The sequence below is a fragment of the Corylus avellana genome, chromosome 1 (genome assembly GCF_965113065.1).
Source record: "Corylus avellana chromosome 1, dhCorAvel1.hap1.2, whole genome shotgun sequence".
Classification (NCBI taxonomy): Eukaryota; Viridiplantae; Streptophyta; class Magnoliopsida; order Fagales; family Betulaceae; genus Corylus; species Corylus avellana.
The window spans coordinates 42,730,948-43,016,923 of NC_142490.1; the positions used below are offsets into that span (position 1 = coordinate 42,730,948).

The 285,976-nt window shown below is 35.3% G+C and overlaps 27 protein-coding genes, 1 long non-coding RNA gene and 8 pseudogenes across 32 annotated transcripts; 12 read left to right on the plus strand and 24 right to left on the minus strand.

Annotated features, from left to right (window-relative positions):
• Positions 1-8,272: 8,272 nt before the first annotated feature.
• Positions 8,273-11,610, plus strand: LOC148589886 (zinc finger BED domain-containing protein RICESLEEPER 2-like; annotated as a pseudogene).
• A 7,165-nt stretch (positions 11,611-18,775) lies between these two features.
• Positions 18,776-19,775, minus strand: LOC148589887 (uncharacterized). Its single transcript, XR_015911986.1, has 2 exons — positions 19,402-19,775; positions 18,776-19,139 (listed from the first exon to the last, which is right to left on the minus strand). It is a non-coding gene; the product is annotated as an uncharacterized LOC148589887 (long non-coding RNA).
• A 5,065-nt stretch (positions 19,776-24,840) lies between these two features.
• LOC132172383 (putative glutathione S-transferase) lies at positions 24,841-27,071 on the minus strand. The gene is made up of 2 exons (XM_088516050.1): positions 26,611-27,071; positions 24,841-25,365 (listed from the first exon to the last, which is right to left on the minus strand). Exons 1-2 carry the CDS (start codon positions 26,923-26,925, stop codon positions 25,018-25,020), a joined length of 663 nt encoding a protein of 220 aa, XP_088372176.1. The 5' UTR covers positions 26,926-27,071; the 3' UTR covers positions 24,841-25,017.
• Positions 27,072-32,126: 5,055 nt separating this feature from the next.
• On the minus strand, positions 32,127-33,112 carry LOC132170707 (putative glutathione S-transferase parC). The gene is made up of 2 exons (XM_059581788.2): positions 32,707-33,112; positions 32,127-32,567 (listed from the first exon to the last, which is right to left on the minus strand). The coding sequence occupies exons 1-2, from the start codon at positions 33,019-33,021 to the stop codon at positions 32,223-32,225; spliced, it is 660 nt and encodes a 219-aa protein (XP_059437771.2). The 5' UTR covers positions 33,022-33,112; the 3' UTR covers positions 32,127-32,222.
• Positions 33,113-35,511: 2,399 nt separating this feature from the next.
• Positions 35,512-36,673, minus strand: LOC132170706 (putative glutathione S-transferase). The gene is made up of 2 exons (XM_059581787.2): positions 36,242-36,673; positions 35,512-36,114 (listed from the first exon to the last, which is right to left on the minus strand). The coding sequence occupies exons 1-2, from the start codon at positions 36,557-36,559 to the stop codon at positions 35,779-35,781; spliced, it is 654 nt and encodes a 217-aa protein (XP_059437770.2). The 5' UTR covers positions 36,560-36,673; the 3' UTR covers positions 35,512-35,778.
• A 1,978-nt stretch (positions 36,674-38,651) lies between these two features.
• On the minus strand, positions 38,652-38,987 carry LOC132169885 (glutathione S-transferase U24 pseudogene; annotated as a pseudogene).
• A 2,655-nt stretch (positions 38,988-41,642) lies between these two features.
• LOC148589888 (putative glutathione S-transferase) lies at positions 41,643-42,699 on the minus strand. The gene is made up of 2 exons (XM_088512476.1): positions 42,322-42,699; positions 41,643-42,194 (listed from the first exon to the last, which is right to left on the minus strand). The coding sequence occupies exons 1-2, from the start codon at positions 42,637-42,639 to the stop codon at positions 41,859-41,861; spliced, it is 654 nt and encodes a 217-aa protein (XP_088368602.1). The 5' UTR covers positions 42,640-42,699; the 3' UTR covers positions 41,643-41,858.
• Positions 42,700-45,741: 3,042 nt separating this feature from the next.
• Positions 45,742-53,638, minus strand: LOC132172824 (putative glutathione S-transferase parC; annotated as a pseudogene).
• LOC148589889 (uncharacterized) lies at positions 49,313-50,258 on the plus strand (annotated as a pseudogene).
• Positions 53,639-57,112: 3,474 nt separating the features above from the next.
• On the minus strand, positions 57,113-59,613 carry LOC132171407 (putative glutathione S-transferase). The gene is made up of 2 exons (XM_059582714.2): positions 59,213-59,613; positions 57,113-57,647 (listed from the first exon to the last, which is right to left on the minus strand). Exons 1-2 carry the CDS (start codon positions 59,528-59,530, stop codon positions 57,309-57,311), a joined length of 657 nt encoding a protein of 218 aa, XP_059438697.2. The 5' UTR covers positions 59,531-59,613; the 3' UTR covers positions 57,113-57,308.
• A 3,264-nt stretch (positions 59,614-62,877) lies between these two features.
• LOC132171408 (putative glutathione S-transferase) lies at positions 62,878-63,950 on the minus strand. The gene is made up of 2 exons (XM_088518058.1): positions 63,541-63,950; positions 62,878-63,415 (listed from the first exon to the last, which is right to left on the minus strand). The coding sequence occupies exons 1-2, from the start codon at positions 63,856-63,858 to the stop codon at positions 63,080-63,082; spliced, it is 654 nt and encodes a 217-aa protein (XP_088374184.1). The 5' UTR covers positions 63,859-63,950; the 3' UTR covers positions 62,878-63,079.
• A 1,699-nt stretch (positions 63,951-65,649) lies between these two features.
• On the minus strand, positions 65,650-66,810 carry LOC132166058 (putative glutathione S-transferase). The gene is made up of 2 exons (XM_059576809.2): positions 66,372-66,810; positions 65,650-66,074 (listed from the first exon to the last, which is right to left on the minus strand). The coding sequence occupies exons 1-2, from the start codon at positions 66,687-66,689 to the stop codon at positions 65,739-65,741; spliced, it is 654 nt and encodes a 217-aa protein (XP_059432792.2). The 5' UTR covers positions 66,690-66,810; the 3' UTR covers positions 65,650-65,738.
• A 2,322-nt stretch (positions 66,811-69,132) lies between these two features.
• On the minus strand, positions 69,133-72,948 carry LOC132171411 (putative glutathione S-transferase). Of its 4 annotated transcripts, XM_088518065.1 has the most exons (3): positions 72,366-72,948; positions 71,831-71,844; positions 69,133-69,456 (listed from the first exon to the last, which is right to left on the minus strand). In XM_088518065.1, exons 1-3 carry the CDS (start codon positions 72,685-72,687, stop codon positions 69,133-69,135), a joined length of 660 nt encoding a protein of 219 aa, XP_088374191.1. In that variant the 5' UTR covers positions 72,688-72,948. The 4 variants fall into 4 exon arrangements, with proteins under 4 accessions (XP_088374191.1, XP_088374189.1, XP_088374187.1 ...); XM_088518063.1 differs by lacking the exon at positions 71,831-71,844 and having other exon boundaries at positions 69,133-69,477; positions 72,373-72,948; XM_088518061.1 differs by lacking the exon at positions 71,831-71,844 and having other exon boundaries at positions 69,133-69,477; positions 72,370-72,948.
• Positions 72,949-73,404: 456 nt separating this feature from the next.
• Positions 73,405-76,505, minus strand: LOC132171410 (putative glutathione S-transferase). The gene is given in 2 exon segments (XM_059582718.2): positions 73,405-73,913; positions 76,106-76,505. Coding segments are annotated over 2 exon segments (651 nt in total). The 5' UTR covers positions 76,421-76,505; the 3' UTR covers positions 73,405-73,577.
• A 1,799-nt stretch (positions 76,506-78,304) lies between these two features.
• On the minus strand, positions 78,305-80,029 carry LOC132171412 (putative glutathione S-transferase). Its single transcript, XM_059582720.2, has 2 exons — positions 79,519-80,029; positions 78,305-78,634 (listed from the first exon to the last, which is right to left on the minus strand). Exons 1-2 carry the CDS (start codon positions 79,831-79,833, stop codon positions 78,308-78,310), a joined length of 642 nt encoding a protein of 213 aa, XP_059438703.2. The 5' UTR covers positions 79,834-80,029; the 3' UTR covers positions 78,305-78,307.
• Positions 80,030-80,661: 632 nt separating this feature from the next.
• LOC132171413 (putative glutathione S-transferase) lies at positions 80,662-86,210 on the minus strand. 2 transcript variants are annotated; one of them, XM_088516207.1, is made up of 2 exons: positions 85,687-86,210; positions 80,662-80,997 (listed from the first exon to the last, which is right to left on the minus strand). In XM_088516207.1, exons 1-2 carry the CDS (start codon positions 85,999-86,001, stop codon positions 80,662-80,664), a joined length of 651 nt encoding a protein of 216 aa, XP_088372333.1. In that variant the 5' UTR covers positions 86,002-86,210. The 2 variants fall into 2 exon arrangements, with proteins under 2 accessions (XP_088372333.1, XP_059438704.2); XM_059582721.2 differs by lacking the exon at positions 80,662-80,997 and adding an exon at positions 84,894-85,463 and having other exon boundaries at positions 85,687-86,166.
• Positions 86,211-86,597: 387 nt separating this feature from the next.
• Positions 86,598-87,732, minus strand: LOC132169892 (putative glutathione S-transferase). The gene is made up of 2 exons (XM_088516208.1): positions 87,375-87,732; positions 86,598-87,104 (listed from the first exon to the last, which is right to left on the minus strand). The coding sequence occupies exons 1-2, from the start codon at positions 87,695-87,697 to the stop codon at positions 86,768-86,770; spliced, it is 660 nt and encodes a 219-aa protein (XP_088372334.1). The 5' UTR covers positions 87,698-87,732; the 3' UTR covers positions 86,598-86,767.
• A 1,084-nt stretch (positions 87,733-88,816) lies between these two features.
• LOC132190646 (putative glutathione S-transferase) lies at positions 88,817-89,870 on the minus strand. Its single transcript, XM_059605685.2, has 2 exons — positions 89,457-89,870; positions 88,817-89,340 (listed from the first exon to the last, which is right to left on the minus strand). The coding sequence occupies exons 1-2, from the start codon at positions 89,769-89,771 to the stop codon at positions 88,996-88,998; spliced, it is 660 nt and encodes a 219-aa protein (XP_059461668.2). The 5' UTR covers positions 89,772-89,870; the 3' UTR covers positions 88,817-88,995.
• A 947-nt stretch (positions 89,871-90,817) lies between these two features.
• Positions 90,818-93,876, minus strand: LOC132169893 (putative polyol transporter 4). The gene is made up of 2 exons (XM_059580837.2): positions 93,437-93,876; positions 90,818-92,626 (listed from the first exon to the last, which is right to left on the minus strand). Exons 1-2 carry the CDS (start codon positions 93,651-93,653, stop codon positions 91,233-91,235), a joined length of 1,611 nt encoding a protein of 536 aa, XP_059436820.2. The 5' UTR covers positions 93,654-93,876; the 3' UTR covers positions 90,818-91,232.
• A 3,489-nt stretch (positions 93,877-97,365) lies between these two features.
• On the plus strand, positions 97,366-104,661 carry LOC132170561 (proline-rich spliceosome-associated (PSP) family protein). Its single transcript, XM_059581579.2, has 18 exons — positions 97,366-97,684; positions 98,478-98,591; positions 98,693-98,818; positions 98,932-98,994; positions 99,176-99,283; positions 99,811-99,888; positions 100,732-100,824; positions 100,947-101,033; positions 101,810-101,911; positions 102,006-102,125; positions 102,248-102,310; positions 102,546-102,682; positions 102,899-102,980; positions 103,089-103,147; positions 103,236-103,281; positions 103,929-104,020; positions 104,110-104,179; positions 104,262-104,661. The coding sequence occupies exons 1-18, from the start codon at positions 97,460-97,462 to the stop codon at positions 104,331-104,333; spliced, it is 1,737 nt and encodes a 578-aa protein (XP_059437562.1). The 5' UTR covers positions 97,366-97,459; the 3' UTR covers positions 104,334-104,661.
• A 9,181-nt stretch (positions 104,662-113,842) lies between these two features.
• On the plus strand, positions 113,843-115,592 carry LOC132171202 (uncharacterized). The gene has a single exon (XM_059582461.2). It carries the CDS (start codon positions 114,294-114,296, stop codon positions 115,140-115,142), a length of 849 nt encoding a protein of 282 aa, XP_059438444.1. The 5' UTR covers positions 113,843-114,293; the 3' UTR covers positions 115,143-115,592.
• Positions 115,593-119,279: 3,687 nt separating this feature from the next.
• On the minus strand, positions 119,280-123,863 carry LOC132173122 (protein MODIFYING WALL LIGNIN-1). The gene is made up of 3 exons (XM_059584710.2): positions 123,662-123,863; positions 120,034-120,233; positions 119,280-119,758 (listed from the first exon to the last, which is right to left on the minus strand). Exons 1-3 carry the CDS (start codon positions 123,749-123,751, stop codon positions 119,503-119,505), a joined length of 546 nt encoding a protein of 181 aa, XP_059440693.2. The 5' UTR covers positions 123,752-123,863; the 3' UTR covers positions 119,280-119,502.
• An 11,299-nt stretch (positions 123,864-135,162) lies between these two features.
• On the plus strand, positions 135,163-137,235 carry LOC132171825 (polyphenol oxidase, chloroplastic-like). The gene has a single exon (XM_059583227.2). The coding sequence runs from the start codon at positions 135,240-135,242 to the stop codon at positions 137,037-137,039; it is 1,800 nt and encodes a 599-aa protein (XP_059439210.2). The 5' UTR covers positions 135,163-135,239; the 3' UTR covers positions 137,040-137,235.
• A 2,229-nt stretch (positions 137,236-139,464) lies between these two features.
• LOC132171991 (polyphenol oxidase, chloroplastic) lies at positions 139,465-141,427 on the plus strand. Its single transcript, XM_059583409.2, has one exon. The coding sequence runs from the start codon at positions 139,565-139,567 to the stop codon at positions 141,350-141,352; it is 1,788 nt and encodes a 595-aa protein (XP_059439392.2). The 5' UTR covers positions 139,465-139,564; the 3' UTR covers positions 141,353-141,427.
• A 4,547-nt stretch (positions 141,428-145,974) lies between these two features.
• Positions 145,975-146,950, minus strand: LOC132172874 (chlorophyllase-2 pseudogene; annotated as a pseudogene).
• A 1,827-nt stretch (positions 146,951-148,777) lies between these two features.
• LOC132171806 (polyphenol oxidase, chloroplastic-like) lies at positions 148,778-150,918 on the plus strand. The gene has a single exon (XM_059583209.2). The coding sequence runs from the start codon at positions 148,863-148,865 to the stop codon at positions 150,687-150,689; it is 1,827 nt and encodes a 608-aa protein (XP_059439192.1). The 5' UTR covers positions 148,778-148,862; the 3' UTR covers positions 150,690-150,918.
• Positions 150,919-153,322: 2,404 nt separating this feature from the next.
• On the minus strand, positions 153,323-155,984 carry LOC132168478 (chlorophyllase-2). Its single transcript, XM_059579469.2, has 2 exons — positions 155,603-155,984; positions 153,323-154,136 (listed from the first exon to the last, which is right to left on the minus strand). The coding sequence occupies exons 1-2, from the start codon at positions 155,873-155,875 to the stop codon at positions 153,453-153,455; spliced, it is 957 nt and encodes a 318-aa protein (XP_059435452.2). The 5' UTR covers positions 155,876-155,984; the 3' UTR covers positions 153,323-153,452.
• A 4,950-nt stretch (positions 155,985-160,934) lies between these two features.
• On the minus strand, positions 160,935-163,428 carry LOC132168477 (uncharacterized). The gene is made up of 3 exons (XM_059579468.2): positions 162,362-163,428; positions 161,210-161,547; positions 160,935-161,117 (listed from the first exon to the last, which is right to left on the minus strand). Exons 1-3 carry the CDS (start codon positions 163,199-163,201, stop codon positions 161,012-161,014), a joined length of 1,284 nt encoding a protein of 427 aa, XP_059435451.1. The 5' UTR covers positions 163,202-163,428; the 3' UTR covers positions 160,935-161,011.
• A 1,431-nt stretch (positions 163,429-164,859) lies between these two features.
• On the minus strand, positions 164,860-168,589 carry LOC132172384 (uncharacterized protein At4g04980). The gene is made up of 9 exons (XM_088517386.1): positions 168,521-168,589; positions 168,207-168,395; positions 168,031-168,126; positions 167,814-167,940; positions 166,663-167,641; positions 166,337-166,502; positions 165,871-166,035; positions 165,636-165,788; positions 164,860-165,539 (listed from the first exon to the last, which is right to left on the minus strand). Exons 1-9 carry the CDS (start codon positions 168,587-168,589, stop codon positions 165,336-165,338), a joined length of 2,148 nt encoding a protein of 715 aa, XP_088373512.1. The 3' UTR covers positions 164,860-165,335.
• Positions 168,590-183,515: 14,926 nt separating this feature from the next.
• Positions 183,516-184,247, plus strand: LOC132169895 (putative 2' cyclic ADP-D-ribose synthase BdTIR pseudogene; annotated as a pseudogene).
• Positions 184,248-194,258: 10,011 nt separating this feature from the next.
• LOC132169896 (ABC transporter G family member 9-like) lies at positions 194,259-198,430 on the plus strand. Its single transcript, XM_059580840.2, has 4 exons — positions 194,259-194,275; positions 195,714-196,516; positions 197,284-197,606; positions 197,774-198,430. Exons 2-4 carry the CDS (start codon positions 195,754-195,756, stop codon positions 198,428-198,430), a joined length of 1,743 nt encoding a protein of 580 aa, XP_059436823.2. The 5' UTR covers positions 194,259-194,275; positions 195,714-195,753.
• Positions 198,431-206,625: 8,195 nt separating this feature from the next.
• Positions 206,626-208,537, plus strand: NAC025 (NAC domain containing protein 25). The gene is made up of 3 exons (XM_088513131.1): positions 206,626-206,985; positions 207,149-207,462; positions 207,592-208,537. The coding sequence occupies exons 1-3, from the start codon at positions 206,790-206,792 to the stop codon at positions 208,159-208,161; spliced, it is 1,080 nt and encodes a 359-aa protein (XP_088369257.1). The 5' UTR covers positions 206,626-206,789; the 3' UTR covers positions 208,162-208,537.
• A 26,610-nt stretch (positions 208,538-235,147) lies between these two features.
• Positions 235,148-235,251, minus strand: LOC148589891 (small nucleolar RNA SNORD90; annotated as a pseudogene).
• Positions 235,252-238,623: 3,372 nt separating this feature from the next.
• Positions 238,624-243,392, plus strand: LOC132169897 (S-linalool synthase-like). Its single transcript, XM_088515562.1, has 12 exons — positions 238,624-238,951; positions 239,425-239,623; positions 239,733-239,953; positions 240,086-240,209; positions 240,356-240,477; positions 240,569-240,798; positions 241,529-241,644; positions 241,736-241,834; positions 241,949-242,164; positions 242,257-242,386; positions 242,486-242,731; positions 242,889-243,392. Exons 1-12 carry the CDS (start codon positions 238,624-238,626, stop codon positions 243,390-243,392), a joined length of 2,535 nt encoding a protein of 844 aa, XP_088371688.1.
• A 7,038-nt stretch (positions 243,393-250,430) lies between these two features.
• Positions 250,431-251,397, minus strand: LOC148589892 (uncharacterized; annotated as a pseudogene).
• Positions 251,398-274,827: 23,430 nt separating this feature from the next.
• Positions 274,828-279,756, plus strand: LOC132169898 (S-linalool synthase-like). The gene is made up of 12 exons (XM_059580841.2): positions 274,828-275,155; positions 275,662-275,860; positions 275,970-276,190; positions 276,323-276,446; positions 276,592-276,713; positions 276,809-277,038; positions 277,951-278,066; positions 278,160-278,258; positions 278,373-278,591; positions 278,680-278,809; positions 278,908-279,153; positions 279,253-279,756. Exons 1-12 carry the CDS (start codon positions 274,828-274,830, stop codon positions 279,754-279,756), a joined length of 2,538 nt encoding a protein of 845 aa, XP_059436824.2.
• Positions 279,757-285,976: the final 6,220 nt, after the last annotated feature.

Sequence of the window (285,976 nt, forward strand, 5' to 3'; positions counted from 1 at the left end):
TTAAACACTTTGACTAACTTAGGCAGCGGAGCTTCCTCTGGCCGGACAACGCCGGTAGCTTTGATCCCTTTTCTCTTTTTCTTTCATTCTTAGTTAACCCTCGGTTATCAAGTATTACACAAGGCCCTTTCCCACATCATCATTTGTAAAACTGCTCAAACAGTTTGGCGTCGTCTGTGGGAATCGATTTTTATCGGTTCTTACTAATCTTCATATTCCGATATGGTGAACACACCTCCACACCCTGGCACATCTCCTCATCTTATCCCAATCATCCAGTTAGATATACCCGGAACCTCACATGATCCAAATCCCCAAACAGCTGTCATGGTGGATTTTATGAAGCGAATAGCCGAATCTGTTGAGGCTATGAGGAAGCAGAATGAAGAGATCGTCTCTAGGCTGCCTCCTAGAGAAGATTCGGCACAGAAGAGAAGATGGGAAGAGTCCTATAGGGATCCACCACCATCAGCCCGACATCAATCAACCCGACCAGACGCTGGAAGTTCAATACAAGGCAATCCTCATACTGTTCGGGCCAAAGCGAACACTCATCGACAAGAGCTCGCCAAGCATTCACAGCTTGGTGGCAAGTCACGCCATGGTGAATCCAGTCATGCAAAAACCCATCATGGCAATTCCCAATATAGCCATTCCCGTCATGTTCGGTCACATCTTGATAAACCTGTAGAGGCTCCCGTGCACAAAGACGTTAAAGATCTCCAGCAGAAGTTTGAAAAGATGGCTTTCTTAATTGAAAATGGAGAAAATTGGTTTGCTACCGAGGATCTAATGCAGTACACCAACCTACCTTTTACTAACCAGGTGATGAGGTTCCCCATGCCTGGTAGTTTTAAGGTTCCTTGGATTGGCGAACATGATGGAAGTGGAGATCCTTCCGACCATATGGAGAGTTTCCGAGCTCATATCATCCTTCATGAAACTCCTGACGAAATCGCTTGCCGAGCTTTCCCTTTAACTCTAAAGGGAGTCGCAAAGGAGTGGTTTGGAAGTCTGAACCCTAAATCTGTTGATAATTTTGATTATCTTGGGCGGCAGTTCTTGGGTCAATTTATTGCCGCTAGGTGAAGAAAGAAGAACCCAGCATATTTATTGTCTCTCATGCAGGGAAAAGACGAATCCTTGAAGGATTATTTATCGCGGTTCAATCGGAAGAAGTTGACAGTGGAGAGTACTGACGAGCAAACCATTCTCTCAGCATTGATGCACGATATACAGACTGAAGGGCCTTTGATGGCCGAGTTGTCCAAAAGGCCAAAGACAGGAACTTTGCGATAGTTCAACAGCAAGGCCGAGGAATTCATCAACCAGGAAGAGACTATCTTGGCGTTGCTGAAGTCTAAAGCTGCCGAGAGTATACCTGTTGCTGGTCCAGTTATGGCAAAACCAAGGGTTTTTGTCGAGAAGAAGAAGAAGGACAGCCAAAATCCTAAGATTCAGGATAAGAAGGTCGGTCTGCTGCCTCGTCCGAACTAGCATCAACAGTATATGGGATGGACACCCTTAAATACAACTGTTTATAAGGTGTTCATGGAAGTTAGGAAGGACCCGAGCTCCTGATGGCCAAGAAGGATGAAATCTCCTCCCCAGAACCGCAGTACTCAGAAGTTTTGCGAATATCATAACGATCATGGGCATCAAACCGAGGATTGTATCAATCTTCGGTTCGAGATTGAAAAATTTCTGAGAAATGGGAAGTTGCTGAATTTCTTAGCTAAGGAAAATAGCAAGGGGAAGAGCACTCAGGATGGACAAGGACAGCATTCGGGTCAGAATAATGATCGGTCACGCAACCAGAGGCAGAGGCGTGATGAGCCGAGGGTTTCGCAGAATCAGCAGCAAAATCCTCAGAACCAAGCTATTATCGGCGAGATTCGCACTATCTCGGGAGGCCTGGCTAGTGGAGGAGAATCAAGTTCGGCAAGGAAGGCTTACGTCAAGCAGGCAAGAATGGAAGAAATCTTCGCGCTTGAAAAACCCTCCAAAATTCAAAAAAGAGAACCGAGTGTTCTAACATTCTCGGAGGAAGATGCGAAAGAAGTCTCGATGCCACATGATGATGCTTTGGTGATAACTCTAACGGTGGCTAACCATGCTGTTCACCGACTCTTGATAGACAATGGAAGCTCGGCCGATATTATTTATTGGACAGTTGTTCAACAATTGGGCATTGGCCAAGAGAAGTTGAAACCTTTCTTGTCACCGTTGATAGGATTTGCAGGTAAGCATGTCCAACCCATTAGGTTGATTTCTCTTCCAGTCACAGCAGGGACTGCTCCTAGGAAATCCACTATCATGGTGGATTTTTTTGTCATCGGCCGACCATCAGCTTACAATATGATCGTCGGTCACCCAGCTTTGAATCAACTGAGGGCAGTTACTTCCACTTATCACTTGAAAATGAAGTTCCCAACCATTGAAGGGGTCGACGAGGTTAAAGGGGACCAAGTTGTTGCTAGAAGGTGCTACAATACATCTTTGAAGAAATGCCCAAAGTCAACACTGTTGACGATAGGTAGTTTGGTTGATGAGCGAAAAATGCAGTTAAGGAAGGAGCCAGCCGAGCCATTAATTGATATACCTATAGCTGAAGGAAAGGTTGTCAAGATCGGTTCGCAACTAGTTCTTAAGGTTAGAGAAGCCCTTGTTCGGTTCCTCCAGCAAAATATTGAAGTTTTTGCATGGTCTCCTGAAGACATGTCAGGGATTGACCCCAAGGATATTGTTCATCAATTGAACATTAATCCAGAAGTTAAACCAGTAAAGCAGAAGCGAAGGAAATTTGCTCCTGGCAGAAACATGGCAATTGCCGAGGAGGTGGACAAGCTACTGAAGGCTCAGTTTATCGAAGAAGCGCATTACCCTGATTGGCTGTCCAATGTAGTGATGGTTAAGAAGTCTTCTGGGAAATGGAGGATGTGTGTAGATTTTACCGATCTCAACAAAGCTTGCCCGAAGGACAGTTTTCCATTACCCTATATCAGCTCTTTGGTTGATGCAACGGCAGGGTATGAGTTGCTGAGCTTCATGGATGCTTTCTCGGGCTATAATCAGATTTTCATGCAGTCATCTAACCAAGAAACGATAGCCTTCATCACCGATCGAGGCTTGTATTGCTACAAAATCATGCCATTCGGTTTGAAAAATGCTGGTCCAACTTACCAGAGATTGGTGAACAAGATGTTTCAAGAGCAAATCGGGAAGAACAAAGAGGTTTATGTTGATGACATGCTAGTCAAAAGCAAGCTGTGGACAGATCATGTGACAGATTTGCAGGAGTCATTCAAGATATTGAAGCGTTTCAAGATGAAGCTTAATCCTACGAAGTGTGCATTTGGAGTTTCATCTGGCAAGTTCCATAGTTATGGTGTCTAGCCGAGGGATTGAGGCTAACCCAGAGAAGATCCAAGCAGTGTTGGATATGCAATCTCCAAAGAATGTGAAGCAGGTTCAACAGTTGACAGGGAGAATCGCAGCTTTGAACAGGTTCATCTCTTGGTCTACAGATAAGTGCCTTCCATTTTTTATGATTTTACGCAAGGCTTTCGAATGGTCTGAGGAATGCGAACAGGCATTCGAGCAACTTCAGAGGTATCTGGTTAGTCCACCTCTTCTCAGCCGAGCTGTTCCTGGCGAAATATTGTACTTATACTTGGCAGTATCACCAACTGCTGTCAGTGCGGCTTTGATTCGTGAGGAAGAGGGAGTTCAGAAGCCAGTTTACTTCATCAGCCGAGCGTTGCATGGCGCGGAGGAGAGATACGTACAGATGGAGAAACTCGCTTTTGCCTTAGTAATTGCTTCCAGGAAGCTCCGACCATACTTTCAAGCTCACACAATCAATGTCTTGACCGAGTATCCATTGAAGAAGGTACTCCGAAAATTAGACTTGTCTGGTCGGTTGGTTAACTGGACGATTGAGATTAGTGAATTCGACATTCATTTCGTCTCACGAAATGAATGTCCGAAATAGAGGACATGGGTAACTGCGGTTAAAGGTCAGGTTTTGGCAGATTTTGTGGTTAACTGCGGTTAAAGGAGAAGGTACTCAGATTTTGTGGTTTTGGCAGATTTTGTGGTTAACTGTGGTTAACCATGTCCGAAAGAGAGGACATGGTTAACTGTGGTTAAAGGTCAGGTTTTGGTAGATTTTATGGTGGAATTCACTAATGTTCAGGACCAGGAGGAATGGCCGAAAGAGAGGACATGGGTAATTTATGTAGATGGTTCGTCTACCAAGAGGAATGGCTGAGCTGGGGTCGTGATTATCACACCAGACGGAAGAGAATTGAAGAGTTCATTGAGATTGGAGTTTAAAACCACTAACAATGAAGCTGAGTATGAAGCAGTAATAGCTGGTCTCGGTTTAGCCCGAGAGCTAGAGGCAGAATTTGTGGAAGTGCGGAGTGATTCTCAGGTTATTGTCGGCCACATTCGCGGTGAATTTGAGGCTAAGGGCAGCAAGATGAAACTCTACTTGTCCAAAATTCAAAGTATGCAAAAGTCTTTCGAAAAATTTTGCACTGTTAAAATCCCGAGAGAAGAGAATGAGAAGGCAGACCATCTGGCCCGTTTAGGCTCTTCAACCGAGTGTGAAGTGGAAGAATCCAACCAGGCAATACAAATTTTGCAACAACCTTCCATCGTTGAGAAGGTTTTTATTTTAACTATTGAAGTCATGCCTGCCTGGGCTGGAGAGATAGTTAGTTACCTTGAAAAGGGAACTCTGCCAGGAGATAAGAGAAAGGCGGTGTAGTTAAAGCGAAAGGTGGCTCGGTTCGCGTTGGTCAATGGAGCACTTTTTAAACGAGGTTTTATGTTACCTCTCTTTAAGTGTGTTTCGAAAGAGGAGGGTAATTATATTCTTTGAGAGATTCATGAAGGAATCTACGGCAGTCACTCGGGAGCCCGAATCTTGGCACACAAGGCGGTGAGAGCGAGATTCTTTTGGCCAAGCATGAACCAGGACTCCATGTCTGTAGTCAAAACTTGTGATAGTTGTCAGCACTTTGCCAATGTTATCAAACAGCCTCCGGAACAACTTAACTCGGTTTCCTCACCATGGCCATTTTCACAATGGGGGGTGGATATAGTGGGGCCATTACCTACAGGAAAATGGGGAGTTCGATTTGTTGTAGTGGCTGTTGATTATTTCACTAAGTGGGCAGAGGCTGGAGCTCTGGTAAATATTACTGCGAAAAACATCGAGAAATTTCTTTGGAGAAGCATCATTTCTTGGTATGGGATTCTACATGCCTTTGTTACTGACAATGGTAAACAGTTTGACTGTGATTCTTTTCGAAATTGGAGTGCTGAACTTCATGTTAGACAATACTTTTCATCCCCGGGGCATCCTCAAGCAAATGGACAGGTAGAGGCAACAAACAAAACCATATTCAAGATCCTGAAGAAGAAGCTCAGTCAGCATAAAGGGGAATGGGTGGAAGATCTTCCTGAAGTCCTATGGGCATACCGTACGACTAGAAGGACTCCGACTGAGGAGACTCCTTTCGCCTTAGCTTATGGAATCGAGGCTGTCATCCCTGCCGAGGTCGGACCAGGGAGTTTTCGAGTGGACACATTCAACCCCAATTTCAACGGTGAAGGTCTAAAGCTACATTTGGACTCGCTACAGGAGAAACAAGATCAGGCTCAGGTCACAATGGCAGCAAACCAACAGAGAGTAGCTCGGTATTTTAACCGACGGGTAAAGCGTCGCAGCTTCGAAGTTGGAGATTTGGTTTTGAAAAAAGTTACTCTAGCCACCAAAGATGCAACCGAAGGGAAGCTCGCACCAAATTGGGAAGGATCATACCAGGTGATCAAATGTGGCAAAGCGGGAGCTTACTATCTTACAAACTTCGAAGGAAAACAACTCCAACGACCATGGAATGCTAAGCATCTTAAGAAGTATTTTGTATAGAATTATAATTCTCGGAGCATCACTTTTGTTGTATTTCTTTCACAATTAATTGGTGCAATTTTTAATCAAGGATCCTCTGAGGTTATAGTCATGCAAAAATCTTAAGTATGTGTAGAGCTGTTAAGTGAGCGAAGCGTCTCGCGAGCAAGCTCGGGCCCGGCTCGCATAAGCTCGGCTCGTGCTCGACTTGAATATTAAGTGAAGCACTTCGTGAACACAAATCCTAGCTCGAATATTAAACGAAGCAAGGTCGGCTCGACTCGGCTAACTCGTGAGCAGCTCGTGAGCTCGGCTCGTATAAGGCTCGCCTCGCTTATTAAGCTCGGCTCGTATATTTTTTATTAAGTAATAAATAACAATATATAATCAATATTACTCATTTACTCAATAATAACAAATATATTATATACCTTTGTTTTTTTTTTTTGTTATTTATGTATATGTGTGTATATATATTATATATATAATATATGTATATATTAATATAAAAACATATAAGAAATATATATATATATATATATATATATATATGTTTTTATATTAATATATACATAATATATGTATATATTAATATAAAAACATATAAGATAATCATTTTATCATATGATATAATTATATAGTACAAGTGTACAACTGCACAAGTTATTGTGTCATTTAATACAAATATTATAATTAGATAGTTTATACTTTCGAAATTGGAATCGTATATATCATATAATCATTAATCATTATATAATCATATGGTATATCTGCATAAGTTATTGTGTTATTTAATTAATACATTATAATTATATACTTTATGCTTATAAAACATATATGATGTATCACATGATCTTAGATCTAAGATAATATTAATATTAATTGTGAGATAATATGATCATAAAATTTAAGTATGAGTGTACGACCATTAGATCATATGAATTTATTACTTAGAGTTTGAGTATTTCGGTTTTCTTGCTTCTGTTTTGTAATTAGGCTTGGTCACTTGATCTACCTGCTTGGATGTGAACTGAACTTTGATCCAGATCTTTTAGGTCGTGGATGTGAATTTTAGTCCAAACCTTCGAGTTGTGAATGTGAACTTCATCATGGCTTTTGGATTGAGGAGGAATTTGCGGTACCTATGCATTGGATTGCGTCTCTCTTATGCAGACCTATTATTTTAACTGAAAATTAGTCATAGGTTAGCGGAGGTTTTAGGTGATGTTGTATCCTTATAGCTTCGGCTATAATTTGCATTTTTAGGGCTTTGTGCTCCTGCGATGTAAGACTGTAAGAGCTTTATGCTCATGATTATTATCAATGAAATTGGAATGTATTTCTTTCAACAAAAAAAAAAAAAAGATTAATAATTAAGTAACTAATATGTTTCTTATAATTTATACATTATAATCACAATTTACGGTAAGTAAAAACTTAACAATTTGAATTTAAATCATATATCATGAATCGTGATAATAAGAAGTTAAGAACTTATAATATAAGTATATAAGTTATAACAATTAACATTGACCCATAACCATTACCCATATAAATTAGATAATGATACAACCATATAACTATAAAAGTATATAAATGTTTACATATAAGATACACTATATATTAATATTGACATTATATAATTGACCCGTGCTAAGCATTAACATTTTAACATATTAACTAAATAATACTATATGTAATATGATAATAGTGATTAGTGTGTGTAAGTGTGTGACATAAAGTGTTTTACATTGTGATTTAAAAAATACTTAATCTACAATAATAAGAAAAAAAATAACGCGATTAAAAAAACACAATTTTTAAAATTGTAATTATTGAAATTAAAATAACAAACTTCCCTAAATAATACTACATAACACAATTTTTATTCATAATTCCTAAATTTTGAATTTTGAATTTGATATATGGAATATAAGTGTAATCGTAGCCGTCCAAAATGTTTTGATGATCTAATAGCTGTTAGATGATATTAATGGATGACAACTATCAAGCATTTACTAAGAAGAATGTATATGGTGTAACAGAGACACGGTAAGCTTGCCTTGTTTGATCTAATCTGAAGAGTAATATTAAATGTTGAAAACGTTTATATGATCAATGGATCATATTAAACAAGCACACCAGATCAGAGTAGAAACAGCCACATGGGATACGTTTTTGGTAAAACAAATCAAACCGTTAATATTTAAAATTTAATTATTTTTCCAAATCTAACGGTTGCAAATCAGAGAACCCAAATTTAACCTAAATCTGATCTCTATTCTCTCTGTTCTCTTCTCTCGAGTCTCGACTCTCCTCTCACTGTCTCCACCATCCTCCTCGCCTTCTATGTCAGTTGCCGCTCCTACCACTCCCCCAGTGCCCTCAACAGCAACCACCACCATCACCGTAGCAACCACACACCTTGACGCCTGGCTGAAGTTGAACGGATCGTGCCCGGTTTCCAGGAACTTGCCGCTGCCAACCCCGCTATCCACGCCGCTCTCGGAGGTCGTTTCACTCTCGCAGACTCGCAGTACGCCGCGGATTGGAGGTGGAGGAGGTGAGAAGATTTATGGGTTTTTCTTTTCTCTTTGGGTTATTTCTTTTTCCGTTTCTTCTTGGGTGGTCGGTGGTTTGGGGTTTTGCTACACGAGTGGTTTTGGGGTTTTGCTACACGGGTGGCAGACACCACCACCACTCCGATGACTCCCACTCTTCCTCTTCTGCCTCCGATTCCTCTAGGTCCCCCAAATAAAACTGATTGTCTTTATTTTATTTTTGGATTTTGAGGAACATAGCTAAAGCTTTTAATTAATTAAAATGAAGAGCAAAGGAAGCTGGGATTGAAATTAGCGTTATCCCAGTTCTTATTTCGGGCTTGTGTATTTTGGTTGGGTATGTAATTACTGTGATTTTTTTCTTTTTTGGGGTTTTGTATTTTAGTTCTTGTTGGTTTTATTCGTTGTTTGGGTTGATGGGAGAACTTGGGTGATTGATTAAACAAAAAAAAAGATGTTATAAGAGATGGGTTAAGGTGAGCTTTTCATTTTCCTTTTCAATCTTTTTCTTGTTTCGTTGATTTCTATGCTTTGAAGTTTGAACAACCTGCCGACACATTTTAAAGTTAGGCTAATTAATTGTTGATTTAATTTGCAGTTAACAGTAATCTTGCTGGTGAGACATTTCTTTGCTGTGTTTATCGGTGGAACGGAAGATTACCCCCTTCACACTTCTTACTGTAAGTAGCTTGTTTTCTTTTTGCAGTTGTATTTTTTCAGGGCCATCTAAATGAGTCATTTGACCTGATCATCAAAATACTAGTTGTGTGTATGGTAAATAATTAACAGAGACAATGCCATAGGACTTCAGTGTCAATAGCAAAACTTTTCTTCACTTCACATGCTTATAGACACAATATTCTATCAAAGATTCAATAACTTATATTCCACATATATTTATTTTCCTATATGATATTCTATGGAAGTTTGATATAAATTTTTTGTTTGAAGTTTAACTTGCAACATGGCAGATGCTGACGTCAATGAGTTGCAACTTGTTGATGAAAATACAATTGAGGAGTATGAGAATGAGGATGAGTTCGAAATTAGCCTAGGTGCTAATATAGATGACGAAACTTGTAGTGTTGAGGCTCCTGATACTGCTACATTAGGATTGGTTAGGGTTTCAAATACAGAAGAAGGTAGTTCAATGAATTCACATAAGAGAAAGGAGAGGCAGAAGACCTCTTTTGTTTGGAATCATTTTGTTGAAGTAGATGAAGGTGGTGTGAAAAAAAATCAATGCAAATGGTGTAAGACTAAATTAAAAAAAAAAACAAAATCTAGTACTACATCTACATTGAACAGGCATTTGAAAAGTTGTTTCAGTTTCATAGGATCCAAGAAGCAGAAGACTTTGACGGTTGATGCTAATGATAATGTTGCAAATTTTCATTTTGATGAGACTAAGGTGAGAGAACTTATTGCTCACATGATTCTTTATCATGAGTACCCTTTTATGATAATGGAGCATGTGTTATATAACAAGGTTATGAAAGCTTGCACACCACATTGGAGAAAGATTTCTCGGATTACTGCTAAGGCTTTGTGTTTTGCCACTTATGAGAAAGAGAAAAAAAAATTGAAGTTTTTGTTGAGTAAGGTTAACAAAGTTAACATCACAACTGACATGTGGACTTCATATCAAAATGCTTCTTACATGGTTGTAACATGTCATTTTATAGATGCAAATTGGGGTTTAAATAGGCGTGTGTTGAACTTTTGTCATCTTCCTCCTCCACACACTGGGAATGCAATTGCTGAGACACTGCTTAAATGTTTTAGAGATTGGGGTATTGATAATAAAATTTGTTCAGTCACTGTAGACAATGCAAGTGTTAATGATTTAGCAATAAAGCAGTTACGAGATGTTTTTAATAAAAGGAAATTGTTGGTTGTTGGAGGGAGGCTGTTTCATGTTAGATGTTGTGCACATGTAACTAATTTGTTGGTTAAAGATGGGTTGACCGAAATTAAGCCAATTGTTGATTGTGTTAGGGATGGTATTAAATACCTAGTTGCATCTGAATCGAGGCTACTGAAATTTGCTGAGCATGCATCGAATTTGCAATTGTCTAAGAAAAAACTGTTTTTGGATGTGCCTACCCGTTGGAATAGTACCTATATGATGTTGGCAACTGCACTTGAGTTTAGGGAAGTTTTCCCTTTGTATAGTTATAATGATAATATATTTACTTGGGTGCCCTCAGATGAGGATTGGGTTAAAGTTGAATATGTGTGTGAACTCTTGGAGGTATTCAACCGGGTAACCAATATTGTATCTGGCAGTGACTATCCGACAGTTAATTTATTCCTTGCTGAAGTTTGGCAGATGAAGGAGGTCCTACAGAAGAAATCTAATGATGAAAATGAATACATTAGATCCATGGCACGCAAAATGAGAATCAAGTTTGATAAATATTGGGGTGAGTGTAATTTGTTGATGTCAGTTGCTGCAATTCTGGACCCAAGGTGTAAGATGATGTTGATCAAATTTTGCTTTCCAAAAATCTACAAAGATGATGAAGCTAAAACAAATATTAAGTTTTTTGAAAATAAAATGAAAGAAATTTATGCTATGTATGTCAATGAGCACAATGCAAACCTTGTGGAACATGATGTTCATAAAAGCTCTTCACATGGTGCTTCAAGTAGTAGTGTAATTTCTGAAAAAGAGTGAAGGTGGTAGGGATTTATTTGAGTCATTCCTTAGAACTACTGATTCAGTGCAGCAACCTATTAAATCAGACTTGGACACATACTTGGAAGAGGGTGTATTCATACCTGAGAAGGGTGTGGAATTTAATGCATTGGAATGGTGGAAAGCTAATACCTTGAAGTACCGTATTTTGTCTAAAGTGGCCAAAGATATCCTGTCAATCCCCATTAGAGCTTCACTAGCACCTGAGACAGTGGAAAAATTACTATGTGGGGCTGATTGGGTGAGAGCAATGTATGGGCTAAAAAGAGGTGGTTCGGTAAGTTTGAATTTTTCCTAAATTATTTTTATTATTTTCAGTTTCTTAATATCTTGTATTTGAACTAATTACTTTGCATTTGTTATGTTAGGTGGAGGATACGGATGATAGTGAGATGGTGGAGATTGATATGCCAGATGGAAAATAATTGTTATTGTACAATGTTGCATTTTAGTTGATTGTGTATGGAATTGTGAGGTGGAGATTAATATGTTATGTTTGTTTAATGTTCTTAAACATGTTAGTTGATTCTGTATGGATAACTGTAATGTTGGGATTAATCTGTAATGTTTGTTTAATGTCCTTTAGCATTTTAGACTTTTAGTTGATTCTGTATGGATGACTATAATGTTGGGATTAATCTGTAATGTTTGTTTAATGTTCTTTAGCATTTTAGTTGATTATGTTAGTTGATTGTGTATGGAATTGTAAGGTGGAGATTAATATGTAATGTTTGTTTAATGTTCTTTAGCATTTTAGTTGATTGTGTATGGAATTGTAAGGTGGAGATTAATATGTTATGTTTGTTTGATGTTCTTTAACATTTTAGTTGATTTTGTATGGATGATTGTAATGTTGGGATTAATATGTTGTATTTGTTTAATGTTCTTTAGCATTTTAGTTGATTTTGTTAGTTTTAATTGTAAGGTTGACATTAATCTGATATGTTTGTTTAATATTTTTTAGTATTTTAAGGTGCAAAATATTATGGATGATTTTTTTAATTTAATACATTTAAATTACCAAAAAACAAAAAACAAAAAAAAAAAAACACAGTCGAGCTCGAGCAAAATAGTCGAGCTCGAGCTCGAGCAGGGTACATACCCTGTCGAACCGAGCTCGAGCAGCAAAGTCAGGCTCGACTCGAGCTCGAGCTTGACTCCAAAATAGACGAGCCGAGCCTAGACAGCCAAAGCTCGCCCAAGCTCGGCTCGTTTACAGCCTTAAGTATGTGGCAGACCATGCATCCGATTAACATTTGGAGTAAAATATGGCCATAGAATTCTCGAGTGTCACTTGATATGTTCTTACCGAGGCATTTTCAAAAAACACACGCAAACCTTTTTTTTAAAAAGTTTTAACTCGGTGAAACATCGCCGGAGAATTTACCGAGTTTTGCTCGGTCAAATATCACTAAGGCGCTTTCCCAAGAAAGAAGAGCGTCCAAGTATGCCAATCTCAGTAACTAACAAACTTTTTATTCTACGCCTCGGAGAATATAGCTGCACTAAGCGCTTTTCCGAGGATCATCTTTTGGAAAGTATTTATAACACTTTCCACCCCCTTGGCGAAATATAGCCTGAGATTTTCCCCGAGCGTAACTCGATGATACATCGCTAAGGCGCTTTCCCAAGGAAGAGTTTGAAAATATAGCTGAACAAAGCGCTTTTCGAACTTAACCTTTATTCAAAAGGTTCTACATCGGAGAAATATAGCCGGAGAAGTTCTCGAACGTATTTCGGCTAAACATCACTAAGGCACTTTCCCGTTGATGAAGTTCATAAGCATCCTTACAACTACAACACCCACCGAGTATTAAGCCTTCATACCGAGCACTTTCCTTAAGCAAAATATACAGTTATTATGATTGAAAGTGATTTATTCACAAGCAGTGCATTCTCGGTCAAACATGCAACATGCTATGATATTAATTCAAATTTCACACTCGATTCAAGTCTTATACCTCATTAAGATTCCCATCAGTATAAATTGCAAGGTTGCTGAGATCTATCGGTATGCAAGGTTGATAACAAAAAAGCAAATTTCTTTCTTTCATTGTGAAGTTTTCTTTTATTTACAAGCTGAGATAGTTAGATACAAGAAAAAGAGATGTTCTCTCGGTATGTACATTCGGAAAAATCAAGAAGAAGCCGAGATGTCCCATTCTTCATCAGACACAGCTATTGATTCTTCCAAATCAACAGTTGGAGATTTTCTAGCAGTAGGACGTTCAGCAGCAGAAGAGGATTCTCCAATTGGGCGCTGAGCGAACGGGCTGAAGCCAAAAATAGTGATGCCTTTACAATCAGGCATCTGTTACTTACCGAGCATGGCGATTTTCGAGATGACTTCTTCGGTGGGAGGAACGTCTTCAGGTTTGATAGTGTTAAGGTCGACACCCTCGGGAGGATTCTTCGACCAACTGCGGAAAGTCTCAAAACCTGAGATGAAGCATGTGCCCCAACCGTAATCTCGGGCCCAGGAAGCGAAGGAGAGCTGCTTATAGAAATCCCGAGCTTTGTTGTTGTATCTGAACATTTGCTCCTTAACTCTCAGGAATTTTCCTTTAAAACCTTCAGCCCTCCTAACGGCAGTTTTGGCCTTCTTCTTTGCCGACTTTCGTCTCTTCTCCGAGGCCAGAAGCTGCTCTTCGGTTGTTTTCAGCTTTCCCTCAGCCACTTCAGCTCTGGTACACTCGGCGGCCGAATACTTCTGAGCTGTTTCCAACTCTTCAGCAATTTGATTGATTCGAGACTCAGCGGCTCGGTATTGAAGTTCGGCCTCAGCATGTTTTTCTTTAAAGAGAGCCACCTTATCGTCCAGGGCCGAATTGTCAATCAGCAGCTGTCTACTCCTAGCTCTCTCGGCAATCCCCTAGATGCTTTGCTTACGAATTCGAGAAAGAGCTTGAGAGCGTTGGTCCTCCAAATCTTTAATTTGTTGTTTAGCAAGAAGGAGCTCGTTCCCTTGCTGGGCAGAAATTTCTCGAATTCAATTTAGCTCGGCCTCGGTATCTTCAAGTTTTTTCATGGTGTTCTCAGGTTCCAAGGCCGAGATTTCCTCAAAACTCTCCTTGAGCCGGATAGCTCCCTCCTCAAGTGCTGAAAAATCAGCTTGCAGGCTTGCATGCATACTTGGTTCAACAACCAGCTTGGTTTCTAACTCTTGAGACCGGGAGATAGCTCCGGCACTTTGAGCTTCTAGGCACTGGATCTCGGCTTCGGCCTCTTCGCGTTTCTTCTTTATATTCTCAGCTTCCCGAGCTTGATTCTCAGCGGATCTTCGGTAGTGGAGGTAATAGTTCATGCTGTTCATCGATCCCTGAAAATGGAAAGAAGTTTATTAGAACAAAAAATATTATTGTTGGAAGGCAAATGCGTGGGGATATGATTACCTCGAGCTGATGGTACGGCATGTGCTCCATCACCTCCTTCGGGAGTTGAGTATTTACTTCCACCGGGTTATTGCCCGGGATTGCACCAGCCAGTAGAGCGAAGGGGTTCGCGAGCCATTTATCACCTAACCGAGTGAGGGGCTCCCCGAAGGTCCAAAACAGTGGCTCGGGTGTGCGCTCAGCCGAGGAATCGGCTGCCCTCGAAGACCCGGCAGGGCTCTCCATGGAAGTGTTTATTGGAGGCTCGAGAGGACTCTCCGCAGTCATGCTTGGCGGTTCACTCTTCACGGGTTGAGATGATTCCCCGAGATGTGGTGATGCTCCGCCAGCTAGGAATTTGATGCCCACTTCTTCTTCAGCAACTCCACCCATAGTTGCTGCAAGATCTGCATCCAATTGCTCTTCATCCTCGGACACTTCAACCACCTCTTGGACAAAGGCTTGTTCGGTGTCCATTGGCTCGGTAGATGCTGGCACTTGGTCGGCAGTCTCCGCGACCGAGGGACCAGAGGCAACTGGTTCTTCAACCTCAGGCCCACTGCCTGGGACTTCATCAGCTGAAGGCTCTATTCTGTCAACCTCGGGGTGTGAGAATGAAGGCCCTTCTTCGGTTTGTCCCGGGTGGATAACAGCCAGGGGTGTTGCGGCAGTTGTTCTGGAGAAGAACTTATTTTTATAGCCTCGGTAGGAGTGGTGGAGTGGGGAACATCTAATTGGGGGGTGACTTCCCGAACTTCGGTTGTCGGAATCTCAACCCAAGCAGGTGTGAAAGAAGAAGATGGAGGAGTCGTCTCGGTGAAAAGGGCGTCCTGAGCTGATTTGTCTTGTCTACTCAGGAATTCTCTGACTCCACCAATGACTTCTGAGTATGCCTTTATGTGGGGAGCAGTTGTTCCAGTTTCAGGGGCTCTCGGATCAGTTGAACTCCCGTTCCTCGCTTCTTCAGTCACGGCAGCCGAGTGTTCTATCACTCCTTCCGCTGCAGGTTCGGCAACGGGCCCCGCTGTCTGCTTGCTATCCTCGACAACCTTGGTTTTCTTCTTATTCTTCCCTGCAGTAGTCTTTACCCGTTTCTTACTCTTCTTCAAAGAGGGAATGTGAGGGTCTTCGGGCTCATCGGCAATCGTCACGGAGACTCTTGCGCTAACTGGAGGCCTCGCCGAAGGTTTCTTGAGAGGAACATCTTCAGCTTTCCTCTTGCCTTTCCCTTTGGAAGGCTCGACGGCCCTCGCAGTCGGTCTCCTTGGTACCTTGGCAGCTGGTACTCTCGGTGCAGTAGCTTCTACCAGCCTTGCAGGTACCGGGGTCCATAGATACCGAGCTTTATTCTCCTCAGTCATGATGACGTCGTAGTCCATCTCCAGAGGATAAAGCTCGGCGTGGTCCAATACGTCTTTCACACGCTTGTTCTCCTCCGGAGTTATGCGAGGTTCTTGTTGACCTGAAAGACAGATGTCAAAAATAGTTTTGCCGCAAAGGAGAAGTAAAAAAGGAAAAAAAAAAAAAAAAAAAAAACGAAACTCGGCTTGCCTCGGTTTGACGTGGAGGTGGTTTCCCGAGGGATGCTTGGGTCCCTGATTACTTCGGAAGGTGAAAACTCCCAATCCCCTTGGACGAAGAAAAGCTCCTCCTTCCACCCATGGTTGCTTGAGTAGGTACGCCTGAAGGTGAAGAGTTTCTTTTTCTTTCTGAGTTGGAAAGTGTACAGAAACTCAGTTCTGCAACACTTTGTCAGTCGGAAACTGTGAGAAATTCCACGACTGTGAGTGGATGGTTTGCCCCAAGTATCAGTGGCCAGGCAATCATGGAGGCAAAAAATACTCTCCAGGCGTTCGGAGCCAGCTGATGCGGAGCTATTCGAATATAGCTCAGTAACTCTTGGACTATTCTGGGGAATGGACGCCTCAGGCCAATACGGAACTTCTCCATATAGATGCAAGCTTCGTTTCTGTCCGCTTCAACTATTGCCCCAACACGGTCGGTGTCAAAACGCAGTTGAACTGAGTCTGGGATCTGACAGTCTTCACGGATTTTGGGCTCATCACGTTCGGATACCTTTGATGTCCAAGTAACCGGGTGTGATTCGCCCAGTTCCTTGGGAACATCTTGAACCCTAAGACTCATCAAGAACCGGTTGCAGAGGAATATACGAGAAAAGATGGAGAAGGAGAGTGAAGTCAAGGTAATGAAGTACGGGGTAGATTAGGAAGATGAGAGGTTTAGCCAAAGGAACAGACTCAACCGAATCTCTGAAATACACTATTTGAGGGAAAGGCTTGTGTGAAGAAGAACACTAAAGTTGAAAAGAGAAAGAAGGAAGTCGACAATCTCAGAGAGTAACAATGGCGTCCGCGAGGTAAAATGAAGAACGAACAGGGGAGAAGACGGCTTTTTAAAGGTTTTTTGGAAGAAACCGAACCGGTGCATTAAAAACCTCGGAGCTAGGGTTCGGCGAGACGACGTCTTTTCATTTCCTCTCTCGGCTCAGAAGTTGACGCGTGGTTGCTATAAAAGCTTAAAACCACCAGAAATTCGACATGTGGTCCTCGAAACTCGAAAGGCGCAGGTATGATGATAATGTTTCGGTTATTATTTGAAATTTGAAATTCAAATTTTCAAAACTTTAAGAGCCAAACGTTTGAAATTCGGAATCATGCTTGGTCGTTTGCATAAAATTTCCATATTCTGTTAGAATAAAGAAATTGGGGGGTAACTGTTGGGTCATAATTCAGCTGGGTTGGGCCTAGTGCAAACCAGCCGGCCCATTCCCAATACTCGGTCATTATTACTGTTCAAAACGAACTTATGTTCGGCAAGACAACTTTATTTGATTGTATTATCGACACTCGGCCATCAGGCTCGGTCAACCGAACCTAAGGTAGGTACCGAGTGTTACCCTCGGGAAATATTAGAAATGTCTGAACAAAACATTTTATTTACTGCTCCTCAATATATTGTCGACACGTGGATCCTCGGTAAATCCACAGTGTTAGATGAGCAGGTACAATTTGATGCCTATAAAAGGGGGGTCCCCTTTCACTATTTCGGTAACTTCTTTTCACCCTCATAAACTGGATATTCTCCTTAACATTCTGCTTATCCTTTGTCTCATTCATAATCTTCAAAGTTCATTTTTCTCTTAAACACTTTGATTAACTTAGGCATCAGAGCTTCCTCTGGCCGGACAACGCCGGCAACTTTGATCCCTTTTCTCTTTGTCTTTCATTCTCAATTAACCCTCGGTTATCAAGTATTACACAAGGCTCTTTCCCACGTCATCATTCGAAAAGCTGCTCAAACACTGTAGATTCTATTATTTGAATTAATTTTACTTTTCTCTTGTTAATATTCTCAGGATTTGTACATATCGTGCTATTGCATATTCTATTGACTAATTTCATTTTATCTTGTAGGTTGTGTTCTGGAAGTGGTATTTAAGGGGATGAAGGGAATGAGCCTTTATGGAAATTTTACTGTGTATCATGTAGTCGGTTGGCCAGAAGATGGATTTCGTTTATGTTTTGAAGATTGCATGCTTATTTGCCTATTTTGTATCCTTAGATTCTCAATTCTTTATTGGAAATAAATTGTGTTATATTGACTCTAAAGCGCAATTATTTTGTAAATGGTGTTATATTGACTCCAAACTTGGCTTCCTTTATTTTACATTTTTCTTTTTCTGGAATTAGCTTACTCGTATTACATCCAATGGAGAGTTGAGTTCCACATATTTGCAATGTCTTGGACTTGAAGATTGGTGGATCCGTTTGTTAATGAAGTGTATTTTTTTTTATTTGGAGCAACATATTCGAGTTTTGAAATCTTATACGAGTAGGAATATCCTCACGACGATGCAGGTTAACTTTGCTTTTATGTTGGTCCATTACGAGTGGAAACTTTATATAGAATGAAAATTTTATAATAAGGATCCACTTATTGAAATAAATAAGAAAACTACTACTAACATAATTGAATCAATAGTCAATTTGCAAAGGCTCTCTTGCACAACTTCTTGTAGAATAAGGAGACTTTGGAATATTCATAACTGCTACCGCAGTTCCCTCGCAAACTGTCAATTGAGATTACGTGTTCCCCGCTGCACTCCGTCATCTCAATTCTAAAATTCAAAATATTTATCTGCCCACCGGTCAAAACATAACAAATAGTTGCAATGAATCAATGACCAAATACTTGTACAAATCTTAATTCAACATGCATTTACACTTCGAAAAAACTCTTATCACAAGATTCACTGATCAAAACATAACAAATAGTTGCAATGAATCAATGACTAAATACTTGTGCTTATCTTAATTCAACATGCATTTACGCTTAGGAAAAAACTCTCACAAGATGGGGTTTTGCTCAACTACAAACAAAACGAAGGTTAGCAGTGAACATTCTGCCTGAAATTTCACATTTCTCCTTGAAGGATATACAGGTCTTTAGCTTTCCATTTCTTTTTTCTTGAATCTAGTAGCATGGGATAGAACACTGGTACATCCAACACAAGAAAGACGCTCGTGACAAATTGAACCCTAAAAGACTTCAAGATGGAATACCTGCGCATATTAACAAGAGAACAGTAAAATTAATTCAAATAATAGAATCTACAGAAACTTTATATGACCAAAACAAAACTGTATCTCACTCAGGCATTTTGACAAACATCATACCTACGAATACAAAACACAACCAGCCAAATAAATCTAGAGATCTTTTGACAAATCACGAAAGAAAAAGGGTTTTGATTATACCCAAAATTTCCATAAATCCACCCAAACTTGGAGGAACGAGAGGGAAAGAGATGTGCCGTGTACGTACCTTTATTTTTTCTTAATTCTCCTCCTTTCTCTTATTTCACGCTGATTTCTCTCTCCCTCTCCAGGTAGACCACGGCCCCCTTCGGAAACCCATTCGACGACGTGCTTGTCTCACCGTCGTCTGGGTCGGTGAAGCTGAGATTTTTTTTAGCTTGGCCTGAGGAAGAAGAAGGGAGCGGCAGAAGTGGAGTTTTTTTTGGGTTTTGAAATTTGAATGTGAAGTGTTTTTTTTGCGATCCTAACCCTCATCCCAAACATGCTGGGCTAGAAATCCAGCAGAACCACCTCATCCGCCATTGTCAAGCAATGAAGCAACTTGGGGAGTAAAGAAAAGTGGGATAGTCTATAGAGGCAGCCAGCAAAAAAGATGTGGGAGTGGGACGGTCCTCGGAGTATGCGCTCGGTTGTGTCAGGCTTTTACTTATATAAAATCAAGGTTTTGTCACTAGGCCTGTAAATGAGCCAAGCCGAGCCGGGTATTAGCAAACTCGGCTTGGCTCATTTAAGAAAATATTTAGTCGAGCCAATCTCGAGTTCGAGCCGAGCTGAGAACCCTTGGCTCAAGACCGGCTCATTGGAAAAATCTTGTGCTCAGGATCGAGCTCAAGATCGTTTAAAATTGGATTTCGAGCGAGCCGAGCCCTTGGATAGCTCGACTCGGCTCGCACCTCGTTCTCGTTAGGTAAGAACCTCATGCAAGCTCAAGCTTGGCTAATAAGCTGGCTTGAAAATTTTATTTTTAATAAATCAACTTTACTTAAAAAATTGATTTATTTTCACCATTTAAAATTCAAATGGTTCAACAGCCAGGGCATTTTAGTTATTTACTCACAGCCCACCAGGTGGCAAAGACTTAAACGGTTGGCTTAGCAAACGTTGGGCCATTCAATTTATAGAAGTGAGATGATATAGTGTTTGCTTGTTTTTTCGATGTGGGACAAGGAAAAGCTTCACAAGTATAACACGCCCAAACTCTATCCCTCTGTCTCGTCCTTTTCTCTCTCAACTCTGGTTCTCACTTCTCTCCCTCTCGCTCAACTTCACTTCTCAGCCCAACTCTCTCTCTTCTGTAATTTCACAATCTCCCTCTCGCTCAACTTCACTTCTCTTTTCTCTCTCAACAAGTGTGTTGTGAGTGAGAAAAAAGAGCAAGTAACCATCAACCACCACAAATGCTCTCTTGGTCCCAACTGCCACTACAACGTTTAGAGTTTTTTAATGGTGTTGGGACGAAGATCAGCTTGCAAATATTGCCCTCCTCCATGATTGAGAAAAGCAAGTATTTTTTATGCTCTGGTCTAAGTTCTGTAGATATAGGAAGAAAAGAGGAAAGCCAGATTTAGTTGTCGGCAGATAAGGTTGAAGAAGGAATAAAAGAAGAAGAAAAGAAAAAGATGAAGTGTGCTGGACGTGGGAGACGAGGAATGAAAAAGAAGAAAATAAAATGAAAGAAAGAGTGAGTGGCATGGGGGAAGGTGGGGGAAAGTGGAAAGTTTTTTTTTTTTTTTTTTTGTCTGTCCTTCCAGGCAAGCGAGCAGCAATGGCTGACCACCTATGACAAAAATAATCAATTAAATATAAGCCCAAAACGACATAATTTTGACTAAGAAATGGTTTAAAAAATGGAATTAAAAAAAGTTGTTATTATATATGTATAATTATAATTTAGGGATAAATGTAAAATTGGTCAATTTGATTGGCTTAAATTACAAATTCCATTATATAATTTGTTATTAAATAATCATATGATTTAATGATCAATAGATCATGTGATATAACCATATAAATTCCAATGACAATACATTAATATTTCAATTGTGGTTATAAGTAACACATTGTTGAATCCAATGTTAATTACTTACTTTGATATTATACGAATGACATTATCATTGTACATGAATACTATGATTAAGTATTTGAATTGAATTGTCATTGAATCATATGATTAAGTATTGATCTTATACATTGTTATTATTCAATATATATGTATAATTATAACTTATAACATATGTGGACTTATAACATACATGGAAAGTTGGAACAAAATTTCTAGATACTTAATTATTGCATTAGTATCAATTTGTATACTTTTTTTCTTTTTTTTTTTATTGAAAGAGGGAAAAGGTTACAAAGGGAATCTTTTCCACTCTTGATCCGAATGGACAAGAGAATAGATGATCCTATGGGAATGCTTCCAAACACTAGGTGGGAAGCGGCCCATAAGTATCAATTTGTATACTTATGTCATATATATATATATATATATATATATATATATATATATATATATATATATATATAATTTGTTATTAGATATTCATATGATTTAATGATCAATTGATCATGCGATATAATTATGTAAATTATAATGACAATATATTAATACTTTAATTGTGGTTATAAACATCACATTGTGGAATCCAATGCCAATTACTTAATTTGATATTATACGAATGATATTTTCATTGTACACGAATACTATGATTAAGTATTTGAATTGTCATTGAATCATATGATTAAATATTGATCTTATACATTTGTAATATTCAATATATATATATATATATATATATATATATATATATATAAAACATACAATAGAAGTTGGAACGAAGTTTCTAGGTACTTAATTATTGTATTAGTATCAATTTGCATACTTATGTCATATTATATATGTATAATTTGTTATTAGATATAATCATATGATTTAATGATCAATTGATATTTGATCATGTGATATAATCATATAAATTATAATGATTAATGACAATACATTAATACTTCAATTATGGTTATAAGCAACACATTGTTGAATCCAATGCCAATTACTTAATTTCATATTATATGAATCACATTATCATTTGTATATGAATAATATGATTAAGTATTTGAATTGTAATTGGATCCTATATAACATAAATTACTTAATTACTATTATATGGATTTAAATTTATATAACTATTTTTTTGTAATATATTAATATATTTTGTATATATATATAAAAGATCTATTAACGAGCAAACGAGTCGAGCTAATGAGCCGGGCGAGCTGAACGAACTCGAGTTAAACGAGTCGAACTCACGAGCCCCCGTCGAGCGAGTCGGGTATGTGTCACTAGCTAATCGAGCGAGTTTCAATAGTAACGAGCGAGCTTGTACAGTGTCGAGCTCGAGTTTGAGTCAAGCTTAGCCGAGCGGGTAGCGAGCGAGCTGTCGAGTGTGTCGGCTCATTTACAGGCCTATTTGTCACAAGCTGTGAAGATGATGCTGAGTGGCAGATATAAGAAGCTGATGATGTGCTGAGCTGTATGATGATGTGCTGAGATGGCAGGGTGTGAAGATAATTTCACGTGCATTAGCTTTCAGAGAGGAGTAGTAGTTAAGTCTGTTAGATGTTAGAAGGAAGTTGTAAGACAGTTAGGAGGTTGTAAGCTTGTAAGAGAACTATAAGTAGTTCTCTCTTCATTTTGTAAAGTTAGCTTTTGGATGGTTGTAAGTTCATTCTGAACTTGGAGGTAGAGCATCCTTGAAATGTTCATGGAGGTTAAGCAATCCTCGAAATTGCTTGTTCAATAAAGATCTTCCCAATTCTTTCTCTTTTGCATTCTTTTCCATTCTTTTACTTTCTTTCTCTCTTATTACAAGCCCAATTACAGTGCACTCATCATCAGCACTGTAACAAGTTTACAGTACTGAAGGTGGGTTGCATGTTCTGACTTGTGTCGTTTTCTATATATATATATATATATATATATATATATATTTTTTTTTTTTTTTCTAGGGGCTTGGGGGTGAGTCTTGACTGACCATCTTTCTATGTCGTTCCGAAGTGTTGACGACGGGGGCAGTCAATATGGCAAGCACGTTGGAAAAAGAAATGTTCACGTCCTTTCCTAGTAATACAATCTAATTCACAATTTTCTTTTCAAACTTATTATGAGGATAGTATCTTTCAAAATATTATAAAGTTGTTAATGATAATGTCCTCTTAAAATTAATAAAAAGACTAAAATAATTTTAAACTTTTTAATAAAACAAAAATAATCTTGTAAAGTTGTTAACATTTAGATTTTTTTTTTTTTTTTTCCTATAACTATTGTACAGGGGTGTAACCATAATAGTACTTAAGAGTATCTCCAGCATTATAGTTAAAAGGAAAATATTAGCTATACTTAGCTATTTTTGTTCTTTTTTTTGCTCTAACAGAATAGCTTCATATTAACTATTATACCTTAACTATTACAGTGAATAGCTTCATATTGCTATTCACTCTAGCACACTAGATTGTTGAATATAATATTATTTTTACATTATTTTTTCTCTCCTCTCTCTCTCCCTCAACATTTCTCTCTCTTCTCTCCCCCCCCCCCCCTCAACGTTTCTCTCTCTTCTCTGTTCATGAATTTATGATACAAATTCAAGTCTTTTGAATCACTAAAATCTCTCCCAAAAAAATTGAATAGCATGCATATAATTGACAAACTAAAAATGAAAAAATAAAAATAACACACAGGTATGTTGCGTGAATCAATTCTATTGCAATTTACAAGATGATGCAAAAGCAGTCGTGGATTAAAAAAAAAAAAAAAGATTAAAAAATAATATTTAATAAAATAAAAAATGAAATAAAGAATCTGTTGGAGTTAGTATTAAAAAATGAGTAGCTAAAATAAAGAATTATGTTTTTTTACTAGATAGAATACCTCTTACTACTGGAGATGCTCTAACAACTATTATGGTCACTGAAAATTTATGGAAATAAATTTTATTTTTATTTAAAAATTATTCTTCGTGGCTCATACATTTTTTTTTCCAACCGACATATTTTTGTAGTGAAACATATAACACATTTTAGGTCAAGGACCAAATAATAGCCTTTCAACAGTACTCCAATTATTATTCTGGTGGAGACCTACAAGTACTTCCACGTCAAGAATTTTCACGAATTTTATTGCCGAATAGGAAAATAAATATTTAAAAATAAATACTTAAAAATATGTATAACATTTTATGCCCCCTAAAAATCTTAACTATTATTGTTAGCCCTAGCTATGGTTGTTACGTATGCTAGCCATCACCATCAGCTGCCTCGAACCTTAGTTACCATAGCTTGGATTGGGTCTAGCAGTTTTGTGGTAGGCTAGAGCTTGGGCAGTGTGGCGTCCCATCTGTTGGTGGTGTGCATACTGGCCGGGCAATGGCTTTGAGCGGAATCTGGCGGTGGCATTAGGCTAAAGAGTTGGTAGAGCCTTTTTGTTGATTGGCTTTTTGTTTTTCTTCATAAGATTTCGTGCATTCATAGTTATTGTAATTAGAGTTTTTAAATGATGTGTCAACATCTTATTAGAAACTGTAAAACCTTACTTTTACGGCCTATAAAAAAATAAAGTTTAAAAAGAAAAGAAGATAGATGTGTATATATATATATCAATCCTCTCGTAGAAAGCCATAACAAAGTGTCTTTCTTATTCCTATATATAGTAGAAAGGTACAATTAATGTCATGAAACAAGAGGACACAACAACACATGAAAACCAAACACGCCAAACATACATGCTCTTCTGACATAACACTCAGTCAGGACATAGACACCAAACAATCCCACAAGACCATTTACTCTATTCCAAACGCAATATCTTCCTCAAATTCAAGACATGCTCATAAACCTTTTTCTCGTCAGGAAGAGACTTGGCGACACTCTCCTTCTGCAAGCACCTCTTAGCCCATTCAATGATCTTGGGGAACTCTGCCTCTATGCTAAATTTTCCAAAAGTCTCATACACATAAAACCAGCTGTAGAAACTGATGAGAGCAATGTCGACAAACCCAAATATTTCACCCCCAAAGTAAGGCTTCTCGCCAAGCTCTCCCTCCAATGTCTTAAAGCTTTCAAAGAAATCCTTCCTTGCTGCCCCGAGCTGCTCTTCTCCTTTTTCGGACAATAAGCTCCTCAAAGATTCGAACACCTGCATTTTGCACTCCCATTACATTATAATTATAGTTTCACACTATTCATAAAATCTCATAAAGTTTGGCCAAATACATAGTAGAGTCATCATTGCTAAATGAATCTTTCCTATGAAATAGTAAATTCTAATAAGTAATCTAATTATTCAAATATCGTTTTTTTTTTTTTTTTTAATTTCTTAAATAATTTCATAGTGTAATTAATAAAATTTTATTCGTTATTGTTACAAACTAATGTGCTTTGACTTGTCAACTTTTATCTTTGGTTGTGTTTATTAAGCTCTAGTTTATAGTAGGTGAAATTATGTGTGTGTGTGTTGTGAAGCCACGTGTGTGATTCTAGAACTCTTTTTATAAAAGGTTTCTCTTATCTTTTGTATTGTGTAGCTGCAGAAAAATGAGAATGTAAGAAGTGAAGAAATTCATAATGAAATAATAAATTGCGGAATAATAAAAGAAGACACAAGATTTTACGTGGTTTGATGACTTTGGTCTATGATCTATGTCTACAGATAAAACCCAAAGGCTATATTATGCTCTTATTGAATGATTGTTTACAATACAGAATGCTCTATTATAGAGCTTATACATAAATGTAATCTTAAACAAATCCCCTAACTTAGGGTAATCAAATTATAATCAAATTCTTAAATTAGGCTAATCTAATCTTCATCAATCATAATCAAATCCCTAACTTTAGGGTCATTCAAATATACTCTAACAATAAGAAGAAGAAAAATAGAAGAAAGAGCCGAATCCCTTGCAGAAAATTGTTCTTCCTCTCCCCGTTTTTTCTCCCTGTTTTTCTCTTGACTTTTACTCATTTTTTGCAGAATTTCTGCAGCAAGTTGTTCTTCTTATTCTCTTGTGTTTCCCTTGTTTAATCTACCGCCCTTGGAGTGTGTCTTGCTGAAAAATCCAGCCAACAATTATTTTTAATTAATAGCTTAGATCTTGTTATTCCCTAAAGAAATAAAGTTTTTAAATTATAATCATTAAAATTAAATAGTCTAGATCTAATTATCCCAAATACAACAAAAACGTAAGAAACAGAGAGTTGAAATTTTAACGGAGGCAACTATATATTGAGATGTTTTATGACTCTACAAATTAATCAATGAAAATAAATAAACAAAAATATTTTGAGCTGCCACTACCTTGGGATTAGTTTCTTTGGTTTGAAAAAATCAAAATAACATTAGAAGAAAAAAAAAATTGCAGAGAAGGTAAGACTATATACGTACTTTCTTATCAATGAAATCAGCCCAGAACCTGGCTTGAGCTCTCTGGTAAGGATCGGAGGGCAGCAGTGGACACCTGTCGTTCCAGACCTCGTCAATGTACTGAACGATGATGAGGGACTCACACACCGGTTTACCGTTGTGGATGAGAACCGGGATCTTCTTGTGAACCGGGTTCATCTTGAGAAGCAGATCGCTCTTGTTCCACAAGTCCTCCTCCTTATGCTCGTATTTGATCCCCTTCTCCGCCAGCGCGATACTCGCCCTCATCCCAAACATGCTGGGCCAGAAACCCAGCAGAACCACCTCGTCCGCCATTGTCACAAGCCTCAAAAAGATTGAAGCAACGCAACTCGGAAGAAAAGTGGGATATACAGAGGAGCCAAGTCAAAGATGTGGCCCTGTGAGAAAGTCGTCGCTCTTCTAGCTAGGTAGCTCAGTATGCGAAGGCGGGGCTGCATCTGTTGGACTTTTACTTTTAATAATGCACAAAAGGTGGGTTGGTTGTTAATAATGCTCAGTATGAGGTATACTATTTTTCATTCTTCAAACCTTCTCCCCACCATCTCTTAATATTTTATTTTAAAAAATAACATAAAATATTAAGCGATGGTGGGTTGTAGGCTGGATTTGTTTTAACTATAGCATATCTCCTAACTTAATTGCGTCGTTTTGTATGCATTTTCTTTCCCCAGGACTTCGTCAAATGGCAAATGCGTCACGTAAGCCAGCTGCTGGCCGGCTATAGATGAAGACGATGGTATGGACAATGAATCAATGAGAAAGATGAAAATGACGGCGGCACATGAGGATATAAAAGGATTATATTTATTTAATTTGACATAGAGTATGTGTTGGAGTCTGACAATGACGTGAAAAAATTTATTTGTCATTTTTTAAAAGCATAAATAAAAAAGAATACATGTCTTATTTTTATTGGGTGTAAGGTGACAATGAAACGGTTTTTGTTAAGTCATTTAACAGAAAATGAGTTCAGGAAGTAAAATGTTTATTTGGCCTACCTTAAGAGCCTATAAATTATTTTTTAAATCACAGGGAGTGATTTGTAAATTAGGCCAACTACAGGGATCAATTTTGCATTTATCCCAACTTTTAAACCTTAACACTCTAAATTTGTATTGAGTTCATCTTGGATTTGCCGATCATGTCAAAAATTACTTGTTATTATGTCCCATGTCAGTTTCGGGTCGTGTCGAAACATGTGTATAAATTTATATTAGTCAACCCTAACCCGACCCATTTAATTAAATAGATCATACTTCTCAACTCTAACACTTTAATTTTATGTTAGGTTTGTATCGGGTTCACAAGTCATGTAAAAAATTATCAGCTCTACTTGTGGTAAGGCCCATCCATTATCAAACGATTACATTGGTTTCAAAAAGTATCATAGGTGGTATCTTTATACATCCAATTAAACAGAGATAGTGCTTCTGTCCAATATTTTTAACGGTGCCACGTCAAACCAATCAACAACTAACACATGTCTCATAAGTCTTATTAATATTATTTTAAAAAAAACTTTTTTTTTTTAAAAAAAAAATGGAGCTAGTTGCTTTTGCTACCTTGTTTGACCAAAATAGGGCTGATCAACCATCCCTGGAGATGGGTCACTGCCACCCCCAAGTGGTTGGGGATGCCTGCAAGTAAGGCTAGCAAAATTGGTTCACGGGCCAGGTTTAGGTCGATTTGCTTGGCCCACCAACTCAATAAAGAATCAAAGATAAACTTGAACATGACACATTTAGCTAAATGGGTCGAACTCTTAGACCTGAACACAACTCGTGAGTAACTGACACAACCCACTTAACCTATTATTAATTACATAATATTGATTTTATTTAGTTTATATTTTTTATTTAAAAATTGTTCTTGATTTTTGGTCCTAAATTATTTTTTTCCAGCGTACTGACATGTAAAATTCATCGACAGCTACGTGACAATTAGTTTCATCGGATAACCTGTTTTGTGTAGAGTTATATATAATTTTCTTTACGTAGAATTTAATTTGCGTTTACTTTATTCTAAATATTGTTTTAATAAACGAATTTAACTGACATGTTACTTATAAGTTAGAGAATAATTTCTATAAAGAGTAGGCACAAGCTAGGTCCTTTGTGCTCTCCAATAAAGAAGAGACACATCAAGATATTGTACCAAATCAAATAATAAACAAAAATGCCCACAATTAAATCTTCTTGTATCAACCACCAAGGCTGATAGTTCAATAATTTCAAGGGAATTTTCATGAGGTTGGACATGTTCTAAGGCCTGGGTTCGACTTCTGCAATGAGAATTTCTTAGCCTATTAGTGTTAGTCACCTTGAATCTCATTGATGTCCTGGTGGAGCGGGTGTTAAGCTATGGCTTAGTCGGTTTTAAGGGAGCATATGCGGTTCTCACCATCAAGGCCCCTCTTGAGTGGCGTCCAGCGTATTAGTGCTACTATAGTAACGCTTAAATAAAATAGCTACAATTAGCCTCTCCATCCAACCTTTTTTGAAAAAAAAAAAAAAAAAAAAAAAATCTTGTATCACAAAACTATTCTCTTTCCCATTGACCAATTGCTGGCCCACCCACGCCACTGCCAAAAGCCGCCAAGCCCCACCGCCCTTTCATCCAGTAATACTGCACCATCAAAGTGATTTACATTCTTAGTCAGCACCCACATGGAGCTTCATGGCTTCCCTCGTATCTTTGTCACCATCACACCGTCCAAGAAATCTATTTTTCATTCTCCAAACACACCAAATGAGGAAGACGAAGACATATATAGATTAATCAACCACAAAATGGACGTTAATTAATAATAGTTTACTGGTGATTACTAAACCACACAACATATATGTATCAATTACAGGAAAGAAAAAACAAAACACCACATAGAACTTATCATAATTTTCAGATCTATGCAAACCAAGTCATAAACGAAACATATACGAATAAAAAAAAAAAAAACAATATATTTATCATTTGTCAAACAGAGACTGAAAGAGAGTGGTTTTTGTCTTTTTATCATTTGGCGCAACATGCTATATGTCCCTTTTTTTCTTTTCACCAAGCTCTCCCTCCAATATCTTTATATATTTCCAAGAATTCCGTTTTTGCAGCCTCCCGCTCTTCTCCTTTTGTGGGCCATAACTTCCTTGCAACACTATACACCTGCGTTTTGCACTCGCATGAAGTGATCAAATACATACATAGCAGAGTCATCATGCTAAATGAATCTTCCCTATGAAATAGTAAATTCTGTTAAATAATCAAATTACTCGAATATATATCCGAATTTTTTTAAATTTCTTTAAGTAATTTGATAATGAGTATGCGGTTGTGTCGGTCCTTAATTTATTTATATAATGGATAAGGGTTTTTTTTTTTTTTTTTTTGACATGTCCGCACAAGAGGGGGGGAAGGAGATTCGAACTAGTGACCTCCGCTTTATTAGGCGTGGTCCCAGCTGATTGAATTACCTTTTGAGGACAATGGATCAAGGGTTTTGCAATGAAGTCGGTTGCATGTTCTAACTTGTGTCATTTTCTATATATTGTTTCTTTTTGTTTCTAGGGCCTTGGGGTCACTCTTGAGTCTTCACTGACCATCTTTCTATGTTCATTCCAAAGTGTTGACGACAGCAGTGGTTTCGTCAATATGGCAAGTAGGAAAAAGAAAGGAAAATGTTCGCGTCCTTTCCTAGTAATACAACCTAATTGACATTTTTCTTTTCCAAATTTATTATGAGGATTATTTTATAAGAAGGTGACACATCAGCTAAGAAAACCAAATACAATAAGCTTGAAAACAGTATATCTTTAGCCAAAGCCACTGCCCAAAGCTACCGGATCTTTAGCCTAATGTCGCCACCGAAAGCCAATCGGAGGTTTCGGAGGGGGCCTATGACCATCACCATCCTCAATCGAGCTGCCACGGCTTCAGACATTGTCTCCAACTAGATCTGGCCACGACACCAACTAGCTTTTCTGTCCTTCCATCTCATCCGCCAGTCGATCATCACCATCAACTGCCCTGAACGGCTGAACCCTAGTTACCATAGCTTGGATCGGGGGTAGTTGTTTTGTGGTGGGCTAGAGCTTGGGCGGTGCGGCGTTCCGTCTATTGGTGGTGTGCGTACTAGGCGGTGGCTTTGAGCGGAATCTATAGCGACATTAGGCTAAAGAGGTGGTGGAGCATTTTTGTTGATTGGTTTTTTTTTTTTTTTTTTTCATAAGCTCCGTGTTCTCATAGTTATTGTATCTGGTGTTTTACGGCCCATCCAGACAATGGGAGCTCTCTTTTGTTAAATATTTGTTTCTTTTCATTCTTAGACAAAGAATAAAAGGCCAAAAAAAAGTTCAAAAAGAAAAGAAGATATATATATAGATATATATATTGGCTACGAGACATTTAGTTTCAATGGATAACCTATTTTGTGTTGAGCTACATATAATTCTCCTTAGAGAAATGATAAAAAAAAAAAAAAAAAAAAAATTATTCTTTCAACAATCTTTTCAACCATTTTGGTATAGTAAATTGGTGAATCTATCATTGAATTTTTGTGGGACTCACATGAGTCCATAGATCCAAAGGTAAATCCATTAAATTTGCAAAAAGAAATGATTGACAAATGGCTTAGAAGATAATGTATAACATGCATTATTTCACAAAACAAAATTTACTTTATTCTAAATAATATTTTAATAAATGAATTTAACCGACATGTTGGTTTTAAGTTAAGGCGAAATAACAAGTTTAGTTACTATTTTCACTTAAAGAAAAAAAGAATTTTAGTTCCTATTTTAGGGGTGACATGACTTTCTATTTTTTATAATTATTTTCTTTTTCGTAATTGGGGCTTAATTAAAGAGTATTGATTAATCTTTTTAGCTTTATAGGGTCGGACCACCCCAATCCCAAGTAGCGAAGCCAAGCCGAGTAACGCTAGAAATCTTTCTCGTGTTACTTTTGTGAACCCCCAATAAAGATATGGCTTTCAAAATCACCATTGAGCTTCTAATTGATCAATATTGAATTTTAATCAAATTGTTTAAAAGCCACCTCATTTTTTAAAAATATAATTAAGAAGGATTTCAAAAATTACTCATTCAATACACCCGTTTCTTGTGTTTCAATTCAAATACACAGCCCATATTAAAGCTATTGTTGTGTTCTAAATATTTTGCACGATCCGTTTTTCCTTGTTGCTTCCCAATCCTATCTTCCTTTGACTAATCTTCTTTGAAATCAAAATTGGATATAGATTTTGTAAAGGGAAATGTTAGGTATTTTTTTAGTGTTACGGTGTCCTCTCCATTATAATATGACTTTTAAAATTACCAATAAATTAAAAGTCAATAATGATAATCTTAAACTCAACGATAATTTTAAAAGTCACATCACAATTGAGAGGAGACCCGAAAAACAGTAAAAAAAAACACGTAGCATTTCCCTTTCGTTAAATATTAGATAAAAGGCGCCAAAAGAGCAATTTCAGAAAGAAAAGAAGATAGAAAGGCACAACTTCAGTTTCATCAAACATTGAGCAGACACAATCTCACAACTTCAAAGGATAAACATGAGGACCATTAACATATATTACTCTATTCCAAACCAAATATCCTCCTCAAATCCAAGACAGACTCATAAATCTTCTTCTGGTCGGGAAGAGACTTGGCGACACTCTCCTTCTTCATGCACCTCTTTGCCCAAGCAATAATCTTGGGGCACTCTGTCTCCATGCTGAATTTCCCAAATGTCTCATACACATAGAACCAGCTATAGAATGTGATGAGGGCAATGTCAACCAACCCAAATGTTTCACCCCCAAAGTAAGGCTTCTCACCAAGCTCCCCCTCCAATGTCTTATATATTTCCAAGAAATCCTTCTTCGCTGCCTCCTGCTCTTCTCCTTTTGTCGCCCATAACTTCCTTGCAACACTATACACCTGCATTTTGCACTCGCATGAACTGGTCAAATACATATATACATAGCAGAGTCAACATGCTAAATGAATAGTAAATTCTATTAAATAATCTAATTATTTAACTAATTTGATATTGAAATTGCAGAGATCGGCTTTCTACCTTCTTATCGACAAAATCAGCCCAGAACCTGGCGTGAGCTCTGTGGTAAGGATCAGAGGGCAGAAACGGAGACCTGTCGTTCCAGACCTCGTCAATGTACTGAATGATGATGAGGGACTCACAAACCGGTTTGCCGTTGTGGATGAGAACCGGGATCTTCTTGTGAATCGGGTTCATCTTGAGAAGCAGATCGCTCTTGTTCCACAAATCGTCCTCCTTAGACTCGTACTCGATCTCCTTCTCAGCCAGCGCGACCCTCACCCTCATCGCGAACATGCTGGGCCAGAAATCCAGAAGAACCACCTCGTCCGCCATTGTCAAAAAGAATGAAGCAATTTGGGGAGCAGATCTAGTAAATTGTGTTGCACTTTCACATAATATTGTTGGAGATGTGTAAGATGGGGAAGAAGGGTGTCGTGTGAGATTTGAATTGTATCAAGTCAACACAAGGAGGATCGTTTTGGAATTTCAAGCGGACTTGGAGTCCTTGTCGCGACGTCCAATTGTAGCACTTGGCAGTTGGCGGTGTATGGGCATTCTTCCATTTTTTCTTTTTGATATATATATATTTTTTAATCTTCAAAGCCGCCTTTCATGACTATAAAAAAAAAATTGTGATTGTCACGTGCACTTGAGTCGTTTTTGGGTGATTAATTTACTCCTCTTTTATAGAAAAACATACATATTTTAAGCATTAGGTGTGGATTAACCACCTCTAAAGGTCAATAGTCTTTGAAAATAAAAGAACCATCCCTATCTTATGTGCTGTGACGTTCTTAGTCGTCTATTTAAAAAGAAGAGTTAAATACCAAATATTTTTCTGGAGTTTGATAATTTTATTTTTATCTCTTTGGGATTTCATTTTTATCATAGGACCCCCCTGGGGTTTTGATAAAGTACCAAATTAGTCCATCCGTTAAAGTTGACCATTAGGACTGACACGTGGACCAATCAGATGTTGACACGTGGCACCTATTTAATTTTTTTTTTTAAATTAAAAAAAAATGTATTTTTTTTTAAAAAAAAAAAAAAAAAAAAAAAAAAGAAAAAGAAAAAAAATTGGCCATTTGAGGGTGGCCGAGGAGCCCAAGGGGGTGGCTGAAACCACCCCTGTAAAAACTGGGGGTGGCTCGGCCACCCCCATGGAGCTTTGGGGGTGGCCGAAACCACCCCCAATTTTTTTTCTTTTCTTTTTTCTTCATTTTTTTTAAAAAAAAAATTAAATTAAATATGTACCACGTGTCAACATTTGATTGGTCCACGTGTCAGTCAACTAACGGATGGACTAACTTTGTCCTTTTTCAAAACTCCAGGGGGGGTCCTGTGATAAAAATAAAGTTACCAAACCCCAGGAGGGTATTTGGTATTTAACCCTAAAAAGAAATGGTCATACTCAGCGGCGGAATCAGGATTTTGAGTGTGGGGGGACGATTTTTTTTTTTTTTAATTAAAATGGTAGGCCGGAGAGACTAATCATGACTATCTTACATGGGCGTGACCATAGTAGCACATACCAAATACATAGATACATATGATAAGTTTTAATTTCATAGTAAATCACAAGTCTTTTTTGTTAAAATTTTATTATAGTTCTTATTGCCACTAACAAATGAAAGAATGCCAAATAAATTAATGAATCTAAACCCATCAAATATTTAAGTTAATTAACAACAATGAAAGCTAAAAACAAAACTTGTATAATTTTTCTATATCAAAATATAGTAAATACTTATTCAAAATCTTAATCTTATGCATTTCAAAAACACAAAAACATAAATTATTTGCAATATAAACTAAGCACAATCTATAGAATTTAAGAAAGATGGTGTGTTCGAGTGTGAATTGTTTCTCCTAACAAAATATCTTGAAGCTCCCAACAACAATATTATCAATACTGCCCCAAAACAATGCTGCAAATCTGTTCCCAACAACAATACTGCTCCAAAACAATGTTGTGAATTTGCAATAATAAAGATGAGTCAAATGTTAATTTTAATATGAATTATGATCAAATCTCAAATTAGATTAATATTTAGGAACTAAGCCACACGTGATAATATGATAGAGCCCACATCCACAAAGCTAATATTTTATTTTATTTTCTAATTCACTAAGCCACTAACACACCCAACAACCAACTTGGCCACTAAGTTCTATCCCATGCGGTCCACATAGAAAGTAGGCTAGTAGCAAGGAATCTCTGTATTATGCAAGATTGCAACTTCCAACAAGACTTCTCACTTCTCAGATGAACTGCAAGAGGACACAACAAATTACGGCCCACCGGTAAGACTTTTCTAGTCTAACATAGATAGAGTCTGGTCCAATAGAGAGAGAGTTTGAGACAAGGAGGACTGAGAAAGTTTTTTAAGTATGGTGTGAGAGAGAAAGTCTTACTGGATAAACGACACAAGGGAGTAGAAAATTAATTTAGAAGGACAAATTTCTAAATTTAAGGAGCAAATATATAAAATATTCCTACTTTAATAAAAATTTTAAAGACTTTGGAGGCCGTGTACGTAGTTCCGCCCCTGGTCATACTAAAGCTATTGTCGTGTTATAGGTAATGAACAAGATCTTAATTCCTTTTTCTCTAGCTCTTCACAATCCTCCTTTGACTAATCTTTTTTGCACTTAATTTTCATTAATTCTTTTTTCTTTTCTTTTTTTCAAATCAAAACTGAATATAGATTTTGTTAAAATAATTGTTTTTTTTTTTTCAAATCAAAACTGAATATAGATTTCGTTAAAATAATTGTTTTTTTTTTTTTCTTCTTAGACAATAGATAAAAAGGAAGAAGAAAGTTCACAACAAAAAATAATATATATAACATTATTTTAATATATATTATTTTATTTTCATCTAACATAACATCTTTCTTACTCCCATGGTACAAACGACAAAGGCACAATTTCATCAAACACTTGACAGACACAACGATGTAATAAAACATGCTAGCTATGCTCTACTGAGAAAACGCTCAGGACACACACCAAACAATCCAACAACTTCGAACGACGCTGAGAAAAAAAAAAAAAAAAAAAAAACCGACGAACATGACATGACTACAATTACTTTAGTCCATACAACTCCAACACACGCTTATAAACCTTCTTCTGGTCAGGAAGAGTCTTGGCGACACTCTCCTTCTGCATGCACCTTTTAGCCCATGCAACAATCTTGGGGCACTCTGCCTCCATGCTGAATTTTCCAAGAGTCTCATACACATAGAACCAGCTGTAGAATGTGATGAGAGCAATGTCCACATACCCGAATTTTTCACCCCCAAAGTAAGGCTTCTCTCCAAGCTCTCTCTCCATTGTCTTATATATTTCCAAGAATTCCTTCTTTGCTGCCTCCTGCTCTTCTCCTTTTGTGGTAACTAACTTCTTTCCAACAGCATACACCTGTATTTTGCACTCGCATGAATCTAGTAATTAAATTCTAATAAATAATCTAATTAATCAAATATCAGAATTTTTTTAAAAAAAAATTTCTTTAAGTAAAATCACAGGAAGGATTGTAGACACCTACCGCCTTTTGATCAAAAAAGTCAGCCCAGAACCTGGCTTGAGCTCTCTGGTAAGGATCAGAAGGCAGGAACGGAGACCTGTCGTTCCAGACCTCGTCAATGTACTGAACGATGATGAGGGACTCACAGATCGGCTTACCGTTGTGGATGAGAACCGGGATCTTCTTGTTAATCGAGTTCATCTTGAGAAGCAGCTCGCTCTTGTTCGTCAGGTCCTGCTCCTTGTACTCGTACTTGATCCCCTTCTCAGCCAGCGCGATCCTCACCCTCATCCCAAACATGCTGACACAGGTATCCAGCAGAACCAACTCGTCCGCCATTGTCACACACCTCAAAAAGATTGAAGCGAAGAGCAAAGATTTATGAGACAGTCGTCGGAATTCTAAGCCAAAACGGGTTGTGCTGAGCTTTTGTAAGCGAATATGCTAATGCTCAGCACGTCTCTGTGCACTACACAAGGAAACTCCAATCTGCATGTAACTACAAATGGAAGATCTCCCTGCTCGACAGCAAGGCACTTGCTGCACACGTTTCATAAAGCTATTACAAAAGGAAACTCTATGTTGTCACCTTGCTTAACAGCACATTAATGCACAGTGGCGGATTTACACAGGGGCGACCTGGGGGCAGGCGCCCCTGGTAAATTTTTTTTTAAAAAAATCCATTAAGGATTTTCGATCAAAATTTGAAGAGTGCCCCTAGTAAAAAAAATTATCAGGGCACCTTGGCCTTCTTTTTGTGTTCAAATGGTCCATATGTGGAGAAATTAGGATATTTTTTATTAAAGAGAGAGAGAATAAAGTTATATTTTATCAATGGAGAGAGAGAGTAAATAATAGTTTATTATTAAAAAAAGATAGTGGGTGAATTTTTTAGTGTTTCTAGTCATAGTTTATAGATAAATGTGGTTTTTTTTTTGCTAAATTTAGACTCTAGTCTCTTTTATGTAAGCTTAGACTCTAATATAATTTATGCTTTGAGATTTTAAGCTTTTCTAAAAAATAGCCGTATGCTAATAGCCCACTAAAAATACTCATTTTTCTTAGACACTAGTAGTCATTTAATTGTGCTTAGTTTATTTCGTAAGTAGTTTAAATTATTATGTGTTTGTGACCTCGTTAGATGAAGATTTTTAATAGTTACTTTGATTTTTTTTTTTTTTGTGGGTAATTTGATGAGTTTGATTTGATTTGTGATACATATATTATGGTATAATTTATTTTTTGATTGTATTTACCGTATTATAAAAAATATATATAATACATAAAGAGAAAAAAAAAAATAAAAAATTTTTACGCCCCTGGTAACTCCAATTCCTAGATCCGCCACTGTCAATGCATACTCACTAAGGAAGTCAAAGACAGCAAGGATTATACGAAAAAGGAATAACATTCACACCTGCATGGAAATATATTAATCATGACATATATGGGGTAATTGTGTATTCAATGCAATCCCAAGAATCATGGAAAATCTCTTGTATAGTTACAATCATATGTGTATATAATAGGAGCGTGTATCACCAAAGATGTATAATGAAAAATATCTTTCTCCCATCTGTTTGAATTCATTTTCATGGTATCAGAGCTTTGTGGTTAACACCTAGTTGTTGATCCGAAATGGCCTCCTCCTCCAACTCTGTTGCTGCATCAACCTTTGTTCCACCCAATGTCTCTCATATGATTTCCATTAGACTTACCCCTTCCAATTACCTTTTTTGGCTCTCTCAAATCTCCCCAGTGCTCGCATGTCATGACTTACTTGGCTTTGCAGAAGGGACAGAGCCATGTCCTCCTCAGTTTGTTCTTGATGAACAAGGAAAGCCAACTGATGCTGTTAACCCAGAATTTGTAAACTGGGGTAGGAAAGATCAATGCGTTTTGAGCTTGATCAATGCCACACTCTCTGAAAGTGTGTTGGGTATTGTTTATGGTTTAAAAAAAGCCCATCAGGCATGGAAGGCACTTGCTACACGTTTTGCTTCACAGTCAAGAAGTCGTGTAAGCCATCTCAAGCGCCAACTCCAAAGTCTGAAGCAAGGGTCGAAGTCTTGCCTGGAGTACATCCAAGGAGCAAAAACTCTTGCTGACAAGCTATCTGCTGTTGGGAAACCTGTGGAAGATGAGGATATGATATCCTACATTGTAAGTGGACTCAATCCCTCTTTCAATTCCTTTATTACATCCTACTCTTTTGCCACTCGCAAGTCTGATCCCACTTTTCATGAGTTTCAAGATGAACTCTTGAACTATGAAACTTTGTTGGAAAATCAAAATCAATCTGTGCTTCCAGACACTGGTAGTTTTGCAATGATGGCTAATAGACAAAGCCAATACCTAAACCGTAAGCACAAAAATATCCGTGGTCCAATCTATCCTCGAAGATTTGCCTCAAAACCACATCCTTCCAGATTCAATGCTCAGCAAAAGCAAGCACCAAATCGACAAAATCAGCCCAGAACCTGGTGTGAGCTCTGTGGTAAGGATCAGAGGGCAGAAACAGAGACCTGTCGTTCCAGACCTCGTCAATGTACTGAACGATGATGGGGGACTCACAAACCGGTTTGCCGTTGTGGATGAGAACCGGGATCTTCTTGTGAATCGGGTTCATCTTGAGAAGCAGATCGCTCTCGTTCCACAAATCGTCCTCCTTAGACTCGTACTCGATCCCCTTCTCAGCCAGCGCGACCCTCACCCTCATCGCGAACATGCTGGGCCAGAAATCCAGCAGAACCACCTCGTCCGCCATTGTCAAAAAGGAATGAAGCAATTTGGGGAGCAGATCTAGTAAATTGTGTTGCTCTAATGCTCTTTCACATAATATTGTTGGAGATGTGTAATTGCATTCCCAATCGAAGAGGTAAATGTTACTTTTATTTAAAATGGTTTTTTAAATGTTTAAAAAGCACCATACATTGGATTAGTCAAAAGAAAATGTAAAATAGATATTTGATTGGAAGAGCTAAAAAAAAAAAACTAAATGTAGCAACACTTTTCAAGGGAACTATTTTATTTTTCATTGTTTATCTCACATATTTTCTCTTTTTCCCAAATCTTTTCCTACTTTTTTTCTACGTGTTCTCTTTTTCTCAAAACTTTTATTGCTTTTAATAATATTTTAATAGAATAGATAGAAATATAGCTAATCGGATGTAGAGACATATAAAAATGACTTCGCTAAACTAGATAAAAGTGAGTCTTGATAAGCCATTTTACATAAAAATATGGCTCCTCCATTGGGAATGCTCTAAGAGACATTTAAAAATGGCTTAACTAAACTAAATAAAAATGAGTTTTAATGAGGCATTTTAAATAAAAATATGACTTCTCAATTGGGAATGCTCTTACATTGGATTAGCCAAAAGAAAATGTAAAATAGATATTTGATTGGAAGAGTTAAAAAAAAAAGCTAAATGTAACAACACTTTTCAATTGAGCTATTTTATTTTTCATTGCTTCTCTCACCTGTTTTCTCTTTTTCTCAAATTTTTTCTTACTTTTTCTTTGTATGCTCTTTTTTTCCCAAATTTTTTTTTTTCCATTTTTCTTCTCACATGTTCTCTTTATCCCAAAATTTTTCTCACTTTTAATAATATTTTAATAAAATATATAGAAATATAACTAATCAGATGTAAATACGTTTAAAAATGACTTAATTAAACTAAATAAAAATAAATTTTGAGAAACTATTTTACATAAAAATATGACTTCCCTATTGAGAATGCTCTACAATGGAGACGAAGAGTGTCGTGTGAGATTTGAATTGTATCAAGTCAACACAAGGAGGATCGTTTTGGAATTTCAGGCGGACTTCGAGTCCTTGTCGCGACGTCCAATTGTAGCACTTGGCAGTTGGCGGTGTATGGGCATTCTTCCATTTTTTCTTTTTGATATATATATATATTTTTTTAATCTTCAATGCTGCCTTTCATGACTATAAAAAAAAATTGTGATTGTCACGTGCACTTGAGTCGTTTTTGGGTGATTAATTTTCTCCTCTTTTATAGAAAAACATACATATTTTAAGTATTAGGTGTGGATTAACCACCTCTAAAGGTCAATAGTCTTTGAAAATAAAAGAACCATCCCTATCTTATATGTTGTGACGTTCTTAGTCGTCTATTTAAAAAGAAATGGTCATACTCAGCGGTGGAATCAGGATTTTGAGGTGGGGGACGATTTTTTTTTTTTCTTAATTAAAATGGTAGGTCGGAGAGACTAATCATGGCTATCTTACATGGGCGTGACCATAGTAGCACCTACCAAATACATAGATACATATGATAAGATATAATTTCATAGTAAATCACAAGTCTTTTTCGTTAAAATTTTATTATAGTTCTTATTGCCACTAACAAATGAAAGAATGCCAAATAAATTAATGAATCTAAACCCGTCAAATATTTAAGTTAATTAACAACAATGAAAGCTAAAAACAAAACTTGTATAATTTTTCTACATTAAAATATAGTAAATACTTATTCAAAATCTTAATCTTATGCATTTCAAAAACACAAAAACATAAATTATTAGCAATATAAACTAAACACAATCTATATGATTTAAGAAAGATGGTGCGTTTGAGTGTGAATTGTTTCTCCTAACAAAATATCTTGAAGCTCCCAACAACAATACTATCAATATTGCCCCAAAACAATGCTGCAAATCTGTTCCCAACAACAATACTGCTCCAAAACAATGCTGCGAATTTGCAATAATATAGATAAGTCAAATGTTAATTTTAATATGAATTATGATCAAATCTCAAATTAGATTAATATTTAGGAACTAAGCCACACGTGATAATATGATAGAGCCCACATCCACAAAGCTAATATTTTATTTTATTTTCTAATTCACCAAGCCACTAACACACCCACCGACCAACTTGGCCACTAAGTTCTATCCCATGGGGTCCACATAGGAAGTAGGCTAGTAGCAAGGAATCTCTGCATTCTGCAAGATTGCAACTTGCAACAAGACTTCTCACTTTTCAAATGAACTACAAGAGGACACAACAAATTACGGCCCACCGGTAAGAGTCGTGTTATAGGTAATGAACAAGATCTTAATTCCTTTTTCTCTAGCTCTTCCCAATCCTCCTTTGACTAATCTTTTTTGCACTTAATTTTCATTAATTCTTTTTTTTTTTGTTGTTCAAATCAAAACTGAATATAGATTTTGTTAAAATGATTGTTTTTTTTTTTTTCAAATCAAAACTGAATATAGATTTCGTTAAAATAATTGTTTTTTTTTTTTTTCAAATCAAAACTGAATATAGATTTCGTTAAAATAATTGTTTTTTTTTTTGTTTTTTTTCTTCTTCTTAGACAATAGATAAAAAGAAAGAAGAAAGTTCACAACAAAAAATAATATATATAACATTAATATATATTATTTTATTTTCATCTAACATAACATCTTTCTTACTCCCATGGTACAAACGACAAAGGCACAATTTCATCAAACACTTGACAGACACAACGATGTAATAAAACATGCTAGCTATGCTCTACTGAGAAAACGCTCAGGACACACACCAAACAATCCAACAACTTCGAACGACGCTGAGAAAAAAAAAAAAAAAAAAAAAAAACCGACGAACATGACATGACTACAATTACTTTAGTCCATACAACTCCAACACACGCTTATAAACCTTCTTCTGGTCAGGAAGAGTCTTGGCGACACTCTCCTTCTGCATGCACCTTTTAGCCCATGCAACAATCTTGGGGCACTCTGCCTCCATGCTGAATTTTCCAAAAGTCTCATACACATAGAACCAGCTGTAGAATGTGATGAGAGCAATGTCCACGTACCCGAATTTTTCACCCCCAAAGTAAGGCTTCTCTCCAAGCTCTCTCTCCATTGTCTTATATATTTCCAAGAATTCCTTCTTTGCTGCCTCCTGCTCTTCTCCTTTTGTGGTAACTAACTTCTTTCCAACAGCATACACCTGTATTTTGCACTCGCATGAATCTAGTAATTAAATTCTAATAAATAATCTAATTAATCAAATATCAGAATTTTTTTTAAAAGAAATTTCTTTAAGTAAAATCACAGGAAGGATTGTAGACACCTACTGCCTTTTGATCAAAAAAGTCAGCCCAGAACCTGGCTTGAGCTCTCTGGTAAGGATCAGAAGGCAGGAACGGAGACCTGTCGTTCCAGACCTCGTCAATGTACTGAACGATGATGAGGGACTCACAGATCGGCTTACCGTTGTGGATGAGAACCGGGATCTTCTTGTTAATCGAGTTCATCTTGAGAAGCAGCTCGCTCTTGTTCGTCAGGTCCTGCTCCTTGTACTCGTACTTGATCCCCTTCTCAGCCAGCGCGATCCTCACCCTCATCCCAAACATGCTGACACAGGTATCCAGCAGAACCAGCTCGTCCGCCATTGTCACACACCTCAAAAAGATTGAAGCGAAGAGCAAAGATTTATGAGCCAGTCGTCGGAATTCTATGCCAAAACGGGTTGTGCTGAGCTTTTACTTATGGGGGTGGCTTTTACTGGTGGGACCATATCTGCATCGACGTCAGTGATTACATCATATGGTAAATACGTCAACATGATTGTTTCTTCTTTATTTTGCAGCTAAACAAGACATTTGACCTTGAACAATGAAGTTGGCGATATCTTCATAGCAAATAGGGGGTTGCTTGACGATTAGAAAAATATTAGAGTAAAATCTACGTAATTCCTTTAAAGTATCACTTTAATTATAATCTATTTAATAAATTTTTAATTATGATAATTTACTTCACAAATTATTAAAACAATAACAATTATGCTAGCAAAATGACGAAATTATTCATATAGAATTTTTAAAAAGATAAAAATACCCTTAAAAATTTGAACAAAAATTTAAATTTAGTATTTTTATTTTTATTTTAATAAGGGTAATTTTGTCATTTTTTAAAAATTAAGGATTCATTATCATTGTTTTGGTAGTTTATGATGTAAATTGTCGCAATTGATAATTTGAGAGGTGAACTGTTATTTATGTAATAGTTTGATGGGGTTAAATGGACTTTACCAAAAATATTAAGTAAAATATAAGGAATATGACATTTGTATTATTGAAGCATGTTAGAGGAAATTTCCTCTAAACTTTGGAGGAATGTTTTTGGTCTATCGGCAAACAACCCGGCCAATGGGGTTTGATTGCTTTTTCTTATTCTTTTATTTTATTTATTTTTTTTACTTTTGGCAAGAATGAAAAAGGTGTTGATTCTTGAACAATGAGGACGTCGCCTGCGTGGGGTTTGACTACTTTTTCTTTTCTTTTTTTGTAGGCAAATAGGAAAACGATATTTACCAATTACCATCTTGAGAATGGTGACAGGAAATAAGAGCGTTCACATCGATTTTTTTTTTTTTTGGCTTTTTTAAAAAATTTAACAAAAATTATAAAAAAAGGGAAAAAATGCAACGTTAATCCTTGTGATTTACCTGATTTACAATTAGTTTTATGTGGTATCAAAATAAACTCAAAGGCCCTGAGGTATGCCCAAAAAACAATTTAGTTCTTATTGTCAAATTATGTTCACTAATTTAACAGATTTCGTTAATGTGACACTAACTTAAATATGATAAATATCACAATTTTATTGATTCTAATGTTTCACGCTATTAGAATATGTTAAGTCAATGAACGAAATTTGACTGTAAAGACTAATTTTTTTTTTTTTTTTTTTTTGCATACCTCATGAACTTTTAAGTTGATTTTGATAGCACAGTCAGTTAATTACAAAAGATGTAAATCATAGGTACTGATTTTACATTTTTTTTCCTTATAAAAATGCCATCAGTAAACTCTTTATTCAATTTAATTTAACATTTGTTTGACTATCTTTCAAATGTAAAAAATGATATTTTATTTTTTTAAGAGACAAATTTTGTAACTTGAAAGTAGGTTTCGCCAAAAAAAAAAAAAGTATATAATCGGGGGTTGTTGTGTTGGAAATAAATGAATCACCTCATTTTGGCAATTGGAATTGCTCAATCCTCAATCATACAAAAACGTCAAGTTAAAATAATAGAACCAATTTTTTTGGCCATAAGGCACGGAGGTGGCTGAACCACCTTCTTGTGACTATTGGGAGATAGTTCGATCATCCCTCAAAGGCATGAGGGTGGCTAAGCCACCTATTTTGAGCAGTTCGGGTCACCGAATCACCATCTTTTTTTTTTCCTTTTTTTTTTTTTTTTGAGAAGAATCACCATCTTCTTTGGCCCCTAAATGTGGGTCAACGACCTCTAAAGGCCAAAAAGTTTTTTTAATGAGAAGCCGCCCCTATCTTATATATTGTGATGCTCTTAGTTGTTTATTTAAAAGGAAATGGTCATATTAAAGCTATTGTCGTGTTCTAGGTATTAGGTATTGAACAGGATCTTATTTATTCCTTTTTCTCTAGTCCTTCCCAATCCTGTGACTAATCTTTTTTGCACTTAATTTTCTTTTTCTTTTTTTCGAATCAAAACTTTTTTTTTAAAACAATTGTTTTTTTTTTTTCCTTCTTTCTTAGACAATGGACAAAATGAAGAAGAAAAGTTCACAAAAAGAAAAGAAAAGATATATATATATATATATATATATATATATATATATATATATTGAAATTTTCATCTAACATAACATTTAGCAGACACAACGATTAAATTTTCATCTAACATAACATTTAGCAGACACAACGAGGTAATAAAACATGCATCCACAGTGGCGGATTTACACAGGGGCGACAGGCGCCCCTGGTAATTTTTTTTTAAAAAAAATTTATTAAGCATTTTCATTCATAATTTTATGGGTGCCCCTGGTAAAAAAAAATTACCAGGGACACCTTTGGCCTTCTATTGGTCGTTAAATGGCCATTATGTAAAGAAATAAGGCTATTTTTTTATTAAAGAGAGAGAGAATAAAGTTATATTTTACTAGTGGAGAGAGAATAGATAATTGTTTATTATTAAAAAAAGATAGTGGGTGAATTTTTTTAGTGTTTCTAGTCATAGTTTATAGATAAATGTGATTTTTTTTTTTGCTAAATTTAGATTCTAGTCTCTTTTATGTAGGCTTAAACTCTAATATAATTTATGCTTTGAGATTTGAGGCTTTTCTAAAAGAAATAGCCTTATGCTAATAGCCCACTAAAAGTACTCATTTTTCTTAGACACTAGTAGTCATTTAATTGTGCTTAATTTATTTCGTAAGTAATTTAAATTATTATGTGTTTGTGACGTTGTTAGATGAAGATTTTTAATAGTTACTTTGATTTTTGTTTTTTGTTTTTTTTTTTTGTTGGGTAATTTGATGAGTTTGATTTGATTTGTGATACATATATTATGATATAATTTATTTATTTTATTGTATTTACCGTATTATAAAAAATATATATAATACATAAAGAGAAAAAAAAATTAATTTTTTACGCCCTTGTAACTCCAATTCCTAGATCCGCCACTGTGCATCCAACGACTTCAAACGACAAACATGACTCGTCCATTAATACTCCAACACACGCTTCGACACACGCTCATAAACCTTCTTCTTGTCAGGAAGAGACTCGGCGACACTCTTCTTCTGCAGGCACCTCTTAGCTCATTCAATGATTTTGGGGCACTCTGCCTCCATACTCAATTTTTCACATGTCTCATACACATAGAACCAGCTGTAGAAAGTGATGAGAGCAATGTCCACATACCCGAACGTTTCACCCCCCATACTCCATAGTAAGGCTTCTCACCAAGCTCTCTCTCCAATGTTTTATATATTTCCAAGAACTCATTCTTTGCTGCCTCCTGCTCTTCTCTTTTTGTGGCAAACAATTTCTTGCCTACGGCATACACCTGCATTTTGCACTCGCATTCCATTAAAATTACAAGCCTCCGTACAGTATAAATTGTCTTCAATTCCCAACAATCCATAAAGAAAAACTCAAGTCCGAAACATGGACTCAACAGTAGTCAGTACTTGAGCTGCTACTATTTTTTGGGATTAGTTTCTATGGTTTGAAAAATAAAATAAAATAACATCAGCAGAAAAAGAAAAGAAAAAGAAATTGAAAAGACGTGCTACCTTCTGATCAATGAAATCAGCCCAGAACCTGGCGTGAGCCCTCTGGTAAGGATCAGAGGGAAGCAACGGAGACTTGTGGTTCCAGACTTCGTCTATGCACTGAACGATGATGAGGGACTCACAGATCGGCTGGCCGTTGTGAATGAGAACCGGGATCTTCTTGTGAACCGGGTTCATCTTGAGAAGCTGCTCGCTCTTATTCCTCAGGTCCTCCTCCTTGTACTCGTATTTGATCCTTGTTAGAATATTATATTTCCGCAATGTTAAGAATATTACTTGTTATTTACTTCTTTAGGTATTATTAGTCTACTAGGTTTACCTTTTCTTATTCTACTAGGTTTACTTTTCCTTATTCTACTAGGTTTACATTTCCTTAATCTATTAGGTTACTTGCCTCTCTATAAATAGAGGCCTCTGTATTCATTATTAATAGAAGAGTCAATACAATGTAGTCCATTGTGTGCTTTCGCTCTCTCTCTCTCTTCTCTCTCTTTCTTCCGCTTCTAATATATTATCCAATATATTTAACATGGTATCAGAGCCACTTTTCTGTGGCCTCCAATAAACGTCTTTGACGTTTTTCGGCGCCGCCAGTGTTATCCGGCGAATCATTCACTCTGCTCCTCACGGTTCTTTATCTTCTCCTCGAGGTTTTCAGTGTATCACTATACCGCTTGAAAACCCGGAAGACAACCGTCCCAGAGCCGCCGCACACAGCCCCATCGGAGCTTCCACGCGCCCTCACGCGCCGCCCAAATTTTTGGCAATTCCGCCACTGCCCTTCCGCCACCAGCCGCCACGGTGGTCCGATCACTTCTCCATGGCCACCAATTGATAGCTTTCATCTCGGTGATTCCAGAACAGGCCGCAGATCCTCCATACGACGCTCCACGCGCCGCCACACGCCCCTAGAAGGTCCGCGCGTCAGATCCACGCGCCAGCAAAAGCCTCCTCCGTTCGCGCGTGTACACACGCGCCATCGCACCCACGTGCCACGCCATTCTTGCCACGTCAGCATAGCCACACCAGCCCTATGTGCCACGTCATCAGTGCCACATCAGCCTGTGTGCCACGTCATCAGTACCACGTCAGCCAATGTGCCACGTCAGCAGTATCGAGTCAGACCTTGCCACGTCATTAGTGCCACGTCAGCGTTGACTTTTCAATCGTTGACCGTTGACTTTGACTTTGACTTTGACCACTGAAAAAGTTGACCAGGTGTTTCCTACTCAATTTTTCGTCCTGATTTCAAATTTGTGGTCTATTTTTGCTTTTGGTATCTCTATATGGCAGAAAACAAGACTCTTCTTCAAATTTAGGCGTTTGTTTTATGCGGTTCAAGTTGGTTTATGCTTGTTCACTTCGGTTTTATAGCCTGTTCTTTGGCGCAATTCAATCCGGTTCATTCTTCTTACGGATGGCACTCTCGGGTCAAACCAATCTTTCCTTAGGTCCATGGGTTTTCGGGCCAAAGAAGCCCCTTTCAACCGGCCCACTGATGCCTTGTCAAATGCCGCCATCACCGGTCACTGATTAGCCTCTTCAATCGGGCCTACTTATCTCAGCCGACTAGGCGAGACGGTCCAAGGGTTTCAGACATGATTTGCCTCTTCAATCGAGCCTACTTATCTCAGCCGACTAGGCGAGACGGTCCAAGGGTTTCAGACATGATTAGCCTCTTCAACCGGCCCTACTTATCTCAGCCGACCAGGCGAGACGGTCTACTAGCTAGAATTTTTGGGTCAGACTTTAGCTCAGCCGATCAGGCGAGACAGTCCAAGGGTTACGGGCCAAACAACCCCTTTTTAACTGAACCTACTTTTCTCAGCCGACCAGGTGTGCTACTTCATTACTAGTATATGGTTTTCAAGTCAAATTATAACCAAGTGAACCAAGCTCCAGCTTAAATGCATTGCTCAAATTCAGGCAGAATCCACGGGTCTCTAACAACTTTTATGGCGTTACTTCGGCAATTGTTTCGGCACAAGCAGCTTTTTCGGCGAATTCCTTTTTCTTTCCCTTTTTCGTTTATCCAAACTCAAGTTTACACATTGAGTTTGAGGGGGGATGTTAAGAATATTACTTGTTATTTACTTCTTTAGGTATTATTAGTCTACTAGGTTTACCTTTTCTTATTCTACTAGGTTTACCTTTCCTTATTCTACTAGGTTTACCTTTCCTTAATCTATTAGGTTACTTGCCTCTCTATAAATAGAGGCCTCTGTATTCATTATTAATAGAAGAGTCAATACAATGTAGTCCATTGTGTGCTTTCGCTCTCTCTCTCTCTTCTCTCTCTTTCTTCCGCTTCTAATATATTATCCAATATATTTAACACGCAATATTCTCAATATATGACGGAAATATTTGATATCGTATTCAATATTGTAAATATGCTGATTTTATATTATTTTATAATTATTCTATTTTCTTTCTTTTAGAGCATCATTCAACTATAAATATGTCATTTCATTGTACAATTGAACACACATTAGAGATACAAATTTCTTCTCAACAATTATCTTTCTGTTGTCTTTTTTTACACGGTAGCAGAGTCACCTTTTTCTTGGTGCCTCTTTTAAGCCTTTCTTCCCCGTCCGTATAATTTTCTTTTTCCATTTGAGCGTTCTTTTTGTTTCAACACTACACCAAACGCTTGTTGCGGTTGTTTTTGTACGTGACAGAAATTTTAGAGGTTGTATTGTGCAAAATCGAAAAGTCTGTGAAAAAACGAAGCCGTCACGCACCTTCACGCGCCAGATCAACTATGCCCCATAGTCCCGCGTCACACTGGATACTTGCCCGCAGGTCTATAGTTGTTGCTGTGTACAGCGTCGCACTGGATCATGGCTCGCGGGTGCACCATAGCTATTGTGCGCGCGCCACACCAGATCGCTCCCTGAGGCTGTACCTGCACGTCCGCCACACCGGATTACTGCCCTCAGGTTTATTTATTTAATATTTTCTATTTTCCCCAACAAAAAAAAAAAACAAAAAAATGTCTACCAATCTTAATACTATTGTTCGTCCCATTGACAATATTTTAGATGGTTCCAATTATATGTTGTGGGCTCAAAATATGGAAGTTTTTTTTGAGATGGAGGAGATTATGGCATTATGTTTGTGGAGAAACTGTTGCACCCACACAAAAAGACGGTGAGTCAGCCGACAAATTTGCCAGTCGATTTGAAGATTGGGACAGTGCAAATTATGGGATTATTTCTTGGTTTATCAATACTTCAGTTCCTTCCATCCACAGTTTGCTCCCCAAGCTTGGGAATGCAAAGGCTGCCTGAGAGTTTTTGGCAAAACGATATAATTATACTTATGATACCTCCCTAGAATTTCAGATTGAAACTAAACTCTATCAGACACGTTAGGAGCCAGGTCAGTCTATTGCTGATTTGTATTCTCAAACTAATAGTCTTTGGGAGCAATTATCTGCTGCAGAACCTCAACTGAAGCATCCTGAAGATGTCGAAATATTTGCAAAGTATTGGGATCGTCGGAAGTTTATGCATTTCATGATGGCTCTTCATGCGGATTTTGAACCCACTCGGGCTTCTCTCTTACACCGCAATCCTCTTCCCACATTGGAAGCTGCTGTAACAGAACTTATTTCTGAAGAGACTCGACGGTCCACTATGCACTTGCAATCTCCAGATATGGTTGTTGCTGCTACACCTAAGAGTGTTCCTAAATTTCCTCCTAAACGATCCACACCACTGTCTTCCTCTATGAAGATAATTTGTAACTATTGCAAGCAGCCTGGTCACTCTATTGCTAATTGCTACAAGCTCCAAAACAAACGTCAGTCACGAGCTCCTTTCCAACAAACAGCCACAGTTGTTTCATCTGGTTCCTCTGCACTTGCATGTTACACTGAGAACCCATCTCAATCCTCTGCTCTCACTGCATCTAACGTTGAGGCATTAATCCATTAGGTTCTATCTCGTTCCTCTACTACCTTGTCCGTCACATCAGGTAAAAATCCATGGTTCATCGACTCTGCTTGCTGTAATCATATGACCCCTGACCCCACTTTATTTTTCCAAAAGTCTGCCCTTTCCCCCAATCCTGTCATTTATACTGGTGATGGTTCTAGGTTACCTGTTAGTCATAGTGGATCTATTTCTTCACCTAATTTGCCTATTGATAACACATATCTTGTTGCTCAATTGTCATTAAATCTTCTTTCAGTTGGCCAACTTTGTGAACTTGGTTTGGAGTTGACATTTTCTAACAAGGGTGTTGATGTGCAGGATCCACAGACGGGTCAACTAATTGGGACCGGCCGTAAGATTGGACGTCTTTTTGAGCTTTCATTCTTGTAAACTCATACTCACTTAACAGCTGCTGTCACAACACTCACTGCCTCTTCCAACTTATGGCATTCACGTTTAGGTCATGCCTCTCTACCACGTGTCCAACTTCTTGCATCTCAAGATCATATAGGATCCATAGATGTAAAATCTTTTAATTGTATTTCTTGTCATCTTGGAAAACAAACACATTTATCTTTTAATAAAAGTGAGTCTCCATCTTCTGCACCATTTGATTTGGTTCATTCTGATATTTGGGGCCCTACCCCTGTTCCCACCAAGGGGGGATCTTGCTACTTTGTTATTTTTCCTAACGATTATTCTCGTTATACTTGGGTATATTTATTACAGTATCGCTCTGAACTCACTCAAGTTTATGAAAATTTTTATCAAATGGTACAAACCCAATTTTTTCGTACCATCAAAATTTTTCGTTCAGATAATGCTATGGAGTATAATGAGAAATCTCTTCAAAATTTTTTAAAACAAAATGGGACCCTCTCTCATCGTTCTTGTCCTTATACTTCTCAGCAAAATGGGCATGTAGAACGCAAACATCGTCATATCTTAGACACTGTAAGAGCTCTTCTCATCTCTGCCTCACTTCCTGAATGCTTTTGGGGTGAGGCTGCTCTCACTGCTATTTACACGATTAATCATGTGCCTTCCCCGACTATTCACAACCAAACTCCTTATGAGTGCTTGTATGGTAGCACACCTAACTTTTCATTGCTTCGCGTCTTTAGTTGTATCTGTTTTGTCACTCTTCCTCCACATGAGCGTACTAAACTTGAACCCCGCTCTCACTTGTGTTGCTTCCTTGGTTATGGCATCACTCAAAAAGGTTATCGCTGCTATGACCCCATTGCCCGACGACTTAGGATCTCTCGCCATGTGGAGTTTTGGGAACATAAAATGTTCACCAGTCAAATACCTTTTCCGCATTCCTCCTTCGCATATTCTCTTGTCTTCACTGACCCCTCTATTGTCTTATTTCCTGAATCATCTGCAAATAACTCAAGCTCATTGGACGAACCTTCTACGACTGCTTCTCATTTGCCTGATTCGACTACGGATCCTCCTGCTACATCACACACTCTCGAGCCTTCTCATGAACTTCGTTGCTCTGATAGGGTAAAAGCACCACCTGCCCATCTCCATGATTATCATTGTTTTTCTGTTCTTGCTACTCTTCACGAATCTCACTTTTATCGTGAGGCTAGTACTGACCCTCTTTGGCAGAATGCTATGTCTGATGAACTAGATGCCCTTTCTAAAACCAATATATGGGACTTGTTGGGTTTATAAAATTAAAACTTGTGCAGATGAATCTGTGGAATGCTATAAGACTCGTCTTGTTGCAAAAGGATTTACTCAAGAGTATGGTATTGACTATGAGGAGACTTTTGCTCATGTTGCTAGACTGACCTTTGTTAGATCCTTACTTGCAGTTGCTGCTGTTCATCATTGGCAGTTTTTTCAGATGGATGTTAAAAATACATTCCTCAATGGTGATCTTACAGAAGAATCTATATGCACCCTCCACCTGGCTATCACCATCTGCCACACAAAGTTTGCAGACTTCGTCGGGCACTTTATGGTTTTAAGCAGGCTCCTCGTGCTTGGTTTGCCAAGTTCAGTTCTGTGGTTGCTCAACAAGGCTTTGTTTCTAGTTCTTGTGACTCAGCTTTCTTTCTTCGAACTACTGATAATGGTACTATCCTTATCCTTCTTTATGTAGATGATATGATTATTACTGGTGATGACATTTCAGGCATCCGTGCTCTTTAATCCTTCCTTAGCCAAAATTTTGAAATGAACAACTTGGGGACACTCAGCTACTTCCTTGGTCTTGAGGTTATCTCGTGTAATGATGGTTATTATCTCTCTCAAGCCAAATATGCATCTAATCTACTTTCCCAAGCAGGTCTGACAAATAGTAAAACAGCGAGCAGTCCCCTTGAGACCAATGTCAAACTTCTAGCCACGAATGGTGAGCCTTTATCCGATGCTACTCTCTACAGGCAGCTAGTAGGTAGTCTAATTTATCTTACTGTTACACAACCTAATATTGTCTATGTTGTTCATTTGGTGAGTCAATTTATGAGTGCACCTCAATTTACTCATTATGCTGCTGTTCTTTGCATTTTGCGCTATGTCAAGGGCACTATGTTTCATGGTATTCATTTCTCTTCTCATTCATCTCTTGAGCTCCGAGCCTACTCTGATGCTAATTGGGCTGATGATCCTACTGATCGTCGCTCTACCACTGGATATTGTTTCCTACTTGGAACTTCTCTAATTTCGTGGCGCAGTAAAAAACAATCTGTTATTGCTCGATCTAGTACTGAAGCTGAATATCGTGCTCTTGCTGACATTACATCTGAACTTCTCTGGTTACGATGGCTTTTGTCCGACATGGGTGTTTCTCAGTCCACTAGTTCTCCTATTTATTGTGACAATCGAAGTGCCATACAGATTGCTCATAATGATGTTTTCTATGAGCGCACAAAACATATCGAAATTGATTGTCATTTCATCCGCCATCATCTTCAGCAAGGTATTTTGCATCTTCATTCTGTCATCTTTGCAGATCAATTGGCTGACATCTTTACCAAATCTCATCCACCAGGACGACTCAATGATCTTATCTCCAAACTCAAGTTGGCTTCGCCTCCTAGAGTTTGAGGGGATGTTAGAATATTATATTTTCGCAATATTCTTAATATATTACGAAAATATTTGATATCGTATTCATTATTGTAAATATGCTGATTTTATATTATTTTGTAATTATTGTATTTCCTTTCTTTTAGGACCTCATTTAACTATAAATAGGTCATTTCATTGTACAATTGAACCCACATCAGAAATTTAAATTTCTTCTCTACAATTATATTTCTGTTGTCTTTTTCTACATTCCCCTTCTCAGCCAGCGCGACCCTCACCCTCATCCCAAACATGCTGAGCCACAGATCCAACAGAACAACCTCGTCTGCCATTTCTCACACACCTCAAAAAGATTGAAAGGAAAGAAAAGTGGGATGGATGGAGCAGCCAAAGAGTTATGAGACAGTCGTCGGAATTCTGGGTGGCTCAGTATGCGAAAACGGATTGTGCAGTGCTTTTTCTTATAGAAATGATAAAAAGGACAATTTTTTTTTTTTTTTTCACAACTTTTTTATTACGTGGTATTCTTTTTAAAAACAAAATAAAAAATAAAAATAAATTCTGAAAAGCAATAACATTTTACGTGATATTTTTTTATTAGATATTTTTTTCTTAAAAAAAAAAATGTTCTTTTTCTTCATAATAATAATAAAAAAAAGACCACATAGAATATTATTGTTATTGTTTTAAATTTTTTATCTTATCTTTATTTTGTTTTTTTGTTTTGTTTTGTTTTTTAAAAAAGAGTTCAGAGCCAAAATTATGCCTTTATATATATTAGGGCTGGGTATTGGTCGGTTAGGACCCGTTAATGGGCTTATCGGTCGGCTATCGGTTAACCAAATCCTAACTGATTACCGACCGATAAGAAGTGTTAACCGAAAATTATCGGTCATATCGGTAATCGGTTAAATCGATTTGGGCTTTTGTGGGCTTTTACTGGTTGCTAATTGGGCCAAAAATTAATTATTTTGGAAGTCCAAATACGTTTTGTTGGGCTAAAGCCTAAAATAACTTATTAAAAATTAGTTATTTTAGAGTATATTTTTTGCTAAAATATCTTATTGAAGTTTTTTTATTTTTTTTTATTATTTTTTTATTTTTTATTGATCCACTACAATAATAAATATAAAATTTTAAAAAATTAAAAATTAAAATAGTTGATCGGTCATATTGGTTTTTCGATAAAAAAATTTTAACCAACCGATTACCGACCGATAAGCTTATCGGTATAAAATTTTTAACCGATTACCGACCGATAACTATCGGTTATAGTTAATATCGGCCCGGTTAAAGTCGGTAATTAGTCGGTAATCGGTAATCGGTTAATCTGCTCACCCCTAATATATATATATATAAGGGTGGCTTTTGATGGTGGGAACGTATCTGCGTTGACGTCAGTGGTCACGTCATATGCTAAATATGTCAACTTGGGCAGCAAAGTCCTCTGCTGCGTGGGGTTTGATTGCTTCTTCTTTTATTTTGCAGCTAAAAAAGACTTTGGACCTTGAACAATGAAATTGGCGACATCTTCATAGCAAGTGCTGTGATTGCCTTTTCTTTTTCTTTTTCTTTTTCTTTTTTCTTTTTTCTTTTTTCTTTTTTCTTTTTATTTATTTATTTATTATTATTATTATTTTTTATTTTTTATTTTTGGCAAGAAGGAAAAAGCATTGCATTTGGACCTTGAACAATGAGGACACCTCGTGGGGTCCAAAATCTAACAAAACTCTCAGATTTCAAAAAGTGTCCCAAGTGATACTTGTGAATATTGAAAAAATACACTTAGTACTTCCGTCCATGATCTACCCAAAAATTTGTAATTCGAATGATTGGTAGTGGCGGATCCAAGAATTCATTGTAGTAGAGGCGTAAATAAAATAATAAAATGTAATGCTAAATAAATATTTTTTTGTTCTCTTATATACTATATTTTTATTATAATATGGTAAATACAATTCAAAATATAAATTATAACACAATATGTGTATCACAAAAAGCATACTTATCACTCTAATGATATTATAATAAAATTATTAGCATATTCCAATAGCTATTAATCTAACAAAACAACAAATGTATGAATAAAAAGAACAAATAACATATCTCAGAGGCTAAGATTGTCAATAGTTTATTGAAACTCATTGATGCTTGACAAAATTTCAAAGTATATATATATATATATATATATATAACACCTAAAAATGCCAATATTGTTTTAATCGGATTAAGAGAAACAAAATTTTAATAACTGATAAAAACAATAATGTATAAAAAAACATATAAGAAAAGAAGATGAAAAGAAAAACATATACTGCCAGACTTGTTAGCCAAGGGGAACTTCGTACTACTTGGAGCCACTACTACTGCTAGACTTCTTTTTCCCACCCTTGGTCTCTATTGTTACGGTGCACAATAATTGATGAACAATATTGAATCGATTAAGAGAGAGAGTCAAAACACAAATTTTACGTGGTTCGGTAATACGCCTACGTTCACAGAGAGGCGATTGTATTATAGAATACTCCCGCTCCGTGAACGTCGACGTTCACTTTGCTCCCGTCTACTTTACCTTCCACTAATGTTAATATGAGCTACCAATTTCAATTGTCTCCATTAAAACATATATGTGCCTGTTTTGGTACATGTATTCTATAATTTCCATTCAACATATAACTCTCATTGTCAATTGCCATGTAGAAGGAGCCCTGGCAACACAAAGGTTACCCACCATTTTTACCTATAGATATAAACGTAAGAAATAGTGTATACTTGAGAGTACTATAAGGTCTGAGCAACATGTATGACAATTCAGACTACTAAAACAAAACGTCACCCATCATAACTAAAAGCTGTCAAATCCCGGACAAATTTTGAAGGACAATTAGCATGATCCTTAATTTGTTCAACACAATGACTCTCTGAAATAGTGAAATCCGAAAAAAAACAACATATGAATATATAACAAAATAAGCACTAGTATTGGTGCTTTTGATTGATACAATTATATAAACTAGAATAGAATAGTATCCACACACACACAAAAAAAATAAAATAAAATAAAAAAAAATGGTAGAATAAGTGATTAAATTCATGTTTAGTATCTAATTATCATAGTACCAGCTGAGTCTGACTCTGACATTTGGATGAATGGAAATTTATCAAGAAAAAAAGAAGATTAAATAACCAAAATCAGATGCTGGCATGCAGATGAATCTAAGAATCTAATTCAATAATGAAACCTACCACTAGAATAACAAGTATGAGATGGAATTGAGCATTTCCTACAAGCCAAGACATTTGAATCAACGGTATGAGATTGAATTGTCACGTGCACTTGAGTCGTTTTTGGGTGATTAATTTACTCATCTTTTATAGAGAAACATACATATTTTAAGCAGTAGGTGTGGGTTAACCATCTCTAAAGGTCAATAGTCTTTGAAAATAAAAGAACCACTCCAATCTTATGTGTTGTGACGTTCCTAGTCGTCTATTTAAAAAGAAATGGTCATACTAAAGCTACTGTCGTGTTATAGGTATTGAACAAGATCTTAATTCCTTTTTCTCTAGCTCTTCACAATCCTCCTTTGACTAATCTTTTTTGCACTTAATTTTCATTAATTTTTTTTTTTTTTTTTTCTTTCAAATCAAAACTGGATATAGATTTTGTTAAAATAATTGTTTTTTTTTCCTCCTTAGACAATAGATAAAAAGGAAGAAGAAAGTTCACAACAAAAAATAATATATATATATATATATATATATATATATATATATATATATATATATATATATCACTCCGTTGGTAGAAAGGCACAATTTTATTTTCATCTAACATAACATTAAGAAGGCACAACAAAGTGCCTTTCTTGCTCCTATGGTACAAACTAGAAAGTCACAATTTCATCAAACACTTAATTAGCAGACACAACAACGTAATAAAACATGCTCAGGACACATACCAAACAATCCAACAACTTCAAACGACAAACGTGACTACAATTACTTTAGTCCATGCAAGTACTCCAACACACGCTCATAAATCTTCTTCTGGTCAGGAAGAGTCTTGGCGACACTCTCCTTCTGCATGCACCTCTTAGCCCATGCAATAATCTTGGGGCACTCTGCCTCCATGCTGAATTTCCCTAAAGTCTCATACACATAGAACCAGCTGTAGAATGTAATGAGAGCAATGTCCACATACCCGAATTTTTCACCCCCAAAGTAAGGCTTCTCTCCAAGCTCCCTCTCCATTGTCTTATATATTTCCAAGAATTCCTTCTTTGCTGCCTCCTGCTCTTCTCCTTTTGTTGTACCTAACTTCTTTCCAACAGTATACACCTGTATTTTGCACTCGCATGAATCTAGTAAATTCTAATAAGCAACCTAATTATTCAAATATCTGTTGACATGACACAGTTTCTTAGCGATTTTCTTAGTTAGTTAGTTTCTGCGACTGGTCTTTACTCGCCTTCTTGTTTCAAGCGCGTGTGGGCGCGTTTCTTTTCTCACGTTTTTTATTCCAGTACCGGTGCTCCGGCGTTCCTTGCCCGTTGTTATTTCATTGGTAGAATGATCATCTGGTGAGTTATGGCCAAACGAGCTAATAGAGGTCGTGGTGGGAAGAAGGTGTCAAAATTGATGTTGAAGGAGGCATCAGCTAATTTGGAGGTTGCTTCAAGATCTCTGAATTGTGAGGTAGATCTGAGTGAGGAGGAGGAGAATTGTAATAATTTGACGGTGATTTGTGAGGATGTTGGTGCTTCAAAGCTTGAAGTTCAGAATTTGCCTGCTGAAAGCAATTCTATTCTGCGAGTGGAGGCTATGGAGGTTTCTTCTGGTTTTCCTGAGAATGAATCTGTGAGTAAATCTGATGCTGTTGAGTCTCCTATTAAGGTTGCCCAGAAGAGTGAAGGACAGGATTTGAGGCAATTGTTTCATAAGGAGAAATCCATAGGAACATTCCAGTATTTTGCTCCTTCTCATGAGGATGGAAGAGTTGTAGTGAAGCCTCCAAAGGAAGCGATTGAGGAAGGTATTTCAAAATGGTCTTCTTCTCTGGTAGGCCAGTTTCTTGATAAACATCTTCCTTATTATATTGTTAAACGTTCTGTTGAGAGTATTTTGGCTCAATATGGGAAGGTTGAAGTTTTCTTGTTGGAGAATGGATTATATTTGTTTAAATTTGCTGATGAGAAGATGCGAGATGAGGTGATGGAGCCAAGAGTCTGGCATATGGCAAATAAACCTTTAATCTTGCAGAAATGGACCCCTGGTATGCAACTTTTAAAGATTTCTCTATCATCGGTTCCTGTTATCTGGGATCACCTTGTGCAGTTAGGCTGTAATTGCTGGGGAAAAAATCTCTTAATTGCTTGTTATGCCGGTTGGTTCTTGGTTCTGTGGTTTGTAACCTTTGGCGTACTAGAAATGAGATTAAATATGATGGTGTTCCCAAAACTGAAGAGGAATTGTTGAAGCAAGTTTTCTGGGAAGTCAAGTCTAGGATTGCTGTTAAAAGAGGTTTTCCTAGAACTAAGGAAAACCTTTTGTTGTGCTCTTTGTGGAATTTACCTATTACTATTCTTTGTAATGTTGATTTGTAGGTTGTTTCCCCTGTTTTTTGCTTTGTGAGGGGTTGTTTCCTTTGTCTTTCTTTGTAAGGGGTTGTGTCCCTCGACTTTGTAAGGGGTTGTATCTGTGCTGTAGAGTTGCTCTATTTTGAGCTTTGGTTTAATAAAATGTTTATTCATAAAAAAAAAAAAAATATAAAAAATAAAAAAAAATCTAATTATTCAAATATCAGAATTTTTTAAAAAATTTCTTAAGTAAAATCACAGGAAGGATTGATTCATGAAAGAAAAGAAAAGAATAGCATTAGAAGAAAAGAAATTGTAGACACCTACCGCCTTTTGATCAAAAAAGTCAGCCCAGAACCTGGCTTGAGCTCTCTGGTATGGATCAGAAGGCAGCAACGGAGACCTGTCGTTCCAGAACTCGTCAATGTACTGAACGATGATGAGGGACTCACAGATCGGCTTGCCGTTGTGGATGAGAACGGGGATCTTCTTGTTAATCGGGTTCATCTTGAGAAGCAGCTCGCTCTTGTTCGCCAGGTTCTGCTCCTTATACTCGTACTTGATCCCCTTCTCAGCCAGCGCGATCCTCACCCTCATCCCAAACATGCTGTGGCAGGTATCCAGCAGAACCAGCTCGTCCGCCATTGTCACACACCTCAAAAAGATTGAAGCAAAGAGCAAAGAGTTATGAGACAGTAGTCGGAATTCTATGCCAAAACGACTGGTGCTGAGCTTTTACTTAAGGGGGTGGCTTTTGATGTTGGATCCATATCTGCGTCGACGTCAGTGATTACATCATAGGAAAACGATATTCACCAATTACCATCTTAGCTTCGTTTGGCAAGGGGAGGGCCAGCACGGTAGCTGGAACGGTACTGTTTCAGCTACAGTGCGGAGCTGACATTTTCAGCTTTTTCAATTTTTTTTTTTTTTTTTTAAGCAAAATATTTAAAAAAAAAAAAAAAAAAAAAAAAAAAAAAACAAAACAGAAAACAGAGGGGAAAGATGGGGTGGCTGGAGCCACCCCTTGGCCAAAATGGGGTGGCCGGACCACCCCATTTTTGGCCAAGGGGGTGGCTGGAGCCACCCCCTGGCCGATCTGGGGGTGGTCAAACCACCCCCGTGGCCAAGGGGGTGGTCGGGGTGGTCGGACCACCCCCTTGGCCACGGGGGTGGTTCGACCACCCCCAGATCGGCCAGGGGGTGGCTCCAGCCACCCCCTTGGCCAAAAATGGGGTGGTCCGGCCACCCCATTTTGGCCAAGGGGTGGCTGGAACCACCCCATCTTTCCCCTCTGTTTTCTGTTTTTTTTTTTTTTTTTTTTTTTAATATTTTGCTTAAAAAAAAAAAATTGAAAAAGCTGAAAATGTCAGCCCCGCACTGTAGCTGGAACAGTACCGTTCCAGCTACAGTGCTGGCCCTTCCCTTGCCAAACGAAGCTCTTGAGAATGGTGATAGGAAAGAAGAGCGTTCACATCGATGTTTTTTTTTTTTTTTTTTGGCTTTTTAAAAAAAATTTAACAAAAATTAAAAAAAAAATAAAGGGGGAAAAATGAAATGTTAGTCCTTATGGTTTACCTAATTTACAATTAATTCTATGTGGTATCAAAATGAACTCAAATGTTCTTAAGGTATGCCAAAAAAACAGTTTAATTCCTATAGTCAAATTTCGTACACTAATTTAACAGATTCCGTTAATGTGACACTAACTTAAATATGACAAGTATCACTATTTTATTGGCTCTAACGTTTCATACTTTAGAATCTGTTAAGTTAATGAATGAAATTTGACTGTGGGGACTAAATTATTATTATTTTTTTATTTTATTTTTGGCATAACTCAAGAATTTTTGAGTTCATTTTGATAGCACAATGAATTAATTGCATAACAAGCAAATCACATATACTGATTTTACATTTTTTCCTTATAAAAATGACATTAGTAAACTCTTTATTCAATTTAATTTAACATTTGTTTGACTATCTTCCAAATGTAAAAAGAAACAAAAATGATATTTTATTTTTTTAAGAGACAAATTTTGTGACTTTAAAGTTGGCTTCGCCAATAAAAAAAAAGGTATATTAATTGGGGGTTGTTGTGTTATAAATGAATGAATCACTTCATTTTGGTAATTGGGTTGGCTCAACCAAACAAAAACACTAAATTAGAATAGTCAAACCAACTTTTTTGGCCATAAGGCACAGAGATGGTTGAAGCACCTTCTTAAGACTATTAGGAGATTGTTCGATCATGCCTTAGGGTGGCTAAGCCATCTATTTTGAGCAGTTGGGGTCACTGAATCACCATCTCTTTGGCCCCTAAATGTGGGTCAACAACCTCTAAAGGCCAATAGTTTTTTTAATGAACAAACCGCCCCTATCTTATATATTGTGATGCTCTTAGTTGTTTATTTAAAAAGAAATGGTCATATTAAAGCTATTGTCGTGTTCTAGGTATTAGGTATTGAACAGGATCTTATTTATTCCTTTTTCTCTAGCTCTTCCCAATCCTCCTTTGACTAATCTTTTTTGCACTTAATTTTCATTAATTTTTTTTTTTTTTTTTTTTCAAATCAAAACTGGATTTAGATTTTGTTAAAATAATTGTTTTTTTTTTTCCTCCTTAGACAATAGATAAAAAGGAAGAAGAAAGTTCACAACAAAAAATAATATGATATATAGGAAAAATTACAGTTTACCGTTTTAAAATTGGCAACATTTTTTAATTTAAACACTAAAGTTTTAATTTTTGCAATCTACTTCTACAAAGTTCTAATTTTTTTCAATTTAACCATTCCATCGGTCAAAGCGACTATGACTGACGAAACAGTGATCACACTCATGACCTTTCACTACCGAAAATACTCCCATCCCAACTCACTGGGAAAGAAACGACGTCGTGGCAGTCTTCTTCTCCCCAATAAGCGTCCTCAGCTCCCTGCGGATCCCCGCCGCTGCTCTGTTTGCTTTATAAAATATTGTTCCTAGGAAATTCACAGGAATCGAATGTATCCCAACGTAATGTCATCGAATTTGCTCACAAGCCGAGCAATACGTTCTAGATCATCAGAGGTGAAGAAAGCAACCGTTGGAACCTGAAACTTTTGGAAAACTTCAAATGCAAAGCCCATCATGACATCGAGGATGGCACAAACGGGTTTATCAGGGGTCGGAGCCTGGCAGAGGAGGCTAAGGCGGAGGCGAGGGGGTTTCGAGGATTTGGATGAGAGAGTGTTGGGTGACAGAGGAGGGGATGGAGACGGAGAGGTTGGAGGAGATGACAAGGGTGGTTGTGAAGCCTCTGGAGGCGATGTGTTAATTTGGATAGCTCCATGCACGGGAGATGGCCTAGCCCGAAAAAGGGAGCGACCCAGATCTCACTCGACATCTTTGGTTGGCTGTGATCAGTTATCTTCTATTCTGAGAGACATCTCTGCTCAAGGAGTTTTATAGAAAAAAGAAGAAACTAGTAGAAGAATGCTTGCTTACGAAGAAAACGAATTTAAGGAGAGAGAGAGAGAGAGAGGTACTGGTAGAACTGGGTTTGACTGATAGGTGTGAAGATAGCATGTCGTCACAGTCCATGGAGGAGGGTGGACCCTTTGATACCATTTTTTAGATAAGAAGGTGAGCTCGGTGCAGTTATCCACAACAAAAAGAGTTAGGTTTGACTTGTGCTATCATTTTATTCTCGAAAATTGACTTAGATTTAAAATTATTATTAAATTTGGATATAGTTTCCTTCCCGGTGAGTTGGAGTGGGGGTATTTTCGGTAGTAAAAGGTCATAAGTGATCTGATCACGTGCAACGTGATCACTGTTTCATCAATTATAACGGCTTTGATTAACGAAATGGGTGAATTAAAAAAAATTAAAATTTTGTGAGAGTAAATTATAAAAATTAAAATTTTGATATTCAAATTAAAAAATACTGTCAACTTTAAAAAGGTAAACGGTAATTTTTTCAATAATATATATATATATCACTCCTATGGTAGAAAGGTACAATTTTATTTTCATCTACCATAACATTTAGAAGGCACAACAAAGTGCCTTTCTTACTCCTATGGTACAAACTAGCTAGAAAGTCACAATTTCATCAAACACTTGGCAGACACATCAAGGTAATACAACATGCTCTTCTGAGATAACACCAAACAATCCAACAACTTCAAACGACGAACATGACTACCATTAGTTTAGTCCATACAACTTCAAGACATGCTCATAAACCTTCTTCTGATCAGGAAGAGACTTGGCAACACTCTCCTTCAGCAGGCACCTCTTAGCCCATTCAATGATCTTGGGGCACTCTGCCTCCATGCTCAATTTTCCCAATGTCTCATACACATAGAACCAGCTGTAGAATGTGATGAGAGCAATGTCCACATACCCGAATTTTTCACCCCCAAAGTAAGGCTTCTCTCCAAGCTCTCTCTCCATTGTCTTATATATTTCCAAGAATTCCTTCTTTGCTGCCTCCTGCTCTTCTCCTTTTGTGGTAACTAACTTCTTTCCAACAGCATACACCTGTATTTTGCACTCGCATGAATCTAGTAATTAAATTCTAATAAATAATCTAATTAATCAAATATCAGAATTTTTTAAAAATTTCTTAATTAAGTAAAATCACAGGAAGGATTGTAGACACCTACCGCCTTTTGATCAAAAAAGTCAGCCCAGAACCTGGCTTGAGCTCTCTGGTAAGGATCAGAAGGCAGCAACGGAGACTTGTCGTTCCAGACCTCGTCAATGTACTGAACGATGATGAGGGACTCACAGACCGGCTTGCCGTTGTGGATGAGAACTGGGATCTTCTTGTGAACCGGGTTCATCTTGAGAAGCAGCTCGCTCTTGTTCTTCAGGTCCTGCTCCTTGTACTCGTACTTGATCCCCTTCTCAGCCAGCGCAATCCTCACCCTCATCCCCATCATGCTGGCCCAGGTATCCAGCACAACCACCCCGTCCGCCATCCTCACACACACACCTCAAAAAGATTGAAGCAAAGACGGAAGAGTTATGAGAGAGTCGTCGGAATTCTATGCCAAAAGGGGTTGTGCTGAGCTTTTAATTATTGGGGGGTGGCTTTTGATGGAGGGACCATATCTGTATTGACGTCAGTGGTCACGTCATATGGTAAATACGTCGACTTGTTTGTTTCTTCTTTTGGACCTTGAACAGTGAAAATGGCGACATCTTCGTAGCAACTTGCAGGGGGCGGCTTAGATTGTCCCAAAAAAAAAAAAACGTCAAGCAAGATTTTATTTAAACGTAGAATGTCAATAAATAATTTTTAAGAATATTAAATAAAATATGTAAAATAGGTTCCTAAGTTGGGAAAAAGATACTTACCATCTTGAGAATGGTGACAGGACTTGTTAAAGGAGTAAATAAGATTTTTTTTTTTTGGCTTTTTAAAAAAAATAATTAATAAAAATTATAAAAATGTCATTTAGTAAACTCTTTATTCAATTTAATTTAACATTTGTTTGACTCTCTTTTCTTCTTTTTTTTTTAAACATTTGTTTGACTCTCTTTTCAAATGTAAAGAGAAAATGACAATTCTTCTTCTCTCCCCAAAAGTGAAAGGCCAAATGTAAAGAGGCAAAAAAAAAAAAAAAGAATTTTTTGTTTTAAGAGACAAATTTTGTGACTTGAAAGTTGGTTTTACCAATAAAAAAAATATTTAGTTAAAGTATATATATATATATATATATATATATATATATATATATAGTGAAAGTGATATTTAGAGGTTTTGAAAAATGACTAGCTAAATCAACAAAGTGGATTTTTAGAGTCAAATTTATAAGATTTTTGGATAGCCAATTTGAAACTGTACCAAACTTACCAACATTGTATGAAGTGTAGTTAAAGAGGTTATGAATATTAAATTTTTTACTGAGAAACGGGTACTAAAATGATGTGAAACTTATTAATTAGAGATAATCAAAATAATTAATCAAAAGAAATGCTACGAATACCAATAAATAAGCTCCATATTATTCTGGTACCAGTACTCATTTCTTAATAAAGATTTGTACTCTTAACATTTCTCTTAGTTAAAATACTATATAAAAATTTGTTTTCGTTAGGGTGAAAATTACAAGGAAAACAAAGAGAAAATGACCAAAAAATTGTGTTAGATTCTTTAACCGGCCTCTAGCCTATTTATAAGAATAGAGTTGCACCCATTCTTCTCTAACCTTTATAAAAGTTATCACCTTTTAAGGAGACAATAGAGAGTGAGATGACCACACTTGTTATGTTATTGTGCGATCATCATTACATATCACCTCTTACTTAATCACACTATAACATTAGGTGATAAACTTAGTTAAGCAATTATCTTGGTACCAATAATTCTTTTATGCCAACTCTCATACGTTAATCTAGCATATCAGTGTCAGATTGTGACTGGTTTGTATGTTTGCACATTTTGTTACTACCTTATTTGACCACATTCTTTACCATATGTTCTTCCACCGAGTGCATATTAGAAGTGACTTAATTTCACTATATTTGAAGTGAATGGCATCAATTCTCCATGATTAGGAAGTATATAATCCACACTACTACAATGGATAACTTTAACCGTACACAAGTCCATATGTCGACCTATGGACTTGTGTTGTGATGTTCTTAATTGTTTAATTAAATAGAAATGGTCATATTAAAGCTATAGTAGAAACTAGAAAGGCACAATTTCATCAAACCTTTAATATAAAACATGCTCTTCTGAGATATCACTTAGGACACACACCATACAACATGCTTTTCAATTCCATATTATTCATCATTGTGCACGATAACAACACAATCCAACAACTTCAAACGACAAACATGACTACCATTACTTTAGTCCAAACAACTCCAAGGCAAGCTCATAAACCTTCTTCTGGTCAGGAAGAGACTTGGCGACACTCTCCTTCTGCAGGCACCTCTTAGCCCATGCAATGATCTTAGGGCACTCTGCCTCCATGCTGAATTTTCCAAAAGTCTCAAACACATAGAACCAGCTGTAAAATGTGATGAGAGCAATGTCGACAAACCCAAATGTTTCACCCCCAAAGTAAGGCTTGTCACCAAGCTCTCTCTCCAATGTCTTATATATTTCCAAGAATTCCTTCTTTGCTGCCTCCTGCTCTTCTCCTTTTGTGGAAAACAACTTCTTTCCAACAGCATACACCTGCATTTTGGCAGTCGCATGAATCTAGTAAATTCTAATAGATAATCTAATTATTCAAATATCAGAATTTTTTTAAAATTTCTTAATTAAGTAAAATCACAGGAAGGATTGATTCGTGGATTTACAAAAAGACTCGCGTTTGCAGGAAGGCTTAGTTCTATTTGTCATTTTGCTGCCTTTCAAGAATATTATCAAATTTTTAGTAGTTTATGAGAAGTCTCAAGTGGAAATTTGAAAAGACATTGTAAGTTGGATTGTAGTTTGAAAAGGAAAATAAAAGAAATTGTAGACACTTACCGCTTTCTGATCAACGAAATCAGCCCAGAACCTGGCTTTAGCTCTCTGGTAAGGATCAGATGGCAGCAACGGAGACCTGTCGTTCCAGACCTCGTCAATGTACTGAACGATGACGAGGGATTCACAGACCGGTTTACCGTTGTGGATGAGAACCGGGATCTTCTTGTGAACCGGGTTCATCTTGAGAAGCAGCTCGTTCTTGTTCTTCAGGTCCTGCTCCTTGTACTGGTAGTCGATCCCCTTCTCAGCCAGCGCGACCCTCACCCTCATCCCAAACATGCTGGGCCAGAAATCCAACAGAACAACCTCGTCCGACATTTCTCACACACCTGAAAAAGATTGAAAGCAAAGAAAAGTGGGATGGATGGAGCAGCCAAAGATTTATGAGAAAGTCGTCGGAATTCTGAACAATGAAAATTGAAAATGGCGACATCTTCGGATCTGTTCCCTCGATTGGAGAGAAATTGATGATTGTCTAATCGTTAATCTCAGCCCTTAGATGAATCTAAGGGAGTTAGGGTCCAAGATCAAAATCCTAAAATAAAAACAACCACATTGAATTTTCACTCAAGAAACCCCAAGGGGTGGCCTTTTTAATTATTTTATTTAAACTTTTTTTTATTTGATTTTAATTTTTTATTATTTCTATTTTGATTTTCTTTTTAAAATTTAAATAATATTTTAGTATTTTATTATAATGGGACACGTGGCTTGCTGTAGACCGGGGGATAAAAATGGACAGCCCAAATTGAAAATATAACTCTCATATTCTCCCAATAACGAGAGGAGATCCTAATCCTTTCATTACGGATCAGGCTCCCCAGCAATAATTTGAAAATTGCCCAAACTATGAAAATTGTAACATTTTCATAGCAAGTGTTGTGTGGGGTTTGATTGCCTTTTCTTTTTCTTTTAATTTTTTTTTTAATATTTTTTTTATTTATTTTGGCAAGAAGGAAAAACACGTGGGGTTTAAATTTGATTGCTTTTTATTATTATTATTATTTGGCAAATAGGAAAAAAGATGTTTACCATCTAGTGAACGGTGACATGACTTGTTAGAACATCTTATTAGTTAAAAGACTCATAATAGTTAGATTTAGTTATTATAAGACAAAATTTTGTCTCCACTAGTTTTGCTTTAGAGGAGCTAATTAAAATGGATAGCAAATAAAACACTAGATCATTTGTTTAATGTTTTCTTACTCTCTTCTCTCTCCTCCTCTCCTTCCCTCCCATTATCACCTTTTTCGTCAAATTTGTCAGCCCAGCCCCGAGCGTATATTAGAAGTGACTTCATTTCACTATATTGAAAGCGAATGACATTAATTCTCTATGGTTGAAAATATATTCCACACTCATATTACAATTTATGGCTTCAGCCGTAAACAAGTTTATATGCCTTTAACCCACCAAACTTGTCTCATATTAAGTTGAATTACATAGAATCATTCATCAGTATCTTTTATTTCCTTTTAATTCATTTTATGCATTTACATTTCAATAAGAGTGTCCACATTTTTGCTAAAGAACTTGCTCGAACGGTATGTAAACTTATAGAGGAATTTGTATAGTTTTATGCATAAAACTTGCAGTTTGGGGCAATTAACTGAACTCGGACCCTAGAACAAATGAACTTCTGGTTTTAAAATATTGTTTAATAACCAACTATGTACTATATTGACCAATTTTAAACTTCTTCACCAATATTGTTATTAAAAGGATTATGACGTTTAATTAAAGTTGTAAGTCGAATGAATGATTGGTGTAATTATGTACCTATAGATATATGTTTTAAAGCTTTGGTGAAAATTGTCTATATATGTGACGTTATGATTGCAGAAAAAAATAAATATAAAATATAGAGAAACGCTACTTAGCATTTTCAAGTGTCTATCTCTTAATATTCTCTTAATTGTTCTTTTGTCTTTTGTTTTTATTTTTATTTTAAGAAAACAAGTGGATGTGAATGTGCCACATAAACAAAAATTTTAAGAGATAGACACTTGAAAATGCATAATGGCATTTCTTAAAAGTATAACATTTTCTGCTACCAATTATTATTGGAGTGATGTAGCTCGAATAATTACAAAATGTATATGATTATTGGGAGGTGTTACATTGAGAGTGGTTGAACCACTATTTTGGCAACTGTGATGGTTCAACCACTCCCAAAGACCAAGTTGAGGTTGCCAAACCGACCATTTTTATCACAAGGATGCGTTCTACCATCTACCATGCAAGGCAAGTTGGGGTGGTTTACTCAGTCCCCTTGGATATCATAAATGGGTCGGTTACATGCACAGGTCATGTTAGGATTTGACTACCCTCTTTTGACTATTGAGGGTGATTCGACCATCGCTAAGGAGTGGCTTAATCACTCATTTGGGTCATTAAGATTGGTTTAGTCACCCCAAAAGATCAAGTTATGAGTAACCAAACTACCACCATTTTTATGCCAATTGAAGTGATTCATATATATATATATATATATATATATATATCATTGCTCTAGTAGAAAGGCAAGTAGAAAGGCACAATTTCATTTTCATCTAACATTTCACAAACACAACAAAGTGTCTTTCTTATTCCTATATATGGTAGAAGGCCGCAATTTCATCTAACATTTCGCCGACACAACGACGTAGTCAATGATAAGATGAACACACCAAAAAATCCAAAAGTTCAAAGGACAAACATGACGACCAAAAAAAAAAAAAAATGCAATTGTAATTCTGGCTGGCTGAGCTATTGGTCACCATTACTCCAGTCCAAACCACTCCAAGACAAACTCATAAAGCTTCTTCTGGTCAGGAAGAGACTTGGCAACACTCTCCTTTTGCATGCACCTCTTTGCCCAAGCAATAATCTTGGGGCACTCTGCCTCCATGCTCAATTTCCCAAATGTCTCATACACATAGTCTACATAGAACCAGTTGTAAAATGTGATGAGGGCAATGTCAACCAACCCAAACGTTTCACCCCCAAAGTAAGGCTTCTCACCAAGCTCTCCCTCCAATGTCTTAAATATTTCCAAGAACTCCTCCTTTGCTGCCTCCTGCTCTTCTCCTTTTGTGTCCCATAACTTCCTTGCAACACCATACACCTGCATTTTGCACTCGCATGAATTGGTCAAATACATACATAGCAGAGTCATCATGCTAAATGAATCTTCCCTATGAAATAGTAAATTCTAGGATGGCCAAAGTCTAGGCATGGGGCCACAATGAACCTCTTGCACTTAGCATCTAGATGCATCTATCATATCAGGGACAAGGCTCGGCTACATAGACAGCTCGCACATAGCAAGATCACCGGGACAATTATGAGCCTACTCTTAAAGACGCCTCACAGATACATGCCATCCTCGGAATCTTGTCAACGTATGTAATGGCCTCTTATCGGTCATAAAGAAAAGAGACACAAATATTAACTCTTCCAGCCGTTACGCCCAACTCCCAGATCCTCTGCCCAGCCATCATGACCACCTCCGCATGCTCAGCTATAAAAGGCCTCACCCTGAAGGTATGAGGGACCACGAATACGCATCCTAAACTGATATACATACTGACTTAAGCATCGTAGGAGGAACGATCGGCCAACACCGGACACATCCTTTTAACGAGTGCTTTGGTTTTACAGGTTTACAGAAAGGTAAAAAACAAAAGGCATAACTTGGAGACTTGGATTTTCTCAAATTCATCATACTGGAAATTGCATCAACACTACACATTCGCTAATGCTACATGAATTTGCATTTAACCTACTTTTGGATGATCTATAAGTTTCCTATGTTTATAGGGTATTGTGAAAATGTGTGTAAATTATAATATTATTAAATATCAGTAATATTATTTAGTAAACTGTTATATTATTATTATACACAAATAGATATTTATTGCAAATTATTATAAACTAGATCCCCTCACCACCCCCCCCCCCCCCTAGAACCGCAGAAAACGGTCACATATTACATGGCTCACTAACTCTGCCTGGGTGGGAGGTACCTATTATTCGCCAAATTGCTGGTGTGGTCCGTCCGGCATATACCTACGCCATCTTCATATGATATGTAGTTTATACGCTTGAATAAAATAGCTTTTTAATCATGTATGAAACAACAAGAAGTTCGTTTGAATAAAGTTTTAAGAGGGATCTCCGAATCAGTAGATGGCGGGTTGATAGAGTAATCCTTGATCATAATTTTCGGTTTGAGTTTTTCGCTGAATATGAAAATTGTTTGCTTTAGGGTTTTTTTTTTTTTTTTTCAATCTTAGTATTGCATTGTTTTCCGAAGTACCGGTGCTTATGATTGATGGACATGTACATTGGGCCTATACATTACTTTTTATACCATATTTATTTATTTCTAATAGTTTCTCTCCCCGCCCCCCCCCCCCCCCCCCCCAGAACCCAGGCAGGTACCTATTATTCACCAAATTGCTGGTGTGGTCCGTCCGGCATATCCCTACGCCATCTTCATATGATATGTAGTTTCTACGCTTGAATAAAATAGCTTTTTAATCATGTATGAAACAACAAGAAGTTCGTTTGAATAAAGTTTTAAGAGGGATCCCCGAATCAGTAGATGGCGGGTTGATAGAGTAATCCTTGATCATAATTTTCGGTTTGAGTTTTTCGCTGAATATGAAAATTGTTTGCTCTAGTTTTTTTTTTTTTTCTTCCAATCTTAGTATTGCATTGTTTTCCGAAGTACCGATGCTTATGATTGATGGACATGTACATTGGGCCTATACATTACTTTTTATACCATATTTATTTATTTCTAATAGTTTTATAAATTGTACTACTATTAAAAGTCATAGCAATTGCTGTGAAAGTAAAGAGTTTTTACGTCAATGTCAACATCTTTTCCTTTTAATACATTTTATGAGTTTAAATTTCAATAAGCTTCTAGTTTGGTGCAATGAATTAACTTGGACCCTTCCCCAAATATACCTACTGAAAGTAAATGCCGTTTGTTAATTGCCTTTGAACTTCTGGTTTTAAAATATTGTTTGGTACAACAACTACAATTTTCAAATCTGGCCCCTGAACTTTTAACTTGATCAATTTTAAGCTCGTATTTTGCTTAAAGTTGCAATCAAGAACTGCCCTAAGATATTATTTCGGACATGCTGAAAGAACTTGAGAACAAAGTGTCTTTATTAATCCTATAGTAGAAAAGGAACAATTTCATCAAACATTGAACAGACACAACAAAATGTCTTTCTTATTCATATGGTAGAAATTTCATCAAACATTTAGTAGACACAAGACGTACTCAACATAAGAGACATAATATAAAATGTGCTCTTCTGAGTTCTGACATAGCGCTCAGGACACGCCAAACAATCCAACAAGTTTAAAGGACAAACATCACGACCATTAAAAAAAAAAAGAAGCAATTCTGGCCGGCTGAGCTACAGCCTACATGTCACCATTACTCTAGTCCAAACCACTCCACGACAAGCTTGTAAACCTTCTTCTGGTCAGGAAGAGACTTGGTGACACTCTCCTTCAGCAGGCACCTCTTGGCCCATTCAATGATCTTGGGGCACTCTGCCTCCATGCTCAATTTCCCCAATGTCTCATACACATAGAACCAGCTGTAGAATGTGATGAGAGCAATGTCGACCAACCCAAATGTTTCACCCCCAAAGTAAGGCTTCTCACCAAGCTCTCCCTCCAATGTCTTATATATTTCCAAGAAATCCTTCTTTGCTGCCTCCTGCTCTTCTCCTTTAGTGGAAAATAAATTCTTTCCAACCACATACACCTGCGTTTTGCACTCGCATTACATTAAAATTATAAGCCTCCGTAGAGTATAAATTGTCTTCAATTCCCAACAATCCATAAAGAAAAACTCAAGTCCGAAACATGGACTGAAGAGTACCTGAGCTGCTACTATTTTTTGGGATTAGTTTCTTTGGTTTGAAAAATAAAACAAAATAACATCAGCAGAAAAAGAAAAGAAAAAGAAATTGAAAAGACGTGCTACCTTCTGATCAACGAAATCAGCCCAGAACCTGGCGTGAGCCCTCTGGTAAGGATCAGAAGGAAGCAACGGAGACTTGTCGTTCCAGACCTCATCTATGTACTGAACAATGATGAGGGATTCAGAGACCGGTTTACCGTTGTGGATGAGAACCGGGATCTTCTTGTGAACCGGGTTCATCTTGAGAAGCAGCTCGCTCTTGTTCCTCAAGTCGTCGTCCTTGTACTCGTATTCGATCCCCTTCTCAGCCAGAGCGATCCTGACCCTCATCCCAAACACGCTGGGCCAGAAATCCAGCAGAACCACCTCGTCCGCCATTGACTCAAAAAGATTGAAGCAACTTGGGAAGCAAAGAAAAGTGGGATAAAGTAGCTATATATAGCTCAGAATGCGAAGGAGGGTTGTGTAGGGCTTTTACTTATAATGTATGAATTGAATGGGTTTGCAATGAAGGTGGGTTGGACGTGTTTTCTATGGATTTTCTTTCCTAAAGGGCGGCTTTTTGATGGTGTCATCTTTCTACGTCGTTCCGTAAGCTATGACGCAGTCCAGATTGGGGTTTTAATGCTTTTTTTTCGTTTCTTTTCTTTTGTGGGCAAGTAGAAAAAAGAATCTCGACTAACGTGGCCCCAGCCGGCAGTCAGCGTGTTAACTTGGCTTTGGTTTTGGAAGACATCCATCCAATTGTATTCTTGGGTTGATTTGTATCTATAAAAGCAGAGGACTCTGCTATACATATGTTTGTAAGAGTATGTACATATTTGACATGAAAATAAAAATTATGTACATATTTGTAACATTTTTCCTTAAAAGAATTGTTAATCGCAAGCTTAACAAGCTTATATATACACAACCGTAAAAAATGAATTATCAAAAGATAGATTAAAATAAAGTAGCGATAGAAAACAACTCAAACTCAAAGCCCGATAGACTAAAAAGAAGTAGCGAAAGAAAACAACTCAAACTCAAAGCCTTAATACACTTAAAAAAATAATAATAATAATAATAATAAAAAAAATAAAAAAAATAAAAAAAAAACTCAAAATTAAAATCCTAATACACCCAAATCAAAGAGAAATTTTGACATAAGAAAAATCTCTCTACTTCTCACTTTCTTGGGCCACTCGGAAATTGATGTATAAACAAAATGAAACCAAGAACTCATACCCTTGGCAACATTCTACATTTGCAGGCACCTTTTAGCCCATTTACTCTCGTCCAAGCCACTTCAAGACACTCTTATATATCTTCTTCTGGTCAAGAAGAGATTTGGCGACACTCTCTTTCTGCAGGCACCTTTTAACCCATTCAATAATCTTGGGGCACTCTGCCTCCATACTAAATTTCCCAAAAGTCTCATACACATAGAACTAGCTGTAGAATGTGATGAGAGAAATGTCGACAAACCCAAATGTTTCACCCCCGAAATAGGGCTTCTTGCCAAGCTCTCCCTCCAATGTCTTAAAGCTTTCAAAGAAATCCTTCTTTGCTGCCTCCTGCTCTTCTCCTTTTGTCGTCCATACCCTCCTCGAAGCATCGTACACCTGCATTTTGCACTCACATTTATTTATTTCTAGTGTTAGAATATATTATTTCCTTTGTTAAAATATTTTATATTTCCGTTATTTAATTTGTAATGTAGGGTTTATTTCTTTCCTTATATATTTTAGGGTTTAATTTGGGTTTCTTGGTCACTACTCATTGTCTCCCTATAGATAGAGAGTTATGTAATATTGATTGAGACAGTGAATATACAAGATGTAGCCCATACGTCTCTCTCCGCTTCCGCTCTCTTTTCTTTTTCTTTAGTATTTTATATTTTATATATATTTCAACATGGTATCAGAGCCACGTTTCTGTTTCTGTGGCTTTCAATAAAAGTCTTATGATGTTTCTATGGTGTTTTCTAACATTCTCTTCTGATGATCTCTTAATTTTGTTGTGATCCACGGCTTTATTCATTGGCGAATCTTGGCACAATGCGGTTTTGGCCCTTCACGGGAATTTTAACGGCTAGTTTTTATTCTTCTGCCTCATTGTCAGTTGCGGCTTGGCCCTTCACCGGATTCTTTTAGTGGCTTGTCTACATTCTCCGGTATTTCTTCGGCCGTCACTTTAAGCCTTTCTCGTCTTTGTTATTGGGGAACCCTGGCACAATGTGGTTTGGCCCTTCAAGGGATTTAATAACTAGTTTTCGTTCTTCGACCGTCATTGTCAGTTGCGGCTTGGCCCTTAACCGGATTCTTTTAGCAGCTTGTCTCTATTCTCTGGTATTTCTCCGGCCGTCACTTTCAGCCTTTCTCACCAGCATTGTCTTGATCCAACCATCGACTTTAGATGCCTTCAATTTATTCTCTTTTCCAAACTCAAGCTTACACCTTGAGTTTGAGGGGGGATATTAGAATATATTATTTCCTTTGTTAAAATATTTTATATTTCCGTTATTTAATTTGTAATGTAGGGTTTATTTCTTTCCTTATATATTTTAGGGTTTAATTTGGGTTTCTTGGTCACTACTCATTGTCTCTCTATAAATAGAGAGTTATGTAATATTGATTGAGACAGTGAATATACAAGATGTAGCTCATACGTCTCTCTCCGCTTCCGCTCTTTTTTCTTTTATTTTAGTATTTTATATTTTATATATATTTCATCATGGTATCAGAGCCACGTTTCTGTTTCTGTGGCTTTCAATAAAAGTCTTATGATGTTTCTATGGTGTTTTCTAGCATTCTCTTCTGATGATCTCTTAATTTTGTTGTGATCCACGACTTTATTCATTGGCGAATCTTGGCACAATGCGGTTTTGGCCCTTCACGGGAATTTTAACGGCTAGTTTTTGTTCTTCTGCCTCATTGTCAGTTGCGGCTTGGCCCTTCACCGGATTCTTTTAGTGGCTTGTCTACGTTCTCCGGTATTTCTCCGGCCGTCACTTTAAGCCTTTCTCGTCTTTGTGATTGGCGAACCCTGGCACAATGTGGTTTGGCCCTTCAAGGGATTTAATGACTAGTTTTCGTTCTTCGACCATCTTTGTCAGTTGCGGCTTGGCCCTTAACCGGATTCTTTTAGCAGCTTGTCCCTATTCTCTGGTATTTCTCCGGCCGTCACTTTCAGCCTTTCTCGCCGGCATTGTCTTGATCCAACCATCGACTTTAGATGCCTTCAATTTATTCTCTTTTCCAAACTCAAGCTTACACCTTGAGTTTGAGGGGGGATGTTAGAATATATTATTTCCTTTGTTAAAATATTTTATATTTCCGTTATTTAATTTGTAATGTAGGGTTTATTTCTTTCCTTATATTTTTTAGGGTTTAATTTGGGTTTCTTGGTCACTACTCATTGTCTCTCTATAAATAGAGAGTTATGTAATATTGATTGAGACAGTGAATATACAAGATGTAGCTCATACGTCTCTCTCCGCTTCCGCTCTCTTTTCTTTTTCTTTAGTATTTTATATTTTATATATATTTCAACATCCAGCAGTTCTAATTGGATTTATTAATTTTATTTTCATACATTTTTGGGATAGGCATAATAAAAGTCTGTGTTTGGGATAAATGGTAATTTGCCTATACGTATGATGCTTATTGAATTTTTTTGTATGGAATTGATAAATACAACATAGTTTAATCATTAGCATGATACCCATTTTTTAAAGAAATCTGCGAATCTAACCATGATTAACATGGTATGACTGTATGAGAAAAAAAAAAACAAAATTGCGAGACTTTTCAACCTTCTTATCAACAAAATCAGCCCAGAATCTGGCGTGAGCTCTCTGGCAAGGATCAGATGGCAGCAACGGAGACTTGTCGTTCCAGACCTCGTCTATGTACTGAACGATGATAAGGGATTCACAAACCGGTTTACCGTTGTGGATGAGAACCGGGATCTTCTTGTGAACCGGGTTCATCTTGAGAAGCAGCTCGCTCTTGTTCCTCAGGTCCTCCTCCTTGTGCTGGTACTTGATCCCCTTCTCAGCCAGCGCGATCCTCACCCTCATCCCAAACATGCTGGACCAGAAATCCAGCAGAACAATCTCGTCCGCCATTTTTCAGTCACACACCTGAACGAAAGATCAAAGCAAAGCAAGTATATATGCGGAGGTGGGTTTTTGTGTGTAGGTCGCTTTCGGCTTTTATAGACCTGAAATTATAAAAAAGGTTGCCGCATTAATTTCGAAGGTAATAAGGTAATTACGTTGCTGTAGTAAATGTATGTCTGTGTCGGTTTTGCCTTCTTCCTAAATCTAGTTCCTTCCGGAGTCCGCACGATGTCATTGCTTCCGTCATGCGTAAACCCATGAAAAAAGATAATTATTATATATTATTCTAGGATAAACTTACCAGTGCCTTCTAGCTTCTCCCTATGGTTTCTCTCTTCCTATTTTGCACCCTTCAAATACTACAACGACAATGCCACATATCAACTTTAAAGATAAAAGTGTGATACTTATCTAAGTATATAGCATTATCATATAAGTACGGCATGGGACAACAAAGCCATAAAAAAATATGTAGATAATAGGAGTATTTCTTTGAAGTGTGTTTGGTGGCAAAAAACCTATTTGGGTGGTTCATCCAACAAGAAGGTCCCACATTCCACATGGCATAGACTAATTTGACTTTCCTCTTTAGTCGCTAGAATAGTTGTAACAACACTTAGTGGCTCGAAAGTGGCCCCACATATTCATGGGCATAAAAGTGGTTCGACCATCCTCTTTAACCCACTAGAATGGTTGTGACCATCCTTAATGGCCCGAAAGTGATCAACCCTGAGAAGCTCCGAGGGTAGCAGATGGCGGGTTGATAGAGTAATCCTTGATCATAATTTTTGGTTTGAGTTTTTCGCCAAATATAAAAATTGTTTGCTCTAGTTTTTGTTTGTTTTTTTGTTTTTTTTTTTTTTTTTTCAATCTTAGTACTGCATTGTTTTCCTAAGTACCAATGCTTATGATTGATGGAAATGTACATTGGACCTATACATTACTTTTTATACCATATTTATTTATTTCTAGTAGTTTTATAAATTGTACTACCGCCTTATGCACAGACCAAAAATAAGTGCTGGAATTTTTTGCCATCGAATTTTTTTTTTTTTTTTTTTCAGTTTTCTTGGTGCTTTATGGCAAGTCGGAATAGGTAGATTTATTTATTTATTTACTTATTTTTTGTGTTACAACTTCTATAAAATTTCAATCTTATCATCGAAGACAATAACATTAGCCAAGAGTAAAGAGACTTGGTTAAACCACCCATGACGGTTGTTCAGTGGTTCAAAAAAATTTTCAAACAAATTAGACATGTACTAAAGCATAGATTCGACTTTTACAATAAAAAATCACTCACACATGAGTTAGGCTACCATTATCATAGCCAAGTAAAGTAGTCATAGGCCTATAGTTGATCGGTGCTCATAAAACGCTAGTAAATACCTTATCAATATTTTATTCAACCACAAATTTTCAAGGGTATAAAGGTTATTAATTTCACTCTTTTTGTCATTTGATTTAACTCCAAATCTTAAAATAGATATGCTAAATTGAGAATTTTTAAACATTAATAAAATAATTATAAATGTTATGAAAGTTGGAGAGTTAAAAAGTAAAGTTTTATTATTATTATTTAAAAAAAAAAAAAAAAGAAGAAGAAAAAAGCGTAGCCGAGATATTATTTCGGACATGCTGAAAGAACTTGAGAACAAAGCATCTTTATTAATCCTATAGTAGAAAGGAACAATTTCATCAAACATTGAACAGACACAACAAAGTGTCTTTCTTATTCCAATTTCATCAAACATTTAGCAGACACAACGACGTACTCAACGATAATTAAGAGACACCAAACGACAATCCAACAAGTTCAAAGGACAACCATTAAAAAAACATGCAATTCTGGCCGACTGAGCTACAGCCTACAGGTCACCGAGTACCTGTACTCTAGTCCCACTCCACGAAAGCCTTGTAAACCTTCTTCTGGTCAGGAAGAGACTTGGCGACACTTTCCTTCAACAGGCACCTCTTAGCCCATTCAATGATCTTGGGATACTCTGCCTCCATGCTCAATTTTCCCAATGTCTCATACACGTAGAACCAGCTGTAGAATGTGATGAGAGCAATGTCGATCAACCCAAATATTTCACCCCCAAAGTAAGGCTTGTCACCAAGCTCTCCCTCCAATGTCTTATATATTTCTAAGAAATCCTTCTTTGCTGCCTCCCAACCTTCTCCTTTTGTGGAAAATAAATTCTTTCCAACCACATACACCTGCGTTTTGCACTCGCATTACATTAAAATTACAAGCCTCCGTAGAGTATAAATTGTCGTCAATTCCCAACAATCCATAAAGAAAAACTCAAGTCCGAAACATGGACTCAACACTAGAGCAGCTACTATTTTTTGAGATTAGTTTCTTTCTTTGGTTTGAAAAAACAAATATAATAGGGTAAAGTCCACGTACCCCTTAAACTACCACTTAATTGACAATGTCTCTCCAAACTTTCAATTGTAATAATGTCTCCTCCAAACTATCAAAACATTGTCAATGTCCCAAGACTAGCAATAAGACAAAAATGTCCTTATAAATTTCTCAATAAGACAAAAATACCCTTATAAATTCAAAAAAAAAAAAATTGATTTTTTTAAAAATAATATTTTTTAAAAAAACAATTTTTTTAAAACAAAAAATTTTAATTTTTTTTTAAAACGGAAATTTTTATTAAAAAAAGAGAACTATTTTTTTATTTAGTTTTAAAAAACAAAAAAAATTCATTTTATTAAACGAAAATTTAGTTTTTTAAACGTAAATTTTTATTTAAATAAAATTATAAAACAAAAAAAAAAACCAAAAAAAAACGAAAATTTTCAATTTTAATATACAAAAAAATCGAAATTTTTTTAATTTTTTTCTTATAAAATTGATTAAAAAAAAAAAAAAAAATTGGCCAACGTTTGGATTTTTTTTTTTTAAGGGTAATTTTGTCATTGGGGAACATTGACAATTTTTGATAGTTTGGGGGGAATATTGTCACGATTGAAAGTTTGGAAGAACATTGTCAATTGAGTGATAGATTGAGGGAGTTATGTAAACTTTCCCCAATATAGTATCAGCAGCAGAAAAAGAAAAGAAAAGAAATTGCAGACTTTTCTACCTTCTGATCAGCGAAATCAGCCCAGAACCTGGCGTGAGCCCTCTGGTAAGGATCAGAGGGAAGCAACGGAGACTTGTCGTTCCAGACCTCGTCTATGTACTGAACAATGATGAGGGATTCACAGACCGGTTTACCGTTGTGGATGAGAACCGGGATCTTCTTGTGAACCGGGTTCATCTTGAGAAGCAGCTCGCTCTTGTTCCTCCAGTCTTCATCCTTGCACTCGAATTCGATCCCCTTCTCAGCCAGAGCGATCCTGACCCTCATCGCAAACAGGCTGGCCCAGTAATCCAACAGAACCACCTCGTCCGCCATTGTCTCAAAAAGATTGAAGCAACTTGGGAAGCAAAGAAAAGTAGGATACAGTAGCTAGCTCAGAATGCGAAGGAGGGTTGTGTAAAGCTTTTACTTATAATGTATGAAGTGAATGGTTTGCAATGAAGGTGGGTTGGACGTTGTTTTTTATGGATTTTCTTTCCTAAAGGGCGGCTTCTTGATGGTGTCTGTCATCTTTCTACGTCGTTCCATAAGCTATGACGCTGTCCAGATTGGGGTTTTAATGCTTTTGTTCTTTTGTGGGCAAGTAGACAAAAAATCTCGACTAAATTGATTACAAACGTGGACCTAGCCGGCAGTCAGCGTGTTAACTTGGCTTTGGTTTTGGAATTTCAAGCGGACTTGGAGTCCCTGTAGTAGCCGACATCCATCCAATTGTATTCTTGGGTTGATTTGTATCTATAAAAGCAGAGGACTCTGCTATACATATATTTGTAACATTTTTCTTTAAAAGAATTCCAAAATTTATGTGATTCCACTTAATAAGCTTATATATACACAACCGAAAAAAAAAAAAAAAAAAAAAAAAAAAAAAAAAAAAAAATTATCAAAAAATAGATTAAAAAAAGTAGCGAGAGAAAACAACTCAAATTCAAAGCCTCGATACAGTTAAAAAAAAAAAAAAAAAAAAAAAGCACTCAAAATTAAAATCCTAATTCACTCAAATCAAAGAGAAATTTTGACATAAGAAAAATCTCTCAACTTCACATTTTATTGGGTCACTCGGAAATTGATGTATAAACAAAATGAAACCAAAAACTCATACCCTTGGCAATATTTTCCATTTGCAGGCACCTTTTAGTCCATTTACTCTAGTCCATACCACTCCAAGACACTCTCATAAACCTTCTTCTGGTCAAGAAGAGATTTGGCGACACTCTCCTTCTGCAGACACTTTTTAGCCCATTCAATAATCTTGGGGCATTCTTCTTCCATGTTGAATTTCCCAAAAGTCTCATACACATAGAACCAGCTGTAGAATGTGATGAGAGAAATGTCGACAAACCCAAATGTTTCACCCCCGAAGTAAGGCTTCTCGCCAAGCTCTCCCTCCAATGTCTTAAAGCTTTCAAAGAAATCCTTCCTTGCTTCCTCTTGCTCTTCTCCTTTTCTCGTCCATACCCTCCTCGAAGCATCGTACACCTGCATTTTGCACTCACATTTATTCATTTCAAGCAGTTCTAATTGGATTTATTAATTTTATTTTCATACATTTTTGGGATAGGCATAATAAAAGTCAGTGTTTGGGATAAATGGCAATTTGCCTACACGTATGATGCTTATTGAATCTTTTGTATGGAATTGATAAATACTACATTGTTTAATTATTAGCATGATACCTGTTGGGTCATGGATCAGCTGAGTTGGGCCCGAGAAAATAAATTTGTCAGCCCATCCCAATAGCTCGGTTATTTTTTACTGTTCACCATGTTTATACTTGGCAATTTTAGGCTCACCTGAGTAAAATGGACAACGCTCAGTTATAAGATTCGGTAAACCGAACCTTACACGAATATGACTTCCCGAGAAACATTCTCGGTCTATTAGATATATCTAAATAAATATCTTATTTACTGTTCCTCAATATATTGTTTACACGTGGACACTCGGTAAGTCCACAACGCGAGATGAACAGGTACAACCCGATGCCTATAAAAGGAGGGTTCCCTCTCATTATTTCGATAACTTCTTTTTCCCTCCAAAACTGAATATCTTACATATCTTTTATCTCATCTATAATCTTCAAGGTTATTTTTCTCTCAAACACTGTGACTAACTTAGACATCGGAGCTATTCCCTGCCGGACAACACCGACAGCTTTGATCATTTTTCTTTGTTTTCATACCCAGTTGATACCTCAATTATTAGGCCATCCACAGGGCCCATTCCACATCATCATTCGGAAAACTGCTCAAACAGTTTAGCGCCGTCTGTGGGAACCTTGATTTTTATCGGTTCTTACTAATCTCAAAATTCCGATATGGTGAACACACCCCCGCATTCTGGTGCTCCACATTCCATTCCTGTTACACATCCATGTCCTGTTCCAAATGTTCTGCCTGATGTTCCTGGAACTTCGCAAAACCCAAACACTCAGACAGCCTTGTTAGAAAGTTTTATGAAGAAAATAGCCGAGTCGATGGAAGCCATGAAGAAACAAAATGAAGAGATTGTCTCTAAATTAACCCCTAGAGGAAACTTGACCCACGGTGAAAGAGAAGAAGAAGTATTCCGGGCACCACCATCACCAACCCGACAGCAATCTATCCGTCATGACGCTGGAAGTTCAATACGTGGGAGCCATACTACTGCCAAAACCGGGAAAGACTCCCGTCGAGAAAAATCTTGTAATAAGGTGCATCTTGGTGGCAAATCTCATCAAGGCGAGACTAGTTATGCAAAATCTCGTCACAATCGCTCCCACCAAAGTTGTTCTCATCGGATAAACCCTGAAGGGGTTGTGATAAATAAAGATATTCTAGATCTTCAAAAAAAATATGAGAAAATGGCCTTCTTGATTGAGCATGGTGAAGATCAATCCACGGCCAAAGATCTTATGCAGCACACCAATTTGCCTTTTACTGATCGGGTTATGAAATTTCCTCTACCTGGAAAGTTCAAGGTTCCTCGAATTGGCGAGTATGATGGAGATGGAGATCCATCCGACCATATGGAAAGCTTCCGAGCTTACATCATCCTTCATGAAACTCCAGACGAGATCGCTTGCTGAGCCTTCCCTTTGACTTTAAAGGAAGTTGCTAAAAAATGGTTTGGAAGTTTGAGTCCTAAATCTATTGATAGTTTCGAGTACCTTGGGCAGCAGTTCTTAGGACAATTCCTTGCCGTTTGAAGAAGAAAGAAGAATCCAGCATATCTGCTATCCCTCGTACAAGGAAAAGATGAGTCCTTAAAAAAATTTTTGCTACGGTTCAATCGGGAGAAACTAATAGTAGAAAGTCCAGATGAACAGACTGTTCTTTCAACATTAATGCACGGTATAAAGACTGAAAAGCCTTTGATGGGTGAATTAGCTCGGAAACCGAAAACAGGAACTCTTCGGCAGTTCAACAACAAAGCTGAAGAGTTCATCAATCAAGAAGAAACTATCTCAACTTTGTTGAAGTCCAAAGCCGCTGAGAGTAAGCCCGTCTCTGACACCGTTATAATTTGCCTAATACAATTTCATTTGTTTGGTAAAAGGGTTGGGGTTGGCCCAAACACTATTCATCACCATTTTTTAAAAAAATCAACATAAAAACATTCTAACTTTTTCACTTTTTATATCAAATTATTTACTTTTTATTATTATTCAAATAAAAAAATCACTACAAAACAAAATTTTTTCACTTTTCTATACCACTTTTTCATTTTTTTTTTATACCAAACATTCTAACTTTTTTTCACATCAATCTACATCAACTACAGTGTCTAAGCCAACTCATTTGCCAAACACCACCTTAAAGACCTGAAATTATAAAAAAAGTTGTCGCATTTCGAAGGTAATTACGTAGTTGTAGTAAATGTGTGTCTGTGTCGGTTTTGCCTTCTTCCTAAATCTAGTACCTTCCGGAGTCCGCACGATGTCATTGCTTCCGTCATGTGTTTATCACTTATTTCAAAGCGTAACCCATGAAAAAAGATAATTATTATATATTATTCTAGGATAAACTTACCAGTGCCTTCTAGCTTCTCCCTATGGTTTTTCTCTTCCTATTTTCCAATTTAGAAATTAATTTGCACCCTTCAAATACTACAAAGACCATGCCACATATAAACTTTAAAGATAAAAGTGTGATACTTATCTAGCATATAGCATTATCATACAAATAAGGCATAGGATCGACACTTTTTTTTTTAGCTACTCATTCAAATTGGGACAACAAAGCCATAAAAATATATGTAGATAATAGGAGTACTTCTTTGAAGTGTGTTTGGGGGCTAAAAACCCATTTGTGTGGTTCACCCAATAAGAAGGTCCCACGTTCCACATGGCATAGGCTAATTTGACCTTCGTCTTTAGTCGCTAGAATGGTTGTAACAACATTTAGTGGCTCGAAAGTGGCCCCAGTGCCCCACATACCCATGGGCATAAAAGTGGTTCGACCATCCTCTTTAACCCGCTAGAATGGTCATAACCATCCTTAATGGCCCGAAAGTGATCAACCCTGAAAAGCTCCAAGGGTAGTAGATGGCGGGTTGATAGAGTAATCCTTGATCATAATTTTCGGTTTGAGTTTTTTGCTGAATATGAAAATTGTTTGCTCTAATTTTTGTTGTTTTTCTTTCTTTTTTTTTTTCTTTTTTTTTTTTTCTTTTCAATCTTAGTATTGCATTGTTTTCGGAAGAACCAATGCTTATGATTGATGGAAATGTACATTGGGCCTATACATTACTTTTTATACCATATTTATTTATTTATAATAATTTTATAAATTGTACTACCGCCTTATGCACAGGCAAAAAATAAGTGTTGGATTTTTTTTTTTTTTTTTTTCAGTTTTCTTGGTGCTTTATGGCAAGTAGGAATACGTAGATTTATTTATTTATTACTTATTTTTTTGTGCTGCAACTTGTATAAAATTTCAATTATACCATTGAAGACAATGACATTAGCCAAGTGTAAAGAGACTTGGTTAAACAACCCATGGCGGTGGTTCAGTGATTCAAAAAAAATTTCAAACAAATTGGACATGTATTAAAGCATAGATTTGACTTTTACAATGAAGAGTCACTCACACATGATTAGGCTACCATTATCATAGCCAAGTAAAGTAGCCATGGGCCTCTAGTTGATCGGTGCTCATAAAACGCTAGTAAATACCTTATCAATATTTTATTCAACCACAAATTTTCAAGGGTATAAAGGTCATTAATTTCACTCTTTTTGTCATTTAATTTAATTCCAAATCTTAACATAAATATGCTAAATTGAGAATTTTTAAACATTAATAAAATAATTATAAATGTTATGAAAGTTGAAGAGTTAAAAAGTAAAGTTTTATTATTATTATTTAAAAAGAAAAAAGCGTAGCCGAACATGCAGAAAGAACTTGAGAACAAAGTGTCTTTCTTAATCCTATAGTAGAAAGGAACAATTTCATCAAACATTGAACAGACACAACGAAGTGTCTTTCTTATTCCAATTTCATCAAACATTTAGCAGACACAACGACGTACTCAACGATAATTAAGAGACACCAAACAATCCAACAAGTTCAAAGGACAACCATTAAAAAAACATACAATTCTGGCCGGCTGAGCTACAGTTACCATTACTCTACTCCAAACCACTCCACGAAAGCCTTGTAAACCTTCTTCTGGTCAGGAAGAGACTTGGCGACACTCTCCTTCAACAAGCACCTCTTAGCCCATTCAATGATCTTGGGGCACTCTGCCGCCATGCTCAATTTTCCCAATGTTTCATACACATAGAACCAACTGTAGAATGGGACGAGAGCAATGTCGACCAACCTAAATATTTCACCGCCAAAGTAAGGCTTGTCACCAAGCTCTCCCTCCAATGTCTTATATATTTCCAAGAAATCCTTCTTTGCTGCCTCCTGATCTTCTCCTTTTTTGGAAAATAAATTCTTTCCAACCGCATACACCTGCGTTTTGCACTCGCAGTACATTAAAATTACAAGCCTCCATAGAGTATAAATTGTCTTCAATTCCCAACAATCCATAAAGAAAAACTCAAGTCCGAAACATGGACTCAACACTTGAGCTGCTACTATTTTTTGGGATTAATTTCTTTCTTTGGTTTGAAAAAACAAATATAATAACATCAGCAGAAAAAGAAAAGAAAAGAAATTGCAGAGACTTTTCTACCTTCTGATCAACGAAATCAGCCCAGAACCTGGCGTGAGCCCTCTGGTAAGGATCAGAGGGAAGCAACGGAGACTTGTCGTTCCAGACCTCGTCTATGTACTGAACAATGATGAGGGATTCACAGACTGGTTTACCGTTGTGGATGAGAACCGGGATCTTCTTGTGAACCGGGTTCATCTTGAGAAGCAGCTCGCTCTTGTTCCTCAAGTCTTCGTCCTTGTACTCGAATTCGATCCCCTTCTCAGCCAGAGCGATCCTGACCCTCATCCCAAACAGGCTGGCCCAGAAATCCAACAGAACCACCTCGTCCGCCATTGTCTCAAAAAGATTGAAGCAACTTGGGAAGCAAAGAAAAGTAGGATAAAGTAGCTAGCTCAGAATGCGAAGGAGGGTTGTGTAGGGCGTTTACTTATAATGCATGAATTGAATGGTTTGCAATGAAGGTGGGTTGGGCGTTGTTTTTTATGGATTTTCTTTCCTAAATGGCGGCTTCTTGGTGGTGTCTGTCATCTTTCTACGTCGTTCCATAAGCTATGACGCAGTCCAGATTGGGGTTTTAATGCTTTTGTTCTTTTGTGGGCAAGTAGAAAGAAGTATCTCGACTAACGTGGCCCCAGCCGGCAGTCAGCGTGTTAACTTGGCTAAGGTTTTGGAAGACATCCATCCAATTGTATTCTTGGGTTGATTTGTATCTATAAAAGCAGAGGACTCTGCTATACATATATTTGTAACATTTTTCTTTAAAAGAATTCCAAAATTTATGTGATTCCGCTTAATAAACTTTTATATACACAACCGAAAAAAAAAATGAATTATCAAAAAATAGATTAAAAAAAAAGTAGCGAGAGAAAACAACTCAAACTCAAAGCCTGATGCACTTAAAAAATAATAATAATAAAAATAAAAAAGCACTCAAAATTAAAATCCTAATACACTCAAATCAAAGAGAAATTTTGACATAAGAAAAATCTCTCTAATTCTCACTTTCTTGGGTCACTCGGAAATTGATGTATAAACAAAATGAAACCAAGAACTCATACCCTTTGCGACATTCTCCATTTGCAGGCACCTTTTAGCCCATTTACTCTAGTCCATGCCACTTCAAGACACTCTCATATACCTTCTTCTGGTCAGGAAGAGACTTGGCGACACTCTCCTTCTGCAGGCACCTTTTAGCCCATTCAATAATCTTTGGGCACTCTGCCTCCATACTGAATTTCCCAAAAGTCTCATACACATAGAACCAGCTGTAGAATGTGATGAGAGAAATGTCGACAAACCCAAATGTTTCACCCCCGAAGTAAGGCTTCTCGCCAAGCTCTCCCTCCAATGTCTTAAAGCTTTCAAAGAAATCCTTCTTTGCTTCCTCCTGCTCTTCTCCTTTTCTCGTCCATACCCTCCTCGAAGCATGCGTACACCTGCATTTTGCACTCACATTTATTTATTTCAAGCAGTTCTAATTGGATTTATTAATTTTATTTTCGTACATTTTTGGGATAGGCATAATAAAAGTCTGTGTTTGGGATAAATGGTAATTTGCCTATACGTATGATGCTTATTGAATCTTTTGTATGGAATTGATAAATACTACATAGTTTAATTATTAGCATGATACCCTTTTTTTAAAAGAAATCTGCGAATCTAACCATGATTAACATAGTATGAGAAAAAAACAAAATTGCAGAGACTTTTCAACCTTCTTATCAACAAAATCAGCCCAGAATCTGGCGTGAGCTCTCTGGCAAGGATCAGATGGCAGTAATGGGGACTTGTCGTTCCAGACCTCGTCTATGTACTGAACGATGATGAGGGACTCACAGACCGGCTTGCCGTTGTGGATGAGAACCGGGATCTTCTTGTGAACTGGGTTCATCTTGAGAAGCAGCTCGCTCTTGTTCTTCAAGTCCTCCTCCTTGTACTCGTACTTAATCCCCTTCTCAGCCAAAGCGATCCTCGCCCTCATCCCGAACATACTGGCCAAGGAATCCAGCAGAACCACCTCGTTCGCCATGGTCACACGACTCACACACCTTTCAAAGAAGAGTGAGACAAAGGAAGCAAAAAAAAAGTGGAAGCGAGTATGTGTGGTCGGTTGGACTTTTAAAACAATACACTTCCCCCAAACGATGCGCTTCTGTCAGTAAAATCACTTATATATATTTTACGATTTGTAATTCGACCTTCAAAATTTTAATTTTGGCAAATCATTTCTTAAAGTTTTAAATTTTTATAATTTGACCAATTGTATCCAAAACTTTTTATATTGCCTTTAATTTATTATTTTTTTATAAAAAATTAAAAGAAAAATTCGGAGTGACCATCTGACCATTTTTATACTCCTAAATTTTTTTAAAATAAAAATAACAAATAAAAAGTAGGAGCAATATGAAAATTTTAGAATAATATTGTTCGAATTGCAAAAATTTGAAATTTTAGAGGAATAGATTGCCAAAATTAAAACTTTGGAGATTGAATTGCAAGTCACTCCAAACTTTAAAAGAGTAAAATGTAATTTTCCCTATTTTAAAAATGATAATTACTTTTAGGGAAAAGAAATTACAAACAAAAGAGAGGTGCATCACTTCAGATACAAATGGGAGAGAAGGGAGAGGAAAATAAAGGTTTTGTTTGCCGATTGACTAAAAAAAAGAACGTGGCTGATGGAGTGCCCACAAACAGCAGCTTGAACCGAGAAAATCTCCCTAATAGTAGTGTTGAAATTAATCGTAAAGGATCCAATAGGCGATGGAGTCTATTTTTTGACCAGAAGAGAGGTCTTGATAGAACTAGCAATAGTCATCAGACTTGGGAGAAAGACATGATGGGCGGCCTTGTTCCTATTGTACTAGAGAAGTCACAAGAGACGGCAACATAAATTTGGAAAAGGTGGAAATCCTTTAGGGGATCCCAAAGGACTTGGACAGGAGGAGAATCCCTTTGATCATGTCAGCAACACCGCGCCCAAGCAAAGACCGATAATTAACCAATTTAACTATCCTTATGAGTAGATTTGTGAGTACCGAGTACTTGATAATTAGTTAAGTCAACTAATTAGCGGTTACAAGTTATTATCAATAGATTCTAAAATCAAAATTGGATATTAAAAAGGATGGATAAAGAGCAGAAAAGATACAAAAAGAAAAGCAGATAGACGTCATTCCCCTGCATACACGTACGCGTACACTAAAACTTAAGTACACTCCAAATGGTAGAAAGCCAGAACTTCACCCAACATTTGGCAGACACAACAAGTGTCCTTATTCACCATATACATTCTCTTTTTACATAACGCACGTACACTTGTAGACTCTACTCCACGCCAAGCCTCTTCGTCATCTCCACAATATACTCAGAAACCTTCTTCTGGTCAGGAAGAGTCTTGGCAACACTCTCCCTTTGCAGGCACCTTTTAGCCCATGCAATAATCTTGGGGCACTCTGCCTCCATGCTGAAGTTGCCAAATGTCTCATAAGCATGAAACCAGCTGTAGAAAGTGATGAGAGAAAGGTCCACAAACCCAAAACTTCCACCCCCAAAGAAAGCCTTCTCTCCGAGCTCTACTTCCAATATCTTGAAGGTTTCAAAGAACTCTTTCTTTGCTGCCTTCTGTTCTTCTCCTTTTGTGGTCCATACTCTCCTTGAAACATCATACACCTGCATTTTAATTTGCACTCAAATTGTATTACCACTCTCTCTCTCTCTCTCTCTCTCTATATATATATATATATAGATTTATTAAAAACAAATAAATTTCAGAGACGTTTACTTACCTTCTTATCAACAAAATCAGCCCAGAACCTGGCTTGAGCTCTCTGGTAAGGATCAGAGGGCAACAACGGACACCTGTCCTTCCACACCTCGTCAATGTACTGAACGATGATAAGGGATTCACAAACCGGTTTACCGTTGTGGATGAGAACAGGGATCTTCTTGTGAACCGGGTTCATCTTGAGAAGCAGCTCGCTCTTGTTCCTCAGGTCCTCCTCCTTGTGCTGGTACTTGATCCCCTTCTCAGCCAGCGCGATCCTCACCCTCATCCCAAACATGCTGGCCCAGAAATCCAGAAGAACAATCTCGTCCGCCATTTTTCAGTCACACACCTGAACTAAAGATCAAAGCAAAGCAAGTACATATGCGGAGGTGGGTTTTTGTGTGCAGGTCGCTTGCGGCTTTTAAAGACCTGAAATTATAAAAAAAGGTTGCCGCATTTCGATGGTAATTACGTAGCTGTAGTAAATGTGTGTCTGTGTCGGTTTTGCCTTCTTCCTAAGTCTAGTACCTTCCGGAGTCCGCACGATGTCATTGCTTCCGTCATGTGTTTATCACTTATTTCTCAAAGCGTAAACCCATGAAAAAAGATAATTACTATATATTATTCTAGGATAAACTTACCAGTGCCTTCTAGGCTCTAGCTTCTCCCTATGGTCTCTCTCTTCCAATTTTCCAATTTAAAAATTAATTTGCACCCTTCAAACACTACAACGGCCATGCCACATATCAACTTTAAAGATAAAAGTATGATACTTATCTAGTATATAGCATTATCATACAAGTTGGATCGATACTTTTAGCCACTCATTCAAATTGGGACAACAAAGCCATAAAAAAATATGTAAATAATAGGAGTATTTCTTCGAAGTGTGTTTGGTGGCCAAAAAAACCCATTTGGGTGGTTCACCCAACAAGAAGGTCCCACATTCTACATGGCATAGGCTGATTTGACCATCCTCTTTAGTTGCTAAAATGATTGTAACAATCCTTAGAGGCTCAAAAGTGGCCCACATACCCTTAGGCATAAAGGTGATTCAACCATCCTCTTTAATCCGCTAAAATGGTTGTGACCACCCTTAATGTCCTGAAAGTGGTCGATCCTGAGAGGCTTGGATAGTGCAATCACCTCCGAACCTCCATTTGGGAGTGGCCGCTACCTCCAAAAACCAGATAACCATCCCTCTGTTTTTTTCTTTAATTTCTTGTTCGAGTTGGTCCTTGGAACTCTTTTTTGAACTCAAAAACTTCACAAATTTGAATGGCAAAGCTAAAAACTAGCCTTTCAGTAAGTTTGGTGGCAATTTGTGTATTTCGTGTTCTAACCAAAATTATGAATCATCATCCATAAATTATATCGTATACAGAAGAAAGCGGGCAAAAATTAAGTCCAAGAATACAGAGCAACTCTGTTGCCCAAAAGAGCAAAAAGAATTTGAAACAGAACAATAATGGAGGACATGTACAAGAATATGCTTGTAAGTCTAGTCTAGATAAAGGTTGTTTACTTGTTCGATCGAATCAATGCAATCTGAACTCGATCTCCATAAGACTGTAATACAAAGAATCACGAAGACTGTAAGACAAAAGAATCATAGAGGAGCTTAATGAGCTCCAAATAATTAAGTCCATGCAAATTGGTGTGTAGATCTTATGATCCATGGCATCATGGAGTTCTAGAAGAATCCATCTTAGCATTTTAGAAGAATCCTCTGTAATCGCCTCCCACTACCTGAAGGAGTCTTAGAATTTGAAGCTTCTTGTTCGAAGTTTGTGGCTTAGCAATCAGACATGCCATTGCCACCCACTTGTTCTCTCTGCACTAGACGCTCTGCATCTCCCATTTCAACCTCGCCTCCTTTCCATACTCCCTCGTTTTGAAAGAGCAATTCAATTTCCTCTAAAGACTTCCCTTTTGTTTCTGGAACGCATGTATGGACAAAAGCAATGGCGAAAACTGAAATTACAGAAAAAATAAAGAAGGTTCCCGCTACTGTGATTGCACGAGACACCGAGAGGAAGGACATAGCAACCACGCCACTACTAACCCTACTGCCTACTGCCCCAAGTGCTGATGCTTGAGCTCTAAGCCTCAGAGGGAAGATTTCGGATGACAATACCCAACAAATCGGGCCGAGTCCTACTGAGAAGAAGGCTACATTCCCACAAACTGCTAAAATCGCCATTCCAATTCCGATCTTTTCATTCCCCATGAAAGCTAGAGTAAGGCTGAGACCCAATAAGCAAGTAGTCATGCCGATTGTGCTTATGTAAAGTAAAGGCTTTCTCCCCACCTTGTCAATGAGAAATATGGCTACCAAGATGAACAAAGTTTTGCTCAACCCAACAGCAACGGTTGCTGCAAGAAGCTGAGTATTGCCTTTAATTCCAGCTTCTTTGAAGATTGTGGGGCTATAATAAACAGTTGCATCGATGCCTGTAATCTGTTGGAAACACTGGATTCCACAACCGGTGATTAGCATCCGCCGCACCGGAGGAGAAGGGTTTAATATTTCACGCCAGACAGCTTTTGCTTCATACTTCTCTGCATTAGTTGTCCCAGCGGCTAGCTGTATTTCTGCTAGTCTCTCTTCCGCTTCTGTTTCACTCTCATTTGTCTTCAACAGCACTGCTCTCGCTTCATCAACTCTGTTCTGCATAACTAGCCATCTTGGGGATTCAGGGATCACAAACAGAGCAAACCCAATAAAAATTGAGGGAAGGATTCCCACGCCAAGCATGAGCCTCCAGCTTATATGTGCAGGCAGCCCTGAAAAGGCATAGTTCGATACATATCCGAGAAGGATTCCTAGATTTATAAATATCTCAGGGAAGGAGGTAAGAGATCCTCTGGCAATGGCAGGTGATATCTCAGCAATATATACAGGAGCAATCATGACTCCAAAGCCAATTCCCACTCCAGCAAAGAGTCTACCTACCATCAGTACTCCGAAATTTGGAGCAAGAGTCATTACAGCAGCACCGGTCTGAAACACAATGGCTGCAAAGGCAATTGTCCATTTTCTACCAATAGCATCTGATGTTTTTCCACCAGCTAAACTACCCAAAAGGGAAATTATGCTTAAAATTCCAACAAGAACTTCTTCTTGTACCTCTGTTATCTTCAGATCCTCCTGAATGAATAAAATTGCTCCACTCATAACACCCACGTCTGCAGATTGATAAGTACACATTACAATAGTGAAGACGGGTATAAGTAGCTAATACAATACAACAAAGATGTTAAACTATCATTTTCACATTTACATATGCAGCCTAAAAGCAACAACTTCAATTTGCTTTACGTAGAATTTTTCAACTCATCATGCTAATTTCAACACTCTAAAGCAGTTCTGACGAAAATCTTGCAAGATAAAATTTTAATGTTGTCAAGAAAGTTTGTTACTCTAAAGTTTTGTGCTCAACTTAAAAACAGGATAAATATTTTCTCCATGTGCTTTCATTCGCGTCTAAATGGAGCAAAGCAAAGTCCTTTAGTCCATAAAGCAGATAAGTAAAGTGCATTACTTTCATATGAGCCAACTGCCGTCACGGGTCCACGACAACTTAACAGGAAAGTAGAGACATTGAGTGGAATTTGCACGTAAATTTTCCTCTAGATTTTATCCCCAATGAGCATTTTCCTCCCTTGAATTTATTTTCAAGCGCTTACCAAAGAATCCCCAATACATCATTATAATTTGAACAAACATTGATGCATTTCAATATCCAATCACAGCCATTTGCTAAAAGCCACATGATCCCGGTAGTCCAAATTCCAAAACAATAGAATATTTAGATTACATCAGATGGGATTCTACCAAAGAAGCAGATCAAAGAGAGAACATAAAACATACCAAAAAAAAAAACAGGGAAAATATTCAAATCCAGAAAAATATCATTTGTGGGGTTCTAATAATCAATCAGCTCAAACCAAAAACAAAGAGATCATATTCAAAAGTGTTGTAAGAGAAAGACTAACCGTATCCAAGAAGCACGGAATTGAGGGAAGCAAAGATGGCGCAGACAAAGACAAATTTCTTGGTGTTATAATTCTTTTTTGCTATGCCGTCATTGGACAATGCCACATCCTCCTCTGTGCCTTCAGAATCCATCCTCCTGTACTTGTTTTTGCTTCCCATATGAATCTCTACCACCCCCTCTCCCTTCCCATTTTCCTCACCACCCATCAACCCCATCTCTCAATCACTCAATCTCTCTCTCTATATGTATGCTTGTGTGTGTAGTATTTGTTTATATTTGTGTATGTAAATTAAGAAGAAACATTAATGGGTCTCTATCTTTCACCTCCTTTCGATGCTTGGTATCGAATGGGAAGAGAAAGCCGAAGACTTTGGTCTTGAGCGGTATTGGTGGTGGTTTTGTTCTTGCCTCAACTGTTGGAATATTCAGACAGGAATTTTCTTGGTCTCAGATCTGAAATGGCAGAACAGGTAAAATGCTTCAAACTTGGGGGCGTCTATGTATACGTGGGCCTACGTGGGCCCCAGATACTGTTTTCCTAACCAGTGAGTGGGACAACTTTGACGCAAAAGTTGGATCCGCTGCTCTTCTTTCTCGTAAGAAGGCAACCGATATTCCGGCACGAGGAAGCAAAGCCAGCCAGACAGTGACAATTGAACCCTACGGTTCCTTCCTCTGCAGTTCTTGCTCTCGTTTTCCTCAACTCCAAATGATTTTGCGCCACGTCGCCATCCAGAAGGTCAAGCCCGACAATTTGTGATAAATTTATATAGCATTATTCTTTCTCAGAAAAATATAATTTAGCCCACAAATTACGGTCATTTTCATTTTAATTTTTTAATATTCAAAAAGTAATAAAGTAACCTCTCAAATTATCAAAAAATTACAATTTGACCACTTTTTTAGTCAATACCGTCAAATTGGATGAAAAAAACAAAACGACATCGTTTTTTGAGGTTAAGTTACTAAAATATCCTTTAAAAAAATCAATTTATAAAATATCCCACAAAAACAACGTCATTTTGAATTTAAAAAAAAAAAAAAAAAAAAAAAACCTGTGGTTTAGGGGTGGCTCGCCGTATTTTTTTTTTTTTCCTCAAAATGACATCGTTTTGAGAGACATGTTTTTAATTGATTTTTTTTTTTTTTCTAAAATTGTATTTTAGTAACTTAACCTTGTCAAAACGACGTAGTATTCGATAGTAATGACTAACATAGTGGCCAAATTGCAACTGGTTGATAGTTTGAGGGTTACTTTATTACTTTTTGAACATTAGAGACTAAAATAAAAATGACCGATAATTTGAGGGGCTAAATTATATTTTTTCCTTCTTTCTACCTGTGTTATAGGAGATGTTTATCAAAACTCTACTTATCACTTAATATTTATTTTAAATTTGTTAAGATTGCGAGTATAATTTCCAAATTTATGTATAATAATGATGAAATCTTTTTTAATGTCGTATATTATACTTTGATTTTATAGGTGTAATGTCCACAAAAGGATATCTTTACCATTTCAAGAAATTAATACGTTGCGCCATTATTTTCTGGCTAATTTTTAATTTTTTCAATTATTTAGATTTAATTTTACTATCTATTTCTCATAATAAATAAATAAAAAACAAACAAACAAAAAATCTCTCATAATATTTTTTAAATCACTTAAGTTAAATTCACTCATATAAAAGATAAGTAATTCTATAAGCCACTCTTGTACTTCTTTTGTGTCACTGCATGAATGTGGTGGCTTTTACTATTATCATTTGATAAAGATTTAATAATGATTAATTACAAGCTAGATGGTGATTTTAGAAGTCACATCATTTTTAGAGTGATACAAGAAAGACACAATAGTAACTTTTAGCATCATTCTATATAGATTGAGAGCAATGGATATCGAATAATTCTAGAAGAATCTCTTGTATCCCTCTAAAAATAAAGTAGTTTTTAAAATTACCATTTGATCAAAGTTTAATAATAATTTTAAAAATCACATCATTCTTAAAAGAACACAAAAATACTTGTAACATTACTCGAAGATGTCGGCTTTGGATCTCATTCTATTGTTGACTTCAGTCATACAAGAAGTTTCCATGAACAAGAGGTTGGAATGATTGGTTGGATCGTGGTAGTTTAGGTCCATTATTGGTTTATTGGATAAAAGAGAACCAATAATAGGCAGATTTGCTAGTTAGTTTGTTAATAGAACCTTAGCAAAGCTTGATTCAAGCTAGATTTCAATCCGTTTTCCTACCATAAAATTTTGGAAAAAATGTAAAATTAGTCTCATACGGTTATACGGATTTGTAATAAACCCTATGTGGTATAACATTTGGTCGAAATTTCACTATCGTATGTAAAAATAACAAATAGGCAAATAGGTTTCTCCATCAACTTCGTCCAATTTTTTTTTTTTTGGAAACCATCAAATTATGACACTTATCATATATAATAAATATATGTAAATATGTAAAATATAAAATAAAAGAAAAAAAAATTATATATTATCGAAGGTGGTCGAACCACCCCTAATGCTCACAGAAATGATTCAGCCAAGGGGTGGCTTAACCACCATCTCTTCTCCCTCTTCTAAGGTTTTTTGTTTTTAATATATATTTTTTAGAAGAATGCTAAGTTTACAAACAAATTTTACAAAAAAAAACTTTTACATGACGTGGCACAACACGATTAGAAATAAGATAAATTTAACTTTTGAGAAACCTAATCATATTGTGCTACGTTATGTTGTAATATATATATATTTTTTTTTTGAAAAATTTGTTTGTAAGTCTTACATTTTTTTTTTTTTTTGTTATAAGTTATATGTATCATAATTTGATTGGCATTGACATGACATTTGGCTGTTTTTGACAAAAAATTGGCTGGAAATTGAGTACAAAGGCCTATTTGTTATTTTTGCATACCATAATAAGCTTTCAACATATTTTTATACAACATGTAGTTTATTGCAAAGCAGTGTAACCATATGGACTAATCTCGTATTTAGTCTATTAAATTGATATATATTTTTAGAGGTTATGATTCGTACTTTTATTTTATAAAGCAATGTCATTTCGGGATTTGATCTCAAAAAAACTCTTAACATCTATGAAAAGAAGTGGAAAACAAAACCCTAATGCCTCTTCTTTTTTTTTTTTTTTTCCTTCCCCTCTTTTGCAGCTGCCAGCTGCATCTCCCTTCAACCTCTCTTTCTATCTCTCACGTTCCCGGTCTCTCCCTCTCTCTCTTATTTTGTATTTTTCTTTTTTAATTTGTATTGTCAAAAGTTTCTAGATAGATGTATTTTTTTTTTTCAATTTATAAAGTTCATTTTATAAATACTTGTATTGCCCAATATTTACAAGGAAAATATTAGGTGTTCTTCTAGTGTTCTCCTGATGTCATCCTAACTGTGACGTGTCTTTTAAAATTATCAATAGACAATAGATTAAAAGTTAATAATGATAATTTCAAATTCAAGGACAATTTTAAAAGTTACATCACAGTTAACAGGACACTAGAAGAACACGTAGCATTTTCTTATTTACAATTTAATTTGTAATTATACAGTATAATTTACAAATGTATTTAGTTCAAAAATTCGATTAAGCTAATTTAAAAAAGCTTTAAGAAACAAAACTAGCCCATATACAGTAAGTCAATAGTTTAAAAAAACAAAGAAAGCCCAAAATATGAAACAAAAAAAAAACAAATGGGCCGAATCCGCCCATGTGTGGTTATGGGCCATACAATGTGGTTTCCATCCGAGTAACAACAGATCCACTTAAATCAACCGACAATCCCCTTTTTCCCCTCTATTAGGAAAAAAAAAAAAAAACCGATAACTGACTCTTACGTGCCAAAAAAGTCACACGTGCTTTTCTGCGGGTATATTTATGATCGAATCCAACGCCCCCTAATTCATCGAGCCGTTCTTTCTCAGCCACTATCTTCTTCTAATCTTCTCCTTCCACGATTTTTATCAGAAACCCTTCAATTCATACCCATACCTGAAAAGATGGCTGCGGAGACTCTTCCGCTCCCGAACGGCGTCGTTGCAAACGGAGATCTGGGATCAAACCCTAACTCCAGCGCTGCTAAGAAGTCGCGCGAGAGCGATCGGCGTCGTCGTCGGCGGAAGCAGAAGAAGAACAACAAGGCCTCTCAGGCGGCGGACCCGTCCTCCGTCTACGATAACGACGCTGAGGATGAAGATGACAAGGAGAACAACGATACTCAACAGGTTTTCCCTCTCTCCGTCTCTCTCTGTGATATCATATTTGGTTAGGGTTCATGGTAGATTTCTAGGGTTTTGATTCTATGTGCTTCAGTGTCATTGCTATGTGACTTATAATAACTCAGAAAACAAGCTTAAATTGAAGATTATCTAGTAGATTTTGGTCATCTATAGGTGAGATTAGGTTTTTGGTCTTGATATGACTGAGCATTGAGTTTTGTTTCGTGTGCGTGCTGTGTTTATTTGTTTAGAAACTGGAGTAAAATGAAAGAGAAAGTGGAAGATATATTTTCAATCATGTCGAGCAATAAAGTAACAATTCTTGGATTTTTATGAACTAGAAGAAAATAGAAGCAAAGATATATAAGCTTGAACTCTCACTCCAATCAACCTTTTTCATCACTTACGTAATTTTTTCTATTTTTCGTAGACTCGTGATGTGTCTTTCAATCGTGTATATGGGGTTCAACATTTACTTTTAGAATCTGGAGAAAAAGAAAGGGAAAGCGATTGGGTTCTAAACAAAGTAGTCTATGTTACTTATTTCTATTGCGGAGCTCGGTTAAGTAGTTTTTCTTGAAAAGAACAACAGTTTTTTACTTTACTAGAGAAGAGGAATAACTGATTAGCATAGATGAAATTTCACTTTCAATTTAGGCTAATTTTGCATTAACTTGAAAAGCTCGCTAAGCTCTTATGACAGATCTGTATTCTCATTGTTTAATGCTTTACAGAAGCAGTAATTCTAGAACATGGATCTGAACATGTGAATTTTTCTTATATTTTTGGAACTGTGCAGATTGTTGTTAAAGTGGAGTATGTGCCGGAGCAGGCAGAGTTTGATGATAGTATGTATGAAGAATTTAAGCAAATTTTTGATAGATTCAATTTCCATGAAGCTGCTGGAACTGAGGTAAGAGGATTTCTTTTTCCTCTTATGTTATTTGACATTCAACATTCTAATTATTTGTTAGAAAAGTATGACCTGATACATTAATTTTTCAACTCATCCAGGAGGATGATAAAAAGGACGAGTCTGCCCTAAATGCAGCATTGAGCAAGAAGTCTGACTCAGACTCAGAAGAGGAAGAACAGGATAACCAACAAAAAGAGAAAGGCGTGTCAAATAAGAAGAAAAAGGTATAATTAATATTTTTTATATCTTTTACAGTTTTTTAATATTGTTATGTCATCGTCATGATTGCAGCAGTTTGTGTTAAAAAGGCTAAAGGATTTCTCGTTTTGTCTTTCAGCTTCAACGGCGGATGAAGATTGCTGAATTGAAGCAAATTTGCTCTAGGCCTGATGTTGTTGAGGTAGTGATATTTGGTTGTGCTTTGTTTGCTTTTATTCTTCTTATATTTGATTGTGCTCAAGGCTTGTGTACTATGGTTGCGCCCTTTTGTACTTTTCAATTACATGAATTACTTATATATATATAAAAAATTCTTCTTGTTATTGTTCTTTACTTATACATTTTCCTTTATTCGTTCCCAGGTGTGGGATGCAACTGCTGCAGACCCGAAGTTACTAGTGTTTTTGAAATCATACCGAAATTCTGTGCCTGTCCCTAGGCATTGGTGTCAGAAAAGGAAATTTTTGCAGGTTAGTAAGTCTCTCTAGCATTGATGCCATGGGTTAAAATGTGCATAGATGACTGATGGATATAGTGAACATGTGGGATTTAGGAAATAGGGTGTGGGAAGATAACGTCGATAAGGTTTCTCTTATATGTATATATGTGGTTCTTGCAGGGGAGCGGCTGTGACAATCTTGGAGCCTGGACTTGTAGGTGTTTGGCAATGGGCACCCTTAAATGATTTATCTTTTTATTATTTGCTAGTGTGGGTGGGGGGTGTAGATATTTATATGTTGCCATTTATGGGGAAATTTATTTGTAGTTTTATCAGAGTATATTTGCATGATAGATGTTGGGTATTTGTTTATGATTAAAGTGCTAATTAATTTGCTTTGGATTTACAGATGACTTTCCATTGTGCTTAGTGCTGGGGCTGAATTCCTCTTAAATTTGAAAAAAATAGTTACTGACCTGATTTGGATGCAGAATTGTTATCATATTTTGTTAGTGTAAATTACTTGTATCTCATTGCGCATTGAATATTATTTTGCAGGGAAAGCGTGGTATTGAGAAACAGCCTTTTCAGCTTCCTGATTTTATTGCTGCAACAGGAATTGAGAAAATCAGACAGGTAAGTTCAATTTAATGAGTTACTTACAGTTAAAAATTTGTTTTGTTTTGTTTTGTTTTTTTTTTTTTTTTTTCATGTTTCTTTTTAACCGTCAGGCTTTTTTGAAATGAAGGATAAATCATGTGTGTAGCTCCAAAGCTACCTTAACTAAGTAAAAAACATTGAGTCTGTTTGGCAATGCTTTTTGCCCAAGCATTTTGCTTTCTACCAAAAAAGCAAAAGCATTAATAAACAACAACTTAAAGCACAAAATACTCAAAAACTACGTTCACGATTATGTCAAATCAAAACACTTTTTCAAACAGAAAACAAAAAGCACCCTCTAAAAAGATTTGTCAATTGAATTCATTTTATTTTTGGCAAGTAAAATAAGTTCATTAAAAAGTGCAAGAGGCGCACACAACCCATGTACATATCTAGCAAACGAAGAAAGAGAAAAGAGAGTATGAAAATATATAAAGATACGGATATTGAGAAAGGTGTTAGCAGAGACCCACTTAAAGAGGGATTTAAGAAAATAGAGTTGTAGATCCAAATTCTGTCAAAAACATTTTATTGGTGGATAGAAGCTATTTTTACCCCCCTCTGTGGACCTTGGTGTAGCTGTTCTTCTATTGTTATTCTTGAAAATTTTTTTCTCAAAAGACTCAGAGGTGCAACTCAAATATCACATTCCTCATCTCATTTGTGTTGTTTTGAGTCTTGACTGGATCAATTAAGATCTAAATTGTAATCAGTTTCTTTAATCCCGGTTTGCATTTTATCTGGACTCATCTGTCAATGTATGTATCTCTCCATTGCTGCCAATGACCTGTTGCATCGTATCCTGATTGTCTTATACAGGCTTACATTGAAAAGGAGGATAGTAAGAAGTTAAAGCAGAAGCAACGGGAGCGGATGCAGCCGAAGATGGGAAAGATGGATATTGACTATCAGGTTTTTCTTACATTGTTTTTATATTTTAAATGTGCTCTACCCAAGTATTTTGTTAGCTGCTGTGTTTCTTTAGAATGATTTTTTTCTTTGTCTAATTAATTAGTCTGTTTCCTGTTTCTTAGGTTCTCCATGATGCTTTTTTTAAATACCAAACTAAGCCAAAGCTTACAAGTCTTGGAGATCTGTATCATGAAGGCAAAGAGTTTGAGGTATTATTCTTATGTTAATATCGCCAATTATTCCAAAAGTTTCTTGTTCGCTTTTCTCGTTTTAGTTAGGTGATTCCTATTGTACACTTTCAGTGTACTTAGGGGCACCTTACGCTTTTAATAAGATTGGTTATTACTTATAAAAAAAAAAAAAAAAGATTATTCCAAATGTTTAAGCTGGCCGGTAGGAAATTGTGAATGTAATCATTTAGTTAATATTTTAACATCCTCTCATGTAAGAGTTCGAGCTCACAACCTCTACTTTCTTACCATGTTAAATCACTAATTATCTCAAAAAGCTTCAATTGATAGGAAATTGTGAATTTAATAATTTAATTAATATTTAACACTTCCATTTTAACATGATATTCACCATTTCACACACACAAGTGTTTTGATGTTTTCTTACTATTTTCTCATTGTCTTTGTTGGAGCTTTTAGATTCAATATATCCTTAGATTTCTGATACTGACAAAATATAAATGTTTTTTGATCTCAGATTTTTTTGGTTATTCATTTATTTATTGTTGTGTTCAGGATTTGAGTCAATGATTTATATTCTCGATGTTTATGTAACAAGATAAAAGGTGTACTATTAATATTATCATAAGAAATTATGTTATTCTTAGAACATTAATTTTTTTTTTTATTATTATTATTATTTTTTTTTTTTTTATGAATATTAGTTGATGATTTTAAAAAAGTACATTTTTTTTTCCCAGAAAATGCAGCTTAATTTGAAATTGACATTGTATTTTTTTTTTCCTGGTATATAGGTGAAGTTGAGGGAAATGAAGCCAGGCATGCTGTCGCAAGAACTAAAAGAAGCACTTGGTATGCCAGAGGGTGCTCCTCCCCCATGGCTTATCAATATGCAGGTGAGATTACCACATCTTGTGCTTAGTATTTATCTCGGGGTCTGTTTAATTTATTAACCTTTTTAATATTTTTTAATGGTTGATGTTCTGTCAGAGATACGGTCCTCCACCGTCATACCCACATCTGAAAATTCCGGGGCTGAATGCTCCTATCCCTCCTGGAGCTAGCTTTGGTTACCATCCTGGTGGCTGGGGCAAGCCTCCTGTCGATGAAGTAAGTTTATCACCATTGATATCTTCCTGTGTGCTCTTTTTTTCTGTGTACATTTTTATGTAGTGCTGCTTTTGGTAAAGTGGGTCAGTAGTTTAACCATTTCACTTTGTGTTCATGAACAGCTTGGACGTCCTTTATATGGAGATGTGTTCGGTGTTCATCAACAAGAACAGCCTAACTATGAGGTACTTTCACATAGATGTTATCTTGCTTGTGATTAGATTATTTAATTTTGTGATTTTAATTGAAAAAAGTATTTTGAAGCTGACAAAGATGGCCATAGCAAGGTGTTGGATGCATTAAATGTGAAGTTGAATTAGAATCTTGATTCCAATTTAGATTATTGACTGATCAGATTGGTTTACCATTATGAGATTGAATATTACATATGTTTTAATTATACACTGTCTTCTCATTTAGGAAGAGCCAGTTGATAAGACCAAGCATTGGGGTGATTTGGAGGAAGAGGAAGAGGAAGAGGAAGAAGAGGAAGAGGAAGAACAGATTGAGGAAGAAGAATTAGAGGACGGCATTCAATCTGTAGATAGCCTTTCAAGGTAAATAGTATTTTCTTTCATCACCAGTGTTCCTGATTCCTGTTTACACATGCATTATTTAACCTTTAGGAGTATTTGTCCTGAGAGATTTAATGGTTGGGTGCCTCAGCTTAATCAGAGTAGATTCTACTAATTTGTGTACCTAACTTAGATTATTGTTGGCTTGTATTGTATATTGCATTTTCCTTTATATTATTTGCTTTCTTCTTTTTTCAGTACTCCTACCGGTGTGGAGACACCTGATGTTATTGACCTTCGAAAGCAGCAGAGGAAGGAACCTGAGAGGCCTCTTTACCAAGTCAGTGTTGTGATTTAAAACTCTGGTTATGCTATTTTAACTTTTTACCTGTATTAATGCTCCCATTGATGACATGATCTGAACTTCATCTTTGTGTTTTTTTTGAAGGTACTTGAAGAAAAAGAAGAGAAAATTGCTCCTGGGACTCTGCTTGGAACAACACACACGTATGCAGTCTTCTTGTTTTATATATTTTTTCTTTTTGTTTATTACCTCACTTCGTAAGCTTATCTTGGTCCACTTTTCTGCCTACAGATACGTTGTTAACACTGGAACCCAAGACAAGACAGCTGCCAAAAGGGTAAGGAATGTTTTTTGTCTTGCAAGGAAGTTGTTGACCTTGGTTACTAAGATCTTGTGGTTCTTTTATTGAAGAAGCTGATGTGCTTGATTTTAATCTCTAGCAGCATAGTATGATGAACTCATGTGTTATGATTCTGATTAAAAAGTAAATTAAAAAAATTCCTTTGGTTTCTTGATATGAGATGTAAATTCGAGGGTGGGAGTGAAAGATCTTATAGGTTGTGTAACCTAAGGACAAACTCTTTTGATTTGAAAAGGCATGTCCTTGAAAGGAAAGGACTTTGTATTTCATGAGACTGCATGAACAGTGCATTGTAACTAGCATAAAAAACTCGGCAATTAATGTACACAATAAAATAATTGGAACTCTGATTATTTTTGATTAGGCTTCAATAAACTTTTCACCTTTATACTTGGATAATAAAATGCTAGACAAGGACCCCGGGAAACAAGTTATTGATAGAATAACCTAATGGGAAGGCGTTTGTGATTAGATGAGATGTGCAAAGTTTAAGGTAGGACTTAACTAATGCTAATTGTAATTGTATACCAGCAATCTGTTCACTTTCCAACAATTATGATATTGATTTATCACTCGTAAAGAATAAATAGTTAACTGAATTGTAATTGGTCATATTCTTGTAGGTTGATCTGCTTAGAGGTCAGAAATCAGATAAAGTGGATGTCACTCTACAACCAGAAGAGTTGGAACTCATGGATAATGTTTTGCCAGCGAAGTAAGTGATGCCTTTTTTTTTTGGTTTTATTATTGTTAGGTGTTCTCTGAGGTAGAATGAGTTCACAACTTTTTGTTGCATTATGATAGGTACGAGGAAGCAAGAGAGGAAGAGAAGCAGCGGAGTCAGCGGGAAGATTTCAGTGACATGGTTGCAGAGGTATGCCTCTTATATAAATATGTTAACAAATTTAAATTGAAAATTGAGATTTATATAAACTCGTCCAATTGGGTTTGTGCAGAATGAGAAGAAAAGGAAGCGGAAGATGCAAGACAAGGACGGGAAATCAAAGAAGAAGGATTTCAAGTTCTAGGGCACGTCGAAATTGCATTTCTGATACGATGGCTGGCACGGCCATCATGTTTTGCTTGAAGCTGGCCTTATTTTTACAAGGGGAGTTATGGAATGTATTTACCAATTTGTTTTGGAGCTCTCCGTTGGCTGTGACATGTTATACACAGCTTTCTAGTAATGATGACCAGTCTTAGGTGTATGACATAAATTTTGCCACTAATCTTGACATGGTATGATGGATTGAGAGGGATGGTCCTGATCCAAATAATTTCTGTACTAGTTGCAGTTCCTACCTGTAGGTGCTGTGCACTGACCTCATGGAAAAATACTATGGGCCTTCTGATTGATGTGCTTTATTTATGTCGCTCATTCAGTGAAATGCTATGGATTCCGTAGGGATACGAATTAGAACAAAACATCATCAACTAGGTGACTCTTTTAGTTAGGCCCGGTATGCCATGAAGATATGCATAAACCCATTTTATACGCATGTGATGCATAATATGCTTGTTTTTACTTTTTGGTGAAAATGCATAACCGGTTATGGAGTTTTACTGATTTGCAAATAGCACTATAAAAGTTTGCTTAAAATTTTCTGTGCCAAGCAAAAATGATAAATAACTGTCCTTTGTCAATTCGTCTGAATTTTTGATGGGGAATTGTGTCAACACCAATAAAAAAATGACTAGTGCTCTCTATAGGAAACAAATACAAAATATATAAAAATAATGTTGAAAAAATTATAAAAAGAAAAAAAAAGGGTGGTTTGCAACCCGATTGCCTAGAACTATAAGGGTGGTTAAACCACTACCATGACAAAAAAAAAAAAAAAAAAAAAAAAAAGTGAAAAACAAAAAGAAAATATTAAGAAAGAGGAAAAAATTATAGACCCTCCAAATTTGTCAGCGAAGGAGTCGGTAAAAACGTAGAGATTGATTTTGCATTCTTATATACAATTTATAAATCAGTGAAAGCCAAGAGATTGATTTTGTATTTTGTATTTTTCTTTGATTTCAACGGGTGGGGGCTGAATCTCAATTTAGAAGACTCCTCACCAAATTTTAGTGGAGAGCTTAATAAATTGGTCGGTTGGCACTTTATCTCTTAACCTTCCTTCCGTGGGTAATAATAATAATAAAATGGGTAAAACTTTAACAGTAAAAAGTTAGACTGAAGACTAAGACTAGTCATTTATTGGTCACATTAAAAGTGTGAACTTTACAAAATAGTTAGCTTTACGCTATAGGTTTTGACACTTGACGTGATTCTCATTTTCATTCTACTATATATATATAGTTTATTTAGTTATATATGAACGTTGGTAAAGTTTAGTAAAGATCACATCATAACTATATATAATAATATTTAAAGAGACGTTAAATAGTAAATTTACCAATAAGAAAAAAAAAAAAAAAAAAAAAAAAAAAAGAAGATGAAAAATTCATGGTCAAGGTGGGCACTATTGGGGGAGATAATGGAGGTTAAAGACACATGTGATGAATTAAGGACGTAGAAGTGGGTCGAGGACCACCATGATGGCACCAAGACCACATTTGCTTTCAAAACTTTGATATTTAGTGAAAGGAAGAGGTTTTTGAATTGATCTGCAATTCCATCGTGGGAGAGGTTCATTCACTTTTTGCATGAAAAAAAAAAAAGGATCCAAAACCCAAAAGTGAAAAAGATTGAAGATTCAAAAGTGAATCATCGTCATCATCCACGACCAACTGTATTCTTGTTGTCTAACGACTGCTAGCTTCCCCCCTAAGAAATATGAGAGAGAGAGAGAGAGAGAAGTGGGGAGGGGGGAGCTTCGAATTTCATGGCCATATCCATTTTATTAGTTTCCTAGTAACTTCTTAACCCAACAACACTATAGGCAGGTTAATTTAATTTAATTTATTTATTTTTAAGAATGTATAGTAAATTGAGATGACCCATTTCATAATTTAGATTAAATTTCATAAATTTAATAGAGTTTATGTTGCTACATATATAATAAATATATTATGTATTACCATGAAATATTCTAGTAATTGCTCCGTACGGCCTGAAATATTCATCACATTTGTTGGGTCACGGATCGGCCACATAAGGCCCAACAGGCCTCTAGGCCCAACCCAAAGGCACATCCACTTGGACAGGCATAGGCCGAGACATAGTCGGCTAGATCGACTACGGCCAACCCACTGAGGGCATAATAGCCTTTCCACCGAGGGTATAACAGACCTTCGGCGAGCAAAGGAAACCCACGTTCACTAATGAACGTGTGATACACCCAATGCCCAAATAAAGCTCCCACGTTCACCAGAACGTGGCCCAGTTATCTGCGTCAAACCAAGACAGGTGCACCCGAGGATTACTTGGGAGCCCACATCCGACACAAGCGTGGCCGGGCCACCCATTAACACACTCCACGATCTCATGATCGTGGAGTAACCCACAACCCACGATCCATTTCGCCAACATGGCACACTTGGATCCTCGGGAACGTGGGGCCGAGAATTACGGGGTGACAACTGTTACTTGATGCCTATAAAAAGGAGACTTCAATTCATTATTTTAGTAATCACAATTCTCTCAAACTCTCATTGCGCTTATACACTCTCAAACAGTTCACTGACTTAAGCATCGAAACTATTCTCCATTAGCATACCTCGGCAACTCTTATCCTACTCTTTTCTTCTTTTACAAACCAACAATTTTTCAGACTTCGTGCCACGTCACTCCTCGAAAAACTGTGATCCACAACATTATATTCCTGTGAACATCCATCTCTCCAACGTGTGGAATAAAAAATAGTGGTGTATAGAGAAAGAGGAAGATTTTGGGTGAAAATCTCAAGGAATTTGCATAGGATTCTTGATAGATAATAGTTATATGGACAAGAAAGAAATATACAATTAATATACATACATCAATTGTGGATTTTATCTATTTCTTTTAACAAGAAAATTTCTAGATGATTTAAGGTTTTGAATAGACAAGATGATGATCAGCGGCGGCATGCCATGCCAAGCCGACTGCCGAGAAAGACCCACTTGTGTTGTGACGAGTGTCCCCTACTCCTAGTCCATTTTGTTCGAAGCCAGAATTGGTGGAGAAGGGTTGCCATCAAACCCTTCTTTTCACACCCATATTTATTTATTATCATTATTGCCATCAATTGGAATCCAAGTTTTTGTACTTGTCACTTATCTTTTCCCAGACGTGCATGCAGCTTGACTAGACCTAATATATATATATAAATATATATATATATATATATATATATTCTTTACTTATTGGTTACGGTGTCTGGTGCAGAAGAGAGACAGAGACACGTATATTTGGAATCATGGACCTACCACTAGCTTCAAGTGGGAAGGATCTGATGGTTATATACCAATTGTTATTTATTTTGAAAGGTGGGTGGTTTTTATATATAGTTTATATAAAACAAATTAATTAATTAAAATTAAAGAATCATACGTCTCAATGTGATTCAATGGGACGTTATTGTTTCGTCTTGGGCTGTGGTCACTTTCACAGTTCACTAGAGGTGATAGATTTGTTCCATCGACGAGGTCTGTTTAACTTACGTGTGAAACGAGAGGTGGAACAGAAACTCTTTAATAAAAGAAAGAAAAAAAGAAAAAGAAGGATAGAAACAGAAGTCTTTTAATATTTATAGCTAAAAAAGTCTGTTCATCATCAGAGACTGCCCCAACAAGTTAGATCAACTTAATGTCACTGATGAATAAAATACAAAACTATCTTTCCATCTTTATCCTCTTTTCTTCAGGCTACCTAATCCCTAATCCCTTTTAAGTTTTTTTTTTTTTTTTTTTTTAAACAATCCCTTCTAAGTTCTAAGTGTTGAAATTTCTTCCCTAAAACTGCATGTCAAGGTGATAAGATGAATTGTTGGATAAAATTGAAAGTATTCACTCTCGGTTCATCAAATTTTATCTGAAGAATTTATGCAAGTGTTGTGATTATACTATAGAAGCACACGAGAGTCTTAAACAATAGAAACTATAAGCATTCATTCAAGTTGGATTGAGTCATAGCTTAATCCAACTCTATCAAGACATGAGTGAAATTCGAGGTAATTAATACTAATAAGATTGATAATTTTTATTTTGAAAGTTGAACTCTCATTCTAATACATGTCAAATCACTTTAGAAATTTTTTTGGAGCATTGAACTACCACCACCGATGATAACAAGCCCCACTAATTAAGCTCACACGCGCAACACTTGATTAATAATTTAGATTTCACCCAATTAGATGTGAACTTAATTATGTTCTAATCTTTGTATCGGGACCCGAGGTGGCTGGCTTTCTTTACATTGTTTACCCGGATTTTAAATCTTCAAATTCTAATCTAGTGTTGTGTTAATGGTTCCGAAGTACATATAGAATTAGGATCCTCTTCCATTTAAATAACATGAGAATATTTGATTAGTTATATTGAATGAGTAATTTTGTCCATTCAAAAAGTGAAAAGACAAAAATACTCTTTCAATATAACTAACTAGTAGTAATCATATTCTGTATATTGTGGTGTAACGATAATCTTCAACAGAGAAAAAACTAATCAATCAATTAACAACATCATTAAGTCCAGCTACCACATGATAGGAAAGCTCCTCGAGTACTTTTCTATAGAAACTGCTCACTAATCATAGTTTATCAATTATCTAATGACATCATTAAGTCCATCCAGCACATGAGATGATGAGAGAAAAGTTGGATTATAAATTAAATAATTCAATTGATTAAATTTTTATTTACTTAATATTTTGGAATGAATGATAATTTAGTATGGTATTGGAACAAATAAATATTTTGAGTTTGAACCATTGTCTTCATCGTTTACCTCTAATTTCAATTAAATATTTAAGTTTAATTCTGTTAGAATATATAAATTAAACAAATTAATTAATTCTTATCCAAAAAATGCCTCGACTTTTCTATACAAGTACCTAGTCATAGTTTATGCACCATTCTTGTAATCTTTCATTAGTTTTTGCAGAAAACATTGGGAGTTTTCGTGGGTGGCCGGCTGAACTCATTTCTTTGTGTTTTTGTTTCCAAACTAATACTTTCTTGTGAATTTGTGAATCTTTGAGATGCTGTGTCCATAACTTCATCTGACTCATGTATGTAAAAAAATATGTTCTGACAGAACAGCATGACATGTGCATCATTACAGCTACGTACGTGTATGCATGATGTGTCATTTTCCTGCGTTTTCCACGTACTAGTCTTTGATGTTTCTGTCTGCCCAAGTATCATTTTGATGTTGCTTTTCGTTTTTTGTAGTTTTCCTGATGCGTGCATGGATAACGAGTGTCGTCTTTATTAATCTCTCTTTTGCTTTTGGGGAGAAGCAAATGCACTTATATATGAACAAGAAAATGATAATTTCACTTCTTATTTGTCTGATCCGTTTGGTTTAGTGATTAAAAAAAACAACAATAACGATTTTAAAAAGTAATTAATTAACAAAAATATGATTTTCAAAAAATCTACTGGGGTAAATTGGCCGGAAATTAAGGACCGAGAAAAAAATCTCCGACGCTTAAGTCATAAGAGCTCATTATGAGAATTAAAGAGAACTATATAAACCGAAAGTTTAATAAAAGCATCTTGAAAATGCCATCCAATAGTTGAATCTCCTCGGCATGGAGATGGATGGTGATGGCGGCGGCGGCGGCTTGTTTAATTTCAGAATGAATGAATGAATGTAATATATATTTATGTTCAAAAGTCTATGTTACGACCTGGAACCATCATCAATTGCACAAGTGGGGGGCACATTGCACCATCATGTGGCAACACGTGCGACGATGTTTGGATTAATTAATATTGAAATAATGAATGATAAGTTTTTTTATTTTATTTTTCATTAATTATATATAATGATACTAAACTGAGGGTTCTGGTTGTTCTAAGCCACCCAAGAGCCACCAAACATGAATTCTCTCTCTCTCTCTCTCTCTCTCTCTCTCTTTATATGTTTATATATAAATATATTCTTGATTCGATCGATGGGTCAGAATGAATTCTTAATATATATGAAGTGTCAAATTGGTATGTTGGACTTGGGTTTTGATCATCTTAGAATCTTTCTTTAGAAGATTATGCATGTTTAAATTATCAAATTGTATTCATCATGTCAATATTCTAAGTACTTGTGCGACAGACATTCTGTTTTGTCCTTTTGAGAATTGCAGAAAACGACCTTACAAATAAACTTTACCTAACCAACCGACCGACTTTGATTTCCAATACATTCCCTTCCAATTTAGATCAACATCGATATGATATATATATATATTCTTGTTTAAACAATTAAGCTTATATGCTTCCACCGTGGCTTAATAATATGCACGTGCCTCTCCTGGTCCTAATTGGTGACCTTCAACTATAGTATTTGCTTCATTCACCGTTCAACACTTCAACTACAGTATTTTTTACTTTAACTATCTAAATTACCCTTAAAATTTATTAAGAAATAAATTTTTTTTTAAAAAAAATACTACCTAAAGGGCAGCCGAACCACTCCCTGCCACAAGGAGTGGTTCCTATGATCGATGTGGAAGTGGCCAAATAATTTCTAGAGGTTGAGTGTGGTTTGGCCACCCTTCAGACCACTTTTAAGAGTGGATGCATACGAAACATTTCACTAGTCGGCTACTTCCTTTGACCATTTTTCGAGATGGCCAAACAACCCTTCAAACAAAAAGGTTTATGTGCACTTCACTAATTGTCATAATTTTTTTTTTCTTTGTTCATTTAAGGTTATATATTATTGGTATATGTGTAACAATATTGAAATTAAAAGAAGGTTGAGTGTTACTTTTTTAGCCTAAAAAAACCCACCTTTGTTTTTTTTTTTTTTTTTTTTTTTTCATTTGAATAGAAAAAAAAAAAAAATTGTTTTTTAAAGTTTAGTGATGTAAATGCCAAAAAGAAAAAGATAGTTTGAAAAGACAATTGAAACGAAGTGTATTTTCCTCAAAAACAGTACTAGTATCTTTCTATGGGGTTATCAAAACTCATGGTGGAATTTTCCATAAGTTTTCCATGGAAAAGTGAAACCGAAATCATGAATTTTCCATAAGTTTTCCAGCAATTTCGTATGTCTTGGAGAAATATTCATGAATTGTTTGCGAAACATGATTGGTTAATATGAACTATTAACATTATACCTTACAATCTTTAGGGTTCAGTTTATATTACTTTGGAAAGAGTATTACTTTTAAAATTTGGTGAAAATACTATAGAGGTGTCTAGAGTTTTAGCCTTTTATCAAATCAATATTTAAGGTATAAATATTTTCTATCAAAATAGCTCATTTTATACACTTGTCGTTAGAGTTTTTAACCAAAATTATGGCATGCACATAGGTGTAAGAGCGTATCGAACCCAATAAAATAGCATTAATTGTATAGAAATTTCACATCAACTTAACATATGGCAAAAAACCACAAGAAAATGAAGGGGAGGAAGGTGGATGGGTGGGCACTCCAACAGCGGCCACCCCTAGCCCCTCCCCCCTCAAACTGCACTATAGTGGCTAGGTGAACCATTCCACTCTCTACTCATCAATGAGCATGGGTGGGTCACCCCACTTATCCACGCCCGATAGCAAATAGGGCGGAGGGACAACCCGATCTCCACCTACTCATGCGCTCCGGGCCTCCACTAGTGAAATTACCCCACCCATCCCAGCAGAAGGGTGATGGAGCAACAACCACCCCATTGCTCTACAAGATAGGGGTTGTGAGATGGCTGCCCACCTACCTATTTCTCTCTAGCTTCTTCCCCTCTCTTTTATTTATTTATATCCCATTTTCTTTTTCTTTTTGTTTTAATTTCTTTTTTTCATGCGTTAAGTTGAGGTGACACTTCTATACACGTTGAACTATTTTATTGAGTACGACGTGGTCTTACATTTACGTCACATAAACTTTTGAAATAAAACGATGTTCAAATATTTATATTAATATATTATTAGTAAGCTTCTTATGCCATTCTTTCCCAATAGAATATTAATTAATTATCCCTAAGAGGTAGCTCAATCGGCTAGGTACTACGCCTAAGAAAGCAGAGATCACTAGTTCGAATCTCCTTTCCCCCCTCTCCCTCTTGTGCGGACATCTCAAAAAAAAAAAAAAAATACTAATTAATTACTTGTCACATTAAATATATATATATATATATATAATAAAAATCAAGCACAGAATAAAAGACTAGCAACATTAATCCTCATGACTAGCTGATATATATAAAACGGCGCCAGCCAAAATAGAAAACAGAACGAGAGGGACATATCCAAAGACACTTAATCTAACTTTAATTATATTGTATGGTCATAGAAAAATACTCACACGTGCGAACCAACACATGAATGGAACACATGTACCCAATTAGGTTGTAATTTGCAGCATGTAATCACATGTACATAGGCCCATAGGATCATCACCACATCTATTCTACTACCCCACTGCTAACCACGTGAAGCCAACTGTTTATAACCATAGAAATTTCCATGGTCTCCCTAAATAAAACCGCTAATATGTATCAACCTATAAACAAACAATAGGGTTGTACATGTTAGGGTTTTTCAAATTTTTACTGTTCAAATGATATTTACCACGTCAATCATTAAATAATTTAAGTAATATTAATTACACAATGATCACGTAATAAGCCCAACATAACATAAAAATGTAATTTTTATTATTACTTATTCAATTCCGAGTAATACTATATACCATACCGATATCTCATCACTATTTCACTATTTTCATTATACTTAAGCGGTATTAATTCCTTATCCACCTTATGATTTTTTTCTTTTCTTTTCTTTTAACAAGGGCTGATATGAAAGGTGGATTTTCAGTATATTTCAGCATAGTGGAATAGCTCTCTTCAATTTATCTGTCAAATTTTGATGTTTAATTTTTTAATAACGGTATCTAGCTACCACTAATTCACAAGGTTGATATGACGGTCTCGACTTTCAACTAATTTTTGAATTTTCTTTTTGAATTTAACAAAGAAATTTCATTATTCCACATAGTTGTTAGTTGAAATAAACTATGAAATAAAAATATAATTTCAAATTAACCTTCCTCTTAATTTTTCCACCATTAAAACACTGACACGTGTTTTTTTAAGTAAAAAAAAAAAGTAAAAACTGAAATCTATCAAGAACATTTTCCAAGAAACAATGTATGATTTCAGCGAAAAAAGATGAGCCCCATGAACCGCAGTGTACTTGAATTCCTCATGGTGAAGTCTTCTTAAAATACTTTTTTTTTAAAAAAAATCACAGCATGCACATCTACGTTCCTTTTACAAGGCAAGCACAGGAGGGCACTATGAACGGCGTAGGTCCATCCACGTGTTACCAACCACGTCTGCACCTTAGGGGCTAAGCAACTCTCTCTCCTCCCTTATTTCCTTGCTTCGTCCTCCTCCTATAAAAATTGAGTAGTCAGCAAAGCTGCATAATGCTATAGCTTTGCCACCACTCCTACGCCCCCACACAGCACATATCAATCAAATACAAAAACTCTCTCTTGGCCCATTCAAATTATCTCAAGTAATTTTGATTATTAATCTTTTTATTCCTGTTATAATTATTGTTCCTGCCTGCTACAGGGATTATTATTGAAGCCGTAGATTTATAGGCTGTAGCTATAATAGAGTGGTTTGATAAAAGAGAGAGACTATCTCAAAGACATGCTTGCTTCTCACCACCTTCCTAGCTATTACCTTGCATCCAACACAATTTTTCACTTGGAGCAGCAAACTGTTTGGTTTATAAGTAGCAATCTCATCCTTTTGCTTTTCTCCAGATTGATCTCTCTTCTTGCTCCTCGATCCAAGGGCTAGCTAGCTAGATCGTACTTTTTTTGTTTGTTTGTTTGTTAGAAGAAGATCATCTTTGCTTGTTTTGGTTTGAGATTTCAAGAGATGGGGTTGAGTTCTAAGCAGGTTTCTAGTGATGGGCTTGATTGGAGCCAGAACTTGTTACAGGAGCTGCCAAAGGCTCCTCCTCCAATGAGGCGGCAACAGCAGCAAAATCAGCAGCAGCAATCCGAGCCATTGAAGTGTCCAAGGTGTGATTCTGCGAACACCAAGTTCTGTTACTACAACAACTACAACAAATCCCAGCCTCGGCATTTTTGCAGGGCTTGTAAAAGGCACTGGACTAAGGGCGGAACTCTGCGCAACGTTCCTGTTGGTGGCGGCCGCAAGAATAAGAGGATTAAAAAGTCCACCGCTGCTGCGCCATCTGCCACCACCAGCACCAGCACCAGCAATACCCTGCTGGCAATCCAAGGTCAGCAGCAGCAGAGGCAGAGTCTTCCTGTTTCGCTTGGCGATCAAAGATGCATGTCTGAAATTCTCTACCAGTCGTTGCTTCATCCGCCGTCTTCTCTGCCACAGAAGAATTTGATCAACTCTGCCAACAACAACAACAACTGTTTGGGTTCAACTCTGCCTCATCTTCCTCTAGACCAAACCCTGCAGTTTCCCTTCTCAAGCTCAAGTTCTTTTAACACAAACCCATTATTCTCAGTTTCATCTTCTTTCCCCTCCTCCAACGTTTATAATTACTCCGAAGAAATCAACACCAAGGAGGCACAGGAGCCAACCATTACCACAAGCAGCAGCACTGCCACTCAGCCATGGCAAATACCCACAACAACAACAACCACCGGCATGGACATGTCAACTTACTGGAATTGGGAAGATATGGACCCCTTCGCCTCCACTGATCTCAATCTACCTTGGGATGATTCTGAAATCAAACCATAAAGGAGTTTAATTAATTAACCATGTTAGCAGCAGTGTCTATATAAGTATGCAATTTCAATGTGGTGTTTTTGTGTGATAAGAGTACTTGGTTCTCTTTCAATGTCACAGTTGTTATTAATATTATTTTTTTTTTCGTCTAATTCCAGGTGATCATAAACTCTATAGACTATAGTCTCTCTCTCTCAATATGCAAGTGTTATAGAGATGTAGACTGTTTGAAGTTGTCCTTTTTAGTTTCAGCTTCAGGTTTAGGTGTCCATCTGTAACTCTTTTCCTCCGAATCCGATGGAATAGTATCCTGTGTATGTATGACAGCTTAGTTTCGATCTTCGCCATAGATGGTTGTTAGAATTCTGGGTGTTTTATGATGAGGATGATCAGAGTCATAGGGTCTCCGGCCAGCAGGACTGATTTAATTTGAATGATATTGGATGTTGGTTTGTTTGCTCATGATTCATGACCACTTGTTGAGAATCATTCTTTCCTCCTTGTCTTGATGGTGTTTTGGTTGTAAAGTAGTTCTTTATATATATATAATATATAATATATGTATAGTGTTTTGCTATAGAATCATATTAATGTGGTTTTGAAATCTCTGTCATGGCTCCTCACCTCCCCTTCCAGGTTAACTGAGCATGTGCATTTTGGGGGCCACCATTCCAAGGTGTGTTCCTCTGTCCTTATATTATTATTAGACATAGGGTTCAATGGTTAAGCCCCCTCATTGGGTGAACTTGGGCCATAAGGTTTTCATATTATATTGAATTCCACCGGCGGCCGGAATAGAATTTTAGGTGAGGGGGAAATTTTTTTTGTTTTTCTTTTGAAAAAGAAGGCTATTTGGGGGGAGTAAAAAAATAAATAAAAAAATTAAAGGGTATATCTCATTTAAAAAAAAAAAAAAAAACATAAAATTTAGAGGAAATTTCTGAAATATCCGCGGGTAGTACCCCAAAGCTTGTGAGTGGTTCTTCCCCCTTAATTCAACCTATCCAACCCCACTTTAGTTTTGAAGTAAAATGTTTTATGAATTTTTTTTTTTCCTAATTTTGAGTGTTTAGCGTGCCCAAAACATTGGTTAACTTAAAAGTATATTTAGTTGACCAAAGAAAACAACCTTCATGTGGTGTAAAATTGTTTATATTGAAGGAATTGGTCTTGCTCACAAGAGCCATCTCACAATTGTTTGTCCAAATTGCAAGTAATATGAGTAAGCAATTGTACTAGATCTTAATCCTACACTTGATGGCCTTCTATTCAGACTATTCCTGCACCCTCTTTGGCCATATTTGGCAGTGGTTCGTTCGCTCCTATGGTTAAACTACCCCAAATGAGGAAAAAAAAAAAAAAAAAAATTAAGGGGGTGACCGAACCACCCCTTGCCCATTTGGGGGTGTTTCAGCCAACCCTTAGACAGGTAAGAGGGGTGGTCGGCCCAATTCAACTTTTTTTTTTTTTTGTTTCATTTCAATTTTTAGCTTTTCCTTTTTTTTTTTTTTTTTTGAATTTATATGAATATTTTTGTTTTATTAAAATATTTTTTAAGGTTATTTTTTATCTTTTTGCTAGCATTATAGTTTTTGCTAGTTTGGAAAGACCTCTAGTTTAGAAGAAACATTAACAATTAAGTGGCAATTTGGGAAAATAGGTGGCCCAAGACATTAAGCAAATAGAATTAATATAATCATTTATTACCTGAATTATAGCTTAAGCAAATATTGTTAGAATTTTGACCAAAGTCAAAGTCCGTTATCACGCGGACCCTCGCTCCACACGCCTACGCATACGCTCGCTCCACACGCATACGCTTGTAAAAAATATGGATTTTTTCACTCTAGTCAAATATCATATAACTTCTTACAAAAAAAAAAAAATCATATAACTAACAAATGGCCTTAGCCGGCCCTTAGGGTTTCCTCTACTGTTAGGGTTATTTTTTTAGGTAAAATAGTGTTTGAAAAATATTTTTTACATTTGGTTTAACCGAAAATAATATTTAAACTAAAAATAAATAAAAATTGGTTTCGACAAAAAAACTTCTTTAGTTTTAGAAAATAGTTTCGGTTTTTAAATTTTGTAAATCAAGTTTGAGTTTCTCATTTTAAAATCGTCAGACTAACACTAGAGTTCGCGAGGCCTTCGCTGAGAGTTGCCGGACGCGAAAAAATGCCAAAAAATACCTTTGCCGATAGTTGGAATCATTTCTCTCAAGCAACATCCATGGGAAAGGTAGAATTCTCATTACCTGCTTAATTTGATTCAACTTTGTGAGGCACAGATCATCGAGAGATTCGTAATCTAATAGACTTCAAGTGATGTTTGGACATTACTCCAAAGAGTTTTGGGTGGATTAATTTTATAGTTATTATTCATTTTATTTATTTTTCTTAAACGCAGGACTCAACGCTCACGTGCACATGGTGCACTCATAACAAATCTCCCATTATGTGTGAGTTTCTTCTATGTTAACCTAATTTTTCATCATGTGTGAATCTTTTACAAATTTAATTGTGTCACAAGTACAAGAGTCGTTGCACCAATTTCAGGAAAGCCAAATACAACTTTACTCCAAGAGCCATCAATACTCTTTATCATAGCCAAACCAAACGATGAACTATAGCTCTAATACCAATTTATTAGGAAGATAATCACTTATGGAGTCTACCAAAAGCACATTAGTTTACATGTTTAGACACCATTTCAACCTAATAACTTAACCTTACGAGATATTAGATATGCACTGACAAGAAGCCATCAATGGGTGGATTTGGGAAAATGTGACTTTTAATTAATATTCTTCTTTCCTTTGTCAAAGTAGCCATTTGGTTGATTGGTATAGAACAATTAATGAGAAGGGGTGAGGCAAGACAATGAACAATAGCCGTGCATTTGTGAATTTGATGGGGATTCAGAAAGCTTTTGAGGTCTCTGCAATTTAACTAAACATGGGGTTAGGGGGACCAGTTTGGGCAATGCTCAAAGTCAGATTGGAAATAATTCACTTCTTGTTTTCTATTGGCCTATTTGGAGGTATCTGTACAAGTCAAGGCCTAAATAGATCATCAAAGAAAAGAAGCCCAGAAGGCAGAAGGTATGGACCAATTTATTCCTGAATAATAGCAGAACCCATCATCTCTAAATAGATACCTAAATGGATGTCCAATCATAGGCACAATAATTTCAACGTGGAATATTCAATAATAATAATAATAATAATAAGTCTCCTACCTACGCATTTTTTAGATAGGGTAGAGTAAAAGAGTATTAAGCATGGTTAGAGATTGAGCACCGTTTGTCAAATAGTTTTTGGCTTTGTTACATGATTTTTGTATTAAAAAATGAAAAGTTTAGAATTTTTTTACTAAAAAGTGAAAAAATTTTATTTTATAGCTATTTTTTTACTTGAATGATAATAAAAAGTGAATAACGTAATATAAAAAAGTAAAAAAAGTGAGAATATTTTTATGTCAAGGGAAAAAATTTGTTTGCCAACGAGCCTAGGCTAGTAGCGTAGCAACATTTTTTTTTTCTTTAATGCAGAATAAGCATGGCGAGAGATAAAAAGAAAAAGAAAAAGAGAAGGTGTTGATGCGCAAACACGGTTGATTTCGAGCTAGAAATTGGCATTGAAATTATTTACTTCTAAGAAACTATATATACTTTCATTTTCAAGGGTTACAGAACTTATGGTAAATCTCTAATTTCAGAGAGACCCAACAAAATTATAGTAACGACAGAGAAAAAAATGTATTATCACTTTAAAAAAAAATTAGTCAAATTGCAATTAAGCGCCTTCATAATTCTCCTACTCCATATGGTCCACGCTCTCCACTGATTCACCATCAACCCCTAGCTGAGACATTGTCACCTGAATTCGCGCCGCCACTCTCAAGGACCACATAAAGTTGCCCTGAAACGTCTTCTTCTATAGCTGAGAGGGGAGCTTCAGAGCTCTGACAAGTACTTCGCACGCTGGGTTGAGGAAAGCAATGGAAGAAGAGATGATTGTGCTTCAAGCAAATAATACTTGAGAGTTATCATAATTGCCAGCTGAAAAGGCCGTTGGCAATTCATTATTCCAATACGAGATTCACTTTCTGGGATGTCATAAAATATCATTCAAATTTTAGTGGGAGCTCGAACAAATTCATCCTCTTTTCTTTGACAAGTTTAGAAATGTTTCTCTGATGTACAAAACAGAACATGTATTAAGCTAAAAACAGGTCTACTCAGTAAAATCCTCAACGCAGACTCCATATCGTATGTAGATATGCATACACAAATAACATAATTAGCTAAAACCAATTAAGTGAACCATTAATACATATTAGAATCTCTATGCGTCTGTAAGAGAGGTCAACTATAGGTTCCCCATCCTCACACCAGCGTCCCTTGCATAGAGAGCCTTATCATCGTTAGCCTTGGAATAGCTAACATAGTAAAGTTCGGAGAAAATCCCAGTTAAGACCACGAAAGCAGCCCCAGCCCCAAAGACTCCCTTTCTCAACTTTTCGCATGAAGGGGGATCATTTGTTAAGAGAGTACTGTATTTGGTGTGGTACGCATTCCTCACAGAACCAGCCAGCAAGCACACCTCGGCGATAGCAAATGTCACCCTGAAATATAAACACAAGTCAATCGAAACTTTGGAATAATTGAGTAATGCTGCTCTTCTCATCCATTTCATAAAGACTGACGAAAGGTGTTTTAAGTGCTTTTTTTTTGTTTTTTACGTGGTTGAAATGACAACCCACTTAAAACATGTCATAACATCCCGTATAAGAAGCGCACCAAGGCTCATCACGGCATTGTTGATTTTGTATATTTAAACAAAGTCATATCTGTGAGCAAGACCAATTCCTTCAATATAGATATGTTGGAAAGAACGTACCAGCAAGTGATAAATAAGCAAATTGCCCATGCCCTAGCACCACTTGGTCTCAAAGCTTTCCCACAGCACAAGCAACGACTTACCACCACTATCAGGATTTGGCTAGCCATAAGGAACAGGAATGACCCCACACCTAAGCCGGTTGCGATGTCAGAATCATAATGACAATAATTTCTTCCGTCAACTGCATTTAGATTGGCCTGTCAGGAGAAAGCAACAGTTGAGTTAGGACCTTCTCCTACAAGAGTACACAAAATTTACCCTGGTTTCCAATTGATCACAAGCAGGTAGATGAGTTCATTTTAACAAACTCTGGGTTTTCATTTTTGTGTCTGCAACTGCTGCTAACATTGTGTCAAACCACTAGTACAACCCTCTCAAGAGAAACAAAAAAAGAAAGAAAATTTGGTGGGTATGCAGGAACAAAACAGAGTCAATGATATTTGTATGCCAAACATCCTGGAAATTCATCCCCCAAACTGAAGACAAGACACGTGAAACTATGATATGAACGCAAACAAGCCCACTTCTTTTTTGTCCCTTAGCTCACTCAAATTCAGGCATATCATATTCAGTATATTTCAGCCTTTCATGGTTTCATTACAAGTATTGCAACTTATGATGTTCTAAATGAGGGAGTAGCCAGACTATTTAACTTTTTAGACGTGTTTCCTCCCAGTACAATTTGATGTCAAACAGCAAGTACGAAATATTGCAACGAGTAATGCTATAAATTATCCTCCCAAAGCCTATGTGGCATGGTTCCCCATAACATTTGGTGCATGAAGATTGGTTTGAAGATTGGAGGACCACACCACATAGGGGGGAATGGGAGGATGGAAGGTGATGAATAGAATGACTATTGCGACTCTTGTCATGTTAAGCAAAGACTAGATGAGTTATATTTTCTGCTCTTGGCGTTTGAGAGCTTCAAGTATCAACAGCACCACTTAATGTGACAATCTACTCGAGACTCATCCAGACTAAAATGAAATATGAAGGACCCCATCAGCTAAACCAAAAATTTCCAAGACCAGAATTGGAATTTGACCTCTTTCATATTTTTGCACATTCTGCAGTCAAGAAACCTTGGATTGAAGCTTCTCCTCAACCAAAACTCAAGTTTGAAATAAGTCATAGTTGAAAGATGGCGATGAGAATGGCTTGAAAGGATTACATGGAGAAATTTGAGAGAAACAAGTCTATTAAAAGGATTACATGGAGAAATTTGAGAGAAAGAAGTCTAGGAAAGGGTCTTATTAAAAGGCTGTTCAAAGCAACATGGGAAACCCGTTTGAATGGTAGAAGGTAGAAGGAATGGCAAATAGAACCATTTGAAAGAGCCTGAGAAGCTGTTCAAACAAAAGATTGACAAAGAGCATAATTTGAAGTAGCATTCGGATGCCACTTCGAAGGATAACATGAATTTGATCGCTCTTAGAGTTTTTCTTTTCTTTATGCTTTCTTCCATTATTTTTTTGGGTTTGTTCGTAATTTTTCTTATTTTAAGGGTCTAGGGTTTTAAGACTATAAACATATAATGTTTTCCATATCATGATTCCAATTAAATTAAACTTTTGTTTTGTCATCTCTTTTCTTGTGGATTTGAGGATTCAAAAAAGAAGAAGATGCTCTTCTTCTCTTCACTCACCTTCAGTTCCATCAAAAGGCAAGCGGATTAAGGATTGTTAGAATATTAATTTAATGACTAAATTCATAATTTCCTATAAGCTTAAGTATTTAGAACAACTAATGAGTTAACACGATATTAGAAAACAGATCTTGAGTCCGAATCTTAACTCCACAATTTACTCTATTTCAATTTAATATTCCATGTATTAGGCCCCATTTATTGAGGGGGAGGGTTAGAAATTAATTAAATGATTAAATTCACTATTACTTATAAGCTAAAACTTTGGGGACACGAGGTGATTTGACAAGGATAACATACTCATGTTGAAACGTATTGAAAACAAATATACATTGGCATGGCTGCTCCAACTCTATACATATCTTTTGAATTGCATTATTTTTTCCTCGTTGCTTAGCCCTTCCTCTAAGGGTTTGTTGTGTAACAAGTGCCTAATGTCTATTGAAATGTCTATGTATTTTTAAAATCACGAGAATGCTATAATGGCTGAATTTATATGCAAATTATCATCAACTTGATGAATTAATTTCAAGATATAAGGCTTTCCTACTATAGCATGTTGTTCAAAAGGATTCCTTGTTCCTCCGTGAAATACTTGGCTTTTTCCTGAATAATCTAGTTCAAACACCCATGAATTTGCTATTTGATCATACTAGTAATATATTAAGTGCCATATTTTCCGCCAAAAAGAAAATTTACTAAATCTTCCACAACCCAACAAATTATTTGACGTACGAATCTATCCCCCAAGTTGGTTTGGATCCATGCCTAAATTCAAACTGTACCCTGAGGTCAAAAGTCAAAACCATTAAGAGCCTTTGGCAAGGCAGTTTTGACTGTATATCATAATGGGCCCTATGTTTCTAATCTATTAATTTTCTTTGTGATGGTTAAGAGTTGAGGCTAAGAACTATCTCAACAGCAACCGATTAGCCGAAGGCATGCATGTACACATACACACACATCTAATAAATCTTCTTTGTATCATTTTTCTTATTAAAGTAATAATAAAATTATTAAATTCACCATTTTCTATTAGTTGAAGCTTTTGGATAGCGGATGATTTAGCATCATGATTTTCCTATTTCAGTAAAATATTCTACGCATTAAACTTCACTTGTTGTGAAGAAGCTTAAACTTACACGTAGGGGTGGAACTACCCTGGCTTTGAGGAGCACTAGCCACCCAATTTTTTAAAAAATCCCTCTAAATTTTATGTTTCTTTTATGAGTTGGACCCCAAAATTAATGTTTTACCTAAAAAAGATTTCTTTTTTTAGTTTTGTGCCCTCTCATCTAAAATCCTAGTTCTGCCCTTGCTTACAAGTGAGGAATATTAAATTATCAATTAATAATTAAATTCATAATATGTTATTAACTTACATTTTTAGAATAAGCTATGATTTATTAGTCATGTTCTAGAATATAGCAGTTAAATACAAATATAAGGAAGTTCATCTCAGATCCAGTGCAGAAAGTTTCTAAACCAGTTGAGACAGAAAATTGACTTGGCTTTCACAAAGCAAGAAATTCTCACCAAACACTATGTTCTATGACCTAGCCTTCCAAGAAAGACACAATACACTACTTTTTTTTTTATTTTATTTTTATTTTTAGAGGGGATACGAATTAGTGATATTCGCTTCATAAGAAGTAATCCCCAGCCGATTAAGCTACCGTTGGGGACAAAAGACACAATACTTACTTAATAAACATATTTCTGCAACTGGGTGTCCCTAATTTGCAGCCGTTGGGGACAAAAGACACAATACTTACTTAATAAACATATTTCTGCAACTGGGTGTCCCTAATTTGCAGCAGATCAAGTAACTCAAACCAAGACAACCCTTTTACCCAAACCCCACATAACATGTCAAAGAAGAAACTGTTTCAACTCAAGAAACCAACAAACTCATAAGCAAGGACAAATTACTCTGAATTAAAAAAATAAAAAAATAAAAAGGGACAAATTACTCACTTTGGCCCTTCGTTGCTCAGCAGCAACAGCAAGAGCAAAAGCTATCAGATCGAACACAAACACCACGGCCAGTAACAGCTTGGAAGCCATGCCTTCACAACCCAGAAATCGCTCTCTCTCTCTCTGTCTCTCTAGTTTCACAGGGTCACCAAAAGGTGGCGTTTAGACGTTAAAGAAAGCTGAAGTGCAAGAAAAATAAAGAAATGTGAAATTAATACAAATGTTATATATATATATATATATATATATATATATGATTAAATAAATGCTCCCATATGAAAGAGTGGGAAAGAAAGCTTCGTAATCCTTTTCTAGTAAAAGTAAAAAAATAAATAATAAATAAATGCACGCGGTATCTGGGCACGTTACCTTTACCCGAGGGATAAAGTAAAAGTGTACGAGGTCTTCACTATGATGAGGGTGTGCTCATTTCCTTTGCGGTGCACTCTCTTTCTTTTTGCCATGTGTCGATCATACACTCCCCCCATCAAATTCGGCTCTACCTTAATTGACTAAATGACACCAATTGGAGAAGGGTGCTTAGTTGGACCTATTGTACAAAAGTCACATTTTATGTCACTAATAAAAAGTTGACACATCAGCCAATATCATTAGACTTATACTTAAAATAAAAACTCAACCACACCAGATTATACTCTAAATAAAATAAAAAATTAATTTTTTTCCTTTTTTTTTTTTTTTTTTTAAAGAAAAAAAAAAAACACAAAATTTAAAGGGTGGCCAATCCCCCACTTTGGGTGGCTGGCCACCACCCCTAGGCCTAGGGGTGGCTGTGCAGCCACTCCCATAGCTTGGGGTTGGCTCGCCGGCCATCCTATAGGCCATGGGAGTGGCCGAGGAGCCACCCCATGGCCTATGGGGTGGCCGGTGAGCTACCCCTAGTGAGGGAGGGGTGGCTAGCCAGACACCCCTTCAATTTTTTTTTAAAAAATTAATTTTTATTTCATATATGATATAATTTGGTGTAGTTAGGTCTTTTTTGTTTTAAACTTAAATTTTGTAAGTTTAGTTTAGGTGTCACATTTTTATTGGTGGCACAAAACTCACATTTTGTGCAACCTCCCCATATAATTTATTCTCATTGGAAGAAAGTGTGTGGGGGGAGGGGGGGGGGGGTATTTGGTGAAAAAAAAAAATTATAAATTGTAAAATTCAGCACTTTTTCAAACTATTTAAGAAATTTTGACATTTTTCAAACTTGTCTTTAAAATACCATTTTAGGCATGAAATCATATATATCTTTATTTTTATCACATCAATTGTATAATTAAAAATAATGTCTCCTATTAAGAGGTAACTCAATTGGAAGGGGATTGCGCCTTATGAAGCGGAGGTCACTAGTTCAAATTTTTTCTCCCCCCTCTTGTGTGAGCATGTCAAAAAATAATAATAATAATAATAATAATAATGTCTCCCGCATTGGCAAGAAGGGTTTTTGGGATGACGATTTTGTGAGTATAATCTGCATTTTCAAAAAATATATCGCAAAACCTAAAACGTTTAACATTGAGATTTAAAAAACACTTAATTTAAAATTTTAAAAAAAAAAAAAAAAAAAAAAAAATCTGCGATTTTATAAGTAGGGAATAGGTGCTTATTTGAAAAGCGCAAATTTAAAACAAAAATTACGATTTTGTATAACAAATATTTGATAAAAAAAAAAAAAATTAACATGTTTTGTCAAACCCTTTTGCGATTTTAAAAAGTAGCGATTTCAAAAACAAAAATTTTAAAATCATATTTATCAAAACTACAATTCGAAACAAACTCCAGTCAAGGGAGATTGCCGACCACTTCAACTTTACTTTTTTTATATTGTTTAGAGTAAATGTATAATATTACCATGATTTTGTTAAATAAATAAATCAAAATCAAAATCAAAATCAAAATTTGTACCGAGAGAATTATTTATCGTGTAGCATTACTATAATATGTGAATTGTGGGTTTTTAAATCCTAAAAGAAAAAATTGTCAAAATGGTCAAATCCGATTAGCACTCCATTGACAATGATTCCATGAAGTAAACCTCTTGATTATATCTAGTGTACAGAAGCCAATGCGAGGACGTTTATATGATATCATACACATAAATCCATCCATCTTTGAATGTCTTGCGTTAATACAAGAAGAATTTGTGGGGTTTTATTATTCAGGACAAGAAAATGACTCCATCAAATCCATTCAAAAAATCTTTTGCTCCTCCATTGGGTGGCTTCAAAATCATGGCAGGAATTAAAGAATCCACTAACTTAGAAAGTGGACACCGACACGATGTCAAAGTAACTAGCCGTTGTTGCCTTCGCCATGTCATAGCAAAGTGGATTGTACGTAAAAGACAATATTGTGAAGACAAGATTATATATTGGAATAATTTCTTTTAGGACTCATCAATTATCGCGATTTGAGATCATGAAGGGTGGTGGTTTAATGATCCAAATAAATTTTCAAGTGGTAAGGTAAGTACTAAGGTATGAATTCGAATCTCCGCAATAGAGAATTCACATACATGATTAGTATAAACCAACTTAGTTCTTATTTATGTCCTAGTGGGGTGGGCGGTTAAGCTATGACTCGACTAGTCTTGAGGGTGCACCTGCAGTTTTCGCTGTCTAGGTCCCTCCTGAGAAGTCCCCGGCAGGTTGGTACTATTATGGTCATGCCCAATTAAAATGACTACAATTGATTTCTCCCTTCAACCTTTTTGAGTCAAAAAAAAAAAAAAAAAAAAACTATCGTTATTTGAGAAAATCTTCACAAATTTTTAAAAATTTCAATTTTACCCCTTGAACTTTCAATTTGATGCAATTGACCATCTCCACCAATTTTTTTTGTTAAAGTTTAACCGAAACTATTAAAAAGATCAAATTACCCTTATTATTTTTTATTTTAATTTTTTAATTTAAAATTAAAGATAAATTTAAAATTTTATAAAAGTATAAAAATTATTTTATCATTTTTAATATTTTAAAAAAAATGATGAAGTGAGTAAATTCCATTAAATTAAAAATTCAAAAAGTAAAATTAAAAAGTTTCTAAATTTGAAAAGGTATCTTTTGTGTTTGTCTCGGTACGTGAACAAGAGGTGCAGGAGTGCTTCTTGGGTAGTGGGATTCAACAAGTGGCTTTTACTTTTACCATTAAAGAAGGCAAAAGTCGAGTAGGACTACCAACTTTTCACTACTGCGGATGATCGAATTCAATATAGGGTATTTATTAACCATTGTATTGACAATTATTGAGCAGATAAATGCTGATATATAAATATAATAATACATATTATATAACATAACGTCAAAAACGTTACCAGCTTTGATTTGTTTAATGTAGAGTTTCTGTCAACCAATTCAATTTTTCTATTTCTTCTTTATTCAGTCTATGCACGCAATAGGCCAACTTGACTTTGAGTATAACTAAACTCCAAACACCGCACGTGTTTGAAAAGAAGAAAAGAAAAAATCAATAATCATGACACAACAGGAGAACACCCCACCAAACACCATAAATGTTTTCATCCCAACTCTAATTCGGTCTATTAATCCGGCATGTAATTTTGAGCATATAATATTTGTGAGTGATTTTATTCATCACCTTCTATCCCCTAAAGTTTAGTTGGCATGATCCTTATAACCAAAAAACAAATCTCTATGTACCAAATGTTATGAGAGCGCAAGCCACATATTCTTTGGGGGATAAGAGATGTGATTTAGCATTATTTAATTCTTGCATGTTAGCTAAATTTTTACATATAATTTTAATAGAGTATGTGCATTTTTTAACAAGATACCAATACAAATACTGTTGGGGCCGGTTAAGCCAATGGGCTGGTATACCAAGGGGATGCATGCAAAAATTATATATATATATATGAAATTATGTCATTTTTGTGTTTAAAATTTTAAATATATACAAAAATATATAAAAATTTAGAAATGATGTCTTATGTAGTATGATATTATTGTATAACCATAGAAACGACATCGTTTTGATTTTATTTTTATTTTTGTAAAAAAAAGGGTTAGTGGTTATTAGAGTTATTAACTGGTTAACAGCCTAGACGATTACAGTTAACAGTTTTATCTATTTGTAACCGTCTTTTCACCCCTAGTTTGAGCATCCCACCAGTATGGGCCTCCTCAGATAGAGCATTGATCGATGGATTCCCATTTCCCAACTAAAGAACAACCCCTCAATATATAGGTCCAGTCACCGACGCACGCCCAACTAATCATTGGTTCCCCAAGAGCGATTCATGAACCAATGATGACTTGATCGTTGGTTACATGTCTAGTAGATATTGAAAGAATTCATAATGCAGAAATAATAATAAATAACAATGCCGAAATAATAAGACAGTGACACTGAAATTTACGTGATTCGGTTTATGACCTATATCCACAAGATCAAACCTTAAAGCTGCATTAAACTCTTATTTCTTTTAGTAATATTTGCAATATAACATACTCCTATTTATAGGAGAATCATATTGAATACAAATAGACTTCTATTCTAGCTAAGTTAGCTAGGTGATAATCTTTAACTATTCACCTGTAACTCAGTGATAGTCTTCAAGTATGACTCTTCAACTATAAGTCAGTAATAGTCATATATTGTGACTATTATTCTTAAACTAATATAGTCTAACATTCCCCCTCAAACTCAAGGTGTGTAAACTTGTGAAAACTTGAGTTTGTTCTTTAGTTGGCAATGGAGGCCGAGATGGTGACTGGAAACTCGTTGGAGTTGGTGGCGGCCAAGATAGTTGAGTGGAGTTGATGGCACCGGAATTGAAACATAGGCTGCCCTTGAACTTGAACTTCGACAAATTTTGGCCTCTTTTAGAGAAGAAAGAGGCAACTATGGGCTAAGAGAGAAAGGAGATGGGCAACTATAGCCTTTTTTTAAGAAGAGAGAGCCAACTATGGGCTAAGAGGAAGAAAAATGGGCAACTATGACCTCTTTTAGAGAAGAAAGAGCCAATTATGGGCTAAGAGAGAAAGAAATGAAAAGTCAACTATGGGCTAAGAGAGAAAGAAAATGGGCATCTTGGGCCTCTTTTATGGGCATATTTGGCCTCTTTTGATTATTTTGTTTTTCCGAGTAATATCTTATTTTCAGATTACATAAGTTGGGATAAGGATTACCTTATTCCTATAACCAAACGGAACTAAATCTGAAGCTTAAGCCAGAATAGCATATTCCTAAACTAGAATAAGAATATATACTGGGTTAAGAGATAAATCTATTACCAAAAGCTCTTCTTCTTCTTCTTCAATTTCTTCTCCCAATTTGTGTACACGTAACTCCTAGCCTCCTACCAAGTACAACACACCTCAGGCTCAAACCCTTGGAGGACGCCGGAAACACATCGTTTGAAGTCGGAGGCGGAGGGAGACGCTGGTAGCTCCGGCACTGGGCTTGGAAAACCATGGAGAAAGGTGCCGGATTGGAGATGAAATCTAAGGGAGACGAAGTCGGTGGCGAAGTTGACGTCGGAGAGGATGGCTAAGGTGATCGTGCCGCTACACATTGCAAATCTGTGGTTGGGAGGTGGAGGACTGGAGATTTGGTGTGGATTGACAGAGAAGACGATGAACGGAGGTGGTGAAGGCGCCAGCAGATCTGGCGGCTTGGGCATGAGAGAGACCACCGGGGTCTTGGAGAGAGGAGCTGGTGGCGCAGAGGTCCATGTCGGAGTGTTGCCGGAAAAAGTTATGGCTTTGCCGTGGATTTGAATGGCCGGATGATTTTTTTTTTTTAACAAAAATAAAACAATATAGATTTCTTGATTGGGAAATCAATCGAAATAAAGAATAAGAAACATAAAAGAAAATTGCAATCTAGGATCTAACAATTGGCGTTAGCCTATTTGTTCTGATACTATGATACTATGACCTACATCCATAAGACCAAACTCTAAGGCTACATTAAGATCTTATTTCTCTTAATAATATTTGCAATATAACATGCTCCTATTTATAGGAGAATCATGTTGAATACAAATACACTTCTACTCTAACTAGGTTAGCTAGATGATAATCTTTAACTATTCACCTGTAACTCAGTGATCGTCTTTAAGTGTGACTCTTTAACTGTAAATCAATAATAGTCTTATATTCTGACTATTATTCTTGAATTCCATGATATACTCTAATATATATATATGGTAAGAAGACTACATAAGGAAATGTATCCCTCCATTAATGGCCCTGCATATTTGGACTTGGCTTATAAGGCTATAAATGAAGGATTGGGAAAGAATCCTCTTGTGCATATCAATTGCCTGCTTGGAAGTGTGTGAGAGTAGTAGAAATTGTTTACGCATATGGGAAACATAAATCATTTTATGCCATGTGAATATTATTTTCTTTCATCAATTGAAAATATTGTTAAGTTGACCAATATTTTAAGTTGTGTCAAACATTCAAAAATAGAAAAAACATTTTCCATAAAATATTTTATGCCGAACCAAACGAAGCCTAAGATTTATTTGAAAGGTTCATAAAAAATGTCAATTATAGTTGGGAAAAGGCATTAATTAAGGGTATAATTGTTTAGCTCCCTCCTCTCCCCTTTCCCCCTCTCCCCCCCCTTTTAATCCCCCTCTCCCCTTCTGCACATTTTTCCCTGATTTTTCTTTGTTTTTGTATGTGTTTTTCAGCCAGAAATCAGCAACTCCGACCGCTACCGCCCGCCCTCCAAGGTGCTGTGCCTCCCTTCTCCTCCATCCGCTCCACCACGCACCAACGCTGGCCAGTGTCCATCATCTCCTCCACTCCGATCGTTGCTGATTTGCTGGCTGTGTTGCTTGTTTTGATTGTTTTGAATAATAGTTTTCTCTTTAAATCTGCTATCGTGAGCGATCTAAGAGGAAAATGATGTAGTTTTCTGACTGTTTTGGGTCGATGAGGAGTAGATCTAGTCTTCTCAGGAGCATATATGTGCTTTTATGTCCATTTTTCTGTTGGAGCTGAGTTTTCTTTATTTTTTGTTGCCTGTATTTTTTTTTGAATAATGATTGCCTAGACCTTTGGGTTGTGAATGTGATCTGTTTTTTGAGCGAGGAAGATGAGCTACCCATGCATTGAGTTGAGTCTGTTTGGAACAGATCATGTGTTACAGCTGAAAAATAATCATAGGTTAGTGGATATTGATGTCATAGATAGGTCTTGAATGTTTAATTTTTATGTAAGTATCATGATTTGTAACCTCGTAGCTTCGACTATGATTTTTCAGAGCTTTTTGTTTTGTGATGTAAGAGCGTTATGCTCGTGATCTATTTTCAATGAGACTGAAATTTTTTCAAAAAAAGAAGAAGGTATAATTGTTTGGCATTTCCCCTTATGATCTTTAATAAATACGGAGAGACATTAAAAGGATGTCTGATAATGGCTTCAAAGATTTATTTATTTTATTTTATTTTATTTTATTTTTTGAGTAGGTAAACCTCTTCTCATTTCATAAAAGATTCAGAGTATAAATCTCTTACATCACAGAGCATCAAGCTCTTAAGAACATAGGTAAAAGTTATGTGGTTACAAAGTCGTAGATACATTAAAAAATCTAACAATCAAATCATATCCATGACTTCCGATCTCATCCATATACAAACATCATTTATGGCATAGATCTGTTTCTGGTGGACTAGATCTAATACATGGGTTGATCATATCCCTACAACAAAAGTTTTTATTTAACTGGCCGTGAGAGATAAGCCTTCACACCGAAAATTATTCGTCTTCAGCTCGAAAGCCAGAAAAAGATAAACAAACAAAAACAAAAAACCCACAAACAGTAGCGGCATGCTCACACAAAAGCACTTAAGATTCACGTGATTCACGCTCCGGCGTGTTCGAACCACAACCGTCGCATGCCGACTAGAGGAAAAAAGTCTGTTGTCTACAGGACTCGTTGGCGCTGGAGAAGAATGTGTAATGACACATATAGGACTTGGACTGCTTTGGAAAAAGCCGATCTAAGAACCATTGCAGAAACTGACAAAGCCAAAAGATCGGGGAAGACAACGAATGGCAAGGTGGAGTAGGCGGCCAAAGTAGTGGAGGAGGCTAGGTGATGCTGCTGGAGTCTAAACAAAATCTAAAATGAAAACAAGGAAAAATGGGAAGGGGGCTAGGGTTTGCTCTAATGGGTGGCCTTTTGAAAGGGAAGAAATTTAAAAAATTATTTTGATATGATATGAATGTGAGAAGTGTTTTTTTGGTGAAGTCCATTTTTTAAAAGTATTTTGTGTTTTGAATTTTACGTTTGTTAATAATTTTGACAAAAAGGTTTTTCATTTTTTTTAAAAAAAGAAGAAAAGAGTTTTCAAAACAATTATCCTATATATGAGAGGCCTAAGGTTTCTTGATTTATGATGGTAATTATACTAATTACTGCCGTAACATTCTCCATGATTGGTACATCTTCTCTTATATATATATAATGAAACAATATTCTTTGACATTTCAGACACGCATCCTCTATAAATGAATATAATATGTTATTAAGAACTGCATTATCTGTGATGTTTAGGGAAATGTAAGTTCCAGATTAGTCCATGAGTCTTAATCGAGTCCCATATAATGGAAATAGTTGATCTTCTTGCAAGTGATATGTGTCAGTTTATTTTGAATGTACTGGATTAATTGTACTACCCAACCCTATATGTACTCTCCAACCTAACAGGAATCTGTGTACTCTCAACGTTTAAGACTTGTACTGCATGTACGATCGAAACATATATTGCTCTATAAAAATCTCAAGTCCAGCCCCTGAGCCTCAGTTAGGGCAGGAGACGCTCAATTCTTTGTTTCATCTACATGCATGGCGTCAAACTCTCCGAGTCCTCCTATGTTCGTACCGTTCCCTCTTCGTTAATTTCCTTCTTTTTTCACATCTTCACTGGGATTTTATTTTTCCTATGGTCAATACTCTGTAGATTTAGGGTAATTTTTCAGATTTGAGCTGGTAATATTGCAAGTTAGCCATACATCATTAAGGAACTTTGCATCAATTGGTTTGCAATTTGGAGTTTTCTAGAGGAAGTTTTGATCATTCTATATATTAATGAATCTTCTTTATTTCTGCAGGTTTTATTTGGTATTAAAGGCCTTTTTTCCAATTCCTATGCTTAATAATATAAACGAGTCTTATCAAGTTGTAGTTTGAATATATAATATTTGGTCAAGAATTTTGGTGCTTTTCTTAAATTAACCTTAGCTTGTGTATGAAACAAGAAATGGTTATCTGGAAAATATAAGAATTTAGGGAGAGAGTTTATGTACATTTGAAGAAACCGTTTCTGTAATTTCCACATCTCCTTAGGACTTAGGAGCAGTCTGTTTTCTAAGATATGTGCTCCTAAGGAGATGTCCTTGTGATATTGTTGAATTTCTGTCGTTCTTTTAATAAATTTATCACTTATCCAAAAAAAAAAAAAAAAAAAAAAAACCAACATCCGATAGGTGTCGTAGAGTTTCTTTATTTCTTTGTATGTTTTCCTTGATGCATTTCTTTGGATATGGTAAGCACTGAAGCACATGAGTGCATGCCTTGTGTTTTGTTTTTACTGTTTTAAAAACCCAACATCTAATAATCTCATGTATAGTACTGAATCGGTATTAATTTAGGATGAAACAAAGCTTAATTAGCCATAGATCAGACCCACCAAGATGGAGGAAATTATGAGGTTTTCCTTGTGGATTTTTGTTATATAATTAATGGAGATTAGTTATACCAAATTCACGGGTAAAGTAAAAGAGCACGCTGTGTGCAATATTTTTTTTTTTAATTATTATAATTTTTTTTTTTTGAACAGACGTGCACAACATGCCGTGTCCTGTATATCACGTTCACGTTCGCCAAATCCACAGAGTTAGCTAGTAGCCTCTTGGAGTAGGTTAGGTATTTTTTAATGCCTCTTTTGAAAAACGACATTTTGACTACTTTATTAAACTACCATTCAAAAATCTCTTCATCTTTTATGAAGGGAAATAGTAATACTACGGCACCTCCTATGAATCTTCTCGGATCCTTCTGGCTTGTCATTTCCGTTGAGGGAAGAATTATTGTTAATGATTTTTCAAATTCTCATAGAGAGAATAACTCATCACGCATCAGTATATTCTATATATAAGAATTGTTTGTGACAGATCGAAGCCCGTCCATCTAAAGCTGGGTCTCCACTATCTCCACATTTTCGTCACACCTCGCTCATACGTCATTTTAATTAGTTGTTAATTTCAAAGACTTTTTTTAAAAAAACAGAAAAGACCTCGAAACTGAGGTGGGAGATTACTTTGCTTAATTAAATGGAAAACCATGTGATGCCCAAGTTGTCTTCTGGATAAGCATGATGGCCACGTCCTTCCGACCTTTTACTTTTTTGGAGTTGTCCGCCCGCACGGCATGCTTTCTTGCCTCCTTGTCCCCACGTTAACCAATTAGTTTAAACCATTATCTTTTTTATTAGGTAGAATATTCAACTTTCATCTAACTTTCAATGCCCAAAAGTTGTCGGTGTTTAATATTTTATGGGATCTAAGATAATGTTATTTACAATTTTTATTCATTTTCTAGTCTTTTTGGCAAGATCGATCGGCCTCCATTGAAAAGTAACAAGTGGTTGGAGATCATCTACCACATTTATTTCAAGAAAAAATTACAACGAAATGAGGGAGCATATTCAAAGAATCAAATTAATTTGGTCAATGTAGCTATCAAATATAGAAAATAACCTAACCAATCAAATCATTACCTCATGAATCTAAACTTTTTTCTGTGGGCAATGAAGAAAAAATGAAATGAAAAGGTTGACAAGCAACCATGGCCATAAAATCCTAGTGCGAAAGCTACCATCAACGTCAACGTACATATATTACCTGTTTGATCAACATGCTCATTCATGACTATTCGTCCAAAATTTTGTAATGGCCAACTGGATAAGACACTCAGCTTTCTTCAAGAAAATTTGGTTCTAGAAATTAAGTTGAATTTTCAAATTACTCGCCTTTAGCGTAATTCGAGATTAATTACGATTACAGTTTCACATAACAAATCTCGCTGCTTATTGGCATATTAAAAAAATTGAATTGAATAGATATATCTAAGAAGAACTCGCAATTTTATCAATTTAAATAAGACTTAAAAGTTTGAAGGAAGGGAAATTAACTACTCTTTACTGATTCCCCAACTTAATAGTATTAGTAGTAACTAGGCTTGATTAGTAGAATCCTACTCTCACGTGGCGCAAAGTCCAATCCTTAGAGGTTCCTCAATTATATTATTCAACACGTGGTGGCTGTCATTATTTGACTTTGTCAACGTACCAAATTTCACAACATGCATGAACATACTAAGAAAGGATCTTTTTTTTTTGTTTTTTTCTTTTCATGAATTCATATTGATGAGAGCTTAGAAATCCGCAACAAAAATATTAAAGATTTTGGGGGAAAAAAAGAAGAAAGAAAAAGAAGAAGCGGAATTCATATTGAGAAAAGTCTACAGAAATCTATTATAAAAAGAACACCTTTACCCTTTACCTTCACACCAATCCTAGCACATGGCTTCTCTCTCGCCTCAACCAACCCTCATTACCACCAAGACGGTGGCTGGCACCACCAATCCCACCTTTTCTTTCTCTTCTTCCTTTCCAAAAAGGCCTCAGCTTTCTAAATCTGGAAAGCGGAGCCACCACCTTGGTGCTAGAGTGGCATGCAAAGCCACCAATGGTGACCAGAAAGATGGACACCCTCTTCAAGGGAAATTCGATAGGAGAGATATGCTCATTGGCCTTGGAGGCCTCTACGGTGCTGCCAATCTTTACAGTGACCCGTTTGCCTTGGCAGCTCCGGTGTCGGCGCCGGATCTTACACAATGTGGCCAGGCAGACTTGCCTGCCGGAGCAAAACCAACCAATTGCTGCCCACCAGCATCCACAAAGATCTTAGACTTTAAGCTACCTTCCCAAAACGCCCCCTTGCGTGTTAGGCCTGCAGCTCATTTGGCTGACAAGGAATACATAGCCAAATACAACAAAGCCACTGAGCTCATGAAAGCTCTCCCCGCCGACGACCCACGAAATTTCATCCAACAAGCCAACGTTCATTGCGCCTATTGCGACGGCGCGTACCACCAAGTCGGCTTGCCAGACCTCGATCTCCAAGTTCACAACTCCTGGCTCTTCTTTCCCTTCCATCGTTACTACTTGTACTTCTATGAGAAGATCTTGGGAAAGTTGATCGGCGATCCCACCTTCGCCTTGCCATTCTGGAACTGGGATTCCCCTGCTGGCATGCAAATGCCAGCCTTGTTTGCTAATCCCAAGTCAGCTGTCTACGACAGCCTCCGCAACGCCAATCACCAGCCGCCGACTCTTCTCGACCTTGACTACAACGGCACCGACGTGGCATCGACAACTAAAGACCAGCTCTCCAGCAATCTCAACATCATGTACCGGCAAATGGTGTCCAACGGCAAAAACGCCCAGCTGTTCCTCGGCAGCCCTTACCGGGCCGGAGATGAACCCGACCCGGGTTTTGGCTCAATCGAGAACATTCCTCACGGTCCTGTGCACATATGGTGCGGCGACACCACCCAACCTAATTTGGAGGACATGGGGAACTTCTACTCCGCCGCCAGAGATCCCATCTTTTTCGCTCACCACTCCAACGTTGACCGAATGTGGACCATCTGGAAGACGCTGGGAGGGAAACGAAAAGATTACACAGACTCCGATTGGTTAAACGCCGGGTTTATCTTCTACGACGAAAACGCTCAGCCTGTTCGTGTTAAGGTAAAGGACTGCCTTGACCAAAGCAAGCTGGGTTATAAATATCAAGATGTGGATATTCCATGGCTCAAATCTAAGCCGACTCCACGCAAATCTAAAATCAAGAAAGTAGCCAAGTTTTTGCATTTAGGACATGGGGATGTAGCCCTCGCCGCTGAAACATCGCCAAGTGTCAAGTTTCCGTTTGTTTTGGACAAGGCGATAAGCACTGTGGTGGCTAGGCCGAGGAAATCGAGGAGTCGGAAAGAGAAGGATGACGAGGAGGAAGTGTTGGTGATTGGAAGCATCGAGTTTGAGAGAGATGCGCCGCTCAAGTTTGACGTTTATATTAACGATGAGGACGACGTTCCAAGCGGGCCGGACAAGTCGGAGTTTGCAGGGAGTTTTGTGAACGTGCCACATAAGCACAAGCATGGGAAGAAGTTGAACACCATCTTGAGGTTGGGGATCTCAGACTTGTTGGAGGATTTGGAAGCTGAAGATGATGAAACCGTGGTGGTGACTTTGGTGCCTCGGTATGGCAAAGGGCTAGCCACCATTGGTGGGATCAAGATTGAGCTTAGTTCTTGAGCTTTCAGATTTTAACAATAACAATTGAACCGTTGTTGTGCTTCTGTTTTTTCTCCATTATCATCATGATCAACTCCTGTTCTTTTGAGTTCCTACCCTCGATTGTCTATGTTGTGCGACAATTGAGGAATTTTTCTACTTTTAGCCATCAAACTTTTTTGTTCAATAATTGTTTGTATATTTTGCTTCTACTTTTCTTCTCACCTTCTTTCTAAGGTTATCAATGTCTAAATAAAGTAACGTGTCACTCATGTGGCACGTCTGAAAGGCACTCATGCCATCAGACTTTGGTAATTAAGTAATACTGTTGTGCGGTGGTTTTTTTTTTTTTTTTTTTTTTTTTTAATTTAATTTTAAAACGTGCTATACTAAATGGGCTTTTCATTATACTTGTGTTTTGGTGACGCCCCGACCATGTCTCGGCGGAGTCCTAGCCAGGTCTCGGTCAGGTTCTAGTGTGGTCTCAACCTAACCGAGACCACACTAGAATGAAATAATCAAATTCAAAAAATGATTTACAAATTTTAAAAATGAAAATTATTTTGCAAAAATTAAAGAGGCCTTTTAGTTAAATTGAAAATATTTTTGGAATAAATTCAAATCTTAAGGAAAAAGAAAAAAGAAATACAGAAAAGAAATGTTATAGACGAATTAATTGAATTCAAATTACTCAAAGTTTTAAAAAGTGACAAAACAGTCCTTGGGGTATAAATTTGATGGGGGCGGATCCATCCGTCCATATCTTGGCCCCTGGAACTCATTTCCAAATTCTCCGACGCGCGGTTGCCCCCTTTGTATTGCCACACTCCCCTGCTGTGTTCTTGTTGTTCAACAGTTAGTTGTGGAGTAATATTCCTATCACTTTATTTTTTCTGGTGAAGAAAATGATAACATTCTTCTTTTTCTTCAACAATTAGTTGTGGACTAATCCTATTACTTTATTTTTTATGGCGAAGAAAATGATAACATTTAACTAAAAGAAACAAAATACATTAATAAGGTACGCCCAAACCCAAACAATAGCATTCACATCCGGTTTAACCAAATATCTAACCATTTGGCTATTTTGTTAAGCTAGGTAGCTAAAACATCACTGTCCCACCCGGCGCAACAAAATACCCAATCATCTGTAGAGGAGCTACGGTACTCAACAATGTATATCATATTATATATAATAAAAAAATTGTCTATTCTCTCTCCGCTAATTAAAAAATAATTTTATCTTTCTTGAATGCTGGATGTTGAAAAAAGAATAAATAAATAATATTTAAATGAAATAGTAAATGTGAAAAGTTAAAATGAAGAGCCGGATATAGGTGTTTTAAAAGAAGTGAGTAGCTAAAATAGAAAAATGTGGTCTTTCAGCTGAAATTTAGCTACACATTTACTGAGCTGGATGTGAATGCTCGAAGAACAATGAAATTGACAAGCCAAAAGCATTTGCTTCCATTTTTGTCAGGATCAAACTAGACTTATCTCTATCTTGTGGATGGTTCATTAAGGGGAATTTGCATGCAATCGTACGTATATCTTAGAAGCAGGAAACGTTTCCATAGTGACCCTCTTTGGAATGCCAGGTGACACAGAGACGAGATTCACAGGAATGACAACTTAAATCTGTCACATCCCGGATTCACAACTTATCTCATAAATGAAGTCCATTTGCACTAGCGTGGGGACGGGTCGTGATTCACATCATGCAGCGTGTTCAAGTAAAAAATGTTTTTTTTTAATATTTTAATAAATAAATTTTATTTTATTATTTTTTTTTTTTCAGCCAGGCGTGCTAAACACGCTGTGGTTGTGTTTATCTTCACCCGTGTGGGGGACAGAAGAAGACATTTTGACGTACAGCAAAAGTAAAGGACCATCTGCAAGTCTGATCAGCACTTTGAATGGTAGCCATGAAACAGTGTGGGGATATCAGGAATCCCCCTTCCTCCAATGGGGTCTCTAGGTCATGTTCTACACAGTGAAATTAAACCCATCTCAAAATCTGTCATCTTAAGGCTAAATTCATTACTGATCAAGCTTAATTATTCTTCATCTTGGAAGACATTTGTATTACTCATCAGTGAATCCAACTTAACATTAGCTATTTTTAGATATTTGTGGATCCATACGTGTGAATTAGGAGTTCTCATCCCCTTCCAAGCAAGGAGGGGCATATTCTCTCTTGGTCCCTTACCAGTCAATTGGGGCTGCTATACTTTCTGTAAGCACTAAGCAATTTAAGCAAGAAAAGGAAAGAGAGCCACATATTTGCATCCTTCCCATTCCCATGGAGAAGGATAATACAACACGTGATTGAATATCTCCCTTTTTTGGTCCCTTTTTTTTTTTTTGTCTCTATTCATGAATTGTTTTTTTTTAAGGTCTTTTCACATATAAAAGAATTTGTACTAGGAAAAGTCTTACAGAGTTCTATTCTAAAGACCAATAATCAAGTCCCTTATCCTTCACCTTCGCACCAAAACCAGCCAATTAGGGCCTCTTTCTCTCGTCAACCGACACTCACTCCCACCATGACGGTGGCTGGCACCACCACCTCCATTCCCACCTTCTCTTCCTGTTCTTTCTTCCCAAAAAGGCCCCAAATATCAAAAGCTGGAAAGCGGAACCATTTTGTTCATAGAGTGGCATGCAATGCTACAAATAATGGTGACGAAATCCTTCCCTCTAGCTCCAACGACAGACAACCTCTTCAAGGGAAATTCGATAGGAGAGATGTGCTCATCGGCCTCGGCGGCCTCTATGGTGCTGGCAGTTTTTACAATGACCTGTTGGCCTCTGCAGCTCCGGTGTCGGCGCCGGACATAACAAAATGTGGGAAGGCAGATATCCCTGCAGGGTCAAAACCAACCAATTGCTGCCCAAAACCATCCTCAAAGATTATAGACTTTAAGCTACCTCCCCAAAACTCCCCCTTGCGTGTTAGGCCTGCCGCGCATTTGGCCGACAAGAATTACATAGCCAAATTTAACAAAGCCGTCGAGCTCATGAAAGCCCTCCCGGCCGATGACCCGCGTAGTTTCCAACAACAAGCCAACGTTCACTGCGCCTATTGTAACGGGGCATATGACCAAGTCGGATCCTCAAGCCTCGAGTATCAAGTTCACAGCAGCTGGCTCTTCTTTCCGTTTCATCGCTACTACTTGTACTTCTACGAGAAGATCTTAGGAAAGTTGATCGGCGATCCCGACTTTGTCTTGCCATTCTGGAACTGGGATTCCCCTCCCGGAATGCCAATACCGGCCATGTTTGCCACCTCCAAGTCACCTCTCTACGACAGCCTCCGCAACGCCAATCACCAGCCGCCGACTCTGCTCGACCTTGACTACAGCGGCACCGACGTGTTAACATCAAATCAAGACCAAATCTCGAGCAATCTGGCCATCATGTACCGGCAAATGGTGTCCAGCGCCAAGAACAGCCAGCTATTCTTCGGCAGCCCTTACCGCGCCGGCGATGAATCCGACCCAGGTGCTGGCTCGATCGAGAGCAGCCCTCACAATAACATCCACTTATGGTGCGGCGACAAAACCCAGCCTAATTTGGAGGACATGGGGAATTTCTACTCCGCCGGTAGAGATCCCATCTTTTACTCTCACCACTCCAACGTCGACCGAATGTGGACCATTTGGAAGACGCTAGGAGGAAAACGACAAGATTTCACAGACCCAGATTGGTTAAACGCAAGCTTCATCTTCTACGATGAAGACGCTCAACCTGTTCGTGTTTATGTCAAGGACAGCCTCGACTCTACCAATCTGCGTTATGTTTACCAAGATGTGGAGATTCCATGGCTGAAATCCAAGCCGACTCCTCGCAAACCCAAGCAGAAGAAAGTAGCGACGCTTTTTCCTCCAGGACGTGGGGGTGTAGCGCTTGCGGCTGAAAAATCTGCCGGCGTTGTTGCGTTTCCGGTTGTTCTGGATAAGGTGATAAGCACTGTGGTCCCCAGGGACAGGAAATCAAGGAGCCAGAAAGAGAAGGAAGACGAGGAGGAGGTGCTGGTGATTGACGGAATCGAATTTGCGAAAGATGCGGCGGTGAAGTTCGACGTTTATATTAACGATGACGACGAGTCACCTAGCAGGCCGGACAAGACGGAGTTTGCAGGAAGCTTTGTGAACGTGCCGCATCTGCATACGCATGCGAAGCAGAAGAAGACTTGTCTGAAACTGGGGATCACTGACTTGTTAGATGACTTGGGAGTTGATGATGATGACAGCGTGGTGGTTACTTTGGTTCCCCGGTACGGGAACGGAATCGCCACCATTGGCGGAATCAAGATCACGCTTCTTTCTTGAGCTCTGCATGCATTTCTATGTAAAACGTTGTGCCTTTCTAGTAAAATAGCACATCTAATCTAATATCTTATCTAATCTAATCATATCTAATATCTAATATAATCTAATCATATCTAATATATATATATATATATATCAACTGCCATGTTTATGATATTTATGTTGAACTTAACCCCTTTCATAGCTGGAGTGCTACGAAAGTGTTCAGATGTGCCAATTTTCGTGCACATGCGTTAGCTAAATGGGTTGCTACCTATCTTGTTTTTTGTAGCATTCCCTTAGGTTCTCTTATTCTCTCTTCCATCCGGATCCAGAATGGGAAGGACCTTCCCTTGTAGTCCCTTTTTTCCTTTTCAATTAAAAAAAACAGTTAAAATAACATATTTTATTATTATTATTATTATTATTGTTATTATTATTATTTTTTATTGAAACCAAAACAAACTTTGTTAAAACGTTGTATCTAATAAACATTAAAGCAAACTTATTTTTCATATCTCTCTCTCCTCACTGTTTTTTCTCAAACATCTATGGAAAGCATCTCAAGGGACAACCATGAAGATGAAGATGGCTTTGGGATGGTCTTAATACCGTAAGGTGTACCGGCCAGTGTAGTTGTACATGTGATTAAGTTTCACGTAGGCATGAGGCTTGGTTCAAGATATTTTGGTGAACAAACCATCACGTGCGCTTCTCATCTAACCATGTTTTGAAGGTTCCCATTTTTTTTCACATATAGAAATTTGGATTTCTTTTTTTCTTTTATTCTTCATATTTCACACTTTCACTCAAAAACCACTTCCCCTCTTTTTCACGTTTAGAAATTTAGTTTTTTTTTTTTTTTCATTTGTGATGTATATTTCTGTAGTTGTTGGTGCCAATTTGATTAAAAAAAAAGAAAAAAGTCATATTACAACAAACGAAAAGAAAATCACTTTCGTCAACAAAGTTCTTATTTTGTTTCTAGATCGTCTTCCTGTTCAAAATATTTCAAAAATCAAAATTGATTCTATTTTATATTTCTCAAATTTGCTTCTTGAGAAAAAAAAAAAAAAAAGTTTTGTTCAGTTTGTTTTGAATTCAATACTTTGTTTCTAGATCATCCTCATGTTCAAAATATTTCAAAAATTAGATTTGATTCCGTTTGTACAATTTTTGTTCTCTCCAAAATCAAAAGTTGCCATGTTTCACACTTTCACTCAAATAATGCTTCCCCTTCCATTAAACAGGGTAAAATAATAGTTTTTACAATTTAAAACATCACATACTACAACAAACGAAAAGAAAATCATCTTCGACAACAAAGATCTATTATCTTTTTTTTTCTTTTTGTGCTTCTTGATAAAAAAACGATTTCGTTTAATTTGTGCATTTTTTTTTTCTCCAAATGTTTCTCAGTTTGTTTTGATTCAATATTTTGTTTTTCCTCCATTAAACAAGTTAAAATAACGGTCTTTACAGTTTAAAACATCACAGACTACAACAAACGAAAAGAAAATCATCTTTGTCAACAAGGATCTCTTCTCTTTCTTTTTCTTTTTGTGCTTCTTGAGAAAAAAAGGGGTTTTATTTAATTTGTACACTTTTTTTTTTCTTCTCTAAACGTTTCTCAGTTTATTTTGTTTTTGTTTTTCATTTTGTGCTTCTTGAGAAAAAAAAAAAAAAAAAGTTCCTTTTAAATTGTACGTTTTTTTTTTTCTCTCCAAACGTTTTTCTAAATGTTTCCCTGAATTCATTATAAAATTTACAAAAAAAGAAAATTAAGCAATTAGAATTAAACAAAATATATAAATTAGAATAGAAGATAATGACAAAAATCGAAAACATAAGAACAGGACCACAAAATATAAAGACAAACAAACAAAAAATGAAAAATACTATTATAATAGAAAAGAGTTGTCTTTGCTATAAACTTTTTTTTTTACTCCAATAAAACCTTTAAACCAATGACAACCATCAATTAAGCAAGTAAACAAAAGAAAAAAACTATCAATGTATAACAACGTAAACTAAAAAATCGCCATATCTCTTATCAAAAACACTAATAAAAAACTTAATAACTTGCGACATGCCCCGGTGTTTACTATTTTACGCCCACTAATTATTATTATTTTTCCATCTGGTCACTTTTAAAAAATGCACGGGTACAAGCTCGTTTATTTTAATGGTGTTCACCATTTTTCTCAATTTTTAACCTTTCTTTTGTCTCTTTCTTCCTCTCTCACATGCTTTCTTTCTATCACTTGAAGCACCGTTTACAGAGCCACCTTCTATTTCTTTGTTTATTGCACAGACCCGGAACCATTCCACAATCAGAGAAGATGAGATGGTTCTTGAATCTTGGAAACTTATGTTATTTGGGCAAGATAATTTGTGGCCATCCCACAAAAGCAGCCTTTGAATAAAAAGAAAGGGATGAAAACGAAGACGATGATGAAGTTTTGGGAGGTTTTGCTGAGTTGAATATGGCCGTTGGTGGTTTGCTTGAATTTTGGCTTTATATGGGTCTGTATAGTTGGTCGAAAAATACGAGTATGGAATTGGATTATTTTTCTGGGAAATTTGGTCATCAGATCGAAGGTATTCCTATGGCGAAATCAGTAGTTTGAGGAAAAAACAATATGGGAAGAGAAAGAGAGTGAATTTCAGATTCTTAGTTGGAAAGCAAGAAAAAGAAACGAGGAAGAAGAAGAATGAAAAACAGAGTATCGAAAGAGTGAGAAAATCGGTGGAGAATGAGAATGGTTCTCTAGTGTATTGAATCAATTACCTTGAATGGGCTTTTTTCAGCCCTTGTGTCAATGGCCTTATTGGGCCTCTCGGTAGTAGCCTTAGACCCGGATCGGATCCTGTGCATTGGGTACACTTCGATCAGTATCTATGGGCCTCTTTCAGCCCTTGTGTTAATGGCCTTCTTGGGCCTTGTCGATAGTAGCCTTAGACCCGTAATAAAAATAAAAAAAATCAAGAACCAAGGGTCAACAGTTGCATCCTCTCCAGCCTCCAGGCCGAGGAAGGGGGATGGGGGAATAACTGTTAAATGCAAAGCACAAATAAATGTTAAAAGATCGAAGAAGAAAATACAAGAGAGAGAGAGAGAGAAAGAAAACAACTATGATGATGCGGATATGAGGATATCTAAATCACTAGTAAAAGACTCCTTAAATCTTATTCAATTCCGTAATTTAAGGAAGATTTTCAAAAGTTCACCCTTTTGATGTTTATCAAATAAAAGCTTTTTATTTCATTTTAGTATACTCTCATACTGATACCATATAAGTTATAACTATGATAGTGTGGAAGGGAATACCACGCTAGATTAAAGCATTGCCATATTTTTTCTAATTATGTTTTAAAAAAATCGTGGTTAATTAGTTGATAATGTTCTTTTTATAGATATGCCTTTTGGATTTAGTTTCTATCATGGCAATCAAATTTTTTTTTTCTTAAGCAACGATCTACTAGTAGATTTACTAAATCTACCTCGGTATGAGCTATTTTAAAATTGGAGAAACTTCACTTAATCTCATTAAACTTCGATCACTTTTGTAATTGCTATTAAAGTTTAAAAACTCTCAATTTAGTGTATCAAATTTTCAATTTTTTTGTAATGTCACTCGTCCCTTATGTTTTTTCATTAAATCCTAATAGATGAGTGTTAAAATTACCAAAATACCCCCTTCTAGTAATAAGAAGTGAGATTGAGCTGTCCTACAATAGGATATCAGCTTCTGGTAATAAGTAGTTTTTTCTTTTATTTTTTTATTCCGATATTACCATCAACTTTTCTAGTGATTTGTAATAGCTGAAGAAATTCGTGGATTCAACTCATCTCATAAAACCGGTTTAATAAGAGAGAGTTGTCCAAAATCTTCTCCACAGGCAATGTGAGATCATTCCTCAAGAATAACATATATCACTTTGAGACACCCATGCACTTTCACAACTTGTCTAGGTTTTGAACCCATTCCAATCTTGTTATATAAACAACAAAACTATAAAATATATTATAATCTGATCACTCAAGGCACTTTCCTGCTTTTATGTGTTAAAGCAATGAAAATAGGATTTAGATCCCCAGCAACCGTGGGAAACTTGCCCACCAATTTTTTTTTTTTTTTTTTTTAAATCCTGACCATCAATTTTTATCTAACAGCAACCATTTTGCCACGTGTCCCACTCAATATAAAATAATAAAATATTATTATTTTGTAAAAGATAAATATAAAATCAAATAATAAAAAATAAAAATAATTATTAAAAAATATGGTTTGGCCGAACCACCCCAGTTTAGCCTTGGGGGTGGCTTCGGCCACCCCCAAGGGCCGGTTGGGGGAGGCCGAAGCCACCCCATGGCCCTAGGGGGTGGCCGAGCCATCTCCTGGGGCCAAACCCATAAATTTGGATTGGTTTGGCCACCCCCCAATCGGCCCTTGGTGGAAAATTTTTCCACTATTGCCGGGAATCTCAATCCATGGAAACAAAAGGACCAAAAACCAAATGAAATGCCTTAGGGGACAAAAAGATAAGTGGACTTCCACATCAATTGCAGATTCTGCTAGTATGGTTAATTAATCATAGTTTTTTAAAAAGTAATAGTAGTTTTATTGAAACTTTGCATTTCTACAAGAGCATATGTCATAAATATTAGAACACTAGAACTCAAATTACTCTTAAGATCTATTCTTCCCTTGTAGTAGCCTCTACAAATAAATTTCACTCAAGAAATTCAATAGCTTTTAGCTCCACTGGTGCAGTCTCCTGCCCATCTCTTATAGCCATTAACTCACCGTCATCACCTAGCAGATAAGCTTTCATGAATATTGCAACAGCAACTCCTCCAACAAACCTCCTCATCGGTTTCCTAGAATTCCCATGGCTACAAATCATATTCAGATCTATCCCCATTAACCCAATATTATCATCTAGCATACCAACATGACCATAACCTTTCACAAAGAAATGACAAGCTGGTTTTTGACATTCATTGAAGAAATCCTCATCGTTAACTCCCTTAGGAGCAGGAGCTGGAAGAGGAATACGACATAGAATATTCTTTCCCATTTCACCAAATTCCGTACCAATTACCATTGCAGGCATATCAAGGTCAAATGAATGAGGAACATAGGTGAGTACTGGTGGAGGGGTTTGTAAGCATCTGCATATTCCATCAACTGGGTCAATGCCTATTAAGGCAGAGAACTTGAGAGAAGTTGCTGCCTTTTCAAGAACAAGTGCAAAAGCGGCCTTGCCTCCACGGCTATGGCCGGCGAGTCCTAGCTTTCTCATGTTTGGCTGAACATGCGGTGGGAGCAAGTAATGGAGTCCTTCGGATATCCAATTGGTTGTAGCCACTGTGGAGTTAATGTCAACATTTGCATTTGGTCCAGCCACGCTGCTAAATGCAAAGCAGAAGTATGTCATTAATTAGTTTAACTAATTAATAACAGAAATATGTTTTTTGCTTACTTTTCTTTTTGTTTTCATGGTTTTCATGTTGTACCATGCCTCCAAATTGAGTTCTTCCATGGTGCTTTCTTCTCCTTATTGTGGAATTTTCAGAATGCTTAACAAAATTATATATATACAACTTGGCAGGAAGCTCTTGGAGCTTGAGCTCTATTGTATTTTTGAGAAAGTGTTTGCTATAATTTAGTGCATACCATATTGATGAGAATTGATGAAGACAAATAATCGCTTAAAAAAAGGTCAATTTGTTCAACAATTAGTTGTGGAGTACTATTTCTATCACTTTATTTTTTTCTGGTGAAGAAAATGATAACATTCTTCTTCTCTTTCTTCAACAATTAGTTGTGGACTAATCCTATTACTTTTATTTTTATGGTGAAGAAAATGATCATAACATTTAACTAAAAGAAACAAAATACATTAATAAGGTCCGCCCAAACCCAAACAATAGCATTTACATCATGCTCAACCAAATATCTAACCATTTGGCTATTTTGTTAAGCCATGTAGCTAAAATATCACCACCCCACCGTGCGCAACAAAATACCCAATCATTTGTAAAGGAGCTACGGTGCTCAACAATGTATATCATGCATAATAAAAAAAGAATAAAGAAATAATATTTAAATAGAATAGTAAATGTGAAAAGTTAAAATGATAAATTGGACGTGAGTGTTTTAAAAAAAATGAGTAGTTAAAATAAAAAAAATGTGATTTTTTAGTTGTAATTTAACTACACAATTGTTAAACCGGATGTAAATACTCGAAATTGACGAGCCAAAAGCATTTGCTTTCATTTTTGTCGGGATCAAACTAGACTTATCTCTATCTTGTGGATGGTTCATTAAGGAGAATTTGCACGCAATCGTACGTATGTCTTAGAAGCAGGAAACGTTTCCATAGTGACCCTCTTTGGAATGCCAGGTGACACAGGGACGAGATCCACAAGAATGACAACTTATATATGTCACATCCTGGCTTCACAACTTCTCATAAATGAAGTCTACTTGCACTAGTGTGGGGACAGAAGAAGACATTTTGACAGCAAAAGTAAAAGACCATCTGCAAGTCTTCAGCACTTTGAATGGTAGCCATGAAACAGTGTGGGGATATCAGGAATCCCCCTTCCTCCAATGGGGTCTCTAGGTCATGTTCTACACAGTGAATTAAACCCATCTCAAAATCTGTCTTCTTAAGGCTAAATTCATTACTGATCTTAGTTATTCTTCATCTTGGAAGACATTTGTATTGAGACATATGAAGACAACGTAACTACAATAGTTTTTTTGAATTAAATTAATGTGTTATTTACTTTCATAATTCTCATATGTTACATATTTATTAAGTAACTTTCTTGATTCACATAAATTATATATTGATTATGTAACTCTCCTAATTTTTATATGTTACATATTGATTATGTAACTCTTATAATTTTCATAGATTACATATTAATTACATACTTATTATATTTTTGGCCTCATTCAACTATAAATAAGTTATTTTATCCTACAATTTTCAAAAGAAGCTTTGACCTTATTTCTTTCTTGCTTTTTCTCTTTATATTTTTTATATACTTTAATTACTTAATCCAACTTAACATTAGATATTTGTGGACCCGTACGTGTTAATAGTATATCCAATTGGAGTTTGATTCCTCATCCCCTTCCTAGCCAGAAGGAGCATAGTCTCTCTAGTCCCTTCCCGGCCAGTCAAGGGGCTGCTATACACTTGCAGTAAGCACTAAGCAATTTAAGCAAGAAAAGGGAAGAGATATTTGTACACCCTTCCCATTCCCATGGATAATTCAACACGTAATTCAATATATTAAGAAAAGTCTCCTTTTTTTTTTGTCCTTTTTCTTTTATAAGTTCTTTTCTCATATGAATGAATTTGTAGAGTTCTATTAAAGACCAATACCCTTATCCTTTAGCTTGTTTTTTTCCCATAAAAATTCACACTTCTTTCCAAATAAACATCGCCCCCCCCCCTCCTGCTTCAAGTCCCTTATCCTTCACCTTCGCACTCAAACCAGCCAATTATGGCCTCTTTCTCTCGTCAACCGACACTCACTCCCACCAAGACGGTGGCTGGCACCACCACCACCATTCCCACCTTCCCTTCCTGTTCTTTCTTCCCAAAAAGGCCCCAAATTTCAAAAGCTGGAAAGCGGAACCACTTTGTTCATAGAGGGGCATGCAAAGCCACAAATAATGGTGACGAAATCCTTCCCTCTAGCTCCAACGACAGACAACCTCCTCAAGGGAAATTCGATAGGAGAGATGTGCTCATCGGCCTCGGAGGCCTCTATGGTGCTGGCAGTCTTTACAATGACCCGTTGGCCACGGCAGCTCCAGTGTCGGCGCCGGACATAACAAAATGTGGGAAGGCAGATATCCCTGCAGGGGCAAAACCAACCAATTGCTGCCCAAAACCATCCTTAGAGATTATAGACTTTAAGCTACCTCCCCAAAACTCCCCCTTGCGTGTTAGGCCTGCCGCGCATTTGGCCGACAAGAATTACATAGCCAAATTTAACAAAGCCATCGAGCTCATGAAAGCCCTCCCGGCCGATGACCCTCGTAGTTTCCAACAACAAGCCAACGTTCACTGCGCCTATTGTAACGGGGCATATGACCAAGTCGGATCCTCAAGCCTCGAGTATCAAGTTCACAGCAGTTGGCTCTTCTTTCCGTTTCATCGCTACTACTTGTACTTCTACGAGAAGATCTTGGGAAAGTTGATCGGCGATCCCGACTTTGTCTTGCCATTCTGGAACTGGGATTCCCCTCCCGGAATGCCAATACCGGCCATGTTTGCCACCTCCAAGTCACCTCTCTACGACAGCCTCCGCAACGCCAATCACCAGCCGCCGACTCTGCTCGACCTTGACTACAGCGGCACCGACGTGTTAACATCAAATCAAGACCAAATCTCGAGCAATCTGGCCATCATGTACCGGCAAATGGTGTCCAGCGCCAAGAACGGCCAGCTATTCTTCGGCAGCCCTTACCGCGCCGGCGATGAATCCGACCCAGGTGCTGGCTCGATCGAGAGCAGCCCTCACAATAACATCCACTTATGGTGCGGCGACAAAACCCAGCCTAATTTGGAGGACATCGGGAATTTCTACTCCGCCGGTAGAGATCCGATCTTTTACTCTCACCACTCAAACGTCGACCGAATGTGGACCATCTGGAAGACGCTAGGAGGAAAACGACAAGATTTCACAGACCCACATTGGTTAAACGCAAGCTTCATCTTCTACGATGAAGACGCTCTACCTGTTCGTGTTTATGTCAAGGACAGCCTCGACTCTACCAATCTGCGTTATGTTTACCAAGATGTGGAGATTCCATGGCTGAAATCCAAGCCGACTCCTCGCAAACCTAAGCAGAAGAAAGTAGCGACGCTTTTTCCTCCAGGACGTGGGGGTGTAGCGGTTGCGGCTGAAAAATCTGCTGGCGTTGTTGCGTTTCCAGTTGTTCTGGATAAGGTGATAAGCACTGTGGTCTCCAGGGACAGGAAATCGAGGAGCCAGAAAGAGAAGGAAGACGAGGAGGAGGTGCTGGTGATTGACGGAATCGAATTTGCGAAAGATGCGGCGGTGAAGTTCGACGTTTATATTAACGATGACGACGAGTCGCCTAGCGGGCCAGACAAGACGGAGTTTGCCGGAAGCTTTGTGAACGTGCCGCATTTGCATACGCATGCGAAGCTGAAGAAGACTTGCCTGAAACTGGGGATCACTGATTTGTTGGATGACTTGGGAGTTGATGATGATGACAGCGTGGTGGTTACTTTGGTTCCCCGGTACGGGAACGGAATCGCCACCATTGGCGGAATCAAGATCACGCTTCTTTCTTGAGCTCCGCATGCATTTCTATGATGGCTGTTTTTTTTTTGATCGAGATATCCTATAATCTAAGGTTCTCAAATTTATAAATAGGTAGTTTTCTCGTACCCGGAGGAATGCGTGCTTCTGAGAGGTCTTTTATATTATGCCCAATACCAAAGTTAGTTATATACATGTAACAAACAACAAGGAAAATAAATGCAATAACTAAATAATGGTGAGCTATGTTGTCTGCCATAAACTTTGCGTTTGCATATGAAATCCCCCGAGAAGGGTTAGAATGGCAGTTCTTGTGCTTGAAGAGGTACCAAATAAATGACTATCTTATTTAAATTCATATTTATTTTAATAGTTTCCACCATTTCTCTCATTTTTTAACCTTTCTTTTAACCTTTCAAGTGATCACTTGAAGCAACGTTTACAGAGCCGCCTTTCTATTTCTTTGTTTATTGCACAGACCCGGAACCATTCCACAATAAGAGAAGATGAGATGGTTCTTGAATCTTGGAAACTTATGTTATTTGGGCAAGATAATTTGTGGCCTTCCCACAAAAGCAGCCTTTGAATAAAAAGAATGGGATGAAAACGAAGACGATGATGAAGTTTTGGGAGGTTTCGCTGAGTTGAATAGGGCCGTTGGTGGTTTGCTTGAATTTTGGCTTTATATGGGTCTGTATAGTTGGTCGAAAAATATGAGTATGGAATTGGATTATTTTTCTGGGAAATTTGGTCATCAGATCGAAGGTATTCCTATGGCAAAATCAGTAGTTTGAGGAAAAAACAATATGGGAAGAGAAAGAGAGAGAATTTCAGATTCTCAGTTGGAAAGCAAGAAAAGAAACGAGGAAGAAGAAGAATGAAAAACAGAGTATCGTATCTATCGAAGAGTGAGAAAAAATCTGTGGAGAATGAGAATGATTTTCTAGTATATTGAATTAATTACCTTGAATGGGCCTGTTTCAGCCCTTGTGTTAATGGCCTTCTTGGGCCTTATCGGTATTAGCCTTAGACCCGGGTCGGATCCTGTGCATTGGGTACACTTCGATCAGTATCTATGGGCCTTTTTCAGCCCTTGTGTTAATGGCCTTCTTGAGCCTTGTCGGTAGTAGCCTTAGACCCGGGTCGGATCCTGTGCTTTGGGTACACTTCGAAAAAGCACTTCGATCAGTATCTATGGGCCTTTTTCAGCCCTTGTGTTAATGGCCTTCTTGAGCCTTGTCGGTAGTAGCCTTAGACCCGGGTCGGATCCTGTGCTTTGGGTACACTTCGATCAGTATCTATGGGCCTCTTTCAGCCCTTGTGTTAATGGCCTTCTTGGGCCTTGTCGGTAGTAGCTTTAGACCCGGGTCGGATCCTGTGCATTGGGTACACTTCGATCAGTATCTATGGGCCTCTTTCAGCCCTTGTGTTAGTGGCCTTCTTGGGCCTTTTCGGTAGTAACCTTAGACCCGTAATAAAAAAAAAAAAAAAAAACCAAGAACCAAGGGTCAACAGCTACATCCTCTCCACTCTCCACCCTCCAGGCCAAGGAAAGGGGATGGGCCCATGGGGGTACTACTGTTAAATGCAAAGCACAAATATATGTTAAAAGAAGAAGAAAATACAAGAGAGAGAAAGAAAACAACTATGATGATGTGGATATCTAAATAACTAGTAATAGACTCCCTAAATCTCATTCAATTCCGTAAATTTAAGGAAAACTTTCAAAAATTCACTCTTTTGATGCTTTTCAAATAAAAGCTTTATATTTCATTTTAGTAGACTTTCACACTGCTACTATACAACTATGATAATGTAGCACTGAATACTACGTTAGATTACAGTATTGCCATATTCTTTTTGATTGTATTTTTGAAAAATTGTGGTTAATTAGTTGATAACGTTCTCTTTGTAGATATGTCTTTTGGATTTGGTTTCTATCATGGCAATCAAATGTTTTTTTTTCTTAAGCAACGATCTACTAAATCTACTTCGGTATGAGCTATTTTAAAATTGAATAAATTTCACTTAATTTGATTGACTTCTATCACTTTTATAATTACCTTCGAAGTTTAAAAACTATTAATTTAATGTATCAAATTTTCAATTTTTTTGTAATGTCACTTGTCCGTTAGGTTTTTTTATTGAACCCTAATGGATGAGTGTTAGAATTACCAAAATACTCCCTCCTCCTTTTTTTTTTTTTTTTTTTCCAAAAAAATAAAAAAGAAAAAAAAGTGAGATTGAGCTGTCTTATGTAATAAGAAGTTTTTTCTTTTATTTTTTTTTATTCCGATATTAGCAGGAACTTTTCTAGTGATTTGTAATAGCTAGTCTTCTGTAATAAGAAGTTTTTTCTTTTATTTTTTTATTCCGATATTAGCAAGAACTTTTCTAGTGATTTGTAATAGCTAGCATATATCACTTTGAGACAACCATGCACTTTCATAGTAGTTTCGCCTACAAATCTAACTTGTCTAGGTTTTGAACCCATTCCAATCTTGTTATATTATAATCTGATCACTTAAGACACTTTCTTGCTTTTATGTTGTTAAAGCAATGGAAACAAGAGGACCAAAAACCAAATGAAAAGCCCAATGGGGATAAAAAGATAAGTGGCCTTCCACATCAATTGCAGATTCTACTTCAAAGCATCATAGTTTCTTTTAAAAGTAATAGTAGTTTTATTGAAACTCTGCATTTCTACAAGAGCATATGTCATAAATATTACAACACTAGAGCTCAAATTACTCTTAAGATCTATTCTTCCCTCGTAGCAGCCTCTACAAATAAATTTCACTCAAGAAATTCAATAGCTTTTAGCTCCACTGGTGCAGTCTCCTGCCCATCTCTTATAGCCATTAACTCACGGTCATCACCTAGCAGATAAGCTTTCATGAATGCAACAGCAACTCCTCCAACAAACCTCCTCATGGGTTTCCTAGAATTCCCATGGCTACAAATCATATTCAGAGCTATCCCCATTAACCCAATATCATCATCTAGCATATCAACATGACCATAGCCCTTCACAAAGAAATGACAAGCTGGTTTTTGACATTCATTAAAGAAATCCTCATGGTTAACTCCCTTAGGAGCAGGAGCTGGAAGAGGAATACAACATAGAATATTCTTTCCCATTTCACCCAATTCCGTACCAATTACCATTGCAGGCATATCAAGGTCAAATGAATGAGGTACATAGGTGAGTACTGGTGGAGGGGTTTGTAAGCTTCTGCAGATTCCATCAACTGGGTCAATGCCTATTAGGGCAGAGAACTTGAGAGAAGTTGCTGCTTTTTGAAGAACAAGTGCAAAAGCAGCCTTGCCTCCACGGCTATGGCCGACGAGTCCTAGCTTCCTCATGTTTGGCTGAACATGCTGTGGAAGCAAGTAATGGAGTCCTTCGGATATCCAATTGGTTGTAGCCACTGTGGAGTTAATGTCAACATTTGCATTTGATCCAGCCACGGTGTATAACTGCTAAATGCAAAGCAGAAATATGTCATTAATTAGTTTAACTAATTAATAACAGAAATATGTTTTTTGCTTACTTTCCTTTTTGTTTTCATGGTTTTCATGTTGTACCATGCCTCCAAATTGAGTTGTTCCATGGTGCTTTCTTCTCCTTATTGTGGAATTTTCAGAATGCTTAACAAAATTATATATATACAACTTGGCAGGAAGCTTTTGGAGTTTGAGCTCTATTGTATTTTTGAGAAGTGTTTGCTATAATTTAGTGCATCCCATTGCGAGAATTTATGAAGACAAATAATCGCTTAAAAAAAGGTCAATTTGTAACGCACCTTAGAAGTATTTATTTTTTGTTTCTAGGCTTGTTTGGGTGCCCTTTTATTTTTTACTTTTATTTTATTATCTTTTTGAGTTGAAGTTTGGATGTCAATTACACCCAACTAAAATTTTTTTCAACCCAATTTCAACAAATAATACTAATAATAAATTTAAAAAAAGGGAAAAAAAAAAGCAATATAAATAATAAAAATAATATCCAGGGGTGGCCGAACAACCCCTAACACCTGGGATGGTGGCCGGATCTCTCCCAGGTGTCTAGGGGTGGTGGCTAGACAGTCTCCAAGTGTTTGGGGGTGGTGGCTGGACCACCCCTAGGTGTCTAGGGGTGGCCGAGAGACCCCTAGGGGTTTTTGGGGTGGCTAACGTCTACTTTAGAGGTGGTTGAACCACCTCCATTAGTTTTAGGAGCCACCCTCAAACACCTGGGGGTGGTTTTTGAATGACTCCAATTTTTTTTGTGTTTTTTTTTTCTTATTTTTGGATTTTTAAAATTTAGAGATAATTTCTTTTTTTCATTTTTTTTTCATTATATTCAATTTAATTCATCTTCCAAATTTTTTTTTTTATTTAATTTTGTTTTATATTCTCTTAACCATCCAAACATAATTTTCATTTTTTTTTTCTTCACAATTTTAAAAACAATAAAAAAATACAAAATAATTCTACACTAGAGATTTCAAAGAATGAAGACAAAAACGTCATGTTCATGCCAGCATGAACATGATAGAAACCACTGAACTTTCCTTAATTATTTGTCTAGTACTGAAAGTGAAATCTCAATAGCACAACTTAATTGCCCAACAAATTCAGGGACGGAAGTCGGCAGCCTCCAGAGTTCCACGCCGATATAATTTGAACAAGAATATTGTCACCACCAAGGTAACAAAGTGGGCAGTGATTCATATATAGATCCAATTCTATCCGGACCCAGATAGCTAGAATGTTAACATGCTGGGAGACTAGTCTAAGACCAGTGTAGCAATTGAATATAAAAATATATATAAATAAATAAAGAAAAACAGATCGACAAGGGTATGATGTTCATACATACATATTGAAACTCGTATATCTTTGTAAATGAAACATTTGGATAAGAAAAATTGTTCATGTCTGAGTGTGAGAGAGAGACTAGCCTTAGGGGCGATGACAATGAATCCATGAGAAGCGATGTGTTGGATAAGCTGAGAATAAAATGAGTTGCAGAGAAGGTAACCATGGAGGAAGACAAGTAGTGGGAATTCACCAGCTTCAGATGGCGCGGCAATCAAAAGCGGCCTTGGAGGTGGGACAGGAACCTTAGACGACTTAGAACAGCAACTCCCACTTTCTGCTTTTAGAAGCACCGTTTGGTACTTCCCATCATCAAAAACATTTTTTGTGGTATCATTAGCAGAAGCAGAAGCCATGTCTCTGTTTGAAGCTTCAAAGCTAGTGTATCAGTTTCTATGTCTTATAGCCTATGAAGGTTAGATATTTGAACTGGGGTTGTGTTAAACGTGGGATAATGCTTCAAAATTACCGTATCAGTCTCTCTAGGATAAGAATCCTTTGTGTGGTATTTATAGCCTCAGCCTATATGGGGGTTAAATATTTGAACTGGGGTTGTGTTGAACGTGGGCTATTGCTTCAAAGTTACTGCATTAGTTTCTTCTATCTTATAGGATAAGTTCATTGTGTGGTATTTATAGCCTCAGCGTATGAGGGTTATATAATTGAATAGGAGTTACGTTATGTTAAACGTGAGATATTTAATTGAAATGGAAAATGAGGGACGGAAACAGCTTGATCATATATATAGTCTTGCTAATAAGAAGTGGAGCACAAAGTTCCAAAGGAAAATACATTGATCATGAGAACTATCATTCTTCAGAGAAGTTGCTGCTTTTCTGAGGGCAAGTGCAAAAGCGGCCTCATTGCCTCCACGGCTATGGCCGGCGAGTCCTAGCTTTCTCATATTTGGCTGAACAAGAGGTGGAAGCAAGTAATGGAGTCCTTGGGTTAAGCAATTTGTTGTCTCCGCAGCGGAATTGATGTCAACAGTTGCATCTTTTTCCAGGACAAGGGAAGGGCATGGGGTATAACTGTTGAATGAATAGCAGAAATATGTCATTAGTCAAACTAATAACAAAATATCAATAATTTTCACTATATTTTCTGGTTCCTCTGTTTCCGGATTTAGTCAAAGTTATCCAGCAATCTGATCATTCTCACTTGAAAAAGAAAGAGCACAATGTGGATGACAGCAAGCCACAAGGGCACTGGTGAAGTAGCATGAGTGATGAGTGGCTTTCCTTAATTCACACTTTTTGCTCTTTGGCAAAGTAATTCAACGTGCCCAACAAAGGGACGAAGCCCCCATAGCCCTGACTGTTAAACGATATAAATCATTTCTAATAAATGTTGATTTTGTATTTTTTAAATTAAAAGATTTAGATAATATTTGTTAACCTTGATTTAAGGAATATGCTTGTATTTAAAATATTTTAAATCATATATAAAGTTCTATAAATAGAGCAGTATACTCAGATCATAAATCAAGGAAAGATGTAGCCTATAATAACGTTAATGTGTAGATGTAGGCCATTAGCCGAATCACCTTAATCTCTGTCACTTTCCTATCTTTTATATCTCATTATTATTATTCCTCTTTATATTTATCATATTATAAATTTTTATACAGTTCAAGTCCAGGAGACAGAATGACAAAATGACAGATATAATATGAACAAGAATGACACCACCTAGGGAACAGAGTAGGCAGTGATTCAAAGATCCAATTCTATCCAGACCCAGATCAAAACCTTTTATCTATGTAAAGTATTCGGATAAGAAAAACAGTGCAATGTGTATTCAATCATGCTTTTGAAGGGGACCTATAGTTAGGATTTAGAAAGAGTGCATTTAATCATGTTTTTGAAACGTTCTTTTTTAAAATTATGTACACCATTAGATGTATAAACATAAATCAGTGATCACCTTATTGTTGGGCCAAGAACTGTTATGATGTATCGATACAACGTAAATGCATACGGGTTTAAAGACGACGCAAAAGCAAGTAACATCAGTTAATTTCAATAGTGTGAGTTAAGGAAATTAGAAAGTTCATAATTATGTTTGATCGCTGCAATAATGGCAAAAGACAAAAGTGTAGGGCATAATCACTCATTCATTTTTCAAGTTCGTGCATATATCCTTTTAAGGTCTTTGAAAACCTTCTCTAAATCTTAAATTGTATATCTCATTACCATCTTTCTCCCATGGTTTTTCCTGCTATTATATTCTTGTGGCACAATCATACAAAAGATTGTTTGACCAAGAAATATATTGAAAAGAAATTGTAAAGAAGGGGTGGGGTACATTATTCAAAAGATCAAAGTTCATATGAAACATCATAGAAAACAACTCCTTTATTTAAAAATGTTCCTATTCATAATATTTTGATTCTTATATTGTAAATGATACAGTTTTTGATTCTTAATTATTTTTTTATTTTTCTAATGGTTAGTCTAGTTCATCTGAATGCTATATTTAGTCATGGAAAAGAGTATTGGGACTTAATATCGGGCCTAGTTTGAATAATGAAGCGGAGGAGTAGCTTAATCGGCTGTGAACCATGTCTCATGAAGTGGAGGTCACTAGTTCGAATCCTCCTCCTCCTTCCCTCGTGTGGACATGTCAAAAAAAGAAATATATATATATATATATATCGGGCCTAGATGTTGTTTAATATATAACAAAATTTTAAAAGAGGTTAAATACATAACCCTTGCTGCAAGGTTCACAAGAAATTTGATAGTTGATACAATTAGTAGTTAGAAGCTTACAAGTTACAACTACATTAGTTTGAGCACTTACCAATTAGTTTGGACATTTTTTGTTTTAGAATATTAATTAAATAATAAATTTATTTTATTTTATTTTATGTTCTTATAAAAAGTGATAATTTAACATCATATCATAATAACAATCGCAAATTTAAACCTTGACTTGACAATTTATCTCCAATTTATAATTGGATTGGTTTGAAAGATCATAGAAGAAGTGGTAGAAGTCGAAACACATTCTAACTCACATGCATAAAGTTTCAGACCTTTTATTTTTTATTTTATTTAAAAATAAAAAATAAAAAAAATCATTCTTTGTAATATTATAGGGAAAATTACAGTTTATCCTCCAAAATTGACAGCGTTTTTCAATTCGAACACGAAAGTTTCAATTTTTGCAATTTACCCTCACAAAGTTTCATTTTTTTTTTTTTTTTTTTTCAATTCGACCAATATTATTCCAAAATTTTCATATTGTCCATAATTTTTATTTTTTATAAAAAGAAAAACAAATTTGGTGCAAAAATGGCCAAATGGCCAAAGGGGTGGCTATGGCCACGCTGAATTTTTTTTTTAAAAAAAAATTTTTTTTATAAAAAATAAAAATAAATAAAAATTATGGACAATATGTGAAGTTTTGGATACAATTGATCAAATTGTAAAAATTTGAAATTTTGGGGGGATGGATTGTAAAAATTGAAATTTTGGTATTCGAATTGAAAAACGTTGTCAACTTTGGAGAGTAATTTTTCCAATATTATAACTTTGTATGCTTTATTTATTTATTAAAGGGGGAAAAGGGGGATGTAGCAATATGGCTTGAATTTAGCACTTGTAGATTTTGGACTTTGAAACACGCATGCAGGTTCGGGGTTCTTATTTGAGATGCAATGCTTTCTTGGTAAGTCCAAGGTAATGGGCTTAGAATGTATAGGCCCGTTTATTTGGGTCCAAGTTTAACTAGGAAATGAATTAAAAGTCCATTAAACATAAGATTAAAAAAAAAAAAAAAAAAAAAAAGAGAGAAAAAAAAAAAAAGAAGTTTATTTTGAATGTGTGATATATTGTTTAATGATTAAAGTTGATGTGGCATTTAGAGGAGAGGTTTGAAAATTGGGATCAGATTGTTATTAAAATAACAGTATGTATGCTGTAGTATAAGCAAATGTCAAATTTGAATCTCAAAGTTGACTTACTTTGAAAAACTTTTAATAAGAGAGAGAAAATGAAGAAAGATTTTGAGAGATTCAATCTTGACCGTTTGCTTATACTACAACATACATTAAAATAACAGCATGTAAGCTGAATCCTGAAAATTGAATCCCATATGACTAAATTACCTAGTACACCAAGAAAACATAAAGAGGAACTTCAACATTTCTTTTTAAAGAAGAAAACCCTCTCCTTGATTCATTTATTTATCATAAAAAATTGAAGGTCTGTATGTTGTTACATGTTACGCCTTATCCAAGTGAATTCACTTATATTTCATCTTAGAATTATTATTGAGTGTTTTAAGGGCTCGTTTGGTAATGCTTTTTAGATTGTGTGTTTTTTGTTTTTTGGTTGTGATGTGACATAAATGTAAAAATATTTTTAAATGTTTTATGAGTTTTTTATGTGTTGAATTGTTTATTTTTGCTAAAAGATAAAAATTAATTTTAAAAAACATTAGCAAACGAGTCCTTAACCTTCTTAATGTCTAACACTCTTGGTCTGTCTTGTCTTCTTTTTTTTTTTTCATTGAATAATGATAATATATATATGGCAAAAAAAAGAAATAAACAAACATTCTATATTTAAATATTAATTAAATAATATTAATTTTAATTTAAAAATAATTTTCTTCTTTCTTATTTTTTTTTATTATTATTTTTTTTATTTTTCCAAAGGACATTTAAAATCCACCTCTCTACTACAAGACATTTAGTTTTAATGGATGATATATTTTGTGTTGAGCTATGTTAATGCAAATTTCGGGTCAAGTTGGATCTTGATATTACACCTTGGATCCCCAAGGGCTGTGAATAACCAGCTCTTGATGCTACTAGTAAGGTCTTTATTGATATAGTACACAATTTTATTTATAGAGCTTTACATATGATTTGAAATATTTTAAATACAAATATATATCCCTTAAATCAAGGTCAACAAATATTATCATCTAAATCCATTGATTTAGGGAATACAAAATTAACATTTATTTCAAATGGTTTATATCCTTAACATGCCCTCGCAAGATGGACGGTAGATTTAATGGCACCTAATTTGAAATATCAGCTTTTCTTGAACTTGAACTTCGATGACTGTGACCGGGATTTGAACATCAGCAACTTTTTTGCCGGCATCGGTTACTTTGACCGGAATTTTGACATCGGCAACTTTTAGTTGAAATCTTGACTACTATGTCTGTTATGAGCCAACTGATGGATTAAAATAAGGCCTCTTTGAGGTTTTTTTTTTTACTTAAATAATGATTTATTTATTGTGGGTTGACAGTATATAAATTAAATGGGACATGGATGAAAAAACTAATTTGAGCAGTAACTGAATACTAAAGATACCTTTACATATAGATTTCAAAATTGAAAAGAAACCTTGTAAGTTGTAAGAAAGCCTGCTCATTTTCGTTTTCCCAAAACATTTTCTCGCTCCCATAATTCCACTAGTCTTGTTGAATCTTCCTTTGTCTTGAGAATTGTATGAAGAGCTGGAGGATCATATGGTGGAGGCATAGTGCATGGGCTGGTGTACGCGGGACCTTTTACCATGGATTCCATAAGAAATTTCTTCTCCAATCCTTCTGCTTGGCAGGCCATTGTCTCTGAACAGAGTTCAACAGCATTTTTAGGTATAACGGGCTCAAATGTTAAGAGCTTAGCATATTGATTTAAAAGATGAAACATGTAATCATACACATATTCCATCTTCAACTCCTCTTGAATGAATTGGCTTGCCGCTTTCCCAATTTGTTGTGCCTCTTTCTTGTGGGCATTGCCCCAATCTACAGCAAACTTAATGGATCTGCACTTGTAATCATCCCTTACAGGCCAGTAGTGGTGCAGTGGCTTCAAACTTCTTGTGAAGAAATCATAGTAGTGGGGCTTTACCATTAAGGAAACAGAATCACAAGCAAGAATGTATTTTTCACTGACAGACCAGGAAGTGCCTTCAATATATATCTTATACCTATGATCGCATTGGCTAGCCAAGTCTGACTTCTTGTACCCTTCCTCTGTTTCCCGAATCCAATCCTGCAAATGGGTTTATAATTATCATAACATTTACTACATTTTTTTTTGTGATATACAACACAACATATTTGCAAAACTCCATGTTTAGTGGGATGAATCATGGGATTTGTCTTTAATCCCATTGTATTATAAACAAAGACAAGACAGATATTATAAGTAGGGCTATAATCGAGTCGAGCTAAGTTGAGCTTTAGGATTTCAAGACTGGCTCGTTTACGAAAATGCTTATTTGAGCCAAGATATGAAATATGTGTTTAAGCTCGGCTCATTTAAAGTTCGGGTGCCCTCGAGCTCAAGCTCGAGTTCGTTGAAAATGCTATTCGAGTTGAGCGGGGCTCAACTTGAGCTCGAGCTAAACTATTAAATTTTTTAATGTATGACCAAGCATAGTTCAAGCCCAAATTTTAAAATAACCTCTAGACATTTATCTATAGTATAAATACAAATATTAAGTAATTTATATTACATATATTATTTGATTACTAATATATATGCTTAAATTTATATAACTAATTTTTAGTAATATATATATATATATGAACGAGTTAACATATAGGGCAAACGAACCGATCGAGCTTTAAACAAGCTAAGCTCACGAGCTTCTATCGAGTTTTATCGAGTAAGTCGGGTATGTATAATTTACTAATTGAGCAGATTTGTATAATATGTCTCATTTACTAATCAAGCGGGTTTGTACAATATCGAGCTCAAGTTTGAGTCAAGTTAAACCGAGTGGGTTGTCGAACGGACTGTTTTATTTACGACCCTAATCATAACAGATAATTGAAAGAAAGAAAGAAATTCATTATATTACCTGAACATATAAACGAGCGTTCCAATCCTTATTTTTTGTGACATTACATTTGAGGAGGTCTTTCCTTGTTGCAGCAACCGTCGGATTGCCCTTCCAGTAAGCATAAGGTTCCCTATCCATCCATCTGATCCTCTTGTTTCCTTCTTTTAGGTCCGTCATCAAAGATTCCCATGGCTTTATATTGGTCTCAGGCCATCCCCAGAAGGACCAATCAGGGAAAACAATATTCAGTGTGTCATCATCACCACAGTACCGGAACAGCGGTGGTGGGTCCGAGGCATTGGGCAGTTGATAGTCGCTTGTCTTGATGGATGGAATATCAATGCAATCAAACATCAGATCCAAGTCAGGCACTTGACCCGGGTACCTCCGTAGTAACTGTAGGATTCCCCACAGCGTAAAAACGTCTCTAGTCTGATACGATCTATCATATGCCTCCACGTAAGCCTTGCCCTTCACTATCACCAATCTAAAATTGGACTTCCCTTTGAGGCTCTCCACCATCTCCCTCGTGATCCCTGTGTGGGTCCAGAGACGAAGATCTTCGTATATCCAACGGAAGTACTCTGGACAAGTCGGGGGTGATGGACGGTCAGGATCTTCCTCTGGATCGGAGGTGGTTGGGTATTTTGAAGGGCAGGTCCGTGTGAGGTTGTAGGCTGTACAGTCGAGTGGAATCTCAATTGGGTCTGAGGGCGTTTTCGGGAATTGTGGATTTCTGTGAGGGTATATTGTGTCGAGCAGGTGCGTGGAGACAAACGCACCGACAAGGAGGAGGACGCAACAGAGGAAGATGCCGGAGGATCTCGCAGGTGACTGCATCAATGGCCGCCACATCATGTGGGTTGTAGTGATAATAAAGCCCCGAGCCGTCGGAGAAATACCTAAGTCAGCATGAGAGTCTAGGGAGGAGAAAGAATTAATGGGAGTTTTTGAGGGGGTTTGTTAGACATCCAGCACTGTTCATACTCTTTGTAACAGAGTCTTGAATAATGTTATTTATGAATATGTTTTATTATAGTCTAGGTCTTTGCCTACTTTAGAGTTTCAGTTGTTTGTTTCCCATATTTAAGGGCAGAGTTTTCCTCCAAATAGGCTGGAAGAATTTTTTCCAACCTAATTTTGAAGTTGCCAAGTGTCCCAAAACCCGTGATTCGCACATGTTGTTTTAAACAAAAACTTAGCAATTAAACTACACAAAAACATTAAAGTCATATGCTTCACGAAAACATTTACAACTGCTGCAACTTCAGAATTCTGCTCCAACTTCAAAAGTTGAGGTCATAGATAGTGCTCAATTGTAAGAATTATAGTGTATCTATGACTTTGTAATCTCATGACTTTGAGCTATGATTTTTTAGAGTTTTATGTTTTGTGATATAAGAGTTTCATACTCTTGATCTTTTATCAATGAAATCGCAAATATTTCCGTTAAAAAAAAAAAAGTATTTCATAAATAAATAAAGTTATGGCTATTATTGAAGTACCTAAAACCGTAAAGAAACGACCCATGTGTCATGAGGGCCAAGTTGGGAAAATGTTAGAAATCTCACAATTAAAGTGTGCCACACCTGCCACAAATGGTTTAATTAGACACATATTAATGAGAAATGATAAAAATAATTTTTCATCCTATCTTTTACCCATGTTCATACTGTGGACGGGTAAATTCACCATTGGATTTGCAAAAGAGAATGATGTACAACGTGATTCCATTTAATAAGGTATTCGGTAATTTATTTCAAATAAGGAATTAAAAAAATGCTACATAGTATTTTCTCATCCTTCTTTTTTTAAAATCAATTATTGGATATGTAAGACCCACGCCTTCACTTAGGTGGGTCCTACATGTTGTTAGGGTACTTGTGAGTATTGTGTCCCACAATGAGAAAATATAAAAGAAAAGAGTGCTTAATATACCTAAGTGGACTTTAGCCCATTAGCTTAGGCTTTTGGGTTAGAGTTGTGTTAACTATGTATATTAATGTACTATTGATAAAAACTCTATAACCGTTTTATCTCCCAATACTACAAATACAATGGCTGATTATTTTATTATTTTTAAGAGTACGGAGAAGAATGGGAGAAGAAATCATAAATTGGTTTTTATTCCTTAATGGAAGGAATAATTAAGGAAATTTTTTAATTGAGGGTCTGCTACCTATAGCCTATAAACATAAATCCCATGTATTTGATGTATAAGGCATTATATAATATATATTGTGCATAGGTTAAAAAATACCTCTCTTTTAAAATATTTCTTCAATGTTTCTATTGTTGAGGTTCTTTGACACAAGATGAAAGAAGAAGAACAGAAAATAAAGATAAATCTCATGTTGAGCATAATTTCATTGGCCAATAATGGATTTTGGTAGAGTCGATCTGATCGACCACACATAAAAAAGTAATTACACCGCAAAGAAAATTCCAATCTCAATAGCTTATAGCTTCAATAATCATTCATTAAAATAAACTACGAGGTACGTACTTACATCACCTTATATAAATATCCACCAATTTATTCAAAACAGACTCAACGTAAGACTCATACAAAAACCAAAAGATAAACACTGTATAAATACACAAGAATTTCCATTTCCCCATAGTCCATAGACTTCCTGTACATACAACAACACAGGTACAATATCTTCCACAATTCATATTTCACAAAACGTCATCTTTCTTGTTTATGATAATTTGAATTCTCATAGACATAAAACTCCTTACCGAATGCGAATTCTCATTGCTTGTGATGTAGGACACGATCGACTCCGTCAATTTCCGCATCATTCTTTCATTTGTTTGAGCGCGAGCAAGAAGCAATTCTAAATCTTTTTCCGCTGCTGCACATGATTCTATCATATTATTATTTTATGTATTATAACAAAATATTATAGCATTTACAATATCTCACAATATATTGTAAATATAAAGTATTGTGTGGTTTTTGAGGGGTGAAAGTAGAGAAGCTGTGTCACTGGTGGTGAGGATCATTCTCTATTTCATGAGCCAATTCTCTTGTCAGCTTGTCAGCTCGATCATCATGTCCACCAGCAAAACTATAGACCCGAAATGCAAATTGGAAAGCCTTCCACAGCAATTTGGCACATCCCTTTGTTCGCGAGTCACTTTTTGGTCCTGGTTCTTTCTTCTCTGAGGCCTTTGCTTCCATTCTCTCCTGCATTATATCCAGAAAAAAGGCTCCACATAATATTAATATATAGTTTTCATTTTCAATACTTACTTTTGCAACATATATTTTTGATTGAACTACCTGTAGAGCCAACTCCATGCAGCATGAGGAAACATCTACCATTGCTTCTTTGATTCTTATAAGGATATGGAAGTCGAAATCGATATTGTGACTCTGAAATTTCTTGGACTCTTCATCTTTGGTTCGTTCCATTGCGTCCACTTCTCCTTTGATCTGTAAATTAGTTTTTTTTTTTTTTTTTTGGTTGGTTTTGAGTATAATTACAAAGGAGTGTGACTCTGAAAACTAAATTTACCTTAGTGAAGTAACGTTCAACTTTGTCAAGCAGCTGCCCCATGGGAGATACGATCTTCAAACTATGCAGTTCAGTGGCTATGGCATCCAACTTTGAGTAGAGTGCAGCTGCTGTCCTTAATGTTTCCAGCTTCTTTACAGGGAAGCCTTCGAACCTTGCTAACACCTGCAGCTTGAAGGATCGCATCTAACTTTATGTACGTTTGATATTGCCATTTTGCAAACCAAAACTGTGATTTTAAATCAAATATTGCAGAAAATGTCTGCATTTTCAAATCACAAGTAAGATGGCATGATTTAAAAAACGTACGATTTAAAAGCTAAACTACGATTTTAAAGGCTATTCTGATATTCATTTTCATTAAGTTTTCAAATTACACGTTTTAAAATAACTAATTCTAAAGCGCACTGTTTGAAATCACAAACCAAAACAGACCCTTAAATGAAGAAGCTTCTAGCATAATGACCTGTGATTCATCAGTTAAGTGCTCAAGAATGGATTCCACGAATTTGTGGAATTTGATCAGCTCGGCCATGTCCTTTGTTTGGAAAGTACTAATAGCAAGCTTCAGCTCCGTTATTGATTTTGCATACTTTTGAACATCTTCTTCAATTTGTTGGAAGTATGCTGATCTGAGGAACAAAAATGGGTAATATAGTGTGTTATATTGTTTTGCCTTATGTCCTATGTCTTTGACGTTATAATATAAATTAAATGATTAAATTCGTTGCTTCTTAAATTTAGCTCACTCAGACGGATTTTGTATTGTTAGAGGCTCTTCAAAAAGCTTACCTTTTTGTCATCTCTGCTAGAGCATCAGCCAGTCCTTGTTTTCCACCAGCACTGCAGGAACCAATCGCACTCTTTCTCCCGTTAGATGATTTACCGTCAAGATTAGATCCTTCCACTTTCCCCCTAAGAACGCGGTACAAATTACCCATTTGGGATGACCTCTTCAATTTAGTAGTTGCTTTTTTGGGGCGCAAGGATTTTGCTCCACCAAGTGGAGGAGGTGGTGGAAGTGCAGCTCCATTTGATGGTGGTGACACTGTTCCTTTCAGAGGCATCATGGGCGGCGGCGGTGGCGGCGGTGCTACTCCTTTAGAAGGCATCATTGGCGGTGGAGGTGGCAGTGGCGGTGCTACTCCTTTAAAAGGCATCGTGGGCGGCGGAGGCGGAGGCGGTGGAGCTACTTTTATTGTTTGTGATGCCATGGGTGGTGGTGGTGGTGGAGGAGGAGAAGGATGCAGTTTGCTCACAATTCCCTTTTCTATAGTATCCTTCAAATCCGACATGCAGCTGCTATCTCTGTTTTCATGATTTGCAGTTGTCAATCCAAAATTGCTCTGTTCTTCAATCCCTGTAATGGGTTCCTCGACCTTTTTGTTTACATTCAAAGAGCTGGAATCAAAGCCAACTACACTTGACAATGTGTTGAATGAGAGGCGCTTTGCATCAACTTGGTTGAGTTTTCCCACTGCTCGAACTCTGAGAGACAAGAGAATAGGTGGGCGATAGGAAATATTTGCTTTCTCTCCAAATTTCGTATAAGCAGTGGATGATCCTGCAAGTACTGAGGTCGGAGTGATTGGAGAAGCTGGAGAAGCTGGAGAAGGACAGCCGGAGCTGTTGCTGTCTGAATAGGAATCCAGTAACATTTTATCAAATGTGTTACTATTGTCCTTTTTCATGTCATCATCTTCATCCATCATATCGAACTTTTCTTGTGCCATCTTATTCATGCAATTGAGTGCTTCCAAGACAACCTCAACTACAACAAAAAAATCAATGAGGTCAAGCACATTTTTTATTGTATTTCCTAAAATTATTCGTTTCTCACCACCCCTAATCATCTACTGGGAATATATGATATTTGCCTTATTTGATTTTATTTTCTGATTGTATTTCCTATTTTAATTGGCTTTATTCAATGCATAACATACCAAGTTCCTCTGGATTGATGTTCTCTTTATATGATGGAAAATTGTAATTAAATTTGTCCATCCAATCATGTTCCATCATCCATGAATCTCCAATAGACTTCAAAGCCCCGAGGAAGTAAGTTAGACCCTGCTTGAACATGTCACAGGGTTAATTAATACTCAGAGTTACATTAATTATCATCCATTCAGTACAATTCGAGCCAGTTCAATGATGAACCTGATCAATAGATGCTCCCTTTATTTCTGACAGTCGATTACATGGCATAATTTCAGGGTAAAGCTTTTGGAGATCTTGAATTGTGCCCATCACCAGCTGCGAAGAAGACAAATCGTACGAAGACTAAGCAAATGCTACGTGTTTTTAAGTTGCAAAAGAAAATTCGGAAATGAAACCTCATTAATGGATGTTGAGCCATCGCAAGGAGGAAGATCAAGGATGTCCCGAAAGGTCATTATCTTCTTTCGGAGCTCCATCAACAAAATTAACTTGCTGGTATAACCAAATCTCCCACCTAATGCCATCCCCTGTTCTTCCTTCGGACTCTTTGATAGCTTCTTGGGTAGCTCATAGCCTTTCATTCCCTGCAAAAGTAATTCTTTTGTGTAAAATTGCGTGTTTTCTGACTTATTAGAAGTGGATCCGACATATTTTAGGAACACAATAGATACGTAGAAAGAAGAAAACAGGGGAAAATAAAAAAGAGTACCCGATCAAATCCATATGCCTTGCGAGGAAACAGAGATGGTGTCAAACCGCAGCAGTCCCCTGTTGCCATGTCCTATATAGTCTTCAATGGCACGGCAACAATTAAGAATGATGTTAATGACGACGAACGACCATAAAACTTGTTTTACCGTTCTGGTCAGACGCCTCCGGGGGTTTGAAAATGACTCCAATAGGATAAACTAATGTGGAAACATACAAGAGAATTAGTCTAAGAGCTTTGTGCAGGAAACAATCAATGGAAATCCAAGTTAATTAATGGAAAAAATATATATATATTACGTGCGTAGCACTCGGGCTGATACAAATTAAGCCAAGTGGAGAAGCACTATTTGGAACTTCTCCGAAAAGAGAGTCAAGGAGAGAAAGAAGAAAGAGTGGTTTTTTATGGAGCAAACACCCCGCGTTAAGAGGTTGCTGTCCTGTAGCTAGTTCGGTCGGTTGAGTCATTCTTGGTCGAGTGTTGTTGCCTTAGGGGGCACCACCAACGGCTAACTAATCCAGCTTGGTTGGATGCTTCCATCATCCTCTCCATTTCAAGTAGACAACTTTTCGGTTGGAGTGAGATGAGGAGTTTGTTTTTCCGAGAAACGATGTTTTTAGGTCATGTATACATCTTGGTACGTATCCTTTTCGAATCAAACATCGAATATGCAGGACTCGTATGATGTACAAAATATGTACATATAACACGTTTCTTGTTTTTATTTGTAACAAAAATTGCGAATTTCGCTATAATTTCCTAAATTTATCTATTGTAGTATGTAAGTGAACTAATTAAACACGTGTTAATTAATCCATTATACTAGAGAAGCTGCTTTTTTTTTTTTTTTAATTGCAAATACTCTCCAAAAACATTTCCTCCAATATTTTGATACGTACCCACATATAGTAAAAATTAACTTCCACATTAGAGAGGTGTGAAATTAGTTTTTGAGGTTTGAAGTTGTGACAAATAACCCTCTGGAGTTCAAACGTGACAAATAATTTCTTGTAGCATACTTCTTTAACAAATAACTCCCTTCGTGTTCCAACCCCTCCCCGCCCTTTTTTTTACAGATCATTATGAAATTACAAATTCACCCTAAAAATTATATATAACATGTAAATAAAAAGAAAGAAAACAAAAATAATTAGGTTAGCACTAGGGTGATTGCCCAACTCCCAAGATTTCCTATCGTTTGATCGATAGGAAATCTCCATGTATTAGTGAGATTAAAATTTGAGGAATATAGTTCAAAGGTGCTACATGTTCATTTGAATGACAATGAGATTTCCATGTGTTATCACCCTGTGAGAGCAGTAGGTGAAGATCGACGGTTCAGATTATCGCATTTGCAAATTAGTTGATATAGTTTGAAACTTAATTTAATGTAGGTGCCATGTGTCGTTCAAATAAGGTATAATGTCGTTCATAGGAGATTAAAATTCATGCATAAGTTAGAAGAGTTAAAACTCGAAAAGCTTACGAAAATTTCATTTCCTTTAGTTTCTTCGACCGAGCCACAAATAGAGAGGAGAGAGAGAGAGATTAGAGGGGAAGAGAGAGAGAGAGAGAGAGAGAGGAGAAAGAGGAGAAGGCCAGCCAAAAGTGTGATACAAAAGGTAAGCATTCATTTGCTCTCAATCCATGCTTTAATCTTGGTATTTTGAATATATTAATGTTCTATTGGACTATATTTGATTTTTGTGTACGTGTTTTTGAAGTTGCGAGGTACAGATTTGAAGAAAAAGTTGATATTGTTGTGTTTGGTTAATTAAAAGATGACATATTTGTGTTTTAAAAGTTTCTTTGAGGTTGTGTTTTGATTGACTAAGTATAGTAGGACGTGGAAGAAAGGGAATCATGCGGAGAAAATTTGATTTCTGTGTCCGAAAGACTGTTTCTACTGAGTTGTACGCGATTTTGGGTTTTTGTCTTTTTGAAAGGAAAGAAACAGTCGTGTTTTTTTTTTTTTTCTTTTTTCTTTTTGATTCAGTCAAAGGCCGTAAGAGTAGGTGGCATGTTTTGTGGAGTTCTTAAACCAAAAGGGAAGGCCGAAGGGTACCAACTCGGTCATGGTCCGATATCTTCTCACTTCTATAGGCAAAGAATTATATATATATATGCACCTGTATCAGTGTAAAACTTGTTCAATCATGAAACAAAATAGTGGGAGTTGAAAGTAAATTTGTATTATAACATTTTATGGGCTTTTGATCTATTTTACTAAATTATCTTAAGCAGCCCAATTAATCGGGTCTGCACATTAATGCCCATCACCATGACTAACCCACGGGCTAAACTAGGGTTATGGTAGGAAATGTTACGTGGGGGAATGAAACTCTCTCAGTCTCTTGTGGATGTTATTGGCTCTGAAGAAAAATAATGAAGACAAGATAAGGACCATAAGACTATTCTCGAGACCCTCTTGTAGCCTCTAATTGTTTTTTTTTTCAATAATAGTCGGGTTAGAAATTGTCAAAAGAGTAGTAATATACTTAAGAGTAATGCTAGGTACTATCTTTTTATCCTCTTAAAATCTTCCTAAAGCTGATGTGGTTTTCAAAATCATCATTGGATCAAAATTTAAGTATGATTCATCTAAAATTTAATGGTAATTTTAAAAGCCACATCAACTTTAAAAAGATAAAAAGATAATACCTAGCATTACTCTATACTTAATTTACACCTATTTTATCATACACTTCATATAGTTGATGTGGAATTAATGGGCTAAATGAAGGTAGTAAGTTATGTTTTTCTAAGTGACATTTCAACTCATGCCACATTAGCCTTGTTGAAAACCCATGAATTGATTTTAATCAAAAAAATAAAAAAGGCCTAAAAAATCCAATTATTATTATTTTTTTTTTCTTTCAAAAACTGACCCGCTCGGGTGTTGGTTCCGGGTCAGATATCGGGTGGGCAGGTTTTTTGCCCACTCGTAATCGAAACCCAACTGTTTTCAACCGATTTGTTCCCTATTGGATTCTTCTCGGGCAAAATATCTAGCCCTTCTTGTTTAGCCCTAGTATGCTGAGCTGACATGCTGCACAATTCTTGAGAAAAACATCAACACTCTGAAAGTTTTCTTTTGAAATTCCTTAGAGGCCAGCCACGTAGAATCCAGGGCTGGGCCGTCAGGAACATGAAGGTAAATCAGCCGGAAAATAGAAAGTAACTTCTGTGAAATTGCTCGATCCCCATTTCGGTACCGGTGCAACAATCAAGCCCCCGGCTCCTCACCGATCTTTTCATGTGCCAATTAGCAAATGGGAAGTTTCTTGGAACAAAAAAAAAGGTGCATATATATATATATATGGACCGACAAAAGAAATATCGAAGAAAACTAACTTCAAATTTGTAACCTTTGCTAGAATAAGACAGATACCCGAGTAGTAGCCACTAATTTCTGTTTGGATAAGTATGCATGAATTCCACACGTGGAAAGAAAATGTGTTGTATGAGGGAGTCAGGTATTCATACTGATCATACTGGGAATTCATGCTACCATCGCAGGGAAAATAGTATGAATTTCTTAGTAGGCGACGTCGATGGAGGCGACCGACACTCTTTTGTCTTTGCTGAAACAATTACCAACACAACTTCTTAGGAATTGTAGATAGTTGCTGCTGCATTCTGCAAATTAAATCGCTTTTTTCTTTTGCCATAAAGTACAGAAAAAAAGTTCATCAATTATATCACCATCAAAAGTACAGTTAATAAGGACAGTACAGACGTGTAGGGTATTTATGTTTGTTTGTTTTTTTTTTTGGAAAATATGAAACTTCTACCAATAAAATTTTATGAGCATAAAACTCTTATATCACAGAAAATATACTTCTGAAAAATTATAGTCAAAAGTTATGAAGGTTACAAAGTCAGAAAAATGATTTCAAACTTCCACTAATTCATATACAATTATATTTAAAGAACATATCTGCTTCATGCAGACCATATCTAGGACACCAAAATTGTTTTTTAATTAATAACTAAGGATCTGTTGACCTATGCAAATTTGCGGAGGACTGTAACAGCTAAACAAATCTTTAGTCATTTTGTGAATATTTTTTGTTCCAAGGCTAGCTAAATTAAGTATTTTAACTGTCTTGTTGAGCTGATCAATTAACGTAAGCGTTATCAAAATATTAAAAATTTAAAAAAGAAAGAAAATTGTAGTCTCGCAACCACCGTCAGCAGAAAGACGGCCAGACGGGTAGAGTCACATGACCACCCATAAGCGTAGCCACCCTTCCTCGATTGGCGGTTGTCTCTTTCTTTGAAAAAAAAAAAAATTATAAAATTTTATAGCCGCCACCAAAACGATTAGTACAAAATCATGATTAGGCATAGAGAAAGTCGCCGACACATATCCATCCAAGACACGTTTATTGTTGGTTGTTTGGGTTAATTTCTCCCATATTTATTAATGCTGCACTAGAATGTTACAACAAAATTTATTTCACTTTATTCCTCTTTCTGACCAACATTATTGCCACGTAGAAATTAGAAAATCGACCGTCAGCTATATATGAGTGACGACTATGTCACAACCATTGGCATTACACTTTATATGCATGCATATATGTCGGTTTAATCCTCAACGAAATACCGTGTTTGGCTTGGATCTCGCTTAGGTGTGGTAGTACAAAACTACCACACCATGCAGTAGCCTAAAACGACCCAATTTGGGGTTATTTTGGGCAATAAAAAGCTTTTTTTTTTAAAAAAAAAAAAAAAAAAAAGAGAAAAATATTAAAAAATTAAAAATATTAAAAAAAAAAAATAGAAGAGAAAGGAGAAAAAAAAATGAAAGAAGTGGCTGGGGGCCAAAATGGGGTGGCTCCATGGCCGGTCTGGGGGTGGACGAACCACCCCATGGCCAAGGGGGTGGTCCGGCCACCCCCAAAAGGCCAAAAGGAAAAAAATTAAAAAAAAAAAAAGGTTTTGGGTTTTGGCCCTTTGGCCACCCCAAAGGGCCACCCCCGAGACTGGTATGGGGTGGCCGAAACCACCCCCAGGCCCTTGGGGGTGGTCCGGCCACCCCCAAAAGGCCAAAACCCAAACTTCTTTTATTTTTTTTGGCTTTTTGGGAGTGGCCAGACCACCCCCAGACCGGCCAAGGGGTGGCTCTAGCCACTCCTTTTCATTTTTTTTCTTTCTTTCTTTTGCTTTTTTAATATTTTTAGTTTTTTAATTATTTATTTTTTAAATATTATATTATTACTTTTAAAAAAAATAGTTTTTTATTACCCAAAACAACCCTAAACTGTGCCGTTTTGAACTACTGCATGGTGCAGTAGTTTTGCACTACCGCACCTAAGCTTGATCCGTTTGGCTTAACTTCCAAACAACCAAAGCATCAACTAGTTAATGCAACAAAAAGCATAGACGACACTAGAAAAAACTGAAAGGAGAAATGCAGTTTTGATGGAAAAGTCCACTAAATCGTACGACGTCGTATAGGAGCCCAGGAAGTAGTGGGTGATGTCATGATGATGTATGTTGTACGTAGTTTAATTTAGGTTGTTCCATGAAATAGTAGTCCGAAAGACTGTTTCTACTGAGTTGTACGTGATTTTGGGTTTTTGTCTTTTTGAAAGGAAAAAAACACGTGTTTTTTTTTTTTCTGATTTGGTCAAAAGGGCGTAAGAGTAGGTGGCATGTTTTGTGGAGTTTTTAAACCAAAATAAAAGGTACATTTTAAGGATTACCAATTGTTTAAAGGCTTCACTTAACAATTAGATGTCGCAAATGATAAAAACAAAAATAAATTCTTAAATTCTAACCAGGGTAAGTGAATATGATATAAATTTACTTTTGAATAATAGTAATTAAACGAATAATATAAAATCATCTATTCTCAATAACTTCACTTAACTATTGAACTCGAAACAATTAAATTTAATTTAATGTTTGTGACTAAGATAGATGGTCTAGAAAAGATATATATTGTGTTTCCTTAAGATTATGTTTAGATTAAGAGAAAACTTTACACAAAACAAGAACATGAACCAATACTACTAGTTAGCACAAACTACCAACAATTAAAAAATAATGGGAAAATTACAGTTTACCCCCTCAAAGTTGACAGCGTTTTTCAATTCGAACACCAAAGTTTCAATTTTTGCAATCCACCCCCCCAAAGTTCCAAATTTTTGCAATTTGACCAATTTTATCCAAAACTTCCCATATTGCCCCTAATTTTTATTTTTTTATTTTTTATAAAAAAATTTAAAAAAAATTCGTGGTGGCCGTAGCCACCCCTTTGGTCATCTGGTCATTTTTGCACCCCCAAATTTGTTTTCGTTTTCATAAAAAATAAAAAAAATAAAAAAAAATCAGGGGCAATATGGGAATTTTGGAATGATATTGGTCGAATTGAAAAAAATTGGAACTTTGTGGGGGTGGATTGCAAAAATTGAAACTTTGATGTTCGAATTGAAAAACGCTGTCAACTTTGGGGGGGTAAACTGTAATTTTCCCAAAAATAATTATACTTCACATGTCCTCCAAGTCAAACTAATAGAATATTTTAACAATACCAATAGGATTTCAGGCGTTAACACATGATATTTACTTAAACTCATGGTACTCTCTCTCTCTATATATATAGAGAGAGAGCTGTAGCAACCCAGATTTTTAAAGTCTTATTTTAGAGATATTAAATTGATGCTATGATTATATTAATATTCATATTAGGTAATGGCATTTACTTTGAGGTTGAGATATTTATTGATGATATTAGGTAATAATATTTATTCTTGAGGAACTTATTAGATCTTATGAATATTATTGGAATGAATATTGATTTGAGGTTATTATATTATGATGATGATTTTATATTGATTATTTTATTGGGAGATTTAAGAGATATGATAATTGATGATTGATTGGTATAATTTGGAGTATGATTGTAATAATTGGTGATATAATAGGATAGTAAATGGTAGGTATAAGGATGGTAGAATAAGAAGGTAGAATAGTATAGGGTTGGTGAAATAGTATAGGGTTGGTAGAATAGTATAGGGTTGGTGGAATAGTATAGGGTTGGTGGAATAGTATAGGGTTGGTGAAATAGTAAAATGATGGTATAATTGTAAATTGAAGGTAGAATAGTGTTTGATTTTTTCCTATAAATAGAGCTCTTCTCCTTCACAATTTTCACAACTCATCTCCTCTCCCATCTCTTGCATATATTCTTCATTCTTCCGCTTTTTACTCGGTCTTTCTTCTTTCTAAGAGTGTTTAAGAGAGAGAGAGAGAGAGAAAGTCAGTGAAGGGATTGTTATGGGTATGGACCAACTGCTGCAGAACGGGTTTCAAGTAATTACCTTTGATGATCCATTCATGTAATCCACTGTAAGTATTCTTACTTACTGAATATGATATTGATATCCAATAATACGGATTTTTGTGGTTTTATAACTTGTCTAGCATTTTACTATATATGATTCAACAATGATTTATATTATCGGAAATCAATTGACTCACTACTTCACAGTTTTTGTAGTGCTTGCAGGAATGAAAAATCAAGGTAATTATGCAGTTGTGATTAGAGATTCATATTGAGATGTACAGAGATTCCAAGTTGGTTAAGTTTTGTCTAGAGTTTAGACTGTCGGATAGATTTGTATAAATGCCTTGTACGACATAGCTTTAGGTATTTTTGTATAAAGAAAAGTATTTTTAACAGTATTATTTTGTATTGATAATTACAGTTTTTCCGCTATATGAGATTGTTACAAAATGGTATCAGAGCCACCTACTAACGCCAGGTCATGTGGTATTAGAGCACTGCATGACGTAGCCAAGCCCACATAGAGTGGGTAGTTTATAAAGATAGTCATGAGTGCTAAGTCCCACATTACCTAGTTACTAGGTGAAACTGGGCTTTATAATGAATTCTAGGGAAGCTCCAAATTGACTAGTCCTTTTGGGGTAATAGCGCAGATGTGGCTAGCGCTTTTCCCTGGGATGTTACAAATGGTATCAAAGCATTACCTAGCCTGAGATGGTGGGAGTGTGCACAAGCCTATGAGGGTCGCTAGTGGACACACATTGGTGATGCCAAAAGTAGGTTATATTATAATGGTGTCAGTTAAGACACAATGAAATGTATAAGGGCCAAAAGTTAAGGGCCGAGAATGAAGAAATTCCCTGAGGATTGCCAACGGTGACACTGGTGCCCAAGAAGAGTGCTTGTAGAGTCTCACATCGCCTGGGTATGGAATATGTTATGATATTTATTTATGAACAGATTGAATTTAAAATTTTTTATAGTAACTTGAGTAAGTTATGGTTCAAGTATGATTTGTTTTTAATTTGGGTTGCTCAATTTGAAGATAGGTGGTAATTTATGGGTTTTAATTTCGAGGACGAAATTCTAATAAGGAGGGAAGATTGTAGCAACCCAGATTTTTAAAGTCTTATTTTAGAGATATTAAATTGATGCTATGATTATATTAATATTCATATTAGGTAATGGCATTTACTTTGAGGTTGAGATATTTATTGATGATATTAGGTAATAATATTTATTCTTGAGGAACTTATTAGATCTTATGAATATTATTGGAATGAATATTGATTTGAGGTTATTATATTATGATGATGATTTTATATTGATTATTTTATTGGGAGATTTAAGAGATATGATAATTGATGATTGATTGGTATAATTTGGAGTATGATTGTAATAATTGGTGATATAATAGGATAGTAAATGGTAGGTATAAGGATGGTAGAATAAGAAGGTAGAATAGTATAGGGTTGGTGAAATAGTATAGGGTTGGTAGAATAGTATAGGGTTGGTGGAATAGTATAGGGTTGGTGAAATAGTAAAATGATGGTATAATTGTAAATTGAAGGTAGAATAGTGTTTGATTTTTTCCTATAAATAGAGCTCTTCTCCTTCACAATTTTCACAACTCATCTCCTCTCCCATCTCTTGCATATATTCTTCATTCTTCCGCTTTTTACTCGGTCTTTCTTCTTTCTAAGAGTGTTTAAGAGAGAGAGAGAGAGAGAAAGTCAGTGAAGGGATTGTTATGGGTATGGACCAACTGCAGCAGAACGGGTTTCAAGTAATTACCTTTGATGATCCATTCATGTAATCCACTGTAAGTATTCTTACTTACTGAGTATGATATTGATATCCAATAATACGGATTTTTGTGGTTTTATAACTTGTCTAGCATTTTACTATATATGATTCAACAATGATTTATATTATCGGAAATCAATTGACTCACTACTTCACAGTTTTTGTAGTGCTTGCAGGAATGGAAAATCAAGGTAATTATGCAGTTGTGATTAGAGATTCATATTGAGATGTACAGAGATTCCAAGTTGGTTAAGTTTTGTCTAGAGTTTAGACTGTCGGATAGATTTGTATAAATGCCTTGTACGACATAGCTTTAGGTATTTTTGTATAAAGAAAAGTATTTTTAACAGTATTATTTTGTATTGATAATTACAGTTTTTCCGCTATATGAGATTGTTACAGAGAGCTGTTGGAGCGAGGGAGCTCAAGTGAGAGAGTGAGTGAGAGAGGGAACTTGTAGGGAGGAGTGCGAGAGATCGAGCTGGGAGAGAGGGAGGAGTGGGCACACGCATCGAGGGCGGGGGGACATTTTTCACTGTAGAAACGTTCCCCTCCCATTGAGTAGGGTCGTTAACTATAGCAACGACCCCACTCACTCAATGGGTTCGTTTAAACCGTGCTTTACTGTTTAAACGACCCATCTTTCCGAGAAGGGTCATTTTACTATTGAAACAACCCCATTGTACGTAGAATGTCCCTAAATCATGGTTTTTGTTGTAGTGAAAATTCTTGGGCATATTTACCAAATGCCTTTGACCTTTTCACTGTAATAGAAATTAATTGAGGTAGATTTATATGAAAAAAAAAAAAAAAAAAAGTTTTGGAGCGATTATTTTATTTGGATAGCAGTAAAAATTGATTGATGTGCTATAAAAAGTAAAAGTGAAAAGTTGAATTTTTTGAGGAATAGTGTTTGGCCATTTTTTTATATTTCTATAATACCCCTATTCTTTTAACAAATAAAATAATAAAATAATTGTAAAAACAAAAACAAAAAAATTGGAATAAATAAATAATTAGTCATTCCAGTTGGCCTAAATTACAAATTGCTTCATGTCGTATTCAAGTAAAATCAATGGGCAAATACAAATAATTTTTTAACAGAATTTAACTCCAGCGATTAATTTTTTTTTTTTTTGGAATATCTCAATAACCTTACCTTTGATTTTACTTTAATACGACATTAATAATTACTGTAGTTAGCCTAAATTAGTCACTGTAGTTGGCCTAAATTATTTATTTATTCCAATATATATATATATATATATATATATATATGCCCATTGATATTTTTTTGTATTTTTAAAAAATTGTTTTTTTAAAAAAAAATTATTTAATTATTTTATTTGTTAAATGAATATGGGTATTATAGGAATATAAAAAAATAAGTGACATTTTTAATACATTTTAATAGTTTGGGGGGCTATTTTAATACATTTTGAACATTAAGGTGCTATATTGCAAACAACAGGTAGTTTGAAAGACTTTTTTATATTTTTTCCAAGAAAATATGTCTCTTTCACGTGTTAGAGGATATTTGACGTGTTAGAGGATATTTGACATTTGTTAGAGTATATCCAAAGAAATTTTTTTAAACCAGTTGGAGAAATTCCTGTCCAAAGTAAAAAGTAACTTCTGTGAAATGGCTCACCATTTCGGTACCGGTGCAACAATCAATGCCAGGCCAGCACATGGAAGTAAAAACAAATTAGGGCAGGAAATGTGAAAGTAATTACTGATAAAAATAATAATTAAAAAAAAAAAGAAGAAGCTTAATTTAGAATTCCTCTGCCAATTGCAAGGCGCAAACCCCCCTCGCCGATCTTTTCATGTGCCAATTAGCAAGTGGGAAGGTTCTTGGAACAATGAATGAACGGTGCATATATATATATACATCAATCAATCTCCCATCTGCTGAATTACCATTAATTATTAGGCACGTACAATAGCATATATGGACACGCTACTTAAATTTCATTGCAATTAAACCAGTTATAATATGCATTTTGGAGTTTGATGATCAGTTGCTCATCACAAACTCTTGAATTTCTTCTCTATACTTGGACAGACAAAAGAAATGTCGAAGAAAAATAACTTCAAAATTAAAGAAACATCGAAGAAAACTAACTTCAAATTTGTAACCTTGCTAGAATAAGACAGATGCCCGAGTAGTGGCCACTAATTTCTGCTTGGATAAGTATGCATGAATTCCACACGTGGAAAGAAAGCGTGTTGTATTAGGGAGTCAGGTATTCATATTGATCATACTGGGAATTCATGCTACCGTCGCAGGAAAATAGTATGAATTTCTTTGCTGAGACAATTACCTGCACAGCTTCTTAGGAATTGCTTATAGTTACTTGCAAAATCGCATTTTTCTTTTGCCATAAAGTACAGAAAAAAAGTTCATCAATTATATCACCATCAAAAGTACAGTTAATAAGGACAGTATACATGCATACGTGTAGGGTATTTATATATGTTTGTTTGTTAAATGTTTTTTTGTGTTTTGGTTTTAAAAGCTTTTTGGTAGGATAAAAAGTTTATAAGTTTTCTCGGTGGAATTTATATTTGAGAAAATTATTTTTGGGGTCCACTAAGAGTCCAACGTTTGGCTCAACAAATATAATTAGCTAAAAAACACCTTTCTTTTCTTTTTCTCTTTTTTTTTTTTTTTTTTTTTTAATTTTTTTTTATTAATAACTAAAGATTTGTTGAGCTATTGTTTTCAACAAATTTGATAAGCATTGTTGTAATTAAGCAACTCTTTAGTCATTTTATTGAGTCGGATGTGGATATTTTTTGTTCCAAGGCCAGTAAAAACAACTTTTAACTTTTCGGGAAAAACGACCAATAATTTGAGGGACTTTTTTTATATATTTTCCTAACACTTTTTTTTCGCTTAATTAATGTGAATGCCCTAAATGTAAACTTTTTGAAAAGCGTATTGTAATTAAAAAAAAAAAAGTAATAAACATACTTATTTTGAGAAAATATAAATGAATGTAAAGCTAACTTCTTATCAAAATATTAAAAAGAAAAAAGAAAAAAAGAAAAAAGTTGTGGTCTTTGCAACCACCGTCAGAAGAAAAGACAGGTAGAGAGTCGGACGACCACCTTTAGGCGTAGCCACCCTTTCTCGATTGGATCCTCTCTCTTTGACAAAAAAAAAAAACGAAATTTATAAAACTTATAGCCGCCACCAAGACGATGAGTACAAGTATGATGATTACACTTATAGAAAGTGGCCGACACATATACAAGACGCGTTTATTGTTGGTAGTTAGGGTTAATTATCTATTAATGCTGCACTAAAATGTTACAACCAAACTTATTTCACTTTCTTTTTCCTTAAACCCTTAAACCTTATATATATATATATATATATATATATATATTCGATATTCCACTTAACATTATTGCCACATAGAAATTAGAAAAGCAACCGCCAGCAATGAGCCAAGACTCACGATAAAGGCCGTGACATGACTACATGTGTCACAATTTATACCAACATGGCATTACAATGTACATGCATGCATAAATGTCGGTTGGGGTTTAATCCTCACCGAAATACCTTGTTTGACTTAACTTAAATGCAAACCACCGAAAGCATCAGCTAGTTAATGCAACAAAAAAACATATACGACACTTAAAAAAAATCATATTATATAACTGTCGAAATCATATATATAATTAGAGCTGCAGCCTACATTTATTTATTTGTCTATTCCAAAAAGGTTCGAGGGAGAGACAAAATTGTGACTATTATAATTGGGTGTGATCATAATAGCACAAAATTACAAGGGATTGTTTAGGAGGGACTTAGATGACAGAAACCACAAGCGCACCCTCAAAACCACAGCTGAGTCTCGCTCGCTCCACCAAGGTATCAATGAAACTCAAGAAGATAATACAAATAAGTATGATAATTGCCATATTCGGAAGTCGAATCCATGTCCTTGTATTACTTAAACCCAGTGAAAATAACCCTGAGACCATCGAATCATCACATCTGGTGGTAGAGCTGCAGGCTATATGTTTCTTATTATTATTATTTTTTCTTTTTTTGACATATCCGCACAAGAGAGAAGAAGGGGAATTCAAACTAGTGATTTTCGCTTTATTAAGCGTAGTCCCAACCGATTGAGCTAACTCTTTGAGACCTATATGTTTCTTATTGGGTCACTACTAAAATAATTGAACTCAAATATTAATTTTATAATATCACTTATCCACTCATTACAAAAATAAAAATAAAAAATAAAAAGTTAAGCAACTCTTCCTCCCTATATCACAAGCTTTAATGAGTCACTACTAAAAAATCGCTACTGAATTAAGTCATTGAATTAAAAACAATTTTACATTGTTTTGCAAAGTGTGACTCATTGTAAATTAACATGCGCCAGGAATTTTCTTGGCGTTTTCTAGCTAACATATGCCACTAAATTTATTTAATTTTTCTTTTAAGGCATTTATAAAAAACGCCCTGTAAATTAACATACATCACCTTATGCGTACCACATTCTTATATGTACATATAGCTTAATAGGCAAGATAAGTAGCAACGTTTTTTTTTCAGTATTAATCCATGCATGGACTGACCACTTTATAGTGACGGCTGGCAAAACAGGTATTTGGCAGGTACTTGTCTATCCTATGTATGTTTTTTTTTTAATAATAAGGTTTTAGATAATTCATGCATCTAATCTAAAATTTTATTATAAAAAAACATGTATAAATCACAGGTACTTGTCAGATACCTGTTTTGCCGGCCATGTTTATACTATGTAAATTAAGCCCAAACATGACCCAATGTCAAGCCCCGATTCCAAAACGGGCATATGCTAAAGTATATTTTCCTTTAATAATACTTTCACAAGTGACAAGTATATTTGTTTTTAAAAAATTTCATAAGTTACCTAGGACGTACATCTATATTCTTTAATATGTTCACCAAACCATCAAATAATCATCAAATAATTTAATATTCATATGATTAGTCACTCCCAAAAAATTTGAAGATTTTGGAGCTTAGTGCTTATCTCCTGTGGAGAAACTTTTGGTGAATTTGTTTGTTTAAAAATCATATATATATAAGACGTACATATACTTGTAAAAGTATTATAAAAGAAAAACACGATTTAGGATGTCAGTTGTAGCCTGTAGGATAGGGTAGCGTGACACCCCCAGTATATGTCTATAATATATACATTTTGATCTATATATATATATAAGAGTAAAATTTTCTTATAATTAATTTTCCAAAATATTAATTTCCATCTTGTATATATAATCCGAGTATCTTAGAAAAAGACAAAAAAAAAAAAATTGAAAAGGTATATGGACAAAGAAATCATAAAAGTGATAAAAGTGACTTAGGTGGATATTAATTAATTTTTAATCGCCGCAATTACAGCGCCGTCCTAAAGGAGCTTACCCACTAATTTTTGTGATTAACAAAACCATGCAAAAGGCGTAGGATCGAGTACTGACCATTTCAGCGGATCCCATAAATAAATATGCTTAATTACACAATTAACGTGTTTGAAGGTTTAAAACGTAAAATAGAGTTCCAAATAAGGCTAGAGCGCGCGTCAAAATATTCAAAGTTGTTTACTCTTCCCTTGAATGCCTTGGCATTTTCTTCATCACGGTCCAAATCTATATTTGAATTCTGCTTTCAAACCAAAGTCATTAATCAACTCAACCCCTCCCCCCCCCCCCTTCCCCCCCATGTATGTGTATATATATATATATATACACATATACCTACGCCCTATAATCTCTCACAGGACAACTACAAACAAAACAAAAACAAGAAAACCTCAAAACAAACGAGAAAGCTTTTTTAATTAACCTACCTTTAGCTAGCTTCTTAAAGAAGCCATGCAGAGATCACAAGTTTTGGCGAGGAGCTTTGCTCGTAAATTCCTTCCTCCTAGTCATCCGAGTCACCCCCACAACCAAATCCGATCAATATCCCGGCCATGCGATGTGTTTATAAACCACCGGGGGATCGACACGAAGAGAACTATTTCCGGTTTGCTCTACTACCACCTTTCCATGCTCCGGCTGAAGCCGTTTCTCGACAGCGAAAACATGAAACCTGGGGAGAAGCTGTACGACAAGATCGACACCGGTATTCGGAATTGCAAGCTGGGGATCGCCGTGTTTTCTCCCCGCTACTGCCAGTCCTATTTTTGTCTCCATGAGCTCGCTCTTCTAATGGAATCAAAGAAGAGGGTTATCCCCATCTTCTGCGACGTGAAACCTTCGCAGCTTCAGGTTCATGACGACGGAACTCGTAAGGCGTCGGAGCTCCAGCAGTATAGCCGGGCACTTGAAGAAGCTAAATATACCGTCGGCCTTACCTTTGATACCTCAAGCGGGTGCATTTCTATTTCTTCTTCTTTCTTTCTTTTTTTTTTTTTTTTTGCTGTTTTTATTCGATTCTTTCACATGTTTTGTAGAAGATGATCTCTAATGTTGTCTCTCATGATCTCTATCTGTGTTTTTTTTTTCTGGGTTTTTAGGAATTGGTCGGAATTCCTAGTATCTGCTTCGGATGCAGTGATAGAGAATCTGCTCGAGATAGACGGGGAACGACTGCGTAAATGATGCTAAAATAATCAAGCTGACCTGCACAAATGTACATCACAGCTAGCCGTGAAGAAGAATCAATGCATAGTTTTCGTTTTGAATTCTTTAATTCTGAAACCCATAATTTTTTTTTTTTTTTGGTTTGAATTTATTCTTTTTTTTGTATAGCAGATCAAAGGCAAAATTCCCAGTACTGCTAACACAAATTAATTGTTTGATCACAGTTGTAAAATTCCTCTTTTACTCGTTTCTGTAATCACTGATTTGTTGATTTTTGGTGCCTTTTCAATATTTTTGAGAACTTTGTAAGAAATATTTCAAGTCAAAAAGAACGTGAAAGTACTCTATTCTTTACCGATTTTTGTTTATGGCTGATAAAAGCGGAGGAAAATGTACGTTTTTTGTCTACTTTTCTCTCAAGTTATTTATATCATGCAGTCCTTTTCAAACACGTTGGGTACAGTGGACAAGAAAAGGAAACTTATTCCCAAAATGGAAACTACTCTATAAACTCCGTGAACTTATGGCGAAGCTCTCCTCGTATTGCTAGCATATTCATTAACTTCCATTGATAATATAAGATATAAGTAAATATATAACATAATAATTAAGCTCAATTGTTGGTTTCTTTCAACTACGTACTATTACACATGAAAATATTGCAACTAATCAATATTTTATATGCAAAGAAATTTAACCAATTAATGGTTACCACGATTCAATATATGTATATCAAATTGTTTTCAAGGCTGAGCATTCATAGATGTTTCTTGGAAAGAATTAGAGTAGAGCTTGATATATCATATTAAATTATTATTTATCTCAAAAATTTAAGCTAAAAATAATTAACAAATTTAATTATTTAATCATTACTTTAAGAGTATGGACTAAAGTTTGATGGTCTAGCTACAAGCTCTCCTCATATTAGTCAAATCAGACAAAATGACATTGATAGACCAAATATACACTTGGTCAACTTAGGTTGGGTCGGTGTAATAAAATCCAAACTGAAAGTCCTGACCAAACCATGAAAGCGAACGCAAAGGCACAAAACAGAGAACATGCTTTAAGACTCGACCGGTAGGGAAACTCAAGGAGCTCAACCAACCCCGTCAACACAGTGATTGCTTGGAGGATGTTAAGATTGTAGTACATTAACCACTTCATGGTTTCAATCCAACTACCCCATGATTTCAAATGAATAATCTGGCTAAAGCCATATCCCGCCAATAATTAAGTGAAAAACCCATATCTAAATCTAGCTAACGCCATACTCTACAAATGAGCATAAAATTCAATACGACACTCGGTTCATGTCATACTTCACCAGCGAAAGCTCAATACGATCATTTTAGGTACAACCACACAATCAATCTAGCTCATAGACAATTTTCTCAAAAAATTCCTTAGCTCTCCAATTTTTTAGGGCGATACACTATTTTCCTTTGCTAATTTAAGCAATGAAGAGTTCTCCTACCGACAATCCCAACAAGTCTCCGACTGTTTCTATCTTTTTGTATCCATGGTTAAAATTAGGTTTGTTGATCTGTGTGACATATAGGAGTAGAAAGCTCTGAATCTTCAATACCTCCAACAAAAACAGAACCATGTAATTGGGACGGCCCTGACTGACAAACGAGACCTAAGGGGGGCTAAACCGATCAGAAATAATGAATTAATAAAGAGTTAAGAATCTTGTAAAATTGATATATGTTAAGAAAACAAACGAGACCTAAAATTTACAGAACTTTGTAGTAGAATTACCTTAGAAATTTAAAAGATCTTGATCCACCTCACTCATGCCACTCGAAGTTATCCTAAATCTAGTGATCGATCAGAAACAGTTTGTGATTTTGACCCATAAGTATATTTGGTCCTTTCATTTTTTTTGAACAAAATCTGATCAGTCATATATAAAGGATATTTTGCAATCTTCTAGAACTGAAAAATCAAAGCAGTTTTCATGTACAATCTAGGTTTTTTCCAAAATTAGAAGAGAAAAAAAAAAAGAAAAAAAAAGTATCCACTGATTTGAGAGATGTAAGCATATAATTAGAGTAATGCTACAAGTCTCTCTTGTGTCCCTCTTGAGTCTCTCTAAGAATGATATGACTATTAAAATCACCATTGAACTTGTAATTGATTATTATTGGATTTTGATCAAATGATGATTTTAATAACCACATCATTAATCATGAATTAAGGAGATCCAAATACTAGAATTTAAAATCAATTAATGCATTTTCCTTGTAGAATTATGATTTTTCCAACATAAAAAAGTATTCAATGAAGATACAGGCCAATCATAAAGAATTATGACTTTCTTTTCTTTCTAATTAAAGACTTAAATTAACTTTATACCATCCATATCAACCGACCAAACGCGCAAGCAAAAAGCTCATTCAATCGCCCACCAAAGTACGAGAAAAAAAAAAGTTTCGGCTCCACTTGACCTTTGATTGACTACTGCATATAAAATTCATTTTCTAAGCTTTCCCAATCTGGCCAACAAAAAAAGTCCTACCAACTCGTGATTCATATTATAATTTCTTTTTCTTTTTTAAGTGCATATTATAATTTTTTTAATATTATTGGTTACTAGTGTCTATGTTCGACGAACAGGACTTCTTAGTCAAGTCCTTCGTTATTTTTACTTGTTTGAAATGTTCTTCGTTGTTTTCTATGTTTCCTTGTAGCTATTGGATGATCGTTTACACCTATTTTCCCTCTTCAAATGTCTCTAGGCATATTCTGAAGGCACACATGCATGTAACTATGTAAGGAAAAGCTTGAATTTTGAAGGGATTTTGAGATAAAATTATTCTATTAGAGCATTCACAATGGACGATCCAAATTTTTATGCAAAATAGTTCTTCAAAACTCACTTTTATCTAGTTTAGCTAATAAATTTTTAAATGCCTCTACATCCGATTAGCTATATTTCTATCTATTCTATTAAAATATTATTTTTTACTCTTTATTGGGAAAAAGTGGGAAAAGTTTTGAGAAAAAGAGAAAACCAGGTGAGAGAAACAATAAAAAATAAAATGGCTTAATTGAAAAATGCGGCTACCTTTAACTTCTTTTTTTGTTCTTCCAATCAAATATCCATTTTATATTTTTTTTTTTGGCTAATCCAATGTAAGGCTTTTTTTACAAATATGATTAACCATTTTAAATAAAAGTAACATTCGGCTCTTCCATGCATTGTGAATGCTCTTAGAAGTTAGGTAGATAAACAATTTTCTTGGAACTTTTATTTTTATTTTTATTTTTTTTATGATCCTATTCCATTATGTCAAGGGTTTGCTCCCCAAAAAAATAAAAAATAAAAAAAATCCTCCAAAAATATTTCTTCACTTTCGAAAATGCATTTTTTTCTTAAAAAAACCAAAAGGCAACTTCTAATTCACTTTCTGCAACATAGAAAATAAGAACTTGATATAAAAACTAATAAAAATATACTTAATTTTTATCGATAATATACCACATTTTTAATACTTGGTATTTTCCAGGTGCATGGTTCGCTGCGATCAACGGTTTGAATTATGTAATTTTACTTTAAAAACAGTGCTGATTATTGGTTCTATATGCAAATAAAAAAATAATAATAAAATAAAAAGATAAAGAAAAAAAAGATAAAGGTCCCCACATATTAAACAATTAATATGTGTACTGCATTAAAAGCAAAATCTTACTATTATCTAAGATGGTTGTCTCTCACCGACAGCCAAACCCATATGCTTTTGTTAATGAATGATCCCTTTCCCTTCCATGCAATTAATCTGCCAATACACGTTTGCATTTGCCCCATTACTTGTTAAACAGCAGTTTACTTTTTCACTTACTAAGCCTCGATCCCCATCCCATCAAATACCCTCTAATTGGCTCTTGATCCCTTTATGCTTCTGTGTTATTATCAATTTATCATATATGATAATGATCAGTTTGGAGAGGCAGCTCTCTCTTGTTTCTTCTTGTTTTATAATGCTACGGATCTTAATTAGCAGCAAATCTGCCTATCAATCTTACACTCAGTTCCTTCTTGCAAATGGAGTTGCCCCCACGCCCCCAGTGGGGTAGCTTGTAACACCCTCTTGCTTTCAAGCTAGTCGTGTAAAAGCTTGATTGAGATTAATTGTTTTGTTTGACAATAATGGGCGTTTGAATGAAAGTAATATTTTAGAATTCCCATGTTTGTTTGCACTTAAGCGGAGAGAATCCACATTCTCTTGGGATTAATGCAAATTACCTCCCGAGTGCTTTATGCTAGGAATGTAAATTTCATTCTAGGGAGGTTGAAATCCACATTTCCAAGCAATTACCAAGAATGCCCATCCCATACCTGTTTACAAGCCATTTTAACAAACCGAAATGATTTTAATAAAAGTTAGCACGTTGACAATTAAATAGATGGGACTTTTCATTTGCATCTCAACCTGAAAAATGCATTGATATTAATATTCATTGTGTTCTATCATTGCCTCCAAGTGGTCTTACATGTACATTGTCTGCATGCTTAACATGACGGTGCAAACTGTTGACTTGTGTGCCAATGAACATTAGGGTTGTGGGTAGAGTAAAAGACCATTGACGTAATTTCATGTGACATAGGTCATATTACTACTAATCTTCATTTTATTTATTTGATCTCTTTATTTGAGAGAAAATACACTTTTAAGTCTCTAAGCTACCACCGTATTTTAATTTTATTAATACCTCTAAATCATGAGAGCTCTCGTACTACTACTACTGCGTGTAAAATTAAACACTCAATATATGATTGAAAGAAAATTACTCATCTTAATATTATATGACAATAAAAATTAAGAAAAGCATGGCTTTGATTTTTAGGGAGTATCTTCGGTTTCTTTTTTCTTAGAAATCTCTTTTAATCTTATTAATCGATTCACCCTTAAAGCACGAAGAGAGTAGATATTTTGGAAAGAATAAATAATTTTTACAAAATACGTAATAATAAACTAAATATTAAAAAAATCATATTTTCAAAAAATTCCTCTTAAATTTCTAAGTATTTTAAAACTAAAATTCAAATTGCATCGAAATGCATGTAAATGCCGAAAGAATATTACAATATTATTACTTGTTTTGAGCGCAGTTGGAATATAGTGGTACTGTTTTCCATGCTTAATTTAATTTAATTGAAAGAATATTACTTGTTTTGTAAATGATAATTAATCATGATCTCATTTTTTTTTTTTATTATTATTATCAAAATTGCCCTTGGCCCTTCATATAGTGGAAAGTTGGAGTAGCAAACACTTAATTCTCTTTTTTATTCATACAAATTATTATATGACAGCGAAAATGAGGTTAACTTTCCTAAATTGACTTTCAACCTCGAAAGAAAAAAAACAAAAAAATTGACTTTCAACCGTTTATATATAATGATACTCTTTCTTCAAAGTATTGCTGGATTGTTCATTACTTCATCTCTTATTTTAATTTAATCATAAATATACTAAGGTTACTTATTTCAATTTACTAATGGTTAAGCATATATTCTCACAGAATATATGTTCTTCACCTAACTAGAAAAACCAAAGGAACTTCCTGAATGAATTCCTCGCAAATGACTAAGACCAACATTAATGGGATTGTAGAGAATAGAGACCAACAGAAGATTTTATTACGAGCCGACCGGTCATAGTAAAACGACCGTATCTTGCATGAGATGAACATGAACATTAAATGAAGGCAAAATTTGACGACATTGGAAAGTTTGGATTTGGCTTACATTCTGTTATTAAAATAACAATATGTATGCTGTAGTTTAATCAACGGTCAAGATTGAATTTTTCAAAATCTCTTTTTATTTTCTGTCTCCTATTAAATACTTCTAAAAGTAAGTCAACTTTAAAATTTAATTTTGACCGTTGATTCAACTACAGCATACATGCTGTTATTAAAATAACAGTATGTAAGCCGGATCCGGAAAGTTTATTAAAATTACTATAATTTTATATTTCATGAAAAAATTTCAATTCTAACTCTTACTAGGTTAAAATAGAGAAATGCTAGGTGTTCTTCTAGTATTCTCTTGGTGTCCTCCTAAGTGTGATATAACTTTTAAAATTATCGTTGAATTTGAGATTATCATTATTGTCTTTTAATCTATTAGTGATTTTAAAAGGCACATCACTGTTGGGAGGACAACAGGAGAACACTAAGGCCTCGTTTGGTTCGCGGATTGCGTAATCCATTGAAAAAGGATTAGCTACCACTGGGATTAGCTACCACTGGGATTAGCTACCACTGGGAATAGATTAACTAGTCCTATTCCTTTGTTTGGTTGTAACGCTGGAATAGACTACCTAATCCCATTATTTCGTTTGGTACAATGCAATATGTTGATGAATAGAATCGTATTATGATCTTATTTCCTAAAATACCCTTATAATATAAATACAATTTATATTATTAAGGACTTTCATTCTTTTCTTTTTATTGAAAGATAAACAATTTTACTATAATTTTTTTTTTTAGTTATGTCATGTATATATATATATATATATATATATATACACGCTTGAACACAGGTTGTTCAAGCGTACAACCTGTGTTCAAGCGTGTGTGTATATATATATATATATATATATGTGTGTGTGTGTGTGTGTGTCTGTGTGTACGCTTGAACAACCTGTATGTACGCTTGAACACAGGTTGTACGCTTGAACACAGGTTATATATATATATATATATATATATATATATAACTGAATTAAAAATCAAACTGAGAAAGTATAGAGAAAGAGAGATGGAGAAACAGAATCAAAGAAAAACGATACAGAGAATCAAAAGAAATAAAAATAAAATAAAAATAAAAAACTCAGAAACGTTTTGGGTATATATATATAACTGAATTAAAAATCAAACTGAGAAAGTATAGAGAAAGAGAGATGCAGAAACAGAATTTTTTTTAAAAAAAACCCTAAATAGAATCAAAGAGAAACGATACAGAGAATCAAAAGAAATAAAAAAACATAAGAAAAAAAAAAAACTGAGAAACGTTACAGAGAAAAAAAAAATTCAAGAAATAGAGAGATAATGAAATAACCAAGAAACAAAGAAGAAAAATCGAAGAGAAGAGAGGGGGAGAGAGATACCTTGCATAGAGAAGAGAGATCGTTGCTCTTTGAGAGATGGAAATCGTTTTGCAGAGTCTCCTTGAGAGATGTGGGTGCTAGAAAGGTGGGGTTTTTGTGGGCAATTTACATGATAATTTTAATCCCACAAGAAAGGATTAGCTAAGCCACTCGTTTTTGAGTGGCTTAGCTAACCCTGTGTGTATAGGATTAGTAATCCCATGGGAATAGATTATTTCCAGGAATAGAGTGTTACCAAACAAAGGACTAGCTATACCTAGTGTTAGCTAGTCCAATCCAAAGGTCTAATTCGCGAACCAAACAGGGCCTAAAAGAACACCTAGCATTTTTCGTCAAAATATGTCTTCAATAGAAGTCCTAAAATCTAGTTCTAGAAGTTCAATTGTTAGTTGATGGTAGTTTGATTGATTGAAGTGATGAGGTCTCTTTAGCATAAATTATCAATAGGTCAATTGATAATTAGATCATAATTTGTTCAATTGAGAATGAAATTTTTTCAATCGATTGAAAATAATGTTCGACCTATTGAACTTGTGATAAGGGTTGCTTTTAAATTTTCTTTTATGGGCTGTGACTCTACTCCTATTTAAGCTCAATAATGACAGCCTAAAAACATTCAATGAGTGATTTTTCTTTGGTTTCTTTACAATTTCTAAATTTTTTCGAGTTATATAAGAACTTCGAGAATTCGGGTGAAACTACAATGCTTTCCGGATGAAAGCAATATTGTCGAAACCGAAATACCATTATAACATATTTTTGCTTAAAGACCATTAGCGCAGAATATATACATTCTTTTCTTTAATTAAGGAAAACCATAATTTATCAAACTGTACGATCAAGTTTTTATTTAGGATTTAAGTTATTCGCGTATATATGTAAGTGCTTCAAGTGCAAAACAGAAAAATTGAGTTTAATAAGTCCAAATTTGGCCAAATTAAGCTTGTAGCTTTATATATAATTTTGTTAAATTAACACTTATCCCATAAGTTTAAGCTAATAAGAAATAATGAATTTAATTATATATTCTAATACTCTCCTCACTCACTACACACAAAAAAAAGAAAGAAAAAAGGCTCAATTAGTGATGTTTGGAATAGTGACGTTTGAATAGTGTTACTATTCATGTATAAAAGGCAACACGTCATTTTTCACGTGTGAATAGTGACACATAAACAGTACATTACTATTCAAACGACTCAAATTTTCAAAATATTGGCGCTCAAACTTTGCATTTATAACAATACCACTCACACACAAAAACTTCAAAATTCTCCCCTTTCACCCTCGCATGAAATTATTATTATTATTATTTTTTTCTTTTTAAAAAGGTGGGTGGCTGCTAGTTTGTTGCCAAACTGGTAACACTCCAAGGCAAATTAGGGGTGGCCCAAGGCCACCGCCAGCCTCAAGGGTGGCCGCGAGCCACCCTTGGGCAGATCAGGGGTGGCCCGGAGGCCACCCCCACCCCCAACGGACAGCCACCCCTCTAATTATTATTCTTTTAGAAAAAGATAATTAATTTGATTTTTTTATTATATATGTATTTTTATTATAATTTTTTTTGGTAATTTTTTTTTTTAATTTTTTTTTTTTTTTAAAGAATAGCGACATTTGAACAGTGCAAAGTGTTACCTTCTAGAAGGTGATGCACATTGTTCACATGTCACCTTCTAAGGTGATGTGTGGGCAAAAATGTCAAATAGTGACATTTTTACTGTTTAAATGTCTCCAATTTGTTCGGAGACGTTTTCAAAATGTCACCATTCGAATGTCAATAATTCAATAATGACTTTTTTGTTTTTTTTTTTGCTGCCAAAAACATCACCTTCCACATGTCATTAAATTGCCAAATTTTTGTAGTGATACTTGTCTCTCAAACTATTTCCCACAATAAGTGAAGCTTAACACATAAAATATTCAATTGAAATGAGATGTGAATTACAAGACAATGTCCAAATTTGTGACATTTGCTCTATTACGTACCATTTTAAATGGTCACTTATTTCAAAAACCTATATAAACCAATAGAAAATTATGAATTTAGTTTAATTCTAACATCTCAAAACATGAAAACGGTCTTCTTGTTGAATATTTTGGTTTTTTTTTTTTTTGTTCCATACATCTCAAAATTATGAAGCAATTTCATAATGGGTTAGATTACGTCGACAGACCAGATTGCCGATCACACCTATTGAATGAACCCCAAGATCCGCAAGATTTTGGACTGAGATCCACACACAACTACCCGAACCACCCTCTCATATTTCTGGCATGGGCTTTCGCCTTTCTGCTTTGTTGTTTCTCTAACAACACGCAAAATATATATATATATTTTTTCTTTGCATCTTCTGTTGTAATGGTGGTCCTGAGTTGATCTATATATGCAAATTAGGCAATGAGAAAATCTAACATGGAAACTGAGATGGAGAACATGGAAGCCTACACCGAGTCAGCCGGCACAAAAGTAAATTGCACGTTTATGAAAGCAAATCTACCCGTCAACTTAAAGGTAATCTACAACCCTGTCGTCTTCTCTGTCTTTTGTCCTCATTGCAACACTTTGTTCTTGGGTTGAGACTCGGTCGTGATCACCAATGGAAAAATCTGGATTCCTTAATTTTGTTTGTCGGGTTGTTTTTCTTTTTTGTTACTTCAAACGTATATATTGAAAACAAATGTTCATTTAAACGTATCATCTTTTCATTCTTCAAACGCTGTGGTCTCTTGGCATCAGGGCTGACTAGACTACTAGGCGAGTGAGGCGCTCGTCTAAGGCCTCCGGATTATTAAGGCCCAAAAATTATTTTTTTTTGCCCAAACAATTTTTTTAATAATTTTTTTTTAAAAAAAAAATTTAAGGCCCATTTTTTTAAATAAGGTCCAAAAATTTTTTCTTCATAAAAACTTAAGGCCTCTAATCTAATTATGATAAGCAAGTAATTTTAAAAAATGCCTCAATTTAAATATAATAAGCTCATACTAAAATAAGACCAATTAATTCAGAAAATCAAATATCCTTATACTTAAAAAGAGCATATCTACCTATGCATTCAAAATTATTTGATATTGGAGAGAGATGAAACCTTATGATTTTTTCATGGCTTCTATTTCACACGGTGAAAGAAAGACAAAGAGAAGTAGCAGTTTGGGTAAGGATTCATCAAAAAAACTTGATATCTCTTTTTGTATTGTTTATTTTTGTGCTTGATGATTTTCTTGGTGGGTTTTGTATGGATTTTTGACAATTTTTTTGGTGGGTTTTGTTTGAAATAAGTGTATCAATGAGATAAGGATTTATAAAGAAAATTGTTTTTTTTTTTTTTTTTTTTTTTTGTGTAATGTTTATTTATGTGCTTGATTTTTCTTGTGGGTTTTTAACAAATTTTTTTGTGGGTTTTGTTTGAAACAGGTGTATCAAAGGGGTAAGGATTCATAAAAAAATAAGAATAAAAATTGATTTTTTTTTTTTTTTTTGTAATGTTTATTTATGTGTTTGATTTTTCTGGTTGGTTTGTATGGGTTTTTGACAAATTTTTTTGTGGGATTTGTTTGAAACAGAGGTGTATCAAAGAATCAAGTGGCCACGGTATAGATTTTTTTTTTTTTTTTTTTTTTTTTTTTTTTTTAATTTTGTATGGGTTTTTTATAATATTTCTGGTGTTTTTTTTTTTTTTTTGGTTAGTTTGCTTTTGTGTGCTTTAGTTTTGGAACATGTGCTTAGCAGATATTTGGTGCGGTTTTTGGATTGATTCATAAAAAAAAAAAAAAAAAAATTAATTTTTTTATTGTTGTGTTTATTTTTGTAAGTATTAATAAAAATGAGAACTCTAAATATAATAATAATATTAAAATAAATATTATTTAATTAATATTTAAATATAAAAATAAAAATAAAAAATAAAAAAAAGGGCCCATTTAAAAATTTTGTCTAAGGTCCAAAAAAAACATTGAGCCGGCCCTGCTTGGCATCAATCTAAATGCATCATTTTCAAGAAAGAAAAAGAAAAAGAAAAGAAAAAAAAAAAAAAAAAAACACTACTTCACCTCTTTGAAGTTGTGTATATATGGTCTTCCCACGTCCCCCATCAGGAAGCTCGGGGGGGGGGGGGGGGGGGAGTGTATGGTCTTCCCACGTCTCGGAAGCTCCCATCAGGAAGCTCTGGGGGGGGGGGATGCAAGAAGACCATGCATACACAGTTTTGAATTCACGTTCTTTAACTTTGACACTTTTTTATACTATCACTTGTCTCGAAAACTTAAGATTGAATGAAGAAGTGTATTGAATCATTTAATTTATATTTGAACGATTTATTTTTAAATTGAAAGTGGACAATTTGTGTTTTAATGCACTTAATTTGTTGCAGTTTGAAGATGTTGTGCATAAGATCAAAATTATGAAAGGGGGAGGTTGGTTCAGAAGGAAAATAAAATATGAGGAAAGAGTGATCTTAAAAGGCATCAATGGCACCGTGTTGCCTGGTGAATTGCTAGCCATATTAGGCCCTTCTGGCAGCGGCAAAACAACTCTCCTATCTGCTTTGGGACGCCGGCTTAGACATACTAGTGGAAGCATAACCTACAATGGCAAATCCTTCTCTGCAGCAATGAAGCGAAACACTGGATTTGTAGCTCAGCATGATGTATTCTCTCCACACCTCTCTGTCACTGAAACACTAGTCTTCACTGCTCTGCTCCGGTTGCCGGCCGGCTGTCTCACTAAGGAAGAGAAAGTTGCGCGGGCAGAGGCCGTGATTGATCAACTTGGCCTCAGAAAGTGCAAGAACACCATTATTGGAGGGAAAATTGTTAGAGGGATTTCAAGGGGAGAAAGGAAGAGGGTGAGCATAGGGCAAGAACTGCTTATGAATCCAAGTCTAGTGTTTCTTGATGAGCCAACAACTGGTCTGGACTCAACCGTGGCTAAGAGAATTGTGCTGACTTTATGGGAACTGGCTAGAGGTGGGCGGACAGTGGTGATGACTATACACCAGCCTTCTAGTAGGCTATTTTATATGTTTGATAAGGTGTTACTGTTATCACAAGGCACTTGTCTTTATTTTGGGAAGGGGGAATGTGCCATGGAGTACTTCTCCAGCTTGGGATATGCTCCATTAAGAGATATGAATCCTGCAGATTTCCTGTTAGATCTTTCAAATGGTATGCACTCACATTTAGCTAGCCAAAATAGCTAAAAGGTTATTTTAGCTGGTTATATAGCAAATAAAATCTGACCAAAAAAAAACCTCGCATCCGGCTAATCAAAATAATTAAGGATTTGCTTAGCTGTAGCTAAACAATGGATAATTTGTATTAATTAAAAAATCAATATGATTTGCTCTCTTCTTTGGGAAAAGTGAAAGTAAATAGCTAAATTGTTGATCTAAATATAAATGATTTGAAAAAATTAGTAGCTAAAATAAAAAATATATATTCTTTAACTAAACATTTACTGAGAATTGCTATTTTGCATTATGCGGTCATTCTCTCAAAATACTTACCTAACATGGCATGCTTAATCTACCCTTAATTTCTTTTTCGTTTTTAATTAAGAATGGATGGAGCATACCATAGAGATGCCTATAGTCTTAGAATTTTATGAGATTTTCTGCATGTTGAGCATTGGTCTTATTGGCATTACTGTCATTTTCAGTTCTTGACAATAACAGGAAAGTATTAAGGTGTAATTTTTTTTTTCCCTAAGCAAACCAATTTCATTACTAAGAACAGAAGTACAAATGAGAGCTGGTTCAAATCTAAAAGATTCAACTAGTAGAAGAGATACTATAGAGTAATAAATGACAAATTTTGTTCGTTTATTGGCAAAATTTGGACATGACTTCAGAAATTGATGGTAACTTACAAATATGTTTTCATGTCATGGTATCAGTTAATTACTCTTAGTAAACCATCATATGGATGAGCAGGTATATCTTCTGGGGATGCACAAGAGGACCGAGCAGCTGTAAAGAAAGCTTTAGCATCGGGTTATAAGAGTAATCTTGCCCACAAAGTGAAAGCAGAGCTTCTGCAGGATTCGGGCAATGAATTTCAGATTGCTTCTGAAGGCAATATGTTGGGCAGATGGAGCACGACTTGGTTGCAGCAATTCTCCTTGTTGCTTAGAAGGTGTGTGAAAGAAAGGAGTTATGAGTCCTTTTCATCCCCCAGAGTTGCTCGGGTTTTGGTCCTTGCATTCTTTGCAGGTCTTCTATGGTGGCAATCAGGCCCTGCTAACATCCAAGACCGGGTATCAGATGCATTCTTTCTCTTCTCTATAATTTGAACATATAATTTATGGTGTCGCATGTTTTTCCTCACAACCTACGAACTCGACACGAATTCAATACAAAATTTGTAAATAATATATCTCCATCACAAGGCTTTTTACTACAGTTGCTTGTGTTGTTCATGTAGGTAGGACTTCTTTTCTTCTATAGTCAAATTTGGGGACTGCTACCACTCATCCAGGCAATTTCTATTTTTCCTCATGAGCGCAGGATGCTAATAAAGGAAAGATCTTCTGGCATGTATAGGCTGTCATCGTACTTTATGGCTAGAACAGTTGCTGATCTTCCAATGGAGCTCACCCTCCCAACCCTCTTTGTCACCATTACCTATTGGATGGGAGGGCTGAAAGCCACTGCCATCAACTTCTTCTACACCTTATCTGTTGTTCTATTCAATGTTTTGGTAGCACAAGGCCTTGGGCTTGCAATTGGTGCATTGGTAATGAATCAGAAATCAGCTATCACATTGGGATCTGTAATCATGATCGCATTTCTTCTGCCTTGTGGCTACTTTATTCAAAGTTTTCCAACTTTCATATCTTGGATTAAGCATGGATCTTTTAGCCTCTACATATACAAGCTCTTGTTGGGGTCACAATACAAGGCCGATGACACCTATCCATGTGCTTCAAATCACCCTTGTTTGGTGGGGAACTTTCCTATTGTTAAGTATGTTGGGCTTGACAAGCAAGGTTTATCTGTTGTTGCATTGGGCATAATGCTAATTGGTTATAGAGTTATGGCATATTTTGCTCTCATGAAGGTGGGCATGATACATAAATAAGTCGCATCATCTACCTAGCAAAAGGAATGTAAGAGCTTCATTTTCTCTACTTTCTTCCCACCCTTCATAATCACCAATCATGGCATATATAGTTGTAATTGTGATTTAAACATACTTCTATATGGTTTAATTAGACACATATTGGTTTTCAAGTGGTAGCTCAATCGGCTGAGAATTATGTTTGAAAAACGCTATACCGACTCCAAAAACTTGTTTATCACAATTTATGGGGAATTAATACTATGAAGCAATAAACAATTCAATCACCCAAAATATATAAAGCAATAAAGAGGTAGACACAAATATTTTGGTTACGAAGAGGAAACTTTTTAGAAACCGATCTAAAAGTAAAACCTCTCCAGGGCAGCCAAATACAGGAAATCACTATCAAAAGATTATTCAGAGATTACAGACACTAGGAACACTTATAACCCTTTGCAAGACCTTGGCTCTGTAAGATCGACAAACTTACAACTCGTCTCCTTGCTCACAATCTTCTTCAACGTGATTCTCCTTTACCGGACCCTTCCGATAGACTTCTCAAATATAGATTTATCAAATGAATAACTAAAACTCTAAGAGATTCAATTTAACGCTCACCACATATGATCTCTCTTAGCACAGCCTCCGACAAACTCTCTGAGGGTGAAAATTCGTGTCTCTTTCTTCTATAATGATGTATATATATCAATATATCAAACCCTAGACCTAGGCTCACTAAAAACACATTTTTGGGCACAATAGGTACGAGGTGTCCGGACAGGTTAATGGGTTGTCCGGACACGGCCTTACGGAGCAAAAATGGAGTTTCTGGAAATGCGGTCCGGACCCGGGGAAGGCCTGTTCGGACCGGGTGAAACAGCATTATGAAAATGCTGTCCAGTCTTGATCAACAACTCCGATCGATGAGCGTTTGTGGTCCGATTCAGCTGAAATTTTGTATGGACGTTCATAACACATGAATCTATACTATGAACGGTGAAGATTGGATTTTGAGCATTCTATATTAGTGTTTGAGCCCGTAAACAGTAGCCTCTGTATTTTGGAACTGAATTAAGCCAACACAAAAACTAACAATGTTTTATAAAGTGGATGTCATTAGTTCTCATCCTCCCTCCCTTTGTACGGACATGTCGAAAAAAAAAAAAATAGACACACTGAGTTTATCTCTAGCTCCTATTATTGTGCACTTATTATTTGAAGATCAGATTCTGGTTTTATTTTTCTTTTACCAGCAATGATACTACTGGCATTCGTGAGCTTCAAAAAATTCTGAACCAAAAATTTGAGATTAAGGATTTGGGCTCTCTTAGCTACTTTCTTATATGGGAAGTGTCTCTTGATTCCGATGGTTACTATCTTTCAAGCTAAATATGCTTCGGATCTTCTCTCACAAGCTGAACTTACTGCCCGTAAAATTGTTGTTAGTCCCATCGAGACAAATGTCAAATTTTGAGCAACTAACGCTTCAGATCGATCTCCTATATACGTAACAACCAGAATGCAGTTCAAATTGCCCATATTAATGTCTTCCACGAACGCACCAAACCCATCAACATCGACTATCATTTCGTGCGCCACCATCTCTTGCAAGAAACTCTTCACCTCTATCCTATAAAATATGCTAATCAGCTGGCTGATGTGTCGAAACATTTATGTGATCTTATACTTTTCAAACTCAAGTTGACTTCTACATTACCCCTATTGAGTTTGAAGGAAGATGTTATAACATATTCAAATATGTTTTGGATACCTTTCTTTCTTGTTGGCCTTTATATCACCACCTGATTCTATTGCGTTTATTTGTCATTCACTGACCAAATATATTCTATGATATTTCGTATCATTTCTCTACTTGATTTCATTCTGACCAACCGTATTCAACTAGTCTTGTTCTATGTTGGTGGAGTTTTTGACCTTCAAAGTGAGAGGCCAAAGCATCCCATCAGAGGCATGCTTCAATGGCTTTAATTTTTTTGGAAGAAAAAGAAAATAGTAGGTGACTTGGGGTCCTTGTGAACATAATTATAGCCAGTGAAAGACAATGTGTGTCCATGTGCTTATGTTTACACAAATATGGAAACCATGACAAAATATGTACTGTGATTAACTGACCTTATTTTGTTCACGCCCACGCCCATGCCGACCCACTTCCTCTAATGCTGTTGGGTGCTTATTTTCTGTCTCCTTCTTCTCTTCTTTATGCAGACCACAAATACATGGGTCCGAAATGCATGCCACAGCCAGGACATGTCTAAATTGTCAAAGATCCTCGTTTGCAAGGGGCCCATGATCTTTTACTAAGTGGTCTGCTGGGCCGTACATATCCAACATTCCTTTATCCAGAACCTCGAAAGTTTGAGCCCAACTTTACCCCATCACCAGGCCGGCGGCTGCTATAAATTATTATTGTAGAAGAACATATTCTCACTCGATTAAAACTTGTTGACACGCATTAATATGTGATTTGAAAGTATTAAAAAAATTAACTAAAAATTGAGGATAAATTGTAGAGTTCGGGTTCGATGGAATTCATGACATGTGACTTTGATACCATCTTCAATGACAACTTTTTGTCCAAAAACTTAAGATTATTAAAAATGATGAATTTAATTGTTTAATTAATTAATAATCAAACAATATCAAGTCTAAGTACATGGCCATTTTTGTTGTGACATATGTTAGTTGATTGTTGAGCAATACGTACGACATACCTATCATATTTCGAAACCTATACAAACCCAAGTCAAGAATCCATCATAATTGTCTGCCTTTTTTTATAAATGCTAGTCATTAGTTTCTAGCTAGACCCACATGTTTCTGAATTTCGATTAAGACGCCCATTTGTGATCAGAACTGCATGATGCCAATTATCGCTTTCTCTTATGTTCGAACCAAAAAATAATAATAATCTCTTTTCTTACATGTATATATATATAAGACAAGGATTTTTTTTTTTTTTAATAAATAGTAGCTACAAAATCTTGATAAATATCACTTACTTAATTACTTGTAGCTATATATCGTCTTTTGTAATTTTTTATTTTATTTTATTTTAATCAAATTAGGAAAATGATTATATTGAATCGAAACACTCAAAAAGTGGTGGGTTGGTTCCACAAACTCTAAGCGAAAATAATAGTGTAGAAATAGAATCAATGCAAATATATAGTAGGAAATAGGCCAAACACGTTACTTGATTCTCTCTAAAGGGTTGCATAAAACAGTCACTGGAACAAAAGGAAAGCAGACATGGGAGCGGACATGGGCAAACCTATCTAAACCCTTGCTAAGAAACTACAACAACCCTGGAAAGGAAGTTAAAGCGAGAAATGCACTGTCAAAATCCAAAACATGAGCCGATGAAGAGTCTCTGATAGCATAGTCTCCGCAACAAAATCAAACCACAATAACACAATGAGACTAAAACCCACAAAACCAAAAAAAAAATAATAATAACACACAAAACACAGAAAATAAAAGCAAATAACGAAAATAGAAAGACAAAAAAGCAATAACAATTTTACAATGAAAAAAACACCCAACAAAAGAAAAAAAAAACTAACAAACAGCAGATTTATTCTGTCTCCTCCATCTTTATTGTTCGAGAGGAAAATTAATGCACAAATAGTTGTGATAATTGATACTTATCATGTATTGTAAAAGTAAAAAGGTTCTTAAATTTTGACGTAGTAATTAATTAATCCGAAGGAATATAAGCAAGTTCTTTGATTAGAGATCCCTTGAAAGGAAGTGGGTGGTCATATGATGTCCCATCCTTATTCTTCAACAATTTGCGGATTCCGACACATATGAAAGAAAGATGCGCGCATGTATGTATGATTATGGGTATTGCTACCATCATCACAAGCAATCATCACCTTAACATGCATCAACTTAATTTGGACCAAGTTGCCTTACAGCCCCTCGATCAACCCCACGTGCATGGCTAACGTTGGATACTCGGCGATTTTACGAATCTTCGGCTCGAGGCCACCCCCGATTTGAATCGGGGTGGCTTCAGTTTGTCAAAGTGAGATAAATGTGAAAATGGGTTGTGTTTTTTTTGAGTGTTTTATCATTATTTTTATTTTCATAAGGGAAAACAAATATTTTTAACAAAGGATTTAATATATATGGGCCTAATTCTACATATATATATATATATATATATATATTCCTATTGTGATGATTGGAGTTGGTATCAAAAACCACCTATATGTTTTTAATTTGGTGCTTACAATAAAAATTTTTATTGCCGAAAACACGCCCAACTCCGGTTTAAAATGGATTATGGGAGATATGTGCTTAATTAGGGTTTTGGGTAAACGTCTCCCATGTGCTTTTAAAAGCATATTTGGCGTACTACCACAAAGTTGTTGTGCCAGCTTATGCCTAGCTATGGAAAACAACATTCAACTAATATCTAGCTGATCACCATGAAATGAAATGATCAAGCTGGCCATTCATTTTGCGATTGGCTAAAAACCTTAATTTGAAAAAAAAATAATAAAAAAAAAAGAAAAAAAAAAAAAAAGAGAGAAAATGACAACACAGACGAAGATCCTACAAATACAATTGGATTCATAAGAAGAGAATAGAAGAAATGAGAAGAGAATCTTAATGCTATGACAGCAGGCACTACCATGAAGGCACACAATGATTGGTAGAGAATTAAGGTTGTGCGAAATTCCAAAGATGTATAGCGCCAAGCCACCGGATCACAACTTTAGGCTAGGTAGCAGACATTTACAAGCACAACCACAGAAAAAATAAATTAATTAATAAATGAATATGGGGTTTTGATTTATACTTCTAGATGTGGATGCCAACAGGGATGGGTTGGGAGAGAGTCGAGTCAAGCCGGAACCTTGGGTCAAAAGATGGGTCAAGATGAGGTCGGGTTGAGTTAAAGTCTTGATAGAGAGGAGTTGAGCATTTTCTTAGCCCTTGAAAGAGATCGTCAAATAGTCAAAATTCAGTTAAAACCTCTGAAGAAGAGTTCAACATTGTTTTGCTCTCTGCAAAACAGGAGTTCAATAATATTCTTCTCAATTTTGCAATTTTCACCGTTAATTTATCTCGAACACTAAAGGTCCTTATCCACGTCTCTACATCCGTCTATTACAACGGAGTATCTAAATTAAAGCAATTAATTAGAAGACAACGTAGGCTATAGCAAGTGGGATAAATTTTGACAGTACTAGTTTGTCCTGTTCAAGAAGACTAGTAATGATATACACCATACTTTTATTCTATTTTTATTTTACTATGCTAGCAAGTAGCATGGTTTATATATTGTCGTTAGATATTTTTTTTAAAAAGCTGATTCAATGACTTCTACACTCTTATCACCTGATAAGAATACAGTGTATAGCATCTTTTTTTCAAGAATAATGTGAACAAATGAAAAGAGACAATTATATATATATATATATATATATATATATATATATATATGGTACATACGACTTTAAGTTTCTATATATTTGTTTATGTAATTTTCATTATAATGCTTCCATTCATCTCTCTCTCTCTCTCTCTCTCTCTCTCTCTTTATTTGCTTTAGAATTGGTCCATGTCCACATAGTAGGTGGTAGGCATATGGTCCCTAGTACTTTCCATTTTTTAATTTATTTTATGAAATCAATTGTTGAAAAAAAAAAAAAAAAAAAGAATCCGATTAATTACACCACACGTATATGGTCCCTATTTTGTTGGGCATGAACCCCATTTGTACAAAGAAAACAAAAATCATATAATTGTTGTTATCTTTACCTTTCACCTTCATTCTTGTCGATGGTGGTCAAAGAATTTGCCTTACAAAAAGATCACAAAATTTTACAACAAGACAAGACAGGATATTCTCAGCAAGATTATCCTATCTTGAATATGATTTTTTTTCTTCTTCTTTGAGATTATGACTTTATTGGAGTATTCTTTAAATTTTTTTTATAGCCCACATAACAAATCTTCATTCCGAATCCCTTGTAATTTTTTAATTTATAATGCCAATAAGATCGTATCCACCAATTACACCAAAATATACATAACCCTTTAATCAATTGCCTTAGTTAACTATTCCATCATGACATAATCTTGTATTCATCACCGACATTTTGTTACCAAGAGCACTAGCATCAGCTTCTGTAGGAAAAACATAAACATAAAAACATAGAGTTGTATGTGTATACATTTCTTCTAAAACCCACAAATAAGGATCTTTGGTAAGTGTTCTACAATGTACGTATAGTGATGCTTCTCACGTACAGATTTGAAAAAAACTCAATGGTGGTGTTTTATTACAAGAACAAAACACATATGCCCACAGCTTAAATGCTCTTTGATGGAGAATAGAAGAGAGGATTGAGAGAGATTCAAAAAAATTTATTCTGAAATAATATTATGAATAATCTGTTGATTTAACTTCTATCCCATGTGTATTTATAACCAACCAAAAGGCAAAACTCTTGGTTATGGAATTCCAAGAGATACAACTCTTGGTTTTATATGAACCAACTCCACTGTAGGTATATTAAGGTCTAATTACCAACAGCTTCTTTAAATCTTATTCACTTTCCTTAATGTAAGAAAAACCCCTAAAAACTTATATGCATGAAACAGTATCCTTTGGTTCTCTTAGTATTATTTTAATATAAAATAATTTTTTTTCCTCACTTTTTCCTCTAGCATTTATTTAAAAGAATATTTAAATAGTATAGAAAAAAAATAATAAAAATTATTGTGGAGCTTATTTGAATGGGAAAGTAAAAAGTAGTTTAGTTCCTCACATTTAATAAAAAAAAATATAATAAAAGCGGTTGCGCTAGTGCTCTAAGAAGTAATTACTCCATCCTTAGGTCCCCAAGGGGTAGCTCAATCGGCAGTGGACCACGCCTAATGAAGCGGAGGTCACTAGTTCGAATCCCCCCTCCCCCTTCCCTTATGTGGACATGTCAAAAAAAAAAAAATTACTCCATCCTTAGGTAGGTAGGACAGTTTTATTTTTGCATTATAAATCCTCAATCGATCTACCTGAGATTTCAAAAATAAAAATTTAATTTATTTAATTTATAAACCTTAGTTAATTTGAAACCACCTTTTTCAAACTGGGATCTACTTTTTTTTTTTTTTTTTTTTTGTTAACAGAAATTGAATCCATTGTCTCACCTAAAAACATTTTAGAAAAATTGTTATATTAGTTCTGTCTCATTAAAGACTTAAAGTACACGTCATTTACAAATGCCTATCTATTTTGAGAAGGACAAAATTAATATCATATTTTACGTTCAATGATTAAAAACAAAAGTGAAAGCTAACTTACTATAGTAAAATCTTATGAAAAAAAAAAAATCCACTCTCATAATTCAGGTTTGAAGGAGAGTTAATGGACAAGGGGCACATGAATTGTATATCAATGTTGTATTATGATCAACAGGAGAAGAAAAACGGAAATAGGGAGAAAAGAAACAAAGCAAAAAACCTAAAACAAGCACAATTACCCTACATAACAAATGAACTTTGCAGGATTTAGTACTTTCCATAAACTTTGCCAATAAAATATGAATAAAGTCCAACTTCAAACAAACTCATTTGACATACGAGCATCACAGCATCACACAATATAGAGATCAGGTGCAATCATGAACTGCATATATTATATATAATACATATTCGAATAAGCGTTCGAACCGCCCGGACAAATACTTGAATTCCCTACCTAAATAGAGAGGACCTAAAACATGAACTGTTCTATTAATTGGACCCTATAATAATCTCATTACACATGACCTAGACAGTGATTAAGCCAAAAGAGACTCATGTAAGACTTGCACTGCAAAAAAAGTATGACCATATCACCATGTCTTTCAAAAAGAAAAACGCAGATATATTCAAAAAATTTTAAAAAATAATAATAATAATAATTGGAGTGTGAAAGCATGGAAAAACAGCACGTGCACACGTGGCAATCCGTGTCGATAGAAATCAGTTTTTTGGCTGTTCCATAACAAAAGCATGACATCAAAAGCGGACAGGCAGTTCCAAACCTCGGACCGCCAGATCAAAAAAGCCTGCCTTCCTCTTCTCCTCCGATGTGGTCCCCACATCGTTTCACAAACACGTGTCAAGGATCCAAAAACCCAAGAATAAAACGTGTCGCGTGATCACCGGAGCCCCCGTTTGGTACTTTTATCGAGCACCTAACAGCCTTCCTCATCCTCCCCTTAATTACTGCTTTTCGTGCCAAAGTTTTTTTCCTCTACCACCTCGCCACTATATCTCCTTCCAAACCCCCTCCCAATACTCTTCATATCATCATCGATCAAGAGAAGAGCTTGATTACCGCAAATCTGTCCCCATGGGTGAAATTATGGAGAGCACCGATTCTTCGTCGGGCTCGCAACACCCGCAGCTCCCGCCGGGTTTCCGGTTCCACCCTACCGATGAAGAGCTCGTCGTCCACTATCTCAAGCGGAAGGCTGCCTCCGCCCCACTCCCCGTTACCATCATCGCCGAGATCGATTTGTACAAGTTCGATCCATGGGAGCTCCCAAGTACGTAATATATAATAGATTGTTTTTATTACATGTTCAAACCAATAATTGAGAGTCAGAAATGTGTGGAAATTGTTTTTTTTTTTAACAAATTTTTGTTGATCTAGAGGCTGATTTTCAGTCTACTAAATTTGAGTGTTTTTTTTTTTTTTTAAAAATGAAGGTAAGGCTACGTTTGGAGAACAAGAGTGGTATTTTTTCAGTCCTCGGGACCGGAAGTACCCGAACGGCGCGAGGCCAAACAGGGCGGCGACGTCTGGGTATTGGAAAGCGACGGGGACCGACAAGCCTATACTGACATCTAGCGGAAATCAGAAGGTTGGGGTTAAGAAGGCGCTGGTGTTTTACGGCGGGAAGCCTCCAAAAGGGATCAAAACCAATTGGATCATGCACGAGTACCGCATCGTTGACAATAATAATAGTTCTAGTTCCAAGCCTCCGGGTGCTGATGCTGCAAACAAGAAAGGGTCTTTAAGGGTACGTGAAAAGCATCCCTTTTTTTTTTATATATATATATATAATCTGGGTATCTGGGTTTTGCTCCAAAGTTACTTAAGGGGTTAAAAGCATGATTGTTCTTGTTAATGTATTTGTTTTGTTTTGTAGCTTGATGATTGGGTATTGTGTCGGATTTATAAGAAAAACAACACGCAAAGACCCATGATGGAGCAGGACATGAAGGAGGATTCAATGGAGGCAATGATTCCAATGATGCAAACATCGTCAATATTGGGTGGCCAGCAAAATCCAAAACCTTTGCCCACAAAGACTGCAAATTACGGCTCATTACTTGAAAACGATGAGAACTATTTTGATGGGATATTAACAGCCGAAGGCTTGCAGCAGCAAAACAGCGCTTCCAATATGTCTCATCATCATCAGCTAGCCTCTTCGAGCTCCAAACACACACTGCCGGTGAAACGCACGCTACCATCACAGTTTTGGAATGAAACGACGACAGGGCCGATGGGGGGGTCTTCCTCCGGGAAGCGATTCCACGGCGATCTTAACAGCGGAAGCTCAGGAGGGATGGATGACAACAACAATTCCTTCGTCTCTCTGCTAAATCAGCTGCCTCATGGCGCCCAGTTCCACCCCAACGTGCTTCTCGGGTCTCTCGGCGATGGGGTTTTGCGTCAACATTTTCAACTTCCGAGCATGAATTGGAACTCATAGTACCAAAATTTATCCATATCTGATGATTTGAATGGGGGAATCCAAGTCAAAAAGCTCCATTAGATATAGACTGGAAGATTATTTATCAGAGATCCTATAGGTTGGAAGAAACAGAATGATTATTAAAAATTAAGGTTGAGTTAATTAATTTATCTGGGTGTAAGTATATGCCAGGTTAAGTCAAACATATCATACTTTCGTTTTTGTTTTCTTTTTCTTTTTTTTTTCATTTAAGAAATAATGAACGATAGACTTGTTACACGAATTTGTTAGGATTTTATAAAATATTTATATAGAAAAGAATATGGAGAATATTTTAATGTTGGAAAGAAGCTTGTATGGAATACTTATTATAGAAGATATCTACAAAAATATATATTTAGTTTATTTGATTTGTGAAGATTATGGTGATGCTTTATTGCTTGTCCGTTTAGACTTGCGAGATACTTCCAGCTGTGCCCACATGAGATGCAGCCTCATGATGATTACTACGTACATCTAACGAAGATGAATCTGGAAACACCTTTTTTTGTTTGCATAGTTACATATATTGATATTTTCCTATTAAGGAATTTAAAGAAAAAACATTATAAATTCATAATATAGAAACTTAAATAAATATTAGGGGTAATTCTTGCACTATGAATTGACACCTATCACACTCAGATCATCAAAGCTTTTTTAAGAAAATAAAAAATTACGTAAAATATCCTTGAAATTAATCAAATGAGGAAACTTCACTTTAGCCCTCTGAACTTTCACTAATTTTGACAAATTCCCCTTAAACTTTTAAAACTCTCACTTTGGACCATTGAACTTTGATTTGCTCTCACTTAGGACCTCTTTGTTAGTTTTCAACGTTAAACTCAAACGGTTTGTATTTTTATGCCCATTATACCCTCACCCAATCCACTTGAAATTTCGAAAACACCAAAAAGTACTACAGAATCCATCCCTGCCCAAAACGGTGTCGTTTTGGGCATCTATTTAAAAAAAAAAAAGTAAAGAAAAAGAAAAGGCAAAATATATATATATATATATATTTTAAAAAAAAAAATCGGGGTGGCCCTTGGCCAAAATGAGGTGGCCGAACCACCCCATTTTTGGCCAAGGGGGAGCCACCCCATGGCCAAGGGGGTGGTCCGGCCACTCCTAAAAGACTCCCCCCCCACCCCCCCCCCCAAAAAAAATAAAAAATAAAAAATAAAAAATAAAAAACAGACGGAATGGGTTCCGACCACCCCCAAAAGCCCAAAAACCCATTCCATTTTTTTTTTTTTTTTTGGCCTTTTGGAGGTGGCCAAACCACCCCTAGACCGGCCATGGGGGTGATTCCAGCCACGGACCACCCCATTTTTGGCCAAGGCCACCCCGATTTTTCTTTTTTCTTTTTTAATTTTTTTAATATTTTGCCTTTTTTAAAAAAAAAATAAAAAAATAAAAAATAAAAAAAAAATTTAATGTCCAAAACAGTGTCGTTTTGGGCTGGGGTGGGTGCTGTAGTTTTGGGGTCCAAAACGGTGTAGTTTCCGGGGGAGGGTATAATGGGCATAAAAATTTATTCCATTTGAGTTTAACGTTGAAAACTATCAAAGGAGTCCAAAGTGAAAGAAATTGAAAGTTCAAGAGTCCAAAGTGGGAGTTTTGAAATATCAGGAGGGGTTTGTCAAAATGAGTGGAAGTTCAAGGGGCTAAAATGAAATTTCCCCTAATCAAATTTAAAAAATTTTAAAAAAAAATCTAAAATACGAACAAAAATAAAGAAAGAAAAAAAATTAATAAAAAATCATGGGGTGGTGACTAAACACCCCCTATAACATGGATCGGCCACCCTAAACCACCTGAGGGTGGACCAGGCACCACCTCCAACACCTAAGGGTGGTTCGGCCACTCCATGATTTGCCTGTTTTTTTTTTTAAAGAAAAAAAATTAAAGTTTAAGATTTTTTTTGTTCTTAAGTTTTAAATTTTTATATAGTTTTTTAATGTTGGCAAGCAACCCAAACAACAACCCAAAATAACTTAAAGACGATACAAATACAAGGTGACAAAGTAACAACATAAATAGATCAGATAAATAATTCAGCGCATTAAGAGAACCAAAGTGGCCACCAGAGACGAAGGGAGGGGGGGGGGATCGGGGTGGGCCATGGTCCCCCCCGCAAAATAAGGAAAAAAAAAATACTAAAAACCCCGACATAAGGAAAAACAAAATTATAAGTTAAAAAAATAATAAAAAAAAGTAAAAAAAGTAAAATTAAAGTTTTAATTTTAGTCATTTGGCTCCTTCCAAAAAAAAAAAAAAACTGGCCCTATTTTTAAATTTTTTGGCCATATCCAATAAAAAATTTTGGCCCTATTTTTAATTTTGTTGGCCCATACCCACTAAGTTTTTTTTTTTTAATTTTTGGCCCTTACTTTCAAATGTTCACTTTTTTTGGCCTTTACAGTAGTCTTTAGTTCATAAAAAACAACCAAAATAATTTTTTTTAATATAAAAATTCTAAAGAACTGAAAAAAAAATAAATAAATAAATAAAAATAAAAATAAAAATAAAAATTTGGCTGGCCTCCTTCCATAAAATTTCTTGGCTCCGACGTCCCTGGTGGCCACAAATGGGAAATGGCTACAATAAGAGGCAAAGCAAAAGGATACATAATGACCAACTCTCCCTAAACCCTTACAAGAACTAAGGTAACGAAACAAGCACCTTCATGAACATTTGATAAGAATTATTTCTCGTCTCATCTTTCACTCATCTCTGCATGGTAAAAGAATAAACCATTACTTAAAAAAAAAAAAAAAAAAAAAAGAAGAATAAACCATTGAATTTGTGTGAGAGTCGACAATTTTCCATCCTATTTTTAAAATTAGGTAAGAAGATATTTGACGTCAATTAATATTTAAAAGTATTATAAAAATATAGGAGGGAGGAAGAGATATTACGTATATAGACACACAAAATAGACATTAAAGAATGATCTGTTGTTAGGGCCATATTTTCCACTAATGACGTAGGATTATTCGGTGTCATAATCAGGTGTTGATAACAAGATGAGAATAGGATTTCAAATGTCAACCTGGGGGAACATGGGTTTTTTTTAATCCACGATACAATGTTGCCTCATGCTTTAATGCATCGCAGTCGCATTGGCTCATAACATACCACTAAACCTTTTTGTCTGCTTTTCTTTATTGGCTACCATTTATGCGTGCCCTTTTATTATTGGCTCTAATTAATTAAGCACTAGTTAGAGTGCGTTTAGTTTTGTGATTTTGCACATATACAAAAGTGCAATTTTAAATCAAATCGTAAAAAATGTATCGTTTGAAAGTGCGTTTTTAAAATCACACAATTTTAAAGGCTAAAACGTGATTTTATCAAACGCTTAACTGTATTTTTTTTTTGTTTTAAAATCGCAAACCCAAATAAACCCTTCATTCACATATTCCAAATCTAGCATTGGGTTTTTGCCCTTTTTCTTCATGGTACGGTTGATCATCCTGGTCTAAAACATTAGGATCTATTTTCAAATTTTAAGATTCTTACTATCCATTTTCTTTGTAAAGGGAAGAGAATTGGTAGGCAAGGTCACAAATCATGACACCAATTAGAGCACCTCAGAAATGGTGCGAGTTATGGGACCATCTCACCCGCCAACATCAATCAAGCGAGGGTTAAAACCTAATTAATTTGTCCTTTCTTGAGAAAGAAAACAAAATGGCTTTCTTATTAAGTGTATCATTAGCACCTAATTTAGGAAAATATATATGGGAGATTATGAAAATCACTTTCAGATCCTGACGATCAGCTGATCATATCTTGTGGTTGATGCTCATAGTGATAGTACCCCACACCTAGCTCACCTAGAAAACCTCAAACCTAATTATGCATATACAATTTCTTTTCTTTTTGAAATATGATTTTTTTTTCTTCCCATTTTCTAGAAAAAGGGGAGGAGGAAAGAGTTTGTTTGAATATTAATTAAATTATTAAATCGTTCATCATTTTACGCTATTGAAATAAATGGTAATTTAACATAGTATTAAAGAAAAGGTCTTGAGTTTGAACATTATCTTGTCTCTATTATTTTATTTCAATTAAATATTCTACCTATTAGGTAAAGAGTTTGAATCCTCACTTGACACTTGAGAGTAAGTTTTATAATTTAATAACAATATCTACTCGTCGAGGGGCAGTGGCGGTGTTGGCCACTTTATCACCCTCACCCTCAGCCTAGTTAGTTTATTTATTTATAATTTTTTTTATTACTTTGGTAACATTTTTCTTTGATACTAGTTTGACAATTTCTCAATTATATTAATAGGCATCTTAGTTTCACCTAGATCCATATATAGCTATAGCCATATAGCCCTAGATTAAGCCAGCCTATAGCCTACTACTACTACTACTTTAAACCACTTTTCACTTAATTTGCTTAATTATAAAATTAAGGAAATAGTTTTCATCTAAACTAGGTTTAAAGAATTTCCTTCAGCTAAGTTTATAAAATGATATATGTCCTTTGAACATGTGAAAAACACATGATTTTTTTAATGCCAAGGACAAAATTGAAATAAATTTTATTAAAACCTCATGTGCATATCATATATTATTAAAAAAATCGACACATGTCATTTTTATAGACTAAGTTAAAAAAGATTCCTACAAACACAGTTTGGAGGAAAATTGTCATTTTATTAATATTACTACTACTAACTACTCTTCCACTCTCACTTTCCTTTTTCTTTTTCAATGTATTAAAATTTTCATTAAACAACAAAAAATATGGGCCAGCCCGTAAGCTGTGGCTCAAATTAAACTCAACTAAAGGCCCATAAATTGAGCTGGTGATAATTGAAGGCTCGAATGGTAAATGATCAAGTGGGCCAAAACTGACTATTGACTATTTTGTCCTAATTCGTGGCACAAAGATTTAGCCCAATTTTAAGTTTATATGGTATTTATCCTGAGCCAAATTCCCAGTCATGGACCAGATTTTGAGATTTCGAATTACTGTTGGACTTGTTTGGCCTGTTTTGAAGCCATTTGATCGATCCACACAAATTAGATCAAGAGTCAAGGGCATCGAGTCATGGGTTTGCACAACTTGTTTTGCAAATCTCAAGCCCGACAAATAATATTTATTTTATTTTGTTGATGAAAAAGTTTATATACCCTCTTCAAATTACCTTTTAGTGATAATGTCATTTTCAAACTTTCAATTGAAACAATGTCCCATCAAATTACTAAACATTGTCAATGTTCCTCTCAAATGATGAAAATACTCTATGTTAATACAGTTTCCAATATGGTGAATACAGGGACAATTCCACAATCTTCTCCTCTGCCATTTCTGTTACCTGCAAGACAATAAGTGTTAAGAGAACTCGTCGGGGGTGTTCCAATGGATCATCCTCCAATGCTTAATTTGGTTCCTTATTTGATAGCTCCAACTCAAGAGTTAGAAAATATCACGTACCTTTTTGCTCCGTGTGCGAGCCTATTTATATGCCAGGTCGCTTTGGGCTAAAAATGGCAATCAAGCTGGAAATTTGGGATTTGGGAGTAAATGGCGGCGGTCAAATTAATTGTAACACCCCATCCTAGTATTGATCTCGCATAAGCTCGCTTAACTGGAGAGTTCTAATTGGATCATGATCATCACCAAGGGCGGACCCAAGGAGGGTCGAGGGTAGGCATATGCCCTCCCTTAGCCATGATTATGTCCTCCATCCTCATGCTTCAGCATCATTGACGTTGATTATTAAGTTGAAATTTGAAAATTTTTAGAAATTTTTTGAAAACTTGCTTGTTTCAGAAGAATGAAAGGTAGAAGATGATGAATAGTTCAAAACGATGAGTTTTGTCATTTGTGTCGTGCAGCCTAGCTCAGTGTTTGGAGATGGGACAACCTTCAACTCTTCAAGACAAAATAGAAAAAAATACCGGGAAACTTCAGAAAACTCTCTTGAACTTCCAGCGATTTTGACAAACCCCCCCTGAATTTCCAAAACTCTTACTTAGGCCCCCTGAACTTTGGTTTTCTCTCACTTTGGACCATTTTAACGTTAAAGTCAAACAATTTGACTTTTTATACCTATTTTACCCTTCCCCAAAACTACGTCGTTTTATGTCCTAAAACTACAACACCTACCCAGCACAAAACGACATCGTTTTAAGCATTATTATTATTATTATTTTAAAAAAAGAAAAGCAAAATAAATAAATAAATAATTTTTTTTAAAAAAAAAAAATCGGGACCACCCCCATGGCCAAGGGGGTGGTCCGGCCACCCCCTTGGCCAAAAAAAAAAAAGGGGGGATCGGGGTGCTTTGGGAGTGGCCGGACCACCCCCAAGGGGCTAGGGTGGTTTTGGCCACCCCATACCGGCCGTATGGGGTGGCCGAAACCACCCCCAGCCTCCTTGGGGGTGGTCCGGCCACCCCCACGATCCCCCCCCCCCCCCCCCCGGTTTATTTATTTTTTCGGCCTTTTGGGGGTGGCCGGACCACCCCCATGGCCAAGGGGGTGGTCCGGCCACCCCCAAACCAGCCAGAGCCACCCCCAATTTAGTTTGTTTGTTTGTTTGTTTTTTTTTTGTTTTTTGTTTTTTTAATATTATGATCAAAACGACGTCGTTTTGGGTTGAGTGGTGATGTAGTTTTGAAGCCCAAAACGGTGTAGTTTTTTAGTACAAAACGACGTAGTTTTGGTTAAGTCTAAAACGACGTAGTTTTAGTTGAGGGTAAAATGGGTATAAAAAGTTAAAAGGGTCCAAAGTGAGAGAAAAATCAAAGTTCAGGGGGCCTAAGTGAGAGTTTTGAAAATTAAGGGGGTATGTCAAAATTGCTGGAAGTTCAAGAGGACTTTCTAAAGTTTCTCAAAAAAATAATAATAACATGCTTTGAAAAAAAAGAAAGAAAGGGACCAGCTGACCAACGTGCATAGGTAGTAGAGAAATAGGAAAAACAAACAAACAAATAAAAGTAAAAGGCTTTGAACAAATAAATGGGGACCAGCCGTGCAAATGGTGCAATGAACTGTACAATACAAATAGAAAAAACAAAAAAACCAAAAAGACTTTTTATTTTTTTATTTTTTTAAAAAAAGACCAACCGTGCAAGTGTGCAACTGTACAAGACACAATATAATTGTTTTTATATTTAATTGTTTATGAATTTATATGGTTCTTGTTTCATATATTTTCATTGTAAATTTGTATAAATATATAATTGTAGTTATTTGAGATTATAGAAAAAATCAACGATTTTATTGAGCTCCAGCCTCCAATCAAGTTCTAAACGACCTCGTATTAAAGTAAATTTAGCAAATTTGCCTAGAGATCCTTGCTTAAGAAAAACAAAATGTGCGATTATCATCCTAAAGATAGCGGCCAAATTTGAAGAGCATATCTACAAATAAGAGCTTGTCATTTTTTATATTTAATTATTTTTTTATTCATAAAAAAATGCCCCCTAGGGGAAAATCCTGGATCCGCAACTAATCACCACGGCTTTAAAATGTATTGTTGTCGTGAAAGGTGTAAGTATACATATAAGCACATCCATATCCTTATACCTAGGAGATGTAGGACGCTACATTAACGACCCGATCTTGCGACCGTTATGAGCGAAATGTATCTGTCTTGGTGGTTTAATGCATATCCCACGAATGAATATTGGTTTTTAGAATTTATGCTTATAATTAGTGAAGCCTTTGTTTGGTCAAAGTTTATAAGGAAGTTGAAGATAAGACTTTGGATAATCTAACTTCAACATATTGACTTGGTTGGTCATGGCATGGACTAGATGGAAGCTGCACAGAAATTGCAAAACATTGATCCGTAGAGTCCAATTTTGATTTGATGATTTGGGTAATATTATATATGAGTTGCAATATTTCCTTTTGACCGGGTCCAACACAACCCTGTACGTGTTGCATGCTTCACATGTAGTGCGCTGTACCTCGAGTATATCCAAATACGTAGTACCCTTCGGAGCCCACAAGTTGGAAATTCATGCATTAATTAATGTCCTTCGGGCCTACGAGTTTGGAAAAAAAAAAAAAAGCCAATGGAAAGGCCAATATGAAACACTCCGGTCCTATATTGAAAATAGGAGAAGAAACTCATATAAAGTGAGTAGTTTATAAAGATAGTCACTGGTGTTAAGTCCCACATTGCTTAGTTAGTAGGTAAAATTGAGCTTTATAATGAATTTTAGGAAAGCTCCAAATTAACTAGTCCTTTTAGGGTAATAGCGCAAATGCAGATGCTATGCCTCGACTTATGAAATTTGTTTTTTTTATTTTTAAATAATTCACTTCACATAAAAGAGAAACATGTTACAAATGAACAAAAATTCGAGATGGATGGGCACTCCAACAACAAACCGACAATGCTAAATCTAAAAAACTGAAAGTCGAAATAAGCAATGGATGCATAAGTGGTCGAGGAACCAAAAATTATCCGGACCTCTATATCTTGAGCATAAGCCAAGAAATCAGCCATACAATGCACTGCTAGCAAACAAAGAGCATGACTCTTGCAAGAGCCATACACCTAACACAAACCTTTGTTATGATAAAACAACAACCACTGGAAAGTGGTTGAGGGGGGAACGACACTACCAAAAACAAAACAAAATTTGCCATCATGGAACAACAAACTTCGAATGCAAAAGTCTCAACAAACAGATAGATCCAAAATATGCAGGGAGACCTAAACCCATAAAAAGCAAAGAAAAACACATAAATGCAAAGACAAAAACATAAATACATAGAGAAATCCGTACAACAGTAACACCAACAGATGGAGCAGCAAAGGCGGAGAAAACTGGCTGGAGTGAGCACACCAGGCGCTAGCGCGTGGGTGCCCATTAAGGCCGTAGAGGAGGGCAACATGGAGCCGGGCAGCCGGTAGGGGTAGTGGAGGGGCCCGACCAGTTTTGGAGATGAACGAAATAGTTAATTAAGATATATATATATATATATATGTTTCGACGTGACCCGAACTCGACACGCCACGTAATGTTAGACAAGTTTTGACATGACCAACGAACCCGACATGGACCCAATACAAAATTAAAGGGTTATGGTTGTGGGGTTTGACTCACTTAATTAAATGGGTCAGGTGAAGGTTATCCTATATAGTCTTATACATATACCTCGACAAGACCTGAACTCAACATGCGAATACGTATTGCCACCACTACTCCTACGTTGGATAATTGTTTTGTGGTTAAAAAAAGAATATGGTTCGAATGAGATTAAGTTTAGTTTGAATGAGCTTCAAATTAAGCGACTTGCAACTCCAAACCACATGTCATGCCAAGTATGAGATTTCTACTCGCTAAGGGTGAAAAGGTGGTTAGTAAAAATTCACTAACCGCCTCCGCTAACCGCTTTTTAAAATAAGAAAATTTTAAAAAAAAGTTAGAAAAGAAAACGATGTCGTTTTTATGGTAATACGATAATATCATACTACATACGACATCATTTCTAGATTTTTATATATATTTAAAATTTTAAACACAAAAATGATATAGTTTCATATATATATATATATATAGGCGGTTAGCAGTTTTGAAAAAACTAAAAATCGTTAACCATAACTGCCTAGGCGATTAGCGATTTTTCCAAACCACATTCAAAAGCAGTTAATGCGGTTAGCAGGCGATTAATAACTACTCGTCTTTTCACTCCTAACCAACGCAACATCATGCAGGCTCAATTTGAGAAGCATGAAAATTGTATTTTTTGATATCATGATAACATAAACTAAGGTGCAAAAACTTTGAATAGTTAATGTGTAACTTATTTATTAGAGATGAACAAAACAATTAATTAAAAAAAAATAACAAGTATCAATGGATAAATTACTGAGCTTTTTTGGGTAAATCAACGTGAATCGTGATGACCTTCTCCATCACACATGATTTATGATTGCTTTTCAAAATTATAAACTTGAATCACTCCGCTGTTGAGCAAGACCTTGATAGCTAGCAAGACAAGGAAAGCACGTATATTTGTCAAAAACCGGCGCCGACTTCCGTTTTCACTAGTCAAAAATATGTGCCATGAAATTCTATCAATAAATATTAAAATGAAAATAAAGTTTTTTAAATACTAATATGTATAAGAAATGTTTGAATCCGAACCCGTCGGCGGGTTTGCATCATAATGTGAGACAACTAAGCCGAAGAAAAGGACATGTCACACGTGCTCCAAGAATCCCCTGCAAATTTCATTATTGTCTTGGAATTTCACTGCAAAGTCGCACGAGCATGCATTGATTCCGATATATTGAGATAGATCCACTTCATCATGCGCAACACTCAAACGTGATAATACATGGGGAAAGCGAGGAGTGACGTGAAAGTATGGGAGTGTTCGTTTTTGGTGATCAAACCATTTTTGTTTTCCCATTAGGGGGTGGTTTCAGGCATGGTTAATTACTTTCAATGGTCAGTTTAAGAGTAGCCCAATAATCCTTTGGCCGGCTCCAAACTACCCTTTTGGCTTAAGGGGTACTATTTAATTAGTCCACCCGCCAAACTAGTCAAAAGAGTTGGGTTGGTCATTTTACTGTAATACTCCAAATAATTAAAAGATAGATAAAATAATTAAGAAATAAAAGGCAAGAAAAGTTAAAACTTTTTATTTTCTGAAAACTTAACTTTCTCGTTTGGACAAGGAAGATTTTATTTGAACCAATTGTAGTTTTTTCGGACGAAATAAAAGGCTGATTCGAATGAGATGACCATGCCAATAACCGCACTAGGTGCCATGTGTCATGCTAGATGCCACGTTGCCGTCCAAATGTGTATGATGCCATGTTAGTTGCCGCATGTCAGGTTAGAGTTGCGTCAAATGCCACATTTCAAGAACTAGAAAATTTCTTAATGGTTTATAAATAATCTCATTCGAATGAGATTGAGGCTTGCTAGCTCGAACGAGACATCTGTTTGAGCATTTCCAATTGAGGAGTTAAATGGTATTTTTATCTAAAATAGCTAAACAAATTTGTAAAAAACCCCCATATTGGATTAGCAAAAAAAAAAAAAGCTACACGTAACAATACTTTTCAAGGGAGCCATTTTATTTTTTATTGTTTCTCTTACCTGTTTTGTCTTTTTTCCCAAAACTTTTCCCACTTTTCAAGGGATCATTATGAGAATATTCTTTCATAATTTTTAATAAAAAGATATTTCATAAATATAATTGGGATCCGGATCCCCTAAAATTCTTAGGAAAATTTTAGTTTCTGAAATTTCAGATCTAAGCCATCAATTTTCATTCAAGAGTCATTATCCTACCACGTGTCTCACTACTAATAAAATAATAATAAATTTTTAATGATACTAATGATATTAATAATCATCATTATTTTATTATTTTATTAATATTGAGACACGTGGCAAGATAATGGCTCTTAAATGAAAATGAATGGCTTAGATCTGAAATTCAAGAAACTAAAATTCCCCTAAGAATTTCAGGGGATCACAATGCATATAATTGACATGCTATGAGAATATGGTTTTTCATACTTAACATTAGCACATACGACATTTGAAAAATATAACAGTTGAAAAATATAATTATTATAAAATACAACCGTTTCAAAAATATTATAGTAACAAAAATGATTATTTGAAAAATAATAATCATTGAAAAATTATTGTGTTAAACGAATTACCATTGAAAAAATAAAGAATGAAATACGACTTTTAGAAAAGAAATAAAAATAGAATCAATAAAGAGTAAAAAATAATATTTAAATGATATAGATAAAAATATAGCTAATCGAATGTAAGAGGTCTTTAAAAATTTATTAGGTAAACTACATAAAGTGAGTTTTGATGAGTTATTTTGCATAAAAATTTGATTCCTCCATTGTGAATGCTCTTAGGAGACTTAATTGCTACTCTAGACAGCATGTTATGCCACGCATAAGATTTCTGCCCGTCAGCGTCACATGTCACCTACTTGCGGCCCTTAGCTTGAATGGTGCGTTACGAAAATAAAAAAAATACCCCCGAGGCAGCGGACCATTGTCTTCTCCGGCCTCCCAACTTTCATTCCTGCCTTAGCCGTGTGGCATGTTGTTTTCTATATCTTCTGGTTGTTGAAAAAAGAAGAAGGAAAATCTGGGTGCATGGTTGTTGGTACCCCCGCGTTCGAGTAGGAAATGTTGGATATCCAGGTTGTGGGTTTCCTTTTTTGTTTGTTTAATTTGTTTTTTTTTTCTTCTTTGTATGGCCTTTTGATCTCTAACGTTAATAAGATTTTGGCTTTTACTTGATTATCATGTTCTCACTTTATAAAAAAAAATAATAATAAAATAAAAAAAAATCATGTTTTAAGAGCTTAACCGTGCCGTTTTAGGCAAATTGAATCTCATTTAGATGAATAGATCCCAATTGTTAGCGTTTTGTACCTTTTTTTAAAAAATTATTTATTTTGATTCACGTCGTTTCTACAATAACAACATAAAATCTTGTTCATTAGATGAAAAGAGACGTAAAAAAAAAAAAAGTTTCGGCCCTGCACTACTAAAAAATGCAGAATTAGTGGCATGTCTACAGTGCACTGATTTTTGCCACGTCACCAAATAGTGACGTTTCAATTTCCTACACGTTACTAAAAAATTTTGTGACGTTTCAAATTTGACGTGTCACCAAATGGTAACGTGCCAATTGTGACATGTCATCATTTGGTGACATGTCAACAATTAGCACGTTATTAATTCGAAATCATAAAAAAAAAAAAAAATTAAAAAAAAAAATTGAAATGAAATTAATTTGTGACATATCGTGTCGTTTTTAACACATCATCATTTGGCCGGTGACATGTCAATGTGACACGTTACCCCTTTAGCAACGTGTTAATATGACACGTCACCCTATATATATATATATATATATATATATATATATATTTTATTAAGTACTAACATTATATATTGTATATATTTGTGTAAATAATATACACTAATAATATATATATTGTTAGTGTGTATTATTTATTTAGTATTTTTCAAAAAAATATTAAGTAATCAACGACGGTAAGTAATTGGTACTATACGGTTTTGTAGAACTTTATGCTTTATGCTGTAAAAGCTGTTTGCATTGGTATGCACTGTAAGAGCTTTAATTTATATATATATGTTTGTCATCTTTCATCAATGAAATCGTCATATTTTCGTTCAATGAAATCCTAAAGAGTTGGTAACGTGTCAATATGTGACACGTCACTAAAGGGTAACATGTCAGAATTTGACACGTCACTAAATTCTCATTAGTGACTTCCAATTTGCTAACCCGCCACACACATTGCTAATGACACCTCACTAACGGGCCGTTACAAAAATCTATAATATTTGTAGTGCTAGGGTACGCAACCTACAACAAATGACATGAGAAAAACATTGTCAAGCAATTGACGACGTTTATTTCACTGTTCACTTCGTTTAAAAAACGACATGAATTAGTGTTTTTCTTTGTAGTGGACTATTACACCCCCTCCCTTATAAATTAGGGTTGGCAAAACTAGTTCACGTGTTAAGTTCATGTCAACCCGGTTAACCGTCAACTTGTTTATGTCAAACCAATCGGTTATGAACCCAACATGTTTATTAAACGGGACAAAAATAGGAGACTCGTTTATGACCCAAATACATTTAACCTAAACTCATTTATGACCCGAATACGTTTAACATAAACTCTAACCTTAAAACTACGTGTCGGTTTCACGGTTCGTATATTAAATTGTCAGTCCTACTATAAATAAGAGCCTATTGTAGTACGTAAATTTCTGAGTTCTTCCTCACTTTCTTGCTTTCCAATCCCTTCGAGAATTCTCCACCAACTAAAGCTTCACAGTGCTCCTCGCCGGTAACCCTCTGACGAATCACCTTCGCCTATTTTCTGCTCTCCACATATTTCTTTTGCTAGAGCCTAGACTACATGTCTGAGGACGGTCAACTATCCTAATATTACTTAAGTTGCTTCAAACTAGGGGCATTATGCCCCTTCCATCCAGGCATCCACGCGTTTATTAAATCCAGTTTAAAGTGGTAATGATAAAATCTCTAATATGTTTATTTATTTAATTAATGTGTGTTATACTATATACGCATATGGAATTAACTAATCAAAAATCATATATACTGAAGGCAACGTGATGACCTTCTCCATCACATTGTGGTTGCTTTTCAAAATTGTAAACTTGAATCATAAAAATACTACTCCTTGATACACAAGGCGGAAAACACGTATATTTCTCATAAACCGGCGCCGACTTTCATTGTCATTTGTCACTTGTCAAAAATAAGTGTACGTTATGAAATTCTTTGATCAATTAAAATTAAAATCAGAATAAAAGTTACATTTGTTTTCCTTCGACACTGTTTAAAAGAAATATTGAATCCTCGCCAATAATTGTAAGAGAAATGTTTGCATGCATGGTTTCCATCTTTCGTTCATTTTTTGTCCATCTCTGTATAAGAGATTGACAAATTCGCTATTAAATTTGTAGGATAATAAAAATTATTCTTTCAACCATCTCTATATAGTGAATGGATGAATCTACCATCGATTTTTTGTGATACCCATATGACTCTATAAATTAAATAGTTGATCCATTGGATTTACAAAAAGAGATAATTGAAATAATGATGTATACGTAATATGCCACAAATTAAGGAAAAATGAGTCCCAATAATTTTGACTGAAACTAAAACCTCTATATAGTGTTAGACTATATCATAGAGTTCAAGAATAGTAGTCACAGTTGAAAACTCTTATTGACTTACAATTGAAGAATATCACCGTGCGAGTCACACTTGAAGATTATCACTGAGTTATAGTTGAAGTCTAGTTATAGTTAAGGACTAAGTATTAGAAGTCTATTTATATCAAATATGATTCTCTTATAAATAGGAGCATGTTATATTGTAAACAACACTATGAGAAATAGGAGATTAATGTAGCATTCAGGCTTTATCCTAGGACATATATAAGTCGAACTGAGGCAATTTTTGTGTCATTATCTTATTATTTTCTGCTTTATTATTTATGCATTCACTACAAGAATTGATTTTGTTTTTGACTAGGGGTTTTTGACGCGTCGTTTTTGACGTTTGTCGACCGTTAAAAGGGTAGGTGTCAAAAAACTGGGGTTTTTGACGTGGCTACAGTGACACGTCAAAAAATTTTTGACGTGTCGAAAATGGCACGTCAAAAAAATTGTTTCTGACGTGTCATTGTGACACGTCAAAAAATTTTTTGACGTGTCATTTTCACACGTCAAAAATGTTTTTGACGTGCCATTTTCGACACGTCAAAAAGCTTTTTGACGTGTCATTTTGACACGTCAAAAATGTTTTTTTTTTTTTTTTTTTAATAATTCATAATAAAATATCCAATATTCCTGATTTTCCTGATATTTCAAATATTCCTGATATTCCCCAATCTATAATCCATAATACACATAATCTATAATCCATAATCCAACAATAATATATATCCCCAAATATATTCAATATTCAATATTCAATATCCAATATCCAATATCCAAATATATCCAAATATATCCAACATCCAACAACCAATATATATCCAACATCCTACATCCAATATCCAACATCCTACATCCAACAACCAATATATATCCAACATCCAATATATATCCAAGATATATCCAATATCCAACATCCAATATATATCCAACATATATCCAATATCCAACATATATCCAAAATCCAACATATATATCATTAAACTAAATCCAATATCCAATATATATATCCAACACAACTTCATTAAACAAAATCTACAATCCAATCCAATCCACATACATAATACAATCCACCTACATAATCTACAATCCAATCCAATCCACATACATAATACAATCCACATACATAATCTACAATTCAATCTATAATACACATCCATAATACACATCCACCTACATAATCCACAATCCAATACATAATACACATTCATGATACAATCCACCTACATAATCCATAATCCACAATCCATCTACATATATAATCTACTATCCATAATCCAATCCATAATCAATTTCCAAGTAAATATATATCCAACACAACTTCATTAAACAAGATAATATATCCAAGATTATATATCCAATATATATATCCGACACAACACAACTTCATTGGACAAAATTCAATTTCCAATATATATATCCAACACAACTTCATTAAACCAAATTCTATTTCCAATATATATATATACAACACAACTTAATTAAACAAAGTTCTATTTCCAATATATATATCCAACACAACACAACTTCATTAAACAAAATTCAATATCCAATATATATATCCAAGACAACACAATTTCATTAAACAAAATTCTATATCCAATATATATATCCAACACAACACAACTTCATTAATAATATGTATCCAATATCCAACAAACAAAATTTCAACACACATACTACATTTCAACACAACACATAACAAAACATATATATAAATCAAAAAAACGTTCTAACACAAGGCAAAACAAATATACAATAAAACATTTCTGGAGTATCTACTAGAAATTAGTTTCAATTAGTCTCAACAAGCATATAGTGAGATCTAACTATATACAAAACATGGCAACAATAATATGTATGTAGAACTTAACAAAAAGTGATGACCAGCCCTATGGCGCTCTACTCAACACAATCATCCTCCAACTCCTAATTTGCATTACCTGCGAATGAATTGTGAACCAATAATAATCAATACAAAAATTAAAAATTATTCTATAATATGATGCAAATATACGTAAGTTTTAAAATTGACCACTGTAACTAGGGGTTTGTAACAGTTATTCTAACAGTGAACAATTGTTAGAAAACAAATTAAAACATAGAATTACCTTTCGGGGGCGCAGACCCAGACGTCGACCCGAACATTGCCTCAAGCTGGCGGAAACGAGCCTCAAACATTTCATCTTTCTCTGCTATCTGGGCTTTTTGTGCTTCAATCTGCCTCGCCATCTCATCCATTGCACTTTTTTGTGCTGCCCGCTCATCTTCAAGTTCTCTGATTCTATCTGTCATCTGTGAGACCGAGGAGCTCCAAGAATTTTGAGACCGTGTCTGGGACGGTGTATAGTATGAATGTATGCTGCCCCGCACCGGCAGCACATTCGGACCCAGCTGGCGGACCCTACCAGCATACTCCGGCTTATTTCCATGCGCTTGAGCATACGCGTCATTAGGTGTCCACCGTACCGTCCCTTCTGTCACGGTATCAGTATTTGCCGGGTCAGTAGGCGCCAATTCCATCATCATCTCCTGTACATTAAAAAATATGTTAGTATCTCGTATAAGGAACGTTAATCATAAATAATTTATCAAAATATCTATGCTTGAGTACTTACACATCTTTCTCTGACCACGTCATTCGGATAGCCACCTTCCTCGTATGTGTGAGTCTTGATGTAACTTTCCGCTCGAGTTGGAGGAGTGCCCCCCGCGTCTATGGTCTGCATACAAAAAAAAATTAAGACGTGTTTTTTACTTAAAACAACCGATTATATATATATATATAAGTACCTCTTGATGTGTCACTCTAGCATAGTTCATCGACCCAGTGCAGTGAGGCTCCTTGTTTTTTGCTCGCAATTCTTTCATCTTGGCAGCATACTCCTACATGTATATAAGTCTTAAAATGTCAGGCCTAACCCAATTAGAATTAATGAAACTACAATTAATTCCACTAGCCAATTGCTCATTTTGTCTTCTTAATTTTTCTTTAAAAATTAACTTCTACATATGTCATTCATAAAATGTTTTGAAGCTCGTAATTGCTGAAAACACTCCTGACGTACCTGATTTTTCGGGTCGCACCATCTCGCCAACAAGACATTCAAGTCCACTGGGCGTATCTCCTAACGGCATCTTCACCCATTCTCGCCTTCACTGAGTCTGGAGTATCACCCGCTTGAATTTTTAATAATTTTTTTACAGAGTGTCTCCAACTCTTCAGCTTTGTGCCCATATCTTTGAAGGCGTCCCTTTTAATCGCCTCAATATTGTACTCAGGCGGCATGTAGAACTGAGTCTGCATATATAAATCAAACAAATTAGGCGTATAATTGCACACTTTAATGTTTAAAATATTGAAATACATCTGCTAAAATATGAGGAAAAATGTAACCATACCATAAGGGTGTCCCATATATCTTCCTTCGCACGAGGATGTACATGCTCCCATTCATCCCGGAGCTTAACATAAGTCCCTGCCCTTATGACGTTCCCGGCCTCCCTTCTGAATTTCATCCCGCTAAATCCTACGGGCTGCCATGCTTTATTGTACTCGCAGACAATTTTTTGGCCAAGGGGGACCTCCCACTTCTTGTTCGATGGTGGGATGTCCACCACCTGAAATTGGGTGCTCCCGTCTCCCCTGGTACCTAACACATTAATAATTGCAAAATTTATTTATTTCAAATTTAATGAATTACTACATAAATTTTATACATATTCAAACTGAGTTTTTTAAACATATATACTTACTTATTGTCCGGAGTTGTCGAACGCTCAACACTTCTGGAGGATCTTCGGCCTCCAAGTCACCTGAGCCATCATCCGCATGCTCCCCATAATATTGTGTCTCGCTATCATCTGGCTGCGATGGCTCACTGTATGGTATACCCGTGTTCAACTCAGGGGGAAACATCATCTCTACCTCACCATGTCCACATACACCTAACTCACTCATGGTAGGACATGGAGTGCCAAGATCATAGGGAACCGGCTGAGACCCTTCCCCATGCTCAGGGAGCAAGGGTCTATACCCCTGGTCGTCTATCTGTGGGGACTGTCGTCGTCTACTCTTCCCCCGCGTACTCATGTCAACCTGCAAAACACATAATATACTCAATTAATTATGTATATAATAGATAAAAAAGTCACCAATATAATCAATCAATGTAGAATGAAATAACATTAAATACGTCAAAATAAATGTGAACGATATATATTATTAAAGTTTTAAATTTTTTTAAATCACATACGGATCTAAGTCTTGTCGGATGTAGTCAATGTCATCCTGGGGATCCACTTCATTACTGTTAGTCAATAGGAGCGGCTCACACTCGTGGTAGCTGACACTTTCATCATCAGAACCTTCACCTTGTCCAACGTCGTATACGTTCCTAGGTTTAGTTCTTACAACACAAGCCCAATCAGGGTCCCTTTCATCTTGGACGTAAAAGACTTGGTCAACTTGTGACGTTAGCACATACGGCTCATCAGTAATTTCCTGGCCCCGGTGGATAAGGTTTTTGAAGCTGACAAGCAGTATGCCATACTCGTCAACTTTGTACCCCCTGTCCCTCGTGTTATCCGCCCAATCGCACTTGAACAAAACATACCTAGTCCTGTCAAAGTACTCCACCTCAATTATTTCCGTCAACTTTTCATAGTACGTTTCACCATCAACTGTTGGCACGCACACCCCGCTATTCTGGGTCCTTTTTCCAGCATCGCATGCAATAGTGCGAAACAGCTTTCCATTAATCACATATCTGTTATATCTAGTCGCTGTGGCCTTCGGCCCTCTACAATGCATTACCAGTTTGTGACCTAATTCCTTCCTTTGTCGATCGTCCAATCGATCGACCTGTAAGTACATACGTAAAAATTGACCATAAGAAAGTTTCTTTAGTTGTTATGAATCAATAACTAAATATAATGGGTCAGTAACAATTAAACGTCACGGTAGTCTTACGTAGTCACGGTACCAATCGGAGAATAGCGCATGATGTTGGGTTTCAAACTGATCCTCCGTCGTTCGCCCCCTACTGCATGAACGCCTAAGTGTATCCATGTGCACCCTACAATACAACGTTTCAATTATATTATAATTCACAACTAAGGGTTCAAGGTGATATTGAACTTGTATACACTACTAACACGACTTACGTCCGTAGTTGAAGGAACTCATCCGAGTTAAAAATAATGTATCGGTGAATTTGTGTCAATGTGACACGGTCGAGGATAACTCGTGTTCCCGCCCCCTTTGAACCATCTGGGTTTCTTACAGTCCTATTGTGAAATGTTGGTGCGTGGTCTAGATACCTTGAGCAGAACGCAACCAACTCCGTTGCTATGTAGCCCTCCGCAATGCATCCCTCAGGAGCCGCTTTATTGCGGACATTAGATTTGAACACCCCAAGGCTTCTACATATGATCATAATTCATTCATTATAGTTAGTGACGATTTCATATAAAATAAAAATTCATAAATATGAATATTAGTAAAGCTATTTTACCTCTCTGCCGGATACATCCACCTATATTGTACCGGTCCACCAAGTCGGCATTCACGGACAAGATGCATGACCAAGTGAACCATCACAGTAAAAAAGCTTGGGGGAAAGACCCTTTCCATCTGGCACAAAGTAATATAAATGTCACCCTCTAATCGGTCCATATCATCTCGTGTCAATGACGTTGAACATATACCCCTGAAGAATGCAGAAATCCCGACAAGTGGCCTTACCACGTTTCCTGGCAATGATCCACGCAATGCAATAGGGAGAAGTTGTTGCATAATTACGTGACTATCATGGCTCTTCAACCCGAATATCGTACAATCACTAAGTCGTACACATCGAGAAATATTAGAGGCATATCCGTCCGGCACCCTTACATTTCGAAGCACTTTCAAAAACTGAGTTTTCTCTTCCTTAGACATCGTGTGACAAGCTGCGGGCATATATGTTTTACCATCCTCGCCTATGTACGATGAAGTGTATGTCTCAACCCCATTTCTTGCAAGTCTGTGCGGGCTTGGATGTTGTCATTTGTTTTCTTCGGAATGTCCAGTATTGTACCAAGAATGTTGTCCATCACATTTTTCTCAATGTGCATGACATCAAGATTGTGCCGCAATAGATTATCTTTCCAATATGGCAATCTAAAGAAAACACTTTTCTTCTTCCACAATACGTTGGCAGTATCGCCTTCTCTTTCTGTCGCCCCACTCTTCTTCCGTTTCTTGTCTTTTTTCTTCTTATCCGCCCTTGCCTTACCGGCATTCTCATCTCCATATGCCATATCTTGCAATTGTCTAAGAATTTCATCTCCACTTGGCACATCTGGGGCACATTCAAATTCTTGTTTGCCGTCAAATGTTATTCTATTTCTCCTCCACGGATGATCAATAGGCAAGTATCGCCTGTGCCCCATATAACAAAATTTTCTGCCGTGTTTTAACCGCCTGGACCTCGTCGAGTACATACAGCAGGGACATGCCTTCTCACCCCTGTTAGGCCACCCAGACAAATCTGCGTATGCCGGGAAGTCATTAATTGTCCACATCAACTGGGCTCGTAGCACAAAATTCTTTTTTTTGGACACGTCAAATGTGCGTACACCTACAGTCCACAATTCTTGTAACTCCTCAATTAAGGGTTGTAGGTAGACATCTAGATCCATTCCAGGTGACTTTGGGCCCGGGATTATCAGGGATAGTATGAATGAAGTTTGTTTCATGCACGTCCAAGGAGGCAAGTTGTACGGTACAAGCATTACAGGCCAAGTGCTGTGGGATGTGCTCATGTTTCCGAATGGATTAAATCCATCCGAGGTTAGACCAAGCCTGACGTTCCTGCTGTCCGCCGAGAAGTCTGGATGCAAATTATCAAATGCCCTCCACGCTTCACCATCGGCCGGATGCCTCAATACACCGTCCTTGGTCCGGCCTTCTGTATGCCACCTCATGTAAGGAACAGTATGCTCTGACATAAACAATCTCTGTAGTCGTGGTATAAGTGGAAACCACCGCAACACCTTCACCGGCCGTTTCTTACTCGATGATATGGGTTGCCCATCCTCATCCAACTGAATGTCATCCTTCCACTTAGATACTCCACAAACAGCACATGTATCCAAATCCTTATTGTTCTTCCAAAATATCATACAATTATTAGGACACGCCGGGATCTTCTCATACCCGAGGCCCATGTCCCTTAGAAACTTTTTTGCCTCATATGTATTAACCGGCAAAGCTTCATCACTAGGAGGCAACAACTGATTGATGAACTCAAGAAAAGATGAAAATATTGTGTTACTAAGTCCGCCAACACACTTTAAGTTGTACAGATGTACAGTAGCGCTAAGCTTAATATGTTTCGTCCCATCATGAAGTGGCTTCTCTGCCTTCTTAAGCAAGTTACTGTACTTTACTATGTCACTGTCGTCGGCTTCTTCATTCACAGTTTCTTCATTCCTCTGCACCGCAACTTCAGGCTCACAATTGTCTTCCATGACATCGTGCATGCCGAATAAATCACGCAACATTGACCGCATGTTTTCACCCTGTGCTGCGCCTAAACCCTGATCCGTGTTCATGGTAGACGACGAAGAGACTGCAACAGGATCCCGGACAGGCCTCTCCCCGTGATAATACCAGGTTCTGTATGCAATCATTATTCCCTTACCCCCTGTCAAATGGTCAAATACCAAATCCGGCGGGTGGCGCTGCTTATTACGACGCACCTTACAGGGGCAGTGAATTTTTCCATCAGGGATTGTGCAGTTCCTAACTGTAAAGTCCACGAATGATCTACACCCATCTCTGTATTCCCTTGTACCCCTAGACTTTGTCATCCAACTCTTGTCCATAGCTTTAAATAATGGGACCCCAACTGAATAAAATAAATCTAAATTAGTTACTTAGATGTTCTTTTATTTTTTGTGGTTCTTTAACTACATCGTTTCAATTTTTTTACTTTCACTCTTAATAAACAAACACATAAATTGACTTTTAATTATAACATCTACATAATCTTAATATGCAAAACCTAAGTAAATTACATATGGGCACCCTAAATAAACTACATATAGCTAGTTAGGTTAAATGTTGGTTTTCTTTTTTTTCGTTTACTAAACCATTCACATACGAATCGATAGAAATAGATATGTCGTTGTTAATCAAAACCTACACAAAATATGGGTCTACATCCAAATGCAAAATTTTTTTCATCTTATAATTTCAAACTACCAAGGTACGTAATTGTACATGCATGCATGCAAATACATTAAACAGTATTCTCACCATATACAAACCAAACATGTCAAACTATTCAAATATATTACAAAACATATATCTTAAACAAATAAATTACTTACTTAACCTATAAAATTAATTTACATTGTAAATTACATTTTTTTTATATAAATTAATTAATTATCTATTAAATAATTTAATTAATATATATATAATTAATCTATAAATATATAATCGGTATATATATATTTGCAGATTATGTATATGTATATATATATATATATATATATATATATAGATATTACGAAATATATAATCACATATATAATCACATATATAAACCCATATATAATTTTCTGTGTATATATATATATGTATATAAACCCATATATATATATATATATATATATATATATATATATATATACCTGATTTTCGAGTAGGAGAACGAGTGAGAGCGTGAGAGAGCCTTCCGAACTCGAGGTCGTGGTCGCCGGAGGGAGTAACGGCGGTGACGTGCGCCGGCGAGAGAGAGAGAGCCACCGAGGGGGAGAAAACCACGTGAAAAAGCGAGAAATGGCCTGGGACAAATGCTGCAGAGGCGCATTGAGGTTGGCTGGGTTGAAGGAGAAAAACGAAAATGGGTGTTGAGGGTTTCAGGCGGAGGACTTGGGCGCTGTGAGAGAAAGAAATGGGAGAGAAGAAGATGCAGGAGATGACGTGGCAGGAGGGAAAAAAAAAGAAGAAAGGAAAAAAAGATGAAAAACGTCTAGGCGGTAGGGGCGACGTGCAAGGGAAGGCGCTGCAGAAAAAATGCGCGCCTTCCCGAGGAGCTTTTTGACGTGCCACATTGGCACGTCAAGCCCATATATCCGTTTTTTTAATTTTTAATAAATTTAATTATAATTATATAATAAAAACTTATTTCTACTAAAGTTTTATTTCTTTTATTATATAATTTTTTCATCTTATATAACATATGATTCATTCTCTCCAATTAGAATTAATTAGATAATAAATAAATAAACAAATTAATATTCTAGATGTATAGATATATAATTAAATGTATCAACTAACCGGCCGCATATGTTGTGTTTGTCGAGTTCGTATGAGGTTTGCAGGTCTTATAAAAATAAATGTATCGAATATGACCCATATATTTTTAGAAAAATAATATGGGTACCTATCATATTAATATCAATAGACTGATCAATTTAAGCATGCAACATATATATATATATATATATATATACCAACTTCATTTATACTAATATGATAAACTATATATAATTTTCCTACCCAATCAAAATTAATTTTCTATGCCAATTAACATTCAAGTGTTGTTTATTACATATTTGTTTATATCATAATTAAGATCATTTTCGATATATATATATATATATATATATATATATAAAATGAAAATTAATATGGTTTTTTGACGTGTCATGCTTGACACGTCAAAAGTTTTTGACGTGCCATGCATGACACGTCAAAAGTTTTTGACGTGCCAAACATGGCACGTCAAAAACTTATGATATATATATATATTCTTATTCTTATTTAAACTATTTTCATAATATTGTATTTATTTAAATGTTATTAAAATAGTATTTACTCTATCATATATATAAATATATATTTATTCTCTCCAATTAGAATTAATTAGATAATAAATAAATAAACAAATTAATATTCTAGATGTATAGATATATAATTAAATGTATCAACTAACCGGCCGCATATGTTGTGTTTGTCGAGTTCGTATGAGGTTTGCAAGTCTTATAAAATAAATGTATCGAGTATGACCCATATATTTTTAGAAAAATAATGTGGGTACCTATCATATTAATATTAATAGACTGATCAATTTAAGCATGCAGCATATATATATATATATATATATATACCAACTTCATTTATACTAATATGATAAACTATATATAATTTTCCTACCCAATCAAAATTAATTTTCTATGCCAATTAACATTCAAGTGTTGTTTATTACATATTTGTTTATATCATAATTAAGATCATTTTCGATATATATATACATATATATATATATATATATATATATATATATAATTAAAATGAAAATTAATATGGTTTTTTGACGTGTCATGCTTGACACGTCAAAAGTTTTTGACGTGCCAAACATGGCACGTCAAAAACTTATGATATATATATATATATTCTTATTTAAACTATTTTCATAATATTGTATCTATTTAAATGTTATTAAAATAGTATTTACTCTATCATATATATAAATATATATTTATTCTCTCCAATTAAAATTAATTAGATAATAAATAAATAAACAAATTAATATTCTAGATGTATAGATATATAATTAAATGTATCAACTAACCGGCCGCATATGTTGTGTTTGTCGAGTTCGTATGAGGTTTGCAGGTCTTATAAAATATATGGGGGTTTTTTTTTTTATTCTCAAATTAATTTTAATTGGAGAGAATAAATATATATATATATATATATGATAGAGTAAATACTATTTCAATAACATTTAAATAAATAAAATTTTATGAAAATAGTTTAAATAAGATAATATATATATATATTATATAGGGTTTTGACGTGCCACACATGGCACGTCAAAACCCTATAATTACTAATTATATATATTATATTATTTAAATCATTATAAATGATATTCACAATTTAATTATATTAAAATTAGGTTAACTCTATCATATATTTACTCTATCCAATTACAAATAACTAGAGAAAAAATAAATTAGTATTCTAGACGTATAGATAAGTAGACGTATCAACTGACCGACAACATATGTTTCGTTGGCCGATCGAGTTCATGTGAGGTTTGCGGGTCTTATAAAATAAATGCATCGAGTATGTTATATATATTTTTAGAAAAATAATATGTGTAGCTATCATATTAATATTAATAGACTGATCAATTTAAGCATACAATATATATATATATATATATATATATATATATATATACCAACTTCATTTATACTAATATGATAAACTATATATAATTTTCCTATACAATCAAAATTAATTTTCTATGCCAATTAACATTAAGTGTTGTTTATTACATATTTTTTTATATCATAATTAAAATTATTTTTGATATATATATATATATATATATATATATATATACGTATATATATATATACAATTAATATAATTTTTTGACGTGTCATGCTTGACACGTCAATAGTTTTTGACGTGCCATGCATGACACGTCAAAAGTTTTTGACGTGCCAAACATGGCACGTCAAAAACTTATATAATATATATATATATATATATATATATATATATTATCTTATTTAAACTATTTTCATAAAATTTTATTTATTTAAATGTTATTGAAATAGTATTTACTCTATCATATATATATATATATATATATATATATATTTATTCTCTCCAATTAAAATTAATTAGAGAATAAAAAAAAAACCCCCATATATTCTAGATGTATAAATATATAATTAAATGTATCAACTAACCGGCCGCATATATTGTGTTTGTCGAGTTCATATGAGTTTTGCAGGTCTTATAAAATAAATGCATCGAGTATGTTTTATATATTTATAGAAAAATAATATGTGTAGCTATCATATTAATATTAATAGACTGATCAATTTACGCATGCATACATATATACTAATGATAATAAACTATAATTTATACTAATGACAATAAATATTAATTTTTTATGCCAATTAACATTAAAAAGTTTTTGATGCCAATTAACAATAATTTTTTATGCCAATTTTTTATGCATATTTGTTTATATCAAAATTATTGTTAATTTTTTTTTTATTAAAAATTTTTTTTGACGTGTGGAATTGACACGTCAAAAGTTTTTTGACGTGTGAAATTTACACGTCAAAAACTTTTGACGTGTCAAGTTGACACGTCAAAAGTTTTTGACGTGTCCATTCCACACGTCAAAAACTTTTGACGTGTGAATTTCACACGTCAAAAAACTTTTGACGTGTAGAAAAGGACACGTCAACAAAATTTTTTTTGACGTGCTTACTTAGACACGTCAAAAGTTTTTGACGTGGCAAACATAAGTTACTGTTTGCCACGTCAAAAAACTCATATTTTTTTGTAGTGATTGTTAATAATATTTGAAAAATATATAAAAGCCCTTCAAACTATCAGTTGTTTGCAATATATTCATCTAATGTTCAAAATGTACTAAAGTAGCCCCTAAGCTACCAAAATGTATAAAAACGGCCACTTTATATATATATATAATACCCTATTCTTTTAACAAATAAAATAATTGTAAAAAAAAAAAAAACCAAAAAAATTAGTGAAAAATACACAAAAAAAAAATTGAATAAATAAATAATTAGCTATTGTAGTTAACCTAAATTACAAATTGTTTGTCCCCAAGAGGTAGCTCAATCGGCTGGGACCACGCTTAATGAAGCGGAGGTTACTAGTTCGAATCACCCTTCCCCCTCCTTGTGCGGACATGTCAAAAAAAAAAAAAAAATTACAAATTGTTTCATATTGTATTAAAGTAAAATCAATGGGCGAATAAAAACAATTTTTTAACAGAATTTGACTCTAAGGACTAAATTGTTTTTTTTTTTTTGTTGGAATATTTCAAGAACCGTACCTTTGATTTTATTTTAATACGACATGAATAGTCACTATAGTTGGCCTAAAATAATCACTGTAGTTGGCCTAAATTATTTATTTATTCCATTTTTTTTTGTATTTATTCTATCATTTTTTTTTTTGTATTTTAAAAAAATTGTTTGGTTTTTTTTTTTTACAATTATTTTATTATTTTATTTATTAAAAGAATAAGGATATTATAGGAATATAAAAATAATAAGTGGTATTTTTTATACATTTTGGTAATTTGAAGGCTACTTTAGTATTTTTTAAACATTAAATGACTATGTTGTAAACGGCTGATAGTTTGAAGTTTTTTATATTTTCTCCAAATAATATTGTTGGTGCAATAAATTTGATGGATAAGGGTGCTTGGAGATCGACCTGGATCGTACCCAAATTAATTCAACATGCCTGGTCTATTCAATGGACCCTTGCATTTGAAATTTGGGCATGCGTCGGCGGATTTGGATCATTGTGCATGCATGTGGTCCAACTATGCTGAAAAAAGGACATGCATTCAAAGGATTTATCTCTCCAAAGTCCAAACAGTCCCTATAAATTTCGTTGTCTTGAAATTTCACTACAGTATATTGCGGCTCCAGGATTCCGATTGAGATCTGCTGCCACATGTCCAACACTTGTTTCTCATTCAAATTAACGGCCCAGAACGAACGTGATAATCCATATGTGTCGTGCAAGTAGGGCCTGGCAAAAAGTGACTAAAATAATAGGAAAATGATCTCTTAATGTTTTTTTTCGTATTTTTTTTAGTTGTAGATGAATATTATTTTAAAAAAATCAGGTCAAGGAAAGGAGAATGTTAAGTGTTTTCTTTTTTTCTGGTGTTCTTCCAGTCTCTCTTATGCAAATATTATTATTTCAAAAAAAAAAAAAAAAGTAAGAACAAGTTTTTTTTCATTTCTATTTTTTTTAGAAAATAATATCTACATAAAATGAGGAGAACCATAGGAGGAACCATAATATTTTCTTGAGAGATCAAATAAGGATATATATATATATATATATATATATATATATATATGGAGAAAATACATTTTACCTCCTTTAATTATCTATCCATTTGCACTTTGACCTCAAATGTTTATTAAAAAATGACACTTGACCCCTCAAACTTCCAAATTGTTGCAATTCGACCATTCTGACTTTTTTTTTTTTTTTTTTTTTTCCCTCCAAAGGCCCTCATCCCAAGTTAAAAGAAAAAAAAGAAAAATTTCAATTAGTGGGTGTCCGGTCTAGGGTGGCCAAAGCCACCCCTAGGCCCAATTGGGGTGGTCAGCCACCCCTTAATTTTTATTTTTATTTTGTTTATTTATTTATTTATTTAAACTTGGGATGAGGGCATTTTGAAAAAGGAAAAAAAAAAAAAAAAAAAAAAAGTCAAAATGGTCGAATTGCAACAATTTGAAAGTTTGGAAGGTCAAATACCACTTTTAAAATATTAGAGATCAAAGTGCAAATGAGTGAAAAGTTCAGAAGGAGTAAAATGTATTTTCTCCATATATATACTTTTTTAAAAAATAATATCCACGTAAAACCAAGAGAAATGATAACACTTAACATTCCTTTTTAGTTAGTAGGTGGTGTGGCGCCAGCATCCTACAAAATTTCAGGTGGTTGAAGTTTTTTTTTTATTTTTTATTTTTATTTTTTTTATTTTTTTGAGTAAAAAGAAATGGTTAAGGAAAGTCACTTTCTTGACTTGGAGGTCAACCGTCTTCTATTTTATGTGTCATGACATTTTGAGTATATCGACCTATTAAGCTGCGAGCTAGGAAAGCGCGTCTGAACACCCCTCCTTTTTTTTTTTGTTTTATTTTCTATTGAATAAAGGAAGAAGAGAGGGAAGGGAACAAGACCTACGTGTCTGCTTAAGGAGCCATGCATAAAGCAGGATTGCAACATGAACTAATCTCTCCAATCATATATATAAAAGCAGAGCAACCTCTTCCAGAGACTGAAATTATAATTACTAAGAAAAATTTCATTGCTAAAAGCGTATATTAATTAAGTTGAAGAAAATATATGCTCAGTGGTGGTAGTTCATATATACTAATAAAGAAATAAAGAAATAAATATTCTTTTAAAAATGAAATAAAACTAAAAAGAAATTAAAGGTATCTACAATATCATAGATCATCATATATAGATATATATAAAATGCTGAAGTACTCCTTGGCAGTAGACATCTGTACCAATTAACTTGTCTTTTTTGAAGAAATTATCTATACCACCATGTACATGTTAAGGAAAGAAATTGATGAACACAGAGATGGAACTAGAGATTTGTGTTTGGGGGGCAAAATTCTAAAAAAAAAAATAATAATTTGGGGGGTCAAAAATTAAATTTTATAAGAATTTTATAATTTTTATAATTTTTTTTTTTTTTTTTTTTTTTTTTTGGGCCTTGGGGTCCAGCGTGGTTCCGCCCCTCCTCTGGATGGACATGGACATGACATGTGATAAAGAAATTGACTGGCATCATATATTTGGCCATATATATATTTTTGGATCGAAATCGATAGAATACGAGTCATCCTTGATATATATATATATATATATTCAGCGCCACCTGTGTGAACGCAGAATCCCTACCATGATTCACATTTTTGAACCTGTAGCCGAAGAAAATCTGTTCAAGAATGATTATAAATAGCACACATTTGCTCCTTATAAGTTTATAACTCTCACTCAAGCATTTGATCATAATAGAAGAGATTAATTGGCTTTCTTTTGCTGTAATGGAATTACCATCAGTACAATCCTCAATCCAATCTCTAGTTAATGAGATGAAGGAAAAGATGTTCTCATCAAATTGTGATCCCTACTCCTTCATTTCTCCTTCTGCTTATGACACTGCATGGCTAGCCATGATTCCAGATCCACACCAGCCTTCCCAACCCATGTTCAAGAATTGCTTGGATTGGGTGCTTCACAACCAGAAAGATAAAGGCTCTTGGGGAGACTGTGACGCCCATGGCATGCCCAACATTGAGTGCCTTCCCGCAACTCTTGCTTGCATTATTGCACTCAAAAAGTGGAATGTCGGGACAGTATGTGTAGAAAAAGGTACATGCATGCTGTGAAATATATATATATAGCATAATTATTTCTTTTTTTTTTTTTTCTTAAAAAGACACAATGAAAATTCAATGTAACTATTTTAATTGGGTTGAGAGCGGCAAAGAAGAAACATAGATGGTGAGAATCGTACAAAAGAGAAAGTGCTACTTGAGATTTAGAATAACACTTTTAATTCACTTAGTTTAGAAAACAATAAGGAGGTTTATTGTAGGAGAACTATTTGAAAGTTTTTCCTACGTTTAAAAAAGTAAATGAAATTTAAGGAGTTTGTTATTAGGACTCTTGCATATATATTGTGGTTATAATCATTTATTAGAACTGAAAAATGAAATATAATGTGGGTTAGAAAATTACATTATAGGTAATTGGTTCAGAGATATTGCCAATTACTTTTTATTTTATTTTTTTATTTTTTTAACTTGATAAACTAATTGGAATTTAACTTATTTTCAATTCAGGGTTGGCATTTATCGAGGCAAACACCGAGAAGCTACTTGAAGAAATGGACAACCACTTTCCCCGACTCCGCTGGTTTGCCATCGTTTTCCCAGGACTAGTTGAACTTGCACATACAGTTGGTGTGCGGCTTGTCTTCCTCCCTGGGACAAATAGAGTCATATCAGAACTATTCAACACGCGGCAACAAATTCTTGAAAAGTAAGATCCTTTGTCGTCTTTTAATTGGTTTACTTTGATTTGATTGCTAATTATGATGTTTGATAAAAAGAAGAAACGTAATTACTTTGCATGATTTATTTCTTTGTAGGGAGAAAGATGCTGATATGTACCAAAGTTTGCTATTGCTTTCATATCTTGAAGCACTGCCTGCATCTTATGAGATTGATGAAGATGATATAATCAAGCATTTGAGCAACGATGGGTCTTTGTTCCAATCTCCCTCCGCCACAGCATCTGCATTTATGGCCACTGGAAACAAACACTGCTTGGCTTATTTACTATCACTTGTTCAAAGATGTGATAATGGGGGTTAGAAGCTTCTTTACCTTAGATTAAATTTATCATTAACTACAAAGTGGTAATTTAAGTAGATTAACTACAAGATTCTCTTTTCAATCTATTTTTTTTTTTGTGATAAAAGTTTAATTATTTTTATGGCAGTTCCAGCAACGTATCCCATGGATGAAGAGCTCATTAAGCTTTGCATGGTCAACCAAGTATTTAGGTTGGGTCTGGCTGAGCATTTCATCGAAGAGACGGAAAAGGTTTTGGCACAAGTATACAGGTAACAAAACCCCACCTTCATTTATATATCCTTTGCTTAAGAAATCAATCAGTTTTCCCTCCAACCTAACATATATATCTATATATAGTGCATGAAAGAAAGATATTTTATTTTTTTTCTTAAACTTTGTTGAACATAACATTCAGGAATTACATGAATCAAGAATCATGGGCAAAACCAAGCGATTTAGTTGCAGCACAGCTAGCTCTATTTAAAGACTCGTTAGCATTTCGGCTCCTGCGCATGCATGGGTATGCTTTACCGTCGGGTATATGTTAACAAACCTAGCTTTCTTATTTTCTTTCAAATGTTGTCATATATATATAATTCAACCAAATATGCATCTTTTGCTTGTGCAGATAGCTTTTGTTGGTTCTTACAACATGAAGATATTCAAGATCAAATACAAAACAACCATGAATACTTCTCAAGTGCAATGTTTAATGTCTATAGAGCTACAGATCTCATGTTTTCAGGAGAATACGACCTTCTGGAGGCTAGATCATTTTCAAAGAAATTACTTGAGAAAACTGTTTCAGTGGGAACTAGAGACCAAACTCATTTTATATCATCAAACTTGAGAAGACTGGTAATTCATTCATTTATTAACAGACTATTTTAACATTATTGAAGATCTTACATATATAACTGATTAAATAAGAAGTTGAAATGAAAAACGGAAGAGGATGGAATCTTTAAAGATAAATGTTATTTTGAATATTGCTATACAACTATAATACAATTAGAATTATGTGACAATAAATATAAACGGTTGATTTTTCTTTTTACAAAGTTGTTGATCTAAAAACTAATTTTTACTGTTAAGTCACCTTAGTTGTTTGGCAGTCACATAATAGTTTACTAAATAGCATTACTAATCTTTAGTAAATGATTAAATTTATCATTTCCTATTAACTTAAATTTTGGAATAAATTGTGATTTAACATGACATATCAGAGTTAAGGTCATGATTAAATAAAAATTTTACCATTTCTTATTAACTTAAACTTTTGATATAAATAGTGATTTAATAGTTTGGTCCTTTAGTAGTGGGGCTTCTCTAATCCGATCTATTCTAAAATCTTAGCTCCTGTTATGTTGTTACCTCCTTCACCCGCTTCCTTTACAAGCCATTTCATTCTTTTTTTTTGGGGGGTAGTATGCCTTGAGCTATTGTATTAATTGTTCTTTGTTCTTCTTCAATAAATTATCACATATCCAAAAAAGGGAATTTTATTGAATCACTACCATATTAGTATTGTGAAATAATTGTTGAATAAGACACGTAAAACATGATCTTACTGCAAAACGTCTTGTAGGTTGAGCATGAGTTAAGACTTCCATGGTTTGCTCGATTGGATCACTTGGAACATAGGATGTGGATAGAAGAACAGGATTCGAATGTTCTCTGGATGGGAAAAGCTTTTTCCCATAGGTATATATATGCTGCGCGCTTCATTTTAATTGCTATTATTTTGACCCGTGTTCTTCACATCCACTAACAAATCTTTTGAACTCATGATCAGATTATCATGCCATCTAACTGATGAACTTGTACGTCTTGCCGTGCAAAGCTATGAGTTTAAGCAGTCAGTATACAAGAATGAACTTGAGGAGCTCAAAAGGTATCCTATACTTTCAATTAGATTTAATTATCAATTAATAATTCATTTTGAGACCTTCATAATAAATTAACATGTAAATTTCCTCACAATACATGTCTTTCTTTATCGAGACAGGTGGTCTAAGGATTGGGGTCTTAGTGATATGGGATTTGGTAGAGAGAAAACTACGTATACTTACTTTGCTACTGCCTCCAGCAGTTCCTTGCCTCATGATTCGGAAATACGCATGATGATCGCAAAGAGTGCAATACTCATTACAGTGGCTGATGATTTCTTTGACATGGAAGGTTCTCTAATTCAGTTGAAGGATCTCACTGACGCAGTTCAAAGGCACGTAGCCATTTGATCTCTCTAATAATTTCTTTGACATCACTTTGCCTCTAATTAATTAATTACTATTTCTCTCATGGAATATATAACAGATGGGATAGTAAGGGTTTGAGTGGCCATAGTAAGATTATCTTTGATGCCCTTGATAATCTTGTAAGGGAAATTGCAACAAAATACCTCCAACAACAAGGACGTGACATAATAAACAATCTTCAAGATATAGTAAGCTAGCCCACACTTATAAACTCGTCAATTAATCTATTAAATCTCATATCTATTAATAAACTGACAAATTATGTCTTTTTTTTGTTTTGTATGAAGTGGTATGAAACGTTTGCTTCCTGGTTTACGGAATCCACATGGGGTAAAACTGGAAGCATACCTTCAATGAAGGAGTATCTTGAAACTGGCATGACGTCGATAGCCACACACACCCTTGTTCTTCCAGCTTCATGCTTCTTGAACCCGAGTTTACCAATCTCCAAACTCATGCCACAACAGTACGAAAGCATTACAAAACTACTCATGTTTATCGCTCGTTTGTTGAATGACGTACACAGCTACCAGGTAACTTTAATTATATTTCTTCTTAATTAGTTGCTCTTTTTTTTTTTTTTTTTTTTTTCCCGCTAATCAGGAATATATATATATATATATATATATATATATATATATATATATATATATATATATATATATATATATTCTCGTGATCTAATGACAGAAGGAAAAAGACGAAGGGAAACTAAACTCCGTTTTGCTCTACTTAAAAGAAAACCCGGAGGCAGACATTGAAGACTCAATCGCTTTTGTGAGAGAGATACTCGATGAAAAGAAGAAAGAGTTTCTACAACATGTTCTTATGGATGGATTTAGTGATTTGCCGAAACCATGCAAGCATCTCCATCTATCTTGTCTGAAAGTATTTCAGATGTTCTTCAACTCTACCAATGGATACGACTCCAATACAGAAATGCTTCAAGACATTAATAAAGCATTCTACCTTCCTCTTGAAGTTGGAAACTCAAAGCCTCCGAAGCCTCTGCCTCTTCAAACTGGAGCAAAGAAGGAATATCTGACAATCAACTCTTACTTGAACCGGCCCTCCAAGTCCAAGCATTACATGAGGAGAAGTTTTGCAACACGACAAATTTCTCGGGCTGCTTCAAGAGATGGTGGACTTGGGAAAATGTTTATGCCACCAAAACTTAGATTTTGCTTTGCTTAGTATTTACTTCATCGATCTCTCTACCGCCTACAACTGCTAAACATTGTAGAATAATGTGGTTGTAATATGGCATATATATGAATTGAAGTATGTTTGTAAGAAAATCCATAAACCATGCTTAATTTCTATGAAAGGCTGGAGAACTGTTGGAACTAATAATAATTATGAAGTCATTATCTACTATGGTTTTCGCTAGCTGATCATGACCAATTTTTTTTTTTTTTTTCTTGGGATGAAATCATCATGCTCAATGTTGCACCCAGATGAGCTTTATTTTATGTATATTTCTCTTGCTACGTACGTACGGTTGTTATTGTGAAAGTTGTTTGAAACGTAGCTAAACGTTAATAAATTCACAATTTAACCTTTAAATTCGTGTAATTTTAAAAATACACATCCTTATCTATAATTTAAACAACAAAATTATAATACCAAAATGCATTCATAATATTTTTCTTCTGCAAATAATCCTCGATCAGCTACATGGACAATAGTATGGACCTTGATAACATATTTTTCACGTTTTATAGACAAAAACCGGCGCCTACAAATATTAGAAGACAAAGATTAGAACTAAAAAAAAATTAATTAATTGGGACACTTACAAAATTTGATTTGGTGAGAAATGTGATCGTGGGCCATATTTTTGTTTTTGAGTTTCAGTGGGGCTCACACGCAAATCGCACCACTTGTACAGTTGTACTCCACACTAGCAAGTAGCAGCCTTAATTTTAACGTTGACAAAAATCGCACGTGTGACGTGTCTACGCCGGATTCCCAGAAGGACGTGACTATGTACACATCTCTTTGCAAAATCTCTGGAAATGCTCATCTTTGAATTATCTTTCAAAAATATCTGATTTTATAGAAACATTGTAGTGGTGGCAAATTAATGTCTATATAAAGCATTAAATATCGGGGACCTATTATAAAAGTCGCTTTTTATTTGGAGTTTTAGCCCGCTTGTCCTCCTCTCTAGCCGCCTTGCACGTGGAGAACAACAAAATGGCAACCGGCGCCGAATGAGTAAGAGAAATGTTTTATTATTATTATTATTATTATTTTTATTTATTTATTAGAGATATGTAAATGTATTATTAAATTTGTGGGACTAAAAGAAATATGACAAAAAATGAAAAAGAGATGAATTAATGTTATGTGTAATATTGTATAAGAGCATTTTTTGGAAGATGACAAAAATGAAATACTTAAACAACACATTTAAAAAAAAAAAAAAAAATTAAATCACGCCGAACCTAAACGTGACCCACGCCTGGGTTTGGCTCCCCTCCTGCGTGGGTCTGGCTCTCCTCAGCCGTATACCCTTCGGCGTAGGTCTCTTTGAGTGTACCCACGATGGGTTGATTTTTTTATAAGTGGTTTGATAACAATTTGGTTTTTTATCCCGTGTTTGCGTATTATTTTCTTAACATGTACTAGGTGATGTATTAGGTGAGGTGTCACCATTTGAATGGATGGCAGAAAACATTGGTTTTTTGCCATGACCGCATAGAAGCATCTCTCATGGGGAATACTACGGCCTCGTTTGATTCGCGGAATGTCTAGTTCATTGGAAAATGATTAGCTACTACTGGGAATAGAAGAGTGTGGAATAGATTAGTTATTCCTATTACTTTGTTTGGTTGTAACGCTGGAACAGACTAGCTAATCTTATTCCTTCGTTTGGTACAATGCAATATGTTGGTGAACGAAATCATATTGTGATCAAATTTGCTAAAATACCCTTATAATACAAATACAATTTATATTATTAAGGATTTCCATTCTTTTTTTTAAAAAAAAAAAAAAACATAAACAACTTTACTATAATTTCTTTTTCTTTTTTGTTTTTAATTATGTCAGGTATGTAGCCTTTTTTTTTTTTTTTTGCAATTATGCTACAAAATTATTTATATAAAACAAAAATAGTTGGAGAAAACAGAATCAAACTCAATCTTGAAATGAAAAAAATATAGTTGGAGAATGTACAGAGAATCAAAAGAAATCAAAAAATAGAATTAAAAAAAAAAAAAAAAAACTGAGAAACGGTACAGAGAGACGGCATAGAAAAAAAAAAATCGTTTTCACTTACAGAAAAACTGTACCTGAAGAATCAGAGAGAAAATAGAAAGAGAGATAGAAAAAGAGAAAACTAAATATAGAGATGGAGAAAAGAGAAACGGAAATATATATATATATATATATATATATATATATATATATATATAGAGAGAGAGAGAGAGAGAGGGAGAGAGGGAAATAGAAGAATCAAAGAGAGAAAGAGAACGAAATTTAATCTCACAAGTGGGGTTTTTAGTGGCAATTTACACAATTAATTTAATCCCACATGAAATGATTAGCTAAGCCACTCATTTTTGAGTGGCTTAATTAACCCTATGTGTATGAGATTAGTAGTCCCATGGGAATAGATAATTCCCAGGAATAGAGTATTACTAAACAAAGGACTAGCTATACCTAGTGTTAGCTAGTCCAATCCAAGGGTCTATTCCGCAAACCAAACGGGGCCTAAGTGTTCTCCTTATACTCTCCTAGTCTTAGGTGGGTAAATATTATTTTCTAAAAAAGCAAAAAAGAAATTAGACTTTATTTCTCTCACTGTCTCACTTTTGTTCTAGTTAGATGTACGTAGCCACACAGTCACCCTTACGGTCACCCTAATTAGATAGGGATAGTTGTGCGGTTACTTTTCTCCCTCGCTAAGCCTAGCCTTGCCACCGTTCTCTCTCTCTCTCTCTCTCTCTCTCTCTCTCTATATATATATATATATATATATATATATATATATATATATATTAAGAGTAAGCTTCCACACTTGAAAAGAAAAATTAGTAGTTTCTCAAAATAATCAAGCATGCATTTTTAGTATTTGTTTGTTTCTCTAAAAACAAAACAATTCTTAAAAAGTGTATCAAATAATTTTCTTAAATGAAACATACAAAAAAAAAAAAAAAAAAAACCTTCAAATTAATCCGCTTGAACAAAGACCACGCATGGTAGTTTTGATTTTCTTGTCACCGGAAGAAACTACTGCCGCCGTCGATGAACTCCCCGCTGTCGGAGAAAGGACTAACACATAAAAAGTACTTTCAAAACATTTGACAAATATAGCCCATTACTTCTCCATAAGCATTTTTGTCGGTGGTACGTAAAACTCACTAATTCTGGTCTTAAATCTTTGATAAACAGACAAGCATGCATGCACTCTCAATCACTCCCATGATTTCAAGCACAACTTTACCGAAAAGTATGGGTCAAAAGGTACCTTTTTTTTTTTTCTTTTTTTTTTCTTTTAATAATAAGAAAGGGTTACAAAGGATAACAAGAAAACAGAGAGAAGAACTAATTCTCTTTTCTTATTGAATGAATGAATGTATATGTGATTACATTGAACTCTGTTTTTATACAAGATTATCAAGCTAACTAATCAGAAACTAATCTAACTGCTTTCATTACATGTGATGCACACGTGCATGAAGAATAACTAACCAGCTGCTATCTAATCATCTTCCTAAACTATAAAACTAACCAAATAGATTAGTTTAATACAGTTTGATACGCCCCCTCAAGTGGAATGTTCAGCAGGATGGAAGATATTGATGACATTCAACTTGGACAACAGAGAATGAAAATCTGTGCGAGAGAGAGGCTTGGTAAGAAAGTCAGCTAGCTGATGCTTGGACTGAACATGTAATGTGCGAATCAAACCAGTAGCAATTTTCTCTCTCACAATGTGACAATCAATTTCGATGTGCTTGGTGCGTTCATGGAAGACAGGGTTTGCAGCAATATGACTAGCTGCTTGACTATCACAAAAAACCAAAGTTGGTTGATGAATTTGAAGTTGCAAATCTTTCAGTAAAGCATGTAACCAAGTAAGCTCACAATTGACAGCAGCCATGGATCGATACTCTGCTTTAGCAGAGGATCTTGAGACCGTATGTTGCTTCTTGGATTTCCAAGAGATGAGGGAATCTCCTAGAAAAATACAAAACCCTGTGACTGATCTGCGACTATCAGGACATCCGGCCCAATCAAAATCACAAAATGCCTTTAAATGTAATTCTGAAGAAGCTGAAAAGAAAATGCCCTGTCCAGGAGAGGATTTAATGTACCTAAGGACCTTGTGTGCAGCATCAAGAAGAGGCTGACAAGGAGAATCCATGAACTGACTTAACAATTGCACAGAATATGATAAATCTGGCCTTGTAATTGTAAGATAAACCAGCTTTCCCACAAGTCTTCTGTAAGTGGTTGGATCAGAAATCAATTCACCTTCTTCTCTAGACAACTTGAAATTAGCTTCCATAGGAACAGAAGAGGGTTTGCATGCAAGCATTCCATAATCATCTAAAACTTCTAAGGCATATTTCCTCTGTGATAAGGAAATGCCCTTTGCACTTCTTGCAATTTCAAGCCCTAAGAAAAACTTCAATTCTCCAAGGTCTTTCAAACTAAAAACAGAATTGAGAAATGTTGTAAGCTCTTCTATAGCTAGATTGTCATTACTTGCTATGACAATATCGTCTACATATACAAGTAGAATAATAAAAGAGGTTTTCTTGACTTGAGTAAAAAGAGAGTAATCAGACATGGATTGAGTAAAACCATGCTGTATAAGGGTAGAAGAGAGTTTAGAAAACCACTGCCTTGAGGCTTGTTTAAGACCATAAAGTGATTTCTTAAGCTTGCAAACTTTAGATGAATCTTTCAAACCAAAACCAGAAGGTAACTTCATAAAAATCTCCTCATCAAGGGATCCATGCAGAAATGCATTATTGACATCCAATTGATGAAGATGCCAATTATGGATTGCTACTAAAGCTAGAAGACATCTCACTGTGGTTAATTTGGCAACTGGAGAAAATGTATCACTATAATCAAGACCCTCTCTTTGAGTATACCCTTTTGCAACCAAACGAGCTTTATACCTCTCAACTTCCCCATTGGCTCGATATTTGATTTTATAAACCCACTTGCAGCCTATAGGGTGCTTATCAGGAGGCAGATCAGTAATTTCCCAAGTATCATTTGCTTCAAGGGCATTGATTTCAGTTGCCATGGCCTCAAGCCATTTAGGAGAAGATACAGCTTGATGAAAAAACTGAGGCTCAACTTGGGATGAGACAGCCAAACTAAAGTGTTTGTAAGAATCAGAAAGCATATTGTAATCAAGGAAAGAATTGAGTGGAAAGGGAATACTTGAAACAGAAATATCACTTTTAGGATCAATTGAATTGAAAGAGTGAGTAGCTAAGTTACAATGATACTGTTGCAAATATCCAAGTTTACATTTCTGCCGAGTAGACTTTCTGGAAGGAATACAAGTAGGAACTGAAAACATTGGATAACTCAGGTAAAGAAGCAATTGAATCAGGTAAAGGATCAACTGTAGAAGATGAAACAGGAGAAATGGAAGTTCTACGTAGATTTTCTGATGCAAAAACAGGAATTGAACTAGTGGGAATTGGAATATCAGACAAGGAATGTGGAATCACAAAGTAACCATCAGAATTGAAGTGATGAGGATAAGTAAAAGGAAAAACAGACTTATGAAAATGAACATCTCGAGATATAACCTGAGTTTTGGAAGTAAGATCATAAAGTTTATATCCCTTAATGCCATTAGGATATCCTAGAAAAACACAAGGCTTTGCCCTAGCATCAAACTTATTTCTATTTCGATGTAGAGTAGAAACAAAACACAAACACCCTAAGATGATCATATGATGGAACTTTGGAGAACATAAGCTCATGAGGAGACTTATTAGAAAGATTTGGAGTAGGAATTCTGTTGATAATGTGAGTGGCTGTTAAAACACAATCACCCCAAAATTTAAGAGGTAAATGAGCTTGAAAACGCAATGGTCGAGACACATTCAGCAAATGCTGATGTTTACGTTCCACAACAGAATTTTGTTGTGGAGTTTTAACACAGCTAAATTGATGGATTATTTCATGAGAGTTAAAAAAATCATGCATGGAAAACTCAGTGCCACTGTCAGATCGAATTGTTTTTATTTTGACCTTGAATTGAGTAAGAACTAAGTTGTAAAAGGTTTGAATGATATTGCTAGTTTGAGATTTAGAATGAAGTAAGTAAACCCGTGTATATCTGAAAAAATTATCAACTATTGTAAGAAAATAGTGGCTTCCATTTATTGATGAAATAGCAAAAGGTCCCCACAAATTACAATGGACCAATTCAAAAACAGAACATGAACTTGAGGTGCTAATAGGAAATGAAAGCCTACGTTGCTTAGCTAAGGGATAGACAGTACAAATAGTAGAAGAATTACATGGTATGGTAGGGATAGAATCGTGTAAAAGTTTGATTCTGGAATTGGAAATGTGGCCTAACCTAAAATGCCAAACATCAGAAACTGAATTTTTAAAAGGACTTAAAGCAAAAACATTAGCTCTAGGTGGAATGAAAGTCTGGACAGCAGGTGAATGTCTCCTTGATTTAGGCAGCAATAGATGAAACAAACCACTCTTCTCTTCACCCAAACCAATCGTCCTCAAAGTGAGTAAGTTCTGTATGAAACAATGTCCAGAAAGAAAAATAATGCAGCAATGAACATTGTGAAGAAGTTTACTAACAGAAATGAGGTTGAATGAAAAAGATGGAACACACAAGACATTAGATAGAATGAAAGAGTCAGAAATTTTGACAGTCCCTATGTGAGTGACTTCAACAAACTAACCATTAGGCAACTTAACATTTCTAGACACTTTTGCAGTAATAGAAGTGAAAAATGATATGGAACTAACCATATGATCTATAGCCCCTGTGTCTATAATCCAAACAGAAGTTTGAACATGCATTTGTGAATGCAAAGATGAAAAGACAGAATATTGTTGGTTCAAAGAACTACAATATGAAGATGAAATATTACCTGCCATGTTTGAAAACAAATGATCTTGAGTAGATGAAGCAGGGCCTACATGATTGGCATAACTCACATCATGATTCGGATTCTCTTGTGGTTTGATCAGATCAAGCAACTAACGACACTGCTATGGAGTAATATGCAGTATAGGTTCTGCTTGAGATGTTTCTTGAACTTGATTAGCAGAGTTAGTAGAGTAATTAATTTGGCTTCTTGGTTTGTAACCCGGTGGATAGCCATGTAACTTGTAACACTTGTCAATTGTGTGGCCAAAGAAACCACAATGAGTACAAGTGGGGCGTTCCCTGCGGTTATATGGCTTAGAGAAACGAGGTGGAGGTTTATGAATGGCTTTGGAAATCAAGGCAGTAGGCTCAAAATACAAAGGAGTGGTACGAGAGAAAGCAACCAAACGTTGTCTTTCTTCTTGAAGAACCATAGCAAAAATTTTATTAATGGATGGAAGAGGATCAATCAGAAGGATTTGACCTTGAACACTGGAAAAAGAATCGTTTAATTCCATGAGAACTGAAAAATATATTCTTGAGAATGAAAATCAAGAAGAATTTTCAAACCACCACAAGTACAAGTAGGAGGAGGACGAAAGCTAGAGAGGTCATCCCACAAACTTTTAAGCTGAGTAAAATATGTACTTACAGAATTTGTACCTTGCTGGAGAGAGGACAATGATCTCTTCAATTCAAATACTCATGGTCCATTGCTGTGGCTAAATCTCTCAGTCAGATCACTCCAAACAGCAGATGCAGTGTTGAGGAACATGACACTATTTGCAATCTCTCGAGAAACAGAATTTAGTAACCATGACAAAACCATATTATTGCAACGCACCAAGAATGCAGGTTAGGATCACCTACGGATGGTTTGGGAAGACTTCCATCCACAAAACCAAACTTGTTCTTGGCCACCAGCGCCATATCCATTGATCGTTTCCATGTGACAAAGTTGTCACCATTCAATTGTTGAGAAACAAGAACAGTACCAGGACTGTCTGCATGGTGAAGAAAATATGGACTTTCTACAGAAGTCTCATGAGGGGCTGCAGAGGGTGCAGAAACCAAAATATCATCGCCCATTGTAGGAGATTGTTTAAGAGAAAAGAAAAGAAAATGAAAAATAGAGGAAAAGCTTTGAAGGAAGTTTAATGGCGGAAGAATGGAAAACAGAGGAAGGCAGGAACTCTCACTGCTCTGATACCATATTAGAAATGGGTCTTGGGCCTAACTCAACCCAAAAGCTAGCTTAAGAGTTAAGGTTTCCCCTTACCTTGTAAATGACCAATCTCCTTAATACCCAGGCAATGTGGGACTTCTTCCAACATGCCCCCTCACATGTGGCGGGAGGATATCCAAGCCAACACGTGCGACAATGGGTGACGGTGGGCCACAGCCAATTGAACCTGGCTCTGATACCATAACAAGAAAACAGAGAGAAGAACTAATTCTCTTTTCTTATTGAATGAATGAATGTATATGTGATTACATTAAACTCTGTTTTTATACAAGATTATCAAGCTAATTAATCAGAAACTAATCTAACTGCTTTCATTACATGTGATGCACACGTGCATGAAGAATAACTAACCAGTTGCTATCTAATCATCTTCCTAAACTGTAAAACTAACTAAATAGATTAGTTTAATACAGTTTGATAAAGGAACAAACAAAGTGGAGTGGGTTCTCAAATAACAAGACCCAAACCGAAAAGGCAATACATAGAAAAACACAAATACAAATGGTAACAGTAGGCAATAGTTTCAAAAAGGTTCTGGGCCACTCCAAAGGCCACACGAAGCGGTATATAAGTGCAAAAAGACTTGGTTAGGAGCCCCAAGCAGTGTGTGTGACAACCACGGTACTTGGATGGTCGGTATTGTGGCTATTAATCCATCCTCAAATGCATGTCACTCTAACCCTGCACCAATGAAGAAGCGAGGAAAAAGTACATTTATTCTCGGGACATGTTCTTATCGTATCCCTCTTGTATATTTAAAAATTAATGTAACTTTTAAATTATTAAATGTGTGATGTGTAATTATTAGATTTTAATTAATAATGATTTTAAAAGTTATATACTTTTTGGAGAACATAAGAAAAATACAAAAAAACACATATAACATTACTTTATATTCCACTCTCAATTTATTATTTTATTGTCAATTTCGCTTCAAAATGCTTTTTCTAAACTACTAAAAAATGTCAATATTAAAAAGATTGAGAAAAGAATTGATTGATGTGATATGAAGGTTAAAAGAGTTTTGATTTTTTTTGTTAGAGAAAGTAAAGAAAATTCTATCATTGAGGTGTTTTACAAACATTGTGCTGGTGCCTTCCACAAGTGGCTTCGATCCAACCTCTATCATCATCCTCTTTGTAGTTGTGGTTCTCATTTTGATGTGCTCAAACTTGAAAAATAGTTTACGGTTTTCAAAAGTTAAAAATATTTTTTTCAATGAAATCTAAAATGTTTTTTCGTTGACTATTATTTTCCCTTGCACCAAACACTCAAAGAGACAACAAATATTTTTCAGAAATTATTTTATTCCGAAACAAACTGAGCTTTAATTAGGTTTTGCTAGAATTGCTATACATTGTATACTAATATAAGGTTGTTTCGCTTATGTAGTCTGTACTTGCACCTGTCAACGTTCATTTTGGTTTGAAGACCATTATATATATATATTCTAGTCTGAAAAGTGGATCTTCGTCCAAATTGGGTGTTTTTAGTAGCATTTTGTTTGTTTGTTTGTTTGTTTTTTTTTTTTAGTCTATTAATATTACTTACCCCAAAAATTAGAATAGAAAATATGTATTATGGGTAATAATATCAAATATTGTTTGTTTGTTTGTTTTTTACGATGATCAAAGTGATATTTTTTTTCGTGTGCATTGCTTTATTAATTGAACTATTCTATAAACAAGTGTGAGGAAGACAGTACACACCAATGTATATTACCTGTAATTTGTCAAAATTAATAAGACTCCAATAGTACTTCATCTTGCAAAATTCAGTGAATCCATATTGCTTTTGGTAATTTTTAATTTCTATCTAAATATTTATGTATGAGTGTGATCAGTGGACACTTAAATTATTATTATACGTAACTATATTTTTTATTTTAAGAAATTACTTATCTTATCACTAATGTTTTTGCTACAAGCAAGTTATTGTAACAAATGAATGTTCGGTTGTGATTATCTATTTATTTCACTCTTGTGTGAACCTTATTATAAGTACCTGAGTATTGGCTTTTCGTTAGGAATTATAATTTTTTAAAATCAATTTATCGACTTATTTAATAAAAAAAAAAGATTTAATTTGTTGTTGTGCAAAATCCTATTGTATAGGTATGCATTTAAAGTTCAATATTTTTAAATTTCTTATTTTCACTTTCCAAAGATCTTAAAGAGATTAAAAAAAATAAAAATAAAAAGTTTTTAATGAAAAATACCACTTTTTTTTTTCTTTTTTTTTTCTTTTTTTTTTTATAGATAATTTCATGTAATTAATATTAAATATACTTCATTTTAGTTGATCTGTTCATCGCAAATTAAGATGTTCTGCCACTTGTGAAACTGAGACCAAGTGTGAACTAGTGGGGTGCTAACCTTTCGGCAAATTAGGCTGTGCTTGCCTGCATGGGGTAGTGACTGGGCCTGGACTTTCTCAATCATTTTTCAACGTGTGAGGCCCATATTCTGCCTACTACATATTTATAGTTGGGTGAGTAAAGCTGACTTGCAACTAAGAAAAAATCTAACTCAGCCCAAAAAAAAAAAAAAAAAAAAACCTAGCCCTATTCGAGTGAGCGCCGCACAGGTGGGGAGGAGGGGTGGCCTTTGCCGCCTACCCTCCTCCCCTCGCCCGCAACCCTTTGCGCTAGGCAATTTACTTGATGCTCCCTAACCTTTGTGCATTGCTTTCCTCCTTCTCTTCCGCCCCTTTCCCATCTTGTGTCTCGTTTCTTCTGTCCCTTTCCTCCTTTTAGCTCAGCCTTTTTTTATTCTCAAGCTCTGCTCCGTCATCTCGTCGCCTTGCCTTCTCGTCTGTTTTTCTGCCGGATCTGACTAGCCTCCTTCCGACGAGACTTCTGTTTTGGGATTTGGGTGTTTTCTGCCTTTTTCTTTCTTGTTTTGGTTCTTTTTCCTGCGTTTTTGCTTCTTGTTTTTCCTATTTGTTTGCTTGGGTTTAGATGTTTTAATTTCATGTTTGTTTGTTTGGTTTTTTGCTTGTTTGGCACTTTGTGTTGGTGCCACCCATGGGGTTTCACTCAAACTCTCCCCTCCGGTTTTGAGTGCGTCGCCGATCTCCTCCTCACCCGCTTTGCCGCCTACCATCTGCTACTGGTCTTTTCTCGCGTCCCCCCACGATGAGCTTTCAACATTTCTGCGTCAATTTTCGGCCAGCATACGATCGGCTTCCTCTCAGCTGTCAGTCTTCCCCATAGTGTGCTTTTCCTGTATTTTCGATTTTGTCTGTTTTTGCTTGTATTTCCATTAGTTTTTTTTCCCTATACATTTCTTCTATTTGTTCCTTTTATTTGGTTGTATTTTTGTTTTTGTCTTTTATTTTCCCTGTACGTTTTTTTTTTTTTTTCTTTCCTATTTTTGCTTGTAATAAGGCTCTGTCCTCTTTCTTTGTTTCATGTGAGGATATAATGGGCACAAAAATTCATTCCACTTGACTTTAATGTTGAAAACTAACAGAATGGTCCAAAGTGATAGAAATTGAAAGTTCAAAGGTCTAAAGTGAGAGTTGTGAAAGATCAGACGAGGTTTGTCAAAATGAGTAGAAGTTCAAGGGGCCAAAGTGAAGTTTTCCCTAATCAAATTTTAAAAAATTTTAAAAAAAAATCTAAAATACGAACAAAAATAAAGAAAGGAAAAAAAAAAATTATGGGGTGGTGATTGAACACCCCCTATAGCATAGATCAGCCGCCTTGAACCACCTGAGGGTGGACTGGCCGCCACCTCCAACACCTAGGGGTGGTTCGGCCACCCCATGATCTATCTTTTAAAAAAAATTAAAGATAATTTTTTTTCTTAAGTTTTTAATTTTTATTTAGTTTTTTTATTTTGGCAAGCAACCCAAACAACAACCCTAAATAACTCCACGACGATACAAATACAAAGTAACAAAGTAACCAACAGAAATAGATCAGATAAATAATTCGGCCCATTAAGAGAACCAAAGTGGCCACAAATGGGAAATGGCTACAATAAGAGGCAAAGCAAAAAAACCACAAGGGTGGTAGTTGAGTTGGTAGAAGAATTCCTTTCATCCTAGTAGTCACGTGTTCGAATCCGCTTGCGGTAGTAGATGCGTGAACCAGATGCTACTTTGAAGGGGCTCTACTGGCTCACACCTTTGTGGGGTTGTGGTGACGGGCTCGCCTTCCCAGGCAGTAGCTATGGCTCAAACCGGACATTCCACAGCGGGTGGAAACCCCGATGGTAACGCCCAAGGGGGAAAACTACACTGGTCGCCCCTTCCTACCTTTTCAATTAAAAAAAAAAAAAAAAAAAAGAGGCAAAGCAAAAGGCTATAGAATGACCAACTCTTCCTAAACCCTTGCGAGAACCAAGGTAATGAAACAAGCGCCTTCCTGCACATTTGATAAGAATCATTTTTCGTCTCATCTTTCACTCATCTCCGCATAATAAAAGAATACACCATTGAATTTACGTGAGAATCGGCAATTTTCCATCCTATTTTTAAAATTTGCTGAGATGTTTGACGTCAATTAATATTTAAAAGTAGTATAAAAATATAGGAGAGAGGAAGAGATCGATATTACGTATATAGACACACAAAAAAGACATTAAAGAATGATCTGTTGTTAGGGCCATATTTTCCACTAATGACGTAGGATTATTCGGTGTCATAATCAGGTGTTGATAACCTGATTATGATTATGATTTCAAATGACAACCTGGGGAAACATGGTTTTTTTTTAATCCACGATACAATGTTGCCTCAGGCTTTAATGCATCGCAGTCGCATTGGCTCATAACATACCACTAAACCTTTTTGTCTGCTTTTCTTTATTGGCTCCCATTTATGCGTGTCCTTTTATTATTGGCTCTAATTAATTAAGCATTAGTTTGAGTGCGTATAGTTTTGTGATTTTGCATATATACAAAACTGCAATTTTAAATCAAATCGTAAAAAATATATCGTTTGGAAGTGCATTTTTAAAATCACACGATTTTAAAGGCTAAAATGTGATTTTATCAAACGCTTAACTATGCTTCTTTTTTTTTTTTTTTTTTTTTTTTTCACGTCCCACGTTTTAAAATTACAAACCCAAACAAACACTTCATTCGCATATTCCAAATCTAGCATTGGGTTTTTGCCCTTTTCTTTCGTTGATCATCCTGGTCTAAAACATTAGGATCTATTTTCAAATTTTAAGATTCTTACTATCCATTTTCTTTGTAAAGGGAAGAGAATTGGTGAGCAATGTCACAAATCATGACACCAATTAGAGCACCCCAGAAATGGTGCGAGTTATGGGACCATCTCACCTGCCAACATCAATCAAGCTAGGGTTAAAACCTAATTAATTTGTCTTTTCTCGAGAAAGAAAACAAAATGGCTTTCTTATTATGTGTATCATTAGCACCTAATTTAGGAAAATATACATGGGAGATTATGAAAAGCACTTTCAGATCCTGACGACCAGCTGATCATATCTTTTGGTTGATGCTCATAGTGATAGTACCCTACGCCTAGCTCACCTAGAAAACCTCAAAACCTAATTATGCATATACAATTTCTTTTCTTTTTGAAATATGATTTGTTTTTTTCTTCCCATTTTCTAGAAAAAGGAGAGGAGAAAAGGGTTTGTTTGAATGTTAATTAAATTATTAAATAATTCATTATTTTACGTTATTAAAATAAATGGTAATTTAACATAGCATCGAAGTAAAAGTCTTGAATTGAAACATTACCTTATTTCTATTCTTTTATTTTAATTAAATATTCTTTAATATGGAGTTTGAATCCTCACTTTGAGGTAAGTTTTATAATTTAATAACATTATCTACTCGTTGAGGGGCACGACTGACGGTGTTGGCCACTTTATCACCCTCACCCTCAGCCTATTTAGTTTATTTATTTATAATTTTTTTTTTTATTACTTTGGTAGCATTTTTCTTCGATACTAGTTTGACAATTTCTCAATTATATTAATAGGCATCTTAGTTTCACCTAGATCCATATATAGCTATAGCCATATAGCCCTAGATTAAGCCGGTCTATAGCCTACTACATACTACTACTTTAAACCACTTTTCACTTAATTTGCTTAATTATAAAATTAAGGATAGAGTTTTTCTCTAAACTAGGTTAAAAGAATTTCCTTCAACTAAGTTTATAAAAATGATATGTGTCCTTTAAACATGTGAAAAACACATGATTTTTTAATATCAGGGACAAAATTGAAATAAATTTTATTAAAACCTCATGTGCATTTCGTATGTTATTAAAAAAATAGACACATGTCATTTTTATAGACTAAGTTAAAAAAAAATTTCTCCAACTCAATTCGGAGGAAAACTGTCCTTTTATTAATACTAGCTTAGAACCAGCGCTATGCGTGGGATTGTTCATTATAATTTGATTTTAAAATTTAAAACACATCTCCATTGTATTTTTTGTTATAGGTCAAAAAAATTGTGTAAAAAAATCTATCATGTCTATTTCAATAAAAAAAATTAAAATACAAAAGGTTATTTATCAGTATATTGTTGAACATAGTGACACAATTACGCATAAAAATATATTATCATAAGAACCATATATAATTTTAGTTTTAATCCATATAAATTAAAACATATTAAAAAATTTCCATATGTGTAATTTAAAACCAACTGGAATTAGTTAAAACATAAGACCCATAAAACATATTAAAATATTTATTCTTATAGGAGTAGTTTTATTTCTTTCATCAAAGAAAGAGATAACAAATCGTAGAAGGAATATTGGAACACAAAAAAACATAATGAACAACAAAGTCAATTAAATTTACAAGAGAACAATAAGAAATTTGAATGAAAAATAATATATAAATTAGAACAGAAAATAAGGAAAGAGTAACCCTAAACCCTATAACAATATATTGAGAATGGTAGCAAAACTGAGAGTAACCCTAAACCCAATAGGTTTTTGTGTAATACCTATTATATTTTAATACAAATAAAACTCATAAAATTCTAGACATTTTTTTTAAAAAAAATACAAAGCAAAATAAAAAATCTATTTTTTTTTAAAAAAAAAATTTATGGATACAAAAATAACAAAATCTTTCACTCAATAGTTAATGCAATAAAATAAATCATTTCAATCTTCCCTTAATCTAAAAAATAAATAAAAACAACCTAAATTCGTTCCCATATGTGTAGTTTAAAATGAAAAGCATAAAGAAAAGAAAAAGAAAAAAAAAAAAAAAGCAAGAAAACATGAATTTTGATTATCAAAGTATTAATATAAAATTAGCATAAAATTTTAATATTTTTGGTGTAATACCTATTATATTTTAATACAAATAAAACTCATGATTCTGAACATTCAAAAAAGCAAAGGAAAAAAAAAAAAATGGACAAAAAATTTCTCAAAACAAAATGGAAACATGTTCATCGCTACCTAATCTCTAATTTAAAACAGTGTTTGGTACCAAAAAAAAAAAAAAAAAATCTCAAGAAACAAACTAAAGATCATCAATTCACAATTGCTAAAAATTTATACATAAAAACACAAAAATGTATTCATCTCGAATATCTCATACCTTAAATCATAGTTCGGAGTCACATATATTTCCATAAAACAGATCAAATAAACTTTGTGCAACCGTCAACTTTTATAGGAAAGAATTTTGAAACGTTGTTACCGTAAAAGAAGAGACATGAGTTTAGAGTGAGAGAGATTGATGTGATTTAGGGTGAGACAGATAAATGTGAGTTAATAAAACGAAACGTCAAAATGAATTAATTAAGGAAAAATTGTGTTTTAATAAAGGGAGAGATACAATTTCTACCTAATCTCTAATTTAAAATGATGTTTGGTACAAAAAAAAATAAATAAATAATTCTCAAGAAACAAACTAAAGAAAATCAATTCACAATTGCTAAAAATTTATACATAAAAGCATAAAGATACATTCATCTCGAATATCTCATACCTTAAATCATAGTTCGAAGTCACATATATTTCCATAAAACTCATCAAATAAACTTTGTACAACTGTCAACTTCTATAGGAAAGTGTTTGGAAACGTTGTTGTCGTAGAAGGAGAGGGTGTGTTTAGAGTGAGAGAGACCGACGTGATTTAGGGTGAGAGAAATAAATGTGAGTTAATAAAATGGAAGGTCAAAAGGAATTAATTAAGGAAAAATTGTGTTTTAATAAAGGGAGAGATATTATTGCATTAAGACACTTAATTTATTAAAAAAAAAAAATCAAGTTTTAGGGTGAGAGAGATAAACGTGAGTTAATAAAAAGAAAGGTCAAAAAGAATTAATTAAGGAAAAATCGTACACTTAATTCGATAAAAAAAAATAGAAAAAGGAAAAACCCCTTTCAATATTTGCATGGTTCAATTATTAAAAATTATGAGTAAAAAAATTTAATTTTTTTTTTAAAAAAAAACACATGGACACGTTAGTTAATAAAAAGAAGGGAAATTATATATAAACTCCTTAGGTCAACGCGCTTTGATTAAAAACTCCTTAGGTTTTTTTTTTTTTTTTTTTTTTTTTTTTTTTTTTTTTCCGAAAATTGACTCCTGGGTTAATCGAAACTACAATAAACTCCAGACCGTCAAAATTTTTAACAGCCATTAGTTCACTCAAAACTCCTAATTTTATCTACTTAAAATGTTAAATTTTTATTAATTTAATTAAAAAAATTAAATCTTTAAAAGTAAAAATCGACGCCACCCCCCCCAACCCCGTAAGCCACCCCAGGGGTGGGCAAACCACCCCTAGGGTGGCTTACGGCCACCCCATAGGGGGGGGGGGGGGGGGGTGGCACCGCCACTCCTGGCCACCCTTCAATTTTTATTTTTATTTTTTATTTTTATATTTAATTTTTTTAATTAAATTAATAAAAAAATTAATATTTTAATTAAATAAAACGGGGAGTTTTGAGTAGACTAACAGCTGTTGAAAATTTTTGACGATAGAGAGTTTATTGTAGTTTCGATTGACCCCAGAGAGTTAATTTCCCCAAAAAAAAAACATTTAAGGAGTTTTTAATCAAAGCGCGTTGACCTAAGGAGTTTATATATAATTTCTCTAAAAAGAAAGGTCAAAATGAATTAATTAAGAAAAAATCGTACACTTAATTTATTAAAAAAAATAAGAAAAGGAAAAACCCTTTCAATATTTTTACCGTTCAAATATTAAAAATTATGAGTAAGAAAATTTAAAATTTAAACAAAATATTGTTGGTGTGAAAAAAAAAAAAAGAAGTTATAATTTCATTTATATTATTTGTTTTCTTATTTGATCCGGACACTAATAATACTTAATTTATTGAAGAGGAAAGTCCACATAACCTTCTCAAACTACCACTCAATTGACAATGTCTCCCCCAAACTTTCAATTATGACAATGTCCCCCCTATATCCAAAAATTGTCAATGTTCCCCTCAATGACGAAATTACCCTCAGTAAAATTAAAATTAAAATTAAAAAAAAAAAAACTAAAACTAAAACTAAAACTTTTAGAAAAACCCTAAAACTAACCAAAAAAAAAAAAAATCCAATCGTTGGCCAATTTTTTTTTTTTTTAAATCAATTTTATAAGAAAAAATTTTAAAAAAATTCAATTTTTTTTTTTTTTTAAATTGAAAATTTTAGTTTTTAGTTTTTTTTTTTTAGTTTTATAATTTTATTTAAATAAAAATTTACGTTTAAAAAAAATAAAATTTTCGTTTAAAAAAATGAAATTTTTTGTTTTTTAAAACTAAATAAAAAAAATAGTTTTTTTTTTTTAAATAAAAATTTCCGTTTTTTAAAAAAAAATTAAAAATTTTTGTTTAAAAAAAATTGTTTTTTTTTAAATTGAAATTTTTCGCTTTTTAAAAAAATCAATTTTTTTTTGAATTTATGGGGATATTTTTGTCTTATTGAGAAATTTATAGGGACATTTTTGTCTTATTACTAGTCTTGGGGAGGGCCATTGACAATGTTGTAGTAGTTTAGAGGGGATATTGTCACAATTGAAAGTTTGGAGGAGATATTGTCAATTGGGTGGTAGTTTGAGGGGGGTATGTGGACTTTACCCTTTATTGAATAATTTATGTATGGAAAACTCTTGAAATGTAATTAACACAATTAATTACGCTAGTTAATGAACGGAGGTAAGAATAAAAAATGGTTTAGATATTAAAAATATGGATACGGGTCGCAATTCTAACCACTCTCTACGTCAAAACTTGGCTTTTATATATATATATATATATATATATATATGATTACTACAACTAAGTACTCTTCCACTCTCAGTGTCTCACTTTCCTTTTTTTCAATGTATTAAAAGCTGTGGCTCAAATTAAACTCAACTAAAGGCCCATAATCTGAGCTGGTGATAATTGAAGGCTCGAATGGAAAATGATCAAGTGGGCCTAAACAGACGATTGACTATTTTGTCCTAATTTGTGGCTCAAAGATTTAGCCTAAATTTAAGTTTATATGGTATTTATCCTGAGCCAAGTTCCCAGTCATGGACCAGATTTTGAGATTTTGAATCACTGTTGGATTTGCTTGGCCCGTTTTGAAGCCATTTGATCAATCCACACAATCTAGAGCAAGAATCCAGGGCATCGAGTCATGGGTTTCCACAACTTGTATTGCGAATCTCAAGCCCGACAAAAAATATTACTTTTATTTTGCTGATGAAAAAGTTCATATACCCTCTTCAAACTACCTTTTATTGATAATGTCATTTTCAAACTTTCAATTGAAACAATGTCCCGCCAAATTACTAAACATTGTCAATGTCCCTCTCAAATGATAAAAATGCCCTGTGTTAATATACCTTCTTGCTCCGTTAATGACCCAATCCTATGACTGTTATGGGCGAAACGTATCCGTCTTGGTGGTTTAATGCATATCCCATGAATGGCACCTTGCTTATCCTGCATATAATGAGCATATTCTTTCATATTAGTTTTGAAAATTTATGCTTATAATTAGTTAAGCCTTTGTTTGGTCAAAGTTTTAAACACAGCAGGGGAAAGCAACTAGAAATTAAATAAGGAAGTTGAAGATAAGAATTTGGATAATCTAACTTCAACATATTGACTTGGTTGGTCATGGCATGGACTAGATGGAAGCTGCAAAGAAATTGCAAAACATTGATCCATAGAGTCCAATTTTGATTTGATGATCTAGGCAATATTATATATGAGTTGCAATATTTCCTTTTGACCGGGTCCAACACAACCCTGTACGTGTTGCATGCTTCACATGTAGTGCGCTGTCTCTCGAGTATATCCAAAAACGTAGTACTCTTCCGAGCCCACAAGTTAGAAATTCATGCATTAATTAATGTCCTTCGGGCCTACGAGCTTGGAAAAAAGGCTAATGGAAAGGCCTATATTTAACACTCTGGTCCTATATTAAAAATATGAGAAAAAATTTATAGAAAGTAGGTGGTTTATAAAGATAGTCACATTGATTAGTTATTAAATGAAATTAGTCTTTATAATAAATTCTAGAAAAGCTTCAAATTGACTAATTATTTTAGGGCAATAGCGCAGATGCAAATGCTATGCTTCGACTTATGAAATTTGTTTTTTTTTTTAAAAAAAATAATAATAATTCACTTCACATAAAAATAGAAACATGTTACAAATGAACAAAAATTCAAGAGGGATAGGTACCCCAACAACAAACTGACAATGCTAAATCTAGAAAACTAAAAGTCGAAATAGGCAATGGATGCATAAGGGGTCAAGGAACCATAAATTATCCGGACCTCTATATCTTGAGCATAAGCCAAGAAATCGGCCGTATAATGCGATACTAGCAACCAAAGAGCATGACCCTCGAAAGAGCCCTACAACTAACATGAACCTTTGTTATGATAAAACAACAACAATTGGAGAGTGATTGAGGGGGGAACGACACCATCAAAAACAGAACAAAATTTGCCATCATGGAGCAAAAAACTCCGAATGCAAAAGTCTCAACAAACAGATAGATCCAAAATATGCAAGGAGACCTAAACCCATAAAAAGCAAAGAAAAACATAGAAATACAAAGACAAAAACAAAAATACATAGAGAAATCTGTACAACAGTAACACCAACAGATGGAGCAGCAGAGGCAGAGAAAATTGGCTGGAGCGAGCACACCAGGCGCCAGCGCATGGGTGCTCGTTGAGGCCATAGAGGAGGGCAACATGGGGCCAGGCAGCCGGTAGGGGCAGTGGAGGGGCGCGGCCAATTTTGGAGATGAACGAAATAGTTAATTAAGAAATATATATATATATATATGCTTTGACGTGACCCAAACTCGACATGCCACATAATGTTAAACAAGTTTTGATATGACCAACAAACCCGACATGGACTTAATACAAAATTAAAGGGTTATGGTTGTGGGGTTTGACCCACTTAATTAAATGGGTCAGGTTAAAGTTATCCTATATAGTCTTATACATATACTTCGACAAGACCCGAACCCGACATGGGAATATGTATTGCCACCACTACTCCTACGCTGGATAATTGTTTTATGGTTAACAAAAGAATACGGTTCGAACGAGATTAAGTTTAGCTTGAATGAGCTTCGAATTAAGTGACTTGCAACTCCAAACCACAGGTCATGCCAAGTATGAGATTTCTACCCTGTCAACGTTAAGGGTGAAAAGGCGGTTAGTAAAAATTCACTAACCACCTCCGCTAACCGATTTTTAAAATAAGAAAAAAAAATTAAAAATTAAAAAATAAACGAAGTCGTTTTTATGGTAATACGATAATATCATACTACATACGACATCATTTATATATATATATAGGCGGTTAGCAATTTTGAAAAAACTTAAAATCTTTAACCGTAACTGCTTAGGCGATTAACGGTTTTTTCAAACCGCTTTCAAAAGTAGTTAATGCGGTTAGCAAGTGATTAATAACTACTCGTCTTTTCACTCTTAACCAACGAAACATCGTGCAGGCTCAATTTGAGAAGCATGAAAATTGTATTTTTTGATATCATGATAATATAAACTAAGGAACGAAAACTTTGAATAGTTGATATGTAACTTATTTATTGGAGATGTACAAAATAATTAATTAAAAAAAAAATAACAAGTACCAATAAATAAATTATGCATCCAGTTAGTAAGCTCTTTTTGGGTAAATCAACGTGAATCGTGATGACCTCCTCCATCACACATGATTTTTGATTGCTTTTCAAAATTGTAAACTTGAATCACTCCGCTGTAAGGAAAGCACGTATATTTGTCAAAAATATGTGCCATGAAATTCTATCTATTAATATTAAAATGAAAATAAAGTTTAAATACTATTATGTATAAGAAATGTTTGAATCCGAACCCGTATATAGTATTGTTTGAATACATAATAAGTTTCACTGGACCATTGCGTCTTGACATTTGGAGTTGGTCGGCGGGTTTGCATCATAATGTGAGACAACTAAGCCGAAGAAAAGGACATGTCACACGTGCTCCGACAATCCCCTCCAAATTTCATTATTGTCTTGGAATTTCACTACAAAGTCGCACGAGGATGCATTGATTCCGATATACTGAGATAGATCCACTTCATCACGCGCAACACTAGCTCAAACGTGATATCCTCCCGCCACACGTGAGGGGGCGTGTTAGAAGTCCCACATTGCCTGGGCATTAAGGAGATTGTCCATTTATAAGGTGAAGGGAAATCTTAACTCTTGAACTAGCTTTTGGGTTGAGTAAAGCCCAAGACCCATTTCTAACATGGTATCAGAGCCTAACCCAGGCAATGTGGGACTTCCAATACGCCCCCTCACGTGTGGTGGGAGGACATCCAAGCCAACACGTGCGACAATGGGTGACGGTGGGCCACAGCCAATTGGGCTAGGCTCTGATACCATGTTAAAAATGGGTCTTGGGCCTAACTCAACTCAAAAGTTAGCTCAAGAGTTGAGGTTTCCCCTCACCTTATAAATGGACAATCTCCTTAATACCCAGGTAATGTGAGACTTTCAACAGATAATACATGGGGAAAACGATCCAGGAGTGACGTGGAAGTATGGGAGTCGTCGTTTATGGTGATCAAACCATTTTTGTTTTCCCATTAGGGGGTGGTTTCAGGCTTGGTTAATTACTTTCAATGGTCAGTTTATGAATAACCCAAAAATCCTTTGGCCGGCTCCAAACTACCCGTTTGGCTTAAGGGGTACTATTTAGGGCACACTCCACACTAGCCACTAAGGGTGGCCGAAGTGGTCAAAAGAGTTGGGTTGGTAATTTTAATGTAATACTCCAAATAATGAAAAGATAGATAAAATAATTAAGAAATAGAAGGCAAGAAAAATTAAAACTTTTTATTTTCTGAAAACTAAACTTTATCGTTCGGACAAGAAAGATTTTGTTTGAACGAATTGTAGTTTGTTCGGACGAAATAAAAGGTTGATTCAAATGAGATGGCCATGTCAATAACTGCACTAGGTGCCATGTGTCATGCTAGATGCTACGTTGCCGTCCAAATGCGTATGATGCCATGTTTCTTGCCGCATGTCAGGTTAGAATTGCATTGAATGCCACATGTCAAGGACTAGAAAATTTCTTAATGGTTTATAAATAATCTCATTCGAATGAGATTGAGGCTCGCTCGCTCGAATGAGACATCTGTTAGAGAGCGCATTCCCAATAGAAGAGTTAAATTGTACTTTTATCTAAAATGACTAATTAGATTTGTAAAAAACCCTCATATTGGATTAGCAAAAAAAAAAAAAAAAAAGCAAAATGGATATTTGATTGGATTAGCAAAAAATAAAGCAACATGTAGCAGCACTTTTCAAATGAGCCATTTTATTTTTTATTGTTTCTCTCACGTATTTTGTCTTTTTTTCAAAACTTTTCCCACTTTTCAAATGATTATTATGAGAATATTCTTTCATAATTTTTAATAAAAAGATATTTCATAAATATGATTGATATTACTATGAGAATATGGTTTTCATACTTCACGTTGTCAAATACAACATTTGAAAAATATAACAGTTGACAAATATAATTATTATAAAATACAACCGTTTCAAAGGTTTATTACTCTTATTAGCAAAAAGGTGACATGTTAATATGACACGTCACCCTATATTTAATTTATATATATATATATATAGTATATTATTTATTTAGTATTTGTCAAAAAAATATTAAGTAATTAACGATTGTAAGTAATTAGTATTATACGGTTTTGCAGAGTTTTATGCTTTCTGTAAGAGCTGTTTGTATTGATATGCACTATAAGAGCTTTAATATATATATATGATCGTCATCTTTAATCAATAAAATTCTAAAGAGTTAGTAACGTGTCAATATGTGACACGTCACTAAAGGGTGACATGTTAGAATTTGATACGTCACTAAATTCTCATTCGTGATTTCCAATTTGCTTACCCACTATACATGTTGCTAAGGACACGTCACTAATGGGCCGTTTCAAAAATCTATAATTTTTGTAGTGCTAGGATACGCAACCTACGGCAAATGACATGAAAAAAACAATGTCAAGCAATTGACGACGTGTATTTCATTGTTCACTTCGTTTAAAAAACGACATGAATTAGTTTTTTTTTTTTTTTTTTTAAGTGAATTATTATACCCCCTGCCCTATAAATTAGGGCTGGCAAAACTGGTTCACATATCAAGTTCATGTCAACCCAGTTAACTGTCAACTTGTTTACGTCAAACCGAACCTGACATGTTTATTAAATAGGTCATAAATGGGTGACTCGTTTATGACCCAAATAGGTTTAACCTAAACCCTAACCTTAAAATTACGTGTCGATTTCGTGAGTCGCATATTAAATTGTCAGTCCTCCTATAAATAAGAGCCTATTGTAGTACGTAAATTTCAGAGTTCTTCCTCACTTTCGTGCTTTCCAATCCCTTCAAGAATTCTCCACCAACTAAAGCTTCACAGTGCTCCTCGCCGGTACCCTCTGACGAATCACCTTCGCCTATTTTCTGTCTCTCCACATATTTCTTTTGCTAGACTACTTGTATGAGGTCAACTATCCTAATATTACTTAAGTTGCTTCAAACAAGGGGCATTATGCCCCTTCCATCCAGGCATCCACGCGTTTATTAAATCCAGTTTAAAGTGGTAATGATAAAATCTCTAATATGTTTATTTATTTAATTAATGTGTTATACTATATACGCATATGGAATTAACTAATCAAAAATCATATATACTGAAGGCAACGTCATGATGACCTTCTCCATCACATTGTGGTTGCTTTTCGAAATTGTAAACTTGAATCATAAAAATACTACTCCTTGATACCCAAGGCGGACATGACGAATATTTCTCATAAACCGGCGCCGACTTTCATTGTCACTTGTCACTTGTCAAAAATAAGTGTACGTTATGAAATTCTTTGATCAATTAAAATTAAAATCAGAATAAAAGTTAGATTTGTTTTCCTTCGACACTTTTTAAAAGAAATATTGAATCCTCGCCAATAATTGTAAGATAAATGTTTGTATGCATGGTTTCCATCTTTCTTTCATTTTTTGTCCATTTCCGTACAAGAGATTGACAAATTCACTATTAAATTTGTAGGATAATAAAAATTATTCTTTCAACTATCTTTATATAGTGAATTGATAAATCTATTATTGAATTTTTGTGATACCCATATGAGTCTATGAATTAAATGGTTGATCCATTAGATTTACAAAAAGAGATAATTGAAATAATGATGTATACGTAATATGCCGCAAATTGAGGAAAAATGAGTCCCAATAATTTTGACTGAAACTAAAACCTCTATACAGTGTTAGACTATATCATGGAGTTTAAAAATAATAGTCACAGTTGAAAACTATTATTGACTTATAATTGAAGAATATCACCAAGCAAGTCACACTTGAAGATTATCACTGAGTTATAGTCGAAGTCTAGTTATAGTTAAAGACTAAGTGTTAGAAGTCTATTTATATCTAATTTGATTCTTCTATAAATAGAAGCATGTTATATTGTAAACAACACTATGAGAAATAGGAGATTAATGTAGCATCCAGGCTTTATCCTAGGACATAAATCGAACTGAGGCAATTTCTGTGTCATTATCTTATTATTTTTTGTTTTATTATTTATGCATTGTTAATAATATGAGAAAAATATAAAAAAGCCCTCCAAACTACCAGTTATTTGTAATATAGTCCCCTAATGTTCAAAATGTATTAAAGTAGCTCCCAAACTACCAAAATGTATAAAAACGGCAAATAAAATAATAAAATAATTGTAAAAAATACAAACAAAAAAAAGTAAAAAATACAAAAAAAAAGGCGAATAAATACAAAAAAAAAAAAAAAAAAAATTGTTTGGAATAAATAAATAATTAGTCACTATAGTTAGCTTAAATTATAAATTGCTTCATATCGTATTAAAGTAAAATCAATGGGCGAATAAAAACAATTTTTTAACAGAATTTGACTCCATAGACTAAATTGTTTTTTTTTTTTTGGAAAAATATAAAAAAGCCCTCCAAACTACCAACCGTTTTCGATTTAGCCCCCTAATGTTCCAAAAGTGATAAAGTAGTCTCCCAAACTACCAAACTATTGCATTTTGGCCACTCCGTTAGTCAAAACCGTCAATTTAGACGAAAACTGCAAAACAGCGTCGTTTTGTTATGGGTAAGTTACTATAATGCCCTTTTATGAAAAAAAAAATGGGAAAAATATAAAAAAGTCCCCCAAATTACCAGCTGTTTTCATTTTAGCCCCATAATGTTCAGAAAGTGATAAAGTAGCCCCCAACAAAACGACGTCGTTTTGCAGTTTCCGTCCAAACTGATGGTTTTAACTAAGGGAGTGGCCAAAATGCAATAGTTTGGTAGTTTGGGGGCTACTTTATCACTTTTGAAACATTAGAGGGCTAAATCGAAAACGGCTGATAGTTTAGGGGGCTTTTTTATATTTTTTTCTTTTTTTTTTGGAATATCTCAAGAACCATACCTTTGATTTTACTTTAATACGACATGAATAGTCACTATAGTTGGCCTAAAATAATCCCTGTAGTTGGCCTAAATTATTTATTTATTCCATTTTTTTTTTTTTGCCCATTGTTTTTTTAATAAATTGTTTGGTTTTTTTTTTTTTATTATTTTATTATTTTATTTGTTAAAAGAATAGGGGTATTATAGGAATATAAAAATATAAGTGGTCATTTTTATACGTTTTGATAATTTGAGGCTACTTTAGTACATTTTGAACATTTAAGAACTATGTTATAAACATTGATAGTTTGAGGCTTTTTTATATTTTTTCCTAATAATATTGTTGGTACAATAAATTTGATGGATAAGGGTGCATGGAGACCGACCTGGATCGTACCCAAATTAATTCAACATGCCTGGTCTATTCAATGGACCCTTGCATTTGAAATTTGGGCATGCGTCGGCGGATTTGGATCATTGTGCATGCATGTGGTCCAACTATGCAGAGAAAAGGACATGCATTCAAAGGATTTATCTCTCCAAAGTCCAAACAGTCGCTATAAATTTCGTTGTCTTGAAATTTCACTACAGTATATTGCGGCTCCAGGATTCCGATTGAGATCTGCTGCCACATGTCCAACACTTGTTTCTCATTCAAATTAACGGCCCAGAACGAGCGTGATAATTAATCCATATGTGTCGTGCAAGTAGGGACTGGCAAAAAGTGATTAAGAACTTGTTTGGAATTGCGTTTGAAGGGTCTAAAAGTGTTTTTAACTCTCAAAAAGTCCGTTTGAAGAAAAAAGATAATCGTTTGGTAAAAAAAATTAAAAGCGCTTTTAAGAGTCCAAAAAGCTTAAAAATTGACAAAACGCACTTTTGACACAAGCTTAAAAATGAAGCTTTTGCCCAAAAGTTTTTTTTGATTTAAAAGCTATATTTCTCAAACGCAATCCCAAACAGGCTCTAATAATAGGAAAATGATCTCTTAATGTTTTTTTCGTATTTTTTTTAGTTGTAGATGAATATTATTTTTAAAAAATCAGATCAAGGAAAGGAGAAGGTTAAGTGTTTTCTTTTTTTCTGGTGTTCTTCCGGCCTCTTATGCAAATATTATTATTTCAAAAAAAAAAAAAAGAAAAAAAAAGTAAGAACAAGTTTTTTTTTTCATTTCTATTTTTTTTTAGAAAATAATATCTACATAAAATGAGGAGAACCATATGAGGAACCATAATATTTTCTTGAGAGATCAAATATGAGAGATCAAATAAGGGTTTATATATATATATATATATATATATATATATATGGAGAAAATACATTTTACCCCCTTAAACTATTCACCTATTTGCACTTTGACATCTAATGTTTAAAAAGTGACACTTAACTCCCTCAAACTTCCAAATTCTTGCAATTCGACCATTCTGACTTTTTTTTTTTCCTCCAAAATGCCCCAACTCCAAGTTAAAAGAAAAAAAAATTTAAAAATTAGTGGGTGTCCGGTCTGGGGTGGCCAAAAGCCAGCCCTAGGCCCAACTGGGGTGGTCAGTCACCTCTTAATTTTTATTTTTTATTTTTTAAAAAAATTAATATATTTTTTAAAAAAAAACTTGGGATTGGGGCATTTTGAAAAAAAAAAAAAAAAAAAAAAAAAAAAGAAAGTCAAAATAGTCGAATTACAGCAATTTAAAAGTTTGAGAGGTCAAATATCACTTTTTAAACATTCAAGGTCAAAATATAAATGAGTGAATAGTTCAAAAAAAGTAAAATATATTTTTTCCATATATATATATATATATATATATATATATTACTTTTTTAAAAAACTAAAATCCACGTAAAATCAAGAAAAAGGATATCACTTCACATTCTTTTGTAGTTAGTGGGTGGTGCGGCGCCAGCATCCTACAAATTTCAGGTGGTTGAAGTTTTTTTATTTTTTTATTTTTTGGGTAAAAAGAAATGGTTAAGTGAAGTCACTTTATTGACATGGACGTCAACCGTCTTCTATTTTATGAATAAAGGAAGAGGAGAGGGAAGGGAACAAGGTCTACGTGTCTGCTTAAGGAGCCATGCATAAAGCAGGATTGCAACATGAACTAATCTCTCCAATCATCATCATCATCATTATCATATATATATATATATATATATATATATATATAAAAGTCGAGTTTTGATGTAGAGAGTGCTTAAAATTGCGACATATATTTATGTTTTTTAATATTTAAGAGTGCTTAGAATTGCAACATGTGTCCATATTTTTAATATCTTAACCATTTTTTTTATTTTTACATCTAGTCATTAATTAGTGTAATTAATTGTGTTGATTATATTTCAAGAGTTTTCCATACATAAACTATTCAATAACTTAAGTATTATTAATGTCCGAATCAAATAAGGAAACAAATAATATAAATGAAATTATAACCTTTTTTTTTTTCACACCAACAATATTTTCTTTAAATTTTAAATTTTTTTACTCATGATTTTTAATAATTGAACTGTGCAAATATTGAAAGGGTTTTTCCTTTTTCTATTTTTTTTAATAAATTAAGTGTATGATTTTTTCTTAATTAATTCCTTTTGACCTTTCTTTTTATTAACTCACGTGTCCATTTTTTTTTTTAAAAAAAAAAATTTAATTTTTTTACTCATAATTTTTAATAATTGAACCGTGCAAATATTGAAATGGGTTTTTCCTCTTTCTATTTTTTTAATAAATTAAGTGTACGATTTTTCCTTAATTAATTCGTTTTGACCTTTCTTTTTATTAACTCATGTTTATCTCTCTCACCCTAAATCACAATTTTGTTTTTTAATAAATTAAGTGTCTTATTGCATTAATATCTCTCCCTTTATTAAAACACAATTTTTTCTTAATTAATTCATTTTGACCTTTCCTTTTATTGACTCACATTTATTTCTCTCACCTTAAATCACGTCGGTTTCTCTCACTCTAAATTCACCCTCTCCTTCTACGGCAACAACATTTCAAAACACTTTCCTATAGAAGTTTACGGTTGCACAAAGTTTATTTGATCAGTTTCATAGAAATATATATGACTCTGAACTATGATTAAGGTATGAGATATTCGAGATGAATGTATCTTTGTGCTTTTATGTATAAATTCTTAGCAATTGTGAATTGATTATCTTTAGTTTGTTTCTTTAGAATTTTTTTGTATCAAACACTGTTTTAAATTAGAGATTATGTAGAGATTGTATCTCTCCCTTTATTAAAACACAATTTTTCTTTAGTTAATTCCTTTTGACCTTTCGTTTTATTAACACACATTTATCTCTCTTACCCTAAATCATGTCAATCTCTCTCACTCTAAACTCATGTCTCTCATTATACGGCAACAACGTTTCAAAACTCTTTCCTATAGAAGTTGACGGTTGCACAAAGTTTATTTGATCAGTTTCATGGAAATATATGTGACTCCAAACTATAATTTAAGGTATGAGATATTCGAGATGAATGTATCTTTATTCTTTTATGTATAATTTTTTAGCAATTGTGAATTGATGATCTTTAGTTTGTTTCTTGAGAATTTTTTTTGTACCAAATACCGTTTTAAATTAGTGATTAGGTAGAGATGAATATGTTTCCATTTTGTTTTGTGAAATTTTTTGTTCAGATTTTTTTTTTTTTTTTTTTTTTTTTTTTTTTTTTCATTTGCATTTTTGAATGTTCAAAATTATGAGTTTTATTTGTATTAAAATATAATAGGTATTACACCAAAAATATTAAAATTTATGCTAATTTTATATTAATACTTTGATAATCAAAATTCATGTTTTCTTCCCCCTTTTTTTTTTTTCTTTTTTCTTTTCTAATTTTCTATTAGTTTTTTTTTTCTTTATGATTTTTCATTTTAAACTACACATATGGGGACGAATTTAGGTTGTTTTAATTTATTTTTTAGATTAAGGGAAGATTGAAATGATTTATTTGATTGCATTAAATATTGAGTGAAAGATTTTGTTATTTTTGTATCCATAAAAAAATAAAAAAATAAAAAAGATTTGTTATTTTGCATTGTATTATTTTTTAAATGTTCAAAATTTTATGAATTTTATTTGTATTGAAATATAATAGGTATTACACAAAAACCTATTAGGTTTAGGGTTACTCTTAGTTTTGCTTCCATTCTCAATATATTGTTATAGGGTTTTGGGTTACTCTTTCCTTATTTTATGTTCTAATTTATATATTATTTTTCCTTCAAATTTCTTATTTTTCTTTTGTAAATTTAATTGACTTTGTTGTTCATTATGTTTTTTTGTATTCCAATATTCCTTCTACGATTTTTTATCTCTTTTTTTGATGAAAGAAATAAAACTACTCCTATGAGAATAAATATTTTAATATGTTTTATGGGTCTTATGATTTAAGGGTCTTACGTTTTAGCTCATTCCAGCTGGTTTTAAATTACACATATGAGAATTTTTTTAATATGTTTTAATTTATATGGATTAAAACTAAAATTATATATGGTTTTTATGATATTATATTTTTATGTGATTTATATATTCATGCAAACTTATGTGTAATTGTGTCACTATGTTCAACAATATATATACTGTTGAATAACATTTTGTATATATATATTTTTTTTTATTGAAATAGGCATGATAAATTTTTTTACACAATTTTTTTGACCTATAATAAAAAATACAATGAAGATGTGTTTTAAGTTTTAAAATCAAATTATAATGAATACGTGGGTTCTAAACTAGTATATATAAAAGCAGAGAAACCTCTTCCAGCGACTGAAATTATAATTACTACGAAAAATTTCAAGTGCTAAAAGCGTATATTATGTTGATCGAAGAAAATATACGCTCAGTGGTGATGGTTCATATATACTAACAAAGAAATAAAGAAATAAATATTCCTTTAAAAAGGAAATAAAACTAAAAAGAAATTAAAGGTATCTACAATATATATATATATATAAGAATTTTATAATTTTTTTTTTTTTTTGGGGGCCTTGGGGTCGTGGTTCCGCCCCTCCTCTGGATGGACATGGACATGACATGTGATAAAGAAATTGACTGGCATCATATATTTGGCCATATATATATTTTTGGATCGAAATCGATAGAATACGAGTCATCCTTGATATATATATATATTCAGCGCCACCTGTGTGAACGCAGAATGCCTACCATGATTCACATTTTTGAACTTGTAGCCGAAGAAAACCAGTTCAAGAATGATTATAAATAGCACACAATATTTGCTCCTTATAACCTCTCACTCAAGCATTTGATCATAATAGAAGAGATTAATTGGCTTTCTTTTGCTGTAATGGATTTATCATCAGTACAATCCTCAATCCAATCTCTAGTTAATGAGATGAAGGAAAAGATGTTCTCATCAAATTGTGAACCCTACTCCTTCATTTCTCCTTCTGCTTATGACACTGCATGGCTAGCCATGATTCCAGATCCACACCAGCCTTCCCAACCCATGTTCAAGAATTGCTTGGATTGGGTGCTTCACAACCAGAAAGATAAAGGCTCTTGGGGAGAGTCTGATGCCCATGGCATGCCCACCATTGAGTGCCTTCCCGCAACTCTTGCTTGCATTATCGCACTCAAAAAGTGGAATGTCGGGACAGTATGTGTAGAAAAAGGTACATGCATGCTGTGAAATATATATATATATATATATATATATATATATATATATATATATAATTATTATTATTATTTTTTTCTTAATAAAAAAGCCACAGAATGAAAATTCAATGTTATTATTTTAATTGGGTTGAGAGCGGCACACAAGAAACATAGACAGTAATAATCACACAAAAGAGAAAGTGCTACTTGAGATTTAGGATAACACTTTTAGTTCACTTAGTTTAGAAAACAGTAAGAAAGTCTATTGCGGGAGAACTATTTGAAAGTTTTTCCTACATTTAAAAAAGTAGTAAATGGACTTTAAGGAGTTTGTTATTAGGACTCTTGCCTATATATTGAGGTTATAATCATTTATTAAAAATGAAAAATGAAATATAATGTGGGTTAGAAAATTACGTTATAGGTAACTGGTTCAGAGATATTGCCAATTACTTTTTATTTTTTATTTTATTTTTTTAACTTGATAAACTAATTGGAATTTAACTTATTTTCAATTCAGGGTTGGCATTTATCGAGGCAAACACCGAGAAGCTACTTGAAGAAATGGACAACCACGTTCCCCGACTCCGCTGGTTTGCCATCGTTTTCCCAGGAATAGTTGAACTTGCACATACAGTTGGTGTGCGGCTTGTCTTCTTCCCTGGGACAAACAGAGTCGTATCAGAACTATTCAACATGCGGCAACAAATTCTTGAAAAGTAGGATCCTTTGTTGTCTTTTAATTGGTTTACTTTGATTTGATAGCTAATTATGATGTTTGATAAAAACAAGAAACGTAATTAATTTGCATGATTTCTTTCTTTGTAGGGAGAAAGATGCGGATACGTACCAAAGTTTGCTATTGCTTTCATATCTTGAAGCACTGCCTGCATCATATGAGATTGATGAAGATGATATAATCAAGCATTTGAGCAGCGATGGGTCTTTGTTCCAATCCCCCTCCGCCACAGCATCTGCATTTATGGCCACTGGAAACAAACACTGTTTGGCTTATTTACTATCACTTGTTCAAAGATGTGATGATGGGGGTTAGAAGCTTCTTTACCTTAGATTAAATTTATCATTAACTAGAAAGTGGTAATTTAAGTAGATTAACTACAAGATTCCCTTTTCAATCTATCTTCTTTTTTGTGATAAAAGTTTAATTATTTTTATGGCAGTTCCAGCAACGTATCCCATGGATGAAGAGCTCATTAAGCTTTGCATGGTCAACCAAGTATTCAGGTTGGGTCTGGCTGAGCATTTCATCGAAGAGACGGAAAAGGTTTTGGCACAAGTATACAGGTAACAAAACCCCACCTTCATTTATATATCCTTTGCTTAAGAAATCAATCAGTTTTCCCTCCAACCTAACATATATATATATATAGTGCATGAAAGAAAGATATTTGGTTTTTTTTTCTATAACTTTATTGAACGTAACATTCAGGAATTACATGAATCAAGAATCATGGGCAAAACCAAGCGATTTAGTTGCAGCACAGCTAGCTCTATTTAAAGACTCGTTAGCATTTCGGCTTCTGCGCATGCATGGGTATGCTTTACCATCGGGTATGTTAACAAACCTAGCTTTCTTATTTTCTTTCAAATGTTGTCGTATATATATATATATAATTCAACCAAATATGCATCTTTTGCTTGTGCAGATAGCTTTTGTTGGTTCTTACAACATGAAGATATTCAAGATCAAATAGAAAACAACCATGAATACTTCTCAAGTGCAATGCTTAATGTCTATAGAGCTACAGATCTCATGTTTTCAGGAGAATACGACCTTCTGGAGGCTAGATCATTTTCCAAGAAATTACTTGAGAAAACTGTTTCAGTGGGAACTAGAGACCAAACTCATTTTATATCATCAAACTTGAGAGGACTGGTAATTCATTCATTTATTAACAGACTATTTTAACATTATTGAAGATCTTACACATATAACTGATTAAATAAGAAGTTGAAATGAAAAACAGAAGAGGGTGGAATCTTTAAAGATAAATGTTATTTTGTATATTGCTATACGACTATAATACAACTGGAATGATGTGACAGTAAATATAAGCGGTTAATTTTTCTTTTTACAAAGTTGCTACTGATCGAAAAACTAATTTTTACTGTTAAGTCACCTTAGTTGTTTGGCAGTCACATAGTAATTTGCTAAATAGCATTACTAATTTTTAGCAAATAATTAAATTTACCATTTCCTATTAGCTTAAGTTTTAGAATAAATTGTGATTTAACATGACATATCAGAGTTAAGGTCCTAATTAAATAGAAATTTTACTATTTCTTATCAACTTAAACTTTTGATATAAATAGTGATTTAATAGTTTGGTCCTTTAGTAGTGGGGCTTCTCTAATCCTATCTATTCTAAAATCTTAGCTCCTGTTATGTTGTTACCTCCTTCTCCCGCTTCCTTTACAAGCCTTTTCATTCTTTCTTTGGGGGGGGGAGTATGCCCTTGATCGAGCTATTGTATTAATTGTTCTTTGTTCTTCTTCAATACATTATCACATATCCAAAAAAAAATGGCATTTTATTGAATCAGTATTCAAATTATGTGTGCCGAAAATTTTGTGATTTAAAGATAAAAGGAGACACAAAAAACTTTTTTTTTTTTTTTTAAAATGCTAAAAGTAATATTTTTTATTCTACAATTATATCACAATATTAATGTGACAGTCCTAACCAAATTTTGAATCAGTAATTTGTTGAAACTACCAATATTAGTATTGTGAAATAATTGTTGAATAAGACACGTAAAACATGATCTTACCGCAAAATGTCTTGTAGATTGAGCATGAGTTAAGACTTCCATGGTTTGCTCGATTGGATCACTTGGAACATAGGATGTGGATAGAAGAACAGGATTCGAATGTTCTCTGGATGGGAAAAGCTTTTTCCCATAGGTATATATATATGCGGCGCGCTTCATTTTAATTGCTATTATTTTGACCCGTGTTCTTCACATCCACTAACAAATCTTTTGAACTCATGATCAGATTATCATGCCATCTAACTGATGAACTTGTACGTCTTGCCGTGCAAAGCTATGAGTTTAAGCAGTCAGTATACAAGAATGAACTTGAGGAGCTCAAAAGGTATCCTATACTTTCAATTAGATTTAATTATCAATTAATAATTCGTTTTGAGACCTTCATAATAAATTAACATGCAAATTTCCCCACAATACATGTCTTTCTTTACCGAGACAGGTGGTCTAAGGATTGGGGTCTTAGTGATATGGGATTTGGTCGAGAGAAAACTACGTATTCTTATTTTGCTACCGCCTCCAGCTGCTGTTCCTTGCCTCATGATTCGGAAATACGCATGATGATCGCAAAGAGTGCAATACTCATTACAGTGGCTGATGATTTCTTTGACATGGAAGGTTCTCTAATTCAGTTGAAGGATCTAACTGACGCAGTTCAAAGGCACGTAGCCATTTGATCTTTCTGATGATTTCTTTGACATCACTTTGCCTCTTATTAATTCTTATTTCTCTCATGGAATATATAACAGATGGGATAGTAAGGGTTTGAGCGGCCATAGTAAGATTATCTTTGATGCCCTTGATAATCTTGTAAGGGAAATTGCAACAAAATACCTCCAACAACAAGGACGTGACATAATAAACTATCTTCAAGATATAGTAAGCTAGCCCACACTTATAAAGTCGTCAATTAATCTATTAAATCTTATATCTATTAATAAACTGACAAATTATGTCTTTTTCTGTTTTGTATGAAGTGGTATGAAACGTTTGCTTCGTGGTTTATGGAATCCACGTGGGGTAAAACTGGAAGCATACCTTCAATGAAGGAGTATCTTGAAACTGGCATGACGTCGATAGCCACACACACCATTGTTCTTCCAGCTTCATGCTTCTTGAACCCAAGTTTACCAATCTCCAAACTCATGCCACAACAGTACGAAAGCATTACGAAACTACTCATGCTTATCACTCGTTTGTTGAATGACGTACAAAGCTACCAGGTAACTTTAATTATATTTCTTCTTAATTAGTTGCTCTTTTTTTTTCTTTTTTTTTTCCCCTGCTAATCAGGAATATATATTCTCGTGATCTAATGACAGAGGGAAAAAGATGAAGGGAAACTAAACTCCGTTTTGCTCTGCTTGAAAGAAAACCCGGAGGAAGACATTGAAGACTCAATCGCTTTTGTGAGAGAGATACTCGATGAAAAGAAGAAAGAGTTTCTACAACATGTTCTTATGGATGGATTTAGTGATTTGCCGAAACCATGCAAGCATCTCCATCTATCTTGTCTAAAAGCATTTCAGATGTTCTACAACTCTACCAATGGATACGACTCCAACACAGAAATGCTTCAAGACATTAATAAAGCATTATACATTCCTCTTGAAGTTGGAAACTCAAAGCCTCCGAAGCCTCTGCCTCTTCAAGCTGGAGCAAAGAAGGAATATCCGACAATCAACTCTTACTTGAACCGGCCCTCCAACTCCAAGCATTACATGAGGAGAAGTTTTGCAACACGACAAATTTCTTGGGCTGCTTCAAGAGATGGTGGACTTGGGAAAATGTTTATGCCACCAAAACTTAGATTTTGCTTTGCTTAGCATTTACTTCATCGATCTCTCTACCGCCTACAACTGCTAAACATTGTAGAATAATGTGGTTGTAATATGGCATATGAAGTATGTTTGTAATAAAATCCATAAACCATCCTTAATTTCTATGAAAGGCTGGAGAACTGTTGGAACTAATAATAATTATGAAGTCATTATCTACTATGGTTTTCGCTAGCTGATCATGCCCTTTTTTTTTTTTTTTTTTGATGAAATCATCATGCTCAATGTTGCACCCAGATGAGCTCTATTTTATGTATATTTCTCTTGCTACGGCCGTAGGATTGTTATTGAAACGTAGTTAAACGTTAATAAATTCACAATTTAACCTTTAAAATCGTGTAATTTTAAAAATACACATCCTTACCTACAATTTAAACAACAAAATAATAATACCAAAATGCATTCATAATATTTCTCTTATGAAATAATCCTCAGCTACATGGACAATAGTATGCACCTTGATAACATATTTTTCACGTTTTATAGACAAAAACCGGTGCCTACAAATATTAGAAGAGAAAGATTAGAACTACCAAAAATAAAAAAAAAAAAAATTAATTAATTGGGACACTTAGAAAATTTGATTTGGTGAGAAATGTCATCGTGTTTTGAGTTTCAGTGGGGCTCACACGCAAATCGCATAACTTGTACTCCACTCTAGCTGACTTAATTTTAAACAAAAATCGCACGTGTGACGTGTGTACGCAGGAAACCCAGAAGGACGTGACTATATACATATCTCTTTGCAAAATCTCTGGACATGCATATCTTTGAATATCTTTCAAAAATATCTGATTTCATAGGAACATTGTAGTGGTGACAAATTAATGTCTATACAAAGCATTAAATATCGGGGCCCTATTTTAAAAGTAGCTTTTTATTTGGAGTTTTAGCCCGCTTATCCTCCTCGATCTCTAGCCGCCTTTCACGTGGAGAACAACAAAACGGCAACAGCCGCCGCATGAGTAAGAGAAATGTTTTTATTTTATTTATTTATTTTTATTTATTAGAGATATGTAAATTTATTATTAAATTTGTGGGACTAAAAGAAATGGACAAAAAATGAAAAAAGAGATGAATGTTATGTGTAATATTGTATAAGAGCATTTTTTGGAAGATGACAAAAAGGAAATACATTTTTTTTTTTTTAAAGAAAAAAAAAACAACACATTTAACAAAAAAAAAAAAAAATTAAAACAAAACGTTTTTTCGGGCTTAAGCATAAAAATTGCACAAGACTATCCTACAAGCAAAACACTGAATTATGAGTTGAGAGAGACCCACGCTGGAGGGGATGCGTTTGAGGGGAGCCAGACCCAGGCGTGGGTAGCCGCGACCCACGCTTGGGTTTGGTCGTGACCTAGCGTGCGTTGCGGCTACCCAGGCGTAGGTCACAGCCAAACCCACGCCTAGGTCTGGCCTGGGTCATGGCCGAACCCAAGGGTGACCCACACCTGGGTTTGGCTCCCCTCCGGCGTGGGTCTAGCTCCCCTCAGCAGCATCCCCACCGGCGTGGGTCTCTCTGCGCCTACCAACAGTGGGTTGATTTTTTTTACCAGTGGTTTGATAACAATTTGGTTTTTATCTAATGTTTTCATCTTATTTTCTTAACATGTATTAGGTGAGGAGTCACCATTTGAATGGATGGCAGAAAATCAAACTTTTTTGCTATGACCGCATAGAAGCATCTCTCATGGGAAATACTAAGTGTTCTCCTTATACTCTCCTAGTCTTACATAGGTAAATATTATTTTCTAAAAAATAAAAAAGAAATTAGTCTTTATTTCTCTCACGGTTTCACTTTTGTTCTAGTTGAACGTAGCCACATAGTCACCCCTACGGTCACCCTAATTAGATAGGGATAGTTGTGCGGTTGCTTTTCTTTCTCCCCTGCTAAGCCTAGCCTTGCCGCCATTCTCTCTCTCTCTCTCTCTCTCTCTATATATATATATATAATTATATATATATAAGAGTAATTAAGCTTCGACACTTGAAAAGAAAAATTAGTATTTTCTCAAAATAATTAAGCATGCATGCTTAATGTTTGTTTGTTTCTCTAAAAACAAAACACTTCTTAAAAAAGTTTATCAAATAATTTTCTTAAATGAAACATACAAAAAAAAAAAAAAAAACTTCAAATTATTCCGCTTGAACAAAGACCACGCATGGTAGTTTTGATTTTCTTGTCACCGGAAATGACTACTGCTGCCGTCGATGAACTCCCCGCTGTCGAAGAAAGGACTAACACATAAAAAGCACTTTCAAAGCATTTGACAAATATAGCCCATTACTATCTCCATAAACATTTTTGTCGGCCGGTGGTACGTAAAAGTCACTAATTTTGGTCTTAAATCTTTGATAAACAGACATGTATGCATGCCACTCTCACTCCATGATTTCAAGCACAACTTTGCCACCGAAAAGTATGGGTCAAAAGGTACTTTTTGTTTTTTTTTGTTTTTAATTAAATAATGGAAAAGGGTTACAAATAAATAAACAAATAATGCGGGGTGAGTTCCCCAACAACAAAACCCAAACTGAAAAGGCGGTACATAGGAAAATACAAATACAAACGGTAACAATAAGCAATGGTTCCAAAAAGGTTCCGAGCCTATCCAAAGACCGCACGAAGCGGTATATAAGTGCAAAAGGACTTGGTTAGGAGCTCCAAGCGGTGTGTGCAACAACCACGGTACTTGGATATGGTCGGTATTGTGGCTAATATTAATCCATCCTCAAATGCACGTCACTCTAGCCGTGCACCAATGAAGAAGCGGGGAAAAAGTAGATTTATTCTCAAGACATGTTCTTATCGTATCCCACTTGTATATTTAAAAATTAATGTAACTTTTAAATTATTATTAAATTTGTGATGTGTAATTATTAGATTTTAATTAATAATGATTTTAAAAATTATATACTTTTTGGAGAACATAAGAAAAATACAAAGAAGACATATAACATTACTTTATATTCCACTCTTAATTTATTATTTTATTGTCAATTTCGCTTCAAAATGCCTTTTATAAACTACTAAAAATGTCAATATTAAAAAATTGAGAAAAGAATTTATTGATGTGATACGAAGGTTAAAAGAGTTTTGAATTTTATTATTATTATTATTTTGTTGGAGAAAGTAAAGAAAATTCTTTGGTCATATGAAGAACTAGGTTTGACTATTTTTGGAAGGAATAATGAGAAGAAATAGTTACTAAACAAAAGCCACATCTCTCTTCTCCCCAACTCCTCTTTGAGTCATTTTTGTTTCCCCTTGATTTTTACACCCTCCGTTGGAAGAAGCCTGGAGGATGCTCCTCCCTCCTTCCTCCATCTACTCGCTTTTTTTTTTTTCTTTTTTTTTACAACTTGTGAATTAGGTCTACTGCATTCCGTTCCTTTCCTCCGTGCACGCACCTCACCACCCCCATCTCTGGCCTGCTCTGTTACACTCCACCTCCGTGTGTGTGGTTTAAGTGCCATGGCCACCGCCTTAATTTCCTGCGTCTTTTTGGTTCATGCACCTGGTCTTCTGTTCCTTTCTCTTTCCCACGTCGATCTCCATAGTCGGTTCTTTGTTTTTGCTTATGGTGATCTTCAAATCTGGTTGCAAATAACTTTGAGGTGTTTTACAATCATTGTGCTGGTGCCTTCCACAAGTGGCTTCGATCCAACCTCTATCATTGCCCTCTTTGTAGTTGTGGCTCTCATTTTGATGTTCTCAAACTTGAAAAATGATTTTCCGTTTTCAAAAATTAAAAAGGTTTTTTTTTTTTTTTTTTTTTTCAGTGAAATCTAAAATGTTTTTTCGTTGACTATTATTATTATTATTATACGTAACTTTATTGTTTTATTTAAAGAAATTACTTATCTTATCACTAATTAATGTTTTTGCTACAAGCAAGTTATTGTAACAAATGAATGTTTGGTTGTGATTATCTATTTATTTCACTCTTGTGTGAACCTTATTATAAGTACCTGAGTATTGGCTTTTCGTTATGAATTATAATTTTTTTAAATCAATTTATCGGCTTATTTAATATATATAAAAAAAAAAGATTTAATTTGTTGTTGTGCAAAATCCTATTGTATAGGTTAGCATTTAAAGTTCAATATTTTGAAATTTCTTATTTTCACTTTCCAATGATCTTAAAGAGATTAAAAAAAAAAAGAAGAAGTTTTTAATGAAAAATACCACGTATTTTTTTTTTTTTTTTATAGATAATTTCATGTAATTATATTAAATATACTTCATTTTAGTTGATCTGTTCATCGCAAAGATGTTCTGCCACTTGTGAAACTGAGACCAAGTGTGAACTAGTGGGGTGTTAAGCTTTTGGCAAATTAGGCTGTGCTTGCCTGCATGGGGTTGTGACTGGGCCTGGACTTTTTCAATCCTAGCTCTTTTAACGTGTGAGGTCCATTTTCTGCCTATTACAGATTTATAGTTGGGGTAAGTAAAGTTGACTTGCAGCTAAGAAAAAATTTAATGCCCCGTTTGGTTTGCAGAATTCATATTCTATTAGAAAATAGAATAATTATTACTGAGAATAGAGAAGAGTAGAATGAAATAGTTATTCTTTAATTTGGCAACAACATACAATCACACATGGTTTTATTTTCTGTCCTTTCATACAATTTTTTAAAAATTGGCAATTGAATTGGTAAAATCCACATGAGTAAAGATGTGGGTCTTACAGATTTAATGGCTAATTTTTAAGAAAAGTTATATGAGAGAGAAAAATAACAGTTATCTTCCACTAACATATAATGAAATAAGTATATTTAACAAAGGTTTTTTTTTTTTTTTTTGTAAACTGGTATACGATTGTCATACAACTGACAGTAAAAATCAACGTCTACCCTAAGCCTGTGATTGTGGAATCTATGGGAGTGTTAAGTGCTACTGAGTTTTTCAGGGACTTAGGCTTGCATGACATTATTTTTGAAGGATATGTTGAATCATTGGTAAAGGCAGTTAATGATAAGAACCCTAAATGGTGTCGCCATGGAATTAGGATCCTCTCCATTTCATTTGAACTTAATTATAGTGGATAAGTATTTTTGTCCACTCAAAAAGTAAAAAGACAAAAATACTCATCCACTATAATTAACTAGATATTCTCCAATTCAAATGAACTGGGGAGGATTCTGTTCCGTCGCAAACTCTTTCTGCTTCCGCTTCTGAATCTGGATGGCGGCTGTCTAGTTTAGCAAAAAGATCTTTAGACATGCAATGAATAAGCGAATTTTGGAAGATATAAAAGGGGTATTGGCTGGTTTTAGACATAACGAGGTGGTCCATATCAAGAGGGGAGCCAATGAGGTAGCTTATGGTCTTGCAAAGTTAGCCATTCGAGATTACATTGAAAAACTCTAGATGAAAAAGGTCCCCAGAAGTATTCAGAATATTATAACCTTGGAGCTTTCTGCTCTTTTGTTTTAGAGTTTTTCACTCTAGATATTTTCCGTATGAAATGAAAATCAAAGTTCATTAAAAAAAAAAAAAATCAACCCTTTATTATTTATTTATCTTTTTACAATTAATAATTTAAGAGCAGATTTTTTTTTTTGGTTGCCATATCAACTAGTTGTATAATAATAATATAATAATTTATTAAATAGCATTACTATGAGGAAGCCCGATGGACTGTACCAATTGCGGTTCTTTGATTTGGTCTTTCTAATCAGTGGTCCACTCGTTCAATTGACAAGGTACCAATAAATAATAATGGACAAACTTTGCCTCAATGGGCCACACATAAACCATAATTCATGCATTTAGCCCACCATCTTCTCAAGCACATGTTCTTCATTCAATCTGTACGTTAACCATTCATTTTGCAATTTCGTTACTGGATATGTAAGACCTACATGTGAGTTTCACAAATTCAATGATAAATTTAATCGGAGATGAATGAAAAATAGGGTGAAAAATGATTTTTGTCATTTTTCATTTTGACATTGCCATTTCTTTTGAAATCATTCTATTATTACTTTCATTAACGAGGAAGATCAAGCGCTAATTGACCCGCAAATACAATATCTTCAATTTAAATGGGAGCTAATTTCTCAATCAAAGCTTCCTTAATTAGCGAGTGTATAGGCAGTTTTATTTACTTTCTTGCTAACATGATTTAATTGCCATGCTTGGAAACTACCCAAAATAACTCTAGAATCAATGATCAGTTGATCATATCAATTGGCATTT

What these genes read in the sequence shown, in the direction of transcription:
- LOC132172383 (XM_088516050.1), bottom strand. Translation starts at nt 26,925, where the DNA reads ATGGCGGACGAGGTGGTTCTGCTGGGTTTCTGGCCCAGCATGTTTGGG. An exon ending in CTGATTTCATTGATAAGAAA is followed by an intron (nt 25,366 to 26,610) that starts GTACGTATATAG and finishes TGCAAAATGCAG; the next exon opens with GTGTTCGAATCTTTGAGGAG.
- LOC132170707 (XM_059581788.2), bottom strand. Translation starts at nt 33,021, where the DNA reads ATGGCGGACGAGGTGGTTCTTCTGGATTTCTGGCCCAGCATGTTCGCG. An exon ending in CTGATTTTGTCGATAAGAAG is followed by an intron (nt 32,568 to 32,706) that starts GTAGAAAGCCGA and finishes TGCAAAATGCAG; the next exon opens with GTGTATAGTGTTGCAAGGAA.
- LOC132170706 (XM_059581787.2), bottom strand. Translation starts at nt 36,559, where the DNA reads ATGGCGGACGAGTTGGTTCTGCTGGATACCTGTGTCAGCATGTTTGGG. An exon ending in ACTTTTTTGATCAAAAGGCG is followed by an intron (nt 36,115 to 36,241) that starts GTAGGTGTCTAC and finishes TGCAAAATACAG; the next exon opens with GTGTATGCTGTTGGAAAGAA.
- LOC148589888 (XM_088512476.1), bottom strand. Translation starts at nt 42,639, where the DNA reads ATGGCGGACGAGCTGGTTCTGCTGGATACCTGTGTCAGCATGTTTGGG. An exon ending in ACTTTTTTGATCAAAAGGCA is followed by an intron (nt 42,195 to 42,321) that starts GTAGGTGTCTAC and finishes TGCAAAATACAG; the next exon opens with GTGTATGCTGTTGGAAAGAA.
- LOC132171407 (XM_059582714.2), bottom strand. Translation starts at nt 59,530, where the DNA reads ATGGCGGACGAGCTGGTTCTGCTGGATACCTGCCACAGCATGTTTGGG. An exon ending in ACTTTTTTGATCAAAAGGCG is followed by an intron (nt 57,648 to 59,212) that starts GTAGGTGTCTAC and finishes TGCAAAATACAG; the next exon opens with GTGTATACTGTTGGAAAGAA.
- LOC132171408 (XM_088518058.1), bottom strand. Translation starts at nt 63,858, where the DNA reads ATGGCGGACGGGGTGGTTGTGCTGGATACCTGGGCCAGCATGATGGGG. An exon ending in ACTTTTTTGATCAAAAGGCG is followed by an intron (nt 63,416 to 63,540) that starts GTAGGTGTCTAC and finishes TGCAAAATACAG; the next exon opens with GTGTATGCTGTTGGAAAGAA.
- LOC132166058 (XM_059576809.2), bottom strand. Translation starts at nt 66,689, where the DNA reads ATGTCGGACGAGGTTGTTCTGTTGGATTTCTGGCCCAGCATGTTTGGG. An exon ending in ATTTCGTTGATCAGAAAGCG is followed by an intron (nt 66,075 to 66,371) that starts GTAAGTGTCTAC and finishes GCCAAAATGCAG; the next exon opens with GTGTATGCTGTTGGAAAGAA.
- LOC132171411 (XM_088518061.1), bottom strand. Translation starts at nt 72,687, where the DNA reads ATGGCGGACGAGGTGGTTCTGCTGGATTTCTGGCCCAGCGTGTTTGGG. An exon ending in ATTTCGTTGATCAGAAGGTA is followed by an intron (nt 69,478 to 72,369) that starts GCACGTCTTTTC and finishes TGCAAAATGCAG; the next exon opens with GTGTATGGTGTTGCAAGGAA.
- LOC132171412 (XM_059582720.2), bottom strand. Translation starts at nt 79,833, where the DNA reads ATGGCGGACGAGGTGGTTCTGTTGGATTACTGGGCCAGCCTGTTTGCG. An exon ending in CTGATTTCGCTGATCAGAAG is followed by an intron (nt 78,635 to 79,518) that starts GTAGAAAAGTCT and finishes TGCAAAACGCAG; the next exon opens with GTGTATGTGGTTGGAAAGAA.
- LOC132171413 (XM_088516207.1), bottom strand. Translation starts at nt 86,001, where the DNA reads ATGGCGGACGAGGTGGTTCTGTTGGATTTCTGGGCCAGCCTGTTTGGG. An exon ending in CTGATTTCGTTGATCAGAAG is followed by an intron (nt 80,998 to 85,686) that starts GTAGAAAAGTCT and finishes TGCAAAATGCAG; the next exon opens with GTGTACGATGCTTCGAGGAG.
- LOC132169892 (XM_088516208.1), bottom strand. Translation starts at nt 87,697, where the DNA reads ATGGCGAACGAGGTGGTTCTGCTGGATTCCTTGGCCAGTATGTTCGGG. An exon ending in GTTGATAAGAAGGTTGAAAA is followed by an intron (nt 87,105 to 87,374) that starts GTCTCTGCAATT and finishes TGCAAAATGCAG; the next exon opens with GTGTACGCATGCTTCGAGGA.
- LOC132190646 (XM_059605685.2), bottom strand. Translation starts at nt 89,771, where the DNA reads ATGGCGGACGAGATTGTTCTTCTGGATTTCTGGGCCAGCATGTTTGGG. An exon ending in CTGATTTTGTTGATAAGAAG is followed by an intron (nt 89,341 to 89,456) that starts GTAAGTAAACGT and finishes ATTAAAATGCAG; the next exon opens with GTGTATGATGTTTCAAGGAG.
- LOC132169893 (XM_059580837.2), bottom strand. Translation starts at nt 93,653, where the DNA reads ATGGGGTTGATGGGTGGTGAGGAAAATGGGAAGGGAGAGGGGGTGGTA. An exon ending in TTCCGTGCTTCTTGGATACG is followed by an intron (nt 92,627 to 93,436) that starts GTTAGTCTTTCT and finishes ATCAATCTGCAG; the next exon opens with ACGTGGGTGTTATGAGTGGA.
- LOC132170561 (XM_059581579.2), top strand. Translation starts at nt 97,460, where the DNA reads ATGGCTGCGGAGACTCTTCCGCTCCCGAACGGCGTCGTTGCAAACGGA. An exon ending in GCAAGCCTCCTGTCGATGAA is followed by an intron (nt 102,126 to 102,247) that starts GTAAGTTTATCA and finishes GTTCATGAACAG; the next exon opens with CTTGGACGTCCTTTATATGG. An exon ending in CTGAGAGGCCTCTTTACCAA is followed by an intron (nt 102,981 to 103,088) that starts GTCAGTGTTGTG and finishes TTTTTTTTGAAG; the next exon opens with GTACTTGAAGAAAAAGAAGA.
- LOC132171202 (XM_059582461.2), top strand. Translation starts at nt 114,294, where the DNA reads ATGGGGTTGAGTTCTAAGCAGGTTTCTAGTGATGGGCTTGATTGGAGC.
- LOC132173122 (XM_059584710.2), bottom strand. Translation starts at nt 123,751, where the DNA reads ATGGCTTCCAAGCTGTTACTGGCCGTGGTGTTTGTGTTCGATCTGATA. An exon ending in CTGAGCAACGAAGGGCCAAA is followed by an intron (nt 120,234 to 123,661) that starts GTGAGTAATTTG and finishes TTCTCCTGACAG; the next exon opens with GCCAATCTAAATGCAGTTGA. An exon ending in TGCTTATTTATCACTTGCTG is followed by an intron (nt 119,759 to 120,033) that starts GTACGTTCTTTC and finishes TTTATATTTCAG; the next exon opens with GGTGACATTTGCTATCGCCG.
- LOC132171825 (XM_059583227.2), top strand. Translation starts at nt 135,240, where the DNA reads ATGGCTTCTCTCTCGCCTCAACCAACCCTCATTACCACCAAGACGGTG.
- LOC132171991 (XM_059583409.2), top strand. Translation starts at nt 139,565, where the DNA reads ATGACGGTGGCTGGCACCACCACCTCCATTCCCACCTTCTCTTCCTGT.
- LOC132171806 (XM_059583209.2), top strand. Translation starts at nt 148,863, where the DNA reads ATGGCCTCTTTCTCTCGTCAACCGACACTCACTCCCACCAAGACGGTG.
- LOC132168478 (XM_059579469.2), bottom strand. Translation starts at nt 155,875, where the DNA reads ATGGCTTCTGCTTCTGCTAATGATACCACAAAAAATGTTTTTGATGAT. An exon ending in TCATTGTCATCGCCCCTAAG is followed by an intron (nt 154,137 to 155,602) that starts GCTAGTCTCTCT and finishes TGCATTTAGCAG; the next exon opens with TTATACACCGTGGCTGGATC.
- LOC132168477 (XM_059579468.2), bottom strand. Translation starts at nt 163,201, where the DNA reads ATGATGTGGCGGCCATTGATGCAGTCACCTGCGAGATCCTCCGGCATC. An exon ending in ACGCTCGTTTATATGTTCAG is followed by an intron (nt 161,548 to 162,361) that starts GTAATATAATGA and finishes ACCCATTTGCAG; the next exon opens with GATTGGATTCGGGAAACAGA. An exon ending in GAGTTGAAGATGGAATATGT is followed by an intron (nt 161,118 to 161,209) that starts GTATGATTACAT and finishes AACTCTGTTCAG; the next exon opens with AGACAATGGCCTGCCAAGCA.
- LOC132172384 (XM_088517386.1), bottom strand. Translation starts at nt 168,589, where the DNA reads ATGGCAACAGGGGACTGCTGCGGTTTGACACCATCTCTGTTTCCTCGC. An exon ending in CTAGCAGAGATGACAAAAAG is followed by an intron (nt 166,503 to 166,662) that starts GTAAGCTTTTTG and finishes TTTGTTCCTCAG; the next exon opens with ATCAGCATACTTCCAACAAA. An exon ending in ACTTAACTGATGAATCACAG is followed by an intron (nt 166,036 to 166,336) that starts GTCATTATGCTA and finishes TTCAAGCTGCAG; the next exon opens with GTGTTAGCAAGGTTCGAAGG.
- LOC132169896 (XM_059580840.2), top strand. Translation starts at nt 195,754, where the DNA reads ATGAAAGGGGGAGGTTGGTTCAGAAGGAAAATAAAATATGAGGAAAGA. An exon ending in CCTGTTAGATCTTTCAAATG is followed by an intron (nt 196,517 to 197,283) that starts GTATGCACTCAC and finishes ATGGATGAGCAG; the next exon opens with GTATATCTTCTGGGGATGCA. An exon ending in CTGCTAACATCCAAGACCGG is followed by an intron (nt 197,607 to 197,773) that starts GTATCAGATGCA and finishes TTGTTCATGTAG; the next exon opens with GTAGGACTTCTTTTCTTCTA.
- NAC025 (XM_088513131.1), top strand. Translation starts at nt 206,790, where the DNA reads ATGGGTGAAATTATGGAGAGCACCGATTCTTCGTCGGGCTCGCAACAC. An exon ending in CGATCCATGGGAGCTCCCAA is followed by an intron (nt 206,986 to 207,148) that starts GTACGTAATATA and finishes TTAAAAATGAAG; the next exon opens with GTAAGGCTACGTTTGGAGAA. An exon ending in ACAAGAAAGGGTCTTTAAGG is followed by an intron (nt 207,463 to 207,591) that starts GTACGTGAAAAG and finishes TTTGTTTTGTAG; the next exon opens with CTTGATGATTGGGTATTGTG.
- LOC132169897 (XM_088515562.1), top strand. Translation starts at nt 238,624, where the DNA reads ATGGAATTACCATCAGTACAATCCTCAATCCAATCTCTAGTTAATGAG. An exon ending in TCAAAGATGTGATAATGGGG is followed by an intron (nt 239,954 to 240,085) that starts GTTAGAAGCTTC and finishes TTTTTATGGCAG; the next exon opens with TTCCAGCAACGTATCCCATG. An exon ending in GTTTTGGCACAAGTATACAG is followed by an intron (nt 240,210 to 240,355) that starts GTAACAAAACCC and finishes CATAACATTCAG; the next exon opens with GAATTACATGAATCAAGAAT.
- LOC132169898 (XM_059580841.2), top strand. Translation starts at nt 274,828, where the DNA reads ATGGATTTATCATCAGTACAATCCTCAATCCAATCTCTAGTTAATGAG. An exon ending in TCAAAGATGTGATGATGGGG is followed by an intron (nt 276,191 to 276,322) that starts GTTAGAAGCTTC and finishes TTTTTATGGCAG; the next exon opens with TTCCAGCAACGTATCCCATG. An exon ending in TGGGTATGCTTTACCATCGG is followed by an intron (nt 276,714 to 276,808) that starts GTATGTTAACAA and finishes TTGCTTGTGCAG; the next exon opens with ATAGCTTTTGTTGGTTCTTA.